General features: G+C 48.7%; 7 protein-coding genes and 2 long non-coding RNA genes across 16 annotated transcripts; 5 read left to right on the top strand and 4 right to left on the bottom strand.

Moving 5' to 3' along the window:
• The first annotated feature begins 18,280 nt into the window (after positions 1-18,280).
• On the top strand, positions 18,281-34,164 carry PARD6B (par-6 family cell polarity regulator beta). The gene is made up of 3 exons (XM_012766146.2): positions 18,281-18,693; positions 23,302-23,524; positions 31,647-34,164. The coding sequence occupies exons 1-3, from the start codon at positions 18,628-18,630 to the stop codon at positions 32,474-32,476; spliced, it is 1,119 nt and encodes a 372-aa protein (XP_012621600.1). The 5' UTR covers positions 18,281-18,627; the 3' UTR covers positions 32,477-34,164.
• Positions 34,165-39,620: 5,456 nt separating this feature from the next.
• On the top strand, positions 39,621-49,153 carry LOC142876850 (uncharacterized). Its single transcript, XR_012923675.1, has 4 exons — positions 39,621-40,590; positions 47,477-47,599; positions 47,919-48,065; positions 48,686-49,153. It is a non-coding gene; the product is annotated as an uncharacterized LOC142876850 (long non-coding RNA).
• An 8,440-nt stretch (positions 49,154-57,593) lies between these two features.
• On the top strand, positions 57,594-110,941 carry BCAS4 (breast carcinoma amplified sequence 4). Its single transcript, XM_012766144.3, has 5 exons — positions 57,594-57,868; positions 70,822-70,893; positions 80,306-80,407; positions 86,894-87,028; positions 109,244-110,941. The coding sequence occupies exons 1-5, from the start codon at positions 57,779-57,781 to the stop codon at positions 109,376-109,378; spliced, it is 534 nt and encodes a 177-aa protein (XP_012621598.2). The 5' UTR covers positions 57,594-57,778; the 3' UTR covers positions 109,379-110,941.
• Positions 110,942-119,930: 8,989 nt separating this feature from the next.
• ADNP (activity dependent neuroprotector homeobox) lies at positions 119,931-152,915 on the bottom strand. 4 transcript variants are annotated; one of them, XM_076010864.1, is made up of 5 exons: positions 150,591-152,284; positions 134,192-134,237; positions 131,058-131,170; positions 129,226-129,318; positions 119,931-123,355 (listed from the first exon to the last, which is right to left on the bottom strand). In XM_076010864.1, exons 1-5 carry the CDS (start codon positions 150,756-150,758, stop codon positions 120,248-120,250), a joined length of 3,528 nt encoding a protein of 1,175 aa, XP_075866979.1. In that variant the 5' UTR covers positions 150,759-152,284; the 3' UTR covers positions 119,931-120,247. The 4 variants fall into 4 exon arrangements, with proteins under 4 accessions (XP_075866979.1, XP_012621592.1, XP_012621586.1 ...); XM_012766138.3 differs by lacking the exons at positions 134,192-134,237; positions 150,591-152,284 and adding an exon at positions 152,811-152,915; XM_012766132.2 differs by lacking the exon at positions 134,192-134,237 and having other exon boundaries at positions 150,591-150,725.
• On the top strand, positions 152,520-163,420 carry LOC142876849 (uncharacterized). 5 transcript variants are annotated; one of them, XM_076010866.1, is made up of 7 exons: positions 152,520-152,656; positions 153,370-153,447; positions 159,134-159,189; positions 159,950-160,050; positions 160,217-160,277; positions 161,990-162,154; positions 163,050-163,420. In XM_076010866.1, the coding sequence occupies exons 1-6, from the start codon at positions 152,553-152,555 to the stop codon at positions 162,142-162,144; spliced, it is 555 nt and encodes a 184-aa protein (XP_075866981.1). In that variant the 5' UTR covers positions 152,520-152,552; the 3' UTR covers positions 162,145-162,154; positions 163,050-163,420. The 5 variants fall into 5 exon arrangements, with proteins under 5 accessions (XP_075866981.1, XP_075866982.1, XP_075866984.1 ...); XM_076010867.1 differs by having other exon boundaries at positions 163,046-163,420; XM_076010869.1 differs by adding an exon at positions 161,430-161,473 and having other exon boundaries at positions 162,003-163,420.
• DPM1 (dolichyl-phosphate mannosyltransferase subunit 1, catalytic) lies at positions 156,643-176,645 on the bottom strand. Its single transcript, XM_012766140.3, has 9 exons — positions 176,472-176,645; positions 174,297-174,396; positions 168,688-168,721; positions 166,310-166,386; positions 166,200-166,225; positions 162,749-162,844; positions 161,008-161,076; positions 157,950-158,064; positions 156,643-156,997 (listed from the first exon to the last, which is right to left on the bottom strand). Exons 1-9 carry the CDS (start codon positions 176,630-176,632, stop codon positions 156,893-156,895), a joined length of 783 nt encoding a protein of 260 aa, XP_012621594.1. The 5' UTR covers positions 176,633-176,645; the 3' UTR covers positions 156,643-156,892.
• On the top strand, positions 176,641-178,967 carry MOCS3 (molybdenum cofactor synthesis 3). The gene has a single exon (XM_012766139.2). The coding sequence runs from the start codon at positions 176,951-176,953 to the stop codon at positions 178,331-178,333; it is 1,383 nt and encodes a 460-aa protein (XP_012621593.1). The 5' UTR covers positions 176,641-176,950; the 3' UTR covers positions 178,334-178,967.
• Positions 178,968-183,231: 4,264 nt separating this feature from the next.
• LOC105872265 (uncharacterized) lies at positions 183,232-195,220 on the bottom strand. Its single transcript, XR_012912525.1, has 4 exons — positions 195,185-195,220; positions 185,873-186,066; positions 184,916-184,999; positions 183,232-183,517 (listed from the first exon to the last, which is right to left on the bottom strand). It is a non-coding gene; the product is annotated as an uncharacterized LOC105872265 (long non-coding RNA).
• Positions 195,221-210,373: 15,153 nt separating this feature from the next.
• Positions 210,374-226,737, bottom strand: KCNG1 (potassium voltage-gated channel modifier subfamily G member 1). The gene is made up of 3 exons (XM_012766126.2): positions 226,502-226,737; positions 216,166-216,962; positions 210,374-211,867 (listed from the first exon to the last, which is right to left on the bottom strand). The coding sequence occupies exons 2-3, from the start codon at positions 216,934-216,936 to the stop codon at positions 211,097-211,099; spliced, it is 1,542 nt and encodes a 513-aa protein (XP_012621580.2). The 5' UTR covers positions 216,937-216,962; positions 226,502-226,737; the 3' UTR covers positions 210,374-211,096.
• Positions 226,738-284,233: the final 57,496 nt, after the last annotated feature.

Here is a 284,233-nt window from a genome sequence, read left to right as displayed (position 1 = left end):
TTCAGAGAGCAGGTAAAGTGACCGATGCAGGAGGCGGGAAGAATGCCCCAGGCCACAGGAAGGGCCCATGTTGGTGGTTCTTACCAGGAGAGGTTAGGTTAACCTAGAACCCGACTCTACCTTACATGTAAGCACAGTGCTTTTTGCGTGGTTTTAGCATACACCAAATTGTCCTGGAAGGCAAGGACCATGTAGATTAAGACAAGACTGAACTGGACTTTGGGAATTCGCCAAGGCTTGTTCACTGTTCTGGGGCAACAGCACTGGCAGCAACTCCCCTCGACGTGCAACGCCGGCCTGTGTCTCCCTGCGTTGGTCACCGTCACCTGCACAGTATTTCTACACGTGAGCTCAGGCACCTGGCTACTTCGTTACAGCTTCCAGCACTTAAATGCATATGATTTTTATTTAAAAATGACTTTCCATTTACTCTCTATTTGATAGCTGGAGAATTACATATACACGTTTTCATTATACAGGTGGCAGGTTATATTATTTTTTAATTTCATCTCAGGGTAGACAAAGAAGCCGTGGGTCTGATAGGGCTCGAAGCACAGGCATCTTCAAGTACCTCCTTTTGCTGCGTTGAGAGGAAGAATCAGGCCATGTGAGAACTAACAGGAGGTGCGAGGTCCGACCCCAGAGAGCCACGCACGGGGTGGCATAAAACGAGGCCGGAAGAGGGTGTGCGGGAACCAGAGCCCTCGTGCACTGCTGGGGGTGCGGAATGGCGCAGCCGCCGTGGGGAAGAGCCTGCAGGTGCTCAAAACGCTAAACACAGAGAACCGTCTGAACCAGCAGTTCCGCTCCTAGGTATATACCCAAGAGAAACGACAATATATGTTCACATAAAAACTGGAACACAAATTTTCATAGCAGCATACTTGTAATAGCCAAAAAAGTGGAAACAGCCACAATATCCATCGACTGGGGAACGGACAAACAAAACGTGGTCCACCCATACAATGGAACGCGGGTCAGCCGCGGAAAGGGAGGAGGTACCCACTCGCGCTACCGCCGGTGAATCTTGAGAATATCACGGCGAGTGACAGAGGCCAGAACAAAGGCCGCAGACGATTCCGTTTATCAGAAACGTCCAGATAGGCAGACCCACGGAGACAAAGCGTGCTGGTGGCTGCCAGGGGCTAGGGCTGGAGAAGCGGGTGGAGAGTGGCGCTCATGGGTCTGGGGTTTCTTTTGTAGGTGATGGGAATGTTCCAAAATTAAATAGCGGTGACAGTTGCACAACGGTGTGAACCTGTTAGAGACCGCCGAATCGTACACTTTGAAAGGGGGACTTTATGGCATGCGAACGATTTCCAGAAATCCAACCAGGCAGGCAGAGGTGAGGCTGGAGAGATGGCCGAGGCCGCACAGGCCTTGTGGCCGGCGCCGAGCCGAGCTGTCATCTTCGACCTCAGGCTCCCCGGGAGCCACTGAAGGCTGTAGGCATCACCGTGGCAACGCGGATTTGCGTCTTAGAGAGGTCGCTGGGGGAAATGGACAGGAGACTACCGGCAGAACCCGACGACGCTGGAGGCGACAGGAGGAGGCGTGCGCAGCTGGCTTGGCTGCGGCTGGAGCGGTGGTGCGGGCGGCGCCCTTGGCGGGAACGTCGGAAGAGTCAGGTTGGAGCAATTCGTGACAGCTGGTGTGCCAGAGGTCAATCCCGCGGCGGTTTGGTCTGATAAGATAAGAACCAGAGTGTGGTGACATGGGAGGACACTGGGGAGAGGCGGCATGCGAGCAGGACTTTGCAGGGTCGTGGGGGGCAGCCGGGGGTTCGAGGGCAGTCTAGGCAGAAGAACGGCCGGCAAGCATTTGGAGGCGGGGAAGAGCCCGGGTTTGCTGGCATTCTGTTTGGCCAGGGAAGACGGGGAACAAAAGTCACAGTAAGCGCTGGCCGGCAAAGCGTGTGCCTCCATTTGTCACAACCTCCCATTCCACAGGTGACTGAGGTTCAGGGAGGTCCAGGTGACTTTTATGTAAGGTCACACAGCTACGAAGGGGCTGGCCGGTTTTTAATCTCAGGTCTGTTTGAAAAAAAAAAATGTACACAGGTGGGTTCGGGCCACCTTGTAGCATGCAGACTTCATTTTTACGGTCAGTAAAGTCATTCTTTCTCTTCTTGAACCGGAAAACTTACTCTTCTCGGCATCTCTGTTTTGGGTTACACATTCCAATGCCCCGAATCATTTGATAACAAGTTTCTTTGAGGGAGAAATTGTGCTCATTGTTCGGAAAACGTAATCTACCGTAACACAGATGAATGAGGACTCCGACACTTCTGCGCAGGGATGTGGGGCACGTGTGTTGTAGGTGGCAGAGAAGTCAAATCCGTGAGCGCTGGATCAGCCGGGCGACGACAGCTGCCTGGCGTTAAACAGGAGACGTGGGTTCTTCCTGCTGCTTCAACTCCCTGACTTGGCTCTGAGCACTGAGTCTCAAACACAAATACATATTTGTTGAATTTTTGTTTCATTCTGTTTGGATTCCAGTCGTTGAGATATAATCATTTCTTTTATGCAATGCATTTTTGAAAATGCACTTGAATCTTTACCTTATGGTTTCAACAGCCATGGAGGAAGTCTTAAAATATTTTAAAAGGGAAAGGAGTGGGGCAGGAGGGAGGTGACATCGATAAAAGGTACAATTATCAAAACTTAAGGACCAGGGCAAACAAACCTAGTGGGAGACACATGGGACTTCTGAAAGGGAGGGAAATGAACCAGGACAAATGCCAGGCACAGGCCACCAGCTTGCTTCCCGCCCGGGAGTTTACTCGGTTTGGGGACACCCAGAGGAAGACTGTCTGAGGGGTAGGAGTGACCCTAGGGCTCTGGGAGGCGGCAGAGGACACAGGGGTGACAGCCCTAAGAACAGCAGAATTACTTTCCAAAGTCAGCCCCACTGTTTATCCAGCCTTTTCCAGAAAGTGCAGCGTTTCCCAACATATATGCGGATAAGAATAGCCACATGTGCTCTTTAAAGAGGCAGATTTAGGGGCCCCACCCCAGACCCATGACTCGTAATGCCCAGGAGAGATTGTTAATTGGGTGGTTGTGGGCAAGTCACTCAACTCACATAAGCCTGTTTCTTCATCGTAAAATAGGGAAAGGACTAGTACCCAGCCGTCCGGTTGTGTGTGGGGTTAATGAAAAAAGTTCCGACGAAGAGCTTAGCAGAGTGTCGGCATCTGATTAATACCTGGTAACTGTTACCTGGTTACCTCCTCTTTTCTGTCCCTGGTCAGGAACAAATCTACAAAATTGTCCTCCCCAACTTCAGTCTCAAGAGGTGGCGGCTGATAGAGGCCCTGCAGGGCCAGTCTGTGTCCCAATCACACCTCAATGTGCAGCCTGTTTTGTGCTGAGGCCGACACTGCCCGGGCCATCAGCGGCTCGGCCTTCACCAGGTGAGGTGGTGCCATGCTGCCTCGGGCCTGGGCTACGTGGCAGGAGCCACACATGCTTAGATTGCATCACCCTGTGCACTAAGTGCGGAGTGCATGCCAGAGCTGTTTCAGATCCTGGAGATTAAGTAGGAAAAAACGAAGGCCATGCCTTCATGGGGCTCACGTTGACTGGGGGGAGGCAAGCAATAAACAAATAAGGCCAGTAAGTAGGTCCAGAAGTGAGGGCGTGGCAGAGGGACTTCAAAGGCCCCGGTGGAGGGAAGGGCTGGTGGGAGATAGGTTGGGGCCGGGAAGAAAGGGCCTGGGCTCTAGAAGGCTATCTTAGGGATTCTGGCATTGATTCCGGTGAGATAAGAAGTGTCAGGGGGCTTTGACTCGAGGAGGGACATCGTCTGACTTTGATTTTACCAGAATCCTTCTGGCTTGTCGTGGAGAATAAGCTGTAGAGGGACAAGGGTAGAGCTGAGAGACCAGCAAAGAGGCTACTGCACCAGTCCAAGCGACAGATGATGGTGGCTTTGTACAGGGTGGAAGATACAGTAGAGGTGAGACATGGCTGGACTCCAGATCTATTTTGGAGGTCAAGCCGCCAGGACTGGATGTGGCGTGTGAGAGACGCAGAGCCAAGGATAATTCTAATGACAGTCATCCGTGAGACACATCTGCAAGGATGGAGCTGCAACTGCCTCTTGATGAGAGGGGCGGGGAGCTCAGTGTGAGCGGGCTAGTGTGAGATCCCTACTAGATATCAATAATGGAGGGGCCAACGGGGCAACTAAGTGCGCACGAACGGAGTTCACGGGAGAGGCTGGGGCCAGAATCACCGATGTGAAGCCACCAGCACGTAGGTGGTATTTAAAGCCGTGACACTGAATGAAGTCACCCTCAGAAGGAGTCAAGGAGGAGCAGAGGTCCTTGGGTCAAAAGGTCCTCGGCATTTAGAAACAGGGCCTGCTCCACACCTGGGGAATCTGCCCTCGCTCAGCTTAGTCACCAAGCTCCGGATGTCCTTTGGCTTCCTGAGCCTGGGGGGCAGAGGGGCGAGAACTGGACCTAGATTCGAAAGGCCTGGCCTCTGTCATTGACTGTGGGACCTTGGGCACAACATGTCACCTCTCTGAGCCCCTGTGTAAAGTGGGAACGCCACTTCCCCGGTCATGGCACAAGGCGGTTACAAGGATCAAATGAAACAATTACGGGCGAGTGCCACACACCGTAAAAAGCAGAAACTCTGGGTCATCACTCAGTTCCTCCCGGGGGCGGGAGAAGGCAGGCCAGGTCACTGGGGGGGGGGGGCTTCTGCGGCCTGCCGGGATGATGTTTTTAGTCCTGGCAGGCGATGCGGGTGACCTGCGGTTGCTACGACAGGGCCACAGGGAAGGACCCGCTCGTTAGAGGTTTCGAATCAGGCAGCTCTGCGGACACAGGGAGTGAGAGAGGGTTCAAAATAGAGACGTGGGCCTGCACGAGCCGGGCAATTGATGCCATTAACAGAGCTGGGTTACACGGGAGACAGAGAAGCGGAAGACAAAAGTTGATATTTGGGAGACGCGGAGTTCAGAAAGAGAGTGGAGTGTAAGGAGTGTCCGTGGAATCTTGGTACGTGGCCAGCTCTTATCCTTAAATGACCTCCGAACGCACGGAAACATCATCTTTGCACATCACTCTGAAGGTCAACTTAACATTGCTCAGACAGTGCCGCGGTAAGTAAAATGACTCTGACCTCAATCTAATCCAAATTCTAGGAATGAATTAGCAGGGTCGGAGCTTCCGCTAGTGCTCCGGCGCCTGCCTCCCGCTTCCAGCTCGCACAGCGCCCTCTGTTGGACGCCTCGGCCACAAATCCCCATCCTCTTCCTCTCCGCTGGAGAAGGACCGAGAAGGAAACGAACAGCTCCCCAGGGCCTTCCACACACATTATTCTCATTTTGTCTTCACAGTCGCTCTGTGACACGGTTGTTAGGGCCAAGATGTGGAAGCTGGGCGCGGAGAGGCTAAGCACCACGCCCCAAGTCACAAAGTCGGAGCAGGGCTACGATTGGAACCCCAGCCGGCCACCTGCAAGCCTGTGCTTCGCTCCCTACACGTAACTGCACCTGTGGAGGACAGGGGTGATTTGACAAGGGACTCGACACAGTCTCGAGGACAGAGGTCCATATCGGACATGCATTCGAAGCCTCACACCTGATTCCCTGCAAGGCACCACACCAGGCAAGGTAAATGGCTGCAGGGCTTTTAAGAGGTTGGTAGAGACCCCGGGACCTCGCTGTGCAGAGTCAGGAGGCTGTGTTCTCGGCTCTGCCTCCTCACTGTGTGACCTCGATCAAGCTCCTCCCACTTTAGCCCCTTCACCTGCAAATATTGGGCCAGGGGAGTTTCAACAACAAACTTTCCAGTTTAAACACCAATGGTGATTGGCACTACCTTTCGGGAGGACAATCGTGGCAGTAGGCACAGAATTTTAAGATGTGCACACCCACTGACTTCTTGGAGTCTGTCCTAAAGAAATGCACAGGTAAGTGCACAGGACATATGCACAGGATGTTCACTGCAGCACTTATGAGTAATAATGAACTAAAGGTCCAGCATCACAAGATTGCCTAAATAAATAATGATACCTTGGAAAACTATGCAGCCAGTAAAAAGAATGAGGAAGGCATGTAAGTGGTAAAGTGGAAGTATCACCATGATATATGGTTGAATGTAACAAGCAAGATTTTTTGTTGTTGTTGTTGAGACAGAGTCTCACTCTGTTGCCCAGGCTAGAGTGCCATGGCATCAGCCTAGCTCACAGCAACCTCAAACTCCTGGGCTCAGGAGATCCTCCTGCCTCAGCCTCCTGCGTAGCTGGGACTACACACACTCACCATCACACCCGGCTAATTTCTTGTTTCTGTTTTTAGTTGCCTGGCTAATTTTTCTATTTTTAGTAGAGACAGAGTCTCAACTTTTGCTCAGGCTGATCTTGAACTCCCGAGCTCAAGGAATCCTCCCACATCAGCCTCTCAGAGTGCTAGGATTACAGACATGAGCCATTGTGCCCAGCTCTAAATATTTTCATCTCTAAAATGCTATGGAAGGTAAGTCTATGTGGGTCTCTTTAAGTGGTCTGAGTTTTTGAATTACCAAAAGAACTCGACAATGAGAGATTTGCTTAGCATTGCCTGGACGCAGGTGTGTCTAGTGCTTTCTGCTTCACCTGCACCCACAACCTTAGGAAGGGGCTATTGGACAGGGGAGGACACTGAGGCCCCCAAACTCTAACTTTCAAGGCTCTTTCCACTCTGCGCATGATGAACCCTATGCATTTCCACAGAACTATTGTGTTCCTGTCTTCTGGGATCTCAGCCCTGGGAGGACACTTAGCACACGGTATGGTAACTGTGTCCTCAAGCACACTGCTACTCCAAAGGGGTCTACTGAATCTGAAACTAACAGATTGGGGTTTGCATTTTGTATGTCTTTGGGGTGTTTAAATTTCACTTGTCTGACAATTCATTTTTATTATATGTTACAAAAGTATCCATCTGCAACAATCGGAGAATTTTTACAAACCAGCCCTTCAGCATTCCTTGTTTGAGACGCACCGGGCGGCTGGAGAGAGGAGAGTTGTCTGAACTGCGGCAGGCGCTCCACGGCTGGCGTATGAGCGACCAAACCACCGCAGGAGTGACCTCATGGACGGACGGGAATAAACCACAGGCAGAAAACTGCCCAGAACCCAGGTTTCTCATTTTGAGCCACTGGAAGGGTTAGAACTTAGGACTTCAAGTTCATGGCCAGACTTGATATGCGCACTGCTAAATCCTCATGCTCCCCAATTCCAAAGGTAGTGCTGGGAGACCTTTTCCTCCCAAGTCATGGAACTGACCAACAACAACACAAAAAGGACCAACAAGGGTCACACAAAAATAAAAAACAGTTGTTACTGCTCATGATTTAAAAAATCAGATGAAGTTAGTAGACAAAGATAAAAATTCTCCTCACCTTCCTGAACTAGTCACAGGAAACAGGAGGCCACACGCACAAATGTCCAGTTATAATCGGACACACTCACTCCAGTGCTGAAATCGAGGCGAGAGCAGGACTCAGCCTAGGGCACGGGCTCCTCGAGGCTGCCTTAAGCTCTTGGCTGGCAGGAAACAGCTTCGGCCTCAAGTTTTTGCCTCTGGAGATGAGCAAACACTCCCTGATCAAGAAGGCTGCCCGTACACCTTGCTCCATCTTGAAAATTCCCCCTGGCACTTTCCAGAAGCAAATGGCTCTTCTTTATACTTAAAGGTACCTGGAATTAGAAAAAATTCCATCTGATTTTATTTTGTAAGTTTTCCCTGCAAAGTTGTACAGTAGAAAACAGCGTCAGCATAGGCCTGGGTCCTCCTCCCGGTCTATGCTCCTTCCTCCTGGTGTAAATCTTTACGGCAAACTATTTTCTCCTCTTAAGCCTCCGTCTGCACATCTGTAAATGGAATGACAATCACACTGCACGGGTTAACGGGTTAACGTGAGGACTGGATAACAGGATGCGCGTAGAACGGGCTGAGCCCAGGCTGACACAGAGCGAGCCTCTGATGGGGACCAGCTTGTGGCTCTTCCTGCTCACGGGCCAAAGTGGAGACCAGCAGGGTCCTGACCATAACAGACACCATTTATCCGGCACTTGCCATGTGCCAGAAAGTGTTTCGCGAGACACTTATAAGCTAGCGGCATCCTCACTACGACCCTCTGAAGCAGCTCCTCTGGGTGTCCCATTTTAGAGGCAGAAGGTGAGGTCCCCTGGCCAAGCCCTTCCCGCCCAGAGGCCACCAGCCAGGACCTGGCCCGGGCCCCGTCCCCGCCCCCGCTGTGCTCCCTATCAGCCCAGTTTCCTGCTCTTGGCTTCCTTCTTCCGTGTTTCCCAGGAGTATAAAGTCGTGGGCATCAACTTTGGCTGGCTTTGCTGTTGTTCTCAAGCCTCTGTCATCATTGGTATAATTTTACATAAACTTGGCATTGCTTTAAATTTTTAAAAATATGTTCTCTTCTTAAATATCTCCTGAGGGAGAAAGGATTTCTATAAATGATCCCGCTCTCCCCTCCCCAGTGTTAAACTTAATAAGCCTCAGTCACTGGATCTCCGTTGACACGTTGGGTTGTTTGTTGGTTTATTTTCATTTTGGAAACTCTTCTCCATGGTTAACCACGCTCCCTCCTCCTTAAAAAATCCCCTGAGGAATTCTGATCAGCTGCTGGGGCTGTGGGGCAGATCCCCTGGAGGGCATCACGTTTCTGGAAGTCTCCTAGAAGGCAACAAGCTTTGCAACCTGACTCTTCCCTGAATTTTCACCTGTAGGATTGTCTCAGGGCAGGAGGAAAAGGGCACAGGCATGCTTTCTGCTCCCCCCTGAAAATGATGCATTTCAGAAAGGAAGAAAAAGGTTTAATCCAACGATTAAAATTCACCAGACCCTGTAAAAGGCAACACAGAAGGACTCTGGAATCCAACGACTTGGGTTTGAGTACCGGCTCTGCCACTTACCTGTGGGACGCCGGGCAAGTTACTTAGCTTCTCTGTGCCTCCACTTCCACGTCTATAAAAGGAGGAGGATAACAGCAGCTAAGACCATGTGTTTTTGTGAAGATGAAATAGAGCTGGTCAGGGACTGAGGGGCTTCTCGGGGCTTTCAGGGATAAAACTGGGAAAGTCATAAGCAAACCAAGATGAGCTGATCGGCTTAAGATGAAACGCGAGTATACGCGTAAAGCTTTGGAAACGCACCCGCACGTTTTAATGCTCCATAATCTTCAGCTACTATTCTTCCCGGCTGCCTCCAGCCACCATCTATTCCTTGCCACTTGTCTCCATGCTCCTCACTTCCTCACCTTCCCCTCTGCAGGGGCCCACCATATGCCTCTTACACCTGCCAGGACGCTGGCATTCCCAAAAGTTCCCGCTAAATGTTTCCGGCCCGTCACAGGATGAGCATTTAGAAAATGTATTAGGTGCCCGGCAAAGAGCTTTCCAATGAACCCTTTTCTTCTTCTTCCTCTTCCTCAACGTTCAGACAACCTGTAAACCAAAGGTTAAAATTAGGATGGAGACGGGTCCCCCCACCCCAGGTGGGTGCCCAGGCTGCCTATCTGACAACTCCTCCTCTGTCACTTAACAGTCGAGAAATATGAATCATAGCGACAACTGGTTGAGAGCTTACTATGTACTAGGCACCCTATCAAAGCCCTTACAAATGTCTCATTGGATTCTCAAAGCAAACCACAAACCCCGCCGGGCGCAGTGGCTCACACCTGTTATCCTATCACTCTGGGAGGCCGAGGCAGGAGGATCGCTCAAGGTCAGGAGTTCAAAACCAGCCTGAGCAAGAGTGAGACCCCCCCCCGTCTCTACTAAAAATAGAAAGAAATTAATTGGCTAACTAAAAATATATATAGGAAAAAGTGAGCTGGGCATAGTGGCGCATGCCTGTAGTCCCAGCAACCCAGGAGACTGAGGCAGGAGGATCGCTTGAGCCCAGGTGTTTGAGGTTGCTGTGAACTAGGCTGATGCCATGGCACTCTGGCCAGGGCAACAGAGTGAGACTCTGTCTCAAAAAAAAAAAGAAAAAAAACAAACCACAAACCCAAGGAGTGGGTACCATATTATCCCCATTTTACAGATGAAGAAACTGAGTCAGGGAAGCCAGCTCGCTTCCTCAAGTGGCAGAACTAGGACTCGAACCCAAGCGTGACTTCGGAGCCCTGCTGCAAGCCCTTCACTGTTCTGCCACCTCTGCCGTCTCCTGCCCCAGCTGTGCTTCCTCCCCAGGTGCCACCCCGATGACAAGCCGTGTGGCCTCGGGCAGGCTGCCTCACCTGCTAAGCCCCAGTTTGCTCTTTGAAGAATAGAAACATTGTGTATTAACACCCAGTTGTTGTGAGGATGGGATGCTTGTGAAATGTCACTGTGATCATTATTATATGATTATTATTATTATCACTATTTCTGTTATGGATTGAATTGTGTCCCCCAAAAAGATATGTTGAAGTCCTAACCTGGGAACGTGACCTTATTTGCAAATAGGGTCTTTGCAGATGTAATGAAATTGAGATGAGGTCATTAGGGTGGGCCCTAAATCCAATCACGGGTGCCCTTATAAAATCAGAAACAGAGACAAAGACACACACACACACACACACACACACACACACACACACCACTGGGAGAGTGCCACGTGGTGCACGTGGGGACGGAGGCAGAGAGTGTAGTGACTCAGCTACCAGCCAAGGGACGCCAGTGACTGCTGGCATCCGCCAGAAGCCAGGAGAAGCACAGAACAGCCTGTCCCTCGGAACCTCCAGAAGGAAGCAACCTTTGCATACCTCAGCTGCAGACTTCGAGCCTCCTGAGCCGTGACAGAGCACCTGTCTGTGGTCTCAAGCCGCCGGTCTGCAGCACTATGTTTGGACAGCCCTCGCAGACGAATGCAGTCCCCTCCCACAACCCAAGACCCACGGATGCAAGGGCCTCGCCCAACACAGGCCTGCTGCAAATCCTCTTTCCTCAAATCCATCTCAAAACACCGATTTCTGACTCCCAGGCCAGAAACCTGCAATGACACCTGAGCACTTACATACGTCAGCATTTCCCAAACTTACTTGAAGGTGAGAGTCGCCAGGATGACGTTAAAATTACAGGTTCCCTGGGCCCTGCTCCAGCCCCCCAGACATGAGATCACAGGGGGGCGCTTGGAATCGGCATTTTTAATAAGCACTTATGATGATTCTTTTCCTTGGGCACCTTGGGGCACTCGGCCTACAAGATAGAATCTGGATGAGACCAAAGACCTTGCCTCAGTGATCTCTGTAGAACGGCACCCACCTGGGCTCGACATCATCTCCCACGGTTTCCCAATGTCTTCTCCTTCACCCCTGGGACCCCCCTGCCTCCTTCCTCACCTCGATCATCCTCTACCAAGCCTTGCTTCCGGCCCTTCTCCTGCCCAGATCACCTCTTGGTTTCCTCCCATATTCTAGATCTGATTCAGACGCCACAGACCTTGAACTTAGTTCTAATTATTCCTTGACAGCTTCTCAACGGCCTCTGCATAAAATCCAAACCCCTCGCCACGGCCTGCAAGGGCTACATCGTCCGGCCACGCTCAGCCTCCCTGCGAGCCACTCTTCTCCCTCGCTGGGAGCTCCGGGCCTGGGCTCCGTTGAATTCCTCACGCACACAGGGGTTTTCCCTGCCTGGGTCCTTGGCACTTGCTCTGCTCTCTGCCTAGAACGAACCCCACCCCCCCAACACCTTCCAGCACTCAAACATCACCGTCTCCGCGCTTTTCCCACACCCATCGCGCTCGCTCACGCCACTCACGTCGGCCACTGCACCCTGTCTGATCAGTTGCCAACATTTGAAAATCAGGAAGTTTCACGTAAAAGCGTCCAGCCTGTCTCAAGGAATCACAAGGCCTTCCCACTGCCTAGTCCTCCTTCCCACACTGCCCCACGCCCCACGGACTGACGGTGGAGTGGGGCGCTGGTGGCACTCTCCTCCCACCCCACGCCCAGCGATGCTCATCGTCTGTCTCCCCTGTGCAAAGAGGCGATTGTATTCACCAGTGCGGCCCGGCATCCAGCCTGTGCCTGGCTGGAGGCAGGGCCTCGATAAATATGTGCTGAATGAACGAATAAATAAATGAATGGATGCCCTCCCCCTCCCTGCCTCCCACGGGCCACACCGCTTATTTGCCATTTAATCATACCCTTGCTTGCAAGGCTCATTAATTTGCTGCCCCAGTGCCTCCCTCCCCAGCAGATCTTATTAAAACACAAATCTGATCCTTTCGTTCCCCAGTTTCAAACGTTTGCGGAGAGTCTCCCAGCATAAACCCCTGCTTCCCACCTACTCTTCCAGCCCATTTCCAGAGAGGGCCCCCGCCCGGCGGCACCCACGCCCTGCTCGCTCGGGCAGGCTGCGGACACACCGCGTTCTTTCCTGCCCGCCCCCCACCGTGCTGTGCAGCTCCCTCTCCTGGAATGCCTCCTCCCGCCCTGCCGCCAGCAAACTCCTACTCATTCCTCAGCCCCGGCTCCAGCCTAAGTCACTTCACCGTGAAACACTCCAGAGCCCCCTGGGGCTGCCTTAGTCATTCTCTCTCCTCTCCCACTCCTCGCCTTTCATCCCCGGCCCCAGCACTGAGTAAGCTTGAAACAGCAGCTGGTGCCTTCCAAGGAGCCTGCTGGGTGCCAGGCACCAGGGAGCTTTATCTCCCTTAATCCTCACACCCTGCCTGCCCCCAAACCCAAGCAAGGAGCAACCCAAGGCGCATTTTCTCACCTCCAGCTGCCCAGAGGAGCCATCCCTGCCTCCCTATCCCACCTCCTCTTTCTCCCTCCACCCCTCTCCCCACCCCGGGCCTTCCCACCCCACTTCTTGGCTTCTCCATGGCTCCAATCACTCAGACCCCATCCATATAGTTTAACTCATTTATTTGTGTTTGTCTCTGCCCCCTGGAACGTCAGCTCCAGGATGGTAGGATTTTGTCTTTTTTTTTGTTCTTTCTATAGTTTCATTAGCGTCTAGAATAGTGCTTGACATATAGCAGGTTCTCAATTGCTATTTATGAAATCAAAGAAGGTAGATATTAATTATGTCCATCTTCATGTCATCCCTAAGGAAAAGGGGATTGAGACATGTGTCCAGAGTTCCACAGCTGGATGGTCAAGTCTAGCATCCCCTCCCTTAACTACTGTGCCCACCACCTCCCGGGGACAGTTGGCGGTGTCTCTCCATGGGTCTGACTTCTCAGCTACACAGTGGGTTCCTTGGGGGCAAGAACTCTGTCATATACATATTTCTATTTCCTTGTCTGATTCTTGCTAGGTGCTCAAGGAACATTTGCTGAACTGGTCTGCATGCACACGGTGCGGTGCTCACTCAATGGCAGGAGTTGCAGCATCATTATTTTGTTGGTGGTGCTATCCTTTGTCTCCATGCCAAGCACCATGCTATAAACACAGTCGGGGCTTAATAAATATTTGATACATTAGCAAATTCCATCATGGCAGTAGGCAATAAAAATAATTGGACAGTAATGATGTTAATCAATAGGTAACATTTTTGGAGTCGTTGCCCGGTGCTGGGCCCTATCCTAAGTGCTTTGTACATGAATTAAGACAATTAATTATCTTATTATCCTCATTTTACGGATGAGGAAACAGAGGCTCAGAGAAGTTAAGAATGTGCCCAAGGTCACACAGCTAGGAAATGCAGGGACAGGACTTGACTATAGGTATCTGGCCTGAGCTATGCTCTTAACAACTACCTTAGGCCACCTCTTAGCCTGTCCAAAAGATATCCACTAAAAGTTTACCCTCTGTGAAAACAAAAAGAGTGGTTTATTTATTACACATTTCCATTTTATTTGAAGGAATTTCCTTCCAAGGCTTTGGTGGGCAATATTATTTGGTAATTACTAACCACTAATATCTGCACCACACACTGATGGTTTGCAGAGCAGCAGCACGTGAAGTTTCTCATCTGAGCCCTGGGACAATCTGATGAGGTAGGAATTGCTGTCTACCTCCTTTTATAGAGGAGCAGAGGAGAAATCCAAGGCTCTGTGTGGTTAAGAGAACTGGGTCAAGGTCACCCAGACAGCAAAGAGCAGAGGAAGGGCTCAAATGAACATCTATCAGTTTATAAAACAAATAAGATCTAAGTGCCTCCAAATATAAAGCTCTTTCATGCAACTTAAAATTAAACAAGCTAATCCACGGAAAAGCAGTTAGCACAGTCCCTGGCACCTAGTACACCTCTTACAAATGTTAACTATCATCAACTTCATCATCTTCATCAACACCTCCTGGGAACTGGAACATTCTGGCTGATGCCTGCAGCCTGTCTGTTGACCCTGATGGGAAGATTACTCTTTTCATTCCAGTTCATCCCTGGTAATGTTGAAATAATGATCAATCTCCACTATCCCTGGGGTACCATAGAATGTTAAGAGCTGGAAGGGGTTGTGGAGATGATCTCATATGGTGACTGCATTTACAGATGGAGAAATTGAGTCCCAGAGAGGGGTCAGAAAGCAAACCTGTGGCAGGGCCAACCCAAGGGCAAGGCTGAGGCTCCGTGCCTGGCACATACTGCCTCCTGCAAAGATAGGTTTTTACCTAGAAGGGCATCGAACTTCTTAAAGGCCACAGAAAATAATGCATTTGTTTCCCTAGCTGTGAGCACCACAAAGTATTATAAACTATTAACCAGAGAACAGATCATGTGACTTAATTCCACCTCTGCTAAAGGGCTTAAAATGCTTCGGTGAGTAGTCTGAGATTCATAAATATACACTTTAACTCTTTCTCAAAGAATTATTAACCAGCTCCATCCAACCTGGAACTTGAGCAATCAAGGAGAAAAAGAGCTGGCAAGAGAAATTTTTTGAAAAAAATGTTGCCAGCATTATAGATGATTTCTTGCTACCTCTTTTTTATTTCTTCTAATACTTGGAGAAAGAAAGAAAAAAGAAAAGAAAAGAAAAGGAAAGAAGGAAAGAAAGAAAGAAAGAAAGAAAGAAAGAAAGAAAGAAAGAAAGAAAGAAAGAAAGAAAGAGGGAGGAAGGGAGGGAGGGAGGGAGGGAAGGAAGGAAGGAAAGAAGAAGGAAGGAAGGAAGGAAGGAAGGAAGGAAGGAAGGAAGGAAGGAAGGAAGGAAGGAAGGAAGGAAGGAAGGAAGGAAGGAAAGAAAGAAAGAAAGAAAGAAAGAAAGAAAGAAAGAAAGAAAGAAAGAAAGAAAGAATCGTTATGCAAGATACGAACTAAAAAAACTAATTGTGGAAAATTACAAACTCCACCTCACAAGGTAGATTTCAAATGAACACAACAGGGTGTTTGTAGAATTTAAAGACAGAAAGTATTGAAAAGCAGCATAAAGCCTAAGTGTAACCCTCACTAACTTCTTTCAGAGGGTGGAGATGGGTCGGAGAGGCCCGACAGTGTGTGGGTGGGACAATCTCTGGGAGCCCATTCCCAACTAATGATTTTGTGAACCTATAATTTACCGAGTCCCTAATGTAATAGGTTCGCCTTACTTATCTCCTAACTCACTGAGCATTAATTCTCCCAGGCATGGGACTAGCTTTTCATGTCACATGTAGGTCTTGATCAGCTTTAGCTTGAGGATTTGGGGGTGGGGGTGGGGGATGATGGTAAGTCTTCAAATCCAAGAAACAGGAACATAAATCCTTCTCTGTGCTGTTTCTCTGGGCTTCCTGCTTCTGAAGAGAGGCTGAAATTCAGGCTCTGTGAACAAACTTACCGCCCTGACAGCTCTTGGAATGAAAGGGTTCTCCTCCTCCACAATACTTTTATCAAACCCAAGCCATTTTCCACATTCCTTCCTTACACAACCCAGGCGCACCAGTGACGCAGGACTCAGAGCAAATTCTGCTTAGGAGATCCAGGAAGCTCTGGCCTGGCCCTCCCTTCTAGAAAGGAAAGTCCAAGTAAAGAGGGATGCCACACCCGGGGGAGGGGAGAGAGGATGTGACGGCACCTCCAGGAATGCAGGGCCCACGCAGGTGCGCTGGCACCCATGAACTTCCTTCTCAAAAGGGCCCGATAAATCAGTATCGATCACAGGAACAAACCTCAACACCCCAACAATCACTCACACAGCCGGGCCCTTGTTCCTGGGCCGCAGCCCTGCCAACTGGGGAGAGGGAGGTGAAAGCTGAGAATAAAGACGCCTAAAGGTTGTGACGTCTTCTGGTCCAGCGATGATCAGAGTGTGGTCCAGGGACCTGCGAGAGTCCTGAGACCTTTTTAGGGGACTAGCAAGGCCAAAACTCTTTTCACAGTACTAAGATGTCATTCGTTCTTCTCATCCTCTTTGTCTCACAAGTCCACAATGGAGTTTTCCAGGAAGGACAAGATGTACGATGACATCATTGCTCTGATGACTACTGGCATGTGTGTCTGTGTATTCTTGTGTTCTAAACTTGTCTCAGCTTTAATTCTAATATGATAAATACAGAAAGATACAACACACATAAACAAAATACTTTGGGGTCCTCCATAATTTTTTGAGACCAAAAAAGTTGAGACCTGCTATACCAGTACCAACAGTTAAGGGAGTTACAGGCCCTGCAGCTGCTCCATCAGGCATCACACTTTATTTCCAGCTGAGTTTGAGTCACATCATAGGTGCTCTTGAACAGGGGGCGGAGAAGGCTGCTTTATTACTTATTACTCAGCGTGGGATGGTATCCATTCCATCAGTACTTCCACCCCAATTGACCATAAAAACCTTAAATCCTCCCAACAAATCATTGATGAACTGAATTCTCTAGGGGGAAAAGATGGGCTGCTCACCTTTGAACCCAGGTGGGGCAAAGCTAGCCTATAAAAAGCACACTCTCCGCGGCAGCACTCAGCAAAGACTTAATGTGAGGAGCTGCCAGGAGTCAGGCTCTGTGCTACTCAATGCAAGCAAAGCACAAGCGGTTGCTGCCTTCCGGAGCTCTGATTCTAGGGTAGAGACAGATTACTCACAAAGCTCACGTGCACAAAATACTGGGAAACCTAGAGCACGCCAGAAGGGCTGGGAAAAAACCGCACAAGCGTTAGGAGGGATGTGAGGTAGGCAGGGAGATGAAGGGAAGAAGGTTCCCTAACCAAGTCTTCTTGCCGGTCTCAGGTTGGAGCCCCCAGTCCCTGGTCCCTTCCTGGCTCGCAGGCGGTTTCCACAGCTCTTTGATGAGCAGGAGCCCTTCTGCGGGTGGGGGTCCTGCGAGTCTTCTCCTCCCCTCCCCTGGCCAATGCCACCCAGCTCTGGTGCGTTTAGAGGTGAGGACTGGGTGTTTTGTTACTCCGGGACACGGCTAGGTCACCAGGGGAAACAAACACAACCCAAAGGCTGTCGTTTGTAGAAACAGCAAACGGCCGAGAAATGGCTGGAGGAGAGAAGAGCAAGACTTAAGAGGCTTACATTTAAAAAAACAACAGCAACAACAAAAAAACAAGTCCTGAAAGGTCAGACCACAAGTCTCAGGGAGGCTGGGCCTGCGAGCCCTTCCCAGCCTCAGCCCACTCTCCTTCCCTCACGGCGCCCTCAACCCCTCGGGGCCTGGCGGATTTAGGGGGCTGTAGAGTCCCTTGAACAAAAGTAAGCCAAGATTTAGGGGGCTGTAGAGTCCCTTTGAACAAAAGTAAGCCAAAAGAGCCCTACGGTTCTTCCCCAGAAACTGCTGCAGAGGCGGGAAAACTTGAATTGGCAACCAAGAGTTGCAGCCGGCCGCCTAAACGACGCAGAAGGGCGCTGGAGGGGCGTCGCGCGAGGCTGCAGCATCTCTCAGTGGAAGCGGGCGGGGCCCGAAGGAACCGAGCCGCCCCTGGGCCCCTGGGCGCCTGGGAAACCGAGCCGCCGCGCGTCCCAGCCCCCGGCCTGCTGTGTGACTGGCGCGCGCCGAGCGGCGCGTGCTCCCGGCGGGGCCGGGCACCCAGGAGCGCGCCCGCGCATGCGCAAGAGGTCTACCCTGCTGAGCCCTTCTCCAGGTGCGCTCGCGCTTCCGGCCGGCCTCCCGCACTGCCTTCCCAGGGCGGAAACCGCTGCGCCCGCGCATGCGCCTTCTAGCTCTCTTGCTGGGTCGGGAGAGGAGGACCAGGGCTTCAGGTGATCCCGCCCCTCCCTCGCAGCGCGGGACCAATCGCGCGGCGGTGGGCGGGATTCTCGGGATGGCGGCCCGCCCATTCGCCGCGCGAGGCGCGTAACGATTGGCTGGCGCCGCGGGCGCAGGTGCGCGCTTCCTATTGGGTGTGGGCGGAGCGCGAGCGGCTGCGGCTGCTTCGGAGGCTGCAGGTGAGCGCGCGCACGCGCCGCGGCGGCTCCGGCCCGCCTCGGGGGCGCGCGCGCGGGCGCGCGGGGGAGGCGGCCGAGAGCGAGGCTGCGGCGCCTGTGGCCTCCGCTCCGCCCCCTCCTCCTCCTTCCCCGCTGTCGCCGCCGCCGCCGAGGCCCGGAGGGAGGGAGCCGCGTCTCCGCCGCCGCGCCGCCAGTCCGACCCTCGGCCCCGCCGCGCGAGCAGCCAGCCGGGGGAGCTCCGCGCAGCCGCCCGAGCCGCGGCCGGCCCTGTGCAGGTGCCCGCGAGGAGGCGCCGGGCCGCAGCCGCGCACTCGCTGCCCGCGCTCCTGAGGGACTGCCGGCCCGAGGAGGCCGCCGCGGGGCCCGGGGCTCAGCATGAACCGCAGCCACCGGCACGGGGCGGGCAGCGGCTGCCTGGGCACCATGGAGGTGAAGAGCAAGGTGCGCGGGCCGGCGGGCGGAGCGGGAGGCGGGGGACCGGCCTGGGAGAGGCCGGGCCGGGCAGGACGGCCGGGGAGGCGGCGGGCTGGGCTGCCGGGTCTGGGACCGAGGCGCGGGGGTGCGGTTGGGAGGCCGGAGGTGTGGACAATACACTCGCCGAGAAGGGGGCGGCGGGGTGATGCGCTTGTGTCTGCTCCTGGCCCAGGTAAGAAGAGCTAGTGGAGCGCTTAAACTCGTTCCTCAGAGCCCATTCCTGCCTTCGAGGGTGGGAGTAAGGGCCAGGGCACACTCAGGCGTGGAAGCATTGCATGCTAGGGGGTGCAGAGGGAACCCTAACTGCTGGGCTGTCGGTAAAAGGCCTTTGGAACACCCGGCGCTCCCCCTTTCTGTGGTTCTGGGGTGCATGGAGCGGCGATGGAGACAGCCCGGGGGACTAAACGGCCCTTTTAAAGTTAGCTTTGCTTCCTGCTAGGGCTTCTAGCACTAACTTTGGTATGCATTTAATCTGTAAAAGTAGCGCTATCGCCTTACGCTGGAGTAGCACTTTACAGTCTGAGTTTGGATGATCTTTTCATTCCATCGTGCTACCTATTCACATCAAGTGCTTGCACCCTTGGCCAGCGGTATGCCAATCTGCTGATAATTACTTCGGTATTCGCTGAATTCCTAAATCGCAAGGCTCGGTGAGCAGAGTAGTCTGTAGGGATTAGTTAGGGAATGCTTCCCAAAGGGGGTTTTGAGCTGGAATTTGAAGGTGATCGGCGGCCATGGGAACATTTTCATCAAGCGTTTCATAAATTGAAGAGCCGAAAGGAGCTTAGATAATCTAGTTCAATTCTCTGAGAAGTCTGAGATGAGAAGACTGAGGCTCAGAAAGGTTATGACTTCTCCAAGGTCTGCTTTTACGACAAAGCCTTTTTAAAGAGTAACTTTTAGGCACTGTATACAAAGCAGGACACTGGCTGGGCCCTGAGAACACATAAAAATAGAATTGAAAAGGCCAAAACACAGAAAAGGAGAAAAGCAAAAGTATATCAGCTTCAAAAATAATGAGGCATCATTGATTGTAAGGCTACTAAGGAGAGTGCTAAATCGGGGAGGGATTTGAGTGAAGTAAGGTAGAATAAGGGAAGCTTCCTGAAGCCGGTGGATAGAATGGCTTTATTGTCTAGGGTTGATAAGCAAAGTGCTGTAAGTTTCTGTAACTGAGAATTACATCAAGAAAATCTACATTATAAAATATATTTTTAATATTTTAAAGTGTTATTTGACACTTAAGAACTGTTACAAGAATGGGCACTAGTTTTAGAAACAATTATTTAATAAGAATAGAAAGGTAATTGCCACAATTTAAGGAATATGTGCTTCCCTATGTGCTCTGCGGGACACAACATAGCAAATTTAAGTGACTTGCTTGAACTAAAGGGTTAAGATGACTCAAAATACATAGAGCTTTTCGTCTAGCAGTATAGTGGTGGTAGTGGTTCCTTGCCCAGTGGTTGAACCTTCTCATGGCATTTCTGTTATAAATCCAGTTTGGGTTTGTGGGTGTTGAGGTTAAGGAGAGAAAAACACTTGTGATATTGCGTAATCTTAAAATTCAGTGTATAGTCCTGATCTTTGTAGCAAGTCTTTAATTTTTTTTTCATAGGAAAAAATGAATAGGGATTGTAGGTGCACTGATAAAGACAATTAAATAGTCATTTATCTCTAGTACTGGGAAACCTTGAGTACTTGGGGACTGGAATTCCAGGCTTTTTGCCTTTCTCTTTTGTTAACTGATTTGTGAATCTTTTGCATACTTATGTCTAAACTCCATGTTATATATTTGACCTGTCATACTGCACTTTTAGTGAACCATGTCTCTTAAATAGAATCAAGGAATTCTGAGAGCATGCACTGAATGCAGTCAGTTCCACTAGTCCGGCTGTTGATGGACAAAGTGTAGGAACTGTTTCCAGTGTGTCTGTGACACATTATGTTTTAAATATTTATTGTTGACATATTTGCTTTTAATGGATTGAATAAAACATTTGTCGTCATAGCCATTTAAAAAATATTGGGACAGATTTTTGAAACAGTATTTCCTTTCACACTTGCTCTAGTGATATCACAGCTTTTTAGAAAGTTGGTAACTAAAAGGTTGTAACCAAAACTTGGTAGTGTGCACCTACTTTTAGTATCTCTTTCTTCTGCATAGGAAAGAGTAGTGTCAACTTTATTACCTTTGCTCATGAAAGGGAAAAATGCTACCGATAATAAAATAATGGATAGTGTAAATACAACCACAGTTAAATTTGTGATACCAGCTACCATGTGACTTTTCTTTGGTAAGTGATTTATCTCCCTGATTGTTTCTCTAGAGTTGGGAAAGTTCTTAATCAATAATCATAGTGATGTCCTTTAATAACCTTGGAGCAGTTTTTGAGCCATAAAACTTCCTAATTATTATTCAAAGGCAAATAGAATATTAAAATTAAGTTTGCATTTCGAGAATGTACCAATAGATGCTGGGGGAAGGAAGTCCATACACCCTCCACCTCTTACCTCTTGAATGGCTAGGGCAAACTAGACCAGGCCAAAAAAAAGTTGTAAATGGTTCATGGTGAATAATTGTTGATTGGGTCTTAATTTTATCTCCATCTTAGTATTTTTCTGTATATAGTAAAAAGTTCTCTTAATCCTATTGTTTTGTTGCAAGTAGCATAATAATTTCACTTTGTTGTCTTTTTTTTTTCCTCTGCCAGCATTGGCAAAAGGGCACATCTACTGTGAAGCCATAAAATTTTTTATTGTTTTTATCATAATAGTTAAGCAAGAGAAAAAAATGTTAAGCAAAGAATTTTCATTCAAAAGCTTTAGCAAGAGCGTTGAAGCCCTAAAATGTTAAATTATTAGATGTTATTCCCATTTGTCTATCAGGGGAAGTAATAAACCCTGTGGATGAATCAGAAAGGACTGGCAACTTTGTTGCCATCCCAGAGTAAATCAAATGGAGGAGAAACTGCGACTTTTGATAACATCATAAGACTAACTCTGATATGCAGGGTGTTCCCTGAGTCTTTATTTACTTTGAAACATGAAGGTGTGACTAAACTTTTTGAGAGCTTTAGGTATGAGTCACCTTATTTTTTTGGCAAATGTTAGTGTTTATATTTCAGGAATGTGTTTTGGAAACTATTTTAATTATTTGTTAGAGGTAACAGGTGGTTTTAGTGAGGTTTTTATTTTAATTTAATTTAAAACCAGCGAGGAGTATGGGTATAAGCAAGGCAGATGATCTTCATAGATAGAGCAAACACAGTGGATCCAGATGACCTGTAGGGCCTTTGGGAAAATGAATTGACATGTTTATAAACTCAAATTATTTTGATAGGAGCTTTTATGGGTGGTGCTTAAGCCTGTACCAGCAGTACGTTAGTATTTCTTTTATTTTTCTTTTTCTCTTTAGATCATACTCTTTTTTTTACATTAGTATTTCTTGCTAATAATATTTAGAGAAAATACGAGTTCAGTGGTTAAACACATTTGGCAAACATTTGTTTAAACACTAAAAATCAACTGTAAGACTTAATTGAGCCTTTAATATGCTGGTGTCCACAGGGATTCCTAAGAGGGTGATTTCTCAAACTTATGTGACTGGGGCACTTTTTGAAAAAGGCTGATTAACCTTTCTTAGGTTTCCACATTTGAGGAAATGCCATGCTCATCCCATAGTAAGTTATAAATCCTGTTTATTATGGACTAGATGAAGCCAGTCCTTAGTGTTGAATATGAGCCACTTTAATGATTTGACATGGGAAGAACAGAACTATAGGGAAGCTGACTTGAGGATCAGAAACGTGCAGGTCAGTATTACGTATGATGAGATTGTCTTCCTCCCTATTTGTGTGATCCCTTAATACCTCCCTCAAGTAATTATTCTTTTTACCCGCTAATTGGTGAGCTTCTGGAACAGGCCTGAGACTTTAAATCTCTAGGGCCTACCACTGTGCCAAGCACATAAACACTTCTTATGCTAATTGGATAGTTGTAGGACATATATCTGATGTATTCCTAAAGCTTCTTTTTTCTGCATTACATGGAGAAGATGCTTGTTATCTCCAGACCAGTTCCTTATGTGATAACTTCCATTTGTGTAATACTTAATGCCAAGAAGCTCAGCGTTCTTTCTGTATATTTTGCTATTGATTCTTGCCGCCTCTTTTGAAATCCTACTTTCTTTTACGGGGGAGGATACTTAGATGCTTTTTGCTGGTGGTCAGAATAAAGACTTGGACACATCTTAGGTACCCTGTGACTTGAGTGAGAAGAGTGTTGTTCTCAAAGTTTGAGCTGAGTCACCGTGCAGAACAGTCCCCAGTAAAGCCTGGTTACTCCATGAGTACCCTTCAGAGACACAGCAGTGAGGAGGCAAATTCTTGTGCCTTTCTTTTGCTTTTTTATCTCTTTATAATGAGGTTTCTGATAATGGACTATCTTCTTTATTAAGAGAAATATTTAACTATGCTTGTTAATTTTTCTATAGCATGCATTTTCAAATTGGGCCCTTCTGTTACTTTTGTTTTTTAAAAGAACTTAATTTAATATATATTGTTATATTTATAGTTTGGAGCTGAATTTCGTCGATTTTCACTGGAGAGATCAAAACCTGGAAAATTTGAGGAGTTTTATGGATTACTGCAGCACGTTCACAAGATACCCAATGTTGACGTTTTAGTGGGCTATGCAGACATCCACGGAGACTTGCTACCCATAAATAACGACGATAATTACCACAAAGCTGTGTCAACGGCCAATCCGCTGCTTAGGATTTTTATACAAAAGAAGGGTAAGTACCACTGTTCGGAACAATTGTTTTAAGAATAGAAATAGTGTGTTTTCCCCATCTATAGGATGTCCGGACTTTGCCACAGACTTAGTGAATACACATTCTATGTGAATCTTCTTGCTGTGTTAACTAGCAAGTAGGTTAAAACATTTGTGATATTGTTCGTTTAATTTATATCTTTATACTTCACTAAGTGTGCTTTAGAGAATTTGTCATTTTAATTACTTAATTTTTAACCTCTTAGGGTTTTTTAGAAATAGAAATTAGGAATTTATTGAATCTTCACTTGAATGGATTATTGTCCATTCAGAAAGATGTGAAAAGAGTATGAATTTAGATTCAGAAAGATTCCCATTTTTTTCATGGCAACCAATTTTCAAGTGCTATATTTACCAATTAATAGATACTAGAAGCAAAGTCACTTAATCTTCCTGAGTCTCAATGTCTTTTCCTATAGAATGGATAAATGTCAGGATTCAATGAGCTAAATGCAGTGCCCTGGCTTGTATGAGCCTTTAGAGAATTTTTTACTGATATAGTATAAAATTAGTTAATTATCTAGAAAATGAGGTAGCAAGTTTTTGTTGTGGAGAGATGTAAACATTGATACTAGTCTTATAAAAAATGATTTGAAATGACTACTCTATTTGGAAAGCATTTTCAAATATATTTTCAGTCTTAAAACTTTTTAAAAAAAACATTGTAGCCTCCTCAGTGTGCTTATTGTGTGTGCGTGTGTGTGTGTGTGTGTGTGTGTGTGTGTGTGTGTGTGTGTGTCTGTCTGTCTGTCTGCCTGCCTGCCTGCCTGCCTGCCTGCCTGCCTGCCGGTGAGCAAGGTAGGCATCATTGTGGTATGTGCCCTTTATTCCTTTCTCTTTGGTAAATGAAGAGGTTTGGTAAGCCAGTATGAGAGCATTGAACCTGGTATTGGGATAATTAAAGCCTTTCAATGTTTGTAAACTAACCCAGAAAGTAGTTTGAGAGAATGGGTAGGGATTACCCTTGAAGGCGAAACTTTTATTTCCAGTCAGTTGATAAGCCTCGGACCACTCCCAGGGCTTTGAAATTCCACCAATTATGTATCTTTGCTTTTGTGGGTTTGAAAAAACTCAAGTCCACCAACAAAATAAACCTCCAAGGATAACTTCTGTCTGTGTCATCTGACTGTTTACAAAATACTTTCACACCCACATATTAATTTCTCCAAAGACCCCTGAGGTGGATGTTGATTTTTAACAGGGGTGTGGTATAATTAGAGTGTGACTTTGGGGAGATTGAGTCGCTGCTGTTCTGGATGATTTGCAGTGAGCAGCAGTCTTACAGTGGAGAGCCAGGAGCAGGCAGTGGAGAAGTAGGGGGACTGGCCTGGCAGCTGCTCCTCAGTAGAGGGGACAGGGAGGAAGGCACAGAGCGCAGTGGGGGCGGGGTGGGAATTGAGAGTGCATGCACAGCGGCTGGTCCACAGTGAAGGAGGGTCCAGCAAAGCATAGCTTTATGGTAATACGTCTGATGGTGGCTGGGACAGTGTCATAAACAAGCAGAGTCTGAAAGAGAGATTGATCTGGAGAAGAAGATTATGGGTTATGTTTCAGAATAAATAATCTTATCAGTCTGGCGAGTTGAACTTATCATACAAGAGATTGGAAATGGTAGACTGGAGATCAGGATGGAAATCTAGACACTAGTTAGACTTCAAAGTCTTCAGAAAGTGATAGTTAAAATTTGGGAGTTGACATAGGGCCAACTGAGATGAAGACCAGGGATAGAACCTTGGAAGGCTATGTATAGAATGTTAGAGAGGAAAGAATTTAAATAATTGTAGTTGATCACAGGCCTTTCTTGTTGGCAATTGTAATTTTCATTAAAAATTTGGTTGCTGTTTGGAATGTGTATTCAAATATAGAATGAGTTTTTAAGCTATAGCCATCTGACAAAATTTTGTTGGATTATCCCCTTTGTTAGAAAGATTATAGGAGTTGGGTTATACTACCTTGAGTTTGTTACTGGAATTGTAACACTTAGCATGATCATGGAATTAACCCTAACATCTCTTCAGAGTGATTATCTTCAGCTATTTCAAGTTTTTATTTATTTATCGGCATAATTTTTATTGAGACCTTTGAAGGTTTTTATTTTTGATACAGGAATTACAGCTTAGAAATACGTTTCTGTTTGAAGAAATGTTTTCTGTGTAGTAGAAGTAAAATGTCCTATACAATTAGTAGCCCTTATAATTTGATTTAGGAGTAGTCCATTCAACAAAAAGATTTTAATTTTTAAAAATATAAATTTAATACAAATAGGACTTCAGCAAAAAATGAAAGTAAGTTGATCAATTCATTTCTGTTTAAAACCCTCTAATAGCTTCCCATTGGAACCAGAATAAAATCCTTTCTGATTTGGACTTCCAAGCCTTCTCTCCCCCCATTCTGCCACTCCCTCATCACAGCCAACCACAAGCTTGTTGTTGTCTATGTGCTTTTGCACTTTTTCGTCTCTTAAGAACACTAATCCCCCAGCTCTTTGGGATCTTGCAGTGTTGCCCAAGCTGGTCTCTAAGTCCTGGGCTCAGTGATCCTCCTGGGCCTCCCCAATCTTCAGCCTGCTGGGATTATAGGTGTGAGCTACCGTACCAAGTCCATTTTCTGTTTTCTTGGCTTTTTAACTCCAATTGGGAATCAACAGGGCAGCAATCACACTTGGTATGGTAACAAGTGATTTTTTAAAAACAAATTTCAAAACTATTTTAAATTTTAGAACCACATGAACTTTTAAAATCTGATAGTCTAGTAAATAAAGTTTCTTTGAAGTGAAAGCTCATGATTGAATGTGTAAACTACTTCATAGCCTGAACTTGAAGATAGTGTTGCATATCTTGAAATGTTTTATAACAATTTATTGTTGGAAGAAAAACTCCGTACTCTATTCCTAGGGTTGCTATCATGGAATCAAAAACAAAACAAAAAACTGCTATCTTAAAAGTTACTTTCACCCAGCACTTTGGGAGGCTGATGTGGGAGGATTGCTTGAGCCCAGGAGTTCAAGACCAGCCCAGGCAACATACTGAGACCTCCTCTCTACAAAAAATAAATCAAAATTTTAAAAAATTAACTGGGCATGGTGGCCTGCACCTATAGTCCCAGCTACTTGGGAGCTTGTAGCAGGTGGATCATTTGAGCCCAGGGGTTTGAGGTTGCAGTGAGCCATGATAACGCCATTGCACTCTAGCCTGGGCAACAGTGAGACCCTATCTCAAAAAAAAAAAAAAAAAAAAAAAGGCTGGGCACAGTGGCTCACACCTGTAATCCTAGCACTCTGGGAGGCTGAGGAAGCAGGATCATTTGAGCTAAGGAGTTCAAAACCAGCCTGAGCAAGAGTGAGACCCCATTTCTAATAGAAAAATTATCTGGGCATGGTGGTATGCACCTGTAGTCCAGCTACTTGGGAGGCTGAGGCAGGAGAATCTCTTGAGCCCAGGAGTTTGAGGTTGCTGTGAGCTATGATGATGCCATGGCACTCTAGATGGGGCAACAGAGCTAGACTCTGTCTCAAAACAAAATGAAACAAAAAAATTTACTTTCACAAAGGATTTCCAACTCCCATCTCCTGTTGGAATATTAGCGTTTATCCTAATTTATTTAGGAGAGGGAGAAGAAAAGGTACAGAATAGAGTTTTCCCTTATTACTGTGCACTAAACAATTTTAGAAAATATTTAAAGGTTACATCTTTGTAAAATACCCAGGTCATTTTCCTGTAGGTTTAGAATACAGCCAGGGAAGTGTGTGTGTGGTTTTTTTTGTTGTTTTTGTTTTGTTTTTTTAGTTCAGTAGCTTTAATTTTATCTGCAAAGGGAAATATGCATTTTTTTAAAAGCCTCCCAGCCAAGTCATGATAATAAACCGAGTCTGGAGTCTGTCACTGTGCTATAGCACAGACTCCTCACAGATCGAATCAGATTATCTATACCCAAACTTCTTGCTGTATCAGTGTTTTTGTACGACACCAGACAAACATGTTTACATCTTGAATTTATTGTAGTGTTTGCTAGAAACACTAGAAGGGCCTTGCTTTAAACTTGGTCTCACTTGGAACATACTCTCACACAAACATGGCCTTGTGGCCCAGATACCTGTAACTGGGCAACTAAATTATCTCTTAGATTTTGTGCATTGGATATTATTTTGTAGGTATGTGTCCACGTTACAGTTTAATGAATCAGAGTTTAATTTAAAAATTTCTAAGGGATATACACTTTAGTAATGAGTTCTAGGTTATAGTTTAACAAAAGGTATGGCTACAGAAATTAAGAGGAAATTGTGGAGTGACATCTCAGAATATGATACCAAGTTGCTCATGACAGAAACCTCGGTGTCACCTTTGACACATACCTATTTTTTTAGTCAGTCACCAAGCCTGTTAAAACTGCGCTCTAATTATTTTTCAGGTTTGTTTCCCCATCTCCACTGCCTCTGCTCCAGGCCAGGGACCATCCGAGTCACTGCAGTAGCCTCGGGTCCTCCCCCTGGAGTCCTTCTCCAACTTGTACCCTGAACGAGCTTTGTAGAAACCAGGTGATCTTTGTAGAAACCAGATGAGATCACCCTCACTCTTTTCCTTAAAGTCCTTGGTCTTCTTCCCACTGCCCTTAGGCTAAAGTCCATAAACCTTCACACTGCCCAGGAGGCCCTGTTTGCCTGGTTGGCCTCTGGCTGCCTCCGACTTGGCTCCCGACTCCTCCCTCCTTCTCCCATTGCACCCTCCACCCTGGCTACACTGGACTGAATCTGCCTGCCCTCACTGTTCTCTATGTTGCATCCTGTGCCTGGAACATTCTTCCTCCCGTCCTACCTGATTAGCCGAGGGCTGCTTTTCCAGTCTTGGTAGAAACCGCACTTCCCCAGAGAGGAAAGCTTTTCCTTCCCCGCAAGCCAGGCTTGACGGTGACACGGCCCGGCACAGCGTGCTGCTCACAGTGGCACCTTTGTCGTAGTTGAGTTACAGTAGTTGGAATTATTTGTTAGTTGCCATCTCCTTTTTTAGACTGTAAGCACCGTGAAAGCAGTCATCGTGTGTGTTTTTTCACTGAATCTGCAGCACAGAGCACAACGCCTGGGATATAGGAGGTGTTTATTAAATATTTGGTGATTACTTTTTTTGTATTGGGAAGTGAAGGGGTCTACAAAATTTGAATATCTAATTTGTTTTAACTGATGTTTAATTCTCCAAGAGTTGCCAGATCTATTTCATTTAACCATTTTGGTTTAGACCAAGGGTTGGCGGGCTAAAGCCTGTTGGCTGTTTTTGTAAATAAAGCATTCTTGGAACACATCCATGCCTGTTCTATCTATTGCCTATGGCTGCTTTTGCAACAGAGACTGTATGGCCTGCAGTATCTAAAACATTTGCTAACTCTCAGCAGGAAAAGGTTGTCAACCCTTGGATTAGGACATTTTAAAAAATCATTCTTTCCCATCATTCTTCAAGCTTCAAATGGGGCATAATCTTGAACTCTCTTGATGACTGCACCATGAACTCTTGCTGTTTTGTTACTGTGTAGGGATGCCTATGGAGTTTATGTAGAGCTTTCGTTTGTCAAATTTGCTTTTTACTCACTGTAGGCTTTTATTTCTCGTATTTGTGCCTGCTGCTCACACGGGGCCCTTACCCCTTGCTCTGAATGTGTGACTTATGACCCTCTGTGAGCTGAGGAATGAGATTACTAGGCTTTTCAGAATTAATGTTTAAAGAGTAAGAGGTTCAGAGGGAGTCCCTGCAGGGCTCCTCTGTAAGTAAAGCACAGGAGCTTTTTGTGCGTAGGGAAGTAAGACATCCAGTTTGACTGTTTTCAGAGGCCTTCTAGGTGGATCCGTGTCTGTTCCAGTTAGCCAAGATCGTTGGCTGAACGTCAGGCTTGGGATAAGTGAGGTAGTGCTATACCGGCCCATATCACACACGGTTGTATAAGTCCAGGTTTATACAAGTGGAAGGTTGCTACGAATCAAGTTTCCAAACTTTCCAGCTCATTGTGAGTTTCATGCTCTGATACATACTCAGGTAGAAAGTCAACTCCAACTCCTTATGGACATTCACCTTTACACTTTAAACTAACACCCTGCACCCTGGCTTTCTGCCAGAATATTTTCTTTCCCAGTGGCTGGAAACTGATTAGCTAGATGGGAGAACAAAGGTGCCTTTGTACTGGGGCATATTGCTTTTGAGAATTTAGCAGAGAGCATTCAAATGGAGTCTGGATGTGATGCCAAATTATGCAGATTTGGGGTTTTTTTGGTCAGGTTTCCCATGAGTAGGTATTTAGGCAAACTTGATTTTGTTCTCAGTTTGTATGGTCTGGAATTTCCCATATAAATACTATGTGGGCTTTCATTTTTGATTACTTTGAAATAAAAGCATATGTAATTTTGAGAAAACAGAGCAGTAGAGGACTATTCGTAATAGATTTTTGGCCAAATTTTGCCAAAAATATTCTTGTGCCAATGGATTTATGTCCAGAGCCATATTATAAACTTCTGTCTCTGTAAGAAGACAGTGTAAATACTTTAAAAATGAAGAACGAAAGTGTCCCCAGGGTGAGGGGAGAAATGCCAAAACAATAAGCTACCCCTAATCTTGTTTATTAATCTGAAACTAGGTTTTAAAGAGTGTTGATGAAACATCAGAAAATAATGGTAAAGCTCTCCATACTCTGACACACGATTGTTATTTAGCACTCATTATGTGAACTTGGAAGATACTGGCCTAGTAGAAAACCTAGGTTCCAGTCCTTTCTTAGTAACTCATGTTGTACCCTTAATTTCCCAGCCTATAAAGTGAAGATGGTAAGAGCTCACTGGGGCGGGGTGAGAGAGAATGTAAACTGAAGCCCTGGAGATGGGCATACTAGCGTTGTCTGTAGCAGTAGCTGAGGCTGGGATTTTGAACTGTTTCTTTTGCGGGGCGGGGGAGGGTCCCTTTTCCCTTTTATTCTTATTGAAATATTATTTTTTTATCCTTGGAAATTTGGCTTTTTAGTTTATCCTCATTTCAGTTATTTTTTAAAAGATTTCAACTTTTGTTCTTGTATCGATTTCATTTCTTTTTTTACCTCTCCTTATCTGATGAGATGTTTTGTCTATAGAATATCTTCCTTCAGCCATATAACTTACAATATCTGGTGTTAGGTGTTCTGTTTTGCTTTAGTTTATGTCAGGTTATAAATTGGTGGCTTTAGGAATAAACTCTTCCATCCTCAGATGTATTTGGCCCCAACAGATTTTTGTTGTTGTTGTTGTTTAGTTAGGTGGCAGAAATTAAAAAGGGGAAGATTTTAACTAAAAACAAGGCTTTCTGGCACGAGAACACCTGCCTGGCACAGAGGAGCAGCTAGGTTTTTTAAATGGGGCAGCAGCTCTCCAGTTTGCCAGTCCTCCCCATTCCCTGTACGTCACCACCACCGGAACAAAACGTCCTTGCACTTTTCAGTTTTTTGTGAAGTGACAAGTTAAAAATCTTATGCCTCTGCCTCTTTGAAAATTGAATTGAAAGATCAAGAATTCCCCCCAGGAAACTGAAGGAGAAAGTGTTTATTTGCAGAAGACCAAAATTCCTGTGTGTTCAATGTGTACCAGCTTCACTTAATTACATTCTCTGCCCACCCAGCCGCTAGTGCAGGTGTATGATTTTGCTCCTTTGGTTTACCTCGAGAATCACGTGTCCCATTTTGTATCTCTGAATTTAATGTGATAAACATACAAATTGCAGGTTTTTTTAAACAAATGAAGGAAAAGTATATTTTAAGTAGCTGGCTTAAAATCTTTCAGGATGCCTTTGTAAGATCTATCATAATCTCATTTGCCATGTTTAATGTGGTTTAATAGTCGAGCTTTATCAAATTTTAACTTCAACATTTGGTAATGTGATGTATATTTGAGATGGCCACCTAGTGGTTTTTTCTGGTATGGCAGTTAACTACTGCACTACTTTATGGTTTGATTAGAAGAAGCTAATATTTAGCTAGATTATGTACCAAATGTATTTGTGTTATCTCTTTTGTACATACTCAGCTGTAGGTAAATGGGTATTTTTACAGCATTTCTATAATTCTTTTATTTTATTTTTAAACAGAAGAAGCAGACTATAGTGCCTTTGGTACAGACACGCTAATAAAAAAGAAGAATGTTTTAACCAACGTCTTGCGTCCTGACAACCATAGGAAAAAGCCACATATAGTCATTAGTATGCCCCAAGACTTTAGACCTGTGTCTTCTATCATAGATGTGGACATTCTCCCAGAAACGCATCGTAGGGTTCGTCTTTACAAATATGGCACTGAGAAACCCCTGGGATTCTACATCCGGGATGGCTCCAGTGTCAGGGTGACACCGCATGGCTTAGAGAAGGTCCCAGGGATCTTTATATCGAGGCTTGTCCCCGGAGGTCTGGCTCAAAGCACAGGACTACTAGCTGTTAATGATGAAGTTTTAGAAGTTAATGGCATAGAAGTTTCAGGGAAGAGTCTTGATCAAGTAACAGACATGATGATTGCCAACAGCCGCAACCTCATCATAACGGTGAGACCAGCAAACCAGAGGAATAACGTTGTTAGGAACAGTCGGACTTCCGGCAGCTCCGGCCAGTCTACCGATAATAGCCTTCTTGGCTATCCACAGCAGATCGAACCAAGCTTCGAGCCAGAGGATGAAGACAGTGATGAAGATGACATTATCATTGAAGGCAGTGGAGTGCCACAGCAGATCCCAAAAGCTGTTGCTAATACCGAGAGCCTGGAATCCTTAACACAGATAGAACTCAGTTTCGAGTCTGGACAGAATGGTTTTATTCCCTCTAATGAAGTGAGCGTAGCGCCCGTAGCAAGTGGCACAAACACAGAATTTGAAACACATGCTCCAGATCAAAAACTCTTAGAAGAAGATGGAACAATCATAACATTATGAAACCACTGTTTGAATGTTTTCTGAGTCCTCACTCAGATGCCATGGGGACTTGTACATTTGGCTAGTTTAAAGCATATATACCTCTGAACCAATGATGTGGAATGGGCATGAGAAAAATAATATTGCAAGCTTAGAATGTTGTTAAAATAGTAGTTTGATAATTGTTAATATAAACTTTGGCGGATCAGAGGTGAATTTAACTCTAAAAACAAAGGGGCCTTTGCTGATGAAATTATGTGCTTTTGTTATTTTGTCTGTGGAGAACTGGATGTTAAAGCACATTCTCAGAACTATGTGAGAGGACTAGATCATTTCTGCTTGAAGTGGTTGCATATTTAACCTGCTATGCAGAGCCCAGTTAATTTTTCATTTAATATATTTTAAAAATTCTAATGTGAAGAAGTCTGATTCTATATCTTTTGGTACATTGGGGGCCTCAGCTGTTATGTTCCCAGTATTTTATTTTAATTTTTTTAGTGTTCCTCTGTTACTAATTGTAACAAATTATTTTATAAATGTATTTTTTTCTATTTCTAAGGAATCAAACCACTTGGCTGTTTTCAGGAGTTCCTTCCCATGTTATATAAAGTGTTGAAGCTATGTTTCTAAATTTTGAAACTCTGTAACGTTTGTTCAAGTTGGTGTTTGTCCATCCTATGGCTTTCATATTTACAAACTAATCATTCCATATGGGTATAATTTATGTTTTAAAGGCCATTCCAGTGACTCTGGAAATACGGGAGACTCTTTTAACCTATTCCCTGTCCTCATTCCCAATCTCATTGGCAACCATTCCTTTCGTTGTTAGTGTGTATGTTTTGTTGGTGTGCTTTTATACTTTTTACGTATTCAAGTATGAATCATTTTGGATTAAAAATGCACCCATATTAAGAGATTTTTACACACAGGACAAACTTGTGCACTTTTTATATTAATACAAAAAAATTGGATTTTCCTTTGATGGGATCTGTAGAAACACTGCCTACACTTTATGAGAAATATGTAGTATTCTATGACAGGTAAATCTTATCATTGTTAATTGTATGAGGCTATTTATTACTTTCCAGTGCATCCACTTAGAACATGTCAAGAGTAAGGCTGCTAACTTTCATTCCTTGCCTGATTTCATTGTACAATGTGCACAAGCACAATGGTATGCTTGTATATAGAAACTAAGAATATTATGAAGTCCATAAGTTCCCTATGGCTTATGAAGAGTTATTTATTAATTTTATGGTAGGACTAGTATGAATACCTTTTTAACAATTGTGTGCTGTTAAAACAATGAAGATTCAAATGACTCCGTTTTGAAGGATGTTTTCTCTATATGGTAAAATATATGAAGAAGTCTTGATTCAATGAAGATCACTTGACTCAGAATACTTAATGTATTCTGCTCACATTACCATTAAGCATATTATCAGTAAACTATTAACTGCACATTATATAATACAATGTTCTTTTTGTTGAATTCACCGTTCTTCCATTTATATACCACTTTTTTTTGTTAATACCATTCCAGCTTTAACATTCTGTGAGTCTTATAAATTTGACTCTTGAATGGCAAAATAATGTTAGTATGTAGAAGGTTAAATTTCATTTATAATATAAGTGGTGCAGGGGTTCAACATTTTAAGTAAAAATATTTTTACACACTACCTCTCTCTCTCTCTCTCTCTTTTTTTTTTTTTAACAAAGTTTTAACATCAGAACTTTTCTCTTGGGGGAAAAATACTTCAGGGCTTGACTTTTTGTACAAATTTTAACTATAAAATACAGATTTATCTTGTATGCATTCATGAAAACGGAAATCAAAGCTGCTAGTGCTTTTTGTTTTAATTATCCTGTTAAGGGTATATGTCAATGGTGTTTTCAACTAGATCTCTGTCATTTAAATTACTGGTGAAATAATTGATTACTGGACATATTGTAAAACCAATATTGGCTATACAATAACATATCAATTCATTGGTAGTCAGAATCAATTATTTCAAGTGTACCATATTAACAAAAATCAGTGGATCCAGTGTAAAATTTTATAGTACTAAATGTCAAGCCTAACTGTGAATTTTGTTCTGTATCTTAAGTAAATTTATGATAATGTTCTTGAGCTATCAACAAAATATATGTACTTTTGTGAACTATGAATTTTCTAATTAAATTTTACATGCTATAACATGATTTTTACATGAATGATACTTTGTTTAAACTATCAAATGTCAGTATTTTACTACAATTTTATTATAAAATGTACATTATCACTAAATGAACTTTGATTTTAAAAATCAAATTAGCTTTAGTTGTATATTATTTTTTACAAATAAAGATAGACTTGTATTAAGGCTACTTTCTTGTTTGAAATTATATGGAAAGTCACCCACAAATATTTATCAAGCACCCACTGTATAAAAAAGGTAGGGAGAAAACTATTAAGTTATAACATGATCCTTTCTTCCTTTTAATTGTTGAAAGATAAACACCAAATCATACGTACATTTACTGCAACTAGGGATGACCATATGACTATGGGCTGGAAGGTAACAGTTAAAATGTAGTTAATTCTGATAGTGTGAAAGATTTTGCATGATATTCACCCAAAGCTATCTTTAACATTGTTAAGATTGTTTGAAACAAAAGTAGTTTGTACTGTGACAATTTATCTTCTGAAATTCAGATTCCCTTAGTTATACTTATTATCACCTATTATATCGCCTGTATGGATTGAATTCAATTTATACTGAATTCAAAACTTAAAAGGCCCAAGATAAAACCAACCCCTCCTGAGCCATTTCTAATCCCAAATTAGCCACCCTGTCACTGGCTTACTTCATGTTTGCATTAACTCCTCGCCCAACCAGTTTAGAGGATAATCCTTCCGACTGATTCCTTTCCTCCAATTTAAAAACATTGAAAAATCCCCTGAGTATAAATTGAACACCATGGATTGGGCTGCATTCAGTACTTGATAGCTCGTCCCTGAACGAAAACATCTCTTTCACCCCCAAAATATGACCCCAGTGTAGTTTGCATCTAAAATCCCTGCCTAGTTTCTAGGTCTGGGCAAGAACTTGATAAATTTGATTTTGAGGAAAAAAGTTTACAAAGAGAAGCAAACCCGTGTGTTCTGGTTGTGTGCCTTTGGGTGCTCCAGTGTTCAACAGCGACTGATGAAACCACTGCGGATTGTTTGATTTTCCCTTTCAGTTTGGGGGAAGGTTTAATTTGCATAGTGAAGCTGTAAGAGTGTGTGTCTATCGGTGACTCAGCAGCCGTGCCCTGCACACAAGTTTGAGAGTGCCTTGCTTTGAAGACTTTGAAAGTCTTCCTTGTTACCTTGTGACAGCCTGTCACTTGGTGGCGGTGGCTGTTACCTGCAGGGCAAAGCAAAATCTAGCTGTGCCTCCTCGTTATATCATTTGTATGCTACTTAAGTGCTGTCAGAAGAGACACTTTAGAAACCAAAATTAAGACTTCATTGCCCACAAGAAGTACAATTTGCAGTCTAATGATTGTCATTGGGTTGACATCTGTCTATCAGAAGGTAAATATAAAGGAAATTAATCCGGCAGATTACACAAAAAGTCCTTAGTGTATAGCAGTCTACCAACTTCTTCCCTAATAACAAGTAAGATGTAGATAGATAATATTTTTTTTTTTTTTTGAGACAGAGTCTCACTTTGTTGCCCAGGCTAGAGTGAGTGCCATGGCGATCAGCCTAGCTCACAGCAACCTCAATCTCCGGGGCTCAAGCGATCCTCCTGCCTCAGCCTCCTGAGTAGCTGGACTACAGGCATGCGCCACCATGCCCGGCTAATTTTTTGTATATATATTTTTAGTTGGTCAATTAATTTATTTCTATTTTTGGTAGAGACGGGGTCTCGCTCAGGCTGGTTTTGAACTCCTGACCTTGAGCAATCCGCCCACCTCGGCCTCCCAGAGTGCTAGGATTACAGGCGTGAGCCACCACGCCCGGCCAGATAGATAATATTTTAAAAGCTAATGTGTTGATCTGGTTGCTTTACAACATTTGATGTGTATTTTATGAATTAATATTAAAATTCAAGGCCTGGTGCTGTGGGTCACACCTGTAATCCTAGCACTCTGGGAGGCCTAGGCGAGCGGATCTTTTTGAGCTCAGGAGTTCGAGACCAGCCTGAGAAAGAGTGAGACCCCCGTCTCTACTAAAAAAATAGAAAAACATTAGCTGGACAACTAAAAGTGTATATATATAAAATTAGCCAGGCATGGTGGCGCATACCTGTAATCCCAGCTTCTCGGAGGGCTGAGGCAGAAGGATTGCTTGAGCCCAGGAGTTGGAGGTTGCTGTGAGCTAGGCTGACGCCACGGCACTCTAGCCCGGGCGACAGAGTGAGACTCTGTCACAGGAAAAAAAAAAAAAAATCAGTGGAGTTTTATTTACAAGCTGCATTTAGGTGTTTTTCCATTTATAAAAGCTGTCTAGGGGATGAAGTTTATTCTAAAAGCAGTATTCTCTGTGTAATAGAATATAGAGAAAATTGCCCTTAATATATAGTTCATTATAATCCCACTTCTTGAGTGCTCTCTGCTTAACTACCTTTCTGAACCCAGTGGTGATTTTCTCTGGCTTGGACCTGAATAAGAGGAAAACACCCAATGACACCTAAATCTGTGAACGGTGGACCTGGTCAATGGTCATATTTTTCAGAGTGTTAATTGGGATGCTCTTGCCTTGAAATTCTTTGGATAGTGAAAAAACCTAACTTCAATTGACTTGCATCAAAAAGAATGTATTGGCTCATGCAACTGAAAAATCAGGGCTAAGAATTTTGGCACTGATATTGTCTAGGCTTTTGCTGTCTCATAGAACTTTCTGCAATGATGGAAATCTGTGTTTGCTCTGCCCAGAGAGTAGACACCAGCCCACATGTGGCTACTACATATCTGAAGTGTAGCTAGTGCAGCTGAGAAACTGAACTTTTAACTTTATGTCAATTTAATTTAAAATTTTCTCCACAAGCAGGGTCTTGCTCTGTTGCCCAAGCTACAGTGAAGTGGTGCAATCATAGCTCACTGCATCCTGGAACTCCTGGGCTCAAGTGATCCTCCTGTTTTGGCCTCCCTCATAGCTGTGACTACAGGCACACACCACCATGCCTGGCTATTTTATTCTTATTTTTTGCAGAGACAGGGGTCTTGCTATGTTGTCCAGGCTGGTCTCAAACTCCTGGTCTCAAGTAATCTCCCTACCTGGGCCTTCCAAAGTGCTGGGATTACAAGCATGAGCCACCATATCTGGCCTTACTTTAAATTTTAATAGGCATATGTGGCTAGTGGCCACTATATTTTACAGCCAGACTAGAATCCCTCTCCATTCCTTGCTTTTGCTTTCCTCTGTTGGCTTTTTTCCCTCAGGCAAATCCTTGTGGTGGCAAAGACGGCCTCCAGCAACTTCATCCCATTCTGACACATGAACAAGCACCAACAAGGAAGCTGGTCTTCCCCAGAGGCACCTCTCATTGGCCCTGTCTGAGTCATGTGACCATCCCTAACCCAATCCCTGTGCCATGCTTGGGTCATGTGCCCAAGTCTGGACCTATTGCAGGAGGAGCATGGTTTCCAAAGGAAAAATCAGGGAATCAGGCCATTACCACTAGAAAAAGGACTGCAGGGTTTGACACAGTGGGTGTTGCTTGTAGCTTTAAGAAGTATTTGCAGCCAGGCATGGTGGCTCACGCCTGTAATCCTAGCACTTTGGGAGGCTGAGGCTGGAGGATCACTCAAGGTCAGGAGTTCGAAACCAGCCTGAGCCAAGAGTGAGACCCCCGTCTCTATTAAAAATAGAAAGAAACTAATTGGCCAACTAAAGATATATAGAAAAAATTAGCCGGGCATGGCGGCGCATGTCTGTAGTCCCAGCTACTTGGGAGGCTGAGGCAGAAGGATCGGTTGAGCCCAGGAGTTTGAGGTTGCTGTGAGCTAGGCTGACGCCAAGGCACTCTAGCCCGGGCAACAAAGCGAGACTCTGACTCTATAAAAAGAGAAGTATTTAGTATAAATGTTTTATTAAAGAGGGGGTTAAAAGCATAAAGTGCCGTGTAAAAGGTACATGGGGATAGAGAGCAGTCTTCTATCAAAGGAAAATGGTAAAAGTGGAAATGAAATTTGGGCCCAGTGGCAGCGTTCTGTATTGAAAGGGAAAGTTTAAAACTCATGAACATGACTATATTAGGACTTGTGTTTTCAGGTATTATTGCTTATTTTGATTCTATTTAAAATAAAGCTGAAGCTGGGTGCAGTGGCTCATGCCTATAGTCCCACCTACCTGGGAGGCTGGGGTGGGAGGGTCATTTGAGCCCAGGAGTTTGAGGTTGCTGTGAGCTATGACAACACCACTATACTCTACCCAGGGCGACACAGAAAGACTCTGTCAATCAATCAATAAATAAATCTGACACAAGTTGAATATGTAAAGAATGTATATAAATACAATACAAACTTCAATCTGAAATGGCAGGAAGTTCAAATGTTATACTTTCAAAATACAGAATAGAGGCCGGGCGCAGTGGCTCATGCCTGTAATCCTACCACTCTGGGAGGCCGAGGTGGGAGGATCGCTCAAGCTCAGGATTTTGAAACCACCCTGGGCAAGAGCAAGATCCCGTCACTACTATAAATAGAAAGAAGTTAATTGGCCAACTAATATATATAGAAAATATTAGCCAGGCATGGTGATGCATGCCTGTAGTTCCGGCTACTCAGGAGGCTGAGGCAGCAGGATTGCTTGAGCCCAGGAGTTTGAGGTTGCTGTGAGCTAGGCTGACGCCACGGCACTCACTTTAGCCTGGGCAACAAAGCGAGACTCTGTCTCAAAAAAAGATACGGAAAAGAGAGAGCCATGGGCTTAGAGAAGGGGTTGCAAATGCCCAAAGGGCCGGAGTGGGGCAGGTGGGTGGGGCTGGTAAGCTGGAGACACTCCCCCCGCCCCCCACGAGGCAGGGTCTACCACATGCCGTGATTGCTTTTGGGGATGTGTGGGCCTACTGCTGTCAGCTCTTTTAACTTTTCAGAAGACGCCAGAAATCCAGAATTTCATATGAAATGTCTTGAGTTTTGAAACAATGCATAGCGCAGACAGAACAGACCCATCAGTGGGCTGGCCTGCGGGCTGCCTGGGTGCCACCTGGGTCCCAGAACGCTAAGGAACCATGCGCACCGATGGCTCCATTCCCTGTGCTGTTCGGTGATGGCCTCAGAGTGTTGCAGAGGATCACATGGGCTCACACGTCTGAAGGGCTTAAGACAGTGCCCGAGGCTTAATAAGCACTCGTGAATGCCAGCTGTTCCGTTTGTGTTTCAGGGAGATGACTAGGACCCAAAGGGATTCTGCAATTGGCTCAAGGCGGTGACGCAGAGACGCCTCTTCCAGCTCACTGCAACCCCACAGTGCGGTTCCCGGACTAGCAGCCTTGGCACCGGCTGGCAGTATAGATGCTCAGGTCCCGCCCGTGTCACCGAATCCGAATCTCTGCCGGTGGGGCCCAGCAGAGTGCATTTTAACCACATGGTGTACGAGCACATTACAGTTTGAGAAGTTCTGAAACCCAGCTCTCTTCTGCATCTCTCCTTAGCTCTCAGCGAAATGCTGTCACGAGCATGGCTTATGGACTTCTTCTAAAATTCACAAAGCTGCATGGAGAGCCATCATCTGCTCCTCTTGTGCATGGTGTCCCCTTCAGTCGCCTGGTGAGGGGGAGCCTCAGTCTGCAGCCTTCTGTGCGGAGCGCCCCTCCTAGCTTAGTAACATCTGACATCGGAACTGCAGTTCTGACTGAACACGGCAACTCTCAGGATTGCAGGTGCGCTGACCATAAGCCTACAAAAGCTGCAGGCGGGCTTCCGTGCTAGGTCCTCTGCCAGAAGAAAGGACAAGGAAGGCTGGGATTTGACTACCAGGACAACCCCGGGGTGGTAGCAGCCCAGCTTTCCTCTTCCTCCAGTCTCTTAGCAAAGCTCGGAAGTGCCGGGAAACACCATTCCTGTCGCTGTGGTGCAGTTAGTTCTTACGGCACCTGCGCCTGGTTCCCAGGCTGCCTGTTCCCTTGGGCAGCGCGGCAGCCTTCAGCGTAAGGCAGGTAGGTAGTAAGTTGCGTGTCAGGTTTTCTCCGGCATCCCAAGAGGCCTTCAGCCACTGTCACAGGTATGTGCCCAAAATGACTCAGGCAAAAACGTGTGTGCCTAGTGACTCAGAAACTGAATCATTAACTTGGTGAGTACCTGCCTGGGAGAGGAAGGCTTGAGGAGAGCTTTGGAATGTGAGCCTGCCAATGATGCCAGCTGGGACAACTGTGTGAGTGCAGCAGCGCTGAGCAGTGTCCCCTCTCCGGTGCACCAGTGACTAACCCTAGAGTCACCTGGAATCAAAGAATCTCAGATCAGTCATGCCCACAACAAGCCACACTGCGTAACTTGTAAAGAATGTTGATTTCGTTTGTTTGAAGCTTATCTGGGAAACCAGGAAAATGTAGAAAAAAACTCCTTGACTTAAAAATACACATCCAGGCCGGGCATGGTGGCTCACGCCTGTAATCCTAGCACTCTGGGAGGCCGAGACGGGAGGATCGCTCAAAGTCAGGAGTTCGAAACCAGCCTGAGCAAGAGCGAGACCCCCGTCTCTACTAAAAATAGAAAGAAATTAATTTGCCAACTAAAAATATAGAAAAAATTAGCCGGGCATGGTGGTGCATGCCTATGTAGTCCCAGCTACTCGGGAGGCTGAGGCAGGAGGATCGCTTGAGCCCAGGAGTTTGAGGTTGCTGTGAGCTAGGCTGAAGCCATGGCACTCACTCTAGCCTGGGCAACAAAGTGAGACTCTGTCTCAAAAAGAAAAAGAAAAATACACATCCACACAACTTTTGGCTAGTGGATTTTAAACTGGGCATGTGGGATGACACACACACAAATGCAGAGACATGCACGCACACATCTGATCGACCTAGATGTGAAATTAAAACTGCTGGTGTGCGCGCACGCACACACACACACACACACACACACACACACCAGACAAGTGATTGCAAACACACATTGGGAAATGGACAACGGCTACATAAGTTTTCAGTCTCCCGTGGAAGGCAACAGCGACCCATTGCAATTCGGTTGCGACACCTGAGGGTTCTTCTGGGCAGCCGGCCTCGAGGTCCTCCCTCCAGCCGCTTGGCTCCTGCCCACAGGGCCCGTGCCCAGTGGGGCTGGCATGCATCTCCGACCAGAGCCAGCGGAGAGGGAGAGAGTAAACGGCGCAGGGAGAGGCGCCAGGAGAGCGGGCAGAGTGGCCGGGAAGCCGGCCAGGCGGCGGAGGCTGGACGGGCGGGCGACACCAGCCCCTGACAGCGCCCACGTACGGTGCCGTCCCTGCGCACTTGCTGCATGGAGACCGGGGGGACGCAGACCCCCTTGGCCACCAGGAAGCCACGCACGCGGTCTTGCAGACGGCGCGTCTGGCACAGCGAACTGGTTGTGAAGGATGACAGACCGGGAAGGTGAAGCCACCTTGACAGGCCTTTGTCAAGGAACGAGTCCAGGTGTCCTCTGCCTCGGGGGTCGCTGGTGCCAGTCGCAGTCAGAGCTCTTCCTCTGCCGCAGGGCGTGCGGAGAATGTTGGCGCGGGACGATGACTGATACCGCTCAGGATGTGGGCATTTTCTTTTGCTTTCCTCTTTTAGCTAGGCGAGGACAAATAATGGTTAAGGGCGGATAAAATATTTAACAGGCGCCATACATAATTTATCCCTGAGTGATGCTCATTTCCAGCCCAGTGGTTTGCTCTCGATTAGGAGTTCTCAGAACTTCGAGCCACGCCGTCTCCTTGGCAAATGGACATCGTGCTTATTTTTACTCTTTTCTTCCTAAGGCTAATTGTTTTTACCTTTTTCTTGTTGATGTACTCATTCCTAGATGCTGTTTTCATCCACGGGCAACAAAAACAAGAGTTGTAGGCTCATGTGTGAGCCTTAGAGTTTACTCAGAGCTTCAGAGACATACCTGGGAAGGAGAAAAATGCATATTTGTATATATCGATACAAATGTTGCATAAGAAAAGTAAACTAGTTAAGGAAGCTGTGTGCCCACAGAAGCAATTTGTGATTTCAGGAGAAATTTTAGGAAAAAATATTTTGGAGAAAAGAAGAGTCACCCCCCCAAAAAAATCACTATTCAGAGCTAACCACTCAAGTTTTTCAGCATATGTGCATATCAAATGTGCATTTTGGCAAAATAGGATCATGTCACTCATATAAATTATTCTGCAGTTTGCTTTCTATAGAGGACTATATATTGTGAATATCCCTTCTCTGTCAATATAGCTATGCATCATTTATAATGGCTTCATCAGGTTTCACTGCATAGATGCACCATCATTTTGCAAAACCAATTCCTTATTATGAACTGTTTCCATTTATTCACTATTATAAACAGTGCTATGGTGAACAACTTTGTAAATAATATCTTTTTGTTCTTTGTCCAATTATTTCCTTAGGATAAATTCCTAGAATATGAACCCTTAGGTCAAAACAGATGCATTTATTGGAAAAAGTGGAGGTGGTTCATGAATATATCCGACTTCCTTCCAGAAAGGTTGATCTAATTTACATGCTTACCATGGGTATGTGTGTCTCTTTTGCCTCAAAACCACCAGATTTATTATTTTTATTTAGTAGGGGGGGGAAAGCACCTCATTTTTATTTTACTTTGCATATCTTTGATTATTAATTCAAAGGTTTTCTTTTTAATTGTTTATTTGAATTTCTTCTTTTATTGGCTTTTCTATTTTGGGTCCTTTTTACAACATTTTCAAAATTGAGGTGTTGGTCCTTTCCTTTTTTCTTTTATTTTTAGAGAGAGCGTCTCGCTCCTGCCCAGGCTAGAGTGTAGTGGCATGATCATAGCTCACTGCAGCCTCGAACTCCTAGGTGTAAGCCATTTGACTGAGACTACAGCCACATACCACGCTCAGCTGATTTTTAAAATTTGTAGAGATGGGGGTCTCATTATGTTGGTCTAGAACTCCTGAGCTTAAGCAATCCTCCTGCCTCAGTCTCCCAAAGTACTGAAATTACAGGCTTTAACCCACAGTGCCGAGTAGATCTTTTCTTGGTAGGTAGAACTGCTTTATATATTCAGGATGCCAAGCTTTTGGCTATAATTGTTTTTCTAATTAGTCATTTGCCTCTTACTATGCTCACCATTGGCTTTTATATTTATTGTTTAGAAATTTTTTTATTTTATATATATTTACCCAGGATTTTAAATGTTATGTATTAAAATCTTTTAAATTATTTTCTTTTAATAGTTTTCCCCTCTCAAAATTATATAAATATTTACCCAGATTTTATCCTAATACTATATTTTTATGATTATTTTTACATTTCAATATTTAATCCATCTGAAAATTATTTGGCCATGAAGTGGAAATAAGAGGTCTTTTCATTATTTAAAACACTCCATTAATTGTTCTAACACAATGTATTGAAGAAGGCGCTGCTTTCTTAATGAATTGAAATTTCACCTTTATCATTTACTAAATTCTTCAATGTTCTTGGCTTTGTTTTGGCCAAATCATTATGATTTGTTGATCTCTTTGTCTACTTTGGACCCATTTCATCCTGTTTGGATTATTGTTAGCTTTGTAATATATTTTAGTAGCTATAGAGCAAATCCTCCCTGCTTTCCCAAATGCTATTTTTTTTTTTTTTACAAAAGTTGTTATTTGAATGGTTAATAAATCCACATGGCTCAAACAACAAAAGAAGTTTTCAAAAGTACACAGTGAAACCACTTTGTCCTGCTTTTGTCCCCAATGTACTCGAGTCTCATTCCCTTCCAGCAGGTGACAGTTATGATTGGTTTCTTGTTTATCTCTCCACATATTTCCCTCTGATGTAAATGAGACAGTATTAACATATATTATTCCTTCCCTTCTTATTATATAAAAATAGCCATATTTGACCATTTACTTTCCTCATTTAATAGATCTTGGTCATCTTTCCATATCAGTATATAAAATTCTTCCCCATTAATTATTTTCCACTCCTTTTTTAAATGTAAACTTTTAATTTTGGAATTATTTTAAATTTACAAGAAAGTTGCACCGATAGTACAGCTTCCCCCAGCTTCCTCTAATGTTAGCATCTTACATAAGCACAGCATGCTTGTCCAAACTAAGAAAGGAACACTGGTGCATGAATTCATCTGCTCTGGCTACCCCTAGAAAATCCCACAGACTGGGTGGCTTACACAACAGAGACTTATTTTATCACAGTCCTGGAGGCTGGAAGTCCGAGATCGAGGTGCCAGCATGGTTAGTTTCTGGGGGGGCCTTTCTCATTGGCGTGCAGACAGCGGCCTTCTCTGTCCTAACATGGCCATTTCGTGCCCCGCACAGAGTAAGAGACACTAATCCTATACGATCAGCGCCCCGCCCTTATCCCCTCACTTAATCTTACCAATACAGCCCTAATGATGGTTAGGGCTTCAACACATGAATGTTGGAGGGACATAAACATTTATTAGCTTGGTGCAAAAGTAATTGCGGCTTTAGCATTGTTGAAATGTGCCGTTTGCTATTGGAAGCCATTCTTACATAAATGTGGTTATGTTATACATCATTTTAATGCGCATTTCTCGCTTTATGTTTTTTTGTTAATGACTTATTGCTTGCTGCTTATTTTATTTTTATTCTAGACTATGGAAATGATGTCAGACGAAAAGCAAATTTGAGCGATTTTCTTATTCGTGTTCAAAATGGGTCATAAGGCATCGGAGACAACTCACAACATCAACAACTGGCAACATTGGGCCCAGGAACTGCTAAGGAACGTACAGTGCAGTGGTGGTTCAAGAAGTTTCGCAAAGGAGAGGGGAGCCTTGAAGATGAGGAGGGCAGTGGCCGGCCATCAGCTGACGGCCACCGACTGAGAGCCGTCCTCGAAGCTGGTCCTCTTACAACCACACAAAAAGCTGCCGAAGAACTCAACGCCGACCGTACTGTGGTCATTTGGCATTTGAAGCAAATTGGAAAGGTGACAGAGCTCGATAAAGTGGGTGCCTCAGGAGCTGACCGAAAATCAAAAAAAATCATCAAATGTCGTCTTCTCTTCTTGTACGCGACAACAACGAACCATTTCTCAATTGGATTGTGATGTGTGACGGAAAAGTGCTCCAATGCATCACAGCCGGTGACCGCCAGCTCAGTGGTTGGACTGAGGAGCAGCTTCAAAGCACTTCCCAAAGCCAAACTTGCACCGAACGATGGTCGTGGTCACTGTTGGGTGGCCTGCTGCCGTCTGCTCCCCTGCAGCGGCGAAACCGTCACATCCGAGAAGCGTGCTCAGAGGGATGAGATGCGCTGAACTGCGACGCCTGCAGCCCGCATTGGTCAACAGGAAGGGCGCGATTCCTCTCCACGACAACGCCCCACCGAAAGTTGCACAAGCCACGCTTCGAAAGCTGAACAAATCGGGCTGCGAGGTTTTGCCTCATCCGCCACGTTCCCCTGGCCTCTCGCCACCCGACTCCCGCTTCTGCAAGCATCTCGACGACTTTTTGCAGAGAAAACGCTTCCACAACCAGCAGGTGCAGAAAATGCTTTCCGAGAGTACTTCGGATCTCAAAGCACAGATTTTTACTCTACAGAAATAAACAAACTTATTTCTTGTTGGCGATAATGTGTCGATTGTAATGGCTCCGGTTTTGATTAATAAAGATGTGTTTGAGCCTCATTATAATGATTTAAAAGTCACGGTCTGAAACCACAATTACTTTTGCACCAACCTAATAGTCCATAATAGTATATTACTGTTGACTAAATTTTAGACTTCATTTGAATTTCACCAGTTTTCTCTACTCATGTCCTTTTTCTGTTCCAAGACCTAATCCAGGGTACCACATTGCGTTTAATCCCCATTCATTGTTATAGCTCCATCATACGGAACCAATTTATTTAACAATTCCATATTGCTGGGCTGTTTGTTTATACCAGTTCTTTTGCCATTACAGCTATGTGGCAATCGATAATTGTATTGATAAATCATTTTGCACTTGTGGAAATATATTTGTAAATTGTGGAGAGAAATTACGGAGTCAGAAAGCACATGCATTTGTCATTTGATATGTACTGCCAACTGCCCTCCTTGAGCATGTGCCAGTTTCTACTCCCACCCACAAAAGATGAGAGTGCCTATCCCCTACAGCTTTGCCAACCCTTGGGGTTTCACCAATCTGATGGCTGAAGAATGTATCTTATCATGAGTGAGACTGAACATCTTTTCATCTGACTATGAGCTACTTGAACTACCTTTTCTTCCAGCTATCTTTCCATATGCTTTGCTCATTTGATGTTTTTCTTATCAATTTCCAGAAGCCCTTTATACGTGAGAGAGATTATTACCCTTTGACTATAATATATGTTGGCAAATACTTTCCCCAGCTTATATTACTTTTCCAACAATCAACTTTATTGAGGTATAATTTATGTCAATAAAATGTCCTCCAAATATGCAGTTCAACAAATTTAGACAACTATAATACACTCAATGTAACCACCAACACAAACAAGACACAGAACATTTTTATGACCCTGTGTTATTTATGCTTATAGTGGTTTTTTCCATGTAGAAACTTTGAACTTTTTTTATAGTTGAAAATTTCTTTTATGACTTCTAAATTTCGTATCATAATAAGAGATGCTTTCACACGCTGAGGTTTTAAAATGATTCTTTCTTTACTTCTAGTGTATTTAGGCCTTCGATTTTTACATGTTGTCATGTTGCTCTTTAATCCATTTGCAATGCAGTATGATGCCAGTGTGAAGCACGAGTCTGATGGCTTTTTTCAAAGTGTCTATCCAGTTGTCTCAACCCTGCTCAAAGTGAAATAATAGTTTACTAAATCTACTGATTTATTATATCACATACTAAAGGCTTGTATATTTATTTTTTGTTATTGTTTTGTTTTTTTTTTAAGGGATGGGGTCTCACTCCATGGACCTGGCTGGAGTGCAGTGACACAATCATAGCTCACTGAAGTCTCAACTCCTGAGCTCAAGCAATCCTCCTGCCTCGGCCTCCCAGAGTGCTAGGATCACAGGTAGAAGGGGCAGCACCCTGCCTGGCGTGTATCTTTCAGTCTATTTCTGGACTTTGTATTCTGCCCTATTGTCTTCAACCGTTCCCATACTATTTTAATCATTGAGGATTTTTTTTTTTTTTTTTTTTTTTTTGAGACAGAGTCTTGCTTTGTTGCCAAGGCTAGAGTGAATGCCGTGGCGTCAGCTGCTCCTGGGCTCAAGCAATCCTCCTGCCTCAGCCTCCCGAGTAGCTGGGACTACAGGCATGCACCACCATGCCCAGCTAATTTTTTTCTATATATATTAGTTGGCCAATTAATTTCTTTCTATTTATAGTAGAGACGGGATCTCACTCTTGCTCAGGCTGGTTTCGAACTCCTGACCTTGAGCAATCCACCCACCTCGGCCTCCCAGACTGCTAGGATTACAGGTGTGAGCCACCGCGCCCGGCCATCATTGAGGATTTACAGCAAGTTTTACTATTTGGTAAGTCTAGCCCCCTGTATAGGTTTACTATTGCTTCTGTAACAGATGACCATAAACTTAGTGGCTTAAAACAAGATTTGGCCGGGCACGGACAGACTCCTGTCCTCGGCAGTATTTACTATTTCCTCACCTAAATCTTGCCAATCTCTTATGAGGCTTATTCCTAGTATTTTATCTTACAGTTTGAGTCTTTTTTTCTCATTCTATCTTTCCTTGGGGTGTTGTTCTCCTGGAGAAATCAGTCTATTTAAATTTTCTGCATTTACAAATTTCCCCAGAAAATTGTCCGTTGTGTCCAGGTTTTCAAATTTCAAATTTAAGCAGAACATTCTCCTGTGATTCTTTACATTTCTCCTCTATCAATTTCCCCCAATCATTTCTTATTTTGTATATTTGAGTCTGTTTCCTTCTTTTCTTGATTAGGTTAGCTTGTTTTTTATTTTTTTCCCCTCCAAATATCTAACTTTTGGATTTATTCTACTCTTCCTATTTTCTATTTTAATAATGTCTGTTTTTACCTTCATTAATTTCTTGCTCCATTTTCCTTTGATTTATTTTATCATTTACTTTCCAACTTCTTAAGTTTCATACTTTATGTTCTTTCTTATTTATTCATGTAGGTATTTAAGGATATGCATTTTCATCGGAGGACAATTTTATTTGAATCCCACAGGTTCTGATATGTTGTATTTTCATTTCTTTTTTAAAAAATGTTTTAGAGACAGAATCTCACTCTGTCACCCAGGTGGGAGTACTTGATTCTTTCATTTACTGTATTGTGAACAGTTCATCAGTTCAATAAATATTTATCTACAACTCCTCTTTTATGGCTACCCAAGGTCTATATATGAAAGTAGTTCCATTATTTATTTCATCAGTTCTCCCAGCATTCGATGTTTAAGCTATTTCTAATTTTTCACTATTTTACCTCTACAAATATTTCCACACAACCCTGATTATTTTCTTAGGAAAGTTCTTAGAATTGGGACTTCTGGATGTAGGGTTGTGCAAAATTCTTAAGTTTTCAATACATATCATCAGGTTTCCCTCATGAAAGGTTGTTGTGAGTTTCTCTTCTGCTTGGTGGTCAGAGCACTTCTTCATACTGTGGTTGACACCAGACACCATCCTTTTTAAACCTTTCCTAAGTTGGTGTGTGAAAAGCTGTTTTTAAAACTCATTTTGATACGTTGACTTTTTTTTTTTTTTTTGAGACAGAGTCTCACTTTGTTGTCCAGGCTAGAGTGAGTGCCATGGCGTCAGCCTAGCTCACAGCAACCTCAAACTCCTGGGCTCAAGTGATCCTTCTGCCTCAGCCTCCCAAGTAGCTGGGACTACAGGCATGCGCCACTATGCCCGGCTAATTTTTTTTTTTTTATATATATATCAGTTGGCCAATTAATTTCTTTCTGTTTTATAGTAGAGACGGGGTCTCGCTCTTGCTCAGGCTAGTTTTGAACTCCTGACCTTGAGCAATCCGCCCGCCTCGGCCTCCCAAGAGCTAGGATTACAGGCGTGAGCCACAGCACCCGGCCGATACGTTGACTTTTTGATGAGTAGCAAAAAGCATCAGGTAAGTGAATAGTGAGAATAAAAACAAATGTCAGCTGGGCGCGGTGGCTCACGCCTATAATTGTAGCACTCTGGGAGGCCGAGGCGGGTGGATGGTTTGAGCTCAGGAGTTCAAGACCAGCCTGAGCAAGAGCGAGACCCCATCTCTACTAAAAATAGAAACAAATTAATTGGACAGCTAAAAATATATAGAAAAAATTAGCCGGGCATGGTGGCACATGCCTGTAATCCCAGCTACCTGGGAGGCTGAGGCAGAAGGATCCCTTGAGCCCAGGAGTTTGAGGTTGCTGTGAGCTAGGCTGATGCCACGGCACTCTAGCCTGGCAACAGAGTGAGACTCTGTCTCAAAAAAAAAAAAAAAAAAGTCAACACAAAAACAGTCTTCTAATTGCTAGTCATCGTGGGCCACTAAGGACCAACCCAAGTGCCATCAGCTGCGGAATGGATGAGCGAAGTGTGGTCCACCCATACAATGGAATATTATTCAGCCATAAAAGAGAATGAAGTGTTGACATGCACTACACCATGCATGAACCTCGAAAACATGATGCTAAGTGAAAGAAGCTGGACACGAAAGCCCGTGCAGTATATGATTCCATTTATATGAAATGTCCAGAATAGGCAAATCCATGGAGATGGGAAGTGGTTGCCTTGGGGATGCGAGGGAATGGGAGGATGGGGGAGTGACAGCTAAGGAGTGTGGGTTTTTTTTTTCCCCTGGGCGATGAAAATGTTCTAAAATTGATTGTGGCGATGGCTGCACAGCTCTGCGAATATACTAAAGAGACCATTGAACTGTCCACGTTACAGAGGTGAATTGCATAGTATGTGAATGCATCACACAAATATCTTTAACAGCTATCTCAACACCTGTTAAAAATGATTCACAAACTTCACTCATTCCAAGCATGTCAACTGCCTACTCTTTGGGAGATGGTGGGAACACAGCAGTGACCAAGACAAGCGCAGTTCCTGTCTTCATGGAACTAATAGTCTAGTGGACTTGACATCCCACTCTATCCTATGTCCTCGGAAAGAAAATACATGTTAAAAAAAAAATCTTTCTGAGACCATCAGAAATTGTACTGGCTTCTCTAATTTACACTTTTTGAAGAATAGCACTCTTCAGAGAATTGAACAAACCTGCCTGATCAGAATCTGCATTTTGACAACGCCGCCAGGTGACTGGTCATTCACCTGCTATTCAGGTCTGGGAGCACAGACACAGAGGATGGCCTTTTATCCAACACACACATCCTGTCTACACTACCCCAAGGCTAACATTCTACGCCAAGCACAAACCCATCCATGCCACGCCCTGTGTCAGGGACAGTCTGGGAGGTGCCATCTCACTCTGCTTGAGACGTCCTATCCATGGGGACTCGCTCCGTGAGAGCCTACCTGCCCACTCATGTGCGTCTCACCTGTAGACAACGTTCCCCCTTGTTTCCAGGTGAAGTCTGCTTCCCTCTGGCAGCACCTCTGTTTTCTATTGCTGCCCGACTAATTACCACGGATTCAGAGGATTAAAACAACACACATCTGTAATCTCAGCGTCCTTGATGGGGAGTCTGGGAAGGGGTTACCTGGGCCCTTGGCTCAGGGTGGCACAAGCTGCAATCAAGGAGCCGCGTGCGGCTGTCTGAGCCCTGGGGCCTCTGGTGAGCGCATTCGGGTAGTTGGGGACGTTCACTCCAGCGGTTGCTGGGCTCCGGCCGTGTGGCCCCCACAGGCCGGTCACAGCTTGGCCGCTTGCTTTCCTCCAGGCCTGCCTGAGCCAGTCTCTGACTTCTTCCATTTCTGACTTTCTCATCTCTGACCGATTAGGTCAGACCTACCCAGGATCATCTCCTTTTTGATTAACTCAAAGTCAATTAATCAGCAACCTAACCTCGGGAGTGACACTCCAGCACTTGCACCCGTCCAGCCCCCATGGGGGGAGGGTGTTGCACAGGGAATGTCCACTAGGGGGCAGGAGTCTCAGGGGCATTTTGGAATTGACTCCCCGGGTCCCTGTGTCGCCCAACACCAGGCGGCGCCATTCACAGGGCTTTCTGCCCGAGTGGCGTCCTGGAGCCATGCAGGTGCCGCTGCTGTGGCCTTTGTCTCGCTGGCTTAGTTGGCATTTTTGCCTTAGAAACCCCCCTAGAATTCGCTGAAGCTCCCTTCCTCCTGATCTTCCTTCAGATAATCCAGGCTTTTCCCAGGCAAAACAGACCCAGCTCCTTCCAACTGGCATGGCGCGACGTGACTTCATATTAAGTCTGTCTCAGCAGACACGTGCCGAGTGCATGCGTGGTGACAAACATCTTGCCTGGCAGTGTCACCTGTTCTATGACTTATCTGGCCAGCTTCTTTGCCCTTTCTTGAAAACACCCCAGTTTGTCAATAGTCGACTTACAATGTAGTATTTACTGAGTGCCTACCCTCTGCCAGACACTGTTTGGAGGGGCATACATGGGTGATCTCAGTGAACCTTTCTAGCAACATCGTGAGTTGTATCATGCTGTTTTACTGATGAGGAAACTCAGGCACAGAGAAGTTAAGTAACTCCTCCAAGATCGCACAGCTTGCAGGGAGGGAGCCAGAAATTGAGCCCACACAGTTTGGGCCTACAGCCTGCGCCGTCAGCCACCATGCAAACAAAGCTCCCTCCTAAAGCCACCCTCTGTACCCCGCAGGGCTGTCCCAGAGCCAGGGGACATTCCCTTTTAGCTCTTTGAGTTGCATTCTGTGTTTTTAAAGTCAACATCCTCATTCCCCTTTGCTTTTTAGCAGGTGTGTTATTTCATTGCCTTAAACTGAACTCCGAGTCCATTTTAAAAATCTCCGTGTTTGTCATGTGAACTGCGGAAAGTAAGGTTTCCCACTTCCTCGTTGAGGTTAAGGCATTTAAAGAAATTTTTTTTTTTTTTTTGCCACATTCTGCTGTGTTTGCTGTTGGCCATTGTTACAGCCAGAGGCCCCTGTCAGCTTACTGTTTGTGACTGGTATGATTGCGGTGTCTCATGTATTAAGCACCTACTGTATATGCAATGCCATGCTTTGCATTCCAAAGACAGAAAAGGTCCTTTGAATCTTAATGAACAGAAATACAAGTTCCTGAAACAAGAAAACAAAGATATGCAAATAGCCGCTAATAGTTTAAAGAATACTGGTTTTACTAGGGCATGTAACAATTTTCCAGCATGTTCTCATCCATTTCAATGTGCTATAATCCAAAGAGCCCCTTCCCCACAGAACAGCTGCCTGTGTGGGCCGGGGCCCCACCCTCAGTCTTCCCGAGCCTCGGTTTCTCCTACTGTGGGGTTGGACAAGTCTACAATCCCTTGTTTGTAATTTTGAAATCAGGAAATGCCAAAACCATTAGCTTTCTTCCCCATCGGTTCCGCAGAAATTCACCGAGCTGAGCTGACAGGAGGTTACTTGAGGGCTCTGTGTGGCTCATTTCGCGAGAATATTCACGCGCTTCGCTGAGACGTAGGGTGGCGCGGCACGAGCGCGCTGCCCCGGCCACCGAGCGCCGGCCTCACATGCGGTGCGTGCCCGCACTCGAGATCTCACACCCGGATTCCCACTCGAGCACGCCGGCCCCGGCGGCTGTGGATGGGGGGTGGCCGAGGGCAGTGGGTGAGAATTCACAGAGAGCAAGGAAGCTCACCTCAGGAACCAAAGGCCTGTCACCTCTGACCTCCCGCACTGGGCAGTATTGTCCACCCACTTACCATCTAGACAGAGGCAAAGACGAAATACAGGGGCACAATCTCCGTAGCTGGAAGGAGAAAAAACCCCTCTTTCCTCCAACCCCGAGAGTGACCCTCCTCTCGCTTCTCACGACCAGGGAAGCTCTGCAGTAAAGCCACACGTTGCCCCTTAGGAGCCCTTTGGACCTTGACCCTTGGCCTCTGGCCTCCAAAGCAGCAAGAGCCTTCATGAGGCTCTACTGTGGGAAGGAAAGGAATGGCGAAAACCCCCCAAATTACCTCCGGGAATTAGCAGCTTTCCCTACTGCTGGGAGAGGACGGGCAGCTGCCGTCACTGTCTCTTGTTTCTGGGTAGTGAGAATCTCAAAGTGGCACGTGAAATGTGTTTAGAACCTGGTTTTTCGCTGTGCTTCTATGAAGATGGGTTGTATTTGAAAGTATCTCACCGGGGGCCAGGGAGCAGGAAACAGTCACTAAGTGGGACGGACGGCAACTTCCCATTTTGATATACATGTTTATTGAGGACTTATAATGTGCCAAGGCCAGCTGCTGGGCTCCTGGAACTTTCTGTCTGGTGGTGAACTTAACAAGGGAGCAGAAGGAAGACAGCCTCAGAGGGCCACCTAAAAGGGCATGTCTGTTTGGGGGACAGGAAAAGGGCTTCTGGCGAGGGGCCTCAAGGCCAGGGAGAGGGCGGGGCGGGGTGGCCAGCTAAGTGGGCAGCCTAGGGCATTCCAGATAGGACAGGCTGGCCATATACGTGGCCAGCAGACATGGCACATTCAGGGGACCCAGAGTCACAAACCCAGACACCTTTAGGGGCCAAGATGCCAGTGAGAGACTGGGGCCAGGTGGGGAAGTCTGTGGCTAACTTGGGCAGCTCTTTAACTGGCCATCCACGTTGCCTTGCCACAATGCAAGCCCACGGCTTCCAGATCCTTCCTTTCTTTTCAAGGGAAGCCACACACCTGGATGTGCATGTGAACTATAAAAGGCTACCATATGAAAAGGTACGTGGATCTGAGCACTGCAGCATCCAAACCAAACCTGCCTACAGGTTACGGGGGGAAGGGGGAGGAGACCCACTCTCGGGTGTGGACGTGGGCAGCAAGCACCCCTGACGCTGTGCGACACTGTGCTCTGAAGGGAGATGACTGGCGGGCATTTTAGGACGGTAGTGGAACAGGTGGGGCGGCAGGGCAGGCCCAACCCCAGGGCTTTCCCAGTAGGCTTGGACCAGGGAAGCCGGCGACAGGATCCCAGGGCAGGGTCACCTTGCAGGAGGCAGTGTGGGATGCGGGGCGGGTAAGAACTTGGGTTCTGGAATCAGAGTCTCTGAGCTCAAATCCTGCCTCTCCCATTCACCAGTTAGGGTCCTGGGTGAGTGACTTAACCTCTCCTGGCCTCAGTTTCTTCTTCTGTAAAATGGGAATCATAGCAGGACCTACCTACCTCGCAGGGTGTGGTGGAGAGTCAATGAGGCCATCTATGAAAAGAGCTTGGAACAGTGCCTGGCACATAGCAAGCGCTCAGGACACGTTAGCAACGAGTACTGTCGCAGAGACCAGGAGACCTAGAAACAGCGGCTGTACGATCACCCAGGCCCAGAAGGTTAAGCCAGCGCTGGGACAGTGCAGATTGGAATCACCTGGAGGATCCTTTAAAACTCTCAAAGCTGAAGCCACACTCCAGACCAATTAAGTCACAATCTCTGGGGTGGGGTCTGGGCATCGGTATTTTCTGGAAGTTTCCCAGGAGTTTGCAATGAGCAGCTAAGTTTGGGGACCTCCGCTGGTCTAGAACCTTGTGTGCCTGAGGCCTGAGCTGGGAGAACTGACTCTGAAAAGACAAGGCCAGGCAACCGCGCTGCGGCCAGAGGTGGAGCAGATAAGGTGCGGGGAGAAGGGCGTGTGACCTGGGGCCCAGGTGGGGCAGGGCTCCTGGGGCCTCCCTGGCCTGCAACCTCGGACACCCCCACGCCTGGATGGGGCCGCCTCCTGTACCCGGGAGGCCTCCAGAGCGGGAGGAGGCGGCGGCTGCTCCGAGCCCGGCTTGGGCGCCAGAGGGAGCTCGTGGGAACGCGCCACGGCTCCATCCGAGAGCTGGTTCAAACTGGTTTGGGCAGGGTGCGGCCTGGGCAGGCTGCATTCCAGGCCTCAGGCTGGCCGCCTGGCCTGGGGCCTCCCCGAGGGCTGCGGGACCCCCGAGGGCAGGGCCCTGGGGCAGGAGACAAGCACCCCTGAGAGGCTGGGGACAGACTTTTAAAAATCCAGTCCTCTTTGCTTAAAACCACTTATTTGGCCTCCCACGGGGGTCCCTGGCCAATGCCAGTGGCGCGGTGGGCCGGGACAGGGGTTATCCTCAGACCTGGGTGTGCCTGTCCGAGCCAACCGCAGGCCTGGTCCAAGTGCGGATGCCCAGCTCTGCTCTCCTGGAGAGCCCGGTTCCCAACGTCTGGGCTAGCGCTCGGGGCATCTGTATTTTCAGCAAAATGTTTTTAAGGCACAACCACACATTCAGGAAAAAAAGGCTAGGCACAAAATGACTGTTGGCTAGCTCACTTGGCCTGGGGTACGAACGCATGGCTGGGATGCGTATGGGGAACGCGGAGACCCCTTCTTTAGCCCCCCTCCCCTGGAAGGGGATGCGGGCAGTGAATGCTTTTAGTTAATATCCCAGACGTTTTGTTTTTTAAGGAGTCATTTCAGGCATTCAAAAATTAAAATATTATAACAAGCATCAGCTGAAGAAATAAAGCATTGCAAATGTCCCAACCCTTCTCCTGCCCCTGTTCCATGTCATCCCCCTCCCAGGAGCCGCGCTCCGGCACGTGGGGGCATCGCTCCCGTGCACAGCTTTGCACTCCCACTCCATCTGTCTGTATCCATAAACAATATATAGTGCGGTTCTGCATGTTTTAAAAACTGTAATGGCAGCGTGCCCTACAGAGCCTTCTGCAGCGCATCTTTCCCCCTCAGCGCGATGCTTTTGAAATGCATCCACCAGGGGAGTCTGTTGTGGGCAAGTCTTTTTGGGCGATCTGAGGCTGGGTCCGCGCTTCCCTGGGGGAGGTGCCCAGCCCGCGGCAGGGGCGAGGGTCTGAGGTTGGTTCCCCCGCGGGCAAGTGATGCGTGGAAGGCTCGCAGCATGGGGAAATCAGCACAATGACGAATGACCAAGTGCAGCCGCAGGAAATTCCTATAAAACCCTTTTCCCAAGCACCTGAGGCCCAAGGCTTTGCCAAGAACTTCCCAGAAGAGGACTTTGAAGGCCTGAATATCTGGATACGGAAAAATTAGCGGCGGGCAGATTTGTAAGCGGGAATTGTACATTGATGGATTACCCCAAAGGCAGATCAAGTATGTGTTTAGACCCCCCTACCTGGGGTTTCGAATTTAACAGGAGGAGGAGGTGGGTCATCTCGTGTATTTATAATATTTGCAACCCCCAAACCAGCCCATTAAAAAAAAACAAATTTAATGTTTAAAGAAAAGTCATAAAAACGAAAAATCAAAACTCTAGACTTCCCTATACCTATTTACCTTTCAGCACTTTCCTCATTAGCGCTGCTGGGGGGGTGCCCCCCCGCCACGCCCGCTTCAGCCCGGGCCCTCTAAGGGGTCTAGGCAAGGTTCGGAAGACGGCGGGGTGCGGGGGCCGCGGTGGGGCGGGGAGGGGCAGTTGTCAAATTTAGTGCACTTGAGAATTTCCGGAGAGAGCTTTATAAAAGCTGTCCCGAGGAGGAAGGAAGAGGAGAACGAACCACTGCGCCCCGGCTTCCCTAACTTTCAAGACCTGTCTGGCATAAAATAGATGCTTGAGTAGGATGGGCCTGGGGGGCCGGCAGGGGGGCTTTGGGCTCTAAGTGCCAGGCGCCCCAGGACAGCAGCTCTCTATCCTGGATGCCCTTTGAAATCACCCGGGGAGCTTTAAACAACGACGGATGCTCAAGTCCCACCCCCAGGGGCTCTGACTTAAGCGGCCAGGTGTGAGGCGGCTTTCTGGGCTTTCGAAAACTCCCGGGAACCAGCGCTCCATCGGGATTCCCGTGGAAAGGGTCTCAAATTTGGTTCCAGGAACCACCTGGAAAGCTTCAGAAGATCCCGAGGCCCCGGTCCCGCCCCACGCAGAGACTGCGCGAGTCCCGGGCTCGGGAAGTTTGAAAGGTGCCCAGGTGACCGCAGTCTGCAGGGCAGCGTGCCCGCCGCGGGGCGGCCGGGTGGCGCGGGCGGCTGCAGCGCGCGCCGCTCGCCACCGGGTGGCGCTGCCCGCTCGGCCCGCGCTCCGGAGCCCCGCGCGGCGGCCGCCGGGCGCGCACCTGCCCCGCCTCCGCCAGGCGGGCCTCGGGGCGTGCGGCGGGCCGGGGGCGGGGCTCCCGGGCCGGGCGCGGCGACCGCTTCCCGGGCCGCCTCCGCCAGCCGGCCCGCCGCCCTCCCGATGCTGCTGGTGGACGCCGACCGGCCGGAGCCGGTGCGCAGCGGGGCGCGCGAGCTCGCCGCCTCCCTGACCCCCGAGCCCCGGGCCGAGGTAGGGACGGGCAGGAGGGGCCGTGCTGGAGGTCGCGGCCCCGCACCCGCGCCGGGACGCCGGGCTGCCCGCAGCATCCTCGGGCGCTGGCAGCGGGGCCCCGGGGCCCCCACTCCCAGGTCGCGCCTGGTCCTCCTCGGGGCGACACCGGTCCTCGGGCCCAGACCCGCCTCCCGTCCCCGCCCGGCCCCAGCCTCCGCCGGCCGAGCGCGCTCGGAGCTGCCGCCGTCTGCCAGGCTGGCCCTGGGGAAGCCCGGCCCGGTCCCCCTGCCCGGCCTCGCCGGCCCGGCCCGGTCCCCCCCTCCCCGAGCTGGGCCCGAGGCCCGGTCCCCCTGCGGCCAGGAGGGCAAGCACCGTGTCTCTGTCTGCAGTTTCTGCTTTAAGAGGATAAAATGAAAGTAGGTCTGAGACTCGACCTTCCAGCTGAAGGCAGTCTGCGGGCGGTGCTGCGAAAAAGTTATTTACCCAAGTTCACCGGGACTTATTCAGAAACCCAACCATTCTCTTTTTAAATCACAGAAGCAGCACAGAAGTATTTAACGTAGTAGGTGAGCATCCCTCTTTTCTCTCCCACCCCAATTCCAGCTCTCAAAGAAAACCAGCATTAGCAGTTTGGTTAAATCAGTGTAGACATTTAAAGATTGCATTTGCAAATGCAAATACCTGTGTGTCTATATGAGTTTTTACAAGGCCCCACTCGATGCCATAATACCTGTCCTGCAACTTGCTTTTCTTTACTCAAAATAGCGTGAACAGATGGGTAGCGACTGCTGACGGGCCGCTGTGGGGCTGCTTTTCAGGGTGATGGACATGGCCAGGAACTGGTGGGGATGGCTGCACAACTTTGTGAATGTCCTGAAAACTGCTGACTCATACGCTTTAGACGGGTGGATCGTAGGGTTTGTGAATTATATCTCAGTCGTAAAAACCACATGGACTTATTTCCATGTCAGAACGGACCCATAAGAACTGTCCAATAGAAATGTAACTGGAGCCACAAATGTGAGCCACCTGTGTAATTTTTTAGTGTTCTAGGAGCCACGTGAAAAAGAAACAGGTGAAACTATCAAGATATTTAAAATAACAGTCTATATCCAAAATATCATTTCAACATGTAATTATTATTTGAAAGATTAATGAAATTTTCATTCTGTTCTTTGTGCTGCTTTCAAAATCAGGGTTTTGTTTTTTTTTTTTTCCCCTTTCATTGTCCTTTGCCTTGGTTGCTGCATGGGCATACAAAGGGATAGCAGATTTTAAAATAAAGCTTTTAATACTGAATTTTCAGCACCTCTCAGTTGGGTCCAGCCACATCTCAGGTGCTCAATAGTCACACGAGGCTAGCAGCTTCCTCACTGGAGCTCGTAGGTCTGCATCATTCTTGGGCTTCCTGGTATCCCAATAATCGCTCCTATTTTCTGAGCACATACTATGTGCTGGCAGAGTGTCGAGCCATGTTCATTGGTTATGTCGCTGCATCATGGCAGTGACCCAGTGACTAGGATGGTGTTATATGGATTTTATAGCTCAGCAAACTGAGGCACTCGCAGAAGAAATGACTTTGTGTGGATGTACTGTAATCGATGGACCATTTGTGAGTGACCCAGAGCTGCTGTCTTTTGCCAGGCTGGGTCCTGGGGGAGGCTCAACCCCCAAGTGCACCTTGGTCTGGCATCCCAGGGACATGGGGCCAGGCATTCACGCTGTCTACTATTTTTCACGGGTTTTTAGCATCCTGAGTGTGTTTCTTTTTCCTTCTCTCCCTTACACATAGCAGTGAGATGTCATTGTGCCCAGTGGCCAGAGCCCGGCTTCATTTTGTCTCTATTAGGGACAGTCTTCAAGAGAAACTGCGTGTGTCAATTTCATTTTCTCCCTCGGGGCTCTGTTTAACTCAGACTCGGGCTGGCTCGTATTTATTGGTAAGGGACGTCCGCGAGAGCCCAGACTCCCAGTAGCTCCACGTGGCAGGAAACCCACTTAACGCACTTGCTGAAGTTTATTTACCAAAAGCAACAGAAACTGCACCAGCGCCGAGTCACACGCAGCTTCTACTTAAAGCTTAATTCATCAGCAGATCCCTGAGCTGAAGCTGCTTCCAGGTTGGCGAATGAATGAGCTGGAAAGGGGCAGCCTGGCTCGGGAACAGGCCTGGCAGCAGGTCCTTCTCTACCAGCCCGGCTTCCACGTCTCTCTTGGATTTTAAGTGAAGGAGCGGGAGTCTCAGCCCAGCCAGCCCCGGGCCTGGGGCGTCCTGGGTTTCCCAGTGAAGTGGGGCTGGCGTCATTCAACAGCTGGAGCCCCTGTGTGTGCCAGGCACTGCCCAGGGCTGGGGACACCGCAGGCAGTGAGACACTCGAGGCCCTTGATGCCATGGCACTGCCAGACAATGAACACGTAGCAAATCAGACCTCTAGATGGGGTGGCCCGTGCTCATGGGCACTGGGGCTGTCTGTGGGAACCTGTGATAAATGCTCAGAGCACACCACAAGGGGCAGGGAAGGATTCTCTGAGAAAGCTGGAGTCCACTGAGAAAGCACAAGGAGGAGGGAGTACAGAGATCCAGGAGGGTGAACGGAAGGTTATCGCCTACGTGCAGTCAGGGAGGGCTTCCCCGAGGCAGTGCCATTTCATGGTGAGCCCTGATGGGCGTGAATAGTTGGTTGCTGGAGGAGAAAAACATCCCAGGCAGAGGGAACAGTCCTTGCGGAAACCCTAGAGAGACGAAGCAGGTGGTTCTCGGGATGGAGAGAGGAGCAGCTGGTAGAGGGGAAGCGAGGGGAGGGGCACCTGCTCTGCCGGGCCTTCCGCAGCATGGCGGAGCCGCTGGAGGACACGCCTTGTGATTGGGGGTGGGGGGGGGCAGGTGAGTTACTATTTCCAGTGCCTTTGGGGTTTTCTGTCCAACCAGCATTTTTTTTTTTGTTCCTGTCTCTGTTTCTGGATTGAGCTTCCTCTTTTCAGGGGGGTCTCCCAAAGCAGCTTCGTGATGGCAGGGAGAAAGATGTGTCCCCTTGGGGTCCTGTGATTTATGAAGAGGGGAGCTCAGGGGCCCCACTGATGCTCACCCAGGGAGAATTCTGGCCAGGCTCTTCCAGAGTCCCATTTGGTTCTTGAGCTGGGACATGGGACACGGGGCGGGTTTGGCCCACAGACGGGGTTAGTGGCCTCAATGGGAGGAGACGAAGGCAGCCAGCACTCCCCACACCCGCAGCTTTGCTTGAGTGAGCAGAGGCTGACTCAAGCAGGTTCCCAAAGATTGGAGACACCCCGGTGCCCACCCGCGCGGGCGCCCCGTAGCCATGCCACTCGTGAGGGGAACGCACGTGCTGAGACTCACGCTGCCGTCTTCGGTACGTAAAGACGGGGCAGAGAATATGTATTTTCGTGCATCTATAAACAGACTGAATCCGTCTCTAGGCGTGGGGTGTAGCCATGGCTGAGAGCACTGATACGGGTGTAGCTCCCAAACCTTGCACACTTGGGCGTCACTTGGGGATCTTTAAAAAAAAATGCTGATGTCTGGCTCCCACCCCTGGGCAGTCTGATTTAACTGGTGTGGGTGCAGCCCGGGCAGTGGGATCTTACAAGCTCTCCAGGCGGGTTTTAGGCTCGGGAGTGACCAGTCTGTTGGAAAATCCCTTTGGCAGTTGGAGGAGAGTTAATTATTGGGGGGATCCACTCTGGCCTGGCGCCGGCAGGGCGTGCAGGCTCACGTCCATGCACGTGGGATCTGCCCCATTGTCCAGAGAGCCCTCGTCCAGCGTCGGCCCCGCGCGGCAGAGACCCCAGCTGCCCCGCCTGCTGCGGTGTCCTCACTGCCTGGTGCCTGTCGGCCGAAGAAACATCCCTTACGGGCGTGTGAACCCCGGCGCCCTGCCTGGGCCAGACGGTCTGCCAGGCTCCGGGAGGACGTGGGCTCTGGAGCCTCGGGCCTGGGTGCAGGTGAGGCCCCGTGCCCCCCACCCCGTCTCTTCATTCCACATGGGGGATTCCATAAGGGGTCTGGGAACGTTAGCTACGAGCATTCGCTTATTCACTGCACAGGCATTTACTGGGCAGGCCCCAGGTGCAGACACCGTGCTGGAGGTGAGAGTGCATGAGAGCAGCCCCGGCCTCGGGGCTCGCAGTTGGGGCGACCCACACTCTCGCCAGTAACAGTTCTAAGCCGTGTTTGGAATGGGGCATTTTCAGCCCTCCATTTGGGCTAAAGATCAGGAATTTTCACTCACCAGGCCCAGAGGTCCAGTGTAGACCTAGAAGTGCAGTGTAGACCTAGAAGTGCAGTGTTCCTTCTTTGCACCTACATGTAGGGCCAACCACAGACTCCACTTAGGGTTTACAAAACCCAGTTGCCCAATGCACGATTTGAACGAGCCGCCGGTTCTCTTAGGCTGTCTTGGGATCTGGATCAATCCCTTTGCTGCAGCTCTGGTGGGAAAGACAGCTTGTGGTTCTTTTTCACTTTTTCTTTTTTAGAGACAGAGTCTCACTCTGTTGCCCAGGCTGGAGTGCAGTGACATCGTCATAGCTCACTGCAGCCTCAAATTCCTGGGCTCAAGTGATCCTCCTGCCTCAGCCTCCTGAGTAGCTGGGACTACAGATGAATGTCATGGTTAATTTTTAAAATTTTTTGCAGAGAAGGGGGTCTCGCTGTGTTGCCCAGGCTAGTCTCGAACTCCTGGACTCAAGTGATCCTCTTGCCTCAGCCTCCCAAGGTGCTGGGATGACAGGAGTGAGCCACTGCACCTGGCCTTGTGGTTCTTTTAAAGTAAATTAGAGTTGGTTGTGTTATTTATTTATTTATTTTTAAGTTAGAAACGAAATCTTATTCTTGCTCAGACTGGTCTCGAACTCCTAACCTCAAGTAATCCTCCCACCTTGGCCTCCCAGAGTGGTAGGATTACAGGTGTGAGCCACCACACCCAGCCTGGTTGTGTCTTTTAAAGTTTTTTTTCAAAAATTAAAAACATATGCACATATTACAAATCTGAAAGGCCTCATGGCCAGGGGGTGGAGGGTGAGCCTCCTCCCACCCTGTTCCTCAGGCCTCTGCTCCTCTCTGCAGAGGCCGCTGCAGCTCGTTGCCTGTGTCTCCCTTCCAGGCAGGTGGGACAGGTACTTCCTCACCTCCCACTGACTCCTCTCTTCTGCGTTATGCTTTTTGCACTCAACATATCTTGGAGATCTTTCCTGTGAGTGCACGGGGAGCTGCCTACTTTTAGCAGTTAGCATTTCATTGTCTGTGTGAATTATAATTGAGGTAACCCTTCCTCTACTGATGGACATTTGAGTTATGTGGAGTCTTTTGCTGTCACACAGGGTGCTGCAGTGAATGCCTCATCATTTTGCATTTATGCAAATATGTAGGGTAAATACTAGGAAGGGAATTACTGACTCTAAGGACACATGCGGTTTAAATTTTGGCCACTGTTGCCACATTAACCTTCCTGGAAGTCAGGGTCAGGGTGCGTGTTGAGCAGAGTGGTCAGCCCTTTGTGGACACTCAAATCTCAAGGTCAAGGGTCCCTTTGGGACCAGCATGGGATCTCTGTCCTGCGTTGGTGGCCTGGGAGGAGTGAGTCCCCCAGGTTCCTCGCTGGGCAGTGGATTATCTAACCTGCCGGCTCCTACCTGGTTTGCAATGCAAACCGAAGCCGTCCAGAGGATCACTCGATCTGCTCCCCAACTCCCAGGAGTTTTCAGCCTTCGTTTCATCCCTCCCATCGTGTGCAGGGATGAGGCTCAGGCTGAGTGAACCTTGTGGTTTCTGGGAAGATTCTTCCGTATTTTGGGGTATGTGTGTTTAAACAGCATTATTGAGATATAATTCACGTATATAACAGTTCATGCATTTAAAGTGTACAATTTAACAGCTTTTAGTACGTTCACAGATTTGTGCAACCATCAGCTACAATCAGTTTTAGAGCATTTTCTTTATCCTAAAAGGAAGCCCTGTACCCCATAGCTCCCTCTTCCCAAACCCGCCACTAATCTACTGTTTGACTTAATACATTTGTGTTTTTTATTGTTGTTGTTTTTTTGAGACAGAGTTTCACTTTGTTGCCCAGGCTAGAGTGAGTGCGGTGGCATCAGCCTAGCTCACAGCAATGTCAATCTCCTGGGCTCAAGCGATCCTCCTGCCTCAGCCTCCCCAAGTAGCTGGGACTACAGGCATGCGCCACCATGCCCAGCTAATTTATATATATATATATATTTTTTTTTTTAGTTGGCCAATTAATATCTTTCTACTTTTAGTAGAGACGGGGTCTTGCTGTTGCTCAGGCTGGTTTCAAACTCCTGACCTTGAGCAATCCGCTCGCCTCGGCCTCCCAGAGTGGTAGGATTACAGGCGTGAGCCACCGTGCCGGCCCATATGTTTGTGTTTTAAAGACACAGATTGGCCAGAGGCTTAAAGGCCACATTCAGCCACAGACAGGCTTATTTGGCCATCAAATATTAAATCAAAATTATATTTTAATTTAATTTAATTTTTTATTTATTTATTTTTGAGACAGAGTCTTGCTCTGCCACTGGGGCTAGAGTGCAGTGGTGTGATCATAGTTCACTCCAACCCCAAACTCCTGGGCTCAAGCAATCCTCCTGAGTAGCTGGGACTACAGTCGTGTGCTACCACGCCCAGCTATTTTTATTTTTTTTGGTAGATACAGGGTCTCCCTATGTTGCTCAAGCTGGTCTTGACGCCTGGGCTCAAGGAACTCTACTGCCTCAGCCTCCCAAAGTGCTGGGTTTACAGGTGCACCAGCCTGTCATAGTATTTCTAAATTTATTAGGCTAGTTTTGAACATTTTCAGATTGGGAGAATTTGCATAAATATCTGGATCACGGTTTGTCTCCATCAAAGCAGGGTTGGCACATTCCTGCCTGGCACAAGCTGGGGCCAAGCAGCAGCCACCCTCTTTAGCTGGGGTGTGGGCTCTCCTATTTGCTGCAGTCCCCGCCCCTCTCTGTCGTCTCCCTGACCCGGGGACTGAACGTCAGCTGCCATTTGCTATCCTGCTCCTGCTGCTGTTTTCCTTAGAGTTGGAGAAAGTAAAATCTCTCTATCAAAAGTGGGAAACTGGCCGGGCGCGGTGGCTCACGCCTGTAATCCTAGCTCTCTGGGAGGCCGAGGCGGCAGATTGCTTGAGGTCAGGAGTTCCGAAAGTGGGAAACTGAGAATAAGCAGAGAACAGAGAACAGCCTTAAGCACGGCCCACTCCACGACCTGCTTGGCGTCTGTGTCCCTGTGAGTTTGGAGACCCTAGAAAGATCCTAGTGACAGTCATCTCTTGTATGGAGGCTTCCTCTCGCTGGGAGTAACCCAGAGAAGTTGCTCAGTCGACCTGCTTAGCTTTCATCCTGGGACAGAGAGAGTCTGAGGATTGTTTTCCCCCAACTTTCAGATGGGGAAACGGAGGCACAGAGATGGGTGGAGGTGTTGAGACCACACTGCACAAGGTGCATGGTCGAGACTAAAGAGCAGCCCGGGCCGCAGTTCTCGGCTGTAGCTGGTCCACGTCCTCCTCCTTCCCTGAGGCTCTTCCTTCCCTCCCTCCTCCGTCCCTCCCTCCTTTCTTTCCTGCAGTGAATAGTCAAGCAGCCACCCCGTCACAACTACCCCAAACCTTAGCAGCAGCTTGAAACAGCTGCCATGTGGCTTGCTCACCCGGCGCTGCCTTCAGCCAGCGGGTGGGCTGCACTGGCAGGCGGCGGGGCCTTGCTCGTCCGTCCGTCTGGCAGGTGGCGCCGGGGCATCTCGGGTGTCCCCGACGTGGCCTCTCATCCCCGGGGCCTCTCTCGCCATGTGGCCTCCGCAGCAAGGCTGCCCGGGCTTCTTCACACGGCCGCTGGCTTCTGAGAGGCGAACCGAAGCCGCAGGTGTCAGGTCCCGAGCATCGCTGCTACCGCACCCGCCGGTCACGGCCAGTCGCCGGCCAGCCCAGGTCGGGCTGGCGAGGAACGGCGCCGCCTCTTCATGGGCGGAGGGCGAAGTCGTTGCCGAAGGCCGTGTGGGACGGGAGGGCGTGGGAGAGTCTTCAGAGACACAGCGCCTGCTGTGTGCCGGGCGCCGCTCCAGGATCGGGGAGTGGACAGGGGAACGGAAGGGACTAAAGCGGTGCCCTCCCGAGCTTCCACTCTGGTAGGGGTGACAGGAAAGGAGATTAGAGAAATGCGTGGTGTGTGAGATGGTAAGTGCTAAAGGGAAAAGTGAACCGGGCAGGAGGCCTGGGAGCGGGGCAGCCTCGGGGTCGGGGAGAGCCTCGCCGAGAAGAGACGGTGGGGCCAGGGCTGGAAGGAAGTGAGGGACGGCTCCCGGTCCGGCACGGCGGGTTCCAAGGCCCTGGGGTCGTTGGCGGAGCGTGCGCGGTGGCCGCGAGGTTGGAGAGGGCTGGAGGCCGGGAGGCCGTCAGGGGTTTATTGAGTGAGGCGGAAGGGGGAGAGGATTTTTTTAAGAAATGGATATGCAGGCCGGGCGCGGTGGCTCACGCCTGTAATCCTAGCACTCTGGGAGGCCGAGGCGGGAGGATTGCTCGAGGTCAGGAGTTTGAAACCAGCCTGAGCAAGAGCGAGATCCCGTCTCTACTATAAATAGAAAGAAATTAATTGGCCAACTAATATATATAGAAAAAATTAGCCGGGCATGGTGGTGCATGCCTGTAGTCCCAGCTACTCGGGAGGCTGAGGCAGGAGGATCGCTTGAGGCCAGGAGTTTGAGGTTGCTGTGAGCTAGGCTGACACCATGGCACTCACTCTAGCCTGGGCAACAAAGTGAGACTCTGTCTCAAAAAAAGAAAGAAAGAGAGAGAGAGAGAGGGAGAGGGAGAAAGAGAAAGAAAGAAAGAAGGAAAGAAAAGAAAAGAAAGAAAGAAAGAAAGAAAGAAAGAAAGAAAGAAAGAAAGAAAGAAAGAAGAAATGGATATGTAATTCACAAAACATGAACTTCACCATTTTAAAGGAGGCAATTCAGCAGTTTCTACTATATTTGCTGTGCTGTGTAGACGCCACTATGATCTAATTCCAGAACGTTCTCATCACCCAAATAAGAAACCCCACAGTCATTAGCGGTCACTCCTCACTCTGTCCCCATGCCGCGTGCACAGGCAGCGCGGCTCCGCTCTGTCTCTGTGGGTCTGGCTCTCTGGGCACTCCGTGTAAGTGCAGCTGCGTACCGCGTGCCCTTTGTGTCCCGCTGCTTCCGTCTGACGTGCTTTCAAGGGTCACCCGTGCTGTAGCGTGTACCGGTGCTTCATTCCTTTTCCCTGACGATCGTATCCCGTCCTGTGGACAGTCCCGTTGCGTTTGCTCATTCATCAGCTGACGGACGTCGGGTTATTTCTCTCTCCTTTTGGCTGTTGCGAATGAGGTACAGGTTTTTGTAGTGGCATGTATTTTCTTTTGGGTATCTTGCCGGGTCATAGGGTTCCTTTTGAGAGCTACCAGGCTGGTTCCCAAAGTGGCTGCACAATTTCACCTTCCCACCAGCGGCGTGTGGGGGTTCCAGCTGCTCTGCGTCCCTGCCAGCCCCAGTCGCTTTCCATTTCTGCGACGGTCGCCGTCCTCGTGGGTGTGCAGCGGTACAGCAGAGCGTTCGGGGCAGGGAGGGCTTTGGTTTTAACCGAATCCGTCAGAGGAGTAGATGGAAGGGGCGCGGAACAGGAAGCAAGGGACCAGCGGTCAGGCTACTGCAGCAGTCCTAGCGAGAGCTGGCGGTGCCCCGTACCAGAGCGGAGGCGCAGGAGGTGGGGAGAAGCGGTCAGATGGGGGTAGGGACATTTCGAATACAGGACCGAGAGGCTTTGCTGGCAGACTGGATGGGAGGGGAGCGGAGAGAAGGAACAGTCAAGTGTGCTCTGAAGTACTTGGCTTGAGCAACTGGACAATGGAGTTCCCATGTGTTGAGTTGGAAAAGATCATGGCTAGAGGATCTCTGTGTGTTTCCTTGTGCCAGTCACTTGGCAGGCAGGGTCAGCCCCACGTCGCTTTCTTGGCACGCCCTGCTGGGAAGCTGGGGCTGGCACTTTGGGAGAAGGGGGAGCGCAGGGGAAGAAAGCAAAACCATATGATTCACACGCGTTCAAGACAAGCCCACGTGCCGTCCCCGCCGGTCGTTCCCTGAATGTCGCTACAAACAAGCCTTTTCCCTTTCTCCCCTCCGCGTGGAGCGCTTTATGCCCGGGGAGCTGCAAAGAACAGCCAGGGCATTCATTCTGCTCCCGGGCTGGGGCACGTGGGCTGCAGCCTGCGGGACTCTCATTTCTGAGGCCACTTAGGGGATTATCTTGAGGGAAGATCGTCCCACGAACGATCTGTGGGCACGGTGGGCTGGCTAATCCTGGGTGCCTTCCTGTTGGCTGGGAACGGCTTGGTCTCCTTTCTCCCTTAGCTGCCCAGTCAGCTAATGCACCCTTTGTTCCGCCCTGCTTTTGGGCACTGCCCTGGGTACCAGGGGGTGAGGTGGGGGAGAGAGACCGTAGCTGACAGGCAGCAGTAAAGGGGACACATCCCTGCATTCCCTCAAAGAGGATCCTGGTAGTCACAAGCTTCAGTTCTAGAGTCAGATTGCTCAAATTCTGGCTTCAATTATTCATTAGCTGTGTGACCTTGAGCAAGCGACTTAACGTCTCTGATCTTCTGTTTCTCAATCCATGAAAGCGGGGGGATAGTGGCACCTACTGTGTAGGGTTCTTGTGAGAATCAAATGAGCTAATCCACGTGTAGTGATTAGCCGTGGTTTTTATTATCCAGTGAGAGGCACACACAAAGCAGCCCCTCCTCACGAGCCTGGTGTGCGTCCGCACTCAGGTGAATGATTCAGCCAGGTTCATCACGGCGCGTTTACCTTCCAACCGCCCTGCCCAATGGGTGTGACGGCTCCTGTCCCAGGCGAGCCGGCTGCAGCGAAAGGCAGACGTTAAGCTTGGGTTAAGGTCGAGCAGCTGGCAGAGGGGAAGGTGGGGTTTGAACCCAGGACTGACGTGGACATGCCACGTCCTTTCTGAACATGCCAGTGTCGGGCGAGACGTGCTCCCGACAAGCAAAGAGAGCACCTTGGGAAGCAGGCGTCCCGCCCAGCCAGGGCCGTGGGTTTGGTGGTGCCCACGCACGCTTTGCTTTCCTGAGCGGGCCTGTGTCTAGACTGGGATCTGGGTTGTCTACACCATGCTCCCAGGGACTCCCTGTCGCCCCTCGTGCCCCCCTTTTCTTGTGCTTTCCTCTGGATCAGAAGCAACAACCGACCTTCCCCTTCTCCCCCTCAGTGACCTCTGGCTCATCTTTCTCCCTCAGCGCGGAAAGGACGTTTTCTAACCACAATTCCACTTTTGGGAGGTGGGGGTCTCTTTCACGTCTCCCGGCCTTGCTCCACCACCCCCCGTTGAGGGGCAGAAATAGTCCCAGCTGTGAGGCGAAGGTTCCAGAGTTAAAATTGCAACTTGGTGCTATTTATACTCCAGCCCGAAAGATGTGGGTTTTTTTTTCTTTTTGTGCAGTCGTTTATTTTGTTGTGGCATCGACGCTCATGCCGCAGGCGGCAGGCGCTGGCGCTGTGTGAACGTTTCTCTGGGCGGAGGAGGGTGGTGAGGGCGTCTTCAGGTGCGGGGGTGGGGGCGAGGCCACCCCTCCTTGGAGCAGAGCCACGTGGCCTGGTAAGCCAGAGACAGTGGTTCGTGTTCTGGGTGAACTTCATCTCTGGATGCCTGGCCATTACGACAGCAACGACAAAAACCGGTATTTTATAAGTCATGAACGTAGTACGCACGCGAGGGGGGGAAAGCTCAAACTGAGTTTTGCGCGAGGGAATAAAGCGGGGCTTGCACCCCGACAGGCCCTCTCAGTGTTCACAATCGGCTTGGCCCGTGGAGTGTTAAAGATTTTCCTTTCTGGATGTGTGCCAATATTTAAAAATTGGGACATTTCCCATCAAATTAGAATTTCTGACTTCTCCTGGAAGATGGAAAGACCTAGCTGCCCTGGGCCGGTGTTTATTGATGGCGGCTAGTGGCTCTAGAACTAGACACCCCTCTCAGGTGACCACAAGCTCCGATGACCTGTTTCACTCATTCATGTCACTGCCTGGCCCTTCAAATATCATAAAACATTTAAGTCGCCGTTGTCGGAGCCCATTCCCCATCCCTACCCCCCAGGCTGACGGAAGCACTATTAATAGGGTTTCCAAAGAAACTATGGCATGCCCAGTTAAATTTGAATTTCAGATAAACAACCAATAATTTTTAGTATAAGCATGTCTCACCAGGTATGGCGGCTCACAATCCAGCTACTCATGAGGCTGAGATGGGAGGATTGCTTGAGCCCAGCCTGGGCAACATAGTGAGACCCCATCTCTTAAAAAAAAAAAAAAAAAAAAAAAAAAAGCATGTCCTTTAACTATTAAAGATTAGGCACATATCGTTCCAGGCCTTTCTCTGTTGAACCACGTACATTTCTGTGTGTGGTTAAAAAGATAGATTTGTAACCAACACCTCCAGCACCTTTCTTTTCTTCCCCGGCTGCTACTCAGGGGGGCATGTTGCGGAGTTTATCAGAGCAGGCTCTGAGGCTGTGGACCCCAGCCTACATTAGAATCCCGGCCCCATTGCTTGTTCACTGTGTGACCTTGAGCAGCTTACTTCACCTCTCTGAGCCTCAGTTTGCTCATCTGTACAGTGGGGAGGATAAGGGTAGCTTTGTTACTTCCAGTTAGCATTTATTGATCTCGTCTCTTCTGAGGGCCGCATAGCGTGGGTTGTCTGCGTGGGCTTTAACCAGTCCTCCATGGAGGGGAGTTGACTGCTGCCAGCGTATTGCTATTTCAGACCAGGCTACGGAAAGGGGTCTAGAAGGAACTGGGCACATAATCCTAAGATTTAGTTTGCTTTAAAAAAAAAAAAATGAAGGGTGTTTGTCTCCCTGGAAACCACTTGCTAATCTCCAGGATATTGTCTCTCTTTCAGGCGAAGGAGGTGGAGGAGACCATCGAGGGGATGCTCCTGAGGCTGGAAGAATTTTGCAGCCTGGCTGACATGGTGAGCGCCTGCCCGGGAGGCCAGGCCCAGGCCCAGGCCCGACTCCGGGCCTGATGGAGTTTTCAGGGGACGCCATTTTGGTGGTGATTTAGCAACCAGAAGGAATGGGGCAGCGGCCAGCGGTGAGAGGAAAGCCTCTCTCTCTCTTTCTCTCACATACACACTCTCTCTCTCACTTTCTCTCTCACACTTTCTCTCTCACACACATCCTCGCTCTCTCAACCCCAAGTGCTTCCTGAGGCAGCCATCTTGTTCGCGTCCGTCCCCCGAGATGGTTTTATTCCGCAGAGGAGCCCGGAGCGGGCCACAAGGTGGCACTCTCGGGCACCGATGCGGGGAGCCGTTCAGTGGGGATGCTAGGACTATATTTAACTTTCCTCCGCTCTGCACAGTTCGCTGTGCAAACATGGAGACAGCCAGGAAATGGCTTCAGGCCTGCGAGGCCTAGGAGGAGCCTCTTGCCCGGGCCACAGCTCGCGGTGGCGGGGTTGGGCATCAAGTTCCTTCCTGAATCCTTTTGTTCTCCCAGCTTTTGCCTCCTGCCCTGTTTTGTTGGCTCAAATCCCCCAGGCCGGGTGGGGAAGAAGACAGAAGACAATGCTTTAGGCCCGGAAGACCAAGTCTCTACTCCAGATTCCCTGAGAAGTCGCCTCTAGGTCCTCGTGTCCCCAGGGCTGTTGCCAGCCCAGTGTGTAGCCCCTAGGAGCAGGGATGGAATTTTCTAGGCGTTCCCAAGCTTACTAGAGGCAAACCAGCGACCCAGGTTTGAGGCTTCTACCAGGAGGCCCAAAGGATAGAGCTTCGTGGGGCGACCAGGCCTGCCTTTCCCCGTGCAGGGCAAGCCTGGCCGCCAGGGCCCCGTGGCGTAGACTCAGACCCCCGCGGAGAGCAGCGTCCGGCACCTGAGAGGCATCTGTGAGAGTCCTAGTGTGGAACAGTGACAACGGCCCCGGACACTTATGAGCCCCTGCCCTGCGCTGGGCTCTGTGTGCAATAGCACAACCGCGGGCGCTGTGTGCTGTCCCCGAGAACTCCACAGACATCTGGTACCTGCCCGGCTCGCCCTGGGCCACCGCAGTGAGTGGGACAGACACGATCCCAAGAGGACCTATGTGCTTGTCCCTCTTTTTAAAGTTCTGCCATGGGTCCAGGTGGGAGCTAGGTAATGAGACGGGCTTTTAACGCCTGGGTAGTCCTTTCCTCGTCACTAAACATCGGACACTTCTCGTGAAGGGGCCCCATGATGAGCTGGAGGCCACAGAGAGACTTCGATCTGTCTCTGTCCCCACCAAGCCCCAGGTTCCCGGGAAGGCTTCGCAGAGCAGGTGGCGATTAATTTGGGGCTGGAAGGAGGAATGGAAAGAATTCAACAGACGGGAATAGAGGGCGTCCAGGCAGAGGGATCCGCCTGTGCAAAGGCAGGAAGGCCAGGGACGTGGCGTGGCTGTCACTGTGTGGAGAGTGCTGCCCGCAGGCAGGGAAGGCAAGTCTGGAAGACGGTGTGGACGGGTGCTCTGGGGACACTCTTGTTCCCAAGTCCCACCTCAGCATCCCTGTGGGCGTCCTGTGCAAGGAGCCCCTTTATCCAGCCTGCGAGGAGAGCTGGGGCAGGCGTCCGCTTGGACAGGCGGAGAGAGGCCCGTTCCACCCGGCCCTGGAAACCATCACGGCTTTCCCGGTGGGATGTACGTGTCTGTGTCTCCGGGAGACCCAGGATTGCAGGCAGTGCCGGGAAGGTCTTCCTCACTTGGAGCCTGGAGACGCTCTCTGCAAAGATTTTAGTTCTGAGGCCATGCACGAATGACCCATGGGCCCAGTCCTGCCTGCAGATATGTTTCTGGAAAAAAACAACAGAACATAAGCATTAGCTGCTGACATTTTGAGAGTTTCATGCAAAAAAATCTGGATTCCTGGCTTTTCTGAGAAATGTGAAGATGTAGCCCCCAGGGTGCTTATTTCTACCTGGCATGCATCGCCAAGGCACCTGGCACGCGAGCAGGCGAGCGGCTGCCCGCTGTGCGTCGCACGTGCGGCTCTCCCGCTTGTCAGAGCTGCGGCTGCTCCCCGGGGAGCCTCCCCACTCCACAGCCACCCCGTGCTCGTGTGTTTTTGATAGATTACATTCCCCTGTACTCTTGACCCTACTGAAAGTGTGAAAAATAAAGGCAGACCAAGAGAGTCCCACGTTCCAAGAAGCGGAAGAGAGTGTGCTTCCTTGTAGAAGTGGAGAACTTTCCATGTGTCTGTGTTGCTATGATGTACCCAGCCTGCACTGCAAATGTGATTCTGCTGGGCCCCTGCAGGCATCTGAGCTTGCAGCCCCTTGCAGGCGTGCTCTGTGCCAATGACATTTATATTATAGAAACCCTCTGCCCCTCTTAGTGGTTGGAGCTTGGCTCGCCTGCATGCTAGTGCCCTGGCGTCAGGGGCTCACGGCTGCAGAGACAGGTGGCTGGTCATCAGTCCTAGCGTGGCACCTCCTTTGCACTTTAGAGCTGCTTTAAAATCTAAGGTAGGGGCCAGTGATATCACACCATGGACCACTGCCCCTCGGGCCCCGGCCTCAGCCTTCAGAGACACTGTCTGATCAATTTAGAGGCCTGAGAGAAGCCAGACTCTGTGCTGCGTGATTCAGAGAGAAGCCACTTCCTTTCTGATACAATCAGGCTGTTAGAAATCAAAGTCCAGCTTCCTGTCTGATGTATTAATTCTTCCTCCAGCTTGACCTCGATCACTCTTTGTGACTGAAATTCGCTACTGCGTGCTGGGACCTGTTTTGACTCCCTATATGATGCCAATTGTTGGCACGTGGAGCTCTGCTGCTTCCCGCTGTGGGGCCTTGGGCTTGTCACTTTACCTCTCTGAATCTTTATCTTCTCCGTAAAATGGAGACCACGGTTCTGACCAAACTACCCAAAACTTAGTGGTGGAAACCAGCCAGTTTATGCTATGGGCTAAAGCAGGGTACGGGGCGGGGGGCAGCTCTTCCGAGCCACGTGTCACCTGTGGGGATGGGAATTTCAGGTTGGCTCCTTCATCACCCGTCTGGCACCGGGGTGGGATGGCCGGTCTGGCTGGGGACTGGTTGGTGCGACTTTCCTCCATGCCACCTCTCCGTGTGGCTGGCTTGGGCTTCCTCGCAGCATGGCCGTCTGGCCTCCCTGGAGCAGTTATTCCAATATGGAAGGAAGCAGGAAGTGGAAGCTGCCAGGTGCCCTGAGGCCTGGCTTTGGAATTTGACACAGTGGCACTTCTGTCGTGGTGTATTGGTCAGAGCAGTCACAGAGCCTGCTCTTAACCAGGGGAGAGGACGTGGACCCCCACCTCTTCATGGGAGGAACATAACCCACTACAGATGGTATCCATCTTGCCAGCCACAGGGGCTCGCACCTGTAATCCCAGCACTCTGGGAGGCCGAGGCGGGAAGACTGCTTGAGATCAGGAGCTTGAGACCAGCCTGGGCAAAACAGCGAGACCCCTGTCCCTACAAAAAATTAAAAAGAAAAAACAGATGGTATCCATTTCCAGAGAGTTATTGTGAGGAATAGCTGAGGCAGGGTATGTACTTTACCCCCACTAGAATGGCTAGAATTAAAAACCACCAACATACCAAGTGTCGGCAAGGATGTAGCGCAACTGAAACACTCATATGTTGCCGGTAGAAATGCAAAAAGACACGGCCAGTTTGGGAAACCATTTGGCGGTTTCTCATCAGCATACGCTCTACCTGTATCCCAGCAGTTCTAATCCTAGGTCGTTACCAGAGAGAACCGAAACAAGCGTCTACGCAAAGACTCATCCCCAAGTGCTCCTAGCAGCCTGGTTCGTTGTGCCCCAGGCTGGAAACGACCGGCATGTCCGCCCGCAGTGGAATGGGTAAATCAGTTGTCCGTTCCCGCACTGGAACACGACACGGTGATGAGAGAGAGCGGGCTGCCGCCCCGGCAACAGGGATGCGTCGTACAAACGTGGTGTTGGGTGAGAAGCCAGGCGCGAGAATACGTCAGTCTGCAGTTGGGGACCAGGCGACACTGAGGCACGGCGGTAGAAATCAGGTAGGGCCGGGTGCGGGAGGGGCCTGTGGCGGGGAGGAGGCCTGAGGGAGCCTGCAGGGGCGATGGATGTTCTGTGCGCGGCCTGGCGGTGGTGGCACAGGTGCAGACATCTGCACAGACTCGTCAAGCTGTCCACTCAGGACCTCACTGCCTGTCACTCACACTCAGTTAAAGACAGTCGCCGAGCACAGCGCCTGCCACGTATCACGGGACCAAGAAACAGCAGCTACTAATGCCGCCATCGTCATCGTCCAGGCCGGAGGGCCGGGGCGCTGGCGATGTTGCCACAGTAACGGGATTTGTCGGGCCTTCCCGCTCAGCCCTCTGGGCTCTGGCAGCTTGTCCAGGTCCTCTGAGACCCCAGTGGCCTCGGGCCCCCCTTCCGCCGGGGAGCAGGCTCTTCCTTCGCTTGCGTAGACGGGAATGTGCCCGCTGGCCCGGGCCCAGCAGTTGCATTTGGCACGGGCGTGTGCTCCCGGGTCAAGTGCATTTGGTCTCCTTCCTGGGGGCCCTGAGTCATCCTGGACAGCCGCCCTCGCTCTGTGACGACCTCAGCACCTGCCGCCCAGCTTCTGGGCTCCCGAGACCAGCTCTGGGGAGGCGGGAGGCTGGGCTGGGGGTCCCGGGGCTCAGGCTCGTACACCTGGTGGGATTGGTCCTGGCAGAGGCTCAAGGGCATCGGTCCTTCGCCGACACCTCTTCGCTCTTCTCAGAGTGTAGCCCAAGGCGTGCAGGGTCACGTGCCCGTGATGTGACTGTGGGAAGCGAGTTGGATGTGAGAAATGTGTCACTCTCCTCTTGACCCCCCTGTAAGAAGAAAAGTGCTCAGAGTAGCCATGGACTCCGTGTTGGGGGGACTGTAGGGAGCGGTGGGGACTGGGGCTGTCAAAGGGGGCAGCTGTCACCCGGCTCCCGCTGCTTGTTGTCATGTGAAATGTGGGCTCGGTGTGGCTGGGTCCTGGCTCAGTATGGTCAGTTCTCCTGATTTTTCACAAGAAGCCAGAAACCTGGGTTTCTAAGGGAAATATCCTGAATTTGACATTTTGGCAGTTTCTTGTGCTTTTGTTTGTCTTTTAGACATGGCCAGACTGACACTGCCTGGGCCCGATGGAACAATGTCTGTGGACCTCTGGGGTTGGGGGTGGCCTCAGACCAACCTGGGTTGGAATCCTCCCTCCCTCGCCTTCCAGCTTTGTGACCTTGGCCAGCTCATTTAGTCTCTGAGCCTCGGTGTTCTCACTGCTGAGATAAGGCTGAAGAGGAAATGGTTCTTGCCTCGCAGGGTCTGGCCCGGCGTGCAGGGAAGGCTCAGAGCGTGGTCTGCTGGTGTCGTGTCTTTGCAACTGGGCCTTCGTCACTGGGCCTTCATCAATTAACCCTGAAGTTTCCTCTCGGGGTTGCCAGCCCGCAGCGGAACCAAGGGTGAGGGCTGGGGTCTCTCCACCCCTAGGCTTGCCCTCCCCTCCCCCGCCCTAAGTACCGCCTGCCCCAGCAGGTGCACACAGCCCCTTGCGGCCCGCCAAAAGGCCCTCTCGCTCAGCCCACGCTCTCTGTGTCCTCCAGTCCCTTGGGATGTAGAGGGAGGCGGGGAGAGCTCCTTCTCCTTCACCCCTGTAGGTTGCTAAGACCAATCCTGCGTTCTCACTCCCTCCTCCCCTTGGTTTCTTTAGAAATCAACAGAAAGGGAAGATTTGCATTTGCTCTGCAAGGTTTGGGCCTTGCGTGGGTCAGTTATCCGCTTTGTGCCATGGGTCAGTTATCCGCTTTGGGTCGTGGGTCAGTTATCCGCTTTGGGTCGTTCATCAGTTATCTGCTTTGTGTCGTATCGGGGTCTTTCTCCTGGGTGGAGGGACGGCTTCTCTCTAGACATTCGACCTGGGGGACACAGGGAGGGTACGGAGAACTTTCTCCACCGCTGGTGACAAATGCTGCAGACAGGCCGGGTGTGGACATGAGGGAAGGGGCCAGCGATGGGACACTAGGGAGGGGTGGGGACGGTGGTAGCAGGCGAGCTCAGGCCCACCCGGAGGAGCAGCCCAGCCTTTGGTGCCCGGGGGAACGCAGGCCCAGTGCCGCCAGAGCTGCTGGTAAGAGTAGCTGCCAATCCAGAGTCAATTACTTCTATTTTTAAAGCCACATTTATGTATTTCATTGTGGAATAGTATTTTATTTTATTTTATTTTATTTTATTTTATTTTATTTTATTTATTTTTTTTTTTTTTGAGACAGAGTCTCGCTTTGTTGCCCAGGCTAGAGTGAGTGCCGTGGCGTCAGCCTAGCTCACAGCAACCTCAAACTCCTGTGCTCAAGCAATCCTCCTGCCTCAGCCTCCCAAGTAGCTGGGACTACAGGCATGCGCCACCATGCCCGGCTAATTTTTTCTATATATATATTAGTTGGCCAATTAATTTATTTCTATTTATAGTAGAGACGGGGTCTCGCTCTTGCTCAGGCTGGTTTGGAACTCCTGACCTCGAGCAATCCGCCCGCCTCGGCCTCCCAGAGTGCTAGGATTACAGGCGTGAGCCACCGCGCCCGGCCTGGAATAGTTTTAGATTTATGGAAAAGTTGTAAAGCTAGTTCCGATACTCCCGTGTACCTCCCTCACGAGCATCTCGCGCCCCGCGGCCCGTTTGCGGAAGTGGGAAGCCGGCGTTGGGCGGGTGCTGTTCACCGAGCTCCGCGCTTTACTGTGATTTCACCAGTTTCCCGTTGGTGTCCTCCTTTGTTCCAGGCTCGGGTCCCAGTGCCGCGTCGCGCAGGGTTGCCGTCCCTCTAGGCTCCTCTGACCAGGGCAGCGCCAGTCTCTCCTCACTTCTGTGGCCTCGACAGCTGCAAGAGGCCCTGCTCGGGGCTTGGCAGAGGGGCCTCGAGGGGTCCGGGTTTTCTGCTCTTTTTCCTGTGGTTAGACGGGAGTTAGGGTTTGTGGAGAGAACGGCGCAGGGGAGGGGCCTTCGCATCACGCGTGCGGGAGGGTTCCCAGCGCCCCTGGCGTCGCGGCGCGTGCAAACCTCTGTCGCTGGCGGAGGGGGGGTCTCTGCCAGGTCTCCCCGCCGGAACGTTGCCATTTCCCGTGTCCATGTCCCGATCCATTATGTGTGCTCATCAGACCTGCACGTTTCTTTCATACTTTGGGCTAAACTTTGGGCTTATACTTTGGGTCCGACGTTACTTGTTTGGTTGCGCAAATTGTTCCAGCCGTGGCGGTTTCGCTCTCCCGGGTGGGCTCCTGCCCCCTCTGACATGCCCCATCCTTAATTTTTTTGAATCCTGCCTTTCTGGTCCCACAGGATGCTCCAGGCTGTCTCATGTTTCCCCCATCCTAGCCCTGGAAGCGGCCATTTCTCCTAGGAGCCCCACTGGAATTTTAAAGTTGGAAATTAAGTCAAATCAAAATACCAAAACACTTTGCGGGCCACGTTAGGGCATCCGTGGGCCGCGTTCAGACACAGGTGGTTTTGTTTAATCCTCATGGAGTTCTTGTGCGATAAACAGCACTGCTATGCACCCCCATTGTACAGATGAGGAAACTGAGGCACAGGGAGGCTGGGGGACTTGCCTCGGGTCGTGGTGAAGAAGGTTGGGCAGAGACTGAGGCTGGGCAACCTGACACCAGGTGCCACCTCTCAGGGCCAACCTGTCATCCGAATCGCAGGGGACCAGATGCCCATGAGAACCACAAGAACTCTTACATACGTAGGCAGTAAGAGGAAGGAAAACAGGTACAGTTTTAAAAGTAAACATTTTGTACTGAGTTGTCATCCTATATTATCCATCACTACATAAAGAATTATGTCAGTTAGTGGCTTAAAACAATGTTCATTCCGGTGCAGCTGAGCTAGGTCCTCTGGCCCCGGCTCTCGCAGGCTGCCGTCCTCACGGGGCGAGACCGGGGCGCGACCGGGGCCTGAGCCGCCTCCGGGGAAGATCCGTGGCCGTGGGCGGGATTCAGTTCCCCGTGGGCTGTTGGCTGGAGGCCGCCCTCAGTTCCTGCCGCATGGGCCCCTCCAGCGTGGCGGCCGGCTTCATCAAGGCAGGCAGCGGAGGGGGAAGTGGGGCAGAGAGAGTGTGCATGAGTGAGCCGGCGGAGAGAGGACGCTAGCAAGATGCTGGTGACAGCCTGTGTCACCCACTCTGGGAAGTGACATCTCATGCCTGTGGCTGGCTCCTTCATTAGAAGCGAGTCATTAGGTCCAGCCCACAGTCTCGGGGAGGGGAGAGCACCCAAAGGCGTCGGCGCCAGGAGGGTGGGAGTCATTGGGACCCGGCAGGAGCTGCCAGCGCTTTGCTAGACACTTCACCCTCACGGCATTCCAAGGAAGGAACGACCCCATCATTGCACCACTGTCCAGACAAGCAGAGGAGGGCTCAGAGAGGTGTGGTGACTTGCCCAAGGTCGCACAGCTCATGGTGGGCAGAGCTAAATTTACACTCTGGTCTGACTCTCGAGTCCAGCTCCTGCTGTGCCCACTGGTGTTCCTCTAACTGTGGTTCCCAGCCCCCACTCTAGTGCTGCTCGGAGCCTTGGCCGAAAACACAGATTCCCAGACAATAGGACCAGAGTCAGAGGGGCCCGGGAGTCGCCGTGTGACAGGCTTCTCCCAGGGGATCCGGGTGCTGCCCAGAATTTGAGAGCAGCGTGTATACTGCCTTTCTGCACAGTGAGGATACCATAACATGCAAATGGCGTCTCTTTTACACATGTACACACGTGCATGTGCACACACACACACACACACACACACACACACGGAAGAGTTAGCCTTCGTCCTTAGGCTCTGAAGGAAAACAGAGGTGTCAATGTCTAATCTCAGTGATCCAGAGAAAGATGTTCACAGTCACTTTTGGGGTCCTTGTTAGCAGAACAAAATGAAAATTAGATGATGCAAGGAAGTACTTAGCACAGTGCTTGCGTGTGAGAGTCGTGGTTTTCGTTAACATTAATGAATATTAATGATAATTACCGACTTGTTAACATTATTAATTCCAGTGCAACAAAAACTGGACCTAGCAGCTTGGTTCAGAGAAGAGATTTTGCTTCTTCCATTTGCTCCAGTTTAGTGGTTTAGTGGTTGAAGATGTTCTGTTTGGGACTCACTGCTGGTTGTTTGGGTGGGGATGGATTAATTTGTGGGTCAATAAATACTGGTAATACCCGGGTAGGTCTGGGTGCCAAGAGGCGATGGGTTTGGTTTCCACCTGGGGCTCTGGGTTGTTCCTGGGCCGGTCCTTGAGCAGGACACGCCCTGGGGCCTTGGCCATCAGCGGGGCCGGCGCAGATGCCGGCCAGCCCCCAAGACAGGCAGGAGGACGCGGAGACAGGGCAGGCGCCTGATGAGCTGTTTTGTTCCTTGCAGATCAGGAGCGACACTTCGCAGATCTTGGAGGAGAACATCCCACTCCTCAAGGCCAAAGTGACAGAAATGCGTGGCGTCTATGCCAGAGTGGACCGGCTAGAGGTGCGTCCAGGATAAGAACGAGGTTTCTTTGTGAGACCCGCAGACTCGATCTGGTTGTCACCCTCTCTTTGAAGGCGCAGGTCTGGCCTTGGGAGCGTCAGGTGTTGGGCCCAACAGAGGGGGTTTGTGATGAGAGAGGGGGGCTGCACGCACGTGGTATTTTTTTTTAAATGACAAAGAAGAATTTGTTTCTAACGTTTAGAAATCAGGGCGCTTTATATAAAAATCTGAATTTTAAGCTTCTTTTGAAAATTCAAAAGCTTCCATACCCCGGGCCCACATTTCTTTAAACACGTTAATGTGTTTGTTTTTCAAGGTATAAATGCACAAGTGCACACATCTTAAGTGCACATTTCAGTGACTGTTTCCAGGTGTCAATACCTGTGTAAAGATGACCCAAATTGAGAGAGCGTTTCCAGCCCCTGGGCCGCATTCCTGCAGGAATGGGGAGAGCCCGTGGCAGCTGCCCCGCAGAAGGGCACGGTGCTCTGGTTCTCCGCAGACCCCACCCGGCCCTGTTGCCTCTCTGCCGGCCTGGCTCCCCTGCCCCTTCCTTGTCTGGCCGGGGAGGCCCAGCGTCTCATTTCCTCTTTGCTGCCCTGCACAGTGGGTCCCCAGAGAAGGAGCACGAGCTCCGCAAGGTAAGCCACTTCTTCAGGGTCACACCGCTAGTTACGTGACGCTGGACTCCAGCTCACGTCTGCCGGAGCTCAGCCACGGCCTGGGCGTGGGCTCGGGCCCCAGGTCCCCCGCACAGGGAAGGGCCGGGAGGAGCTCGTGGCTGTGGAGGGTCCCCTGGGCAGAGGGGCTGTGGGCCCTCCGAGCTGCAGAGGGGAGTGACAGGCGTGGCGGTCGGCGCCGAGCTAGCGGAGAATTAACATTCTTGTCAGCAGAGAATGAAGCAGGAATATAATTAAAACTTTGCCCTTGGAACAGCTGATTCATTTGAATTTGATTCCACACACATGAAAGAGGAAAGAGAGCGTGCAAATGTGTAGCCTGGTTCTCGCCTCGCCTGGGCCGGCTGTCACGCCCAGCTCCTTTCTGGACATTCTGTGCCCTGTCGCCGACCCAGCGCCGAGCAGACACTCGGGGAAGGATGACCACGTCGGCTTCCAGTGTCTCAGATCCCCACAGACGCGGCGGCTTGAACAACACGTGCTCGTTAGCTTCTAGCTCAGGAGGTCGGACACCCGGGATATGCCTTACGGGGCCAAACCAGGGTGTTGGCAGGTCGGTTCTTTCACCTCGGGGAGAATCCATTTCCTCGCCTTCGCCAGCGCCCAGGCCTGCGTCCCCCTCCTCAAAGCCTTCGCAGCAGCACCTTCTGCGCTGTCTGCGGGTCTGGTCCCCTGGCCTCCCCGTGTAAGGGCCTGCATGGTGGCATTGGCCGCCGGGCTAATCCAGGTAGTCTCCCTTTACGATCCTGAACTTAAGGGTCTCTGGGAAGGTCACAGGTGCACACGGTCCAGGGACTAGGACCTGAACATCTTTGGGAGCCGTGGTTCTGCTGCCCATGGTGGCCAAGGGTTTGGTTCTCTAGGCAAGTGCTGTGAGGGAAGTGGTGGGGAGGTGGGGGGAGGGGGGAGGGGGTCTGCGGCTCCTGCAGGGTGCAGGGAAGAGATGGGCTGGGGGAGGGGCTGGGGAGGGGGAGGGGTGCGGCCCAGGGAGAGGCCCTGGAGAGAAGGACCTTGGCTCTGCTGTCTGGGGGGACCCTGGAGGAATCCTAGGAGGCCGGATTGCCGGACTGAAGGGACTCGGACCCACATGTGGCTGGAGGAACTGGCAGCAGAGCTGGGCTGTCCTGGCCTTGCCGTCCAAGGTCAGGATTTTGGCGTTTGTCCCGAGGAGCCCGAAGCCGCTGGGGAGACAGTGCAGCCGGGTGGTTAGGAGTGCCAGCTCCAGAAGGGGCCTCTCTGCCTGCAGCGCAGCGCTGTTGACACTTGGGGCTGGAAAGTTCTCCGCGGAGGGGTGTCCTGGGCCTGGTGAGCCGCTTAGCAGCAGCTGTGGCCGCCACCCACAGGGTCCCGTTAGCACCCCTCCCTCCACTCTCCCCGGCATGACAGCCAAACATGTCTCCAGGTGTAGCCAGGTGTCCCCTGGGGACTCAGCGTCCTGTTTGGGAAGTGCTGCCCTGGAGTCATGGCCCAGGTCCCGGCCCTGGCGCTGCCTCTTCCCAGCGTGTGACGCAGCAGCCAGTTCTGAGCCTCGACAGCCTACACCAGAGAGGTTCTCCCACCCAAGCTTTGTCGTATTCAGCAGATGTTTGCTGAACTTGGGCGGCCCTGGGATGGGTGCGGGAAACAGCTGCAGGAAGATGCCTGGTCCCGCGAGTGGCCCGTGAGGGGCAAGGGACAGGGACGCAGGTTGGGGGAGACAGGCCCGCTGCTCGGACACACGCAGAAGGGGCCTGGCCAGAGCTCGGCCAGGGCAGGTTCCCGGGTGCGGCCAGGAGACCGGGGGCGGGAACAGCGTGTGCAAAGGCCCAGAGGCAGGAAAGGGTGAGCTTCTCGGGCACTTGGGGGGCAGGTGGAACTCAAGGTCAGGGATGAGCCTGGAGCTGTGGCTGACAGAGCAGGGCCCAGGCGTGGGGTTTGGGCCCTGTTCTGAGAATGACAGGGTCCATCGGAGGGGTTACAGCTGTTCTAATCTCCCCCACCAACGTCCAAATTGATTATCCTTAAAATGCACCATTTGGAGGCTTTGTGTATATTTACAAGGTTGTACAACCATCACCGCTACCTCATGCCAGAACATTTTCCCAAAAGAAACTCCATGCTCATTAGGAATCATTCCCCACCCCTGGCCCCCGGCAACCAGTCATCTATTTACTTTCTGTCTGTGGGAATTTGCCTGTTCTAGATGTTTCATGATCATACCGTATGTGGCCTTTTGTGTCTGGCTTTCACTCCGCATAATGTTTTCAACGTTTATCCGTGCTGTAGCATGTGTCAGTATTTAATTCTTTCTTATGGCTGAATGATACTCTGTTACAGGGATGTACCATATTTTATTTGTCCGTCCATCAGCTGGTAGATATTTGGTTTGTTTCTACTTTTTGGCCATCCTGGATAATGCTGCTGTGGACATCCGTGTGCTAGTTTTTATGTGGACATATGTTTTCATTTCTTTCAGGTCAATGCCTAGGAGTGGCTTCGGTTGGTCATATGGTAACTCTTTTTAGGCAGTTCTGAACTGTTTTCCAAGGCGTCTACACTATTTTCCACTCCCACCAGTAATTACTGCGAGTTTTAGATGGAGCTTGCAAACTCGGATGCCAGCAGGAACCGGGACTGCTGGAGGGCCAGGTGTTAGAAGGCCACGGTGTTCCTTCCATCCCTTTCTGGGGACAGCTGGAGCTCAGTGTCAGCTGTCCCCTTCCATGGGGTTTGACTCTCCAGTCTGCGACAGTCCCCACTCTGCCCTAGAGTCTCACTAGCGTTAAGGCTGAGTGGCACTCACTTGTGTCAACGGCCCTGCGCTGTTGCTTTACTTAGAGTAGAGAGAGATTTCTTTGTAACTGGGTTTCTATTAAAAGGAGGAAAAACCTAGGTTAGTCCAAGAAGATCGTGGATTTTGAGGCAAGTGGGAGATTACGTACTTCCCTCTAGTTCAGGTGTGTGTCATACAATCTGCAGGTACAATCTGGGCAGGTGGATTCCAGAGCAGGGAGCGAGACTCACACCTGCCCGTGGTAACTCACGCGGCCTCGCAGGGTCAGTCTCCTCCTCCGACCGCCAGGAGTGTGCCGCTCCTCCGTCGCGGTGAGGGTTAAATGAGCTAGGCCACCGCCAGGCTCCCGGGGTGCTCGGGGAGCACGGGCTGTTCCTGGGGCTGCAGTTGTTGTCCGCAGGCTGAGAGAGGCGGAACCTGTCTGGGCCGGGTGGTCACACTCTGCCCTGCTGGCCGAGGGTCCCGGGGTGGCTACAGTGTCGGTGGCTTCCACAGAGCGCGAGACCACCTGCCCTGAGAACCAGTGTGACCTGCCAGGTGGGGGCTTGGAAACCTCGAGGCGACCTCGCAGGCCAGAGCTCAACCCTTTATCCATCTTATTAATAAGAACTGACATTTCCTGAGTATTTGCTAGAGGTGGGGACCGCGGGTGCTTGACGCCGCGGTGGCCCAGGAGGGAGGTCCTTTCCTAATCTCGTCTTACGGAAAGAGGCCGGAGAGAAGCCGTCTGCCCAAGTCGCACAGGTAGGAGGTGCCAGGGCTGGGCGTGCAGCCTGCGTCCCGGGTGCTGGACGCTGGCTCCCTCTCTGGGCGGGGCCCTGCCGTTCCCTGGCGGAAGTGTTCCGATCCCTCAGTACTGACAGGTAGATTTTTAAACAAAGGGGCTTCCCCGCCCTCCCTGCAGGTTAGAAAAGGAGCGGTTTCCGTCAAAGGGAGAGACATAGGCACACCCCGTCCTGCCAGCACGCGCCGTGGGGTGGCCGAGGTCAGCGGTGGGCCTTCTTCCCGCCCCCTCGCCCTGCAGTGGCCACCTGTCCGTCTGAGCGGCGCACGTGTGTCTGCCCCCTGCCCGGGTCCCCGCCTCTCCCGCCTGCGCCAGGCCGGGCGCCCCTGCTGGCGGTGTCCTGGGGCCGGTGCAGACCCCCGAGCGCGCATTCCTCCGCCGTGCACGCTCCCGCCGCACTGGTATGAGCGCAGGGAGCGTAAAATTGGAATCGGCTGGCAGAGGGAGCGCAGGCCTTTCGTCTGTGCTTTACAGCCAGATGTGCTGGCGGGGCCGGGCCGCCCGGCTGAAGCTTCCTGGCCGGTGGCCCTGCGGCCCAGCCACCCCGCCACCCTGTCTCCGTGTGCACGCACACGCACACACATGCATGTGCACGCACACACAACGTGGCTCATTCAGCCTTTCGGCTCTGCTGCACCAGAACCCCAGGGCAGCAGAGGCACCACAGAAGCTGCCATCTTGGGTTCATCCAGTGTCTTTTTGCTAAGGATGCATGCATGCATTCATTCATTCATTCATTCATTCATCCACCGGTGTGCATTCACGCCCCGCCATTCGCGGGGGCCCTTCCACTGGGCCAGGCTCGGGTCCTGACCTGCGAGCACAGCTGACTCAGCACCTTCTCTTTCAGAACTCACGTTGTAAAGGGGGTGGACCGTGAACGGACAAGAATGGCGGAGGCCGATGAGGGCAGGGGTAACTGGGGGACGCCACAGTGCCCTGGGGGCTGTGTTAGGGTCAGGGGAGGCCTCTCCGAGGAAGGGACGGTTGGCTCAAGGCCTAAAAGACAAGGGGGGGCCACCCCATCAAGAAAGGAGCAAAGGGCGCCGTCGGGGTGGCGGAGCACGCAAAGGGCCTGTGGAGAGCCAGGAACTGCGGGGACACACGTGGGAGGCAGAAGGGCGGGCAGGGCGGGGCAGGATGGGGAGGCCTCACAGGCCACAGGAGGACCACGTTTCTTTCTAGTGAAGGAGTGCCCAGCGTGAGATGTCCTCGTTCTGTCCCCCGTACAAGGAAATCCTTCCCCTTTTACTAATGGAGCAAGGGAGACCCACAGCGACCCACAGAGGTGGTGCTTCCTGTGAGATGGCACCGTCGTTGCCACCTTCGGTGCTTTTAGCCGTGCACACACGTGCACATTAACACGTGTGCTGAGCACGGAGGAAGGTGTGAAAAGACACACAGCAGAGGTCACAAATGGGAGAGTTGAATTTTACTGGGCCTGTGTGGTATTTTTTAAGTGTGGATTTATTGCTAATGTTGATTAAAAACTGGAGAATTTTTCATAAAATCAAATGTTCTTTCTTTTTAAAATGATAGCATCTGACATTTAATGAGATCTTAATATGTGCCAGGCTACTTAACTTGTCGATAAGGTTGGTGTTATTATCCCCATTTTACAGATTAGAAAACTGAGGCTAATGGAAGTTAAGTAACTTGCCATAGGCATATAATTATTAAGAGGTAGAACTTGAATTCTAATCCAGAGAGTCTGACTCCAGAGTTCTTTTTTATTTGTTGAAACTGGAAGCTCTGCACTTGGGGCCTGAACCCGAGGGGCCCCTCTGGGCCTGAACTCAGCCTTCCAGGTGACCCCAGCCCCTACTCAACCCTCCTCACCTGCCTACTGCATGCCTGGCCCCTGGTGGCTTCTAGGTTCCAATACACAGTACATCAACCATTCAAGTGAGCATTTGGCAATTTCTTAAGAATCCATTTTCAACAAAAAAGGCTTTGAAATTTGATGAATGTGCCCTGAGGCCCCTCTCTGCTACTTCCTGGCTGTGTGACTGCAGGGAGGTGACCTAACCTCTCTGAGCCTCAGTTTCCTTCCTCTGTGAAATGGAGACTAACTGTAGGGTCACTAAGGAGAAATGTGGGGGGACACAGGAGGGGGCGTGGCCTTTCCTGCCGGGCCCTCCCACCACACAGGCCCTGCCAGGCCTCGCGGGGAGCCGGGGAGGAAGGCCGGTCACGCGGCAGCACCAGGGGCCAGCCGTGCAGACCACATCAGCCCCGTCTCTCCCCAGGCCTTCGTCAGGATGGTCGGGCGCCACGTGGCCTTCCTGGAGGCGGACGTGCTCCAGGCAGAGCGGGACCACAGGGCCTTCCCGCGTGCCCTGCAGAGGTGGCTGGGGGCCGCCGGGTGCCGCTCCTTCGGGAACGTGAGTATCCTGCCCCGTCCCCGCTTCCTCCCAGACCCCAGAGGGGGAGATCGCTCAGGAAACAGAGTTCAAAGGGCGCAGTTCACTCCTGCAGACGGGAAGCGGCTGGGGTGCTCGGCCCTTCCCTGCCCCCGAGGCCCCTCCTCTGGCCCTCCGTGGCTGCTCACGTGCTCACCGTCGTTTATTGAGTGCCTACTGTTTGCCGAGTACCGCGGTGCATCTGGGGTCACCGCAGGGAGCAGACGCAGCCTCGCCCTCCTGCCCCGCTCACTTGGGGACGGAGCCCCACGACTCCCAGAATTCCGGCCAGGTCCGCTGTCCTGGGATCCTTCCATGACCCTGCAAGCAAGGAAGGATCGTGTGCCCCTTGTTAGAAAATTATTTTAAAAATTAGTTTTATTTAAAACTTTTGGCCGGGCGCGGTGGCTCACGCCTGTAATCCTAGCTCTCTGGGAGGCCGAGGCGGGCGGATTGCTCAAGGTCAGGAGTTCAAAACCAGCCTGAGCAAGAGCGAGACCCCGTCTCTACTATAAATAGAAAGAAATTAATTGGCCAACTGATATATACATAAAAAATTAGCCGGGCATGGTGGCGCATGCCTGTAGTCCCAGCTACTCGGGAGGCTGAGGCAGAAGGATCGCTCGAGCCCAGGAGTTTGAGGTTGCTGTGAGCTAGGCTGACGCCACAGCACTCACTCTAGCCTGGACAACAAAGCGAGACTCTGTCTCAAAAAAAGAAAACAAAAAACTTTTGTTTAGAGATGGGGTCTCACTGTGTTGCCCAGCTTGATCTCAGACTTCTGGGCCCAAGCGGTCCTCCCGCCTCAGCCTCTCAAGTAGCTGGGACTACAGGCACGTGCCACTGCACCTGGCCCGTGTGTCTCTTTTACGGATGAGAAAACTGAGGCCAGATCCTGCGACAGAGACCTTCGGTGTTTCAGACGTTCATCTTTCCGACTTGTCACCGGCTGATGCCTATGTCCCGGGGACATCTGCCAATGCCTGGAGACAGTTTAGTTGTCACAGCTGGGGTGGTGGGGTACTGGCACTAGTGGGCAGAGGCCACCCCGCAATTACAGGACAGCCCCTCACAACAGAGAGTGATCCAGTCCCCGTGTCAGTAGTGCCGAGTCTGGGAGACCCTGCCCTGAGCGCTACTTGGTGATTGCGATAATGGTTCCGCCAGGCCTGTTGTAAGCGCTTTGTGTGCTGTTTTGTGTGGCACTGAATCCTCACAGCGGCCTTTCGAGGAAGTCACCCCCATTTTATAGAAGAGGAGACTGAGGCTGGGGGTAAAGGGGCTTGTCCGAGGCCAGACAGCCTGGAGCGCTTGGTCTGTGGGGCCTGGCCCCCAACGGGAAAGGTGCTGGTCCTTCCTTGCCCCGCCCCGTCCTGCCCCACCCCTGCTGCCTCCCACTGCTCCCAGGCTCTGTCTGGGGGCCCCGTCTGCTCCCCTGTCCCTCCCGCCTGTCCCCCACCTGCCCATCTCCACTTTATTTATCACAACGTTCCAGGTCTGTGTTGGGCACCTTGTGTGTACTGAGTTGGTTGCCTTTCCCAGCCATCCGTGTGCGGGCTGTGAGCAGTGTCCCGTGTGACAGGTGAGGAAATGGGAGTTCAGAAAGTCTCAGGAGCTCTGCCTGTGGGCAGAATCTGGCCCATGGGAACTCACTCTGTTTGGCCAGGAAGCCTGTTTAAACGGTGTGGCTTGGGACACGTGATTGGGCATCTGCTCTCTGGTCACAGGCCCCTGGCCCCATGGCTCCATCCTGTCTTACACCTGGCTGAGGCATGTGCCACTCACCTGCCCACCTCTGGGTGAGTGACTTGCCCAAGCCCAGTAACAGCTGGACAGGAGTCTCACAGCTCTCGTGCTCTAGGAACTCCTACTGATCCTTCAGAGCCCAAGTTAATGTCACCTCCTGTGAGAAGCCCTCTGGGATTGCCCTTCTCCAGACAAACTCAGTCTCCTGACCTGTCAATGACTGAAGTCACAAGCTGCATCCTTTGTCCTCCTCTCCCTCAAGTGACAGTGACCATTCCTGGTGATAGGGACTTTAGAAGCACTTCATGGGGAGAAGGGACAGAGGACCTTGGCTACCTGTGGCCTGCAGCAAGCATCCCAGCGGTGGGTCCTGCTGGGCCCTTGGTCTGGCTCGCCACTGTTCCTGTGATCTGCGCAGCCGTCCCCGTGAGCTTGGCACTAGGGTCCTTGTTCACAGAGGCAGAGACTGAGGCTGGAGAAGGAGAGTCACCTGTCCGGGGTCATTGCTGGGTTTGGAACCCAGGCCTGAGGGACTCCCAAGCTGGGGTCCCCTGCCACTCGTGCTGCAGGGATGTGGCATCCGGGTGTGGCTGGGCACGCCGGGACCCGCACGGTCCCATCCCCACCAGGCTCTGGGCCGCGCTGAGCCATCGCGAGGCCCGGCTACCTGTGCTGACTTGTTCCAGGAAGTGCGGCGCGGCCAGGCTGGTGAGTCAGTCGGCAAGCCCGGGTGTCGGTCTTGGCCCCGCGAGGGCTTTGTCTGCGAGCGGCGCAGCCGGGCACATGCACACGCGGGCGCGGGCCCGAAGGCTGCCAGGGTTGTGACTTCACCCAGGGTAGAAGCTGGCGGCCTCTTCTAGAGTATTGCCAAGGCTGGTGTCAGGGCTGGCTCTGCGGGTTCCTCACAGCCTACCCTGTGAAGCAGGTCTGATCTTTGTTCCCGGTTTACAGCTGAGGAAACTGAGTCACGGCGGGGTTGAACTGCTTGCCCACCCAGTGAGTGGTGGAGCCAGGATTCGAACTTGTGATGCCTGGGCTCAGAGCTCGTCCTCTGCTCTGCACCCTGCTGGGCAGTGCTATGCACAGTCTGACCTCTGGACCAGCTTTCTCGGGGGGTGGGGGTCCTCTCAGGGTACCCAGACGGCCCTCCCCTGTGGCCCCTAGGCAGCCGGGGGCGGAGAGTGTGGTTCTCGTCCCTGCTCCTCCCCCAGACCCCCCTGCTCTGCTGAGGGGTTTCGAGGCGTCCCAGCCCAGGCCCGAGCGGCCAGTCAGGTGGAACGGGTCACGTGGCGCCCGGGGCTGCCTGCTCTCGTGACCCGATTCCGTCTTCCTGCCCCCGCCCCTGTGCCCAGGGATGGAGAGGGCAGGGGGAGGGACCACTTCGGGGGGTGCCCGGCCCGGGACGCTGGCATGGGCTGCGCCCTGCCTCCCCGGACCCCGGCCCCCTGAGGGAGTGGGCTGCCCTGCCGAGAGCCAAGGAGGGGTGGGGACCCCTTGTGGGGCCCAGGAGGGCGAGGCCTCAGCCTTCGCCCATGGAGCTGTTGGCAGGGCCTATTGGGGGTGCTCCCACCCCCTCCAGTCCTTCATCAGCTAGAACAGGAGTTGGGGGGTCCTTGTTTTTCCTAACCGTTGCCAGCCCTGCCTTCCCCAGTTTGCCTCCTCTTCCTCTCTCTGCAGATGTGGGGGGAGGCCCGGGGGTGGGGGGACCAGCTGGGCCGGGTCTCCCTGCACACCAGGTGCAGGGCCAGGAAGCCGGGCCCCCACCCCTCCCGGCCCCCACCCCTCTGCCCCAGCATGGGGACCCAGACCTTCTGCCTGTGTGACTTGGCGCTGCTGTGGATAGTGGCTGTGGCCTGGGCTGGCCCCAGGGTGCCATGGCAGAGGGGGCCTGGGGCCGCCAGTCTGACACCTAGTAATGCGCCTGCCCCAAGGCCTCTTAGACCTGCCTCTGAGCTGCTGAGAGAGATGGTTTGAGCCAGACAGGACAGACTCAGCTCTCGGGGTGAGCAGTTGTCACGGGGTGGCCTGGCCGGCACAGAGCCAGCCCTGCTGCGAGAGGCACTGCTCTCAACTCGTCAGTCCTTGCGACATCCCACGGGGGTGGTGCTATTTTAATCTCCCTGTTACAGGTGAGGAAACTGAGACACAGAGAGGTTAAGTAACCTACCCACGGCCACACAGCTGGGCACCAGGGCATGAACCTCATCCTCACCTCTGTGGCACACTGCCTTGGGAGAGGGCTGTGATCTCCCCCCTCGGGGCCTTGTGTCTGGCGAGAGAACACAGGCAATGACCAAATTCTAAGAAAATTTGGTGCACAGCCATTTCTAAAGGAGGGCTGGCCTGACCTTGTCTCAGGGGCCAGGATGGCCTCTGAGGGCGGCCGTGGAGGCCGAGGGCGGGCTGGGGAGGAGGTGTGGGTCTGCAGTCAGAGAGGGGAGGGCCATGCGGCACTGAGCATGGCACAAGCGTGGCTGGCCCGGTGGGCAGTGGGGGAGCAGGAAGAGGCAGGGCCCAGGCTGCAGGGCCTCAGGGCCATGCACGGGTGTCTCACCCTGTCCCAGGACGGGGCCCTTGGGAGGGTTTGCAGCAGGGCTCGCCCTCAGCCCTGGGCTCAGGCCCCGTCTAGTGCCATGACGTCTTGCTGCGACTGGAGCAAGGGCTGAGCGGGCACGTGGTGCCCTCCGCGCTGCAGGGGTCACTGCTCAGAGCGTTTCCTGTCCTGGAATCGTCTCCCGCTGCGCCCTGAGCTCTCTGGAATTCTCTCCCTGCGGGTCTCGGCCCGTGGCCAACGAGAGGAGAGACAGGCGGCCGCAGCAATGGGACTCGCGTCTTCCAGAAGGGCGGCCAAGTCCCAGGGGCCCTGGGGAGGGCGGTGGGGCCGCGCCTGCACGCGGGCCCCTCACGTCGGGGGCGGTTCAGGCGTGTGCAGAAGCGAGAGTGTGAACGGCCCGGAGCCGTGTGCGCCTCACTCGTGCGCAGGAGGCTGCGGCAGGTGTCCCCTTAGCCCGGGCGGTGTCCCGCCGCCTGTGCCAGGCCGGCCCTCCCCTTGGCGCACGTGCCCGGAGGCGCGGAGTGGCCTCGCCGATTCGCCGTAAGCCACTGTTTGTTTTCTGCCGAGCCAAAACATCTTGTTCACGAGGTGTCATTTTGATTTCCGACGGGGAGGAATGCGATGCTTTCCAAGGAAGGCTCTTGGGCTAACAGGAAAACCGGCGGGGGCAGGTCCCGACGCGCGCTCAGAGCCAGCTGCCCGGGTGCCTGGCCTGGGCCTGCCCGGCCACCTGCTCGCCCCGACCCCACGGGCCGGCGGAGGCCTGGGAGGCCGCGGCTGCTCAGATCTGCCCCGAAGGAAGGGTGGTTGGAGGAGCCGACGGCCAGAGGGTGGCTTCGGGTCAGGCAGAGCAGGGACAGAGCCGGGACGGTGGGTGTGGGGTTTGACCCGCTCCTGCCCAGCAGCTGTCATAGGGTAAGGGAACGCGGGCGGGCGGGAGGCAGTGGGGACTGCGACAGGGCCCGCCAGGCCTGGCAGAGCAGGAGCCTCCTCTAAAGGGGTGGGGCCTGCCCAGCACCAGCCCTGCGGACAGGCGCCAAGCGTGTGGCCGTATTTTCCTATTTGGGGGAGAAAGCTGGACATCTGGAGTTTTATATGAATCTTCCAGTGTCTGAAAGTCAGCAGTTAATTTCTCTAAATGTTGAACACCGTGTGGAAAGATCCGTTGCACCTGTGGGTTGCGCCCAGCTCTAGATTTTAGGCTGGCCACCTGAAGCCCGCAGACCCCTTGGGAGGCATCTGGGATGGGGGTGGGGGCAGTGAGAGGGTGTCTTCTCCACTTTTTTGGCACCAGCCTAGTGGAAGCCCTTCAGCTCTAAACAGCAGCATGACTAATGGCCAACAGTTGCATTAAGCACCTACTGTATATGAAGGGCTTTCAGTGCCTTATCTCAACTTCCCGTAACAGTCTCTGAGATAGATGTTGTTATTCCAGGAAGGGACCTGAGGCTCAGAGAGGGCTATTCACTTGCTCAGGGTCACACAGCATAAGTGGCAGAGCTGGGATTTGATCGAGCTCTGATCTGTTCAGTGTGTCTCGCCCTCCCTCTGAGATCCTCCCAAGGGCAGGGGCCACAGCCTCGGTGGCCAAGGCTACAAACTGGAGATCCTTGGGCCAAACCCCCAACTACAGGTGCTCGCTGGCCAGCGTGGTATACGGAGATGATTAAGTTAGTCGCCAGCATTTTAGAAAGCAGAATTCACCTAAGAGTCTGTACTTGTGGCTTCCCTTGAAGAAGCAGAGGTCCGAGCGGGCCCCTGAGCAGCGTCCCCACCGAGGCGTCATCGGGCCCACGTCACCCGTTTGCAGCACCTGCCTGTGCGTTTGTGTTTCCTGCCCAGCTTGAGCACGCAGTAGGTGTTCAGTGAATAGGCACCGAGGGATGTTCTGTGCCCCTTGCCGGCCTCCTGGGTTTCCCGGGCGGCAGTGGAGAGCTGGGAGAGGGCGTTAAGGGCCGCGGTGGGGCCGGGTTGGGGCTGCCTGCCCAGGCCTGCAGGAGTGGCAGTGCCGGCTCCTCCCCTCCCCCAGCTCCCGCCCTCCCCTCGCCGCCCCCCCTCCCCACGGAGGGGCTGTGCCTCTCGGGACTGCAGAACCCCCTGGAGAGGTGACTGGAGGAGCTGGCAGGGCTGGGCTTCATCTCGGGGTAGACGTAGACGCAGAAGGGAGAGGAGCTCCTCAGGCGCGTCTCCGGGCCTGAACCGCCATTCCTTCTCCTTCTGCCCCGGCAGCCCTTGCCGCAAAAATGCAACACGAGCAGATGGCAAATATTAACGTGACGAGGGAGGGCCGAGTGGCGCTCAGTCCCAGCACTGCCACCGCCTTACCAGCCCCCCACCAGACTGGCCCCCGGGGCGTCACATGGCCCCAGTGGGCTTGTTGCATCTGAGATCTTTGGTGGCACGTGTGCTGGGGAGGGACAGGGGCCCCGATGGGCTTGTTGCATCTGAGATCTTTGGTGGCACACGTGCTGGGAGGGACAGGGGCCCCAGTGGGCTTGTTGCATCTGAGATCTTTGGTGGCACATGTGCTGGGGAAGGACAGGGGCCCTGATGGGCTTGTTGCATCTGAGATCTTTGGTGGCACGCGTGCTGGGGAGAGACAGGGGCCCCAGTGGGCTTGTTGCATCTGAGATCTTTGGTGGCACGCATGCTGGGAGGGACAGGGGCCCCAGTGGGCTTGTTGCATCTGAGATCTTTGTGGCACGCGTGCTGGGGAGAGACAGGGGCCCCAGTGGGCTTGTTGCATCTGAGATCTTTGGTGGCACGCATGCTGGGAGGGACAGGGGCCCCAGTGGGCTTGTTGCATCTGAGATCTTTGGTGGCACGCGTGCTGGGAGGGACAGGGGCTCCTGGCAGGCTGGCTTGGGAACCAGATGGTTTCTTAGGCATTGCATTCTTGTGATTTCGAGGGTGGAAGGGAGGAGGTTCCTTCTGACATGGGGTTTCTATGTGTGGGGGGCTGTTTGTTGAGGCCTACGTGGAAATGCGCCAGCTTCTCTCTGGTTGGTGGGACACACTCAGCATGCCCTTTTTCCAGTGCAGTGCCACCGTCGGGTGTCCCTGTGACAACAGTGCCCTCAGGCCCAGCCCTGCCACCCTCACAGGCAGTGGGCATTGTGTGTGGCCTTTGCACATGCTGGTCCCCCTGCCTGATACCCTTCCTGCCCCCTGCCTGGCAATGTTTATCACCGCTCAAGGCCCCAGTCAGACGTCACAACCTCTGGGAAGCCACCTGGGCTGCCCGAACCCTAAGTGCATCATTCCCTGGTTGGCCCATCATCTTGGGGGGCTGTCTATGTTTTCACCTGTCGTTCCCCTAGACTGTGAGTCTCTCATGGGCAGGGCCTGTGTCGTGTCTTTGCCTGAGTGGTAACAGTAGTTATGAGGACGCCGGTGCCAGGGGCCGGAGCGTTCTGGGCTCTCCTTTGGGCCGGCACAGCCAGCACTTACCTGCCCTCACTTGGCTCACCTTCAGGCCCACCTGTTCCATAGGGACTGTGCCCATCCCACTATTCAGGCGAGGAAACTGAGGCTCAGAGAGGGGGATCGTTTCAATCCAGGGGCTGGTCCACTCAACTTGAGAGCCCACACTCTTCGTGCCCCAGGGATCAAAATTCAAACGCTCAGGGATTAGGTAGGGCCCTGAGTGAGGCAAAGGGGCCAGGTGGGGGCTGTGGCCAAGAGAAGAGGCAGGTGGCAGGTGCCCTCAGCTGCTGAGGCCCAGAGTGGCCTGACCTTGTACTTTTTAAAGAGATGATGCAGATTTCCATGTGAAATCAACTGATTTTGAGAACATATCTGAGAGGCTCAAATCTTGGGGGGCCGACTGGTCCGAGGGCCTCCATCTGTGCCTGGGCAACAGTTTTGAGCTGGTGCCCGTGCGGAGCCTGGCCTGGCGGGCGCAGTGCCTGTGTGTGGGGCGGGGCAGGGACGGAGGGAGCCACGTCGTAGCAAGGGCATCGGCCTCGAGCATGCAGCTGTGCTGAGCTGGAGGACCAGGCTTTCCGGGTTGTGGGCCTGACCCGCTCCTGTCCTGCTGCTGCTGCCATGGCGGGCCACCCCACCCGGCCTTCCCCCAGGCCACACCCCCGGGGCCTTGGCAGCTGCTCTGTGCCCACTTCGGTGGGACCTGTGAGCCCGGGGCTGCTCGGGCAGCTGCTCGGGCCAGGAGGGTCCCAGTGCCTGTGTGGTGGTGACTGGGCAGCGCCCCAAACGTGAACTCTGTGGCGGGCACCTGCCTCTCCCTGGCAGCCTGGCATTGAGTCTCCTTGGCGGGGGATGTCACCTAGGATGTGCAGGGTGCAAAGGTCCAGGGCTGACCGTGGCTCACTTCTCAAAAGGGGTCTCCTGGTGCAGTGCCAAGGGGGGCGGTGGGTGGGAGCCGTGTACATCCCCTAGTACTCTCTGCCAGCACCCCTGCTTTCTGAGCCAGACAGATGATGCTCTCAGTCTCATGTGAAGTGCTGACAAACCCAGCTCTCAGCACCCCCTGCAGCCAGAACGTCACCCTCCAGGTCACCCTTCCCGCAGAAATGTCCCCCTCCCAGTTCCCCACTTCATATGCAGCACCCGTCGAAGTGTCGGGAAATCCCCGCAGCATTTGGAGGCGTCGTCAGGAGCCCTCGCGGACCAGGGTGGCTCAGTCTTGGCGCTGTGGCTATTTGTGGTCAGGTCATTCTGTTGTGGGGCCGTCCTATGCACTGTAGGATGTGTAGACACATCCCTGGTTTCTACCCAGAAGCATCCTGTACCCAGCTGGGACAACGAAAAGGTGTCCAGAAATTGCTAGATGCCCCTGGAGGCAAAATTGCCCCAGGCGAGGAGCCAGCGGGCAAGATACATGGCAGCTGTCAAACTGGGTGCTTATTACAGGCCCCTCTTTGATTTTGTTTCCTATAAATATGGAAAAGTTTCTTATAAATAAGGGAAAGAATAAAAATATAGGAAAGCAGGAGTTTGGAGCCCAATAGTCTTGGATTTATATCGTGCTAGCTCCATGGCTTTGGGACAGGGGCTCAATGTCCCGCTCTGTGACACGGGGTAGCAGTCCCCCCGCCTCCTGGGGTCAGGCTGAGGATCCGAAAGTGCACAATCCACTCTTCACATGTCAAGCACCTACTCTGACGTGGGCACTGTTCTGGGTGCCGAGACGCGTTTAAAGTGGCCCTATTGGTTCAGCGCTTACACGCCCAGCCGCCCCGCGCTCTGGGCTGACCCGGTCGCTCGTTGGCTTCGTTCCTGCTATAGCAGGTGGGTTGCTGTCATTGGCCCCATTTCACAGAAGAGTAACTGAGGCAGCCAGAGGTGGAGCCGCATGCCCGCAGTCAGCTGGAGGATGTAAGAGACTGCCCGGCCCCAGAGCCTGTGTCCTGAGCTCCGTGTTGCCCCCAGGGACACGCTCACAGCCCTTGGCACGGCGCTAGCACATGGTAGGTGCGCAGTAAGGCTGGGCGGCCGGGACTGATTCGTAGACAGCTCCCTTGTGAGGGGTGGATTGTTCCACGCCCACCTCTTTGTCTCTGACATCTTCTAGACCTCCTAAGCTGGTTCCTGAAGCTGGTGTTTACAGAACCCCACCGCCACCACCACCTGTTTCCCCACGGCGGCGGCAGCGGGGCCACCGCGAGTCCCGCCGTGGGAGTTGAACATGGCAGCTCGTTCTCCCTGAGCCGCCATCCACCTGGACCAGCCTCCTCCGTGGCTGACACCAGGATCATGGCTGGCCTGGCCAAGACGGTGGCTCAGGGCTGTGGCTCCTCAGCAGAGGCCCGGGCCAAGGATGCGTCCCTGGAGATGCTGGTCATGCGGGGACAGGCTGGTCCACCTGGGCACATCCACTGGGGCGTCTGCGTCCCAGTCTGGGCTCCACCTCTTCCACCTCCTCCTGTCCTCGGCCCTCCCTGCCATGGCCACTAGGGGAGTGAGCCAGGCAAGGTCTCCCACCCCACCCCACCCCACCCCACCCCTGCCACGTGGACATTTCAGCCTCTGTGTCCCCATCCGTCTGTGTCTCATGCTGTCTCTGTTCCTGTGTCTCTGCGTCCCTGCATCCACGTCTCTCTCCTTCCTCTGCTGTCTCTATCTGTTCCTATGTGTCTCTCTCGGCCTGTGTCTCTGTCCTGTGTCTCTCCTTGTGCCACCCACACAATCTCAAACCTGTACTGTGACCCCCACTCTGCAGGCCACAGTCCTTTCATTCTCCCCCCCCCCGTACCCCACCCCCAGCTGCATCTGCCTGGCTGCCCTCAGGGACCACATGGGGACCCCGCCCAGGAGAGGACCACGGAGAGGACAGTGCGGCCCGATGTGGGGCACCGGCATGGTGTGTGCAGCCGTCTGAGCCGTCTGAGACAGGCTGTGGGGTTGCCGGTGTCCACAGCGAGGTGGGGCTGGGTGGGCGGCAGGTTCCGGAGTCAAGTGACAGCAGAGGCAGCCCCTTCGTCAGCGCAGACCCGCCCGACGCCAGCAGCTCTGGTTACCGTGTCTGGAGAAAGAGCGATCCCTTTGATGCTCAGGGAGTCTGGGAAGCACTTGAACTTGGCTCTATTCGTGGTCGGCTTTCTGCTGGGAAAATAAACCATGTCTCATTAGGCAGTAAATCCGTCCAGGTGCCTGTGCTGGCCAATACCATCGCACCTTGACATGCTGCCAGCCCCAGAGTCAAGGCCAAAGTTCCCGTTACTTGGAGAGTCCTAATAATTAACCTGGGAAGCTCAGCTGGAGACAGGCCGGGCATCGCAAAGAGCTGTGCCCAGAGTTGGGGATCTCAGCCCTCTGGCCTCCTCGGCCCCTCCTGTGTCTGGCAGCTCTTTGCTGGCAGGGACCTGGCTCTAGAGGCCTTGGGCAGTGCCCCCGCAGCTTTGGGGGGGTGGAGGAGGGGCTTGGGTAATGGCAATGGGTCAGTCGCTGCTTTGAGAGAAGTGGGAAATCCTAGGTCGGGGGCTGTCGCGTCTCCACGCCTGGGGCGTGCCTCTTGTGACCTCTCGCCTCTGGCCAGCCAGCATTTATTAAGTACCTGCTGCGAACCAGGCCCCCTGGTTGACAGATGAGCCGTGTCTCTCAGTGGCGGGGAGCTGTGCTGGCACTTACAATTTTTGAGGCTCCTTGTAAATTAAAAATTGAAGCAGCACCAGAACTGGCTCTCACAGTTGTGATTTAGCTTAAATGTTCATGTTTTGAAATTAAAAATGTAACATCATAAAATTGTACACTTGGGCTGTTCACAAGCTAATGATGGCATTAAAGAAGAATATGAATTTGGGGGCCGTAATAATAATGAAATTAGCCAGTAATGCACTGAGCGCCGTTTTCTAAGCGCTCTGTGGCTGTGGGCATGGCACGCTAGCGGTGGAGTATCACTAGCCCTGACTTCCAGAAAGCGGAGGCACAGAGAGGCTGGCAACTCGGCCAAGGTGACAGAGCTAGGAAGGGGGGTCCCTGCCATCAGAGAGAGATGGAATGGGACCCAGTTTGCTGTGCTGGGTGAAGGGACCCTGTTCTCAATGCCGGCGCTCTGTTGGGGTGTTGGAGGGGATGTCAAAGTGCAAGTCTGAGGTCCTCTGAGACCCCTGTCTCTACTCCACCCTCATTCCCAGGAGCAGCCCGAGCCACCTGGAAGGAGTGTGCAGGTGGCAGGAGGCTCACAAGGCTTGACCTCTGTGCCCCCAGAAGGGAGTCACCCCACCCCTGGTCCCCCACTTCTGGTTCTTTTGAGAGTGTCAGTGGTAGGGGTGAGGGTGGGCCACTCAGCTCGGCCTGCAGGGTGTTGTCATCTTTTCCTCTGTCCCTAGGGCTCCTGAGATGGGAGCCCACGCCCTGCATTGCCACCTGGGGGCTGCCCCTCCCCTCCCCTAAGCTCCCCTCTTCCAGGTCCTTGGCCTCTCCAGCAGCTGCCACATGTAAGATCCCAGCCTGGGGCCAGGCTTAACTCCTTCACTGCCACACCCTCACTTCCCCACCTTCATTCATTCATTCATTCATTCGAGTTAACACATTTGTCCCTGGTATCCTTGGGGATTGGTTCTAGGACCCTTGTAGACACCAAAATCCATGGATGCTTAAGTCCCTGACACTAGTGGTGTAGTGTTTGCGTGTAACCCATGCACATCCTCCTGCATGCTTTTTTTTTTTTTTTTTTTTTTGAGGCAGGAGTGCAGTGGCACAATCATAGCTCACTGCAGCCTCAAACTCCTGGGCTCCAGCAGTCCTCCCACCTCAGCCTCCCAAAGTGCTGGGGTTACAGGTGTGAGCTACCGCTCCTGGCCAAGATTGTACCCGTCCCACACAACTGTATTCAGGCTCGTGTGGCCACCACCATAGCCAGGAGACTGCGAGGTCCCAGTGCCACGAGGACCCTGGTGTCACCTTTGTAACCACCTCAGCTTTCCCGCCCCCACCGTCTGCACAGCCCTGGCTGCTCAATCCTCCGTTTCAGTGCAGTTCTGTGGATGGGATCACATGGTCTGCAACCTTAGAGGACTGGCTGGTTCCGCTCGGCACAGTTCCCTGGAGATCAGGCAGGACGCTGTGCGAATTGAGAGTCTGTCTGGGTGCATCTGCAGGGAGAGCCGACAGGACTTGCTGGGGAGGTGGGCGGCAGTTGGAGACCTGGGCGTGGAGGTCAGGAGCCACCAGGGTCCCATGGTGAGGCTGGGTGAAGTCACTCAGGAACAGGGAGGTGCAGAGGTTGGAGGAGGGGTGGCACTGTGGAGGCCCAGGCCTTAGCCCAGGGTGGAGGGTCTCGACCAGGGGGTTCCAGGAGAACTCAATGACAAACAGAAGAGTGCGGTGCTGCCCCTGAGGCCCAGCGGCAGACCGTGCTGTCTTCTGAGGCATTCTTTGTGCTTGTAGAAGATTATTGCTTTGACCGAGGGAAGGGGTTGGCAGTGAGGGGGGCGTAGAGGCCCAGGAGTGGAGAGGATGACTCCGGCATCAACCGTTAACTGAAGGAGGGCTCGGGACTTCAGGAGCCTGGGAGGGGGATGGGCAGGGGAGGAAGGGACCTGGCACAGACAGCAGCGTCTGCTGGCCAAGGTTGCAGAGATCAGACTCTGGGTCAGGAGCTGGTGCCCCCAGGGAGACCTGGTTCTAGAGGGTGCCATGACACCAACTCCCCTATCTAGCTGTCCCTGTGTGTGAGCTTGGATTTAGTAGCCAGCATCTTGGCAGAACTTCCAGGGGCTCCTCTGCTGGTTTCCATGTTAACACTTTTCCTCCAGCTAAAAGCAGAATCTATGGGAATCCAGGAACCTTCCAGAGCTGCCACCTAGGGTCAGCATCACCTTAATGAGCTTGCACCAGCTTATCCCTGCTGCTAGGGTCACTCTGGGCACTGGCAGCCCCTCTGGGAGCCCTCAGCCCTGTGCTGCCGTCCCTAGGGCCCCAGTGGCCTCCCACTCCCACGAGCTGCTGTGGTCACTGGGCCGGCAGAGGCTCCTGACGGGAAGGGGCCACAGCGGGCTCTGCGGGCTGAGTCCTGTCAGCCCAACCCCGCGGGCAGGACTGGACACGCAGGGGCTGCTCACAGCTGTCAGGACACTCTGGAAGACTCCAGGCCCCGGAGCAGACATTGCAGGCAGGACAGCCAAGCATGACCTGAGGTACAGAAAGCCCCAAGCCAGGACAGAGGGGAGGCCCCGTGGGCTGGCCATGGCAGGGGCTGGTGCCAGGAACTCAGAAGGGCCGGGTTGAATCCCCGCTCAGCCTCTTACCAGCTGTGACTCTGGGCACGCGACCCGGCCCTGTCCTCTATGGGCCTGCTTTCTCGTCTATGAAGTGGACATTGTCACAGTTCCTGTCTCAGGGCTCTTGTGAGCAGAGCCCTGAGGACACAGCAGAGGAAGGGCAACGGGTGCTGGCCTCACTGGTGGCCCCAGCTCAGCAGTCCCCACGCCCTGGCCTTCTCCATCCCGCCCCTTGACGACCCTGCAGAGACCTGCCTGGGTGTTGCCAGGCAGGATGGTGGCAAGCTGGGCAGCACACGCCCTGTCTGACGGGGCCAGCTCACGGCGTTTGCAGGAACACAGACCTGCTGTGGCCAGACAGCTCAGCGTTGCAAGGGAGATAGGCACTCAGTATTTATTTTCTCATCCCAGTTCTTCAGTGTGGGCAGCCAACTCATTTGTCACTTTGTCCCCACGCCAGATGCTGAGCAAAGATCACCAGCTTGCGATCTCCAAATAGGCTGGAAGGCACAACTCCGGAGGGTCCCAGGTTGGAAAGCAGATGCTGAAGGGACCTCCTGGGTCCTGACTGGAAGCTCTGGGGGACCTGTGTCCTGGCTCCAGGCGGGCCGGGGGTTCAACCCCAGCGCCGTCCATTCTGAGCTGGGTTATTGTGGCCAAGTGACTCTCTGAGCCTCACTTTCCTCTCCTGCAGAATGGGATCAGAATACTCACCTCACTCAGCAGTCGTAAGGACGAACGTGCCGTGAACCCGTGGGACCCAGCGTGGGCCGGCGCTGGCCCGACACGCGGTCGCCGTGGTTGAGTTGAGAGAGGCCGCAGCTTGGTGTGTGGAGTTAGACTGGCCTGTTTCCTTTTTTTCTTTTAAATAATTTTTAAAATTTTGGAATCAGAGCAAAGTTGCTATGATATAGCTCAGAGAATCCCCGTATGCCCGTTGCCCGATTTCTCCTGTCGTCACCGTGCCACCGGGGTGCACAGTCACAGCTCGGGAGCTAACACTGGCACGTTACTATGGACTAAATGCCACGGTTTACTCGGATTGCACCAATGTCCTCCTCTGTTCCAGGACTGCATCCAGGATACCGTACTGTATTTAGTCATTGTGTCTCCTCTGCCACCTCTGGTTTATGTCAGTTTCTCAGACTTTCCTTGTTTATGATGATCTTGGCAGTTCTGAGGAATATGGGTTAGGTATTTTGAACAATATCCGTTTTAATTTTTTTTTAAGAGACAGGGTTTCACTTGGTCATCCATGCTGGAGGGCAGTGGTCTGATCATAGCTCACTGTAGCCTTGAACTCCTGGGCTCCAGTGATCCTCCTGCCTCAGTCTCCTCAGTAGCTGGGACTACAGGCATGCGCCACTATCCAGCTAATTTAAAAATGTTTTGTAGCGACAGGTTCTCGCTGTGTTCCCCAGGCTGGTCTCAAACTCCTGGCCTCAAGTGATCCTCCTGCCTCAGCCCCACCAAGTGCTGGGATTACAGGTGTGAGCCACTGGGTCTGGCCTGTATCCTTTAATTAGGGCTTGTCTGATGTTTTTTTTCGTGGTTAGATTGGACCCATGGGTTTTTGGTTGGAAGAGCACGAGGTGCCCTTCTCATCACATCATAGTGAGGCATGTACTTCAACATGACCCCACCCCCACCCCCACCCCCCGGGCGTGCGGAACGTCACCGCCTGGCTGTGGCAGGTTTGCCAGGTTTCTACAATTATTTCCCCCTTCCATTCTCTGCTCTTGGAAGCAAGTCACCAAGTGCAGCCCCCATGCAAGGGAGGAGGGGGCAGTTAAGCGCCAGCTCCTGGAGGAAGGAATACTATAAACTTATTTGGAATTCTTTTGTATTTTTTGGAATGATTTTGAGATTTTGATCTCCTCCCCTGTCTGCCTGCTTTTGCGTTGAGCAGTTCTCACTTTTGGAGGCCCTTTCACGCATCTAAACAACCAAGGCTTGAGTCCTGGCTCTGCCCATTTACTCTGGGTGGCCTGGGGTGACTCACTAATAAACGGAGGGGTAATGAGAGTGACGGTGTATATATCAGTCAGAGTGTGTCTGGCCATATAACAGAAACCTGACTAATGTGGTTCCACCAAGTACGGTTTGTGTGTTTTCCTTACATGACAAGAAGTCCCAAGGTGGCCAATTGAGTCAGTGGGGTTTCTCAGGGAAGTAATCAGGGACCCAAGCTGCTCCTGGCTGCTGCTCTGCCATCCTTAGCATGTGGCTTTTGTCCTCATGGTCCCAAGGTGGCTGCAGCATCTCCAGCATTACTGATGTGCTCCAGGAAAGACTCATTGAGGTTGGTGGTATTCTCCCATTTTGCAGAGGAAAGTAAAGCTTGGGAGGATGAGAAACCCCTACCTTAAAGGAATGTTGTGAAGGTTAGAGATAATGTAACCTGGCACATAATAGGTGTAATCATCATTTTCATAGCAGGATTGGCTTCTCCCAAGGTCCCTGGCACTGGGGGTGCCTGGTGACCTGGGGGATGAGGGCAGGCAGTTGGCATCTGAGCTACTATACATGGTCAGCCTGGGGCCTCACCTCCCAGGGTTTGGCCCAGGCCCTGGTGGGGGTGTGGGGTCTGGGGCTGACCCTGTGGAACCTTAGATCTTGGCTATGAGGAGGGCTGCAGTGTGACCTGCTTCCCCCTTTGGGGTGGAGGACGCTGTGCCTCTTGCCTGTTCTGGGTGAGCCAGGACGGACCAGGGCTGCAGTGATTACCCAAGCCAGCTGACTGCATACAACTCGGGCCCACGGACAAACCGCAAGGCAGGCCCAGCCCTGCATCTGGCACCCCATGTCTGGTGACCTGCCACTCGTATGGGAGATATAGGGAAGGGTTTGTCATCTCTGTTGTATTTGGGAGGACAGATTTAGTTCAGAGGCAAACCATGTTCTGGGGGCCAAATCTGGCCTGCCACTGTTTTTGTAAATAAAGTTTTATTGGAACACAGCCATGCTTTTTGTTTGCATATTGTCTGTGGCTGCTTTTGTGCTACAAGGGCAGAGTTGAGTGGTTGCGACAGAGACTGTCTGGCTTGGAAAACCTAAAATATTTACTATTTGGCTCTTTACAGAAAAGGTTTGCTGAGCCTGGCCTGACCAGAAGGCAGTCAGGGATGTGCAGTTAGGGCATCCCAAGAGGGGGACACAGGATGGACTAGCACTTAAAAGGAGCTATGGAGCATTCTAGAAACAGGTGTGGGAGGGTGGTCCAGGGCAAGCAAAGACCCTGAGGAGGTGGCTGGCTTTAGAGCAGACAGTGCCCTGAGTGGGGGGTTCAGAACAGAGACTGAGCCCAGCCGGGGCCTGAGGATCCACATTGTCATGTGCGGTGACAGCCATTTGGGTTCTTTGTCAGAAACAGAGCTGCTTAGTGGTGCAGAACGCAGGGGGGCCAACTGTGGGGCATCTGCCAGAAGCAGCAGGTCACAGGAATGGTAAAGGGTCTCAGGGGCCACTGCTCCTCCACTCAGCCAGCTTGGCCACAAGGGACTGCAGGCCCAGAGCTGCCAGATGATCCCATTTTCCAAGAGAAACCGGCAGTCTGGTTTTCACGGGAAATCTTATTTCTGCATGTGTGCAGTTAATTCCACTTTTACAAAATCATGGGGCAGACCAAGCACACGTGTGTCTGGCCTGTGGGCTGAGGGTTTGGGAACTTGGGTGTCCAGGGTAGAAGTGGGGAGAAGAGGGGGTGTGGGTAGAGCCGAGAGCAGCCAGGCCTGGTGCCCCAGAGGTCCCCGAGGCAGAGGATGGCAGGCGGGGCTTGGGGCTGGAGAAGGAGCACGTGGCAGAGCCCTGGACCAGCGGTGTCGGGTTTCTGAGTCTTGACCTATCCTGTCCCAGAGCAGCGAACATTCCTGCTTGCAAGCCCGGGTGGGGGTGGGGAGCCCAGCCCGCAGAGTTGGATACTCCTGCTCACCTGGCAGAGCTCAGAAGAGAGGCTCCCTACCAGCTGGAGGTTGAGGGCTGGGAGGTGGAGAGCTCTGCAGTCCCCTCTGAGGTCCTCCAGAGTGAAAGCTGTAGGTGCAGCCCTTAGCGTTTGGGCTTGCTGCTCTGTCCCCAGGGCGTTCCATGGAGCCATGGGTCGGGGCTGGGCATGGAGGCCTGAGTGGGCCCCAGCTCCACCCTTCCCTTGTCCCTGTGACCTCTGAGACTCGGGGCGACCCCTTGCCGGGCAGTTTGCCCTGAGAATCAGAGAGAAAGTGGGTGTGAAAGTGGCATCCCTGCGTGCCAGCCTTTGGAGCCCGGCCTGCTGGGTGGGGTCCTGCCCAGCCCTGGGCGAGGTGTCCGCACCCCGACAGCATCCGGGCCTCACACAGCAGTCCTCACCTTCTGACTCACCTGCGCGCCACCACCACCGTGGTTTGTTACTCGTTTGAGGCAGGACTCCCGTTGCAAGTGACAGCAGCCCAGGCTGACGTGGCTTAAGCAAAGAGGAGAACCCCGAGGCTCGTGAACAGGAAAAGTCTCGGGTAGCTCCAGCCTCGGTGGAATGACGTTGCAGGGACTCTGTCTCGCCCCATCCCCCAACCCCGCTTCCCTCTGCTTGGGCTTCGTTCTCCGCGGCCCCCAGTGTGGTGGCGCGAGTGGCCCTCGCGGGACTCCGGCACCGCGGGGCGGAGCACAAAGCGCGGGTCGCGCGGCTGCTTCTCATTGGCCGTCTCGGATCACGTGCTCGCCCTGGACCAATCCCTGCGGGCGGGGAGCTGCTGGGACGGGGAGCGGGCTACGAGCGGCCCCCTCAGAAACGACAGGACGCCGGAGCCCCGAGAGGAAGTGACGGGCTGGAACAGCGGCCGCCCGCTCTCCAAGGCCGCGTTTGGGACGACTTCCGCCCAGCTCCAGACAGCGCGCGTCCCCCGCGACCGCAGGGCTTGGTCCCCCGTCGGCCCCCGCAGCCTGTCACCCCTCCTCCAGGCCGGACCCTCTTGAGAAAGGCCAGCGGGCGTGTTCGGGCGGCTTGGTCGTGGTGTGCCCCCGCGCGTTCCTAGTGATCGACTTCCTTCCCGAGTGCGCGGGAAGCAGCTGTTTAATAATCCGTCGTGACGTCTGGCCGGCCCTCCCTGCACCCCTCGTCCCTGCGCTTCGGGCGCAGGAAACCATTCCTCCACCACCAGGAAGGCTGCCGCGATGGGGAGCTTCTTGCGTTAGATCTCGTGGGGCCTAAAGATAAGGTCACAACCCAAACTGCTGGGGCCTCTTATTGCTCCCTCTCTTTGGCAATTGTGTTGATTTTCCGCTGTTTATAGAATCTGTCTCCTTGAGGGAGGAGGCAGAAGCTCCATCCCTGTTGATAGATCCATTTCCAGAAGTAAAGGGTCAGGATGAGGCCCAGCTGGCCCAGGAGAGGCCACCTGGCTGGGCCAGGACACTCGCTCTGACCTGGCCTGGCCTGGCCTCTGACCCTTGCCTGGGTCCTGAGGGTCAGGAGAAGAAGGAACGTGTCCTTTCAGGATCACAAAATGCCATTTGCCCCCCAAGTCATGTGTCAGGATAAGAGGTCTAGTTTTTTTTTTTTTAGAGACGGGGTCTCGCTATGTTGCCCAGGCTGGAGTGCAGTGGCTATTCACAGGCGCGATCCCACTACTGATCAGCACGGGAGTTTTGACCTGCTCCGTTTCCGACCTGGGCCGGTTCACCCCTCCTTAGGCAACCTGGTGGTCCCCTGCTCCCGGGAGGTCACCATATTGATGCCGAACTTAGTGCGGACACCCGATTGGCATAGCGCACTACAGCCCGGAACTCCTGGGCTCAAGCGATCCTCCCATCTCAGCCTCCCGAGTAGCTGGGACTACAGGCGCGCGCCACCGCGTCCGGCAGAGGTCTAGTTTTTGAACTGTCATTGTTCACCTGAATGTTGCCTTTTCTGGATACTGCGATGGCCAGTCCTCAGGAGACAGAGGGTGAGATTCTAAGTTGTGGATCACCTACAAGCCACACCCGCCTGGCTGTAGGTGTGTCTGTGGCTCCACTCCCAGCTGTGTCCTGACTGTGGTGCCGTCAGGGGGACTCAGGGGGGCAGGAGGCCACTGGGGGAGGTGCTGAAGAGGGGGCAGGTAGGGGTAGGTCTCGTCTCCTGAGTCACCCCCTCCCTCCCCCCAGGCAGGCTGAGCCAGGAGTGGCGACTGAGTGTCGACTGGGCAGAATGTTCTGTTTGCCCTGTGTCGAGGCTGACCCCTGGCCGAGGTGAAGGTGCTCATCCTGGTTTTGCAGACGTGGAGGTGGTAACGCAGGTTGATGCGAAGTCCCTGGACACCCGAGTGTGTTCTGCCTTATTTGAAATCCTTTGGTGGCCCCCATCTGTGACAGAGAGAGGGCTCAGCATGGTGGCAGGCCGGGGGCTTTGGGGTGCTGATGTTAGAATCCATCCTCTCCCTCCCCTAAGCCTGGCCACTCTCACCGTTAGGGGACACTACCTGCAATAGCCGCCCCCCTGGTGTGTCTTTCCTCTGTGGTCTCTTCTCTGTTCTGCTCTTCTGAAACACACGTCTCATCTCTCACCCTCCTGCTTAATAGCTCCAGAGGCCCCTGGTGCTCTCAGGGTAAAGCTGTAGCACGGCCTCCAACAGTGCAAAAGGTTCGGGCCTGGCTCCCAGCTTCATCCCCACCTCCCCCTGACCTGGCGACTGTAGCCAGAGCTGCCTCCCTTCCCCCAGCCCCCCACCACACCCCACTTGGCACACACTGTTCCCTGAGCCTAGGACGCCACACCTCCATCACCCCTGTGCCCCCCTTCCCAGAATTCCTGGTCAATTCCTGCTGAGGCTGTTGAGGTCGCAGATGGCTCAGCTTCTAGAAAATCCCCGACCCCTCCAGGATGAGGCGGGGCCTCTTCTGGGTCCCCCAGGCCTCTCCCGCCATCAGCTGTCATCCCATGGCAGTGTTGTTTCTGTTGGTTCGTTTGTGCCCCCCTCTAAATGGTGTGCCCCATGATGGCTGGGGCCATTGTCTTGCTCAAGGCTGTGTCTTCAGCACCAGGTCAGAGCCTGGCCCAGCACAGATGCTCAGCGAGACAGTGGTTGAGTGGACGGGTGCTTGGAGAGTGCATGACTCAGGGCTGGGCACCTCCCGAGCCTCGGCTCCCTGTCTGCACTGGGGTTGATGGCCACGCTGTGGAGTGCAGGGTCAGGGCAGGGGAGGGAAGGTGCTTGGCGGTGGGAGCTGCGGTCGACCACAGCTGGAGCTCCGCATCCTGCCCCGGTAGCTCCCGCTGCAGGTGAAGGCTGGGCCAGAGCTGGGTCTCAGCTGGAGTGGGCAGAGGTGGCCAGGAGATGAGACAGTGGGGGAGGTGTGGGACAGGGAAGGGGAGGGTGGTGAGAGGGTCCCCTCCCCAGCACCTGTTGACCCCACATGTCTGCTTGTCTCCGAGGGCCCAGCCAGGGCAGGAGCGCAGTGGCCTTGCAGACCCCTCCCCCAGAGCAGCTCAGCCACTGAGTCAGCCTTGAGTCTACAGAGAATCACCTGGGCGCTCTGAGACTCTCTGCTGCCCAGGCCACGCCCAGGCCAGTGACGTCACACTCTGGCGTGGGGCCCGGGCATAAATATTTCATAAAGCTCCCAGGAGATTCCAGTGTTTGGCCAAGTTTGAGAACCGCTGTTTGAGGTGGTCTCGGTGCGCTGGATTTTCATTGACATGCACAGTAACCTGCAGGTCCTGCCAGCCAGCCTGAGAGGGACGCTGTCTCCCCCAGCCTTCTCTCAACAAAAATCTCTACCAGAAATGAGGAAGCACTTCTTAAAATGACTTTATTTTTTGAAAGAGTAGCACATGCACATGGCATGAACTTCAGGCCTCACAGGTGGGTACACAGTGAAAGAAAAAACCAGTTTCCACCGCCAGTGACGGCCACCGCGCCCAGGCTCTTGGGTGGCCCTGCAGAGCTGTCTGTCACACACGCATGTGGGTGGGACATGGTTCCCTCTGCCACGAGTCCACGCCCTCCTCACCTCTCGGTGTCCGCCCTTCTCTGTTGGAACAGGTAGCTCCGCCCAGCCCTTGTTCATGCCTGCAGTTTTCTGTTGTGGAGAGGGCCCGACATGGATGCTTTGGTTCCTCTGGGTGGCCGGCTTAGGCTGTCACAGGCAGTGATATGTCACATGTGTGACTCTCCCACAGGATGAACAACTAGAACTGGAATTCTTGGGTCACGGAACAAGTGGATCCAAATTGCTGAGAGAGCACCTGTGTTTTTGTCATTCCAGAAACCGTCTGCGCCGGCGCCCCTGACGTACGAGCTGCCCGCGCTGTACAGGACCGAGGACCATTTTCCCGTGGGCGACGGGGACGGGGACAGGGAGGCCGGGCATCCAGCCCCGAGCCGCCCTGGGCAGCTGTGAGCTGGAAAGTGACACTGTGCTACGGAGCAGCCCCGGTTTTCTTTCTTTTTCCTGTTGTTGTTTTTGAATCTCCTCCCTTGCCACACGTCAGGCCACAGTGTTTGGAGCAGAGTCCACCGCGTGGGGCCCAGCCCCAGTGTCGCCTTCCTGGTGTTTAAAGGGGAAGAGGTGGCCCGGTGTGACCGTGGTTGATGGCGGTGGGGACATCCCTCCTACACGAGGGCTCTGCCTCCGTGCTGGGTGGGCTGCGTGCTGAGACCCCAGTGCCCCAGCCCGCAGGGCCGTCCCCATAAAGGTGTGGAGAGCCGGCCTCTGGTCTGGGTGTGGGGACTGGGAGTGACGGTGTCCTCGCCTGTGCGGAACCTGCTTGTTTTAAGTCCCTGTCTGAGGGCAGGGCACAGTCCTGGCCTTTGTATTCCCAGCAAGAAAGTGGGTGGGGGTCCCCAGGACTCCTCCAAAGGTGTTGTGGCTTCATTTCTTCTCATGTGGATGAGCTTCCTGCGGTTGTCCTAACACCCCACATGCCTCACTTGGGCTTCAACCCGTAGTGGCTATTTCTGGAATTCCTCTGAGAGCCTGGGAGCCAGGAGCAAACACACACACACACACACACACACACACACACACACACACACACACACACACACACACACACACACACACACACACACACGCACGCACACACGCACACACTGAACTGCAGACCCACGTTAGAGTTCCAAGGAAATCTAAAATAGTGAACCTGGCAAGGTAGCAGTAGAAAAGCAAAAAAGAGTTGGGTTGTGCCCCTTTTAGGACAGGGTTTGCAATCCAAAGATAGAGGTAGACCCTTGTTTATGGGAAGAGCCAGCACGTTGCTGTCAAGGTGATAGTGGTAACCGTCTATTGAAGTATAACTTACGTTACAGAAAGGAGCACCTAAGTGTATATTTCACTGAATTTTCACAAACTGAACGCATCTGTTTCACCCTCACCCAGACTGAGACCAACTGACCGGCACTGTCAGCACCTGGGTCCCCCTCGGGCCCCTTCTGCTCAGTGCCCGGCTCCGGCCTCCTGGCACCCAGCAGTGCAGACGGTGTTGCGGGTTTCTGCACCTTGTATAAATAAAGGGTGTAGCTGAGGAGTGTTAGTTCTCATGGCCTCGCTGTATTGATTGAGGCTGGTTTTAATGAAGGAAGCGTAGACACCCGCCGTGCCCCAGTCTGTTCGGGGAGGGCATGGATTCGATGCAAAGTTAATTTTTTAGACAAGGAGTTGAGGACACTAATTTCTGGAAGGCTGAGTACTTATAGATTGCTGGAGACACCCAGGCTTCTTTCTCCTTCCAGGGCCTGAACCAGGGCCCAGGGAGGGGTGGAAGGGAATGTCATGAGATTAAACCACAGCAACGTAAATGTCCTAAAATAGAGACACACAGGACCATGGCTAAGAACACAGGCTCTGACATCAGCCTGCCTGCGTGGCACCATCCTCTCCCACACATCTCAGCTGCTTTGTGACCCTGGGCTTGTTGCTTACCCTCTCTGAGCTCAGCCTCCTCAATAAATTGCGATGACAGCATCTGCCTCCTGGGTTGCTGGGAGGATGAAGCGAGAAGAGCTGTGTGCGTGCTGGGCTCGGGGCTGGTGAGGGGCACTTGGTAATGGGGGCTGTGGCTGGCCACTGGGCTCGGCGACGAGAGGGCTGACCAGTGGCATCCAAGAGCCTCAACAGCGAGTGACTTAGGGGCTGCCCTTAAATGTCACAGTAAGAACAAGTCACGGAGAGTGGGGGCTGCTGAAAGTCCGCCCAGCTCCCTAGGGTTTCCCTGTCCTTGGATCTTTCTCCCCCGGCAGCGAGGACAGGGGAGGCTGCGTGAGAACGTCTATGGGGAAGAGATGACGAATAAACTGGAAGTGACCATTCGATATTTCCTGGGAGTAGGAGTGCCACATAATGAGCTTCCAAGGACACTTGGAGACACCAGGGGAGAAGGAAGACCAGGACACTCAGCCCTGCCAGGAGCCCCTGACCTCAGTCCTCTAAGCGGCTCCGTTCTGGAGGTGCCGTCTTTGTGCCAGGTGACTGAGCGTGCTCCCTCTTGGAAGCACGTGCCCAGCTTGTCTCTTGTCAAGTAAATGAAACCCTTAACTGCGACTTTAGCAGCCCTTAACCCCATGAGGGGGGCTGCAGCCTAGGAAAGGGCCATCTTTCTGTGGCTGTTGTAGGGCAGGGACCCAGGTGACTGCACATCTTCGTAAGACAAGGCCCTTCAGCCAGCCCCCTTTCCCACCTTCCCAGTGGGAGTGAATTTCATGCCTTTCAGAGCAGATTTCAAGACAGCAGCCCGCGGGCTATCTCTGGTCGGCAGGAATGTTTTCATGTTGAGACAACTGGATGGCCGTCTGGGAGAAAGTAAAGGGAGCTCCATACCTCACCCCGCACACCCAAAGCAGTTCCCAAAATTCCAGATGGATTAAGGAGCTAAATGTGTAAAACAAATCTATCGGCTGGCTGGGGTGGCTCACACCTGTAATCCTAGTACTCTGGGGGGCTGAGGCAGGAGGATCGCTTCAGGTCGGGAGTTTGAGACCAGCCTGAGCAAGAGTGAGACGCTGTCTCTACTAAAATAGAAAAAATTAGCTGGGTGTGGTGGTGCTTGCCTGTAGTCCCAGCTACTTGGGAGGCTGAGGCAGGAGGATCGCTTGAGCCCAGGAGTTGAGGTTGCTGTGAGCTAGGCTGATGCCACTGCACTCTAGCCCAGGTGACAAAGCAAGACTCTCTCTCTCTCTCTCTATATATATATATATACATATATATATACATATATATATATATTGAAAAAGTAGGTAAAAAACATTGAAGAATCATACAAAGTTCAGAAGCCATAACAGATAAATTTGATAAATTTGTCCATACGATGGAATACTATGAAGTTGTAAAAACGGATTAGGAGTTCTTTCTGAATTAGTGTGGAAATATTGCCAGGATATCAAAGCCAAATGCAGAAAACTGTACATGGTATGCTACCACCTGTGTGAAAAAGAAAGGGATTAAAATTCTCTAGAAGGATAAACAAATATTTGAGAATAGTGGATATCTTTTGGGGATAAAAGGGGGCATTTTCACTCCATGTTTTCTTTTTCATATTTTGTTTATGTATTTAAAAATTCAATTAAAATCAGTTGTCAGCAACTGTCAATGCACATGAAGAACTGGATTTCCTGTTGTTTTTTTTAAAAAACTGGAAAATATGTCACAGGAAACACTGGGCTCATATTCTCACAAGGCAACAATGAGCTAAATCTAAGTCACGTTGGGGGCCTGCTCGCCAGGCTTTTCTTATATCCAACTCACTTCACTAATTTATTCCACCTGCCTAGGCCCTGTGGGCATTTGCATTTGAAATTCTTAGAATCAGAGCCCCAAGTCCATGGAGAATTTACTCCAAGGATATGGGGTGTATGAAGAAATGCATCTGGGCCTTAGCTTCATGTGGTGGAGGATGGCAGCTGGATGTCACTGCAACTCAAGCAGCTGGCAGTCTAGCTAGGGGGGCAGGGCGTGGGCTTCCACTATAGACGTGTGTGCTGTCCAAGGCGCTCCTTTTGGGGGTGACTGATACCAAGTCGGACATCCTAAGAAAGCTACAGACCAATATCCCTCATGAATACTGATGCAATGTCAATAAAATAGTAGCAAACTGAATCCAGCATCACATAAAAATATTATATATCATGACCAAGCAAGATTTCTCTCAGGAATGCAAGGTTGGTTTAATATCTAAAAAACCAATCAATGTCCCACACCATATTAATAATAAAGGACAAAAGCCACATGATCATCACAATAGATACAGAAAAAAAGTATTTGACAAAATCCAACTTCCACTCATGCTAAAAATTCTCCTTCCTAGAGAAGTCCAGACAAGAGAAGGCAAGTTCTCAGAGAGGAGGGTTAGTTAGAGGCTAGGTCTTACTAACTCCCTGCAGATGTGTTTTTCTGACCCAGGCTGTCGCAGGCACTCAGGAATCTTCCTCCGCATCTTAAAGCAAAACCCCATTTTGCCTAGTGGCCAGCAGCACAGGCATCTGTGGGTGTGGAAGAGTTCAGAGCAGTTCTGAGCTCCTCCGTGAGTCCTGCGTACTTGCTTCAGATTCTAAACCACCAAGGTCCTCGCAGGTAATCGTCAGCGTGACGCCTTTCGGGTCTGCACGCAGCTGGGCGGGGAGGCCGGAGGGCGGCGGGCGGGGCCTGCCTCGGCAGCCTCGCCGGGACTTGTGGCCGAGTGTGCTACCCACGGGGTGGGCGGTTGGCTACCCACCGTTCTGGGTTTAAGGAGTTAAGTGAAGGAGTACAGGGGACACGTGTGTTTGGTCAGGGCGAACATACCGTTCCCCTGAAGACCCAAGCCAGCCTTGCGTGCCCAAGGTGGCCTCTTCACCCCAGGACGTCCTCACTGGGCCTTCCGGGCCGCTCTGACCTGGACGGAGCGTGCAGACGTTCGTCAGTGCTGCCCTTCTCGGGAGCCAGCCCGGGGCGGATGAGCAGGAGCCCCGGAGGAGCAAGGTTTGTGCTTTTCTTTGGTTGGTGTCCCCAAGGGTCTACTGCTGCTGCCATGGTGACTCCACCCGGAGAGTGAGGATCCAAGGGTTGTGGGTTTAGGGCCGCGGTCTCCTTGTTGCCCCTTGTGAATCAAGGGGACATCAGGACATTCGTTTACACACGTAGAGTTGTTTTTGGCAAACAGGTTGCATCTCTGAGTGTAGAGACAGGTGGTTCTCAGGCTGCGGGCGGGTGTTTGCTGAATGGGGGATTAGAGTAAGTGGTGTCAGGCGGGGCACCGCCGGCAGCGGGCACGCTGCGATGGACTGTTCGGGGAAGGCTCACGCTGGCGCCCCTATGAAACAGTGCTTTCCAGTCCTGGGCTCCGCTGGGCCACAGCCCAGACCGAGTGCACCAGAACCTCCGGAGCGCACACCTGGGCCTCACTCGCGGTCACAGCCGCCCAGGTGATTTCAGCACACCGCCGGGGCCGGGACGCGCTGCTTTCAAGAACTCCGGCCAGAGGCGCAAGGGCTTGCTGCCTCTTCCCGGCTGGAGCAGCCGCGCATTCCGTCTGGTGCGCACAGGGCAGTTTGGTGTGGAGAGCGTAGTGTCCTCAACAGCCTCCTTGTGCCTGAGTGGAGCACGCAGTTGGGTTTGAGCTGGGTTCTGGGTGTTGGGCTGAACCGATCCCACCTCCGCCCAGAGGTGGGTCCCGACTGGTCCAAGCCCGCCGGGGTAACGCCAGCTCCCAGCCACTCGCCCGGTAGCTTTGGACTGAGCCCATCGGCTCTCCGATGGTTCCGGGATGGTCCCTGTGGCTCAGAGTTCAAGATTCCTGCGCAACCCTGGAGGGGGGACACCTTCTCTCAGGCTAGGTAAATGGGGGGCATCCTACAAATATCAGGGTGCCTGACTAGGACAAAGGTGCCCCTGTGGGTGGCAGGGCGGAGAGAAGCCGAGTCCTTGCCGACGTCACTGAGCAGCCTGCCTTCCCCAGGCGCAGCCAGCTGCCCCATCCCCTTTATTAAGCCCAGTCTGAGCGGGTGTCCCGTTGCCTGCCAGTTGGAGTCCTAACATAAAAGGGCCGAGGTCGGGTAAAGCAAGTCGGGTTATCACTGCTACAGGAGGCAGAGACTTCCCGAGAGGCACCCAGCGCCAGGGCCAGGCCCGCGCCAGGTTTGGAGCCCAGCCCTTGACTCCTAGTTCAGGGCCACCTGGCATGCAACAGGTAACAGGAGTCACACCAAGATAAGGCTCATCTGATTCTTTCAGCCTTCCTGGGCCAAGGATGAGTCTAACTTTGGTGCTAGTGTTCCTTGATCTCACTTTGGTTTTCCCTTTTAACAGAGAAAAGTCTTAGCCTTATAGCTGAGCACATAATAGGTAGCAAAAACTTAACTTGTTTTGTCTTGTATTTTCTTTCATAGTCATCTTCATTAATGGCAAATTATGTTGGCATTCCTTTTTTTATAGTGATATAGTTTCCCTTTATTTAAAAGGGGGAGTTGGCCAGGTGCGGTGGCTCATGCCATCCTAGCACTCTGGGAGGCAGAGGCGGGAGAATCACTCAAGGGCAGGAGTTCGAAACCAGCCTGAGCAAGAGCGAGACCCTGTCTCTACTAAAAATAGAAAGAAATTAATCGGCCAACTAAAAATATATAGAAAAAATTAGCCAGGCATGGTGGTGCATGCCTATAGTCCCAGCTACTTGGAGGCTGAAGCAAAAAGATTGCTTGAGCCCAGGAGTTTGAGGTTGCTGTGAGCTAGGCTGATGCCATGGCACTCTAGCCCGGGCAACAGAGTGAGACTCTGTCTCAAAAACAAAAATAAAAAAATAAAAGGGGGAGTTGAAACATATGAGAACATAAAGCAGTTGTTAGGCAGACGCAGCAGGAATGATGATGGCAGTGTGAATGGGGGTAGTTTGGGAAACGCGGAGCCAGGGAAAGTGCAATGTGTTGGTTTAGAGACGGGGGCTCACACCTTTTCATTCAGAGCAGAAGCCTTTCTGATGAGGCTGCTCTTTACTCAAGGCCATGGCTGCATGCTGTGGTTGGAAATACCAGTGGCTGTGGACTCGGGTCCTCGTCAGTGTCTTCCCTTTCGCCAGCTAAATCTTGGGACAAGTTGGATTCTCTGGGCCTGAGTTCACATCAGCACCTGAAACCTGGAGCTAATGCTCCCTTTACAGGATCCTGGGAGGAGGGGCAGGGAAAGGAAGGACTGGGCGGGACTGTTGTGAGGACTGAAACATTTTAAGATTCTAATGCCCTACAACTAGCCCCAGGAACTTCCCATCGGTGATGTTCTGAAAATGCTTGTTGAGTGGTTGTGTGTTCATGATGTGCCCTGAGCTTGGGGCATTTTTAGGAACAAGGTTGCCCTCCTAGAAAGGTGTCATCCAGCCCCTTGCCCGGAGGCCCTTCTTGGAGAGGGTCATTTGAGCTTCTCCAGGGGATGCTGATCCAGCTTTGCTGGCCCATGAGCTAGTGACAACAAGCAAGTCACGCCACTGTCTCCTCCTCCGCTGTCTCCAAGACAGATCTTTACTTTTGGTTCCTAGACTCGCAGATGGCTACTGCACACACACAGCTGTCACATTCTGCGGCAGTCTCGATGGCAGCCAGCACAGCGCCCATGTCAAGTACATTGGAAGAGGCTTTTTACTTTCAGCTGTTGCTTCGGCTCCCAAAAGATACCTAGTGTGCTTATTAGGGTATCCATTGTGCTTCTTTCATAATAATGACATTAAGAAAGGTACATAATAGCAAAAGTTAGGATTTTTATTGCAGAAACCAGTTTAGGTTTAAATGGTCTTACACCGTAAGGCGAGATGGTGTCCCGGTTGGGGCGGGGGTCGTGGCTGCAGTACAGACCCACACTCCTTAAACAGTGTGGAAGGTTCTGCCCTGTTCCAGAGTGCCTGTCCCGGAAACAACTAGGGCTCTTTCTTCCCACAGCCCCACCCCTTGATTGGAGCACTGTGAAATCACGACTTACGGATTTTCAGGATTTTGACTATATACAACTTTCACCTCTCAAAGACAATCCCACCTAAGTTGCAGCTTGAATGTTCCAAGTCATTATTTAAAGTGGGGCAAGTGGGTAGGAAGTAGCAGGACACAAAGAATTACCTCTGGTGACCTTCCTTTGGTGCAAGTTTGGATCTAATTTCACACCCACCTTCCAGCACTTGTGGGGAGAAATGCCTTGTGTTCAAACTTGACTGTCAGGGGTTTGTCTCAGCTGCGATGGCTTTCGCTTAGGCTATCTCCTGATAACTGGTTGTGTCGGAATGCCGTCTCTGAATGGGGGAAGCAGCCTCTTTCGAAAAGTTTCTAGCTTTCTGGAAGTTTCTAAGTTTGAGATGTTCTTGCAATGATACCTTGGTGGAAACATGCCTGCAACTGGTGGCAAGTCTGCGGGCAGCAGGGAGATAGATAGGGTCACAAGGGGCAGAAAAACCCACTGCCTGACACAAGACTCTGCAAAATCTGTACATTCATTATGCCCTACTTAATTTTGTTGAGAGATTTTCCGTCAGGTTTAACCACCTCGGGAGTGTTTCAGAAGGGGAGCCCAGCCTTGAATAGATCTAGTCTTCAAACCTGCTCACTTCTGAAATGGGCATCTTTACACACAGGCGGGCATCTGGAACGAACACACACACAACTACAGGGCAGTAAGAGGGGCAGATCCTTTCTTGCGTGGATCTTAACGAGGGACAAAGCTATCTGACAGATTTCCCCCCTGTACTGCTCAATGACAAGGAACCAAAGATGGCCTGTGAAAGTGCTCCTATGTGCTGATATGAGAGAAACCATGGCCCTAGCCAGCCTGACTCTGGAACTCATTGCCACAAGAAAATCTGAAGGGCAAAAAAGAAAATTTCTCTACATTAAGTCATGAGGTTTCCCTTATTAAAATGAAAATCTACAGAATGTTCATCTTACAGTTACAGGCATTCTCTAATTAGGAGGTGGCAGATTGCCACAGACTAAATTTAAATGATCTCCGAATTATTCCAAAAACAAACAGTAGCAACAACATTCTTTTAAAATGGCTTTTATTGAGACACTTTTAGGGATTCTGCAACATTTCCAGCTGGGAATCTTTTATTATTTATTTCCAATTCTTTTAGGAACTATACCCTTTTTTCTGAATGCCGAAAAGGCACTCTCCCACTTTGAGGAAGCATACTTATCTGTCTCCACTCCAATGTCCAACCAGGACTCCAAACCCCTTGCTATTTCGTACAAGTCTCAGTCCTAACATGTGAACTCAGAAACTCGGGCTCTGTTATTCCCGTTAATTAGGCAGAGTAATTTCCAAACAAATGTGTGATGGCTTAAATTCAGCTGGTGTGTCTGATTTGGTAATCCATAGCATCTTAATCTAGGGATCTCCTGTCCTAAATTTTGGCTGGTGCATGTAGAATTTATCATCTACCTATACAACAGATTTAAAATAGCTCCATGCCATCCCCAAATACCCTAAAGATTTTTAAAAAGCATAGCATTTTAGGGAGAGGTAGATCAAATCTCTTCTCTGGTAACAAAAGCATTAACAAGAGTCTTTTTTGGAGTTATGGAAATCAGCCACTTCAGAGTTCTTCAGTTAGGCCTATGTCCCTGAGAGGTGACTAACCTCTGCACAGACGGGAGCAGCCCATCATTGCTGTAACTCCTGAAAATGTTGGCCTAATTCTGCCTCTTGTAACTTTCCACTTTTTAGTACCATTTGCTCTTGGGAATCAATGCACAGTAAAAATACCAATTCCTTCTATCTTGACAGCCTTCCAAATGTGTTTCCCTTAATAGCAAGATGGTCAAAGGAGTTATAACAGAGGCAAAGTAGTTGCCTCTTTACTACAATTGTTCCTATTATAGTGAAAACTACACTTACTTCATTTAGAAGAAAAAACACCAGGGCATTAAGATTCTGCTTCCAAATTAATGCCAATTTATGTTTATATCCTTTTATCATTGAGACATTTACATATATATGCAGGCTGTGCTCCTTAACAAAAGGGGAACTGAAAAATCCCAAGGATGTTTTATTTTTGTCATTAAAAGGAAAAAAACCACAAAACTAAATGATTTTGTAACAGGTGCCATGAGAGAAAGCATTCCTTATATGCAAATGGCAGATCTTAGTTTTCCACAAGTTTCTTCCATGACCGTGGCTTCCGTCTCTGGTAACAGAGAGTTATGGCATTAAATGGCACAAGATATAATGGACACAGGACTGCCATGTGTAATAAAGCAAATATTTACATTAAGCACAATACAGCAATTTATTTAGATGCTTAAAATGAATACAAAGGGAAATAAAGATCACAAAATTATACATACTACAACAGTGTGTCATATATTAGATGGTATAAATGAATACACCAGAGTGGTGTTTAACTAAAGATAAAACTAAATATCCAAAAGGCAGCACTCATTGGTTTGCTGCTTCAACACAACACACTTTTTATACAGATCTAAAAGGTGTCAAAATTAGTAGTTGCAAAGTCAGTTCTTGCATGTGATTTTAGCTTAAAAGATTTCAGAAAACAGATCTGAAATACCAGTTTTTGACAGTTGAAATGTCAAGGATTTTCAGAACAAGAAAAATTCTATAATACAAGAGAGTCCAGATATATATCTTATGTGGCTGGCCTCTGTTGCAAGATTGTACAAGGTTATGTGCAAAAACTAAGTCTGTCCAAAAGTCCTTACTAGCGCAGTTTCAAGCTTTTGCTAGGTAAACTAGATATAGCGTTTATTACACAGCAAGGGCAACACTAAAAAAAGAAACAAATCTATGATGGGCACACAATAACAATATCATAAGCATCACTTGAATAGGTCTAAAAGACTGTACAAATATACATTTCAACTATTCAGAATGAATACATGGAAAAAAAAATCGATATTCCCAAAGTCTACCATACACATTGGACTGGTAGCTCGTATGTTGGCCCTATACTACCATCTGAATCAGTGTAACGCTTCTCAAGGACAGCCAACCAAACATTTTACAGAGGGAAAGAAATGTTGAAAAGGCAGATAAAATAGACCTCTGCTTTTCCTCATGTGCATTCATAAGCCACCAGCTTATTGGTTTTTCATATTTAGTTACTATGTCTGTCAGAGAAGGTTCTGAAGCAAGATCAGCCAATCATGTGTCATAGACTTAGAAATAACCACTGGAACCGCAGCAGCCACATGTCCCACAGTCTGCTGACGAGTACTCACAAGGCAGTACCAGTTAGAAGATAGCTTTGCAGTCATACTGAATGGAGAACAGTTCCAGGCTGTAGCATGTCTCTAATGCCAGGGACCCTGGCACTTATGCCTGTTGGCTGCTCAGTTTGACCCCGGCTAAGCTGCCATGCATCGGCTCAGCTACACCATCAGTCATGTTGTCAAACTGCTCTCCGTCCTCACTGTCAATTGTGCTATTCTGCCACTCAATTTGGGGGTTAGATAAGCGCTCATCACTCTCAGATGCATTCTTCCACTGTGACTGGTCCTTGGACCAAAACCCTTCAACTTTTCCATAGGAACTATTCTTCCATTTCAACTGCTCTCTGTCACTTTGCATGGTAGCCTTTTTTTTGGCAGCTGGCTTACTGCTCCTTGCATCTTCACTCTGAGAAGACTCATCAGACCAGGTTCCTGGTTTCATTTCACATGTATTGTCCTCAAAGTCTGATGCTTGTTGGGAACCAGGCCCACTCTCAGATGGAGAAGCACCATCTTTCCACTCAACAACATCATCTTGCTCAACCTCACTGTCAGAAGCATCATGCATTAGTTTGGTTGGCTCCTCAGTCAAATGAACAGTTTCATACTTTGAACCATCCTCTTCTTTTTGGTCTAGCTTTTCCTCAGATTCTAAAGGATCCTCAGGAGTTACCTTTGGGACATGTTCCTCTGGGTCATCAGGGATTTTAGGCTCAACTTCAAAAACAGGGTCAAAAGGGCTACCACTTCCATTGGATTCTTCTTCCAAATTTTCAAAACTGTCTGAAGAACTATCATCTTCCTTCCCAAGGTTGAGCTTTTTGTCAGCAGTCTTACTAGCATTAACTCGGGAATTCTTCTCATCATGATTTTCAAATAGCCACTCAGCATCAAAATCCATCTCATGCTTGACTTTATTTAATTCTTTCATGTTAAAGCCCAGCAACACACCAGGTTTGTACTTCTCACAATCACGGACACACTTCTTCCTTTTGTTACTAAAATGGGAAGCAATGTCACTCTTCCACAACCACAAACTGGCAGCTAACTTCTCGATTTCTCTCCTGGTGGGATAGGGCTGTTTGTTGAAATACTTTGTTAGAAAGCTTTTCCTGGCCTCGTAGGAATCATCTTCATGACCCTTGGGGTCTAAAGCTAAAACAACAGGTTCTTCAGGCTTCTCTTCAAAGAAGCTGGGTGAATCACTATCATCATCTAATTTTCGCTTTTTCAGTAAGGGAAATTCCATTTGCTCGTAAGTGCGCTTCACAGGTGCCAGGCCTGGAGACTGATTAAGCCGAGAGGGTGCATTTGTCTTATCCTGGCCGTTTTGGGTCTTTCCAACACCCCTGCAGTGAACTAGATGCAGAGTGATAGTCGAGGCGGTCATGTTGCTAGTGTACACACCAAGGCAATGGATGCATTTGTAGGTGAGCTTTTTCTCAACTGGATGAACCGTCTGAATAACTTGGTGTCTCTCTCGTAAGTGATGTGCAAGTGCATCAGATATGGGTCCTTTTAGGATTGAAAAGCAAAGAGGGCAAAGGGTTTTCCCAACATCTTTTTTATAGGGCACTGCAGCTTGAGGTGAACTTTTAACAGGGATATCTGCCTTTTCCTGAACTTTTGGCTGTGGCTTTGGAGGAACAGGAGGATTATTCTGGGCATGGTAAGCAACAGATTCAGCCGGGGCATCCCTCAAGTTGTATGTGGTCACCAAGAGATGGATGTTAGTGTGACTACCCTGCTGCAATGTCAAATCAAAACTCAAAGTGGAATCTGTTTTAGGTCCCATCTCTTCATCAATGTGAACCATCCGCATGTGTGCAGCCATCTTTTCCACATCGTTGAAAGTTGAACGGCAATATGGACAAGACAGACCATGAATTAACATATGGTTGAGCAGCGTATCTGTGGGCAAATAGCGATTGCAGTAAAGGCATTTGCTAGTGAAATTGTGTATCTTCATAATGTAGTTGGCTACTGCTGGGACTTTCTCAGCTTTATGTTCTTTTTCGAAGTGCACACTGTAGACATTTTCAGGAAAAAGCTCATTACAGATTGTACATATTTTCCACTTCTGAGTTGAGGAAGTGTTGGCTGGGGGTGGGCCTGTGGCAGCTGCAGGAGGCTTAGAACTGGACTGACCTAGCACTCTGGATGCCTGGGACTGGGAGAGGGAAGGAGATTTTAGCTGGCCTGATGAGAGAGAGGAAGCATTAGCAGACTGCAGGGAGTATCGTGCTGGTGCCTGGGACCTCTGCTCTGACCCAAGCCCATAAGATCTTCCATTTCCACTTGGAAGTAACTGCTTCACAGACTGAGATTGTTGAGGGATGGACACTGGAGCGTTGCCGCCTAGACTCAGTCTCATCGACTGACCAACACCATAACCCTGGCCTACAGATTTGACCCCATAGTTGTTCTGCTGTAGGTGGACATTAGACATCATGTTGACTCCTGTAGAATTTAAGTTAGGCTTTGGTATTGAGAGTCGATTAACCATCTGCTGTGATGGTAAAGACCGGACGTTTCCAGAAGCAAGGGAACTAATTCTTGGTGGGAGTCCCATACCCTTCTTCTCTTGAGGTTTGGGAGCAATTAGCATCAAAGGTTTGGATCGGGGAACCACCACATTTGTGTGCCCAATCATGGCAGTGACCTGATAGCCTATGCGTTCATGGTCTTCGATGACATGCTGTACCAAAGCTTCATAGGACTTTGGCATGAAAAGGCATCGCTTGCAGTGAATACTACTCTCTTCCCGGGCATTGGAGCCTAAGGGGACTGCCCCATTGAGTGATTTTTCTCCTGCCTTTGCTATGTAAGGTGCTGCCACATGCTGAAAATGTTCCCTGTAAATGTGCTTCCTAACTATTTCATAAAGAGGATCTCGATAAGTGCACTTCTTACAGTAATAAACAGCTTGCTCTACACTGTCAGCCTGCTTAGGTTTAAGGCCATCATTTTTGTTTTTATCTTTGAAAGTGCTGAGGCTGCTACTTGGTGCGCTGGCGTTTGGAGCATGAAATATTTTAATGTGTGTTTCCAAAGTCTTTTTGTCTGCATTGAAGGTACAGTAGGGGCAATTAAGGAGAATCCTATTTTCAAAGTCTTCACTATGGACATTCCGGAAATGACTTTTGTAGGCAGAGAAAAATTTTGAGGAAAATGGACAAGCACTGCAGCAAAAAGGTTTTGTCCGATAGTCCTAAAGAAAACACAAAAACTAGAATCAGAATGCCACTTCAGATAGGCAGTAACAGGTTCTAGGTTTTTCCCCCCCTCAGAATGTTATTTTTAGAACAGAAACTCTATAATGCACTGATTTCAGTTATCTCTAAATTCTTCCTCAATGTTTAGAAAAGACCAGTCACATTTGTTGATTGGTTTTAGCCAAACAAAAGGGCTTAAAGATAAACATTTTATAAGTTACAAATAAAAATATTCTACACAAATCATTTGATAGCTTCATGAATCAGGAAGCTACCAAAGGCTTCAGATTTACTATGTGTAATCATGTGTCCCTTAACAATGAGGATATGTTCTGAGAAAAGCATTTTTAAGTGAGTCTGTCATTGTGTGCACATTATACAGTGTGCTACACAAACCTAGATGGTACAGCCTCCTGGATACCTCGGCTATATGGTATATCACTCCTAGGCCACAAATCTGAAGCATGTTACTGTACTGTAGACAATGGTAACACAGTGGTATTTGTCTCTAAACACAGAGAAGTTACAGTAAAAATATGGTATGAAAGATTTTTAAAAAATGGTACACCTGTTTAGGGCACTTACCATGAATGGAGCTTGCAGGACTGGAAGTTGCTCTGGGTGGGTCTGAGTGTATAGTGAATAAATGTGAAAGCCTAGGACATTACTGTATACTATAGCTTCTAAACACTGTACGTTTAGGCTATCCTAGATTTATAAAATATTTTTCTTCAATAATTAGCTTACTATAACTTTATAAATATTTCAGTTTTTAACTCACAAAAACACTTAGCTTAAAACACACACATTGTACAACCATACAAAAATATTTTTTATCTTTATATACGATATGTTCTATAAGCTTTTTCCTATTTTAAAATTTTTCTTTTTAAACTTTTTTGTGAAAAATTAAGGCACAAACACACCCAACAGCCTAGGCCTACACAGGGGCAGGATCATCAATACCACTGTCTTCCACCTACACACCTTATTCCATCAGAAGGTCTTTAGGGGAAACAACATGCATGAAGCCATCACCTCCTATGGCAAGGATGCCTTCTTCTGTAATGCCTCCTGAAGGACCTGACACTCTCCTTGAGAAGGTGTCACTTTTCCCAGAAATACATCTATGGTAGTTTAACTGGATTTTTTGTTTGTTTTTTTTTTTAATCATAGATTTGCTTATAAGGAGATAATGCACTATGAACATTATTCTCTACTCTTCTGGTGTTGTGGTCCATGTTTTCAAACTTTTTAAAGAGTTTGTTGAGGTCTGCAAAAGCTTCTGCTAAAAACCCTTTACTGTGAATCTTCTTGAGGGTTCTTCTTTTCCTGAAGTTTCCTCTTCTTTAGCTATGCATCCTGTTCCACTTCCAACAACTCCTCATTAGTCAATTCCTTAGGACACCTCCACCTCTAGGAGATCCTCAATACCATCCTCATCCACAACCCAGGCTTAGTTGTATGTCATCTCAACTACAGCCTTGTATATTTTTGCAACCTCCTTATCCTTGGTAAATCCTCTGAACTCATGGCTAAACCTCCTGAGTGTCTTCTTCCAGATGTCAGCCATCACCCCAAGCCCAAGTAGAGTTCTTGATGCAGTCATGGATGTTGTAATCCTTCCAGGCTTGTATCAGTGCCTTCTCAGTGTCTTCCTCACTTGTAGCAACAGCCTGGAGATAAGTAATAGGCCTTAAAAGATGCTGTAACTCCTTGATCCATTGGCTGGATCAAAGATGTGGTGCTACTTTGATACGCTACTTTGATACTGGGATGAAGATCACTAATAAAAGGAGGATGTGCAGGAACATTTTGAATAAGCAAAATCTTGAAAGGTATGTTATTCTCCAAACAGTACTTCTGTTTAATTAAAGTACTTCTGTACATTTTGCAGGCACTGCAATTCAGGAGGGCATCTTGGAAGAGTAGCTAGGCCATCCATGACTTCTTATTGCTCCTGTGGCATACAGTGTGTGCTCACTGATACACTTGAAGGCCCTGGGGTTCTCACTGTGCCAGATCACAAAGGATTTCAATCTGTAGCCTATAACACTGCCCCCAAGCAAGAATGTTATCTTGTCCTCAAAAATCCTTGAAACCTGGCACCGATTTGGCCTTCTTATGGGTTAAAGTCTTTTTAGCCATCTGTTTCCAGAATAGGAAGGTTTCTTCCATATTGAAAATTTGCTCTGGCAAGTAATTCTCCTCCACAATCAGCCTATCCAGAGGCTCCAAAAATTTTGCAGCTATCTTTACATTAGCAGTCACAAACTCACCATTTCACTTTCACATTATGTAATGAATAATGATTCTTGAATTGTTTAAACCACCCAGAGCTAGCAGTAAACTCAACATCATAGTAGGGTCCAACCTTCTCTTTCAACTTCGCAAACAAACTTTTTGCTTTGGCTACAATCATAAAGGTGTTGAGAGGGATATGCTTCTGTGTTTGGTCTTTAATCCAGGTCATTAGAAGTTTCTCCATGTCTGATATAAGCCCTTCTCAAATTTTTGTTAGTCTTGTTGCCTTCAATGAAACAGATCCTTTAAAGGGTTCTTATTCTTGTTCTTCAAGATTGTAGTTATACTGGAATGGGACATGTCTGCCTGATGAATGACAACCATCACTGATTTTCCACCTTCATAGTCCTTAATCATTTTAAATTTTGTTTCCAGGTCAATCACCTGATGTGGCCTCTTTCTGGCAACATTAGCTGTATGGATTATGTACGAGTAGGGGCCATGATGAATAAAGCAATATGAGATGTATGAGGCTGCTGCCAACATGACACAGCAAGCTATTTTACAGTAAACTCTTTTTTAGAAAAGAGTATACTCTAATGATAAAAGGTATAGTATAGTAAATACATAAACTGATAATATAGTCTTTTATTATCAAGTAGTCACACAGCAGATCACGTTTTGGTCAAGTATGAACTGCATATGAACAGTTCCATAAGATAATGGAGCGGAAAAATTCTTATTAACTAGTATTTACTATACAGTTAACCCTGGAAGAACCCTGGTTTGAACTGTGTGGGTCCACTTATACATGAATTTTTTTTCCAAAATGAGGATCATTTTCCAAATGAGGATCAAAATTACACTATTCTTGGGATGCCAAAGAAACCCTTCTCTATGGAAGGCCAACTTTTTGTATATGCAGGCTCTGCAGGGCTGACTGTGGGACTTGAGCATGCAAAGATTTTGGTATATGCGCAGGTTCTAGAACCAATCCCCCAAGTATATTACAATTTTTATCATTAGAGTTCAGCGTATACTTCTCCTACTTATTAAAAAAAAAAAGCTAACTGTAATTATCATAGGAGATCATGGCTTCCTGCATGTTACTGCCCCTGAAGACCTTCTAGTGGGATAAGATGTGAAGGTGGAAGATAGTGGTATTGATGATCATGACCTTGTGTAGGCCTAGACTAGTGTGTGTGTGTGTCTTGATTTTGAATGAAAAAGTTTACAAACAAAATTGAAAATAGAAAAACTATAAAGCAAGTATATAAAGATAGAAAATATTTTTATACAGCTGTACAATGTGTTTTAAGCTAAGTGTTATTATAAAAGAGTCAAAGTTAAAAATTAAAGTTTATAAAGCTACAGTAAGTTAAGATTTATTACTGAAAAAAGAAAAACATAAATTTAGTGTAGCCTAAGTAAGTGTACAGTGTTTAGAGGCTGTAGCAGTGCACAGGAATGTCCTAGGCTTTCACATTCACTCACTCAGAGCAACTTCCAGTCCTGCCAAGGTCCATTTATGGTAAGTGCCCTATAAACGTATATCATTTTTTATACTGTACTTTTACTGTTAACTTTTCTATGTTTAGAGACACAAATACCACTGTGTTGCCGCTGCCTACAGTATTTAGGATTGCTTAAGCACGCTCTGTGATGTTCACACAATGACAAAGTTGCTTAACGACTGTATCTCCATCGTTAAGTGACTCATGATTCTAGTATGTACTGTACACAACTGTATGTACAATACTTTTGTATGACTGGTAGCACAGGCTTTTACAAGCATCACTACAAACATGTGGGTAATATGTTGTGCTACAATGTCACCAAGCAATAGCAATTTTTCAGCTCCATAATAATCTTATGGGACCACTGTCACATATGTGGTCTGTTACTGACCAAAATGTCACCGTGTGATCCATGACCATAGGAAAATTTAGGGCCCAGAGCGTTTTAGTGTAATTTGACAATTTTAAAGAGCTAAAGATATACCTTTTTTATACTTTCCCCATCATAAAAAAATTTCATAGAAAAAGTCAAATATTGATTTTTTCTCTGATCAAAGTAGTGTAGATTCAGATTTTATTACTGATCAAAAAACTACTGATGTGAAAAGTTGGCTTTCTTCTATAAGCCTTGCTGTTCCTTCTCATCCAAGAACAGCTTCAAAAGAGCGAATGAAGTGACAGCTGCTTTAATTCAAATTAACAAGTTAAATAAAAATGTCCTACAGACTGTGAGGAGCGCACAGTATTTAAAAGCCAATAATACATTGTAGGATATACTGATATCAAAGAGTAATTTTCACAACTATGATTGTTAACACATGTGCAGTTGGTCCTTTGATGAAGACAAGTGAACATATGCTTGGCAAGAGATTATCTTTTTTCCCTAGAAACCTACTTTGGTTTGAACCAAAATGAAATACTCTGCTTTTCCTCAAAATTCAACTCTTTCTTAGTATTAGACTGTGAGGCTTTCAGATTCATAAAACTGAATTACATAAATTATGTGTCCCACTGGAAAGCTTTCACATTCTAAGACTACTGGTTAGTATCTTTTCCCCCAGTATTGACAAGAAAGAAGCACCTCAAATTTCTGAAGTGGAGTTTAGAAGTACTAAGACTAATTTCCTGACAAATATGTGCCAATAGATGAACAGATCACTAATGCAGAATTACCATAACTACTGAAATAGGCAATGGTCAAAAACCAAATTAACATTCACTTCTCCCTGTGGAAAGAAACACCTACAGCTCCCTCTATCTATAAGATATTTTGATCTATTGATACTTGTTGGCACCAATGACTCTATGTATTTAGACAGGGTCTTGCTCTGCTGCGAGGCTGGAGTGTTCTGGCACCATCACAGCTCCATATTCCTGGGCTCAAGCAATTCTCCTACCTCAGCTTCCCAAGGAGCTGGGACTACAGGTACATGCGACCACACCTGGCTAATTATAATTTAATTTTTTTGTAGAGACGGGGTCTCACTATGTTACCCAGGCTGCTCTCAAACTCCTGGCCTCAGGTGATCCTCCTGCCTTGGCCTTTGAAAGGACAGGTATTACAGGTGTGAGCCACCACACCTGGCCCTGTTTTTAATGCCAATTTGTAAAAAGTAAGTTTTATCTCTCTGTCACTGCCATCCTACAGGGTCACCTCCCACAGCCTCCTAGAAAGGTTGGGTGCCATCAGCATAGAGAAAGGAGGAAGCTTAAATGGAAAAGTCTGGCCTTTTTCTCTCTAGGTAAAACAAGGACAGCAACACCAACACAGAAAAATGGTAGATAACTGGATAAACAGAATGTTATAGAATATTTTAGAAATGAGTCAAAGTTCTTTCGGGGGGAATGCTGGTATACAAAGGGCTTCAGAACTTTTAAGTAACAAAATTTCCTTTGCCTCCCTCTTACACTTGGAGTTTCAGTTCAATGACAAAAAAAAGACAGTAAATTCTTCTAAGTTTCCCTATCACTTAGGAAAATATGAAGTATGCAATTTTGACATTCCTCACATTAAGCTGTTGCCCACAATCACTATGAAAAGCCTAGAGCGGAAAAGGGAATGTGCCAAGGATATGCCATTTGGAGAAGTCTCCTGTGCCACTTACCTGGTTTTTTGTAAGTGAAGGGTCCCATAGTCCTACATCCTCCCATGTAGTGTTTTTCAAATAAAAGTCGTTAGGTTCAAACTGTTTAAAATCCTAGAAGACAGTGAAAGAAGTTTACAAAAACATAGTGGTTTCAACTGTAGCCCAAACTTACATATAAATCCTACCTCTTAACTAGGGTTGGGGAGAGGCACAGGAAAACCAACCCCATCAAGAGGAGTGATACAAAGGCACACAGAAGCTGCACTGAACATTTTATATCAACCAAACATTCTCTTAATGGTCAGCTAGGCAAGGAAACCGCTGGATGTTCTAATTAAGTAAAAAATCTAGCCACACACTAATACCAATAGAGTACTGTAACTCATCAGTTATATTTAATAGTATTGGAATGGAGTCTAAAATAGCAATGTTTGCTTGTAGCACTGCAGATGTGGTATTTTGGTTCTGTGCAAGAAAAAAAGATTTTGGGAGGGAGGGGCAGGAGATTGGATGGGGAAGAAAACTCAGGATTTTTGAACCCAAAAGGAAGAAAGCTACTCAAAGAAATTTAATAGTATGATGCTAAATTTATACTTTTATGTAAAAATGTAATGGCCTGCTCCCCCCTCCCACTCCCTACCCAGATTAGGAAGATATGAAGTCTTAGGGTAATTTCCCCTTATTCCTAAGAGGTTTACAGTTTAGGGAGAAAAACCAAGTGCATATAAATAATGGGAAGAGCAAATCAAATTCAAGACAGAAAAGATACTTTAATATTTGCATTATTTCTGTGAAGATGACCCCACTGAGTGCTAAGTGAATGGACTGTTTCATTTGGGCATATCTACCTGAACTTGTGGGGTTGGAGAAGGGCTAATCCCAAACTGGGGACAACATAACTAAAGAAGCCCAATTTTGAGAAGCTTCAGTCCCCATGACATCCCCTGTATTATTAGTGGGATTCAGGAAAAGAAAACCTGTTGCATGAATGAATTTGCTTCTTTACTTTTAATCCCATTTCAAACATTTACTGAGCACCTATTATGTGCCAAGCACTATGCTAGGTGCTGGGGATAAATGGATGAACAAGGTAGCTATGGTCCCCAGCCAGCTGGAACAAAAAGTTTAGTGAGGAAAACAGCTTTAAACATTTCTTTCAGACAGAGGCTCTGACCGACTAACCGTAAGACCTGGAGCAGTGAGATCTGGAAAAGGAGGAGACCACGGCACTGGCTGTCCCACAGGACTGTTGTAAAACTCAGAGTAAAATGGCTTGGAAAATAGTTTATAAAGTCCAAACTGTTATACAAGGGGAAGATAATAGTCTATGATGTGTCAAAAAGGCCAAGAAATGCTCAAATCCTAAGGAAAAAGACAACAAGCACCCAAACAACATGCCTCAATGATTAGAAGGCCAACCAGAACATTCAGGCACATCAGAAGAGAACAGGCTCTGGAGTACTAGAGACGTTGCCACTTCCTTGAAGGCTCTGAGGTCAGATCTATTTCTTTACTTGTTCTTCATGTGTATATTGGAAATAAGAACTCCCATATCCCTCCTCTAAGGTTGTTTTAAGGATTAAATCTGCAGACAATTTTAAAGCACCCAGTACAATGTCTGACATGTGTAAGTCCTCAATAGTAGCCACTTTTGCTTCAGGATGCAAAGATGAAAAAGCCCAGTTTAAGGAGAAGGGAATAAGTTATGCTAATTGAGAACGTTTTGGCGAAGCTACTGTTGTGGTTAAAATTCAGAATCACATTTAAGAATTAACCATCCTGGCTACTGACATAAAGTAATGGATCAGAAGCTGGGTCATGGTAAAATTAAAAAACGACATGCTACTTACTTCTATATGTTCTTTACAGTATTCCAACCCAATGTCACTAAGTATTTTTTTCACAGTTTTCCGGGCTTTTCTTAAACTGCCAAGATTGTTGACAGGAAGTTGGAACATAGTTTCTATTGGAAAAAAAAATTTAAGTCAAAGTCAAAACATGTACAACTTGTAATATTTACTAATTCCACTGATGACAGGATCACAAACCCTGGGGCCCCATCTTCCAAAAAAGGTGCATAGGTATCTTTTAATCTAGTATATTTTGATTTCTTTTTTTGGTATGTTTTATTTTATTCTTTTCATTGTCAAAGTCCTTCTCATCTAGTGTATTTTAAATACTTAAAAGCAAGCGGTCAAAATAAGTGCTCTCTGATCTTTTGTATTTTTTAACAGGATATTTTATGTTGTAAGCTGGACTATGAGTCCAATCAGGCACAATTTTTATTAGACTTTAAAAAAACCAGTTCAGCAATGAACTTAAAGCTGAGAATTAGGGATATAATATCAACCAGTTATTTTCAAAGCAAGTGTGAGCACTTTTCTCCTTGTGATATACCTCTGAAAATAAAAAAATGCTTACCACCTCACCATCATTATGACATACAATTTTGAGTGCCAGGGAAGAGAGATTTTTGTTGAATTGGAACTGTCCTGCCCACTGTTACGGTATTCTTAATGAAACGTCCTTTAAAAGTTTCTGTACAGTTCTCCAGACTAAAGACACTAATGGTTGTATGACTTGACAACCCCACCCCCACCTTTAAGCCAGCAACACACCTGGATAAAAGCACTCACTTATAGACATGGAATGAATGCTGAGATGGGGGAAAGTGGGCACTCAGCATTGTTAACTATTACAAACTTCAGAGGGAACCTTTTCTCTTCTTTTTTTTAATTATAGAGACAGGTCTTACTTACACTGTCACCCAGGCTAAAGTGCAGTGGCACAATCACAGCTCACTGCAACCTTCAATTCCCGAGCTCAACTGATCCTCCTGCCTCACCCTCCTGAGTGGCTGGGACTACAGGCATGTGCTACCACGCCTGGCTAATTTTTCTTAATTTTTTGCAGAAAAGGGGTCTCGCTATGTTGTTCAGGCTGGTCTTGACTCCTGGCCTTTAGTAGTCCTTTTAAAAAACAAAAAGTCTATATGTGTGTAATGGAAATAAAAAATTATTTAAATGATCTAATACGTTAACTCAGAAATTTACTTCAACTTTTCCAAGTTCATTAAAAACAGAGCTCTGTGTTTAATAAGAAAATAAAATTAGTAAGTTGTGGGCAGCTGAGAGTTTGTACAACTTTCAATGTGATCAAAAAGGCTTTCTACAAAAGCATTTACCTATATGGTAAAAATTTATCAATTTAATAATCCAAATCCAAAACAATTTTGCAAGATATAAAGTAGTTCTAAGACCAAAACCAGCAAAAACAAAATCCAAAGCACCAGGAATTAAAATTTAATATATGCAAATCTGGTTTTCTAATTAATAAAGGCTGTTACTCTATAATACCAGTACCATGTGTAAGCTGCAAGTCAACTAATCCAAACATAATAAAAATCACACTGCCTCACTTAATATTCTAATCCAAAATCAATGTCAACTATGAAAAATGAAAAAGTGAAACCTACCAAATCAAACAATAACTCCTAGAAATTCTGAATCTGGATATTACCAGAACTTAGAAGTCTCAAAAGATCCTACATGAAGTATCAAAGTTTACCTGGGGCCAAAAGAGAAAAAGCATGTCATTGAAAAACACTCCTCAGCCATATGATAATCAAGATGGAACTGCTGTAAGCTATAAAGTGGTGACTATATTGTTGCCTGCCTTCTCTGGGCCATGCGAATAATATGCATTTTGTGAAGCCAAATGCAGACTTAGAAGTCACTTCTGAGACAAATCAATATGCATTTAAGGCCATGTCAATTATTTTTTGTGAACATTTTATGGCAAGATTGTTTTAAAACCATCTTTTAAACTGGTGGCTTAAGATCAAAAAATTCTTTATCAGTTGCTTAAGTAAAACAGTTTTCACAAACCAGGTCTTTTAGAGAACCACCTGCTAGTAAAACACTTCACAAAGAAGAATGGCACAAGCTAATTCTAAAGAGACCAGGTATCAAAATGGATGCTCGCAGATACCCAAGTCTGGCAAGAGACATCTTATTTCTTCTTTCATTTCATAAACTCTCTGTGGGCCAAAATTCAGTTCTTTGGGAACTTCCTGAGATAATTTTGCTTCACTTCAGAAGCAGAGACATGCCCAGAAGCCGGCCATTATCGGTCTTTCTGACTCCTGAAGCAGCAGCTCAACAATCTCAGCAAAACACAGACACAAAGACTGGGAAATGTAGCCACCACTGAGGCCAGTCTATAGAAAACATACAAAGGTTTCAAACTGCAACTGGGTGAAAGGAAAACCCATTCTCCTAAGTGACTACTCACAGCCAACACAGTCCTTTTAAGGCATCCAGACGAAGTACCTCACTGCCTGGTAGGTACCCAATTGATCCACCCATAGTTCTGAAAAAGTGAGTATGCTCATTAGGGAGTTCAGTTTTAAGAAACTTAAAATTCATAAAAGTCAGTCCAGGTTTACTTATTTTGACTGAATTTAAGAGACAAACACAATAGTGACACTGCTTAATGGGAAATGCTATACCTAAAAATGTTTTTTTGTTCCATGCTTAGCAACTAGGAGTAATCTATTTTAATGTTTACATTGAAAGATGTAGAATGTTGTGAGTTAAGAGTATAAATGTCTTCATAAGCAGATTTCTCATTTCTAATAACACTGGGAGTTCTATAATCTGTCCCTTTCACCAGATGGAGGTACCCTCCATGTATTTGTTTATAGAGGCCATTTCTAAGATTTTGTCTATCTCGAGCTTGAATAACACGTGGTGGCAGGTTCTGACTCTCCTTTTCAGCATCACTGTCATATGTGTTAGCAAACTTGAAAGCATTTACAAAGATTATTCTGGTTTTTTTGCTTTAAACACTTTTTAAAAGTTGATAAGCCAAACACACAGTATAGGAATATAAGCAAAGAAGGCCTCCCTCCAACTCCTCTCCTCCAGCCACGCAGCTCCCCTGCCTAGAAGCAGCCACTGTTACCATTTCTTGTATATACTACTTGAGCTTTTCTCAAGAAGAAAAGTATTTTTCAAGCTAAACAATTCCTTGAGAGAAAGTCTCTATCAAACTCTACCAACCAGTCAATGCTAGAATTATCACAGGTAAGAACTCAAGGGCCCTGTTTTTCTTTTAGCCTACTGCTTGCTGTTAAGAAATGTAAATTCAAATCAACAAGCTGGTTAGGAGGAGTTTGTTAATGTTATCTATTTGGTTCTCATTTAAAAACCTTTACAAGAAGTACTCCAGGCCTCCTTTCCCACCTTTAAAACCCCTCTAAATTAGAAATTTGGACAAGGAGCCCATACTTAAGTGACTGAGGGATGGGAACAGAATAGGTAAGAAATTGCCTCTGCCCAAGTTAATTAAGGGCTCTTTCCTCACTTTTGAAAGCAAAGAGAGCTAAAATAAAATATTTACAACCTTTACTCTTAGGGAGGACGATGCCAAAAATTATTCTAGAACTGGGCTTACTTTCTCCCTAGATTTGCCCCTTGGTAGTTGATTCTTTCTCTTTGGCCTCCTTGATTATCAGGATGGCTCTTTTTACCAGATCAGCATCATTATTCCTATACCAAGGAGAGCTCCTTTCAGTCAATTCTCTTAGCTCATGGCATACAAAAAAGAGAAAATATCCAATTTAATAGAACCATACCATTGTTCATCTGTTCATCAATCATTTTGGGAAAGCCTACACTTTATCAGCCGCTGTGCTGGGAACAGAGAGACGAATAAGACACAGTTCTTCCCCCTTGGTTCTATTGGTCTGGGCCTAGAGCACACACATCAGACCCTCAGTCAGTAGGGTTTAATTTAACCTCCTCTTGGAAACTCCGCACACCCCACACCACAAATGATGTGCTGTCAAGTTAGGAGGTCCCTCTCCTCCATTACAGCTGAGTGTACATGACTCAGGCTGACCAATACTATTTCATCTCTGTAGATACTGATCAGCAGAGTTGGACATGTGCCCCAAACAGGGCTAACAGTGAGGCTGAAAAGGAGCGTCAGAACCTGCCACCACTTGAAGAAAGCAGAGGGACATAAAGACTCCTACTGGTATCATTTAATATGGTTTAAGGCCTTTAATTCAGAGGTGCTTGAAGGGCAGCACTGACACCTCTGCCTTTTCAGATGCAAGAGCAAACACATTATCATTCCTGCTCTGTTTCATGTGACTAGCAACCAAAAGTCTTGGCAGACCCCTTGGGCAGTGGGACATAGAAGAGGAAGCGAAACATTAAGAGGGAAGATGGAGTATTTTATGCAAAATAATTATTATACTTGTGAATTGGATCTAGTAGTAAGAATAGCAGTTTCTAAGAAAATGTTATTCCAAAAGGAATTCTTTGGCCCTTGGTTTCATTATGTAAAAAAAAAAAAACAAAATTACATGGAAAGAGTCAAAAACTTTCTGAATTCTAAAACAGCTTGAGGGAAAGCTCAATGACCTATTAATGATAGAGTTAACATTTATTTATTACTGAAAGTAGCTTTTTGGTAAGCACACGCAATCTGATGAACTACACACAAATGTTCAATATCTGAGAATTATTTAAATTCATTGTTGAATTAGCCACACTCCTTCCTATCAATCTTTGCAAATTATACCCATATCTACTGATTAGGGCCCAAAGTTTTTACTAATTCAAGTCAAACTCATACTCATGTGCTTTCTTAGAAAGCAAGAGTCAGATGGCTGGAATGAAAAGCTGAAACTCATCTAGGCCCTAGGCTACAGAGGAATTAAAACCATATAAATAATATATAATTCTGATACTCTCTCCCTCCCAACCTCAAAAGCAAAAACACTTCTTTAATCCAACTGCCAAGAGGGTAAACAAAGGCAGAGAGAACCTGGCTCATGAGGAAATGTAGGCTGAACCTATACCCAGGAAGGATGATATAACACAGGTAACTGTAAACTCTACTTAAGCAGAGAGGTCACTAACTGACAAACATAATTATAATCATTTATGAAACAATCACTGTGCCAAAAGTCCTGGATCTAGGACTTTTAGCTGTACTCAGGTTCTTCTGGGTCAAGCAGATGGAGAACCTTAACAGATGAGAGTACTAGGTTAGCAGGCTGAAGGTAAGATCTGCAGAACTCGGCACACCAAGAATCAGTGGGGCCAGGCGGGCAGATCGCTCAAGGTCTGGAGTTCGAAATCAGCCTGAGCAAGAGCAAGACTCCGTCTCTACTAAAAAAAAAAAAACAGAATTGGCCAACTAAAAATATATAGAAAAAATTAGCCAGGCGTGATGTACATGCCTGTAGTCCCAGCTACTTGGGAGGCTGAGAAAGGAGGATCACTTGAGCCCACTGCACTTTAGCCCGGGCAACAGAGTGAGATTCTGTCTCTCTTTTTTTTAACCAGTGGGGCTTGTCTATAATAGTCCATCTACAAAGCTAGCAGATCAAGGATGGCACCATTTAGTCCCTATTTTTAGAGGTAGAAGAAAAGCAGAAAAGCATTTACTATTCTATGAAAGTAAACCAAAACAAACAGACTTTTCTTTAAAGGATAACCCAACCTTTGAGAAGGCACAGATAATCAAGCCAGTAGAAAAAAAAGCCTCTACGTCCAACTTTTCCAGGTTACATTTTAAGGTATTCCAAATAAGGATATATCATTTTCTAGTATATAAATCTTCATACTTTTATATGCATTCTAATTTGATGTTTCCCAAATTCCTAATAAGAGAATACGGAGTTAATTTAACATGCCAGAAAATACTACAGCAAATATGACAGTGTGTTCTATTTTTCCATCGACTGCAGGTATACAACTCTGCTACTTTCTAGTATTTGGGAACCAAAACCTGAACACATACTAGAATGACAACTAATGTATCAGTTACACTAGTGAATGCAAATCTACAATTTCTGTAAGAAAACATCTCTAATAATGCACTGAGAATCACACAAGGATGGTTACTTTTTCCTGGTAACACTTAAACATAAGCTGCTTAATTTAAACCAAAGGTGTTTTAAACCTTTTATCTTTTAAAGCAGTGAAATCCTTGTTTACAAAGTAATCTTAACTGCAATACAAAAAAAAAAAAGGACAAAAATTGGAGGTGCTCAAGTTGAGAGCTAGAAGAAAAAATTCTCTGCTCCTAGGCATCTCCCTGAAATAGTCACTAGTGTAAACTAAACCTGGGATGCAAATTTATGCAAAGTGGCAGTCTACTGAAATGTAGAATCTGGGCCTAGTGGGCAATTAACCAAAGCAGGAAGTTTGATTGCTGCAGCAGAATTCAGTTTACTGAAAATCTCTCAAATAAAATTAGTCTGATCAGAATACGAAGTTATAGGGAGTAAACCTAAAGGATAAGAACATAACGTTTATTTCGTGGTGAAGTCTTTTTAACATTTCTACATTAAAATTATAAAGAGGCTGGGCAGTGGCTCACAGCAATAATCCTAGCACTCTGGGAAGCCAACGTGAGAGGATCCCTTGAGATCAATCAGGAGTTCCAGATCAGCCTGAGCAAGAGAGATTCAGTCCCTACTAAAAATAGAAAAAATTAACTGGGCATGGTGGCACATGTCTGTAGTCCCAGCTACTTGGGAGGCTGAAGCAGGAGGATCGCTTGAGCCCAGGAAGGAGTTCAAGGCTGCTGTGAGCTATGATGACACCACTGCACTCTACCTGGGGTGACACAGCAAGGCTCCATCTCAAAAAAAAAAAGGTGTAAAGAAAAATACAGACTCTCTGAGATTATCTTTTATAGGGAATGGAATCAAAGGCTGGAAATGATACTATTACTACTGAAGAAAAATGGCAGCTGTATTTTCTAAGTTAATAAAAATTAGGAAGACATTCAAGCTACTATAACACATTTCATTTTTGGCAAGCTCAATCCAAATTAATATGTAAGAAATTCAGACCCTTAATACTTAAAACAAAGTACTCCAATTAATGTTGATGTAAGAATTTTTATGTAATGATCTTACAGCCCCCACTGGAGTTTAAGAGACGGATTTTTAAAATTTCTTTAAATCAATGATCTAACTAAAAAATGTTAAGTTATACTGGCAATTTTCTAAGAGGGACAGGCATTTTTAAGAAGATTCTCATGAACATCAGTTAACTTCACTGCTACCTGTGACAACACTTTTTTTTTTTTTGGTAAGAACAGATCTTGTGATGTTTCTGTGGAAACATTTAGGACCTGTTAAGCTAAAAACTAGGCAAAAAGAAAAAAACATTCCAGGTATTTATGCATTTTCTTTCCTTCTTATCTTTCTCTCAGCAACAAATTTAACACTCATCTATATTACTCATTGAGTCAAACTGTGGTCACAGTAAAAGCCTGTTTCTCTTTGTAACCAACAAGCCCTTATTTTTCCTGACTATTCTAGGATCTGCCTCTGAGTAGGCAAACAGATACTTTGTTTTCAGTGTATCACTAAGTCCTACATTTAAATTAAACCAATTATAGAAACATTCATATGTTAAAAAATGAACCTTATAAACCCTTGCTAGAATGACCCTCCAATCTGGAAGCAATCACCCCAACTCAATTTTTTTCTAAAACACATAGCCCTGAACACAATCAACTTCTCTTCCATTTTCCTATAAGCTTGGGCAAAAGACCTACCAGATGCTGCAAGTCTTCATAGAAAGAAAGCTCTAATGTTTTCTCCTTTTCCTCTCCTCCCCAATGCCCAATTCCACAGAACAGGCAATTCTGACTAGCCAAGGGGCAGAAACCTCTTCTGGATTAGTAGATAAAACTGTGCAGCAAGACAGAGGTAAGAAAATAAAGTTCAGTCCCCTCTTTCCTTCAGCTTACTGGAAAATGTGCAGTAGTGTTGAGACTAAAAAAGGTTTTGTTTTTGTTTTTTTTACAGAAAACCAGAAGGATTAGAAAGAGAAAACTGCTTTGCAAATTGATGACACACTTGTACTGAATGCTAACTTTGAATAATGAACATTAGGATAATCATATTAGAACACTCTTAATAAAGATAAGCAGCAGGCAGGAAATGTAACCAATTTCTGTTCTATTCTTAATTACTAACTGCATTGGACTTTTACTGTTCTCTAAGTTTTGGTAATAAACGGTACCCAATTAATTCAATACAACATCAAATACAAAACTGCCCACACACACACACACACACACACACACACACACACACACTGATTTTCAAGTTTTAACCACAATTATTAAATTCCTTATAATTAATTTTTCATAACTATTTCTTTCATAGGGGACTAAATTCATGCAAAGCAAATGATACATTTATCTAAATACAGCATCCTGTATGAAAAAGTTTAGTCAAAGAAATATTTCTTACCACTTTCTACAATGTGTGAATCCCTTCCACAAACAACCCTCCTCTAAGAGACCATCTCTCTGCTTGATCACCTCAATTAAGGGACTGCACACAATCCCACCAGGCCCAGGGCAGCTCATTCCACATTGAACAGTTCTGTTTACAAGTTACTCTTATCTATAGAAGTCTAATTCACTTAGTCACATAAGAGCCTTTCAAATTTTTAAAACATTCCCTCCCTCTCCTAGTTAACCATGCTCAGTTCTTCTCACCATTCCTTCTGTAATCTCACAGGTCATTCTCCAATGGATGGGCTCTAGCTGTCAATTTCCCTGGTGCCCTGAATAAACTATTATTCTGGATGTGACATACACAGGTGATGGTCAATTGAGACAACAATACTCTAATTCTGGATATTATTTTTTAAAATTAATTCTCCTGAAAAGTGCACCTGTGTTAGTGGCAGCCATTTCACACATATTACATAAAATATTTCTTTAAAAAATATGTGGCGCCTTTTCAGCATTAGCTGGTTGGTGAGAAAAAAAGGATACTTTGGATTGAATCTAAGTAATAGTCACCAGCCTTTTGGTATCTTTTCAATGGTAGAGATGCAAGCATTCTGTTTCTAAAAGATAAAAGCAAATGTCCAGTACATGCAAAAGATTGAGATTCCTCTTCCAAAAAACAAGATTAACTGCGATCTGTTATGAGAAAGCAGCACTTTAAATCATGGAAAAGAACCTGGGGGTTGCCCAACCCAAGCTCTTCACATTTACACATTAGCAGCTGAGGTGAAGCAACTGCTTGTACATAAAGGAGCTGGGTCTCAAGGCCACACTCCAGAACTAGGATGCAGCACTCCTCCCATTACCCATGCAGATGGAGCTCTGATCTCTGCCATTAAAAACAAACATGTACGTACATGTGTATATACACACATGTGTGCACGCAATAGTACCAGAACTTCAAAACTCCAGGTTTAAATGGCCTTAAAAAGTTAAAATGCTCAGTCAAACCAGTTCAAGTGGTGATACAGAGATTAAGAATCTGTACACATCTCAGGTCAGTCAGATGATCCCATTACATCCAGAGAAGAACTGCAATAAAAACGCTCAGCTGAGGACACTTGCTTTAAAGTACTCTTACCATTGTCATGGATGCTAACAGTCACAAGATAGTCACATCTGAAGGATCTCTTTCTATCCAAGTTATAATGGTATTGTCTCACAAAATGAAAACCACAACCTTGGCATCCTTAAATAACATGACAGCTTTTCAAAAAACAGATACATCCTGTATTTCTCCTTTATTATCTTCCCACTGTTAATACTTTAAGCATGTTCTTCTGAATGTGCCTAGGGAAAACAGACGCTCTGATGATCTTTTTTTTTTTTTGAGGGAAGGGTTGGTAGACTAGTCTGTTCTCAACTACCTCTAGGTTCCTTTTCCCAAATAAAGTTCCTTTTGTTACATAAGCAGTTGTGAAATGAGAACATATGCCCCCATAAAAACTTGTACATAAATGTTCTCAGCAGTATCATCTACAATACACCAAAAGCAGACACAATTCAAATCTCCATCAACTGATGAATGGATAAATAAAATGTGGTATATCCATATAATGGGATATGATTCAGCTATGAAAAGGAATGAAACACTGATATATACTCCAACATGGATGAACCTTGAAAACATGTTAAGTGAATGAAGCCAATCACAAAAGGACAAATACTGTATGATAGAGTAGTCAAATTCATATAAACAGAAAAAGTAAAATGGCATTTGCTTTGGGCTGGGGGAGTTATTGTTTAATGGGTACAAAGTTTTGGTTATGCAAGACAAAAATACTTCTCAAGGTGAGTCTGAGCAAGAGTGAGACCCTGGTATCTACTAAAAAATAGGAAAATGAGCCAGGTGTTATAGCGTAGTCCCAGCTACTCGGGAGGCTGAGGCACGAGGATCGTTTGAGCCCAGGAGTTTGAGGTCACAGTGAGCTATGATGATGCCATTGTACTTTACCCAAGGCGACAGAGCAAGACCTTGTCTCAAAAAAAAAACAAAAAAAAAACTCCCAACCTAGAGATGGATGGTGGTGATGGTTGCAAAACAATGTGAATGTACTTAATGCCACAAAATTGTATCTTACAATGGTAAAGTTTATGTATACTTCACAACTAAAAATAAATTTTCTAAAAAATGTGGCTACTAGAAAATTTAAGGGAACAGCAGTGTCTATGGAACCGGATAAGGTCTGCTTCTAATTTTAATAGCAGGGTAGTCTGGGTTCAAAATCAGGGGCATTTAACATTGATCAGTCTCTCTTCCGAAACTATGAATATCAAGCAGTTGTTAAGATTCCTTGAAACAAGACAGCTCTTCTAGAGCTGAGGTTCCCAACCCTCTCCCCAGGACTTGGCTAGTATCAGTCTGTGGCCTGTTAGGAACTGGGCCACACAGCAGGAGGTGAGTAGGGAGGCTTCATCTGTATTTACAGCCACTCCCACTGCTTACATCACCACATAAAGCTTTGCCTCTAGTCAGATCAGCAGTAGCATTAGATTCTCACAGGGGCAGAAACCCTACTGTAAACAGTGCATGATGAGGGATCCAGGTTGCTTGCTCCTTATGAGAATGTAAGGCCTGGTGATCTGAGGTGGAGCCGAGGCAGTGATGCTAGCGCTGGGGAGCGGCTACAAATACAGAATATTGTTAGCAGAGAGGTTTGACTGCACAATAAATGTAATGCAATTTTGAGTTATCCCGAGGCCATGCCCCCACCCCACTCCACTATCTGTGGAAAAATTGTATTCCCTGAAATCAGTCCCTTGTGCCAAAAAGGTTGGGGACTGCTGCTCTAGGGCAAGTCCCAGCTGTAATACAGAACTTCAAAGATCATTTTTGGACACTATTAAATGAGTGACTCTATGGTAATACATTAATAGAGCCTAAGTAGCCCCCAAACCTTCAAGTACATAAGAAAAATCTTGGTAGAGAGTTGAGTTTTTTGGCAAATCTGCTCTACTCCAAGAGGCTGGGAATAGTATACTGTGTATCACTTTTGGCAATGAAGGCCCTAATTCATCCTGCCTTAACGAATAGCTTTAATACAACTGGAGTTAATGTCAATGAGATATTCAGCTACTTTTTAATTGTGCAAAATGTGGCAGTACAGAAAAAATCTTCAGAGAATTCCCATATGCTAAATTTTCAAATCACCTTAACCACTTCAGTACAGTGCTCAACGGCCGAGAAACCTTGCCCACAGCTAGCACTCGTAGTCTGTACAATAGTTTGTGCTGTGCATTGATGACAAATCTGTTCTGCTCGTGTGACGAGGAAAGCTTTAAAGCACTGAAAGCCTGTTTAACTTTACAGGCAGCTTTACTTGTAATGTAAATCAGAAAAGGAAACATATACATACGTGTTTTTATTATGCTATTTTTAAACATTTACAATTTTATTTTGATAAATGAAAAATTAGAAAAGTCATATCACGCCTGTTGGCTAAAGTCGCTGTGCACGTTCATCTGTGGCTATCGACTATAGTCAACACTCATACCGAAGTGGTTAAGTTTCTTTCAGTTAGTTAAAAGAGTAAAACTGCAAGGGCTGAGAAGTCCTAGGAAAATTAGAACAGGAAACTTGTGAAAAGTAACAGAATGATTAAAAATTTTATTTTAGCACTTTAAGCAAGTTTGTTTTCTTTCATGTTGGTATAGTAATAACCAACAATCTAATAATAAATAAATAGCCTGGTCCATCACATTTATCAATCACCAAAATGATAATCACATTGTGCTTAAAAGTTTTAATTTGTTTTAAATGCTCATCACAGGTCAACTCAGAACTTTAGTAAAACAGGACTTGAGATAATTGAATACAACTGGTAAAGAGGTATTTATGCCTGTATATTACCATCATTGCATATTATCTTTCAGCAGATCAAATTTCCTGATCTCAATTGATGGACTAAACAGACCCCTTAAAATAAGTAGCAGGACAAGGGTGCCACTTCACTATTAAGACAAAGAAGCTGCATTAAAAGGGCCTTGCTTAGTTTTTCCCCCCTACTCTAACACCTACATCAGTGGCTGGCACAAAGTAAGCATTCAATAAATGCAGACTGAATGAATGAGTCCCTGCCTAGAAAAAGCTTACAGATATGATATCCCATAAAAAGCTAGAGTAAAAAAGGTGATGTGTCACAAACTAAATGCTAGGAGGCTTCACAAGAGGGAGAGGTCACTCTCAGCAGAGAGGGCGGAAATATCTGCTAAGCTGGGGCCACTAAGTTAGGTGCAGAAACTGCTAAAAACAAACAAAAACAAAAAACTTCTGGCACCATTCCAGAGGCCCGAAAGCAAATTCTAGGAACTACTGCAAAGAATCGTAACGGCTGTTATGTCAAGCTTCTGAGTAATAATGAAGGACGGGATTGGAAAGGATAGGAAGCGAGGATCTGCCGCCATGTCTGGCAGGCACTGAAGAGGTGCTGCAGGTATTGAAGCAGAGAAGCGGTATGGTTCTAATGGCACTTTAAGAGGATTAATCTGGTTGTGTTCAGCAGGTCCCACAAGAAAGGTCTAGAGGAAGTCAATTAAGTAGAAGAGTGGATGCCAGACCTAGCCAACCATAAGAATCACCTGAGAGAGCTTACACCCATTCCAAACCTACTCAATCTGAAAGGTCTACAAAACCACCACTGCCTTAGATATGTAGTAGTAAGATATTGGAGTAATAGCGAAAAGAAAAGGTTCAAAGGTGAAGCTTACAGTTTAAATCAAAATTTGTTTTCAATAAGACTATATTGTTTCCCTGGATAAAAATTTACCTGACCTATCAGCCACATGTAAACATTTTTTACCTCATACCTTCAAACTTCCACAACAATGGTAGGTTGACATAGCACATAAAGCTTTTCTTTACTAGAAAAGATGGTAAGATGCGGCGATCCATCCCAGAGCTGGACATATCTGTGTTTAAATTCTTGCTCTGGCATTTACTAGCTTTGTGAACTTAAACATGTTACTTAACCTCTAACCAGAAGGACACTATCCTATTGTTCAAATGTCAGAAGGATTAAATGCAATGGTGCAAGTTAATGCTTAAAGCCATTATCACTACTACTTTAAAAGAGATGAGATACTGAAATGATCACTTTGAAAATTCTAAGTTCACACCAGGGTATAACCTTTTAAAAAGAATCACATGGGGTTGCCCTAACAACATAGTGTTCCTGTACACATTATAATGTGCATTCATACTTACATACAGTGTTTTTATGCAACATTTTAAATACATCTGCATGAGTCATATAAGCTACAGTTAGCATACTCTTAACTTTACAAGCTCAGTGGCACTTAAAATGCTTATGCAACAGAACACTTGCAACTACCTTAAATAAACCTAGGTGACTTATATCAATAGTTACATAGAAACGTAAAACTGTAATCTAGATTTTGCATATTTTATGTTTAAAAAAATATGTGGGTCACTTGTCTTTTAAGATTTTCAGACTAAAACACCAGTGCCCACAACTGGAAAACTGCTACTGTGTTGCTGCTTATCCTACTATTTAAAGTGTTTACTATTAACAGATTTCAGATAAAAAGTCTAGCTGTGACCACCAGACCCAGCGTGCCAATGAAGCCAACTGTCTTCAGGCTGTACCCCTAAGAGTGTACGGTGTATGTATCAGTGGAAAGGAGATGATGCCTAGGGGACAAAGTGAAAGCTGAGCAATCAGATGTCTGGCCCCCATGCCTTCATCAATTTAAGAGCTCACATAACATTTGAAAGTGGGGAAGATGCCTCACTGCTTGTAAAAGAAAATAAGATGGCAGACACCTTATAACATACCAATCTAGACTTAGGGGGAGTGTGAGGTGGGGAGCACCTTGCAATCTTCTTCATTTTAAATATTGCAGCAAGGCAGGGATACAGCATAAAGAATAATTCCAGCACTCCGTTGCACCTATACAAGGACCCCACAGGTTTAGAACCACTTGCTGTCAGTATAAGTGGACAAACTGGCTTAAGAGAAAAGTGAAAAAGGGGACAGACAGTGGCTCATGCCTGTAACCCTAGCACTATGGGAGGCCCAGGCGGGCGGATCGTTTGGGCTCAGGAGTTTGAGACCAGCCTGAGCAAGAGTGAGACCTTGTCTCTACTAAAAATAGAAAGAAATTACTTGGACAGCTAAAAAATATATAGAGAAAATTAGCTGGGCATGGTGGCGAATGTCTGTAGTCCCAGCTACTTGGGAGGCTGAGGCAGGAAGATTGCTTGAGCCCAGGTGTTTGAGGTTGCTGTGAGCTAGGCTGACACCATGGCACTGCAGCCCCGGCAACAGAGTTGAGACTGTCTCAAAAAAAAAAAAAAAAAAAAAATGTAAAAGGAAAATAATCCACAAGTGGGCCTAGGAAGATAAGCAAATATGCCCATTTATAATTATTACAGAAGCATGCCACATCTTTGCATAAGACAAAAAGTTATTTTGATCCCTTAAAAATAAAATTTTCATGCTCTATCAAAACTACTCAGAAATAATTTTTCCACAGTAATAGAAAATGTATTTTTCTCACCATTCTTGAATAACAGAATAATTTATTTAAACCATGTTCTCAAGTTTTTCTAAGCCATTTCCCAGGATCAAGGCTTAGCCAAAGGCAAGTTTCTCAAAAGCATTCTTGTAGCAGGTTTTGCCACTTGGTGGTTCAATTTTTACACTTCCCCCAGAGAAGTTTTAATTTTATTTTTCTTGTTGCTGTTTTTAACTATAACTGATCTTGAACCAGGATTCCGAGCACTCTCTGCATCAGGACACTCCCAGTCTCAGCTCTTTCACAAAAGAAAGGATTCTAACTGTGGACTTAAATTTACAATTCCAATTTAAAATTTTAGTAAATTCTACCATATTTCTACTAAACAGAACTATCTTCAGATATGCCAAGTTTCAAGACACCACTCACAAAGTTCTCAATTAAGTCACCAGCTCCCACCAGTAAAGGAGAGCCTTACAGATTTTCAGGAGAAACACATGTTTTCACAAACTCTTAAATGGAGCATGAAGTGTTCAGAAAGAGACAGAAAAAGGGCAAAAGCCAGCAATTATCTGTCTAAGCAAAAATAACTGCTCAGAGGAGAGACAGAACAACACTGCCCTAAACCAAAACGCTGGGAAAAGCAACAGGACCACAGGCAGTTTCTTTTTAGACCTTCATGCCCTGATATAGGTAACTTCAAACCAGACATATGCTACTTCAACCAACTGCCACCTACACAATTTATACCCATAGTCTCCTGCTAGGGGTGTGGCCAGCTTCTGTGAAGCCCATTGGGATTCTTGAGTGTAAAGCTGACATACAAGCACAGAATATCACTATGAAATTATGAAACATTCATTTGAACCCCCATTAGCCAACAGCTCACAGGAACACTATATATAAAGACCCATGTTCCAAGCACAGTACAGGTAACCAGCCCAGATATATTCTGTGGTTCCCTTCATCATTGTGGTAGTGCCTTGATTCCCCTACTTGTGAACAAGGACAGTCCTGAGAGAATTGAGAAGAGTTTATAAAGTGCTTGAAAAATAACAAGTCAAGCCATCACCATTGTAATACCATAAAGGCCAGCAAGGGGACCTTTACACTTAAACAGCTCAACTTTATTCCAGGCATCACAGTCACATGAAAAGTGATCCATAAACACGAACAATTCACAGCTGAGTGACTCAACTGCAAATCTATATCCTAACTAGAGAGGGTATTAGGATGTGTACATTTATTTTTAACTGTTTTCAAGTTAAATCTTTAACTTAAATCTTAAACCATGGTCTATGTTCACAGCAGTCTTTCTTCTATGTTCTCCTCTTATTTCCCAAGCCTTTATTTCAGGAATACTGCAAAATTCTTGAAAGGTTCCAGGATTTCACTAGCTGCTGTCCTGGAACTAAGTTAGGGATTAATAATAACAAGGAGCCCCGTGAGTACATCTCAAAGAACTCCTAAAGGTAGAGGACAGTGAATTCACACATGGGGATGAGAGAACCCAGAACTCAAATAGTATTAAGAATTTTGAATTTTTCATTTATTAGAATAAAAATGTGCACCCCCCCAGTCAAAAACATCACTTTACAGTTGGCTCACATTTTACCTGTGACTTCAGGTATACATACATCCCCCACATAATCAAGTTGATATATGTATCTCCCAATTGACAAGCATGACAATATGTGAGAAGAGCCTTCTCCTTCCAGTGAAGCAGAAGAATGGATACTCACTTAAGTGAAGCCCTAAACTGGCAAATAGCAAGCAAAGACAGGTCACGACAAAACCCAGGTGTAAGGAGTACTAAGACACTGAGAGACTGAAGGAACATAATCATCCGCCCCTCATTTTCTAATTAACAAGATCAGGCAAACAACAACAAAAAAATCAGTAGGTCAACAAAGGCCACGCATGCTGGGCAAAACATGGACACTTTATTTTTTAAAGTGTCTCAATGATCAAGGGGAAAGAGACAATACATAAACAAGAAAATTAGTGTGGGGCTTTGGTTTATACCAGTTTCAAACATCAAGTTTCCAAACTAACAACATAAAAAAAGTATTACTGACAGTGATGCACATAAGCAAAATAGGGCATTTGCTCCACAGTTAATACCACAAGCTCTTACAAAAACCGAGGGAAAACTCTAAGTTTAGGTGATACCAATAACAAGCTCTCTGAATCTAACTATAATTAAATTATTTACATAGGGAAGCAATGCTTCTCTTAATGTACATGCCTCTTAGGCAGGTAAATTAAACTCTCCCTGAAAGTATTTTACCTCACATAACACACAGCAGACATTATGACATTCTTTTAAAGCAAAAGTCCGTTGGAAGTCCAAGTAGCTGTTGAACAAGTAGCTTACTGAACAGTCATGGCATTTTGGTGGAAACCACAAATTAGCTCAATAGCTTACAAAATAAATTCAATTTTTTTGTTCTTTCATATCATTTCAAAAATGTTTATCTAAGATTTAAACAGGCTATTAAAAAAATCTATAAAGTGTAATTTTGGCATGTTTTCTCCTACACTTAAATGTACTGTCCCCAAACTACATCTAATACTGGACATTTTATTTGTATTCAACAGTATGACAATCATTTTCAACTCTTAAAAAACCCAATTGTATTTTATGTGTACATATATATACACCCAAATTAATGGAATCAATCGGCCAAAGTTTATTGCAACTCATATTATTTTGTTACTTACATGATTCTCAAAAGAAAAAACACACTTAAATGCTCAAGTTTTTTCCTGTACCCAACCATCAATCCCTACTTTCTCCTTTGTAACAAAACAGCTGTATCTTCCTTAATAGACTGCAATTTTCCCAATTAAATTTGTAGCCAGAATCATCTTAAATAATCAGCTAACATACTAAGTATTTTAATTTTCAAAATATTAACAATTATTTTTGATACTTTCAACATTTGTAAGTAGTTAACTAGGAAAGCAACAATTTCACACATAGTGAACCATATACACCTATGCATTATAACATACACATACATAATAATGTATGTGTATAATAATGTATGTGTATATGTTATAATGAAAATCAAAAGCCATTTTCACTTGACAAAAGCCCACTGGTTGGTTACTTACAAGTGGTGCTAAAACAATCTGTTTAACGAGGTTAAGTTTTATTTTAATATAAACAGTATTAGAACTTTTCCTACGCTCTGGTTTAAGGAGAAAGAAAAACTTAAGCAGATTCACAGTGGGTCTGTTTAAAATCAATGACTTTCAAGACTGGCAGGGCCAGAATCTTTAAGAGATTCATAGCCAAATCTCCTATATTTTCTATATAGGGACTAAGAACCAAAATCAAAGGTTTGGTTAGTTTCAATATATAGCAGCTCCTAGTAAGGCCATCTTAGGAAACTTCAACAAGGGTCAATTTAAAGAAGGAATTTCTACTTAAAGTTCAATTAAATGGAACAACCAATTCCCACACTTTAGTTAACTGAGGCTTTTTACTATACTTTTTAACAAATTCTTATAGTTTACCTAATGTAAATTCCAATCTTCAAGCCCAATCATTTCACCTTTTTTTCCTCCTGAGTGTCCAAACCAGGAAACCTTTGAAACTGCAGAATACATGCTTTCTAAGAGCTCACAGCAAGTCTTCCTTTAAGGGGAAAATGGCTATTACCACTAAGGATACATCATTCAACAATGTATCTGGTTACAGTCTGCTAAACTGAGGGGTAGGAGTCGGAGGTTGGGGGGGAAGCACCCTCATAAGCTATACCTCAAACATACCCTCAAATAAGTTGTATTCAAATTATTTATTTGTAGAATTTATGTAACTCTATCAAACACCAAATACAGGTCAAAATTATGTTTAACAAGTATTACACAGTATTTTAAAATTATAAACAATACCATTTAAACATCTGACTCTTGTAATCACTAAAATATTGTAAAACCAATGTAGATAGTCTCTACTGAAATACCTGTACCAGGTTCCTTTTCACTCACCAAAATGTTACTTGGTAGCAATTGGATAATCCAATGAAAAATTCTCCTTTAAGCACCAACTGGTTAACTATGTATCAAAGAACATACTCATTCAGTTCCCCATAAATTTATCTTGGTGTATCTATATAAGATACTTATAACAGTGTCTTAAAATTACCCTTAAGTATTAAGAACCACTCCATCTTTGGTAGCAAGAAAAAGTTAATGGAAAAGCATGTTCTCACCAGGTCTTTAAGGTTTTTAGAAGTTTACTAACTCCTGAGATAGAGGTCATCAAAATAACAGTAATTGAGTACTTAACATTATATATATATATATATGGATGCAGAATGGAAATTATGACAATATTAGCAACTTAAAAAGTTTCTCTTAAACAAGTAATAAGTGATTACTTATGTTCGTAAGTGTTCAAAGTCACTACTGCAACCAGTTCTAACCAGTTCTTTGATGAATGTGGCTAGGGTGAAATTTTGGAAGTATAGGCTTTGGTAGAGACCAAGGAGGAAGAAGTCTCTGGGTTCCCTGTTGCTGCAGTTCCCACCCTCCAAAATGAATATACCCACCGGTGTGAATTGACAATGTGGTCCAAAGAGCAAGGCAGGAAACGGAGTCCAGATCCTCAAAATGGTAGTACAGGGCATAACCACTAGGCCACCTATCAGTTCAGTACAAAAAGTACAACCCTGTGCATCATGGTGCAAAAGCTGGGGCCTAGGTTTCGCATTGTGCATCTCACACCTATGGAAATAACAAGAGGAGTAAAATCTATAGAAATCAACACACCCTAAGAAGGTGGGTGCTAACAGAAGACTGGTGTCAACACTTTTGCAAAGGTGGTTGGCTACTGAGATAATGAATAGCAATTACAAGTCCAAATTTGGAAGGAAACAAAACTTTACAACCAACACTGTTGAGTTTGACAATGAAGAACTCAACATGAGCTTGATGTTTACCAACAAGGCTTTGCAAATCATGACACCCATCTACATGCTTATGAAAATTACTACCCCCGCAAAAATCTAACATCCTCAAGGATGATTTTTAACTATCAAAGAGTTGGAAAGATGTGGGCTATGAAGAAGGGAGTTAATCAGCAATGCCCCAAACCCATTACTCTCAGATTTTAAACGTTCCCTTTTACCACCACTTAGGAAAGATAATGGTGACACATTCAAAGCTTAAGGTGGAAGAATTCCAGAGAAAGGTAATTTGTGAACCAAGGATGTGCCAAGGTGATTCATCAAGAACATACGTGGATTGTCTGAGGGTCAACAGTTTGGAAAAAGTAAAAGGAGAAAACTTCTAAATGCAGGGTGGATTCTTTAAAAGAAATAAAATCACTGCCCTTGACTCACTTAATCCTTCGCCATGTTGCTGTCAGCTCACCAACTAAGAGTGCGAGTGTGTCTTGCTGGGCCCATTTTCCCATGGTCTGTAGAAGGCGCTGTGAAGCACATCCTGTTCTAGCTGTGGGGCCCTTCCCCCCTCTGCAGCCTTACCCAGTGCAGAGAATGCGCCCCCTACTGACTCCAACACTCATTGCCTTTAGCCGACTTGGCTGCGGTGCATTTTGGGTGGGGGCTGGTATTTTCTTCATGGCCATAAACCAGAAGCAACAATGCAGATTTATAAAGAAACTGTATCAAGCTATCCAAGAGATATTTTTTTTCCATTTTGAAGGTTCAAGATACAGGCACAAGAAGCATCAGGGATGGGAACTGGGTGTGTGGGGATGGACAGCATTAAAATGGAAAACACAGGAAACAGTTTGCTTCTTTTCCCTCCTATGCCTTTGTCTGTGAAATGGGGTTATGTCAAGAACTGTCCAGAGGAAATTGGTGAATGCAAGAACATTAAGATGATTTAGTTGGGGGTGTGTGTGTGGCTAAAAAGGATATTAGACCTACAGCCTGGTCTTGGACAGAAGAGGAAGAGAAGCAATCGCGCCTTTTCCAGCAGACAGGCATCCAGGTTGGGGGGGAGGGGAAGGCAGGCAGGCAGCCCAGAGGAAAGAAGAGGTGAATAAGAGGGTGCTTAAAGAACTGCTCCCCCATTCATTGCATTAAAAAAAATCTTTATGCAGTTTTCTGGATTTCCATCTCCTAGCATCTTACTGCAAAGTTGGGGCTCAGAATGCTCTTAAAAGGTCGCGCTGACCAGGCAGCTGAGATTGAGAAAAAGGGGTGGTGGTGGACTGGGGTCAGGATAGGAGTGAAGCTGGCATGTTGGGGAGGAAGGATTGCACACAGGGGAGGCAAAGACTTTCACTCCGTGCCATGCACGCTCCCCGCCCCCCAATTCAGTACCCCCTCCCCCAGCTAAGGGTGGGCAGACCTGGCAGAAGGCTCGTTCCAAGCATGGGGGTATGCGTGGGGGGCTTGTGGGTTCTTCTTGGGGAAGGGGGGAGGATGGGATTAGTTCCAGGGATGGGAGAAGCTCAGTTCTGGCTGGGGGCGGGGTAGGGAAGATGCGATTAGCTGCAAAAGCTCGGGGTGGCCAGGCTGGCTGCTGGCCTCGATGGGTACATGGGGCGGAGAAGGGGGTCGGGCTGCAGGAGGAGGCGCCTGGACCCCCAGAGCAGAGCCCGGGTAGCGGTCCGTGCCGGGACAGGCGGCCCGTCAGCACCGGAGTATGCAAAGGAGCGTGTGTGTGGTTGGAGGGTGGCGATGCGAACAACAATGCGCCCCGCGCTCGCGGCGCCGGGCTGGGCGGGCAGCCGCGCGGACCGGGGGTCGGAGGCAGGGTCGGGCCGCGGGTCCGCGCGCGGCGGCGCCGGGGCTTACCTTGAGTCGGCCTCGAGGCGCGCGCGGGGCCGGCGTGCTCGGGGGCCGGACGGCGGCGGCGGGAGGATGGCGGCGGCACGGCGGTGGCGGAGGCGAGGGCGGGGAGGGCGCGCCCGGGGCCTCGTCGCGCTCCGGCTCGGCGGGCTCCGGCTCGCGCCGCGGCCGCGGCTGCTGCCGGGGGGCGCGGCGGGCGCAGCAGAGCGGCGGGCGGCGGCGGCGGCGGTAGCGTCGTCGAGCGGTGCAGACAAAGGAGGGGCGGAGGGAGGAGACGGAGGGTGTGGGAGAGGCGGCTTCACCGGCGCGGGCAGGCGGGCGGCGGCGGCCGCGCTCCTCTCGCTCCTCAGCAGCAGGGACCGAGAGAGGGAGCTGTGCCTGAGGAGACGCCAAAATCCCCCTTAGCGCTGCCTGCGGGAGGGGGAGGGGGCACAAGATGGCGGCGGCCGGGGGGGGGCGGGAGTTCAGCTCATGGATCCCGGCGGGCGGCGGAGGGGAGACCGGGCCGGCTGAGGCGGCGGCGGCAACGGGCGGGGGAGGGGGCTGATCCCGCGTCTCCCCTCAGCAGACAATACAAGCGCCTCGGACCGAGTCCCCGAACCTGCCCTAGCCAAAATGGCGGCCGAGAAAGAGCGGAAGTGACGTAAGTACCTCATTAGCATAAGAGGACTCATTGTCCAGCTAAGTAGGGGGGGCAATGAGGGACAGCACCCCTTTCCCCCATGCCCCCCAGGGACAACTCTCTTACTCTCACCTGTGCTTACACCCAACTTTTCCTGAGGGAGGGTGCCCTGGACACCCCCACCCCCACCTAAAGCAAATTATATAATCCCCACTGAGGGGGAGCTCTCGCGAGAACCAGGAGTTGCCATTGACCCACTAGGAGGCGCCGCGGATAATGGCCGCAGTGCGCTCCCAGGGCCCGTCTACTCGGCAGGCGCCTTCCTCTGGCCGCCGCGCCCGCGGCGGAGGCAGAAGCATCGGGCCGCAGCACGCCCAGCACTCAGTCAGGTGGCCGTGCTGGGGATCCCTGCGCGGGCCCAGCTGGGCCCGGACTACATCTGGCGGGAGGGGAGTGCGGGGCAGCTCGGGCGGCTCCACGTGCTGGGAGGCCAGCGCTCTCACGGGCTGAGCAGCAGCAGGAAGGGGCAGGGACACCTGGCCAGTCGCCCCTGATGCCTCCTTCCTTAAATGAGGTGTGAGGGCCTCGTGCTTCACACACCGACTTGAGAGGAGACACAACCCCATGGAACTCTGAGCCCTTACGGGTAGACTGGGTTATTTGGTAGACAGGGGCTGAGTTTTGCAGAAGGTCCACCGTTGCCCAGTGACTTGACATTCTCCCAAGTCACAGTGATGGACTCTTCTCTTTGGCCTGAGGAAAGCAAATTTCTAGTGTTTTGAGGCCACCCAACTGGTGACGCCTAAGGATGAGAAGTGATACTGCCAATGGACCTCCACAAGATCCTTAAAAAACACACATTGTAGTCCTAGGGACAGTAACTTTCAGTGCTCCCACAATCTGGATAGCATAAGACAACACATGGACAGTCTGCACTGTGAATTTAGATCAATCCCAACGAATGCGTTACCCCCTCAACATTTTTGAACCCACCTTTTATACTCGAGTGCACCTGAGAATATATCATTGGTTAAAAGTATTGAAAAGTAATAAAAGCCAATCGTTAAGGATTAACCAAGCTAGTTTTCTTAATATGCGATCTGTAAATACACCTGTCCTTTGCTGTTTCTTTAAATTTGAAGTTAAAATAGTTTCATCCACTTAACATCCCAAAAGAATCGGACTGAACTACAAGTGGTATAAATTGCAGTTACATATAGCTCAATGTTGTAAGACAAGTTTAACACTCTCGTTCAACAGTATTCCATTAATTTCTGCAATTGTGATAAAATATATCTTTAAAGCCAAGTCAGTATTTGAAGGGAAAACAATAGATTAAAAAAACTAGGAAAGGGGGTGGGAGCAAAGCTTTCGCTTCAGAGAGCTAAAGGTGAAGAATCTAATTACACATTGCAGAAGACAGGTAAAAATATGAAGTAAGAAAAATAAGTTTATCCTTAGTTTTATATATATATATATATATATATATATATATATATATATATATACACACACACTTAGATTTCATACAGTGATAATACAAATACAAAGGGAAACTAAGATTTCATCCTTGGCATCATTTAAAAGCAAAAAGGGATGCTGGATTCAGACTTAAATGTTAATTTTACAGTGTTTAAGTCACCAGCTTTACTATAAAAATGCATCTCAATAATCCAAGATTCTTTTCTAAATGACTTCCAAATGGCGAAAGAATCTTCACTGCTCAAACACTCCTTATTGTAAATTCCAACAGTGACAGTTTTGTAATAATGATGGTGGGAATATGAACTGAAAGATTAAATACACAAAAGGTATCTATCTACTCTAGTGAGATAGAAGGCAATACTACCTCTATTTTATATTGGGTTCTTTGAAGTGTTTACTTAATTTCTGCTGCACATATTTGACAATAAATAAAACTTAACTTTGGGTTTAGGTTAAAAAGTATAAACTCTAAACAATTCCCTATATTGAGAATATTACATTTCTATTATCTTAGCCTAAAAGCAATTTTACATCAAGCACTGATGAATTTTCTAGTTATCAATGATGAAAGAAGTCACTTCCTCAAGGAAGGTAGGTCCCTGGTGGGCCAACTGAACAGCTCTCCACATAAATAATAGCCCTAATTGGAATGTGTATTAGGGTTCACCTACAGGAGTGAAGGAGAGGTTTTTATGTTCAAAATGACACCAAAGGTTTTATAGTCTGGTATTCATTTTTGGTAACATCCACTAGAGAGAAATGCAAATAAAATCAGACTTCAATTTCTTCAGCAGCCAAATTAAGCCAAGAAAATGTAATTAGGAATACTCTTCACTAAATATAATTATTAAATAACTTAAAGACACCTCTTCCTTTATTTGCAAAGGAAAGTCAGGTTTATCTTAAGTTTATTTGCTCAAATTATGTCCTTACTCAAATTTTAAAAAGAATACTGCATGATCCAAAAGCTATGCTATGGTTAGAAATTAACTGATCTTTTTTGAAATACCTACTGTAGAGAGGTAAACCCTGGCTTTCTTGTACAACTTAACCTGCATTTTAAATGGCAGAACACTTTTCTGAATGGAGAAGAGCTATAGAGAAGAGATTTTTGTCATATTAGTAGAGATGTGAGCTTTGCTGAGTGTCTTGAAATACTATGAAAACATATTTTGAGGGAAAAAAAATCTTATATAATAAGATGTTTAAAAATTAAATAACAGCTAAGCTTGTACCACAATGTCATCAATATTTTTCCTTACCTATAGAAGTTATTGCTCAAAAGTGAAAAAAGTTATAACTCAAAAGAGAAAAAAAAAATAGCTAGGTAATCAATTACAGCCAAATTGTTTTCCAGTTCCCAATATATACTTTAAATAGATTTCCTTCATCTATACAATAGCTGAAAGGAACTCTAGAAGTCTGCTCTAGATGTATTATTTTTTCTGCTTTAAGAATATCTGAGTTGCACTTTTAAGGAAAGGGTACAGGTATATATATTTTTCAATTCAGAATTATATTTATATATATATATAAATTGAAATATATATATTTCAATACAGAAACGGCTATATATATTTCATGAATATAACTGACATTCCTCTTCTGACGTTAGGTATAAAGAACTATGAATCCAGTTGCTATAAGGAATATTTCAAGTTATTCCCCATGTCAAAAATACTGCATTCACATACTCTAATGAAAACAGCAATATTTTATGCAAAAAACCCATATATATAAACCACATTTATTTATAGGTCTTAATACAGCAAAACATTAAATGAAAATCGAGAACGTTACTCATTAAACCAGTAACTTTAAAATTATTTAATTTGAAATAGTTTCTTCTGAAAAAAAAAAAAAAAAGATTTGCATGAAATTTACCTTACCTTATGATTTATGCTCTAAGTACATTTTATAAAAATCAGTAACCAGGCTTTATGTTTAAATGGAAATGAACATAAATATAAATAATTTTCTTTTATGTAGTAGCAAAAAGAGTCAATAATCCTTTCAAGAAAGAGACTATTTCATTTCCTCCCAACTTGGATTCACCATAAACTCGATCCACAAATGATATTGGAACCTAGTTAAAAAAATATATGTTAAAGTCAGTCTTCAAAAAAATTAGAAAGGAGGCATAGCAGGCATACAACCATTACTAATACAACTGAAACATGATTAGTCCCACAACAGAAGTCCTTCAAGTTAGTTCAAAATTAGGGGAGTCTAAGAACTATGTGTACCTCCAAGTCTTTAAAATTAAACATGCATTTTATTATCTAAGACTAGGTCATTTGAACCAAATCTACAACTGTTTAAAAAGCACTGATCCTGAGTATTATGTTGGCTTACTCAAATTTCAGGTTGCATTTCAAAGAAAAATTATACTCCAAAAGTAAAATGGCCTTTCACTTAGTTTTTTCAGTTGTTTGTCAAATTTAGCTACCACTGTGTTTTAGCATTAAGTTAAAAAAAATCTTGTTACTTCTATAAGAGAAGTGGCATTCTTTGGGTAGCTATTTCTTTCCTTTGAATAAGAGTTTTAGTGTTAAATGAGAGTCTTCCCTAAGAGCTCACTAGCCACCCCTAAATAGTACAGACTCTCCATCCCATTGCTCTGTAATTCCTGGCCATTTTCATTTAATCACAGGAAATGGGCATCAGAGATTCTTCATTCATTGTGAGGTATGATGTATGATGGCTGCTGCTGTGTCAAGAGGAAAAGCAGCAAAGAGACCCAGCCCACAGTGCTGACTGGTCAGAAGAAAGGGCTGGGATGAAGAAGGTGCCAGTAACTTAGTTACTTAAAAGAGAATGCTGCCTTCTGTTAATGTTTTAAATCATGCTAAGTCAAATGTATTAATTGAAAGGGATTTGAATTTTCACCTTGTAGTGCTTGGACATTGTAAATAAACAACTAGAAGACCTCACATTAATTTAGTAGTTACGAACATTAAACTTTTTATTACAGAAAGTCTAAACTTTACTGTTTCTTTACGAGGAATACAACATACTATTTTGCATCAGTTACATACCTCACCAATAGTATAATTCAACTGTCTCGCCCGAACAATCATCTCCATCTGGAAGACGTAGCCTTTAGAAACACATTTTTCTATTAATTTCTGTAGAACTTCTTTTCGGTATAACCTGTAAGAATTCAGAATATATATGACCACCTGGATAAATATACTTCTCTACCTGTATCCTGACCTTTCAAAAAATTCACTGGTATTTATAAAGCCAAACACTTTCACTAGCAATTGGTATTCAGAAAAGTTCTTACAGCTCATGATTATGATACATTGTCCTGAACAAGAAAGGCCATGAAATATTTGCTAAGTAATTTACAATCATTTTGAACATGAACTCTCAGTATCTGTTAGAGAATTATTTTCCCATCATACTATCAGAAATTATGAAAATGTGGTAAAATGAATCATTTGATGTAGAACCACCCATTATTTTTAGTTTTTAAATTTCCTTAAAATTTTCTTTTCAAGTTGAAAGAGGAGAAAACTGTTCCAAATATTGGAGCAACTGAGTTGACAGATGACAATGAAGCAATAATATACATTAGATGACAAAGAATCCCATAATTAACAGGCATTTCCCATAAGTGACTATAACAAGTTTCTAATTCCCAAGATTTCCTAAGATAAACTAAGGCCCTGTAGGATGAACTAGGATAAGACAGGAACCAGGCATCACAGCACAGAGGCAATCTTGGTGGGATTCAGCTGTCACCAACTGAGGTCACAGCTAGACATGTGCAGCGGCGAATGTGCAGCCTAACCTTAGGTGGATCGCCAAGCCAAACAGAACTCATCAGATTTACAAAGACAGAGGAGGTGGAAGTCCTACGGGTGAGCCACATTACTTTCTTTATAACTCTGAATAGCAGGGAGCTCCCTATTTCAAGAGTCACAGAAGTTTTTTGTTTTTTTTTAAAGAGTCTCAGTGGGTACAGAGGCAGTAATTTTTATCCTATACTTCGGAGAAAGTTAGAAGAGGCAATTTGGTGTAACTTTGTTCGCTTCAAAGTTAAGGCCACCTGGATCTACACTGCCTTAGGGTTTCACATGGAACCTACATTTTTACTCAGATTTCTTGTAAGGCTACCCTACCTATTGACTTTTAAGTGGATATAAGAAAAACAGACAGCACAGCCTTTAGAAGAACCTGAGGGAGCTTACTGTGTGTACTCCTTTACCCACAGTTTCCATGAGAATCCCAAGAAGTCTGGAATAAATATGAAGAGAGAAGAATCTGATGGTAACAGTATTTATTCAATAACAAGTATTTATTGAGCAACATACTGGACTTCAGGCACTTTGTTTTGGGGTTTTAGCAGTGAATTAAAAATTAAAGATATATAATATGCTGAATGCTGTTAAGTAGGGGAGGAAGGATTGGGATTGTGGGGTGGGAAGAACTATGATAGTGACGAGACAATGTTTCAGCATTACCTTTAAAATTGGGATTGGGCTATGAATACTTTCTCATTTTATAAGGTACCTTTTTTCACTGCTACTTCCCTCCTCCCCACAATATCTTTAAAATTATGGCTAATAAAGTAAAATTATATATATGAAGCCATATGATCCCATAAATAGGATTAGGATCCAGGTGGTCTTTGCTATCAAATGGCTTTGTGTCAGACTACAGTCTTTTGGGGGATTCCTTTTCTTATTTTGTGAAAGGTACCTACTTCTTAAATCAAGGGATCTAATGGCAATGAGCTTTGTGTAATGACAAGCTGAACTTTAATGCATGTGTTTTAGAAACCACTATTCTTATGAAAAGACAATGAGCTTTAACTATTTAAAACAAGTATGAAATTAACAGACTCACTTTTGTCTGTGTTTGGCTGCTCTGTCATTTGTACAGAATATACCCAATCACTGCTCTCACAGCCCGAAATCCACAACTCCCAGGCCATCTTTCATCCCACCCCCTTCTCATTCCCGAGTGGCTCTAATGGCAGCCAGGCATCCTCACCCTGTTATTCTCCCTGCTGTGTTTTTCTTCATAGGCTCCACAACCCACAGAGCTACACGGGGTCTTCATTTGAAGCCACCAAAATTGTGGCCTGTGAAATCCACACTGGCTCCTCCATGTGGTACAAGAGATTCTGTGAGTGCCACTATTCCTTGTATTGTTGCTACATGGCAACCAGAAACCTTAATCAGATCTCTGATGGTTCTTTTGCCTTCAAGTGTGGAAATGAAGGGATGTTATAGGGACCTCTGTTTTATACCCCAAGTTCTGCTTTCTAACCTATTTACTTTTTAACCTACAGAGGCTTCATTTTTCTTTTTATTTGACCTTCAACAGCCAGCTCCTAATTTGGGTGTATGTGTGTAAGTATATGAATTCTGACATTTTAAGGATCTAGATTTTCTTGCATTAAGCAAAAGAACTGAGAATATTATTTAATGGAAAAGAGCAAATATCTAGTAAGAATTATTAAGTTATGTGTAGGGTTTGGGACTTTAAATTAGATGCACAGGCAGTTTACAGTTTGAGATTTAAAAAAATCTGGCAATCTTTAGTCATTTGGGATGGTCATACAAGAGCAGTTCACATCTACAGAAGCAAATCTAAAATTAAACACCCCAAAAACCCTGACATATACCCCAAAACAAACATTAAAAACCCAAAGGATCAAAGCTTTGATCAAATTAAATGAGGAAATATGTATTTTTTAACATATGGAGAACAAGGTAACCAAAAAAGCTCTACCCAAATATTAAATGTTTAAAATTTTTCTGCAGACAATGCTATAAAGTATTCATTACTGAAATATGTGATATTCTTTGGAGCACATTATCAGAAACAGCAATTTTCAAATGAATTAAGCCTTAATACTGTTAACAAGCACACAACCTAAGCCCTGCCTTCAACTTTCTAAAGGAAAAAGTACAATATTTCACCTTAAGATGTTTAGGTTCCATTAAGGAATTTCACCCTGCCTTTTTAGCGTTCCAAAACAAAAACAGGGTGAAAATGAAAAGCATTTCTTTAAAATAGCTATTATAAAGCAAGAAATTTAGGAAAGAAGTTATAAATAGTAAGAGTTTTTCACCGTACCTGAAACTTCCTGTTAAATCAGATGCTCCTGGTCTCAGCAAAATCTGAGTTATAAAATTGGCCCCACGGCTGCCAAATAAAACAATCAGATTTTCTTTATAAAACATAATTTATAAACAAGACAAGCATATACAAGAACAGAGTGCTTTCAAAAATGCAGAACTAATTTCACAAAAATGTTAATTCTCTAGAACAAACAGAAATTTTTAGTGAAAGGAAAGCTGACACTCATTTTTCAGAAAAGAGATTCTTATTCTTTGAAAGTGAAATTTACAGGGGACCTACAAGCATCCTTCCAAACTTTAGGTAAGAACAAAAACAGATAATAAAACTGGAATTTACCAATAGTCATTATTGAGAATTATGAAGGCCTGTCCGTCAGCAAGAGAGATCAGGGATTTGACAAGGCGTTTCCTTTTCAGATTCTTGTAAGCACCAAAAGATTGAATTTTCACCTAGGTAACAGGTCAGTGTGCATAAAAATGATCTGCCATGTATTAATATGGTGGGGAAGGGAGGACTAATAGGGGCAGTTGTGGTTAATTTTCTCCCTACATGGTTCCAATGTTTAGTAGGATTGAAAACCAATCTAACTTCTTCATTTCATGCAAGATTGAGGCTCTTAAATGTTTTAAATGATGTGAAATTCCATAGTTGAGAGGCAGAACTGATATGAACTTAATGGAATCTTCAAGAGGAATGAAGTGGGTGACAAAAAATATTAATATTAGTAAAAATTTATAAAATTATATTATATACCCTTTACAGAAATATACCTCTACCTTCCAACAACCCTGAAAAGTTGGGTAGACTGAGGTGGATTAAATATGACCAAAAATTCCCATGGGTCTTCTGATCAAGAGATAGACTCCTTCCCCATCCCTTAAGATTATGGGATACTTTGTCCAAAAAATTGATACTGTGTGAGCCCCACAGTCTAGGATTTAAGAGGCCTTGTGGCTTCTGCCTTTGCATTCTTAAGATACTCCCCTTAGGACACCATGTAAAGAAGCTCGTCTAGCCCTTCTGAAGATGAGAGGCCATGCACAAAAGAACAGAGATGCCCCAGCCAACGACCAGCAGCAACTCTCAGACCTGCCAGCACAGCTGAACTTCAAGGTGATAGAAGCTACATGAATTGCCCCAGGTGAAGCCAGCAATACCAGCCAATCCACAGAATTTTGAGAAATAATATTTATTTTAAGCCACTAAGCTTCAGGGAGGTTTGTTATGCCGAAATTAAAAAAAAAAAAAAAAAAATCAAACAGTAGATTTTCTTTCCATTTTAGGATAAGGAAAACGTGGGTTAGAAAAAGGTAAAATATGTAAGGCAACATTGTTAATTAAATGACAACTACAAAGTCCCACTACTTTATTTTGCTTAATAAAAGTTGAAATCATGAAGTGTCTTATTTGCTTAAAATGATAAAACTATAAACATGGTGAAAAACCCCATTTAGTCCAAAAACATAGACAATAGTTAGAATAACTCTTGCTGAACCAGACCATTTCTACCAAAGTTTCAAAAGTTTATGCTGATTTTTTCTTAATGAAAAACACCCAGACTCTAATCATAAAAAAAACACCCTGTAGGTAAGGAGATAAATGGGAATATTTATTGGAAGCTAAAATTATTCTGATCCCACAAATCCCAAGGAGCATGATAATTTAATCCAAATACTTATTATAAGCATATTTCTAGTAGTTATACTAACAGAGAAATTATAGCACATATATATACCTGATTACTTTTCTTTTCAAATCCCAGCCATATACACCTCCATTTCCTTTGTAGCGAGTTCCAGAGACAATATCAAAATTACCCTCCTTTTGCTTCCTGTAGAAAAAATAAATTGGTTGTCAATTAGAAAAAGCCATTGAGCTTTCAATAGTTATTTTCAAGAGCTACACAAACAGAACTTTTAAGAGAAGCAGGAAAAAAAAATTCCAAGAGAATAGATGGATTGTCTACTAAAAGACATTTCAAAGTGGGGTTTTCAAACCTGAGTCTGTTTTTCCTTTTTTTTTTTTTTTTGAGACAGGGTCTTGTTCTGCTGCCTGGGCTAGAGTGCGGTGGCATCATCATCATTGCTCACTGCAGCCTTAGCCTCCAAACTCCTGGACTGAAGAAATCCTCCTGCCTCAACCTCCCAAGTAGTTGGGACTACAGACATACATAACCAGGCCTGCCTAATTTTTCTATTTTTTGTAGAGATGGGGTCTTGCTCAGGCTGGTCTCCTGGCCACAAGCAATCCTCCTACCTTGACCTCTCAAAGTGGTAGGATTTCAGGTGTAAGCCACTGTACCCAGCCTGTCTTTCCTCTATTTTAAAACTACAAAATAGTACTATTTGTTGAATGCACCAACTGAAACCACTCTAAAATGTATTAATAAAATTATAAATTTTCCCAATCCCTCCTACATCCTGTTTTTGCCTGCCTTAAAGTAAACAATACTAAAACAGCCTGGTGTCCCTCCAAATCTTTCTCTTTCCTTAAAGAAGGATAACTCAAAAGATACACACCCCTAGGGTTTTGGGTTGTAATCACAAAACTGGAATCCAATGTGATTTGCTTTTCGTGAGTTTATAATTCATATCATGGACATCCCTACAGCTGAAAGAGATCTTTCCCATTCTAGTAGCTGCAAAAATATTCCATAGAATATTTAACTCACAACTCTATGGTTGTTTCCATGGTGGGCTGTCCCTACTCCCCCCCAATAGCACAACCACAATGAATAATGCTGTAAACACTCTTAAAAATTTATGTTCTGGTGCTTAGACTCCCTAAAATGGGATATACTGAAATTGCCAAAACAAAGCTTATGTGTATTTTTAATTCTAATAGTTATTTTTCCAAAAAGGTTATAGCAACTTATCCTTCCTTCAGCAATATCTGAATGTGTCCATTTGTTTTTACCATTGTACTGATACTGGGTATTAGTGCTCTAACAGTTTTTAATTTTGACAAACTAGTGGGTAATAAAATAGGAACACATAGCTATTTTTAATTTGCATTTCTTTGACTACATCCCAGGGTGAACATTTTTTTACGTTTATTAGCCATTTGGTTTTCTTCTACATATGGCCTGTTTGTATCTTTTCATCCATTTTCTACTCCAGTGGTTCCATTTCCTTATCAGACAGAGGCTTTTGTGTATTTGAGATATAAGCTGAACAGGTCTCAGATGACTTTATGCAGAGATAGAAGGAGGAGCAGCAGTTGGCTGTCAAAGAGGAGGAAAGAGCATTTCAGGCAAAGGAACACAGAGCTCTGGGTGAACACAGAAGTGAAAAGAGCATGCCCGTGGCATGGAGAGAGAGGGAAGGGGGACAAGATGAGGTCAGAAAGGGAGGCAGGGGCCAGACCACCTAGGGTTTGAGGGACAAGGTAAGAAGTTTAGATTTTCTCCCAGGTCTTGGTGGAAACTCCCTGAAGTATTCTATAATAAATGGAAAGGGGGGTGGTGACATAATTTGATTCTGTTTTTGTAAATTTAGCTTTTATATTCAGAATGGCTTCCAAATTCTTATTTGCACAGGTTTTGTTAGCTCTAGGGTTTTCTAAGATTATAATTGTATCACATGCAAATAATGCAGTTTTGTACCCTTTACCAGTATTCAACTATATTCTTGTCTTACTACAATACTTAAATCCATTGGAATTACATCCACAAATATACCTTATGCCAAATAATGCTTTCTTGTAGCAGAGTAAGAATTGTGTAAATTCTAAAAGATTTCAGCAGGTTTTCTTTCCTATTCATTGTTTCTTATCAGTTTTAAAAGACTCCTTAAAGCGCGTCAGATGAAAAGCAATTAAGATTAAAAGTTTCCATTTAATTTCCTTTAAGCCGCTGAGGCTTCACTGAACTCTTTTCACTTACTAAACTTTTCATCCTCTTTGTTTTGACACATTCCCCTTTGCTTTTATCTCTTCTAGCTGCCAGAAAGATCTCAAATCATTTCGTTCAAATACTGAAATACTTAATAGACAATTACTTGATTTTTAATGACTTCAGAGGAATCATCAACACCAGGTGTTCTGTCCTTTATATAGTCAAATTGCACCCATCTCTTGGATTGGATATAATGTTTTTTGGCCATTGAGAGCTCTTGAACCCTGTCATTACCCCTGAGAACTAAAAGAAATGGTTCTTAATTCAACTTATTGAAATTTTCCACAAAAATATAATTCTCATTTGATTTTATTTTTGCCCTTCAGTTGTCTAATATTAAGGTTGGATAAATAAAGCATGGATCTCCTACAGGCTTTCTACTTAACTCCCAGGTTTACTACCAAAAATGCCGTTCGCCCTCATACCCTTCGCCTGAGTCCTTTATATTTCTTTGCTTCTACTCTTCTATACTGCAGTTTTCTCACTTACTGTACGAAAATTGTGATGCATATTTTCACGTAATTTGATTTTGGAATTCTGTCCCCTTATGTAGTTTTTCCAAAATATATTTTTTTTAATTAAAAAATAAATCTATTGGAAATGATTCAGTATTTCACTATTTGGGGTGATGTCTATATTAGAAACGGGTCATCTTTATTATGCTTAAGTAGTTTACTTCTATTCCCATTTTGGAGTCTTACTAGAAAAGGGCAGGGCATCTATAGACTGAATCACACTACTTTATTAACACAATAAATGAATTATATTGAGGGTTACTGATAATGAAACATTTGTCACTCCTGGAATAAACCCTATTTGGTGTTTTACTTTAATGATTCAAGACTTAATTCCATTTTATATGAAAGCTGCCTTCCATCTTTTTCTGTGGTACGAAGGACTTTAGATAACAAAGGAATTATTTGTTGGTGCGTCCCTCAGGGCCCATAAGAGATATCATTTAGTCACGTATCTACTTTCACGACTCTCAAATCTAAATGCTGGTTATATTTTTGATAGAAAACATGGAAGTTGCATTATTTTTTTTCTTTTTTAAAAAGAGACAGGGCCTTGCTCTGTTGCCCAGGCTGGAATGCAGTGAACTCCTGGGCTCCAGTGATCCTCATGCTCCAGCCTCCCAGGTAGCTGAGACTACAGGTGCGCATCACCACTCCTGGCTAATTTGCATGCGCATTTTAACTAATGGAGAATGAAATATGAAAATAAGTCCAAAACCAATATAAGAGAAATGATTTCAATCATATTTCTTTTAAGTATTAGAAATTATACCTACCTAATGAATTCAGGAATAAATTTTGGCTGCAATTTAGAAAGAATAAACAGTAAGTCAGTAAAATAGGCCATGACTGTGATAAATAGCTAATAAAGAAACATACCACTTACATGGTGTGAGAGATCAGCATCCATAATAATTATGTAGTTTCCTGTGGCATGTTTCATTCCATGAATATATGCAGTTCCTAAAAATAAGAGTGTTTATATCCATTAAAGAAAATCACCAGAAATACTTAAGTATATACTTGAATAGGGAAGAAACTTTTTAGCACTTGAAAAGTAAAACATCAGTTCTCTGATACTATTAAATTTGAAACTTTTTATATTAAGCATATAATTCCCATACATTATATATAATCAAAAAGGTAGCTGACTGCCCCCCTCCCAATTCTGATGTCAATTTAATAGAAAAGATTATCCCTGTATTTCAATTTAGCCAAGAAATAATATAAAAGTCTTAGACTATACATAAAAATCATCACATTCTCATAGTTTAAAAAACCATCTTTATGTTGGTGCTTCCTTAGTGTCTACCCAAGACACTGAAGAGGCCAGACCTCTCCTTAGAGCTCCAGATTTACTTACCCACTTCCTACTTGATATCTCCACTTGGATATTTCAGAAATCTCAAACATAACATTCCAAAATCATCTCCTGATTTCCTAACCTCCTAACAGGCTACCTCTTGGGAAATGACACCAACTATCCAACTGCTCTATCCAGTAGGGGATGATCCTTGATTTCCTGCCTTTACCAGTGATTTCTAACTATAATTAAGCCCTACTGATTATATCCAAAACATCTCTCAATCCCTTTCTTTTGTCTCCACCATCACCTTAGTCTTAGGCTCTGCCTTCTGATGCTTGGATCACTACCTAACAAGTCTCCCTGCTTCTACTTTACCCAACACTCTAAGTCCCTTTCCACAAGAGTTACCCACGAGTGTCTTCTACACTGTAAGCCTGGCACAACAGACCCCTGCTCTGGTATTTGGTGCAGCTAGCAATTATGAATACTTAGCCACCTTCATGCCTAAAAGAAAGAAACCCTGAGGAGCAGGATTTGGGGGTTCCCACATTCTCAAGTCCAAACCCACCACAAGCATCTTATTAGCAAAGTTGAGCTCTTTTAACTTCTTTTGTTAAGAAGTGACTATCTATAGTTTTGGGGTATATCACTAATTGGTCAGTAATTTTTGGCTTCTTTCATGAAGTTTCCAGATTATTTCAATCCCAAAGGGCCTTCTGGATTCAGACACTAAAAACATCTGATGATACCAATCAATTGATGGTTTTTAGGATAGCAGACTTCAATTTTTAAGAATTGTGCTTTCTGGCCAGCTTCATGCCCATGCCTATAATCCAGCACTTTGGGAAGCTGAGAAGGGAAGATTGGATGAGGCCAGAAGTTTAAGACCAGCCTCAGCAACACAGGGAGACCCCATCTCTACTGTGGGGTTATTTAAAATTTAAAATAAATTTTAAAAATTAGCCAGGCATAGTGGTGTACACCTGCAGTTCTAGCTACTCAGGAGGCTGGGGCAAGAGAATTCCTTGAGCCCAGGAGTTTTGAGGCTGCAGTGAGGTATGATCTCACCATTGCACTGCAGCCTCAAACAAACAAAAAAACCCCAACTGTGCTTTCTCTATGCTTTCCAAATTTTTCAATAAAAATATACCAATTCTTAACGTGAGCAACTGTGACCAACAGCAGAAATAAAAGCAGAATTTCATCTCAGATTTACTGAACTCATCTGAGATTTTCTATAATGCCCTATGTTTAAAAGCTAGCACATCTTTCTTTTTTAAACATAAAGAATATCCTTTAAGGTTATTCTTGAACTGAAACCTTCAATAACATTCAAAGGTTCACAGCTGAGGTAGTGAGGTAGTCCAAAATGTTTGCCCTCAGATCCATCATCTGGCCCTTCCCTACTCTGTGCTATATTGCAGGCAACTACATTTCCCAGGTTCTCTTGCCAACTGGCTTCCATACAGCTTTAGGAGGTATAGGTGGAAGACCGTGGAGAGGAAAAAAGGGAAAAGTCCAAGTGTCCTCCCTCTGTTAATCTTCCCAGCACCGACTGGGTATGTTCCATGGCTCAGCTCCTGCCACAGGCAGCCCCCACCCCGTCACTCTAGCTCCTTCTAGGCAGGCCCAAGTTCTTGAGTTCTAAAAACCTCATCTCCTCCCACTGTTGCTCCATCCCTAGGAGTGATAGTGATCTCCAGCAATTCCCTCACCTGTTGTAACCAGATTCTCTGTATTAAATTCCCTATACTGAAAGACTTATAGTGGTTTCTATTTTCCTGAATGGGCCCTGACTCATACAGGTGACCCAACTTAAACCATTTAAATGTCATTAAGATCAATAAAAACCACCAGAGAAGGTTACTGTATTTTGGCCTTGTTCCAAAGTGGGAAAATACATGCTGGATAACTTATCAAGGCATATAGCAGATATGGGGGTTAGAGGTTCTACTTACCTAGCCCCAGCTTTTTCTCTCGTGGTCTTAGAAGCTGTAGGAATAAGAAACTACATTTCACACAGATAAACAAGAATCTGACTACTTTAAAAGCACTTGGTAACAAACCAAATGGTTTAGCATAGCTTTTGAGTAAAAGCATCAATCTTTAACCCCAACTGTACAGACAAAATTTTAAACATTTTTTTCTTCTGGTGTCATCTACCATATTTTAAATAACACGTTTTTACATCTACTGTTTGATTTATCAGTTAAAACAGTACCTATTAATTCCTTCCTAGAAAAACTAAGGATTTAACCCATTATTTTACATTCTCTTGGGATATCTGATTTGTTTTCTCAATTCTGTGACTTTAAATGCTGACACTATTCTTCCTCCATCAACTTATCCTGACTCTACACTTGGATGGCCTTATCTCATTCTCCACTAGTCCAGTGATGTTACATTCCTGACAAAAAGGTTAAATTCTTTCCCTTTTCTTACTTTTTGTCAATTGCATAGTCTTTATAACTGTTTTGCTTCATATTTCGACACTGACTTGATTGTGTAGCTTTTTCCTCTTGGCTGGACACTTAAAAGGTAGAATGCCAGATTCTGACTCTGTTCTAAGATTCTGAGGAATGGGTCTTCGGCAGACTCCCTGGATGAGCATCTTTTGTGCCTTTCTGCATTCGCCAGTGTATAAGTAGGTTGCCTCAGATGGCAAATACCTCAACAAAACATTTTCAGCTCAATTCAAGCAGGATGGATTATTATATGTAATTTAAAAAAGAAATTTTACTACATGCAAGCTGCTGTCTGTTTCTATTTGCATGGAATATCTTTTTCCATCCTTTCACTTTTAGTCTATATGTGTCCTTACAGGTAAAGTAAGTCTCCTGTAGGCAGCATATAATTGGGCCTTGTTTTTAATCTACTCCAAGTCTTTTGATTGGAGAATTTAATCCATTTATATTCAAGGTAATTACTGATAGGTAAGAACTTACTACAGACGTTTTGTTAATTGTTATTAGTTGTTTTGTAGATCTTTTGCTCCTTTTTTGGTGATTTTTCTCTAGTAGATGCTTTGATTTCTTAATTTTGATCTCTTATTATCTACTAGCTTTTTCCTTTATGATCACCATGAGACTTAAAAAAAAAAAACAACTCATAGTGGTAACAGGCTATTTTATGCTAACAACTTAACATTAATTGCTTAAAGTTATTTTACTCCACCTACCCTCCCCTACATTTGAAATTTTTAAGTCACAATTTACATCTATAGCAAAGATACATCTTGAACAAAGATGGTTAAAATACAATGCTATCTGATGAGAGCTTATAGGAAGGAGAAATAAACATTCAATCATCTACAATTACAAGTCACTGAACAAAATGAAACAAAATGTCAGATCACAGCTATATTTTATTTTATTTTGTGATTGATAGTTACTGACAAAATGCTGACCTTATCTGTATCTGTCCTGAAAAAGCAAATCTTTTAAAGCTCATCTGAGATATTATATAATCCTGTTACAGCTGGAAAATCTTTCTTCTTTAAAAAGATAACTTTGTTACAGCATTCTCCCTCTTACCTAAGGGTGATGTGTTCCAATATCCTCAATGGATGCCTGAAACCTCAGATAGTACTGAACCTCATATATATTATGTTTTTTTCCCTATAAATACATACCTATACTTATGATAAAGTTTAACTCATAAATTAAGCACAGTAAGAGATTAACAGCAACTAATAATACAATAATTATAACAAAATACTGTAATAAAAATTATGTGAATGTGGTCTCTATGTATTTTATCATATTTTACTCACCTATTTTTGGACCCCAGTTAACTATAGGTAACAAAAATCAGAAAGCAAAACCATGGATAAGAGGGACTACCATACTTAAAATTTTCAGCAACGTTCAAAGGTTTATATAAAATGTTAAACAATGTTGCATATGACAGAGTACTATGGAGCAGTTAAAAGAAATAAGGCACTCTGGTAACAAAAGATCTCCAAGGTATATTTAGAATTAATGATATATGAAAATGGTATTTATGTTTAATAACAACACCAGCACAGTACCTAGTCCTACAGATATACGCATATATGCACAAAAGGTATGCATATATGCACACACGTACATATACACACAAAACACACACCAAACTGTTGACCTGGGTCTCCCCTGGGGAAGGGACTGGGATATACATCAGGAAATAGCCATGAAAGGCAAACTCAGTTTCACTGGTAATATTTATACTTCACAAGAATGCACTTATTTCTTATGTAGTAAATTCAAATTGTTTCTATTTACTGTGCTTTACTTTCAGACCCTAAATTCCACCACCCCACCCTCCCCTGACCCTTCTTTGCCTCCTAATATCAGTTTGATGGTACCTTTCTATGTGAGGCAGGAGAGCACTGCAGACAGGGACATGGGCTCTGGAGCCACAATGCCTTAGTGTGAATCTTGGCCTCACTGCTCATTTGCTGGGCACAACAGAGGCCCCCACACAAGGCTGTTATGAGGAACAAGCAGTGACTCATGGAAAGTTCTTGCAAGAGTGCCAGGCACATACGATTTAAACTATGTTTACCATAACTGCCTATAAAATACTTCATTTGATACTATAATTTGTTTGAAAAAAATTTTTTGTAAAAATTATCAGGGATAATCTTGGAAAAAGATAATTATTAACAGAAAATATTCCAACCACTTCTTGGCCTTTTGGCTAAGATCAGGTGAAAGTAGTATGTGACTGTACTTAAAAACAGAATCAAGACTGCTACACTGCAGCTCTAGAACCTGCTTTATACTTATTACATCAAAGGTGTAAATATTGAGTCATGAGATTGCTACATGATACTCCAGAACAACAGTATCAATTTGTACTAGGATCAACAGTATTGGAGTGGATCTGTTCTACCACATTCTCAAAAACACCAGATTGTAATAAATGTGAAAGAAATAAGAAAATAAAAATAAATCTTCAGCCAAGAAAGGTTAATTGTACTCTTCTATTTTGCAATTCATTTATCAATATTTATTCATATTTAATAGCCATTTGTAGTTCTTGTTTATGAATCATCTGTTATGTGGTTAGAGTACTGATCTTTTAGTTATTATAAACTATATTTTGATATTTGGGAATAGAAGTTTAATATTTTTAAGTAGTCAGACCTCTAAGTCTTACAGTTATGTCTGATGTTTTAAAATTTTTTTAAATGTATTACATTTTACTATCAGAACAATTTTTTAAAATGCTAAACTATAAAATAATGACAAAATGAGAAAAAGTTCTGATCTAATGTAACATGGTGAGTAGCTAGCTAATACTACTAAACTGCATACCTGAAATTTGCAAGGAGAGTAAATTGAGTGTCCTCGCCAGACACAAAAGGTAACTATGTGAGGTGATGGATGTGTTCATTACCCGATTGTGGTAATCATTTCACAATGTATACATATATCAAATCATCACATTGTATACTTTAAATATATTCAATTTATTTGTCACTTATATTTCAACAAAACTGGGGGAAAAATGATAAAATACAGATGACTTTATCTGATCTCAAGTTGGGGGATCAAACAAACTACAAACCAAACAGTGGAAGCATTCTCCCTGCCCTGTAAGCATTGTTAACAGTTCAGAGTAAGTGCCCCCAATTTTTCCATGGTCCCAAGTAGCTGCATAACCTTGGAAAATGACTTAACCTCTTGCCTCAGTTTCCTAACCTACTGAGTTTCAAGAAAATATACCTTCCTTGGTTTTTTTCCTGAAACATTCATTTCAGCCAGCTGACAAAGTATCTGTGCTGAACACTTTATCTGACATATTCTAAGGTGGTTTCAATAATCATTCTTCTCATCTTCTCCCCAATTAAACAAATATACATCACTTACAAGCAGGTAAGTGCCACTTTTGACATGGTCTGATATTGTTTTTTGGTTTTTTAAAAAAGTCATTTTCTAGTTTAAATTATTTAAAGGTCATAAAGTGATGAATGAATAAGGAATTTTATCCAGTACTACATGGAAATCATGACAGAGAATGCTAATTTTTTCCATTATTTTGAATTTTATTAGGTTGGTAGGAAAAATGTCTTTGAAGACAATGTTGTTTTAGAATCTGAAAGGCCACTTTAGTAGGCATTTCCTAAAATCAATCAATCACATGCCAAGTATTCCAAATGTTGTCAGGTTGATGTTCCCAAATTAAATAGCAGCATGTGGCTGAGTATTCTATCCATAATAAATATGAATCAGAGCCCCTAGCTCAGGGCTTCTACAGAAAAATTGGGGAATTGTTGGTCAAAAATTTGAACCTAGCATCACTGAAAACCTGTTAGAAGGCTGAAAATTTGTCAATTTCTTAGGACTTTAGGTTACTCATCCGTGAGATAGACTAAATCTACAGTATAGGACAGATTTACCATGTATATGAATAATACAATTCCCTTAAACTTTTCCCACCAACCAAGATCTACAACTGATATTCACCTCTAAGTAAACATTACTTGTGGAAATTATATCACTGAGATTAATCAAGAATATTTGGACCCAGTGACTATTATTTATGATGATTAATTACCATTTTTGAAATTCAAATATCAATAAAGGTTCTACAAGAAACGTTTCTCTCTATACGGTTCTCTGTTAAGGGAAAGGGACAATCTTGTCCCCAAGGGTACATCTGACAATATCCAGACATTTTTGACTGCCAATTGAGGGGTTGCTACTAGGATCTAGTGAGTAAAGTTCAAGGAACATCCTACAATGCACAGGACAGCCTCCTACAGCAAAGAAAAGAATTAGCCTGTCCCAAATGTCAATAGTACTGAGACTAAGAAACTCTAATCTACAATAATTTATAAATATAAATTACAAAAAATAAAATTTATGTACACATCAACCTGGTATTGCAGTACTTCCAGGAATGGTGCACCCCCTTGGGGGATCTAATAAATAAATAAAATAAAATTTATGAAGCCATAATAAAATAAACTCTACATTTGCCTAAGTTATTCCTATAGAAGAGTAACAAGTTTCAAAGTACAGAAGGAAAATCTGAAGTTTAGGACGTGAAAAGTTAAACTACTCCCATGAGACTATTCTACAGATTAAAAATAAGAATGCCAAGTACTCTGAAAAGTCATTCCTGTTTCACATGAAAACAGTCACCTTTCCAACCTACAAGCTCTTAGTTGCAGGCAATATTCTCTACTGAGAGTATGAGACTACCTAAAGAAAGGAAGGAAGGAAGATTAAGACAAACACTACTAATTACAACCTGATTCTATGATATATCTTGTCAATTCAGTATCATGCTTTAATTTTGCCCTTAAAGAAAATTTACCTGAAGAATCAGTAATCAGTCATATAGAGTTCATCCAAAGGCTCATTCTTTTGCTGTAAAATTACCAGTGACCCAACACACCAAAGATACGTAAAATTTTAAGCACAATAAAAATGCATTTAAATCCCAAGAGTATAAGACACTCTTTATCTTTCCAGGTTCTACAGAACAAATAGATTGTATTTAGACATTATTCATTTTTCATCTTTCCCCTATATAAACACAACTCATATAACAGAAAAATGTTCAGATAACTTACAATTTTGTCTGACCCATAGATCTTCTCTAACTGTTCAGCAACCTCTCTTGTTCCATCCGGGCTTCCATCATCTATGATTATAATTTCATAGTTGATTCCACTAAAATAAAAAATTTAAATTTTTATTAATGTTTGAAGGCAGTAGAATTACAAAAGATTTCACTGTTTCAGAATTAACATCTCTGTCACTTTCCATTAATTTCAAGTGGTAGTTTCCATTTTAAAAACAAGCCAATACAATAGTTGGTAGATAAATATTACACATGTAATTGATCACCATTATGTGTCCCTCTACTCACCCAAGACATTCTTTTTAACTTTAACTGGAAAAGGGGAAAGAAAAGGAAGCACAGCCAAACCTCTATGATGTAACATTCTTTCCTCTTAGTATTAACTTAAACATATGCAAAGAAACCCACCAGAAAGCACATTCCATGCTTAAAGGCTTTAAAAGAGTCAGTCCCAGCAAACTTTGAAGAAAGCAACTCAGTTCATCCATTCTCCAAGAGTAGATACAATAATTTCAGCTTCCCACAGTGCCTGAAATTTGGGCACAGTGCTTTACATACCAAGCATGTAAGGTGACTCTAATAGACATGCTGAAAGAGATATTTCATAAATGGAGTCATTTATAAGCTAAATTGCTCTGCTCTCCTGTTTCAAAGCAGCTACACCAATTGAGGGTAAGGCAGCATAAAGGAATCAAGCTGAGCTGACTTCAAGCAATTTGCATCTGAGCAGAAAACAGTTGTTTCCTTTACTAAAATTCATTTTGATTTTTAAAAGATCCACTCACAAATCATTAAAAGAAAAAATAACCTGTACTACATTAAAAAATTAGAATACAGCACAAATATGTAAAATTAGAACACAAACCTTGAACAAGATCAGCTACATGATGGTTAATTTCTCTAATTTGGAAAAGGATTGCAGAAATCAAAATAAAAAGATTAACTACATGGAAGAAAATATATAAATTTTAAAACTTTGAGAGGCTATGTATGTGAAGACAGTTATTGAAAGAAAAACAATAAAAACAGCAATGGTTTCCACAAATTATTTCCAACAATGTCAAGCTTAACAATGCTTAAGCTGGCTGGTTGGTGGGGAAACAGGCATGCTGAAGATTAGAGTCCTAAATTGGTACAATCTTTCTTTGGGGAGCAATTTGGAAATAACTGCCAACTTAAAGCATATCTTTTGTCGACCCAGCAATTCCACCTTTAAGACTTTATCCCTGGTACACTCGAAAGAGTGTGTTTACTGCAACATTCACGTAATATAGGACCACTGTTTCAAGCATTTTTCTAAATCATGGAAAATATGGTGTAAACAAAATCCCTGCTCTCATTTGTAAAACAAAAGCCAAAAAATAAAAACAAAACAAAAAACAACTCTGGAAATCATCTGTTCATTGACATGACCTGATTAAATAAATAACACAGCCGTATGGAATATTACCTAAGTGAAAATAATTTGCTATGTTTGTATGTGTTAATATGGAAAGATAAAAAATTTTGCTGCATATGTAACCAGAAAACAAGTTACTTTGTACTGATTCCAGGATTTTCTGAAGTTCTTAAAAGATTGCGTAACACTTCCAAATTCAAACTCCAAGCCCCCCTCCCCCAGTTTCTAACAACCACACCAAACACTCACTAGTGACCAGTGAAGACGCCCTTCGGCTCTCTCCTTTCCAGAAAGATTATCGTGCCCATCAACAGCCCCCTAACCCACACAGACCAAACCTCATGCTTATATAAGCACTCGGTACCGAGGCGGCCAGGGAGCGCGCACGCTTAGACTCCCGGCTCTTGCCGCAGATCCTGACCGCCTAGAGGGAGGCGAGAGGTCAGGCTTTCAGCCTCGCCCCCAAGTAAAAGGTTGGCCGGGTTAACCCATCTAAGAAAAGGCGGGGAGGGGGGAAACGAGAGGAGTTTATGAAAAAAATAAATGAGCGTCACAAAACCCAAGGGCAGGAAGGAGAACCCAGGACACGGAAAGAACCCCAGAAGTAGCCGCCTCTGCCTTCCTCGCAGGGCGGCCTCCACCCGGAGGATTCCTGCGTGAGCCGAAGAAAGGCTGAGCAGGGCCGCCTCGCGCAGCCAACTGCCGACACCCAAGCGGGGGAAGCCAGCTCCTCTCACTCCCGGGGAGGGCGGCCTCGTGCGCTACCTCTCGGAGAAGCTCTTCACCAGCAGCCACACGATGAGTGGTAGGTTCTCGCGCTCGTTGTAGGTGGGTAAAAGCACCGAGTACTTGTCCTGTCGCAGATTGCGCACCTCGGGCTCCCGGCGAGACCCAGGGGGACTGCGACTGGCTTCCAAGGAGGCCATGGCGGAACTGCGCAGGACGCCGGAAGCGGAATTACGTAACCGCGGCGCAGCGGGGACGGCGCGGACTGTACCAAATTCGGGAAGACGGTGATGGGCTTGTGATTGGGTTCTAGTTCCTCCAGGGTTCCGTAGGGTTCACTTGGAGATATTCAGGATTGTTCACGTTTAAAGTTTAATCTGAACTTTTCTTCAAGAAGTACTTATTTATCCATCACCTTTTCCCAAGCTCCACGAAGCCTTTTAGTTTATCCCAGTCGCTAGGAGACAGTAAGTCGGAAACGGAGATACCTTTCGCGACAACTTCCGGAAGAAGTCGCCATGGCTGCCAGCGAGGAGGTGCTCGCCTTACGGGCTGAGGTTGCGCAGCGTGAGGAGGAGCTGAGGTTCCTGAAGCAGAGGCTGGCGGCGGCTCTTTTGACGGAGCAGGAGCCGCAGCCAGAGCAGCTGGATGCGGTGTCGCCGCTGCCGCTGAAGGCCGCGCTCTCCCGAGATGAGATTCTGCGCTATAGTCGGCAGCTAATACTGCCGGAGCTGGGCGTGCACGGACAGCTTCGCCTGGCGACCGCGTCCGTGCTAGTCGTGGGCTGCGGTGGGCTCGGTTGTCCACTGGCGCAGTACCTAGCAGCCGCCGGCGTGGGCCGCCTCGGCCTCGTGGACTACGACGTGGTAGAAATGAGCAACCTGCCCCGCCAAGTTCTTCATGGCGAGGCACTGGCCGGCCAGGCCAAGGCTTTTTCGGCCGCGGCCTCGCTGCGCCGGCTCAACTCGGCGGTGGAGTGCGTGCCGTACGCTCTGGCCCTTACGCCAGCCACGGCTCTAGACCTGGTCCGCCGCTATGACTTGGTGGCCGACTGCTCCGACAACATGCCGACTCGCTACCTGGTTAACGACGCATGTGTGCTGGCCGGCCGGCCTCTTGTGTCTGGCAGTGCCTTGCGCTTCGAGGGCCAAATCACAGTCTACCATTATGACGGTGGGCCTTGCTATCGCTGCATATTCCCTCAACCACCCCCAGCCGAGACAGTGACCAATTGCGCCGATGGCGGGGTGCTCGGTGTCGTGACTGGGGTCCTTGGCTGTCTGCAGGCACTGGAAGTGATGAAAATCGCTGCGGGTCTGGGCCCCGCTTACAGTGGCAAGATGTTGCTCTTCGATGCCCTCAGAGGGCATTTCCGCTGTATTCAGCTGCGGAGCCGCAGGCCCGACTGCGCAGTTTGCGGGGAGCGTCCCACTGTGACTGACCTACAGGACTATGAAGCCTTCTGTGGCTCCTCAGCCGATGATAAGTGTCACTCCCTGCAGTTATTGAGCTCAGAGGACCGAGTTTCTGTCACCGACTATAAGCAACTTCTGGATTCTGGGGCACCCCATCTGTTGCTGGACGTCAGGCCCCAAGTGGAAGTGGACATCTGTCGTTTGCCTCATTCCCTACACATCCCTTTGAAACATTTGGAACGGAGGGATGCGGAGAGCTTGAAACTCTTAGAAGAAGCAATCCTGGAAGGGAAGCGGGACACCCAGGAAGGGACTCCTCTCTCCATTTATGTCATTTGCAAACTGGGAAATGACTCCCAGAAAGCTGTGAAGATTCTCCAGTCCCTAGCCGCAGCCCAAGAGTTAGGCTCTTTAACAGTTCGTGATGTTGTGGGGGGCCTCATGGCCTGGGCTGCCAAAATCGATGGAACATTTCCACAGTACTGAGATGACTGACTGGTATAGTCTGATGAGAAAGATATGAATTGCCATAATATGTCAAAGATATATTTATTTGCATTTTTCAGTAGTATGGTGAAGAGCCTGGGATTCTGCATTATGTGTGAATTCATGGACTCCATTTTTTATAAGGAACTTTTTGATTGTAATGTATTAGATGACTGACTTATTAGTGGATTATAATACTTTCTGAGAATTGTCATGTGTTTTTAGTAGTTAGAGGATGTCTTGAACATGTGAGGTGCAATGTGACAGGATTTTGTATTTTAAACTGCAGATCATTTACGTGTCCTGCTTTTTTCCCACCTCTCCCAAACAAACAAACAAAAACCTCTCTAAATCATTCGTTTTATGCTTGGAATTAAGATGTAGTAAACTTAGTCCTACCAAGTTGATCACAGATGATATACTTAAGGGCAGTTGATTATTTATTAATACATTCATTGGGTCTTGTTTCTAGTTGAAATGATAGAATACACTCTACAGAAATAAGTGTTTAATATGTAAATTGTGTTAATTATCTGTGAAGTGGTCATTCTGTGTAACATTTAGAATTAATATCAAACTGAGATCTGTACAATTTAGCAAAAATAAAGGAAACTACCTTTGTAGTCTGTTGTTTTCTCTTATAAATTTATAGCTTTTCAGGAAACATACACAATCTTAATTTAAGCACCATTAGAGTACCAAGAGCACTATCGATCTTAGGTCTTAACGAGATAAGAGAAGAGGTTCCTGTGTAACAGGGACTACCACCTAAAGAGCTTTTTGATAACTATAAATGTCCCTTTGATATTCTTGAGGAGAACTGTGCAGGAAAATAGGACTTTTAGAATACAAGTTGCTCTTGATGACACAAAGAACAATAGTTAAATATCTGTTTTGTACAGAGCTTTAAACAAAGGGCTTTGCAAACGGGATAACTGCAGAGCCAGGCAAGTAAAGAAATGAGAAAGGATGGCCAGGTAGGAACCTGGATGACCTAGGGTGCACATGTCCCATCTAAAGCCACTATACACCTTAAACCAGCTTTGCCTTGCAGGAGGATGACTATGTTGTTGCCAAACCTTTAAACATTTAAAGTCCATTGACCATTTGGATTTTTCCGTTACATCTCCTAATTTTTAAATGTTGAAAATGAATTTAAAAATTTTGAAACTTTTTACCCAATGAAATACGCACCTGTAGGCCAGATGAAACCTTTAGGTTTAAACAGGAAAAAACGAAAAAACAAACCCCAAACCGTGATTTGGTTTTTAATTTGGTTGACATGGAGGTAGCTGAGTGTTGGGGAAAGTCTAAAGCTGCTTTGACAATTTGTTAATCACTGTATTTTGTGCTTTTCATTTGTAATTTATAGGCTAATTATCTTAGGCAGGTAAGATTATAAAGAAAAGGGTACTTTTGCTCAATAATTTAATGTTATTTAATATTATGTAAATTTAAACTTATGTAAAATGACTTCAGATTGATATTTTTCAAGAGACTGAAAGATTGAAATTGGTGCACTATATGCACTATCAACCTATTGTTTGCTTTTCCTAGTATTTTGATGAATTGGTGATTGAACGTGATTTCTTAGAAGAATATACCTTCGTAATAGTGAATCAGAACGAAGATGGAAAGTGTGTGATAGAAATGAGAGTTTACAGATGATACTTTTGAAAATTTGCACCTGTAGTGTTTTGGGCTGAATTAGACACATAATAAATTAACCCCTAATAACAGCAGGAAAAAAAAAAGAGTGGTAAATGGATTAAGTTAAAACAATCATGAGATAGATGATCCGTAATGATTATCTAGGAAAAATTTATTATCTTTTTAAACATGTACTTCTAGCTTAAAAACACAAAAATAAGTTTTCAAAGCATCAGTATTATATGAGCTTATGATCATACACTTAGCTTAAAAAAGTAATTCATACTCGTGATAAAATTTGAACAGTTCAGGGTCAGGCACGGTGGCTCACGCCTGTAATCCTAGCACTCTGGGAGGCCAAGGTGGGCAGATTGCTCGAGGTCAGGAGTTCAAAACCAGCCTGAGCAAGAGCGAGGCCCTGTCTCTACTAAAAATAGAAATTAATTGGCCAACTAATATATATATATAGAGAGAGAGAAAATTAGCCGGGCATGGTGGCGCATGCCTGTAGTCCCAGCTACTCGGGAGGCTGAGGCAGGAGGATCACTTGAGCCCAGGAGACTGAGGTTGCTGTGAGCTAGGCTGATGCCACCGCACTTACTCTAGCCGGGGCAACAAAGTGAGACTCTGTCTCAAAAAAATAAAAAAAAATTTGAACAGTTCAAAGGTATGTACATGAAATGCAATGTGGTCTCCTGGATTGAACCCTGGGACAGAGGATATTGTGGAAAAACTGGGGAAAAGTCTGAGTAAAGTCTGTAGTTCAGTTAATAGTATCACACCCATGGTAATTTCTTAGTTTTGACAAATGCACCATGAATTTGTAAGATGTCAACATTATGAGAAGCCAAGTGGAGGGTGTATGGGAAATTCATATTTGCAACTCTAAAACTATTTCAAAATAGAAAGTTTAAAAACAAACAATAATATCTACAGAAAATGTAAGTCTTCCCACCAACTCCTAACCCTCAGTCTTTCAAGTTCCTTCCTCAGATAATCCCTGTAACCCATCTTACTATGTTTTTACACATGCATATTTGCACATATACCTTTTTAAATCCAAATGATAGCATTCGATTTACATTGTGCCTATACTTTGCTTTTTAAAATGTAGTATATATTGGCCACTGTCTCATTTGATCTCAGTTCATGTAGATCAACTTCATGCTTTGTAATTACAATTTAAAATGCCAATATATACATGCTCTATAATTTAAGCAGTTTCTCCTTAATGGACACTCAAGATTTTTAGTCTTTTTGCTATAAGTAACAATGCTTCAAAGAATAGCTTAATATTTATATCTTTGCACAAATGCACGAAACAAATAATAAAGTACTTATCATGTCACAGGGTATTCCAGTTCTAATTGTGAAAAGGCAGTCCCACATTTCCTTTTAAAGAGAACGTATCAGTGAACACCAACATGCTTAAGGAGGCTATTGCCCAACACTCTTGCCAGCATAGTCTTTCCAAACTTACAGATCTTCGCCAATTTGATAATTAAAAAAAAACCTCTTGAAACTCAGAATACCTGGGGCTTACAACAACAACAAAACTCATTGCGTTAATTTGCCTTTTTATTTCTGATTAAACTAAAGCAGTTTTTCATGTGTTTAAAAGCCTTTTCAGTAAAAAAAAAAAATACTGTTTATTCTTAGCCCATTTTTCTACCAAGTTGTATATCCTTGATTTTGTTGATACATACAATTAAGACACATCACTTAGGAAAGGAAAAAGACCTCATTATTCTTCCAACATTTATTGAAAGTCTGTGATGTGTATCAGGCACTGGTAGAGTTCTGGAGATACAATAACATGTGGGGCCTACCTTCCAGGTGTTCACGGTTCATTTTATAACTTTATACATATAATTTAGAGTCCTTTCCTACCTACATTATTTCACTTAATTCTTCAACAATTCTGTGAGATACAGGAAACTATCTCCTGTTCATAGGCTCCTCTTATATGCCCTTACCAATGATAGAGTTCCCTGAAATAACTTAGTTGGCAGAGAGTCTTGTTCTCAAAGTGGAATCCTTCTGACACTAATGACATCAGGCTCTCTTGTCCCTGTATAGCATTTCAGAAAAGATTCTATTGTATTCTGGGTGGATTTTTCAACTGTTCCCAAGCCAAGTATTTTATGTGCCCTGATGATCATCAAAATCATCAAAACCCTTTTTTTTGAACCATGGCGGGACATTGTGAACACAATGGATTATCACCATAATACTTGTACCCAAGTCCATTGTTGATGGTCTCCCATTGGGGTAGGAATTAGTTCAGTGAGGTCTTTGGTCTTTTTAAAAAAGTATATGGGTAGAGTCAGGCACTTGAGATGCCTTGGCCATTGCCTTACTGCAGATGTTTCTGATACACATCCTTTATTCCCAATTAATGTTTAACTTATGGTTCTGGATACTTATGATACATAGCCACACTATAATATATTACATATATTCTTGAGCTCACTTGAATCTCCTGATTTAAAAACAAGCATATCATGGGTACTGACTTTCCTTGGTTGAATTTCTAAAAGCCAGATTCACAGGGGTAATAGTCTCACCACCTAACACTTTTCCAGGTCCAAGGCACTTTTGAAGTTTTGGTATTAGAAACTCCTACATGTAAAAAAACAAAAAAACCCAAACCCTATGTATTAATAAAAAGGAAAAGAAGGAAAGATTGAACACAGGACTATGGATGTGGATACCTTAAATAAAAGGAGGGAGGGGAACCATGTGGTCAGATGCACATTATTATCAAAGTCCAAATGTTTGTTTTGTGGTGGGTTTGTGGCTAATATTAAATGTTATTAAAAATAACTCAATACATAGAAGTTGGTCAGGTGTAATAATGAGAAAATGTCATAAACCAATGATTGTTGATTAGTCCAATATGTGCATCTGAAATCGGAAGAAAAGGAGAAAAAAGAAAAAAAAGTCCGTTGAATTTGATCACCTTCAAAAATTAATCTATTAATTTTGGGGCCAAGATTGCAAATTTGATATACTAGTTTGCTAATGGACAGGAATTTCTTAACAGATGATAGCCTAGTCTCATTCACTCCACACACACACATTCACATTTCCTTTGTTCTTTTCAAATAAAGAGAAGGCAAGCAACCTTCCCACCCCCAAAGTGTGCCTTTATTTTTGCTCTCCTGAACATCTCTCTGCAAAGACTCTTTGGTATAGGAACGTATGTTGTGCTGCCTGCCAGCCAAGAACCAAACACAAGAGGTGAGTGTTGGTGAAGAAGGGTGCTTTATTCAAGTGCCCACAGCCCAAAGAGATGGTGGACCATAGTATTAAAGACCATCTCATCTTTCTCTGCTTCCCGAGAAACAAAGGGAAGGGGTACAGGGGGTGGTGGCAGAAAGCAAGCTTTGTGCAAGTCACCACTTGTTCGATGGTTATCAGCAAATGCTAGGTCGTCTGGTGGATCTTGTCATCAGCTCTCTGCAGTTGGCCTGTTCTAGACTCTCGATCTGTTTTTCCTCAAGGTCATTTTCTAATTCTTGTGGCTGGCAGCTGTGTAAGTGAGCAGCAGGTTAATTTTAAGCTTCTAAGACAGAACAAGCTGAAAGCGCAATGGCTTCCCTTTAGCCAGCCTAGAGATACAGTCTGAATGGCCCCAGGAGTTTGCTTCTATTTGGAGGCTTTAATTAAAAGTTCTATAGAAAGAATCTTAGGACTATTTACTTAATCAAGAGCTTCTACATATTTTATCCTCATGCCCATTGCTCTGTAGAGAAACAGCTGCCCAGTCTGCAGGCCTGGTAGCCCTGACCTCCCACAAAAGCCCCAGTTTCCAGTTTGTTTGCTTCTACTCTATTAGAACTAGAACATGAATAACTATAAACAGAACATGCAATGGGGAAGCCATTTAGGTCATGCCAAGGAAACACAACTGATTCATTCAGGAAATATTTAGTGGGCATTAGGAATGGGCAGGTACTAGTGCCCAACATGACAAGGGACAGCCATGAAGAAGACAGTTGTGGCTTCTGGTGGCACAAGCTTATGTTCTATTGGAGAAGAGAGGACAGATAGTTACACAATCACAAAACGTGATTCTGTGAAAAAGAATGGCTGGGGTGGTGGTAGCCAGACAAGACGTCTGAGAAGGGGCCGTGTAAGCTGAGAAGCCTGAAAGGGATCACAGCAGCCATGAGACAAGTGCATTCCAGGCAGTAGGAACAGCAAGTGCAAAGGCCCTGAGGCTGGAAAGAGCATCCTGAGTTGGAAGACACAGAGGAACCTGGGAAAGCTGGGCCAGGCCATGCAAAGCATCCTGGGCCATGGCGAGGAGTCTGGATTTTATTCTAAGGATAATGGAAAACTATGGCAGGGTTTTAATAAGGAGGATGCTGTGACCTGTTTACATATTTCAAAGATTCCTCTGGCTGCTTTGTGAAAAAGGGATACTATGATACAAGAATGAAAGCAGGGGACCCGTTAGGCTATTGTAGGTACACAGGTGAGAGGTGATGCCAACTAGGTATATAGGTTTCCTATTGCTGCTACAACAAGTTACCATGAACTTAGTGGCGTAAAACAACACAGCTTTTGTATCTTGCAGTTCTGGAAGTCACAAGTCCTAAAATCAAGGTGTCAGCCAGCTGCGTTCCTTGTGAAGGTTCCAGGGCAGAATTTATTCCTTGCTTTTTCCAGCTCCTAGATGCTACCTGCATTCCTTGGCTCGTGGTCCCCTTCCTCCATCACCAAAGCCAGCCGTGCAGCAATTTCAACTCCTAACTCCCTTGTGACGCCCTCATGCCAATCTCCCCTCTCAAACTCTGACTCTGACCCTCCTGTCTCCCCCTTCTAAGGCCCCCTGTGATTACATTGGGCCCACCTGGATAATCCAAGATACCACCTCCCCGCCCAAGATTCTTAACTTAGTCACGCTCACAAAGTCTCCTTTACCGTGTAAAGCGACATAGTCACAGGCTCCAAGGATTCGGACTTGACATCTTTGGGGGCTGTCCCTCGGCGGCGACCACACTAGCGCTAGGGCGGGCGGGGGAGAGGAGAGAAGGGAAGGGATGGGAGGCGTGTCTTGGAGGTGGGAGAGGGAAGCATCAGGGATGACACAGCATTTGCATTGAGCAACTGGACGGATGTTTGTGTTGCTTACAGGGAGGGATGTGGACACTAATGAGGGCTCTGTGAGGAGGACGGAGGTGAGCAAGTGAGAAACATACTTTCCCCCTTCAGTACACTTAATTCTTTTATATCATCCATAAAACCCCAAGCCACACAATGTGAGAAGCGCCAACCAAGCCATGGGCGTCTGCTCTTTCCAGAGCATCATGAAACCTTCCTGGTGCCATGAGAAACCTTCTCATCAGGGACAAACCAGCCAACCCAAGAAGTATTTGCCTTCTATTCCTACAGACAGGGGACAGCAACTCTATGCACTTAAGCCCAAAGTTACACTCAGGCCTGCTGGGTAGTACGTACGAAGGGAGCAATTAGTGGTTCCTAAAATTTGGGACCATTATAAAAAATCTTTAATTGAAGAATTATATACAGAAAAGTACACAAATCCTATGTGTACCACCTGATGAATTTTCACAAACGGGACACTCTTGTCACCAACTCCCTCCCAGACCAAGAAATAGGATGTTAGGGGAACCAGGAGCCATCCTCATGCTACTTCCCACCCCCACCCCTCTCCCCCAAAGGTGCTACAAGCCATGAACACCTAGGAGAAAGCCACTATGGACAGAAATAAGCTTGTTCTTATAAATTTTACTTTCGTTTTTCAAGATGAAGCCCCAATCAAATAGTTTTCCCCTTCACTGTTTGCTTTGAAACCTGGGTTCCCGCTTTAAATGGATTTACTAAAAATGGCCTTTTTCTGGTGCTAGAGATACTCACCTAGCTGACCTCAGCTCGTCGAGGCTTTGAGAATGGCAGCCAGGTAGACGGATGTGCAGACGGGAGGACGAGCTCATCAGGGATTAATGCACCGTGAAGGCCTGCCTCCAACGAGCCAGCAGAGCCCAGACGTTCAGCGCGCAGCCTCTCACCCGCCTGCTCTTCTTACGTCTGGGGGTCACTGCCCAGCCCAGCTGGCGTGGCATATGGAGAGCCGCGTGAGGGACCACAGACCACACAGGGCACACTTGCCACTCGACACGCATGAGGGGTTCGGGAGAATGTTCCTGCAGCCTCGGGAAGGCTGGCTTAGCTGCTGAATAGAGCGGCTCACACGGTGGCCAGAGGTTATTCTTCCCTTCTGTTCCTCAGCCCGGGTAGCCGCAGGGCCTGGATGGAGCCTCCCTGTCACTCCTTGCCTTCAAGGGCTCTTTTGAGCACCTTCCCTTTGCCAGCACCAGGGATGCAGCAGAGAAAAAGGCAGATGTGCCCTTTGCTCCCCCAGCACCCCCCCCCCCCCGGGTTTTGCAGCAGAGAAGCATTAAACAACCAGGTCTGGCAACATAACTGGCAGGGCCCCTGTTCAAAAATAAGGAAGAATTTCATTACCAGCCAATAAATTGTCACACAATGGGAAATGATATGCCACAATGTTCACTGTGAGTTTTAATAAAATTAAATTTGCACCAAATATATATATATATATATATATATATATATATATATATATATATATATATATAATGACAAGGATTGCAGAGCATGAAATCAAGTACAAGGCCCTCAGCACGGAGCGCTGCACAGGTTGCATGCTCACGAAGCCAGCTCTGAACACAGCTGTGGAGTGTTTGGCAATGTTACGTGGAGTGGGGAGGGGAGGCTCTGCTGGTATCTCCTGGGCAGAGGCCAGGGACGCTGCAAAATCCTACAGTGCACAGGACAGACCTACAACAAAGAATCGTCCAGCCTTCTAATTGGGCAGTTGTGTCGAGGTTGAGAAACTCTGCTTTTGTTCATGACAGCTTTCTTACAGGCCAGAAAAAAAAACAAAACAAAAAACCACAAAACACTGAGGGTTTTATGACAGCATACAGCCCTGGGACTTCCTACGTCCAGGGCAGGCTTCTTGGAGAAAAGGCCCTTTGAGCTGAGACGTGAAGCATGTGTGTGAATCAGCCAAGGAGGAGGGGAGGGGGTGCAACTCTAACACCATTTTCCTCCTTACCGAGGTTCAAAACCGAGGGAGAAAGAGACGCTTGAGTTAGGTAGAGAAAGAAGAAAATCCCACCTTTATAACTAAGAAAGCTGTTTGGGGACTATGCTTAGCCGTGGCCAGTCTTGCCAACATGCTGCCCTGCTTCCCTATGCACTTACCGGCCCGGCCTGCAGGCCCTCCCAAACATAGACTTTTAGTACAAGTATGTCCCAAGGATTGCATGGGACATTAAAAATCTATGCGTTGTTTCTCTGAAAGGCACATATAACTGGGCTTCTTGGATTGGTATTTGCTAAACCTGGTGACCCCACGATTCCAGGTGAGCCCAATGTGCTGTCAACATGGAGAACCACTGTTATTGTTTTCCTTAAGTGCTGACTGAAATATTATCTTTTAAGAAATGACAGGAACATGTTAAGATTTAGGCGTGACTTGACATGTTTGGGTGGAAAACAATTTTCTTTCGTTTTTTATTTCAATAGATTTAGGGGGTTCAAGTGTTTTTTGTTACATGGGTGAATTGGCTAATGCTGCAGTCAGATCTTTGCATCCGTCACCAGAATAGTGCACACTGTGCCTGACAGGTAACTTTTTACCCCTCACCCCATCTCAGCCTCTCCTTTCTTAGTTTCCAATGTCCACTGTGCCACTTTGTGACCATGTATGCCCATTGTTTACAGCCGCTGTTTTAATGGAAGTGCCTTTTCGGAGAAACAGGAAGGGCGGGTATAGGTGTCGTCCTCCCACACTCTCCCCTCCCCTCTTGGTTCTCTTGAGCCCTTAGGCGTAACTGTTAAGCCTATGGACACCCAGCGGGGCTGTCCCCACGAGGGCGGGCGTGGCGGGCTCCCCTGCCAGGCCTGGCCCTGCCTTCCTTCTCAAACCCCAGCAGCAGCCAGTGCTACCCTGTGGGTCCTCCTGGACCGGGTGGCTCAGTCGTGGGCTGGGAAAAGCACATTCATGAACCCAACATAAAGGCTACTCAGTCAGTACCTCTTAATTCCCTACGTCTTATCCCATCTCAAATTATGTGCAGCTTTGTTGTCCGATGTGGCCCATCAGAGGTTTGGTAATGAGATTAAATATGCTCCCATCATAAAAGCCAACAGTATGTATATTCAAATTTGAATATAGAGTCTTCAATGTATTCCCCAGGACAAATTAATGCCCAAAGATCCCTTATAACTGAGAGTATGAGTCAATTGAAGTCCAGAGGAATTAAAGGCTGAACTCAAATCCCCTTGCCCTTATGAGTTGTAAGGCCAGAGCAATTAGAGTCCAATTCTTTTCCCCTAATTTCCTATTGTGTTTAGTCTCAGCCATGTGGCATCTCATTATGATGCCAGAGTAGGGGATCCTTCAGCAGCTGCAACCTGGGCAGTTTCCCTTGGACAGATGCTGTTGTTCCTTTAGGATCTCAGAGGTTGAATGAGTCTCTGGGGCCCTCCTCCGCAAAGGGCTGGCCGAGAGAGAATGCAAGAAGGCAACAGCAGCACTGGTACTGAGCCCATGCCTTTTTCTGAGCCCTGAGCAGTGCCCCCAAGCACAATGATGCTCCCACAACTCACTTCCGGGTATAATGGGGGGGGGGGAGCCCATGTTATCGCTAAAGAACACTAGCAGAAAATAACATTGGTACCTGCTGCCCCAGGATGCAAAGCAACGTATGTCGAGCATTCACATATCCACAACCCGTGAACATAAATCCAGCTGGAACCGGGGCCAGCAAAAAACTTGTTCTGTAAAACAGCAGTCCCCAACCTTTTCTGCAGCAGGGACCAGACAGACAGGGGGCAGGGGTGGGGTGGGGGGGTGGAACCGGAGCTAAGGTGGTGATGCAAGCGACGGGGCGTGGCCACACACACAGATGAGGCTTTGCTGGCTCACCTGCTGCTGCTCATTCTCTGCTGTGCTCCCACTTTCCTAAGTTTCATGGAAGACAATTTTTCCATGAAGAGTGGAGCTCTGCAGCCTGGTCCCTAACAGGCCACAGATCAGTCAGCAGACCGGGTGTGTGTGTGTGTGGATTACAGCTGTAAAGGGCAGAAAATAAACACTTTCAACTTTTCCAGCCATGTGGTCTCCATTGCAACTCAACTCAGCTGTTGTAGTGTGAAAACAGCCGTAGACAATACTGACAAATGGGCATGGCTGTGTTCCAATAAAACTTTATTTTTAAAAATGGGTGGTGGTCATGATGCCTGATCCTTGAATTAGGAGAAATCTCCCACAAAATGCTACTTTTGACACTTGCCATTTACTGTATCTCAAGTGAAAACCCATTTATGTGTATGTCTCCTTCCTCAAAGAGTAGCATTTGAGATGTTTCTATCTTCTTGATAAACTTTAAAATGTGAAGGTCTTATTTAAGGTCCTTTCCTTCCTACTCAGAATAATTTATAGCAAACAATGATCCAGTTCAATTTATTGTGTGCTGAAGACTTTGTATTTACCCACTTACTTGATTTTGTGAGAACTTGTTATGTAGATACTATTATTATTTCTGTTTTAGGTAAGGGAACCAAGGCATACAGAAATCAAACAACTTGTCCAAGTCTACACAGCTAGAAAGCAGTAGAGGCAGGATTGGAATCCAGGCAGTCCAGGCTGGTGCAAGCCTCTGTATGTCTGTTTCCCTTTGATTGAGCCCCGTGTCCTGTGAGGGGTCCCTCCTGCCTCTCATTGGGGAATTTCCTGGCCTGCAGAGCCTGCCTGCTGGGGACGTTTCCTTTTCCTCCTGCAGCTTCTGTTTCTGCTGCAGATTCCAGAACCGAAGTTACTGCTGATGCTTCTGAGATTCTGCCTCCCAAGTTCAGTGAGGCCTCACGCTTCTCCGGGGGCTCCCCCGGCCAGTCCCTTTTACATGGGGACTTCCAGCCTTCCTTTTTTTCTGCAGGAGTGGTCTACACTCTGCTATGCGGAGTTCTTACATTTTTCTGGGTCACGGCCTCTTTGACAGTCTAGCGGGGTCCATGAACCCCTTCTCAGGATATCTATTAATAATTGGCTTCCACACAGAAGCTTACAGAGAAAGCCAATGATGGCAAAACATCATTAACATCTTATAAAAACAAATTTGTGATATAGTAATATTTGTGCTCCTTGTGTTATTGTGTTATCCATGCCTTGAATAACACAATCAGATAGCAAGTTGACCACCATAACTTTGAGTGTAAACAGTATTTTGAGATGAATTATAAAAATATCTGATATCTGTTGGTGACCAAGTCATAGGGACTGCTAATCCACTGATACCGAAATACAACGTGTAAGTTAGAAGTTAGTGAAAATAAAGACGTATTTTTTCTTCCTGACCCAAGTTCATAGACACCCTTGAATCCTATCCATAGACACTTCGGGAAGTCCCTGGAGCTAGGTTAAGAACCCCTGAACTCATTTTGCATTTCTCTTTGTTAGTCTCCCCCTAGGGAAGGCTCAGTTGGAGTTTTAATGGTTTAATTCAGGGGGTTGGCAAGCTTTTTGTGTAAAGTATCAGGCAGCAAATACTTTAGGCCTTGGAGGGCGTACAGTTTTTGTCATAACCATTCAACTCCACAGCTGTTACGTGAAAACAGCCATAAACAATACATAAATGAATGTGTGTGGTTGGGTTCCAATAAAACTTTATTAATGAATTTGAACTCTGTGTAATTTTTACATGACATGAAATAGTCTCCTTTGGAATTTTTTCAACCATTTAAAAATATGAAAACCATTCTTAGTTTGTGGGTCATGCAAAAAGTGGCTGAGGACTGGACTTGGCTCATGGGCTGTAGTTTGCTGGCCCCTGGTGGAACTGGTGTGTCAAGCCTGGTCTGTGTCCCTTTCTGCCACACGGGAGGCAAAGCACTGTCTGCTGGTCCTGCAGGGCTGCTCCCTCTGCTTTCTGACCCTGCCGTCCATTCTCCTTCCATAATATTTTAGATTTTGTCTTTGTGAAGTCTCATAGTGAGATACATGAAATCAACGCATTCAGGGTCTGCCACTAGCATTCACTGTTATTATAAAATGAGTCCCGTCCAACTTTCCAACTGCAATTGGACTTTCTTCCCATGGAAACATTCACCCATTACACCAACTCCTGAACCAGGCTTGGACTCAGTCTATGGTTCCTCTTCAACGTGTCTAATCTTTACTGAACCTATCTTTGCTGAACCTATCTTTGGAGCTGAGATTGCATAAAGTTGTCAAGCCTATCCTCTTTGGACACAGGCAAGTCCTGCGTCCTCACTGGAGAAACTATCACCTGGAAAGTCACCCAAATAATAAATGTGATTATTCTACTGTGATAGTCTCCTCTCCAATATGAACCACTCGGTCCCCTTAGCCCTCTTCATCTGGGCTTGCTCTCTGCAGCGTTATGGGTTTTCTACGTCTTGGCTTCATCTCCAGGGCCTGCTCCAGGCTGTCAAGATCTGGCCATTTCTCCTTGGGTAGATGCTCTGGGTCCGACTAGCAATCAGAGATTCTCCCCTGTTGTTTATTAGTAAAATCTACCACGCATCAGTGAGTGAAGTCACCATGTCTACGGTCGTGGTCACAGCTCATGCAATCAGCAAATCCAGGAGACACACGGAGGGTGGTGCCCTCAAGAGCCTATGAAACAGCCACGTGAGTTCCAGAAGATTGCTTCCTTCAGTCCCCAAAGACATTAAAAACAACCCCCTTAAAAATAGTAATAAAAATTGGGACAGCCGGTGAGGCAAGAGCCAGGCCCTCTGGAATGCACTTGAAACTCCCAGCCTGCAGGCTCCACTGGAAGCCAGTACAAGCAGCAACCGTTGTTATGGAAACTCTGCCTCCTTGAGGCGAAGCTCAAGTGGGACCAAAAGATGGTCACTTATAACCTAATCACAGCCTAAACCTAATCCCGTCCTCACCCACTCTGTTCTCTTGCCCCGTTTGCTGTGTTACGGACTGGCTGGGCCAAGACCTCATGAAATCCAACATTCCAGTTTACTCCTGCACCTGCGCAGCACGACACAGCAGGAGAGACACCACCAACCTGACCCGGGCTGCACCTCAGTCAACCAGGTCGTTGGGCTGCCCACTGCGGAGAGCCTGTGTGTGAGAACCGGGCCCAGAGAGCAGGCAGAGCTGAGAGGCCCCAGTGGTTCTAACTACAGTCTCAGGACCAGCTCTCATTGGACGGTTAAGTGTGGCAAGCAGGGTTGGGGTGCTCTGATTGGCCAGGCCTGGGTCACATGCCCACCCCTGGAACTGGGCTGGGGTTGGGGCGAGTGGACAAAATAAGTCCCATCCAATCCCATGGCTTGCAAGTGGGGGAGGAAAAGGTGGTTCTTGTTTTAAAGTGTAGGTTTTATTATTCATGATGGGGTGCCAACAGATCAGGAGACACCTGATCTGAGTATGTTACAAGCACAGAGCCCAAGAGGAGGGGGCACGGCACGCCATGGAGGGGCCACACCGGGCAGCAGCAGGGTCTAGCAAGAGGCAGAGGGTGCGAGGGGAAATAGGGCAAGAGCCTTTGTTGTGCTTCCTGCAAGGACCAGGCGAGGCGGGGTAAGCAGGCCTAGGATTGATGAGTTGGAATAGTTTCAGTGGGCTCTGGGGTGTAGTGGCTGTCCTAGCTGTTGGGTGGCCCGGGGTAATAGTGGCCTGAAGGTGGGTGGATAGTGGCCGGAAGTGTGAAAGCCCAGTGGGTGAAGGAGGTGGTTCGGGTGTGGGCTCTAGATTGCTTGGTCAGTATTTGAAGAGCTTGCCCCTGGTCGGGTTGTTTACCTGTCTAGGAACCAGGGAACCCTGGGCAGGGCAGTCCTTCCAGGACCAGCAAAGTCCCAGGGTGTCAAAGCACTAAAATGCGTAATAAAAAGACATGATTAATTAACACAGTTCTCCAAAGTAAAATCCAGGTTCTATGTCCAGAAGAAGCGGAGGCAGATGCGTGGCAGGCCCAAACAAAAGATATCCACTTCGAGATATCCAATTCCAGCAGCTCTGACCCCAGGAGGACTCTGCCTATCTGCAGTTTTTATCCCCACGCTGCTGGGAGGACCATCTTTGTCCCTGGGATTTATGGCACCCACAAGCCTCCCGGTTAGTCCCACCCTGGGACCCCTACAAAATGCCCAGGTCCCCTCCCTCCAGGCTGCTCTCCCCCGGGTCACTGGGCCCGAGGGCCACATCTGCTGCCAACATTCATTCCACATGACTGTCCGGAAAGACTGACAGTTGACAGCGACTGCAGTTCTCACTCACCCTGGCACCAGGCCCTCTTATTTTCTTTAAAACTGTCCAGAAACTGTGCTTGCTGTCCCCAGGAGCAGGGGCTAATCGGAACTATGTAAAACGTGTGTCTTCAGGCGTTAACGTGCCCGTTAGCCACCTTAGAGGCGCAAGCGTTGGGCAATGTGAGAGACGTGTGTTCAAGGCAGCTGCTGTTGGGACAGTTTCTGCCAAGAGAAGACTGTCAGGCTTTGAGCCACTGTGGGCTGCTTAAGGGACTTTGCCCTTTTTGTTCCCCCGTCCTTGTTTATTGGGATCCTTCCCAAAGGAGCTGGGTAAGCATCAGAGGCTGCAGATCAGGAGGTGCCTCCTTTGTGGTTTTGTGGTTTGATTTAAAGCCGCCAGAAGTGGGGGCTGGTTAATCAAGGAGGTTTTGCTCCTGGGTCCCGGATTCTGTGTGGGGAGGGAGGGCTCCTGGCACCACCTTCCTTGAACAATGCGTTTGTCCTCAGGGCTCATCCTTTTGCTGCAGCTCGTTTTTATCTCCCGTCTTATCCCGGCAAACTCATTTAATATTTTCCTCTGCTGCTTGCAGATTGCTTGACTTTGAGCAGTTTCCCCTGGTGCCTGACTGATGTTTGGGTTTTTGTGAATGTACACTTTGGGACCATCTTGATCTTTAGGAATCCAAGGAAGTTTTGTTTGGTACACTGATCTTTCCATCTTCCCAAGCTTGTCCCTACAGATGTCCCCTGCTCCCATAGTGGCAGCGCCATTCTTCTGGGTGCTGAGGCCACACCACTTAGAATTATTCTTGATCCCTCCCTTTTTCCTTTTCCTACATTCCATCTGTCATCAGACCCTGTGGGTTTTTCCCCTCAAAATACACTCAGACTCCATCTGCTTCTCACCACCCCCTGATCCATGCACCATGACCTCCTCCCTGGTCTCCTGCTCCCAGAGGGAATGTGTTAACAGCTCAGAGGTGTCTTGTCACACCTGTGCTCAGAACCCTCCCCTGGCTCCCATCGCACTCAGAGCAAAAGCCAAATTGCCCGAATAACTCTGATCCGTCCTCTTCCCTTCTCCGGCCCCTCTGCCCCGCCACTCACCTCGCTGTACATCAGACCTGGTCCTCAGGGCCTTTGCACAGGCGACTGCCTCTGCTTTGCCCAAATGTCACTTTCTCAGGGAGGCCTTCCCTCATTACTTAAATAACTTAAAATTAAAACATGCCACTTAACATTGCGCCTCCCCCTGGGCTTCTCTGCCTTGTTTTTCTCCACGGCTTTGTCACCATCTGACATACTGTGGTGTGCTTTCCTTGTTTATTTGTGGAGTGATTGATCAAGTCACTCTGGCAACCGTCTTATGTCTGACTAAGGGTTTGGAATAGTTGATGACCCTTTCTAAAATGCCTGTGTGATGGGTCTGAGTTGTCGGGTACGCCTATAAGCGCATGTAGAATAGGCCCCCCCTTTGTCTACAGCTCTCCGAGGCAGTAAAAAGTCAGTTGCCACTTGGTGGCTGAAGGAATGAGTAACCCGCTACTCTTGCCTATGAGTGAAAAGTTCCACTGATATTGTGTCTACGCATTCTTTGCAAATGTCAGTGGGAATGAGTCACAGGCTGAGGGATTGCACCATGGAGCTGGCCCAATGACTAAATCTCCCCCTTGTGATGTCACCAGAGTCAGTGATGTGGAAGAATTTGTGGACTAGAGGTGACCTCCTGCAAAAGGGGAAAGTGACTTCATTGGGAGATGCCTGACTCAACTCAGGTGCAGCCATGCTGGACCTGGGCCTTGGGGCATAGGTCAAAGGCATGACCTTCAGGGACACTTCTGACTCCACTTCCCTGAGTTTCCTTGTGCCCAAAGTGAGGATAATGTTTGTTCCATCAACAAATACCTGTGGAGCACGGAGCAGGGGCTGGAGGTGTAGCGTGGGCCAGACAGGCAAGCGCCCATTGCCCTGGAGCTCACAGTTGGCCAAAGAGAGACAACGATTGCAGCGTTGAGCACGCCATGAAGGAGATACCACAGAGGGGTGGCACCCAGAGTTGGGGCGCTGGCCGGAGCGGGACCCTGGGGGGCAGATGGCATCCGGTGCAGACCTGGCCCAGTTCCGGGAGGGGCAGGTGTCCCCTCAGGCAGGGCTCTGAGGTGGGAAAGTGCTGGTGTGTTTGAGGCAAGGTGTGGCTGGGGCGGCAGGGGTGGGACGGCAGGACAGGGCCAGGGTTAGAGGGCGCAGGGGTGGGACGGCAGGACAGGGCCAGGGTTAGAGGGTGCAGGGGTGGGGATGGCAGGACAGGGCCAGGGTTAGAGGGCGCAGGGGTGGGACGGCAGGACAGGGCCAGGGTTAGAGGGCGCAGGGCCGGCAGGCCGGGGAGAAGCCTGGGCTGCGCCCTGTGGGCGTCCCCAGGACTGAGCCACACGCTGGGTGACGACCACGGGCCCCACCGGCGAACCCTTCCTTCCCTGGCGTGACTTGGCTGGCAGGCCTGCAGGACACGACCGCTGGCGGAGCCCCTGCCGCTTCCCCAAGCCTGCAGACACCCGGGAGCAGTCCGGGCCGCCCCGGGCAGTGCATGCTGGGAAAACAGGGGGACCCCGGAGTGGGCACAGGGGGGTGGTGGTGGGGGGGGTTGGGGGGCTGGCTGAGCCCGGCCGCCTTTCACCCGGGAGCCCTCACAGACTGTTGAACGGCGGCGACGAGGGGGTGGACTCGCCGGTGACCGCCGACACTGCGGGCCGCGTTTCTCAGGACCGGCCGCGTGGAGCGTCGCCATGGGAACAGCTCTCGGCCTAAGCGCCGGATTCCCCCGCTCGCGGGCAGGCCCGCCGCCGCGCGGAGCCAGCAGGGGGCGCTAGGTCGCTTTAAAACGTTCGTCATCCTGAACGCGTACTTAAATCTCACATTCTTAATTACTTTTTTATAGGCACAGAACCAGTGCATTAACATTTATTATAGGTATCACATTCCTTAAATTAACTTTTTTTGGGGTCAAAACATACTTTAGTCTTCTTTTTTTAGCAATAATACCTACGAAATCTTAGATCTTCTGTACTTTAATATTTCTCCTAGCATAGATTAAGATAAACACATCGCAATCACTGCAACCATGGCAACATTTTATACAGCATCTTTCTGTGAGCCGGACATGATTCTAACAGCTTCATGAATGTCAAGTCACTGAATTCACGCACGCTCAGGAGGTGAGTGCCATCGTTAGCGCTGTTTCCGGGAGAAGAAGCTGAGACGGAGGTTACCGGGCGTGGCCTGTGCCCACCATGGCAGGTGTTAGAGGTGGGAGTCAAACCCAGGCTCTAGAATCAGGGTTGGGTTCTGCTGTTTCTGCAAGGATTGAGAAAGAGTGGGCTTTTGAGTCCCAGGAGTTTGCAGCCAGCCTTTGCTACATTTAGTTGTATGCAATTGCTGTCAGATGCAGAGCTTCCAGGCAGGGCCGGGTTTGGGGTGAGGGGCCAGGGTGTCTTTGACCACCCTCTGCAGAGGGCCATCAGGTCTGGGGAGGGAGGTGGGCTCTCCCCGGCAGTGCACAGATGGCGGGGAGGTGGGATCAGGAACAAATCCTCGTTCAGGGATCTGACTATACCACCAGGTTTCAGGCGGAGAGACTCTTTCCCCTAGTGTTGTCCCAGCCAGGGACCAGGGTGAGCAAGAGCCCCACCCTGCCGGTTACCATCAAGCTCCACCCAGCCCTGAAGGAGTCAGCCACACCATTGCTGCTGCCCTGACAACTGCAAATACTGTCCCTAGTCACATGGGCACTCCGCCTCCGGGCAGAAAGAACAACCATCTTGTCAAGTATTGAGGCGGATTTATCTTGGGCTGGAGCCATGGTGTGGTGAGATGCAATGAAAGCTGTCACTCTGTCCCCAGCCCAAATTGTGCTCGGAGCTAAACACCTCTCCTCTCTGGCCTCAGTTTCCCCATCTATAAATAAAATGAAGGGTTTGAACCCGAAGGCCTCAAGTTTTCTCCCAGCTTTGGTATTATTGTTTTAATCATCCTCACAAGGGATTTAAATTTCTTCTTCTGAGAGGGGAATCTGAATTATTGACACTTTCTCCAAATTCGGCTTTATTGGCTGCCCCAGCCTTTGAGATTTCGGATGTCTTGATCTGTCAAAAGTAGACAGGATTATATATCCATTAGGATAGCTACTATCAGAACAACAGGAAATAACAAGTGTTGGTGAGGATGTGCAAGAACTGGAACCCTTGTGCATTATCGGTGGGAAAATAAAATGGTGCGGCCATTACAGAAAACAATATGGCAGTTCCCCAACCAGAATCACCATTATTATGATCCAGCAATTCCACTGCTGGGTGCTTATCAAAAGAATTGGAAACATGATCTTGAAGAGATATTTGCATGCCCACATTCATAGAAGTATCCAAAAGGTGGAAACAACCCAAGTGTCCATTGACAGATGAATGGATAAACAAAATGTGAAATATACATGCAATGGAATATTAGTCTTAAAAGGAAGGAAGTTCTAACACAAGCTACAACATGGATAAACCTGGAGGGTATGCTAAGTGAAAAAAGCCAGTTATGGAAGGACAAACACTGTATGATTCCACTATATGAGAGGCACTTAGAGTAGTCAAATACACAGAGACAAAAAGTAGAATGATGGTTGCCCGGGTCTGAGGGAATGAGGAACACTAACTCTCAGTTAGTGTTTAACGGATACAGCATTTCAGTTATGCAAGATAAAGAGTTTTGGAGATTGGTTGCACGATAATGTGAGGATATTAATACTACTGAACTGCACACTTAGAAATGGTTGAGATGGCAAATTTTGTTGTCTTTTTTTAAACCACAGTTAAATATTTTTTTAAAAAGTAGACAGGATCAATTTTATTCTTATTTGAAGTCCAGCTATTTAGGTATTCTCCAGTGCAACATTAAGGTTCAGGATGACGGGAAGATGATGGGTGCGGTGGCCATGGGAGAGTGCGGAGACCCAGGACTGCTCAGTCTACCTTGGGACAGCCATGCTGCCCTGGGAGGAATTCTGAGCACGGTGGACTTTGAGCTTGACCTAGTATCACTTTTTTTTTTTAAAAGTAATTACATAGTCACTTTAATGATCACTTATTTATTTGTTTATCTTTTCTCCAACAAAAGTAATGAGAGCCTACTCAATCTTGTGGCTTCAAAGACTAAGCTTCAGATTTATTTAAACTTTCCAAGTTGAACTTTTGGAAAAATATTTGCACGTTTTAAAAAAAAAATCCAAACATTACAAAAAGATAGGAAGTAAAAAGTAAGTATCCTTCCCACCCTAACTCTCAGACCCCCAGCTCCTGTCTTCAGAGCAGCCACAGTGACCAGCTGCCCGCGTGTTCTTTCTGAGATGGCGTGTGCGCCCACAGGCAGGGATGCAAAAATATCCTTCTCCTAAATGCAAATGTGAGCCTACTCTACACACGGTTCCATGCTTTGCTTTTTTTCACTTAACAATGTACTTTTGGGATTGTTCCAGATCAATGCATATAGATAAACTTAATTCTTTTTTTTTTTTTTAAGGCAAGTGTGAAATGAAGTTTATTGAGGAAGGACAACATAGATTTACAGAGCAAGAACAAGATATAGGTTTACAGAGTAAGAGCGAGATACGGTCGCCACAGAACAGCAGCCCCCCCCCTTTTTTTAATAGCTCAGTTAATATTCCACCATATACTGGATCGTGATCAAAGTAACCGGTCCTTGTTCCTGCAGGGGTTCTTCCTCTTTTTTTGTGCCATTGTTTCCCTCTGGTGATCTGGTGAAACCTATTGACCTTTTCTCAGAAAAATGTTTTTAAATCCATAAAGTGTAATACATAGCAGTGCAAGGGAGATGAACTACTATACAGAAATACAATTCTATCCATGCATGCTCTGGGAGTCTGTGCCCTAAATAAGGACCCTCAACTGGTTTCCAGTTTTTTTCTACTACCAACTGCTGCAAGGAACATTTTTGTTTATATATCTACTTGTTTCTGTGGGATAACTTTCTTGAAGTGGAATTACTAGGGTGAGGATCATATGCATTTTATATTTGAATCAGTTTTGCCAAATTGTTCCCCAAAGAATTTGTGCCAATTGTGCACAAGAGGACCTGTTTCTCTACTCCCTCGTGACAATGGAGTATAAAGCTTTTTGAACTCTGCCAATACGATAGGTGAAAAATGGTCTTTCACTACAGGTTTGAATTGTGTTCTTGTTTTATGAGTGGTGCTTTATAAGTTTAAAAAGCATCCCCACCAATAAATATTATTTCTTGGTGGTGGGATTACAAGTTATTTTGACTTTCCTTTAAAAATAGTTTTCATGTATGCTCTCAATTTTCTATGATGAGAAGACATTGCCTTTAAATTTAAAAAGGGAGGGTATTTGTAAAAATAATACTAGTCCTAAAGAGTGGTAGTGAGGATAAAATTAGACTAAAATAGAAGGATGCTTACTTTTTTTTTGGAGATGATAGGTAATGACAGGTAGAAAATACATAAACAATAAATAATTTTAGCTGTGAACAAGCCAACCCTGGTGACATGATAAGGCAGGATTGGGTGGGCAGGTGGTTGGTTACTTCTTGAAAATGGTGGCCGGGGTAAACCTACAGAGGTGATACCTGAGTTGAGGACTGAAGAATGAGAAATAGCCAGGCACGTGAAGATCTGGAAAAAGATTGTATTCTTCTCATGCTTATATGACCCAACTTTGGGGATTGACTTCTGATTTGAGATTGGACCCTTAAAACTATTGTGAAGAGATCCCACCAAGTGCCTGCATGTGACACAGAATAGCTATTAAGGGTGGCCCGAATGATTTCCTGCTGCTAATATGAAAGGGTTAAAAAGAATGTGCAGAATAAAGGGAAGCCTTGGGGGGAACTTCTTCCAGTGGCAGGAGCACAGCAACCACCAACTCCTGGGATCAAGCGATCCTCCTGCCTCAGCCTCCCAAGTAGCTGAGATTACAGAAGTGTGCCACCACGCCCGGCTAAGTTTTAAATTTTTTGTAGAGATGGGGTCTTGCTATGTTGCTCAGGCTGGTCTCAAACATCTGGGCTCAAGTGATCTTCCTGCCTTGACCTCCCAAAGTGCTGGGATTACAGGGGTGAGCCACCATGTCCCGTGTGAGAACCGCCTAAACCTAGGTTGTAATTTTTTACAGGACCAGCAGGTGGAGGTGAAGGACAAGGAACAGACACCACCTCTCCGGAACCATGGAGAACATTGCAATTCAGACTGAGCCAGTAGTCGCTCCCTGAGCCTGGCTCAGGAGTCCATGCGTGTCAGTTTCTGGAACATTAACATGTCTGGGTACATCTGAACTCCAACGGAGGGAAGTGAAGGAACACATATGTAGCATCTGTCACGGGGCCAAGCGACCCCAAGGCTTATTTGCATGCAAACCTCTTCCTCCTTCCCACTGCTATACAAACCAGATGTCACACCGGGGATGCAAGTGAGTTAAAAAGGTGTGGGGCATAAGAAACACATGCTCTCTTGAAGTGACTTTCATTTTCTCACTTTGGGTAAGAATCATGAGTACAGAGGGGTACTTTTCTACTCTAGGAAAGATCACAGCCCTGCAGCTCACAGCAGCTGCCGCAGACGCTCTGGCTGGAGGGCCTGCGGTGACAGGGACTGCCTGCGGCTGGTGGGGACAGTGAGCCAAGGGACGGCCCACGCCCATCGACAGGAGTTGGCTGTTAGCTGCGCCAGCAGGAACACAGGCCCGGGGCTGCCAGAGGTTCAAATTCTGCAGAGAAGCCATAAATCTAGATTTTTATGTAAAAGCTCCAGGTTTTAAAATGTTAGTGTCTCATAACACAATGTGTGGTCCAAATCAACCATTTCCATGGGTTGGACGCCATCTCCACGCTACCAGTTTTCCAACTCTGGGAAGAGTTGTGCTGGCCTCTTGACTGGGGGAGGAAGAAAGCCCCGGTCCCCTAGTGGGTGGCAGGCACCTGGGAGGAGAGTTTACGCCTCTGCCTCATCCCCTGTCACCACTCACCCACTCATCCTCCCCATGAACCTGCCATGCTGCGGAAGCAGAAGCTCTCAGGTTCAAGCCACTTCCCTGGGGCCGCTCAGCTGAGAAGAGGCAAAGCGGGAGTCCAGGCCAGACCGCACGGCCTCCTTCAGAAGTGAGTGGCCAGGCAGCCTGGCAGTTGCAGCCCTATTCCTGACAGCCCCGAGGAGGAAGCAAGCCAAGTGTCCATCAGCTGATGAACGGATAAAGAGAATGTGGTCTATCGACGGACTGCTCCGCCATAAAGAGGAACAGACACCGGCTACAACCTGACGAGCCTTGAAAACATTGTGTCCGTTGAGAGAAGCCAGACGCAGAAGGCAACATGTCGTGTAGTTGTGCTCACATGTAATGTCCAGAACAGGAAATCCATAGAGACAGAAAGCAGATTAGTAGTTGCTGGGGACCAGGGGGCTGGCAGAGGGGTGGGGGAAATGGAGGGTGACTGCTAACGGGTTCAGGGTTTCTGTTTGGGGTGATGGAAACGTTCTGGGACTAAGTAGTCGTGCTGATGGTCGTACAGCATAGCGAATGTATGAAATGTCACCAATGGTAAATTTTACGTTATGTGTATTTTACCATGACTTAGAAAAAAGAAGCCATTGGGAGTGGGAGGAATCAGACTTTGGGCCTCTCTCTTTCCTTTTGGGTCGAGACTGACCTTGTGCCAGGCTCTGTTCTAGGCTCTCTACAGGTATGAACCTGTTTCATGCTGATGACACACCATGGAGCTCAGGTAGCGGGTCTCAAAGTTCGCCATGTACACAGGTCACCTGAGGATCTTACCAAAATGCCCCTTCTGGTGCGGCAGGTCAGCGTGGGGCCTGGGAGTCTGCGTTTCTACAAGCTCCCTGGCGGTGCCGGGGCCGCACTTTGGGTGCCGAGGGTGGATCCGGGATGAGTACAGTAAGGCTCAGGGGTCTTGAGTAACTTGGCCAAAGTCCTACACCCTGTAAGTGGCCAAGCCGACACGTTTTCCTCAAAGCCAACGAATCATCTGGAGGAGGTGGGGAGAGAAAGAAGGAGGGAAGTCGATATTCGAAAGGGGCGGCCAGGTCTCTGCCCGCCACTCAAGGTAAGAGCCCACAGGGAGCAAGGGGACACAGGGACTCGAGTTTGCTGCTTTGGCAGTTCCCACCTGCCTCCCCTGGCGGCGTTAGCGCCTCACGCTGCTGGCTGTGACTCTGCCTTTAAAGAGGCATCCTTTTCGTACAGCACAGCCTCTAATTGCATTCGAGCCACTCTGGGGCTCAACAGAAGGAACAGAAACCTGCTCCGACCCTGGAAGAAAAGCGGTGCTTTTCCTAACAATAAGGTAGTCAATTAGGTGCTGGAATCGGGAAGGAGCAGTCACCTGAACGGACGGTGCTGTGTGATGCACCCAGTTTGGCCCTGGGCTCCCTGGTAGCCAGGACGTGGCCAGTGTAACGGAGAGCACCTCCTCAGTGGCTTAAGAAGATTCGCTGTTGACTTAGTAGCAAGTTGGGAGGTAGGCGGTCCAGGCTGCGCCTCTCTGCAAGTGTCATTGAACAGGAAGGTCCTGGCAAACCGGAACGGCTGCTTATCCTTGGGGAAACTAAGCGCCCAGCCTGCGCCTGGTCCCTCCAGCGCCGGCTCAGAGCAGCTTCTCGGATGTCGCCGTGCACGCCGATCGCCTGGGCTCTCACCCTGCTGGTCCACAGGCCACGCTTAGAGTAGCAAGGGTTGAAATCGCCCTCAGGCTCACCGAAAACCAGCTGCTTCTGACCATGGCCGCTGGAAAAGCATGTCTGCATCTCCTAAGGCAAACACCAGCCACGCCCGCCCGCCGGCCTGCTCGGCCCGAGCTTGCAGTGAAGACCAGTGGCGAGTGTGTTTTGGTTTCGAATCCGTGCGCACCTCTTGCAGACAGCACGTGGTGGGCGCTGGTTATTTGGTTTGCCTCTCGGCTGCTTGGCCCCTCCTGCTCGGGTGCAGTGTGGTTGCATTTCGCATTCTTCCCTCCGCCTCGTATCTAGCTCACTTTTCACCTCACAGCAGCCCGGGTCACCGTGCAAATGAAAGATATTCCCGGGAAGATGAGAACTCTTGCTGGGCGGCCAGCTGGAGGGAGAGTGAAATAAAAAAAATCTCCCCCCCCCTCTCTCTCTCCCTCTCCTGAGCAAGTAGAGGCAGGTTTGTTGAAATTGCCAAAAGGGACAACATTGGCATTTGGGCTTCCAGGAATGCATTTTTGGAGAGCAGGGGGCTCCTCCATCCCTGTCCCCTCTTGCTGCTGCGCAAGTAGGTTGGCTCCAGCACTGGGTGGTTCAGCGCGGTGGAACTGGCGAGTTTCTAACCCTATCTGGGCCTCTTCCGTAAAATAGGGACAGACAGTGACTGCACCTACAGAGCTGGGCGTTCCCCGTTTGTTCCCAGGCCCATTCTCTGCCCAGAGAGGTTGACCATGAGGAGTTGCGTCACTCGAGTGCCCTGACTCTGGCTTCTCACAGGGTTGGGGGTACCTGTCCCCTCCCTGCTCCGAGCTGGAGCTGTGACTTTCCCTCTGACCACAGCTCTTGCCAAGCAGATGCCAATGCAGTGCCGGGACTGAGGGTATGCACCAGGCAGCAATGTGTTGACCCTCGGCTCCCAAGTCATCCCTCAGCACCTGCTCTGCCATCATGGACAGAGTTCCCGGAAGCGTCTTTCCTTTACGGCGAGTGCAGTGTTGAGCTTTCTCTGTAGAGGGCGCAAGAAGGACACCGCTGGCTCTCTGGTTTGCTTTTCACCCCTCACTCCCTTTCAGACTATTATCCCCAGGCCCGGCCAATCAGATCATTGCCTCCTTATGGCCTCACTGATTGATTGGCTCAGGGATGGGATGGTCTAAGCGGCTCCAATCAGAGTGAGGCTCAGGACTCAGGGAGGAGCTACCCCAAGGACACCTTGCTCTTTCCTGTTGGACTTGGGAAGATGAGAGGCTGGGTTGCTGCAGCCATGTTGTCACCATGAGGGGAGGGTCTTGAGCTGCCAGGAGTTGCCACAGGGAACACAACAGTATCAAACACAACCCAGCCCCTGTCCAACAGGGGGAGGGTGTGAGACGGGGAGAAACTGGCTCCTTATGACACAGGGTAGCTGCACCTGAAGCTGGCACGGCCTTTGGACTTTGCAGTTGTATAAACGTGTAAATATCCTCTCTCCAACCACCCACTTCACCATAATATTTTTTGTCCATAAGCCAGTTTGAGTTGGGTTTTCTGCTCTTCGCAAACACAATAGTTCTACCTCACATCGTGGCTTTAGGATAATAAAAACCAAAACACTGCTGAATAGTCTTTGCTGGGCACTTTGCTGCATCATGTCATTGACTCCTCTCCCCAGCCCACACAGCCCTTGGAGGAAAGTGCTGCCATTGAGTCCATTTTCCAGATGAGAAAAACTCTGCTCAGAGAAGTTAAGTAACTAGCTCAAGGCCACCCAGCTCGGTGCGGAAGCAGCAGGAGGCAGGCACGGCTCCTCCTCTCTGGAAGCCAGTGGTCTGCTGTCAAGGGGTCTCAGCGGAGGGCATACGCCCTGGCCTCGGGGGTTCTGGCTGCCACCCTGGGGGAAGGCAGGGTGCAATCTGTATGCTGAGTATTTGTACAGCAGTGCGGTTCCCCCACATTCATTATCTAACTGCTAATGAAAAGATCTCCGAATTGTGATTCTGCCAAGTCTGTTGTAACGAAGTGCGAAAATGCACTTGTTAATTAGCAGCCGTGCAGGCAAACGAGGAGTGTGTGAAAGTCCCCTGAAATGTTATAACAAATAAAGCTGAAGCATACCCCCGTTATATTGTGAGTGCTATTCATTGGTCAGACGTTTTTAATTGTTGCCGTTGAGTTCTTGTGAAATTATTAACAATAGTAACAACAGCTACTATCTATTGAGCACTCACTATAGACCTGAGTCTGTTCTTGGTGCTTTATATACTACTTTATTTCATTTAAAAATCTCATGTCAAAAAAACCAAACCAAAACAAAAAACTCATGTCATCCCAGTAGGGTGGATACTATTGCTCCAGAAGTTCAGAGAGGTTCAGTAACTTGCCTAGGGTCACACAGCAAGGCAATGGCTTGTCCAAGAATCAAGCTTGAGATTCTCTGGCCTCAAAGCCAAAGTTCCTTCTGTTTGTCCTGGGACTTATAATACTTTCTGCTACTCTGAGTTGCCCTACTCACGAGAAGACTGACTCTGTTAAAGACCAATGTGCCTGGTTGGAGAGAGTGCTAAGGGCCAGTTTTAGGACATTCTTATGGTTAAGGGTGTCTTCATAGGCCAAAAGGCTAGATGCTAAATTTCACAGGACCTTCCCTGGACTTCTCATTCAGGCTCAGGTAAGCATTAGTTAGCAAAAATGACAGAAACTCAACCCCTACTGATTTAAGTAAAAAGGGAATTTATTGGATTACATGAATGAAAAGTCCAGAAAAAGGGATGGCTTCAGGAACTGCTGGATCTAGGTGCTCATTGTTGTCATTAGAACCCAGCTTTTCTCTCTGTGTTCCTTGGTTCTGTTTCCTCTGTGTTAGCTCCATTCTCAGGCTCCCATCTCAACACTACGCAGGGTTCCATCCAGAGAGGAGGAGGGAGGGTATTTGCTTAGGGCCTATGAAAACCCCAACATCCATTCTGAGGAAGGAGTCCAGGACTGCGGCAACTCTAAAGTGTCCTTCCTCAAGGGCGCAGGCTCCCACCTTTCTCTTCTCTCACCCTCAGCCCTTGTCTTTTATCCCCGTGGTCACCCAATGGTCCAAGAGGGCTCTTGGAGACCAGACCCAGCACTCACATCTGGGTTCCAGGAACAGAGAGAGCAGAGGGGCCCTATCCTGCCTTTTGGGGAGCCCTCTCAAAGCCCCCTACAGACTTTGCTTACATCTTGCTGGCCAGAGCTAGGGTGCTGATGTGACGGTCCTTGCCTTGGTGGAGCTGCCCATCCACCGCGGACAGAAAAGCCACGAGCAAATAAGAGTGTAATGTGTTGGCTGATAAAAGGGTTGTGGAGAAGGGTGGAGCGGGGCAAGCGGGCTGGGCATTTTGAAATACAGGCTTTATTTTATTCAGAGCTGGTGAGGCTGGCAAACCAGGAGATGACTGCCATCGAAAAGACAGCGTGTTCCCCACAGTTCCCGAGGGGAGGGCGGCATGCTGCCCATGGGAGGGGACACACGGGGAGACACTGGGATCAGTGAGGAGGGGGGGACCATGGCCGTGGGCAAGAGCCTTTCTGTGGTCTCTGTGGGAAGGCAGGCACCTGGCAGGCAAGCAGGCGGAGGCTCGGCTAGCTGGACTAATTGCCGCGGGCTTGGGCATGGGACTGGCTGCCCCTGCGTGTCTGGTGTCCGGCCCTGCGGTGATTAGAGCGGGAGGACAGCGGCCCGGAGTGCGAGAACACGATAAGGGAGGTGGCCGGGGCCTGGGCGCTGGGTAGCTTGGCTGCCCCACGAAAGGTGTGCTCCAGGCGGCTTGCTTACTCCCTAGGCACCGGCCAGCCCTGGGGGGGGGGGGGGGCGGTCCCTCCGGGGCAGCAAGGTCTCAGACGTCAGAGCATCCGCGCACAGGAAATACAGGCCATGCTAGTACACCGGGCACGCTGGGAGTGTGGTCCTTCATGCAGAACTGGGGGAGACCAGGAAAGCCTCTCTGTGTAGTGACATCTGAACAGAGACCCCAACGAGGAGAGTGAGTGACGGACGCGGGTCTGTCTCCGGGAAGAGTCTTCTCGGCTGAGGAATGGCAAGTGCAAAGGCCCTGGGGTGGGCCCGACCTTGGTCTGTTCCATGAATAGTCAGGAGGCGGGTGCAGCTGGGAAGGAGACGGGGTGGGGGGGCTGAGAGCGGCTCTGGCTGGGACTGTGAGCGGATGGGGCGTCCCGGGTGGGAGTGGGCTGGGGCTCCGAGCAGAGGAGGGGCACCATCCGACTTGGGTTCCACCAGGAACCTCCTGCTCTGCTGCAGGCCAGGGCAGAGCTGCCAGGGCAGTCCAGGTGGGAGAGGACAGAGGGGAGGACAGGGGTCAGACTCCGGACAGTAGCCGACAGGGCCGGACGAGGAGGCGAGGGAAGAGAGCGAGGGCTGGGAGCACTGGGTTCGGCAGGAGGAAAACAGGTGAGGCCATGCCAGCCAAGGGCAACCTGAGCGAAGATCACCTTGCTTTTGCGACGTCCTCTTCCAGGCTCCTCCGGCCCTCGCCCCTGTCTTTCTACATGCGCAGAAATATTTTATCCACTCGTTTTTCCCCCTCCACCAAATTACTTGCAACTGTAGGGCAAGGCCTGAGTCCAGTCCTGTTTGTGGCGGGACCTGGCGCGGAGTGGGGGCTCCGGAAACGCGCGTCTGGGATTCCTCCCTGGTCGCTTCTCAGCCCGGGGTCACCCCCCGCCTCTGGGCTCTGCACCGGCCGACCCCTCTGCTGGGACTGCGGCCTCTCCCCCTCCTCCAGGTCTCCGTTTAAATGCCACCTGCTCAGCGCGTCCCTCCCTGACCTTGCTGTTCCAGGCGGCTGTTCTCCACCTCCTGCCGGCCCTGGTCGCCCGGTCACCCCTGCGCTCACCAACAGCAGAAATTCTTCCCTTCAACGCGCGTGTTCACCATGTCTCTCCCATCAGCGCCGTGGGGACCCCGAGGGCAGGGGCCGGAGCCCGACGCCCCGCGGTGGGAGGGTGGCTGGTGCCCACTCTCGCCCCCTTCAGCGGGCCGGGGCGCCAGAGCCCCAACAGCCGCGGGCGCGGTGCCGAGATCCCACCATGTCTTTGGAGACTTGTCCTCGGCCGCGAGGGGCCGTCTGGCTGGGACATACCAGGGGCGGCAGGACAGGGCCAGAACAGCGGAAAGGCACAGAAGGCCGCCTCGTGCAAGTGCAAAGACTCGACAGAGTCCTGTCTTTATTTAAAACTCTGATATTTTATCCATCGTGGATTTTTTTAGCATTAACTTTGATTTTAAAAAATTGCATTAAAATATGATTTATCTCGATTACTGAGCTTTCTGGCTCCTTTTTGGATTTGTGCCGGAGGCAAGTGCCTCACTTGCCTCTCCCCAGCCCCAGCCCTGTTCAGGGGTGGGGCCTGAGAATCTGTATTGTTGAGTCAGCCTCCCCCAAACCTCCCTCTGCCCCAGGAGCCCTGGAGAAGTGCTGAGCTAAGTCAGAGATGGGGGTAACCATGTGACCACATGGTGGTTGGTGCTCGCCTGTAGTCCCAGCTACTCAGGAGGCTCAAGCGGGAGGACTGCTTCCAGGCCAGCCTGGGCAATATAGTGAGACCCCACTTCTAAAAAAATAAAAGTTGGTCACAGTCCTAGAAACAGCTTGTTAGGTGTCTAGAAGCCTCCCAGCTTCTTAATTAGGGCCAAGGGCCCTTAAGCCCCACTCCAGGTGAAGGGGTCAAGACCTCAAGCGAGGTCTCAAAAGGTACCTAAGCCCAAGCCTCTGCCTCGGCCACCAGGATGGATCAGAATCTGCAAGACAACGCCAGAAATCCCAACCACTCAGTGGCCCCAGCCCCTGTCCTCTCCCTCCCAGAGCTGCCCTGTTCAGGGTTCCCTCCGCCACCCCAGATGCTGTTTGCTTTCCTGCTCCCCTCAGTTTACAGGGCTCCGTCCTATAATTCTTTCTGCGCCCTGTTTTTGTCTGTTGAGCATTTCCAATTCACTCCTGTCTTTCCTAGGCACTTCTGAGCGGGGGGTGGGGGGCGGGGGAGGTCACCTCATAAATCTCAGCCATTATTATGATGACGGCAGTGCCCGATTGCTACGACACCCGCCGGGCTGGGGAAGGTAGCTCTAATTAGTCAGAAAACTTACTTTTCAGGCGTGAGTCACTGGAAGCAGGTGTCAGGGGATCCTTTAACGAGGCCCTGGTGAGTTGGATGGTATTTCCACTCTGCATCACCGTGGCTATAGCATGCTGACGCAGCTGTGGCCTCCCCACCCAAGGGAGAGAAAACGGGGTGCCCGGAGGACCCGGCACCCAGTGTTAAATGCCTTTTGTGCTCTGGCCCTCTTTCCTGCTTCCCTTCATTCTTTCAGTGGGTGTTTCCTGAGCACCTACTAGGTGCAGGCCTTATGCTGGGTGCCGGGAGCTAGTGCTGAGTCATATTGCTGAGTTCCTGCCAGTGTAGACTGTCCCCGTCGTGCAGGAGACAGACCATAACTAAGTCGCAGAGAAGTAAATGAGGCAACTTCAGGGTTTGGTGGGTGAAAGCAGAGTGGGGGGGGGATGGTGGGGCGCTGCTGTGCACTCTTCACAGAGGAGGCCAGGGAAGGCCAGTCTGGGAAGGGGACAGGACACAGCCGGCCATGCGGTGTTCTGCAGGGAGGGCATTCCCAGCAGAGGGGTCTGCAGGTGTGAAGGCACTGAGTCGGGAATGGGCTGGGCTTGCTGGAAGAGCAGAGGGGTGGCCCACGGGGCCGGGGGCAGTGAAACAGAGGGGGGTGGAGGAGCAGCTGCAGTGGGAAGTTTGGGCTCACTCCCACCAACGGACGGCCTCCGAGGACTCAGGCAGGGTGGCGGTGCAGTGGGATTTGCTTTAAAGTTCGGGCTTTCTGCTGCCGGGCCAAGGGCAGGGCCATGGCCACGGGGGCCGGGGGTCTGGGGCGAAGAAGAGGGTCGAGTTGCCGTGTCTGTGGGGGCGAGGACAAGCTGTGACTGTGACCTGGGTGTGAAGCCCTGCCCCGTGCTGTCACCAAGAGTCCCCAATCCCTGCCAGCTGAGGCAGAATCGCTCCACCGCGGGCCCCGTACACTCCATGAAATCAGGGGTCTGTTGGCCGGGGGTGCTCTGTAGGTCTTTGTGGGCACAGGGAGCCCTCGGGGGCTTCCAACTGTGCTTCTCAGACTGCCTGGGGGACCACGGACCGCTTTCCCGAGGCATCAACCATTCTAGGTTTACATTGAGATAAATGATGTAAAGCACTTTCCCCCCAAATATTAAAATAAATGTGGGGCAGAACAAAAACCCACACTAATTTTTAAAAATAGAATGAAGCCATTTTGCCCCGTGATCAGCATTGCTGCAGGCTCCTTGGCGGCCTTTCAACTGTTGGGGGTGCCCTGGGGGAGACGTTTGAGAAACGGGTCTTATGGTGTAAAAGGGGAGAACGGAGGCTGGGAGAGCAGGAGCGAGGATAAAAGGGAAATGGGCGAAGAAAGGCCCGGAGGTGCGGAAATGAAAGAGAAACGAGAGCGAGGGAACGCGGCCTTTACTGGGCATTTGCGGTTGGGTCTCTGCTCTCCCTTTCCCTCCGGCCCCACTCGAGCCCGCCGGGCCGGACCAGCCCAGGGCACCGGCCCTTTCATGTCCAGTGCCCACGCCGGCCGCTGTGCCGGGAGACACAGCTGTCTTGTGCGAGAGCCCCGGGAGGGCACTCTCTGTCCCTGTCCTCAGTTTCCTTTCCTTAGCCACCATCCACACGAAAGACAGCAGAAAGACAGCGTGGCTGCTGCTGTTCGTACTTTCCCTCCAGGCAGACCCACAAAGCGAGTTTTTGCTGGGCTCACTATTTACACGGTGGGAAGAACAAGCCGCCTCCTTGTTGAGGGAAACAGACATTGGCTGGACGGGCCGGGCCGGGCCGGGGCTCCTGACCCAGCTGTTTCCCTTCTGGTCCTGGTGGGGCAGGGCCCGCGGTGCTGAGGTTTCGGGTGTCCCTCCTGGGCCGTGGTTCGAGTCGGTCCCACGCCAGGGCTGGCCTCAGACGCGGCATGTCCCTGCGGGGGCTTCTGCAGTGGATGGCACACAGGGCGGGGGTGTCCTCTGGCGTCAGTTGTTGTCTCTGGTGTCCGAGGAGGCACTTCCGAACAAGATGTCACTGTCCTGGGACATGCCGCTGAGCTGCGACTTGGCCTTGATGAGGAACTGGGCCCTGCGGAACATGGCCCTCTCCTGCTCCTGCTTCAGCTCCAGGTAGGAGCGGGAGAAGGTGTGGAAGATGGAGGTCACGGGGAAGGCCATCAGCAGGATGCCGCTCAGGATGCTGCTCAGGGCCACCACCTGGCCCGGGGTGCTCCTGGGGACCATGTCCCCGTAGCCCACGGTCGTCATGGTGATGACGGCCCACCAGTAGCAGGCGGGGATGCTGGTGAACTCGGGGCTGTCGGCCATCTCGTTCTCGATGACATAGAGGAGGGGCGCGAAGAGGGCGATGGCCACGCAGAGGAAGAGCAGCAGGAGCCCGAACTCGCGGGTGCAGCGGCGGGCCGTGAGCCCCAGCGTCTGCAGCCCCAGCGAGTGGCGGGCCAGGCGCATCACGTACAGGATGCGCAGCGCCCGCAGCACGCGCAGCACCAGCCCCACCTTGTCCAGGTAGCTGTTGCCCGCGCCCGGCTTCCGGCGGCCCGCGGCGGCGCCGTCCACCAGCAGGGTGATGTAGTAGGGCAGGATGGCCACCAGGTCGATGAGCGTGAGCGGGCTGCGCAGGAAGGCGAACTTGCTGGGCGCCTGGATGAGCCGCAGGAGGAACTCCAGGGAGAACCAGCCCACGCACACCGACTCCACGATGAAGACGTTGTGGCACATCTGGGAGCACTGGCCCTGGGAGGGGGGAGCACACGGGAGGGTCAGCCGTCCGCCCACCAGGGAAGGAGCAGGGGAGCTCTGCCCTGGGCCAGCGCCGGGCTGCCCGGGCAGAAGGTGCCCTGGGCCCGGCTCACCTGCCGCTCCGTGCCGGGTCGCCCTGCGGCCTTTCTCTAGCTGTGCGCACGCTTGGGCCTGGTGCGTTAACCACCACCTCTCCGTCGGCCACTCCTCCTCTCTCTCCAGCCCAGACTTTGGCCCTGAACTCCAGGCCCCCACCGGCCGCCTCCCTGACGGCACTGCCTGGTGTCAGACAGGCCCAGACCGGGCTCCTGGTCTCTCCTGCCCCCAGGTGGTCCTCCCTCCCCTGCTTTGGGCAACCCCGACCTTCCAGTTGCTCAGACTAGAGACCTGCCCCCATCCTTTCCACCTCTCTCTAGAACCTTCCGTGTCATCCTCAGGAACCCTCGTTAGCTCTTCATTTAAAACGGGGCGAGAATCAACCCTCTTCTCTGTCCACTGCCCCCACCTGCCTGGCCTCCACCCTCTCTCACCTGGGCAGTTGCAGTCGCCTCGTCCCTGGGCTCCGAATCCCTGCAGCGCAGTTTCTGCACGTGGCCGGAGGGACCCGAGAGCATAACCCAGACCCTGACGCCCTGCTCAGTGCCCTCCACGGCTCCCTAGACTCCCAGGGACAGCCAGGGTCCTCCCCGGGTGCATGTGGGCTGTCCGTCTGTCTGTCCATCCATCCTCTCTCTGACCTCCTCCTCCACCCCAGCGTCTCGGGCCCCTCCTCACTGCTCTAACACCCCGGCTCATCCCCAACCTGGCTTCTGCTGGGGGGGTCCCTCCTCGTCCATACCCTGCCCTCCCCTCCTCCAGCTCTGCTTCAGTCATCGCTTCTCAGAAAGACCTATTGTGACCCCTCTATTTAAAATCCCCCCTTTTCCCTGCACCCAAATTCCCCTTGCCCAGCTTTACGTGGTCAGAGCAATCATCATGTTCTGATATGCATTGTAAGTTACTTGCCTGCCATGTCTATTGTCTGTACCCACACCCCACCCTGGCGGCCCAGCAGGTTGGAGCCCCACAGGGCGGGGCAGTCGGTGTGTGTCATTCACTCCCCGGACCCCCAGTGCCTGGAAAGGCCCGGCCTGCAGCAGGTGCTCAATGCGCAGTGGTTAGGGGAGGGAATGGAAGAGCACTGGGCTGGGGGTAGCAGGTGTGCAAACTCAGAAGTCAGCAGGGGCCAGGCGGCAGAGGAGACACGCAATGGGCTAGGTAGGGCCGGGGCCCCAGGCGAGCTTGGCAGTCTTGCTCAGTGCCCCTGTCACTGCCCCGGGAGAATTCGGGCTCAGGCTGCCTCACTAAAGCTTTAAAGAGAAGCTTGAAATGTGCAGTTTTATGTGAAATCTCCTGGTGATAAATGTTGGCGATAATTGTTGGTTAAACAGATAAAATGTTGATTTAAGTGCCAGTGGTAATTCAATGCAGAGAAAACACTCTATGGCCCACTAAAACACATCTTCATGCTGAATTTGGCGTGCAGGCTGCCAGCTTGTCTCTCGGTCAGGAGTGTAAGTGCCCTCCCCCTCGAAGGGGCCCTTGGCAGAGAGAAAAGGCAAAAATGGTCCTAGCCTGGGGCATCTTGTAGGTTCTAGGGCACAGCTGGGTTCTACAAGCCCCACTCTAATAGCTTTCTCTCTAGGAATATGTTTGAGCTTGGAGATGCGAGCTCATACTCAGTGGGGCTCTAAGGTCTCAAACATCTGGGATAGGAAGCCCCTTCCTTTGGGAAGCCTTCCTAGATGTGCCCCCTCCAAGTAGCCCCAGCAATGTGGGTGGCCTCTCACACAGAACCCCCTGGGCTTGTGGCTCATACTTATAGTCATGGGGGGGTGTCACTCCCACCCCACTAGACTTGAAGCTCCTTGAGGTTGGAAGACCTGTCCTGGTCACTCTGCCTCCCATGTAGTGCCTGCATACAGCTGGTGCTCAAACGTATGCACAAGGAGCAAGTGAAACACTGAATACCACAGTGAATCCCCAAAATGAAAGTTTAAGAATAGCATTTTCATTGAATCATAAAAAAAGCCAGGTATTACTTTTTTTAAAGCAAGTATCAGAATTTGAATAAAACAGTGATTTTATTAGTATTTTCCTGATAAGATTAGGATCCAAGATGTTGGAGCTGAGAAGAAATCTATACTAAGTACAGGGACTTCCAGACAGGTCTCAAATAGTGAGCATATTCTCTCCTTCCTTTTTCTTTCTTTCTTTTTTTAATCAGACCATGTCTCCATCTCCTTCCTTTTTCTTTTTGACAGGTGCATATAAATCCTTAGAGTTAGCACTTCTGCAAACTCATTATGGATCTCTTCCAGTCACTTCCCATCACTTCTGAGGGCTCACTGAATGCTCACGACACTGTGAGGTGGGCCTGTTTTTAGCCCCTTTGGGCAGGCAAGGAAACTGAGGCACAGAGAGGTGACATAAACTGTGCACAGGTACACAGCTGGAGCTCACCCAGTAGAATCCAAATTCAGGCTGTCTGGCTTCAGCCCTGACCTCTTCATCACTACCCTTATGCTTATCAAAAGTTAATTTTACTAGTTGAGTGCTGTTTTCTTAACACCTGTTTTTAAAATTCAACATTTAATCAAAGTGCCAGCAACCCTCTATGGATCACAGATGTAACAGCTATTGCTACTTCCTCCATAATACACGTACGTGGAAGAATTCTCACATGGCGAGTACGTCCAATGTTAAATCAGAGAGCGCATGTAAAGCATTTGCCACATGCAGGGCACACAGCCAGTGCTCAATAAATGCTGGGTGGCATGACATTTATGTTCAATTCATACCGCTATACCTATTTCTCCAATGCCTATGCAATTTGTACCTGTCTGAGACTCTTTGGTCTCTCTGAAACTTGCTTTCAGAATCCCCAAGGGTAGGAAAGGGGTCACAGGCTCTAAGAGCCATGGTCTGATTCATAAGGAGGCTGAATCGGGGAGGAAGACACCCCGTGGACTCAGCTTCCACCAAGAGCTGCCGTGTGGGAATGCGGGCTGGGGGTGGGACAGATGGCAACCTCGCAGTTTTTTTTTTTTGTTGTTTTTTTTTTGAGACAGAGTCTTACTCTGTCACTCTGGGTAGAGTGTAATGGCATGATCATAGCTCACAGCAACCTCAAATTCCAGGGCTCAAGCAATCTTCCTCCCTCAGCCTCTCAAGTAGCTGGGACTACAGGCGCAAGCCACAACATGCGGCTAATTTTTGTATGTTTAGTAGAGACGGGGTCTCACTCTTGCTCAGACTAGTATCAAACTCCTGAGTCCAAACGATCTGTCCATCTCAGCCTCCCAGAGTGCTAGGATGACAGGCATGAGCCACCGCTCCTGGCCAATCTCAGAGTTTTTCTCAAGAGGAGCTCGGAGTTTGAATTTTTATATGAAAAACGCCTTACTTTTAAATGTTATTAAGTCGAATTTTGGGGAGACGCTGTGTGAGCCAATCACATACTTCTGGGGGCTGTGCTGGGTGGCCAGGCTGCCACGTGGAACCCACGGTTCCATGTTAAGAGCACAGACTTTGGACTCGGTTGGACCTGGGTTTGGTCAAAGCTGCTCTGCCTCAACGTCCTCAGGCAGCAGGCGGGTGTAAGAGCCCACCGCACGGGGCTGGGGGGTCTGCAGAGAAGACGAGACAGGCGGGCGTGCAGCCCCGCTCCGGCTCCTGCCAACTGCTGGGGAAGTGGGGGCCCTCGCAGTGACCCACGCAGGCCCTGGAGTAGACGCGTGTTCTCTTATTTAGCACAAAGACACGCTCACCATTTGAGGGCACACACACACACACACACACACACACACACACACACACGCCTATCAATAAAAATCATGTTCAGGACCCAGAACATGTGTCTGGGCTATTATTCTACAAGGGATTGCGAAGTCTGAGAAGGGACTCAAGTGTTGGAGATGAATTTTGGTGATGTATGTAATACGCTTAGTCTAGGGCCAGACACATCATGAATCACAGCACTCATTCATTCCCTCATTTGTTCATTCGACAAACAGCGGTTGGGTGCCCTGTCTGTGCTGGAGGTTGTTCTAGACTAGGGGTGGGGGCACAGTGGGGACAGGGGCAGGCATGGCCATCAACCCCATGATGCTCACGCATTAACAGGGAGTCAGACACGCATGCAAACACGCTGTCACACGGCACGATGTCAGGAGGGACTGGGGACGCTTTTCAGCCAGCGTGCAGTCAGGGAAGGCTTCTTGGAGGAGGTGACAATGGGGGGGGGCCCTTACCTGCTCCTCCTCCTCCCTCAGGCTGGGCAGCGTGCTGACGGACAGGTTCACGGCCGTGACGGTGACGAAGAGCACCGACAGGCAGGCGAACACCTTGCCGGGCAGCCCCGAGTGCGGCCTCTCCACCATGTCGCGCAGCCTCCGCATGCAGCGGCCCAGGCGGCCCTCGCCCTCGGCCGGGCCGGCGCTGTCGCGGCCGTCGCTGCCCAGCGCGTCCTCCTCGTCCTCGCGCGCCACCATCTCGGCGAACTCCTCGATCTTCTGCAGGTAGCGGCGCCGGCAGCAGCCGTCCAGCTGGTCCTCGGCGACGCCCCAGTAGAGCAGCTCCTCCTGGAAGGACAGCGCGCACGTCTCGCGCAGCAGCCGCAGCTTGCCGGCGCGCAGGAACGTCAGGATGGTGCCGAAGGCGCCGGGGCTGCGGTCGAAGAAGAACTCGTTGCAGGTCACGTCGTAGTCATCGCACACGTTGAGGATGTCGTCGAAGTTGGTGCAGGCCCTGAGCTGGCCCAGCCGCGTCAGCGGGAACTCGTCCAGCGTGGTCCAGGGCAGCGAGTACTTGCTGCCGCCCACGTTGATGATGATCTGGCGCCGCCGGTCCTCGGGCGCGCCCGGGCGCGGGCCGTCCTGGGGCCGCAGCCGCCGCGCGCGCCGGTAGTAGGCGCCCTTGAGCGGCCCGCGCGCCGGCAGGAAGGCGGGGTGCAGCGACGCGTCCGACGCGCAGCTCAGCGCGCTGTAGTCGTAGTCCGAGTTGTCTCCCGGGAGCAGGGTCATTTTGGGCCTTCACATAGCTCGCGGGCCTGCGGGGAGAAGGGAGCAGAGACCCGCAGTGACCCCGGCCCCGGCTCACCGACAGCGCGGGCCCGCAGGTCTCCACTGTCGCGGGGTCCCCACGAGTCGGGGCTGAAGCCCTGACCCCCGTGCGACGGGGTTGGGAGGTGGGCGCTGGGGGAGGTGGCGGGGTTCGGGCATGGGAGCCCCCACGATGGGACTGGTGGTCGTATAAGGCGAGGGGGAGCCACCAGGGCACTCTGTCCCCCACGTGGGGACACGGGAGGCCTTGCAGTCTGACACCTGGAGGCGGGGCCTCCCCAGGGCCTGCGGGCACCCCCTGCCCTCCAGCCTCCAGCACCGTGAGAAACAAACATCTGCCACGTGAGCCACGGCTGGAGCCACCCGGTCCGTGGTGTTTTGTTACAGCAGCCTGAACCAGGACGTTCACTTAACGGTGAAATAGCAACAGTGCTGTCTGGCATCTTCCACCTGTCACTGTCCCCCTCACTATGCCATAGTGACGTCCTGGCACCGCTGTGTGCAGGCCCTGCTTGAAGCGCTGGGAAGGAGCAGCACGCAGAATGGGAAGGGCCCCTGACCCCAGACAGCTGACACTCCAGTGGACTCTCACCCAACACCTGTACCATCATTTTACTTAACATTATATTTTAGAACCCCCCCCTTTTGGTATTTATTTAGCTTCGAAAGGCAGTTTAGTGCAGACCTATGGTTCTCAACCAGGGCTGATTCTGTCCCCCAGGGGACATGTGGCAGTGCCTGGGGGCATCTTTGATGGTTATGGCTGGGGCATGCTACTGGCACATTGTAGGCCAGATTCTGCTATATGTCCCACGTTGCACAGGTCAAGTCCCCGCAACAGAGAATTATCTGGCCCCAAACCTCCGTGATGCTGGTGCAGTGGTCATAAACACAGACTTTTGAGCCACACGCCCTGGGCGAGTTACTCAACCCTGATGTGCTTCAATTTCCTCGTCTGTAAATGCGCACAGCCACGTGACCTACTTCGCAGGATTACTGAGAGGATAAAACGAAGTACCTGCATAAGGGCACTTAATGCAGTGCCTGGCACCGAGTAGGTACTCAATAATTCTTTTTAAAAAATATTTATTTTTTCATCTCCTAAATGTTTTCCAGGAGTACTTAATAATTCTTGTCTATTATTGCTATTAGTATTTATCTTAAAGGGATACCTCGCATCGTTTCCATAAATGGAAAACAGGTACCTCTTGCCGTAAGAGGCAGTGGATAAAGAGACGCGCAATTATCAGGTGATGTGCCGGCAAACACCACCTTGAGCAGCAGTCCCCAACCTTTTTGGCACTGGGGACTGGTTTCACGGAAGACAGTTTCTCCACGGACTGGGGGTGGCATGCGATGGGGAGCAGCTGTAAACACAGAGGAAGCTTCGCTAACCCTCGGCGCTCACCTCCTGCCGTGCAGCCCGGCTCCTACTCGGCCACGGACTGGTACTGGTCTGCAGCCCGGGGTCCGCAGACCTTGAGGATACAGAGGTGAACTGGACGGCTGGGTTCCCCCAGGTATGACAGGACTCCTCCAGGAAGCCTTCCTGAGCTCTTCCAGCTAAACCGAGAACCCCCTCGTCTTACAACTGGCGCATCCGTCTTCATGACACTTACCACCCAGTTTTAGATTTCTGTGTGAAACCTGGTTCATTCATTCGACTGCTTGCTCCCTGGGGGAAGAACTGTGTTTTATTCATCTCTCAGCCCCTGTGCCAGGAGTGGAAGAGCTCAAAAAGTGCTTGCTGAATGAGTGCATTTCCTGTCGCTGAGACCCCCACGATGAGGGCACTTCTGGGGAACTGAGGCCAACACATCAGCTTGCATGGACGCCTTCCCTCTCAACCCTCAGAGCTAAGGGTTTGCACCGCTAGAATAAGATGGCTTATTCATTACCAGCTCATGGGATGAATTTGGTTCACAAATATTTTACTTGCTTGGACAAATTTTTGAAAATTGAGAAATTTCATGTAAAAAAAATCCATATTCTTGGCTTCTCTTAAACCACCAGAATATCTGGCAACACTTGGCCCAAATTCCAACTGAGAAATGGCTGTCCTCTTTAGGCGGCACATGCACGTTCCACCGCACCACCGCCCTCACCCCTCTCTGTTGTCTTCCGGACACCCACTCTCCTCCTCTCATGTATGTTTCCTCCCTGGGCCCCTAGGCATTTCCGTTTAAGAACCCTGGATTATGGCAAGGGAGCTCTCCAGAACTAAGCTGATGCACAGAAAAGAAGTAAGAGGATAATACTTCATTTTTTAAAATCGCCACCCCTCCCCCAGCCCAATCCCGGATGGAAGTGCATGGTACCCGCAAGGTTTATCAATCCCAAAAGGAAACCTATTTCCAATACCTGAGTGTTGATCGCCGCTCTGGGCGCGTTCCGGGGGAACACACCCCAGTGTGGATGAGAACGTGTGTTAACAGGAGCTGGGGGCGGGCTGGAAGGGGGTTTTTCGTCATGGAATTGCTATTTCATAATGGAATTGAAATTCCGTCACGGAAAAGCCTAATTACCTCTCCACGCGCCTATCTTTGGGCAGAGCTAAGGTCTCACAGATCGGGTTTAGGGAAATGAGGGTACACCTATGTTTGAAATACAAATGATTTGATTTCAGGCTGTGAGAGTGTTTTTAACTTCACCTAAAATTGGAACCCATCTCCTCGGGCAAAGCCTGCCAGGATCCCTTCGAGGCGTGGGAATAAGCCCTTTCAGGCACTTTGCTGAGCAATATTGCTTTTCAGCTCGGCTTAATCTCTGCCACGGAAGACAAGAGAAAAATGGCATTCTGTTTGGCAGAATGGCGGGGGGACAAAGGAACGATCCCCTGCTCACGCCAGCCCCGAGGGCCCCTGCGAGCCCCACAGCTGTAACCACCTCTTCTCTTTAGGAATTTCTTCTTTAACTCCCAATTAGCGATTCCTCCTTTCTCCCCCTCCCCCCTGCCCCCATGTGAGTTTCCTGAGTGGCAAGTTACCCTGTCTCAGCAGGATATTGAGCACGGAGAGGCTGCTCGTACTCGGAGAGCGATGATGAACCCGGCGAGCACCCTCCTCGAGAAGCCAGAGTGCCCTGGGGCGAGCGCGAGGCCGGGATGGACAACGGGCACCTCTCTCCGCGGCCTCTGGTCCTGCCCATGCTCACTTGGATGAGCGTGGGGGAGGTGGCTCCGCATCTCGAGATCCTGGAGCTCACAGACCACAGGCCCCAAGTCTGTGCTTCTGAAAAACGACGCTGCTTCTCACCCAGCCCGATACCTTCACAAGAAATCTGGGATTTTTTATTTCTCTGCAGTGTTAGTTCTGTCAGTTCTAGAGCATGGTGAGCTGTAGTGGTTTTGCCCCTGAGTCTACAGATGCTCGGGAAGAGGAAGCCACTTGAGGACGGGGCTGCGATGGTGGGGACTAGACATCCTGAGGCTGCATTCATTCATTCATTCATTCATTTGTTCATTAGTTACTGAACACTCAGACTCCAAATGAGTACACAAATCACTTCAGGCTGCAGTGATGTAGAGAGAGCAAGGTGACAGATGGGGAATGATTATTGTGGGGCAGGGCACAATGTTAGCTGGAGGGGTCAGGGAGGACTTCTCGGAGGAGGGGACACGGGGCTGAGCTTCATGGTGGGCTTGGACGGTCAAAGTCCTGAGAGAAGGCTGAGTGGCTGGGCAGGGTGTGTGAGCGGGGAAGGTGGGAGAAGAGTGTGTTTAGGAGGGCGGCAGGGCCGGGGGAGCAGGGCCTGGTGGGTCACGATAAGGTGAGCCCCGCTGGGAGCTACTGCAGCCGTTCTGGACAGGCGACCAGGGCCTGCACCAGCACAGGCACTCGAGGATGGGAGGGCTTTGGAGGTAGAGCCCATAGAACCTGCCCAGGGACGGGGCGTGGCGGGAGGGAACAAGGCAAGAGGAGAATCAGGACTCCCAGGGTGCCATTTGCTGAGGTTACAGAGAGGTGGCGCTGTGGTGAGCTTCAGGTCCCAGGAAGAGCTCCAGGCTGTGGGATGACGGACAGGAGAGGACACCTGCCAAGTCAAGGGAGGAGGAGGGATGGGTGTCTCCCAGGGATGGTGTCAGGGAACCCAAACTCACCTGATGAGTGTGTGTGTGTGGGGGGGGATGCCACCTGGCAGCGTGGACCCTGCTGGGCCAGCGAAGGCAGGGGGGCCGGGCTAGCGGCGTTGTGGCCAGGCCCAGAGGCAGGGCCCTACTGTGCCTGCCCCCTTCCCTTCTGAAGCTGCGTCCACACTAGCCCCAGGTGGCCAGTGCAGGCAGACACCATTGGGGGGGATGTGGTAGACAGAATGATGCCCGACGTTCCCCCAGATGGCCATGTCCTAATCCCGATCCCTGGGACCCATGAACATGCTAGAGTATAAGGCAAGAGGGCAGCAAGGAGGTCACAGAAGGAGTTGCGGTTGGGGAGACGATCTGAGTTACCTGACGCAGCCCAGTGGAACCTCCTCATACGTGCAAAGGGAGGCGAACTAGGTGGCAGTTCCCCTGTGTCTGCCATGAGGTCGGCAATGGCCGCGGAGAGAGTGTGAGAGCGGTGTGGTGCCTCGTTTTTCTTTTTGAACCTGGGCCTGAACCACACTCTGCTCCGTAGCGCCCTCCCCGCGGGCCTGAGCCGGGCTGCCTTCCCGCACTCGTTTTTCTCCTGCGTTCCAAGCCCTGTGCTTCTTGCCCTCCCAGCACCTTCCATGTGGTTGATACAGATCCTGAAATGTGCTTGAATCTTAGTAAAATATATAATGTGTGTGTGTTCATTTACATAAATAGCATAGTGCTATAAACTTCTGCTTCTGCTTCTACGCGGCACCATGTTTTTAAGACCTACATGTGTTGCTAAACCTACTTCCAGTTCATTGCTTCTGATTCCTGAGCAATCTGCAGGATTCTGAAATCTGCATCTACCACGACTCACTTGTCCATCACCCAGGGGTGGGTTGTAGGGAGCCTCTTGGTCCCACAAGTTGGGCAGTTGGCAGGGAGTCCTCAACTGCCCAACCCCTCAATACCCCTTGGGGTTCGGGAAGGCTCTGTGCACCCCACTTCATCAGAGAAGCGGAAACCCCCCTGGTTTGCAAGAAAAATCTTCTGCATTGGGGCTGACTGATCAAATTCCCCCTCATGAGCCCGTAGATCCACTGATGCCCCCATTCAGTTTCTTGTCCCTCCTTTAGGGAGAAAGACGATGCTCACAAACTATGACCGAGGGTTGCACGCACCTTTCCAAAGACAAACGATCAACTCCAACTGTTCCGAGTGGCAGTTCCCATGTGACTGCCATGACGTCGGCAGTGACTGAGGACGCAGGTGCAGGGTCTGGGGGGAGTAAGGTTCTGGAGGGGCAGCGGGAGGTCACAGAGGTCCCAGTGAGGTTTGGCTGGCTGTCCCTGGAGCTCTTGCCAACCACCCTGTGGCCTGACCAGCCATCACACCCACGGGGCTACTGGCCTCTCTGAGCCTGCTTCCTCCCTGTGAGATGAGGATACGAGGGTCTGGTGAATGCAGGTTTGCTTCAGGGACCGGCAGTGTCACCCATCTCCTGCCCCCAGGGCCACATTCCATCAAGAACACGAAAGGGTTCCATAAACTGTCGTGTGCTGATCCCAACTGCTATAATCTCTCTTGGGTCTCTCCCCAGGGTTGCAGTCCTTTCTTGACTCTGTTCTTTCTGTCTTAAGCTCGCTTGAAGTCCCTCTTCTGAGTGGGAGGGGGAAATGCAGAGAGAGCACTAAATGCACAAAGTGCTATAAATAGCACCGGTTCCAGCCTCCCTCGACTGTACTGCACACTCACGAGTGCCAGGCGCTGTGCTAGGAGCTTAACTGCATGAGCCTACGTCCTTCCTTAACGAGGCTTCTCATCTGTACCCCCATTTTACAGATGAGAAAATGGAGACTTCGAGAAGTGAAAACTCACCATAAGCGATGAGGCCAGAATTAAACTCTGGTCTGTGGGACCCCAAGCCAAACCTCTTTGCTTCCTGGGATTGCCGGCTCCTCATGGAGAGTAGGGCTGCTGTCTCCCACGCCTGCAGAGAGCCAGGGACTGGGTCTCTAGTCTCTATTTTCTATGGACAAGCTTTTGGAAAGTCTTTGGGGATGGAAAGAAGTAGGCAATTGCCCATGGTTAGGGAAACATCTTTATTCCTATTTTGTATTTGCACAAGAACAGAGTAAGAAATCAAGACCCCTGGTTTTGTCAAACCCTGGCTTGCCATTTGGCTTCCGGGAAGGAACAGACATTGGAGAGCTGCAGGGCCAGGAGCCAACGAATGCAGGCAGCTCCTAGAAACTGGAGGCAGGAAATGGATTGTCTCTCTCAGAGGCCCTGCTGACACCTTGATTTTAGCCCAGGGAGACCTATTTTGGACTTCTGACCTCTCCAAACCATAAGAGAGTACATTTGTGTTGCTTTCAGCCACGATTATCTGTGCTAATATGAGAAACACAGCCTCCAAGGCAACTTCCCAAAAGAAAAGCATTTCTTTCCAGAGCTCCCCAGGCTTTGGTTTCTTTCCCTTGTACCAGACTTCTCAGCCCGTGTCACTCCCTAACTCCGAGCAGGTGTCTCGGGGACCCCACCCTCTCTCTCCAGGCAGCTCTGTCCCAGGCCCCACTGCGTTTCTCTGCCAGTGTGGCTTCATCTGTCAGGATTAGGGCTCCTGGCTGGGTTGACTCAGAGGCGGCTTCTGCTGCATTAATCCCCAATTAAAACGTTAATCAAAATGGATCCAGCCATTAGCCTGGCCCCGGCCCTGGCATGCTGGGTCTCTGAGAGATGCTGTGCCCACATGGGGAATCTGTCTTTCTTAGCCACCTGCCATCCATCCTCGCCACAATCTAACCATCTTGGACTTCAGCCCTGCTTCCCGTGAGCTGGGGCCCAAGTCCCTGGGGAGGTGATGTGCCGGGAGCTGGGCTCTCCCCGCCATCCCTCACCTGCCCCCAAGTGAGAAAAGGTGCCAGTGCCCCCAGCCCCCATAAAAGAAGACAGGCTGCCTCTGGAGCCTCCCTGCTCTGCTGCTGGCAGAACAACGCCACATGCACATTTGCCTTCTGCCGGGAGGTGTTGGGGGCTGGAGACAGAAGATCCTTTTCTATTGGCCTCCTTGTGGTCCAAAATTTGGGTACACAGGCTAAAGCAGCAGATCAGGTTTAGGGGAGCGGCGGGGAGCATCAGGACAGCAGGAAGGGGGATACAGGCTTACATGACGCCCCAGGAGAGCGAGCATGGTCTATCTGCCACCTGCCTGGGGAGGTGTGGGTGTGAGGCAGACCCACCACAGAGCAGGGGACAATCTTAGGCACAATTCAGATCCTATTTGTAGCAAATTCACTTTATGTTCTGATTTTGTTAATCAAATACAGTCTGCTAGACAATAAAAACGGCCAACAGTGATTGAGTGCTTACAGCCAGACTCTTTCTTGCCTCCTGTTTTTTATTAATTCTATTTGGAGAGGCTTCACTGGCCACCATTTTCACCCAGGGACTCATTTCTGGGCTGCATGAATCGAGCGAGAGTGGATTCCTAGACCCCTATACCTCTGGCAACGTCAATGTTAACTCTTCATCACGTATGTGGAAAGCGGATGTGGAGAAAGGACAGCACAGTCCAGACACCCTACTGGGGGCAAATTCCTTTGTTCCTGTTCCCAGGACACATCTCTTTGCTCTTCTGTTCCCTGGGGCATCTCCCTCACCTCTTGCCAGGGCCCGGCTGTGTGTGTGGCACAGAGAATTCAAAGTGGCTCCCAGATCTGCCCCCATCAGGCCCTGGGCTGGGTTCTCAAGCCCTGGGAGGAGGAGAACCCAGGCTGTCTCCTTTCAAGCCCACCCACAGTTCCCTGGGAGTCTGGCGTGTGTCCACAACAGCATCTTTCCCATCTTCCCACCGAACGGGCCGGCTTAGAAAATGACTGAGGACAGCAATGCCCAGGAGTCATCGCTCCCTGTCTTTCAAACACACCTTTCCTCCTCCCAACCCAGCAGGTGCCTCTGCAGAGCTGCAAAACCCAGAGGATTTGCAGGTAGAGCTCTAGTCTGGCAGTGCCTGAGAAACCCACCCAGGAAAGATGGCCTGCCCTGGCCGGTGCCCAGCCCTGGGCCCCCATCTCCAGCAGCGCCAAACTTTCCCTGGAGACGTGCTGCCGGTGCGCCTCCCCATAGTGACTCTGCAGTCACGTGCGTGGGGTGTCAGATACACCCTAGTGAATAAACCTCTGCTCAGATGCACAAGGCAGGAGCTCCCCCACCCCACGGTGAATCAGACCAGTTCCTGCTCCCTCCTCTCACCTCCCCCTGCACTTGTCTCAGGGCGTCAGCGAAGGGGGGTGTCTATGCGTCTGTCTCCCTCCTCTCATCCACCTGGGTAACTCTGGCGCCTGGCACCCTTTAAGTGCTTAAGAATAGCAAATGCTTAAGAAAATGCCTGCAGAATGGACAACTCAACTAATAAAGCCCATCGGTGGGAGCCTGCTTTCATCAGTAATTTTAGATCAGTGTTTCTCAACCTCCTCCCCCACCCTGCCACCCTCCCCCAAGAGCTTTTACAAGGCCTTTTCTTCCTAGCCAAGAACCAATTCCAGCCCCCCTCCTTGAGAACCAATGTATTAGATGAACACAGGACTTCTGCCTGTTGGCCACTACAGTTGGCCACCCCAGCACTCCGTGACCTCCCAAGGGAGGGCCTGGGGCTTAATTCCTGCTCCTCTCCAAACTGCATGGAGGCTGCCCCCATCCCGTTCCTCTTGTCCGCTTTCTCCCCAGCACGGTGCCTCCATAACTGTTTGCTGTATGAATGAGTAAATGTTGAACACTTGGTATGGTGAGCTGCCCATAGTAGGCGCTCAACCAATCTTTATCCAATCCATGAATGAATGAAAGAACCCTCCTTTCCTTCCCCACCCAAAGACTCCAACACACCCAGGCCGAGCCCCTCTCCAGTGGGGAGCCCTGAGGCTGGGGAGACCCCTGCCGTGCTACCGGATACTGGAGCACCCAGTGAACTGTCTCGGTATCCCCGGCGCCTAGCACACAGTAGGCGCTCAATAAACGCTTGCTATGTTCACAGTTAATGAATGACTCAGTAAGGCCCACTGGTGGAGATGCTCCATTCCGTGCCCAAGGATAGAGTGAATGAGCGAGTGACAGATGCCCCCTCCCCCATCCCCAACTCTCCTTCCTCCCAGGACGCCGCCGCCCAGTCGGGATGCGCTCCTCGCCAGGGTCACTGGGAGACCGTCCAGCCCTTCGCATCCCAAGGACCCCTTGGGAAGAACCACAGCTGGACTCGCTCCGTGGCCGTGGCGAGCGCGCTCCAAGTCGCCACCAGCAGCTGCTCCCAGGTCCTCGGTCGCCCTAGCCTCTCCGCGGGCGGGTTTCGAGGCCACTGCAGGGGAGTTCGGGGCCACGGCCACGTGCGGCTGTCCCCGAGCCCGAGTATGCAGCCGCAGGGGCCGGTCCACACCGCGCAGTGGCCGGCGAGGCTGCAGCGCGCAAAGTTCCCACCTCAAGTTCCCGTCGCGGCGTCCCCGCCTCGGAGTTGGCCGGGCCGCGGCTTCGGTCTCCTCCCCGGCTGCCAGCGGGTCCGGGGCGAGGACCCGAAAGGGGGCTAGAAGCCCCCCGGGGCGCCCGCTCTGCCTCCTGGAGCCGCCGCCGAACTTCGGCCCCCGGGCCTGACTCAGCTCCCGCACTCGGACCCAGGGCCGCCCCGTCTGCCTCCGGGTCCCCGCCGGGCTCCGAGTACGCCGGGAGCGCGGCGCGCCGGCCGCCGAGGGAGGGAGCCGGGGCAGGAGGCGGGACGGAGGGAGGGGACTAAGCGCGGGGCGGGGACAACGGGCGGGCAGCCGGGAGCGCGGCGCCGGGACGGTGGCAACCGACGCCGGGCGTCTGGGCGCCCAGTCGGGGTCCTGTACCTCGAATCCGGGGGCCCCCGCACGCTTGCCCGGGTAGCGCTCCGCGCAGCGCATTCCAGAGCCCCGGTCACCGAGGCACGCGCTAAGCCCTCCCCTGCCATCGCCGTCTCCTTCCCGATCTGCTCTCCCCTCCCACCCTGCGCGCCGCTGCCACTCCGCCCGCACGCGCCAGCCTTAAGGTCCCGCGCCGGCTGCGCCGCAACCTCCAGGGGTCGCGCTCCATGTCACGTGCTTTCCTGGGCGGTCCAAGTGCACGGGTGGTCCTGGGCCCCTCGCACCGTTGCCCCAGGGGCTACGTGAGCCAAGTTCTTAAAGTCCCTACCCTCCGTTGCCGCGAGGCTGCACGCTCCCCGCGCTTGCACATCCTGGGGACCACGTGCGCCATGTCTCGTGCCTTTCCCTGGAGGCCGAAGTGCACCGCTGCCCGTGGGCACCTCGCTCCATTGCCCCAGGACCGCACGTGCCGCATCCTTCATGCCGTCCAGGCACCGCTTGCCCTGGAGCCGCGCGCTCCACACTAGCTCCACCTCCCGGGGGCCACGCACACTCGCCTTTCCCGAGCTCCAGGGCACCGTTGCCTGGGCCGCTCCTGCCACTGTGGGCCCCGGGGCTGCGGCGCTTTGCTGCACCAACTTCTTAGGGACAGCCTGTGCCGTGGCAGGTGCCATTCCATCCAGGTCCACGTGCGCGCCAAGACCCGGAGTCGCACAGGCCGGCGTAGCCTTGAGCCAGGTCCTGGGCCTGCACCCGGCGCGAAGCCAGCAGGCCTGGAGCGCCGCCTCGCAGCTGAGCCGGTAGGAGCCCACAGAGGTGGGTTGGCGGGCCCTCCCCAGCGGGGTGCCGCCTGCAGAGCGGGGTTCCCAGGGTCGCTCGCCTTGTGCTCTCCTTTCCTTTTCTCCTTTCCTGTCTCTACTGCCTTTGCCCGCAATCAGAGAACCGAGAAAGGACGGGAAGAAGCTTGGCTGTGGACCCGCCTGAGGCCTTCTCCTTGAGAACGGGCAGGTTTGGCAGGTGTGGGCGCTTCCTGGGGCTTCATAGGGAGAGAGGCTCAACGCTAACCCTGGGGAATAAGCACCGAGTCCGTTCATCCAGCGAAGGCTGGCTCGCTGGTGAGGTGAAGGCCACAAGGGGCGAGGACCTGCCCCCAGGAACTCACCGTGTGCTGGGCCAGGGAGAGCCAGGAGCCTGCAGACATGCATCATGCTGGCAGTCTGGGGAAGGGCGGGGAAGAGGCCAGAGCAGAGGAGGGGTGCAGAGTGAGGAGAGAGCGCAGTGAGGGGGAGCTCTCAGGGGGAGCTCTTGGAAGAGGGGGCAGTCACACTGAGTCCTGAGCAAGGGGAAGTCCATCTTTGGAGGACGCGGCAAGAGCGCTTTCGGAGGAGACAGAGCGGCGGAGCCAGTGTCCCCCAGGCAGAGGAGAGGCATGTTCGAGGGACAGCAAGGACACCGGCCAGCAGTGCTGCGGAGGGGAGGGGCTCGCGTGGGCTTTGGTGGTCAGATGGTTCCTGGATTTGGTGTTGAGAAACACCGCTCTTCCTCCCGCACCTGGACCTCGGCGTTCCTGGGCTTTGCAGCTGCCTGTTGTCCCGTCCCCACAGATACCCAGCTCCACCAGGGGAGGGCTGTGTGCTGGCCTGGGATCTCACTTTGAGAAACACCGGTGTTGAAGGCTTGACCCCCAACCAGCTGGGTCTGGCTTTAGGGCCCTCTCGAACGGATGGCTCCACTGAGGCTCAAGCTGACTTCCGTTGTTAGGATCAGTGGGACCTTCCGGCCACCTCTCGAGAGGGGCTGGGCCTGTCAGAACACTGTGCCCCTGAGTCAGGCGTTGAGGTGACCTTCAACAGAAGTCCCTGCACACTGAGTGGAGACCATCAGGAAGAATGATGACTCCCTCCGGCCCCTGCCCGCCCCCACGGACAGACCTGCGGTGGCACCCCGCAGTGAAATCACTGCCTGATCTTATCCCCGACTGTGCTAAACAGTGTCCAATAGCATTCTTTTAAATCCTTTTAAGGAATTCCCTCTTTGCAGTTCCTCCCTCCCTTAGAGCCTTCCAGATTTTCAGCTCTTCTCTTCATATCTTCCTTCCCTCCCGAGAAGCGTCCCTTCCCTTCCCAAGCTGTCGTGCGGAAGGGGATGGCAGTGATGCCCGTGAAAGCTTCTGGGAAGACGGGTGCCATCCACGCTCGCTGACACCTGCTAGGTGCAAGGTGCCCCCTGGGTGGCTTGAAGACATCAGAGGCACACATGGGGACAGGTGGCGGGCTCTGGCGTGTAGACCTGTTTTGTTTCTACTGAGTTAAATTAAAAAAATTTTTAAATTAGCTGCTGACCTTTAAAAATCGAGAGATTTCACATGAAATTTTTTCTTTTGAAGCACTGGGAGATCTGGCCAGCATCTTTTAGCAGCACAGTGTGCTGGTGCCAGGTCGTGGTCCCCTCTTGTCTACCCCTGTGGTTTGCCCTTCAGCCCACATCATGCCATCTAAGTCACCACCGGGCCTCTGGAAGTGAGAGGTGGTGACCTTTCGTCTTGGCGCATCGTCTGGGGTTGAGCAGTAAGTGGCAAAGCCGGATCTGAACCCAGGCCTGTCTGACCTCAAGGAGAGCCCCAGCTGTCAGAGAAAAACAAACTGCTGTTCATTTCAGGGGCAGGAGGAGAATGTGGAGTGGCTGGCCCCGAGGAAATACCTTAAAAGGGAGACACTGTCAGCGGTTTTAAGAATATGCTTTCCTTCCCATTTATAACCTGCTGTCAGGAAGCGTAAAGGCCTGGGCTGTTTTTCCATGGCAGGAAAGGTTACCCAGAGCTGTCCAGTTTCTTCTGTCCATCCCTCCTCGAGATGCAAAGGCTTGGCTCTGGTTAGAGTTGGGGGATTGGGTCGAGGAGTGGTGGGGTGGGGCTTTCTTTGTCCAGAGTTAGCTTTTCTGGCGGGGGTCCCACTGGCTGCCCGTGGGGAGTGGCTGATTGTAGGAAAAGTGCTGGTCTCTCTGTTGAGTCAGGGTGGGGATGGGTGGGGGCGTCACTCTGCCCCAGGCCCTCTGTCCCCTCTTCTGTTCCTCTGACACCCTGAGCCCTGCCCTCTGCCTGTAGTCGTCTTCCTGTAGATTTCCACACAACCAGTTCCTTTGGGTCCCAGCCCAGTGTTCCCTCTGGACTCCTGGTCCCAGCTAGTGTCAGGATGCAGTGGGTGAGGCTGAGGCATGGCTTTATTGAAGTCTTTTTAAAATTTGATATTTTCCTCGTCATGACTTTTTTGGTACTAATTTTGATTTTGAAAAATATTTTATCAAAATGTTTATCTTGATTACAGAGCTTTGGGACACTCTGTTAAATTTTGCACCCACCTGCCTCACCCCAGCTCTAGCCCTGCTCCTGGTCCAGGCTTCTTTGGAAAGAGCTCTGGGCTGGGAGTCAGGGGACCTGGGCTGTGGTCCACCTAGTGCCACCAGACTGGACACACACCCCCTTGACACCCTGAGCCTCTCAGCCGTCCTGGCTCTCCAAGAAAAGGGTCCTTATGCCTGACTCTGGTTCCAGAATGATCCAACATGCCTGCTAGAACTCTGACAGGTGGACATTGTGTCCATCTCCTGGGGCTTTGAGGCCATTTTAGGCCTTGCTGATTCTGGCCATTATCCGATGTCACTCGCTGTCCCTTTCCTGGCTCTCCCAAGAGATGTTCTCTGTGCAAAATCTTCATAGCTGCAGCCAGCGTGCAATGAGCATTGAGGCCGTCACTCACTTTCTCTGTCCTGGGGGGAAAATTCGGTTTGGGAAACGTGGTCAGGCACCATATTCTTTGACATCACACGTCCTGTTCTTTCATTTCATTCACTGGATCGTTCAAGACACGTTCTGTATGGACCTTCTGTATGCCAAGCACTGAGCAAGCGCTGGGGATACAAAAGACACGCTTCCAGCCCTGGAGGAGCTCGCGTTCTGTCACTGGAGATCGCAGGTGCGCAGCTCCGGGGCGTCTGCACGGGTCCCAGACTTCCAGATAAGCTAGGCCACAGGGACAGCCAGTGCGCTGTCTTGTCTCCCGGGAGGAGCCCTGCATCCTCAGTGCTGTCTCCGCATGCCATCAGCCCCAAGCCGGGGAAGAGCACCTTCCTAATAGAATCTTCCTCAAGAGAGTGCTGCAGCGTTACATTTGCATCCATGCTTGAAGGGGCGAAGCTCTGAGTTTAAGCTTTCAGTTCTCTCGAACACCCTGTCTTCCTCACCCTCCTCTGCTCTGTGGTTTGCTCCCTGGTTTTGCTGAGTCCTGACAACCCTCAAGGCCCGTTTCAAAGCCCACCTCCTCTGTCCTGTTCAGCTTCCCTCCACTGCTCAGCCCCCGGGGGCTCTCTCCCCCACCCTCCCCTAAGCCTTTGTCAACTAAAGGCGCGCTGGTGGTGCTTAATTGAGATCTGTCTAGTGTTCCTTGGTGCTTCAGCTCAGCCTGGACGTTCTGGTGTTTTCGGGGAGAGGGCACTTGCCTAGTGGCCAGTAATGGCTGGGAGGGCTCCGTCCCCTCAACTCAGAGGATGCAAACAGTCGTATCTTGCTGGGACATCCATGTTTTACAAATCATGAATTACGTGCCAATATTTGAAAATCAGGAGATTTCACATACGGATCTGGATTTCTGGCTTCCCTTGAAGACTGAGAAGATGGGCCAACTCTGAACCTGCATTCTTCCTGCCTGGCAAAAATTGGCTGGAGCTGTCAGCAACTTTTTCCTTTAGACGGGATGTGGCTTCTCCACTTTGTCACAATCCTCACCATGCCTTAATATGTGATACTGGGCTCTTTTCTTATCTATTTTATTAATGCCTTCCTGGCTCCTATAGGCATTTGAAATTTTAGCCCCTGCTTTCAACTTTTTCTTATGAGGAACACGGCTCATCAGGTGCTGAGCACGGGCAGATATGTCGCGTGGCGGGAGGGAGGGTGGGCGTGGGGGAGGGTCTGAGCGCACAAGCTTGTTGGGTAGATGGGGGAGGGGCGAGTCAGACAGAAGGGCTTGCTGTGAGCCCAGTCATAGATACTTGCAATGAGCTCAGATGGGTGTTTGGACTTGAGTAGTGTCACGTGTTCTTAGCTATACACGTAGAGGTATACTTAATGTGAATATAACATAATAGATTTATAGACATAAAAGTAATCTAACTTATTGAGAGCACTTACTCTGTGCCAGATACTGTTCTACGGTTTTTATATTTCATTCTCACAGTTTCCCGACATGGGTATTATTATTCCCCCTGTTTTTGGGATGGGGGAAGTGAGACACAGGTAGAAAGCTCGCTCAGGCTTGCACAGTTAGAAAACGAGAAGCCGTGACTGCAACACGCACAGAATGCCCCTGAACCTGGATCTTCCAGCAGGACCCAGGTGCCTGCAGATGCCGGGTTTGTTGTTGCTGTCCTCCTCCATCCCCCAGATTAGGGAGGTCTTGCTTCTCAGAGTTGTCTTGTTTCCTGCGATTGTAATCTGCCTCCCCTGCTAGGGGGCGGTCAGGTTCCGGGCTTTCTTTCCTTAGCACAGGGCTGTCGCTGGGATCTGGAGACTTGCAGGAGTGCAGAGCTTTAGCAAGAGGAGGGCAGGGTGGGGGTGGGGAGGACAAGAATGCACTGGCCCTGCCAGCCAGGACCAAGGTCCCTTCAGACAGCCCCTGGATCCCAGAAGGGCACACCCCCCACCCCCCATCCCCCACCCCGGGGCATGAGCTCATTCCCCGTGTCCCTGTATCTGAGGTCAGCGCCCATTGCAGCACTTGCTGCAGTGGAAGATTTTTTGTCCCCTTGCGTTACTTTGCATTGCTTCTGGGCTGTGTTCCCTCTTATTTCATTTTCATCTGAAATCCTGAGCTCACCCTCCCCAGCAGCTGACGGGACCATTTATTTCCGAGGCTGCAGCCAGTCGGAGGACTGCCGACAGCTAAGTGGAGTACTCTGGGTTTTTGCCACCTTGTTTTGTTCCTGCAGATGGGAAGCGAGACAGGAGAATGTCTTCATTCTGCAGCAGCAAAGCTGTCAGAGCCTCAGCTCTCAGCCCTTTGGCCTGAGATGCATTTTATTTTGCCTTGGAGAACACTGCCTTGGTGAACTCTGTCCCTCGGTCATTTGTCCTTTAAGTCTCAAAACCTTGAGAGAACGTGGCCTGTGCTTTGTACTTGTCCTGTCAAATGCCCCTGGATCGTCATCGTTGAAACAGCTCCCAGAGATTGTGTTGTCAGACCTCCTTTAAGCATTCGGATGATGAAAGGGAGCCCAGAGAGGGTGAGGGACTCATGGGGGTTGCACAGCTCAAATCTTCCCTTCTCAGAGAACCTGAGGCCAAGGACACTCATTTTTTTCTTGAGTAATTTCTAAGAAGAGAACTTGCTGGATTAAAAAAAATCATGCATCTTCAATCACAATGTTATACTACCTCCTTGTATAGAATCTTCTGTCTCTATTTGTAGCACTGTGTTTCATAGCTGGTCTGTACCCAGCGCTGGTAAATCTGTATTGAATGAACGGGTAGGTGGAGGAATGACTCTCTTGTGGATTGATGGTTGTTGGGAGACAATTCTCCATGGGTGTCTTGTGTGTTTGCGTGTCTTGTGAGCAAAGGTGCTAGCTGCCTGTGTTCCTGACTCTATTTTAGAAGATGTTCATGTAGTGAACAGCCTTGGAAGGCAGAGAGAGTGTCTCTCTCCAAATCAAAGAGCAGGCATGTTTACTGTCCATTATATAAGATTAGAGTTTCTGAATATTATTCAGCCTTAAAAAGGAAGAAAATTCTGGCACATGTTACATCATAGATAAAACTTCAGATCATTACGCTAAGTGAAATAAGCCAGACACAAAAAGACAAATACTGTATGATTCCACTTATATGAGGACCTAGAGTATTTAAATTCACAGACACAGAAAGTATAATCATGTTTGCTAGAGGCCGGGGGAGGGAGAAATGGGGAGTCATTGTTCAGTGAGTGCAGAATTTCTGTTATGCAAGATGAAAAAGTTTTGGAGATCTGTTGCTGCACAACAATGTGGATGTACTTAAGGCTGCCGAACTGTATGTTTAGAAATGGTTAAAATGGTAAATTTTATGTTACACTTTTTGAAACACACAGATTTGGGTTTTCTAAGCCCGGGTTCCTCTCCTGTAATGCAGCTCACTGCATGTCTTTGCACTGCCCTGTAGGAATTGGGGCTGAAGGAACTAGTGCAAGGGACTGTTGATACTCTGGCTGCTGCTGTGGCTGTGAGTAGGAAACTGTCCTTTGTCTCGGATCTGCTGCCAGCATCCATGAAACTGGCTCACTTGCAAGTAGGGTAAGTCTCAGACGCTTCAGGGTTCTTGACAGTAGTGATCTCTGTGTATTTTCGTTGCAGCACTTTTGACAACTGTAGTTGAATACTTCCCTTTAATTATCTTGAAGTACTTGTCTGCTTCACTGGACTCTAAGCCCTCTTAGTCTCAGTTTTACTCCCGGGGCCTAGCCCAGTGCTTGGCACATAGAAAGTACTCAATAAACATTTGTAGAATGAATGACCGGATGGATCGATGCCTTGATTCCGCCATCTCTTCTTCAAGAAGGGAGCTGCTGGGACAGATGGTCTGGCTAACTGTCACAGCTATTTGGAGGCAAGTCCTGGAGAGCCGTCTCTGCTTTGTGGCAGGCTGGCTCCAGTCTTCCTCGCCACCCCCTCCCCCACGCTTCTCCTACACGAATGCTACTGAGAGCATGTAAGGGGTAGGAAAGTCCCGCTTCTTTTGATCTGTCTGCTGTTTGCTTGTGGTGGTCAAGCACCACCCTGTCCATTTTACAGAAGAGGAAACAGAGGCTCGCAGAGGTAGAGGCTTCACGCAACAGGCCTGGGTGGGGCCACCCACGGTCCAGCCCCAGACGGGTCCAGGTGCTGGGTCTTCTGCCCCGTAGGCTTCCAGCAGGAGGGTGGAACGTAGAAGTATCTCGGGCTGTTGCCAAGAGAGTTGGGCCGCAGTCGTTCAGTTAGTGCTCGGCCCAGCCCTGGTTTTAGGTGGGCATCATCCTGCCAGTCCTTGGGGACCCCTGAGCAGCTGCCAATGGAAGGCCCTTCCTTCTCTGGCTCTGAAGAGCTCAGGGGGACCCTTAATTGGTGGCAGGTGGTCCACAGGGGCGGGCTTGGCTTCTGGGGCTCTCTGGATGCTGACTCAGATCCTATCACTTCATCTCTTCGGGTCTGGTCCCCTCAGTCTCCCAGAGGAGCTGAGTCTCCCCCAGTGTCCCCAGGATGGGGGGCTCTGGCAACATCCGTGTCCTCTTTTCATACCATTTTTATGGCATAACCTTGACGCCTTGCCCTCCTCAGGCCTCCCTGCTTATTTTCAAGAGCTTCCTTTTGAAGTAAGAAAAAAGATAAAAAAGGAACCTAATCAATTTCTCCTTTCATTTCTGCAGAAACAGTTTTAATTCTCTTGCACACAGTGTTTATCCCTCTGACTTGCCAGGGCAGAGTCTCACGCGGGAAGGACTGGAGGAATGAGACAAACACTGTCGTATTTCAAGGCAGTATGTTGTGGCTTTTAGAAATCGAGGGCTAGATGAGAGGCAGGATTTGGGCTCCCAGGCTAATGCTTTTCTCAGTGCATCAAGTTACATCCCTGCTCAAGTCAGTGATTATTTATTAAGTACCTACTGTGTGCCAAATGCTTTCTTGACTCCTAGACTGTGACTGCTTAAAAGATACACTTTCTTCTCAGTGGTAAAGCTGGCAGCACTTGCATTTCCTTTCGTGTGGACTGGAATAAATAATCTTTTGGGGAAAAGAGAAAAAAAATCAGCTACCAGGAATAGGAGTAGTTTGTACCTTCATCGATCCACTCATTTATTCATCTTTAAACAGACATTAAAGGAGCACCAACTGTGTGCCAAGCCTTCTGCTGGATCTTGGGGATGTGGCTTTGACCATGACAGGTAAAGGCTCTGCTTTCCCGCGCCTTGAGCCTTGGTGTGCGAGAGAGCAACACATGGGTGAACACATATGTATGTCTGTGATGACAGGGGACAGTGAGCCAAGGGAGCGAAGGGCTTGAGAGTGGAGGGCAGCTGTCCAGGAATGTGTGGGAAGATGATGTCCCCGGCTAAGTGTGCTCAACTCGCTCAATAGTTACTTCTTCAAGGGCTTTGAGTCGTGGCTGCTTCTCTATGCAGCGTGTCCCTTGTGTTCTTTTTCTGCTCATAAGGGATTTGTTCTACTGAGCCACCCACGTCCTCACCCAGTTCTTTGTGGCTCCTGCCCTGGCTCAACTCCCCTAATCTAGTCCATCCCTGGGTCCCTCCATCCTCCCGTGCCCCCGACCCACCCCCGTCCCCGGCTGTTGCTGAGGCACACCTGGTGCCCTCTCATAGCAGGGCTTTGCCTTTGCTGTTTTATGCATCTGGAAAGTTCTTTCCCCAAGATATCTGCAGGGCTTGGCCATTCACTTGTTTGTAGGTTCTTGCTCAAATGTTACCTTCATGGCGAAGTCTTTCCTGGTTACCTGTTTAAAATTGCGACAACCTCGTCCCTGCTCCTAGACCTCTAACCCTCCATCCCTGCTTTCTTTGTCTCTGGGCTTTTTATCGTCACTTGACATGCTGTACATTTTGATTAGTGGTTACTGCTCTTAGGTCAGAAGGGACGAGGGGCAGGAACGATCACTGGAATGCGGGAGAGAGCACTGTGGAGACAGAGCTGCCTGGAAAGGACTGATGACCTTCAAGTGAGGGCCCCAGGCAGCCTGACAGGACCCCACTCTCCTCCCTCCCTCCGATCTTGCTGAGGCTCCCCATTGACCAAGCCCCATGAAGAGACGGGGCAGGTGCAAGTCACAGGACACAGAGAAGGATGGAGAAAGTGACCCGGAGGGGAGGAGGGGCCTCTGAACAGTGTTCTTTGGAGTCCCAGGGTTTTATTAAAGAGTTCGGGGCCATCACAGTCTTGGGGCCAGGGTGACCCAGTGGGCTGGGCTTTGGTCACCACCCCCCAACATTCTACGAGTATGTATGAGGTGCAGGAAGTTGCAAGGCCTGAATTTGAATCTCAGCTCTGCCGCGTACCAGCTGTGTGACTTTGGACGAGTCACGGTGCCCTGCAGGCCCAGATACTCATCTGTTCCGTGGAGCTAAAAATCCCTGCTCTGCCTTCCTTTCCAGATGGCCGTGGAGATTCGGTGAGGATGTAGAAGCGCTTTGTAAACGGCAGAGTCTTGGACAAACCTGGTTATTTTAATCAGGCGCCAGCTCGTGTTTCCATTGTTGATTCAGAAATTCCAAATCTAGATGCAAAATGGGTTACTGGTCACCACGAGGACCTGGGAGTGACAGATGTTTTCAGCCCAACCCACCCACTTCGATTGGCCCCCGATGGAAAAATCCGAAAAATCCGTAAAATTCTTAAGGTCCCAGGTGCGGGTAGCTGTTCTGTTGCCCACCAGTGTGCAAGACTTCCAGCATTCAGCACCAAATGGTGAATGTTTCTCCTCCCTCCTCCCTCCCTGATGCTAGCCAAAGGGAGCACCTCTCCTGGGGTGAGGGAGCACGGAGAGCAGGTGGTGGGAAGGGCCAGGTGCTTCCTGAGAAGCTGTAGGAGGAGTGTGGGGAAAACTGCAGCCCCCCCTTTCTTTCTTTGGGGGCTCCTGTGCCATTCTGTAGCAGGTACCAGATACCCCCAGCTGCAGCCCTGGGGCCCTGGCTCCAAGGGGAGCAGAGAACATTGCCTGTGGTTGCCAAGGCATTTAGCCGCAGAGGGCACGTCTCTGTAGCAGTCCGGGCCACTGGCCCAGTGTGAAGTCGCTGGTGGGCACGCGGAGGCTGATTGCTGTGATTTGGCATTCATGCGCCGAGCACAGCGCACCGTAGCAAGTGCAGGGGTTGGGGCGGGTCTCGGCCTTTGCCTTCGGTCAGTCTCTCTGGCTTTGAGTCCAAGTCCAGCACTCTGCTTGCTACTGGGGGTGGGGAGAGAGCCCTCTTTTTCCCCACCGGGCAGCTTTGAAGCCGTTCTCTTTTCCAGCAGTGGGGTCTGGCAGCTCTAGCGGCCGGAACTCCAGCCTGCGCAGAGGAGACCGAGTCTCATCTCTTCCCTGACACTCCCTGTTCCACATCTTTGGACGAGTCCCTTCCTTTTCTGTGCTGTAGCTTATCCGTTAGGGGAATGAGGGACCCGTACTGCGACGCGTGATGTTTCTTCCAATTCGAGCACCTTGGGTTTTGAGAGCAGGGTTTCTCCACCTCGGCCTATCGGCATTCGGGGCAGGCCAGTTCTGTGTTGCGGGACTGTCCTGTGCATGATGGGGTGTTTAGCGGCATCCCTGGCCTCTACTCACTGGACGCCAGTAGCACCCACCTCACAAGTAGTGACAAACAAAAGTGACTCCAATAAAAAATAACGACGAAAACCCCCTGGGGAGCAAAATTGTGCCTGGCTGAGAACGACCGTGCTAGGGCGTAGGGCAGCTGTGGGAAGCATTCCTTTGGATGGTACTGGGGGGGGGTAAATTATTGCCATCATTGTCGTGGTTATTAGTTATTCGATGTATGCATTGACCCTGGGAATGTAAAATTGAGTAAGACAGACATGCCCCTGCCCACACGAAGCTCACATCTAGAGGTGGCCTGAGGAGAGGGGGACGATGTCCATGTAACCACAAGAAGGAATAAGGTAATTTCCAACGTCACCTTTAAAAGGGCGGTAGGATGGAGTACTTCACAGTGGCTAAATAATTTTCTTATTTAACAATTTCGAATGTTAATGCACTAAGTGTTAACTAATGTGTTCAGAGCATATTACACAGTAAGTAACATCTCCAGAGACAAGACTAGAAAGATTTTTTTTTTGTCTTCAGAATAGAAGCCACTCAGGAAAAGTCCTGTGAATTCCTAAGCGTTGTTAAATTTATTGAGTAATAGGTAGTCTTGCAAGAAGGCTGTGTTAGTTTCTAAGGTGAAAAAGCACCACAAACTGGGTAGCGTTAAACAGCAGACCTGTATTCTCTCGCGGTTCTGGGGGCCAGAAGTTCAAAATCGAGGTGTCGGCGGGGCCGTGCCCCTCCAAAGCCTCCAAGAGAGAACCCTTCCTTGCTGTTTTCTGCGGCTGGTGGTCCCTGGCGTTCCTTGGCTTGTGGCAGCATCACTCCGGTCTCTGCCTCCATCTTCACGCGGCCTTTGCCTCCGAGTCCGTGTCCCTGTGTCCAGGTGTCCCTCTCCTTTCTCGCACAGCCGCCCTAGAGTTAGGGCCCGCCCTAATCCAGCGTGACTGCGTCCCAACTTGGTTAAATGTGTAAAGACCTGTCATGTGGATTGCGGGCCTTTTTTTTTTTTTTTGAGACAGAATCTCGCTGTGTTGCCCAGGCTAGAGTGAGTGCCGTGGCGTCAGCCTAGCTCACAGCAACCTCAAACTCCTGGGCTCAAGCCATCCTGCTGCCTCAGCCTCCCGAGTAGCTGGGACTGCAGGCATGCGCCACCACGCCTGGCTAATTTTTTCTATATATTTGTAGTTGGCCAATTAATTTATTTCTGTTTTTGGTAGAGACGGGGTCTCGCTCTTGCTCAGGCTGGTTTCGAACTCCTGACCTCGAGCAACCCGCCCGCCTCGGCCTCCCAGACTGCTAGGATTACAGGTGTGAGCCACCGTGCCCGGCCAATTGAGGGCCTTTTAAGCCTCCACATAACGTGAGTCGATACTGAAGATGGGCACCGGAGACCAGAGAAAAGAAACGTGAGCTTATTCAGGCACGTCCGTGCGAGGCGCCGCCGCAGCAGGATGGGCCGTTCCCCACGCCGCTCCCGGAAACAGCAAGTGAATACACAGGCAAGCACAGAGGGACAGTAACTTGGGGATGTGGGTGCCCCAGGTATGGTAGGGCAGTCGTGCTCTGTGACAGGGTGGCCCGTCCCCTCTGGGTGTCTTTGTTTTAACTCTTTCAGCCTCCTCGAGCAGGACTGGGGCCAGGGTCTCCAATTACCCCCCAAGACCCTATTTCCAAACAAGGTCACCTTCACAGGTGCAGGAACATATCTTTTTAAGGGACACAATTCAGCCCAGCACCAAGGCCAAGTCTGGTCCATCGTCACAGCCAGGGGAGATGAAGTCCTGCTGCGTTGGAAGTGAGTGAGCCCCGCTTCTGGTGTAACAGCCCCGGGGAAGGGATGCCGCGCTGGGCAGGCCCGTCCCACACCCTAGTTCCAGGCTTCCAGTGGCTCCCCTGCATGTGTTTACACCAGCTCTCCTTCCGCTGAGTTCTCCCAGCAAGACCTAGACCTTGATGGAACCCAGCTGTGGACAGCTGGGCTGGACGGTGTCTGGAGGGCACACAGCCAAGCCGACAGGGCTCCTTTCAAGCCGTGTCCTGCCAGCACTGTGGACAGTCCCGCTGCCCTTCCTCCATCCATTCGTTTTCCTTCTCCCCAGAGATTGCTGTCGTGCCTTTTCTCCTCCTGGCTCAGTCCTCAGGCTGCTCCCTCCCTCCTCACTCTGGGTGCTGCACCGCTGACTCCACCTCCCCTGCTCCACCTCAGCCCGGTCCCTGTGCTCCGGACCCACCCATTCCTTGAGGACTTTATTCCTGCATTTATCTCTCCTCCAGCTCCTGTACTTTTCCCTTCCGACATTAAAAGGGAAACCTCTGCCCCCACCCCGTGCCCCCTCTAACCACCGTGCTGAGTTTATGCCTGTCTTGACTGCAGCATTCCTGGGGTTGCACATACCTATCGCTCTGGTGTGGATATTTGTCTCCCCAAACCTCGTGTTTGATCCCCAGTGTCGGTGGTGGGGCCGAATGGGTCATGCCGGTGGACCCCTCATGAGCGGCTGGCTGTCATCTCATGGGAATGAGTGAGTTCTTGCTCTGTTAGTTCCCACAAGGGCTGGTTGTTAAAAATAGCCTGGCACCCCCCCCACCCCCCACCCCCGCTTCCTCCCTAGCCGTGTGGTCTCTGCACCTGCCAGGGCACCTGCCAGGGCACCGGGAGTGGAAGCAGTCTGAGGCCGTCTCCAGGAGTGGATGCTGGCCCCGCACTTGCTGTGCAGCCTGCAGAGCTGTGAGCCACACAGACCTCTTTTCATTATGAATTGCCCGGCCCCAGGCATCCCTTCATAGCAATGCACGCGGACTAAGACACCGTCTTCCGGCTCTCTCACCCACCGTCTTTTGAGCCATCCATTTCCCCAAATCTGCTGGGAAGAATCGCAGTCTCCATCTTGCTAAATCCCGTGGTCCCTTCTCACTCATCCACCTATCCAGACTCTCAGCAGCATCCGACATGACTGACCCTGTCCTTGAAATGCACCCTTCTTGACTCTGGGAACCACAGTTGCCCCTGGCTTGCCTCCTACCCCTGACCACTCTTCATCCATCTTTGCCGGCCCCTCCGCTTCCTCCCGACATCTGAATATTGGAGTAAAGCAGGGCTCAGTCCTTGGCCCTCTCCTGTCCCCTGCTCACACGGAGCCCCTAAGGGATCCTGGTCAGTCCCGAGTCTTAGGAATGCCATCTGTATTGGCAGGAATCCTCAAGTCACATCTCCAGCATTGATTCTCACTTGATCTGCACACTCCGTAGCTAACGGGCTGTTCAACACCCCCTAGAGATTCCAGAGTGCCACTGAGCCCCGCCGCCACCCCAGACCACACCTGCTCCTCCGTCCGCACCTCTTCCTCACCCTAATGTTGTCAGCCCCCAGTCCTAGGAATAATCCCTTGTTTCTCCCCACACCCCCTGCAGTCCATCAGCCAGTCATTGGTTCTCCCTTTGAAATAAATCTCAAGTCCAGTTTCTCGCCCCTCCACCGCCCTCCCCTGATCCAGATACCTCTGTGTCCTGTCCTGCCCCGAGGAATGCAGCAGCCTTTGCCCGGGGCTCCCTGCTGTCCTCTGGTCTCTTACAAGCCATTCTCCTCCCTGCAGCTGGGAGGGATGTTTTGAAAACCTGAGTTAGATCACATCATCTGCCTGATCACTTAGGATCCCCCTTCCCGGTGTCCCCAGGCCCCTGTCTGCCTCTCCAGGCTCAGGCCTCTGTCCTCGCTGTCCCCTCTGGATCCTCCATGGCTGCCTCTTTTCAGCTCAAAAGTTTATGGCACAGACCGGGCGCGGTGGCTCACATCTGTAATGCTAGCACTCTGGGAGGCTGAGGTGGGCGGATCGTTTGAGCTCAGGAGTTCGAGATCAGCCTGAGCAAGAGCAAGACACCGTCTCTACTAAAAATAGAAAGAAATTAGCTGGACAACTAAAATATATATATATATATAAATTAGCTGGGCATGGTGGTGCATGCCTGTAGTCCCAGCTACTCTGGGCCTTGAGCTCAGAAGTCTGAGGTTGCTGTGAGCTAGGCTGACGCCACGGCACTCTAGTCTGGGCAACAGAGCGAGACTCTGTCTCAAAAAAAAAATAAAAGTTTATGCCATTAATCGTTGTCAGTGATCACAAACCTAATTATCACACACGGAAAGGCCTGTTGCTATGTGTTTTTATACAGTACCTTATGTATTCTTCATAGTAACCCAATGAGGTAATGCCATTGTCATTCTTATTCAAATGTGGAAACTGAGGTACAGAGGCTAGGCAATGCCCTAAAGTCATGAAATTGCTGAGCGACAGAGGCAGAAAATGAACCTGGGCAAACGGCCTCCCCAGCCGGGGCGCTGGCCCACCTTGCCGGCTGCACGTGACTGTGCCGGCCACACCCTGACTTCCCCTGGAGGCCGGTGCACCTGACCTTGCCTCTCCAAGGTCTTTACCCCTTGTGGGGGGTGGTCATCAAGACCGGCTGTGTGGTTTGTAGGGCCCAGTGCACAATGAAAATGCAGGGACCCTTGCTCAAAAAATGTTAAAAATTTGAAGATGGTGACAGCAGAGCGTTGAACCAAGCACAGGGCCCTTCCGAATGAATGGAGGGCCCTGTGCGACTGCCCAGGTTGCGCACCCGTGAAGCTGCCCTCGTGGTCTGCACTGGGCCCCGCCTCCCAGCATACTCAGCCTGGCTGGGTGCAGCCTGCTTCCTCTGAACGCTCTGCTAGCCCCTAACTCCTCTGAAGACCCAGGAGAGACCCTGAGATCTGCGAAGAGGCCCCCAACATGAGCCCTGAAAATCTTCCTAGATGTACTTGCTCCACAAAGAGCACGACGGGCTCTACCTGCAGTGGTGACATAGGGGTCAGCGTGGCCAGTAACCCCCAGGAGCCCAGGGAGACCCGGAACCGCTCCCTGGGTAGGAGCCTCACGCCCCTTCTCCAGCATTATAGCGTAATATATTGTGACAACACATACATTAATCATTAGCAGTAATCATGCCTTTCAACAGTAATTTGCTCTGCTTTCAGCGTTTGTATTTAAGTCATGTGCTGCATAATGATGCTTCTGTCGTTGATGCACTGCACATGCACAGCGCTCCCGTGAGACTGCAATTCCCGTCGTCTGGCAACATCATAGCTGTTCTAACGTCATAGTGCAAACACTTTATTTACTTATAAATTTAGTGTGGCCTAAGTGTCCAGTGTTTATAGACTCTACAGTAGTGTACAGTAATGTCCCCGGCCTGCACACTCACCACTCACTCACTGACTCACCCAGAGCAACTCCCAGTCCTGCAGGCTCCAGTCACGGTAAGCGCCCTGCACAGGCGTGCCATTTTAAAAAATCTTTTATATGGTATTTTTACTCTTCCTTTCCTGTGTTTAGATGCGTATGGACACACAAATACTTAACCTTGTGTTGCAGTTGCTACAGTGTTCAGTATAGTCACATGCCGTACGAGTTTGTAGCCTGGGAGAATGGGCTAGACCACACGGCCTAAGTGTGTAGCAGGCCATACCGTGTAGGTTTGTGCGGGTGCACTCTGACACTCACACAGCAGGGAAACTGCCCCCCAACGCGTTTCTCAGAATGTAACCTCGTTAAGCAATGCAATACTTAACTTTTGCAGGTTGTTGACTTCCAGAAAAATAAATGTTACTAAACCAACCTGTTTATATCCAAACTTACAAATTGTTTCTCTTTTTCTGGAAAATTCTTAATGCTGCAGCTTCCTGCAAAATTCAGCACAAGATTCCAATACTTTTCAAATCATTAATAAAAAGGAAGAACACCCTCCCCACTCCTGTCCATCACACACACCCACCCACCCACACACACACACACATACACACTCACTATTAATTATATTATTATAAGTGTAATGCTGCAATGTTAATGTTCCCAGCCTAGACGTGTTGTCACAGCAGCCTGTGTTCAGCCACATTGCTGGAACCCAGATTCATAATTCGGGTCCCAGACACTGGTCTTTGTCATCTGAGTGAGCAGAGCTGCTTTGGTCAACCTGACGGTCGGGCGGAGAAACCCTGCACCGACGTGACCGGCCTTACAAACAGATGTGTCGTTGTCAGAGGGCTGTAAACAGCCTGGCGGGGGGGCCATCGGGCCATCGGGCCATCGCATGGTATATTGTGGTGCCCTCAACTGGCCCAGTGAACGTTCATCTCACATCGACTGCTCGGGGGCTCCTTGTAGCAGGCACAAATCTTAGTCCATGAAAGTTGAGCATGCCAGGAAGAAGCGGTGGCACATTTCTTCACTTTCTTTCACTTGCACATGGTGGTAAATTCAGTCCCAGGCATTAACGGGGCCCTCTGTCTTCCCCCACAGCTGCCAGGCCTGTGCCAAGGCCCTGGCATCCCATTGCATGACCTGGGGTGGTGATCCTCGACTGGAGGTGGTTTTATTTGCCTGGAGACGTTTCTGGTTGTCACAACGGGTGGAGGTGCTCCTGGCACCTAGCGGGGGAGGCCGGGGGTGCTGCTGCACATCTCGCAGTGCACAGGGCAGCCCCCAACAGGCCACAGAATCATCCTGCTCCACATATCAAGGGTGCGCGGTGGAGAAGCCCTGGCAGATTCCCAAGCTTCCGTTTCCCAGCCTTCTGATCTCCGAGTGTTTATAGTCTGGGGGCCTCTTCTCTTTCTCTTCACGTGTCCTGAATGCGGCTTCCTCTCAACATTCTTGTTGTCTGGGAAGGTACCTCACCCTTCACAGAGCTCCGTCTTTCCCCGGACACAGAGAGGAACTGCGACCCGTCTAGGCCAATCATGCCCACGCCCTGTGCTAGATACCGTCTCCCCAGCTTCCCTTGCAGCTAGGACTTGCCTCATGGCCCCTGAGATGTAAGGGGACGTGTGTCGGGGCCTTCTGAGACTGGGTGAGGTGTTCTGGAGAGGAGAGCTGGCTGGTGTCAGCCCCAGCGCTTCCCTGCCTGAGGCACCCATGTGAGGGCGTGGTGTGTGGGACTGTGGCATCCATCTTGCGACCAAGAGGTCAGCCAGGAGAATCACAGAGGTGCCTGACCTTGGCGAGCCACTGAATGAACCCTGGAACCATACACCTTCGGCCTCTTGCTAAATAAGCCGCAAACGTCTTTGGAGTTGAGATTATACTCGATACACTTGGGCAGGTGACCGAACCTCTCTCTGTCTTACTCTTGTGTAAGGAGGAGAAAATAAATACTGACTGCACAAAGTTGTTGTGGAAATGTAATGAGGTGGTATCTGTGAAACATTTGACTAAGTGCTTGGCACATAATAAATATTCGATGATGTAGATGTTTTTGTTGCTATCCCTGTGAACTGAATTCATCAGGGGTGATGTTGTGGGTCTTACTGTAAGTTTTTCTCTACTCATTGATTATTCACTCACTAGAAGTGTGTGACATGTCCCTGGGACAAGTTGTTGATTATTCAACAAATCTATATTAGAGCCTGCCACACTGAGATACTGGAAATGGCAGGGAATTATTTTAAAAGAACACAATTAGAGGTAAACAATACCCAGAAGCTATCCAGTAGGTCTCATCAAAATTTCCTTGTATTTAAGAGAAATATTTTGCAAACTTTAGTTTTCTCCATCTGTCTTTACATGACATATGACATATATATGTCTTTATATATATATATATATATAAACCATATATATTTGAACCAACTTATTCTTTTTGGTTAAATAGATTTACTTTAAAAAGAAACTTTACATTATGTCATTATGGTAAATGAAAAGCCAGTGTCACTCAGCATAAACAAAAAGTAGCCAAAACATAAATGCAACCAAAAACTCTAATGTCATTAAATTAAAACAAGATATCCATTGTGTACTGTCTGAAATCATCTTGCACACTGCAAATTGTACTTATCCTGCACTTAGAGAAATTCTGAAGAGAATAATAACACTTAGTGAAAAAATTTTTCATTTTAAAAACCTCCTAAGATTCATAAATGCTGCAGTGAGTTGCAAGAGAGAAGTTAGACATAAATAATACCATTATTATGCCTGATTATTACTCAACAGTTCATCATATTTAGAGGAAAATGACTAAGAAATATAGTGTGGGTTTCTGGTTACCAATATTTCGCCCTCTTATTCAGTTTATGAAACATTTCTCTATCATAATCTCCAAGATATTTCACTGAGAGCGTAGATATCTGGTACTGCCTTTCAACGATAATTTACTCTGTAATTAGCATTCATATTTACTTAACTCTTGTAGCTTGTGAACTTTCTCAAAAATGAGTATTCCTGAACCAACCTGTTTATGTCCAAAGTAATAAGCTGTTTTCTTTTTCTTCATCTGGAAAACTCTTAATGCTGCAGTTTCCTGAAAAATTTAGCACAAAATTTCAGTACTTTTCAAATCATTAACAACAAGGTCACCTCCCTGCCCCATGCCCAACACAAAATTACAATTTCAAGAATATATGTATAATAAGTTGCCCTTGAATAAACCTGAGTCTGAATTACTCAGACTTTGGGAAGTATACCAATTCTGAATTATTTTGTGATTGTCATTTGAAGCCGTGGTGGGTAGGAGTAAGATCTGATAGGAATGGACGCTGTCGCTGTCAGAGGGCTTGGGAAGAGCGTGACATGAGTTAGGGAGCTGACTCTAGGATGGAGCTGTTTAGAAAAGGGCGGCTTTGGAGACAGGTGAGATTTAAGGATCAACATAAACAACTTTGGGGTGGTGGTCCTTAAGAATATAGAGGGGTCAGGCAACCTACAAAATGGAAGAAAGCATTTGCAAATTACTTATCTGATAAGGGGTTAATAGCCAAGGCATATAGAGAACTCCTACAACTCAACAACGAAAAAACCAAACAACCTGATTAAAAATGGGCAAAAGACTTAAGTAGGCATTTCTCCAGAGAAGATATACAAATGGTCAACAAGCACATGAAAAGAAGCTCAACGTCACTAATCTTCAGAGAAATGAAAATCGAAACCACAATGAGATACCACTACTACCCAGGAGGATGACTACTATTGCAAAAAATAAGTGTTGGTGAGGAAGTGGAGGAATTGGAACCCTTGTGCAATGTTGGTGGAATGGTGCAGCTGCTATGGTGGTTCCTCAAAAAGTTAAACAAAGAATTACCATATGATCCAACAAACCCATTTCTGGGTTTATACCTAAAAGAAATGAAATCAGGAAGTTGGACAGATAACTTGTGCACCAATATCCATTGCAGCATTATTCATTATAGTCAAAATGTGGCAGCAACCCAAGAGTCCATCAATGGATGAATGGATAAACAAAATATAGTACATACATAAAATGGAATATTATTCAGCCTTAAAAAGGAAGGGAATTCTGACACATGCTACACTGTGGATGGACCTTGAGGACATTATGCCAAGTGAAATAAGCCAGTCACAAAAAGGCAGGTACTGTGCGATTTCACTTGTATGAGCACTTGAGTAGTCAATTTACAGAAAGAGAAAGTAAGATGCTGGTTGTCAGGGTTGGAGATGGAGGGGTGGGGAGTGTCGCTTCGTGGGTATGGAGTGCCTGCATTAAGATGAAACAGTTCTAGAGATAGATGTGGTGACAGCAATGTGAATAACCTTAACACTACTGACCTGCACACTTGAAAATGGGTAAGATGTAAATTTTATGTTCTAAGAACTTATCACAATGAAAAAAAAAAAGAGTGTGGAGGGGTCCCTTGGGAAATGACTGTCCTCCCTGCTAATAGGGGCAGCTGGTGGCTTTGGGTCACTGCACTTTGAATGCTGAAGAAAATATGACTTTGCTTTGTGGTTACAGACTAGAAACATGTTGGTCACCATGAAGGAAAGAGTCTTCCATTCGCCTAACCGGATTTGGGAAGGTCTGATGAAGAGCTCACTCGCATTGGAGCCGGGGGTGCCTGCTCTGTCTCTCTGACGGTGCAAGTGTGTTCACTCAGCGGTGGACCAGCCGGGTCTTTAATGTCTGGAGTTGCTAGAAAATTGGATTTCAGGTTGCTTTGAAGTTAGAAAGCTCATTCCCCCATGAACTCAGCGCTGGGAGGCAATGTCTCCATGAGAGAGGGAGGAAGACCTCTGTACTCACTGTCTGGGTTTAGAAGATTTCCCTGGATTTGGGGATTGTATCTCTGTGTTACTGTAGCTTCCCCTGAATGTGTTTGCCTGGATTATTGCAATCGTGTCCCAGACTGTGCCTCCCACCCTGAACTGAATGCGTTCTGCACCATGCCGTCAGAGCCTTCTCCTTAAACTGCAAGTGCCTATTTCCTTTTGAAAAAGTCTGAACTCAGTTTTGCATTCAAGGTTCTCTGTAATACTATTCTGATCTCCCTCACTCGTATCTTGTGCATCCGGCTGCTGATTGAACGTGAGCACCGTTCTCTAGACATAGCCCCACTTTCTTTTATATCTTTTCCTTTGTCCTTGTCATTTCTTTGCCCTGGATACTCCTCTGCTAACCTTAACCATTCTTCAAGGTTGAGCTGAATGGTCGTGTCCTGCAGGAAGACTCCTGCACTCCTCTCCTCTGTGCCGCGTTTGCTGAATCTGGTCACCTGCTGCACCGTGCTCTTACCATTTGTATAGGTCTGAGAGTTTCTCCAGCACGTTTCCAAGCTTCTTGGGTACAGGCAGCACTTGTGATTCACTTCTGCATTTCTTGTTGGGATTACAGGGGTGCCAGTTGGAACGGCGGTAGGGAAAAGAGCAGCTGAGATGCAATAGGGAGCTATGGATAGCTAGAGAGAGCATGCTCCTCCTGGGAGAGGGGCGGGGAGGGAGCTGCTACTCAGCTCAGCCAATCGTTGCCAGGAGAGAAGACGCCAAGTACCACCAGAGACTGTTTCTCCAAGAGAAGCCTGAAATAGGGAGTTTCATGTGAAAGCTCACTGAATGGGCTCCTGGCCTCTGGTTTGACGTTAGGTCTGGCCTAATACCTATCCCCCAAATACATCGTTGCATGTCAGCGCTGGTTAGGAACCGAGACCGGATGTGAAGCCACATTGGTCCATCCCGGTAATCAGTAATCGTGTGGTCTCGGTAATTGTGTTGATTTAGCCCGGCTTCGGACACTTTTCCTGGGTCTGCCACTTTGGAGAACGACTTAGTCAATCTGGAGTCATCAGGTTTGTTTACACATTCAGGGAAGCAAGGGGCCTTGCAGATAAGAGGCTGGGGAAAGGCAAGGCAAACGTGATTAAGCCCCATTAGAGGGCCTTGAAGGGTGAATGAAGTGACAGTGGCATGAGCGTGATTACTTAGTTTGGAGACAGGGCCACAGGGCCCAGACAGCTGCTCGAGCTCTTAGCTCCCGGCAGTCCTGAGCCCCCTCTTGGCTCCCTGGGCCCCTTGCCCTACCCCCACCCAGCCGTTGTGTCCCTTCCCTCCAGTAATGGCTATTGTCAGAGAAGGCTGTTTGTTCCTAGGCCCTTCAGCTGTGTTTGTAATTGTGTGTGTGTGTGTTATACTGTACAACCCCAGAGGGTATCACACTGTACCTATTCTTCTCTGACTTCCTCTTCTTAAAAAATTGACATGTTAACACATGCAGACCCGTCTCATTTTGTTGTGGTGGTAAAATACACGTAACATAAAATTTAACATTTTGACCACGCAGTGGCCTTAAGTTCATTCCATGGTGGTGCAGCCGTCACCACCATCCATCTCGGAATCTGTTTTATCCCCCCAAACTGAAACTCTGTATCCATCAATCCACAACTCTCTGTCGTCCCTGCCCAGAGCCCCCGACAACCGCGGGTCTATTTTCTGTCTCTATGAATTTGACTGCTCTAGGTACCTCATCTAAGTGGAATCCCACAGAATTTGTCCTTCAGGGACTGGCTTATGTCACTTAGCATAATGTCTTCAAGTTTCATACACGTTGCAGCATGTGTCAGAATCCCCTTCCTTTTGAAGGCTGCATAGTATTCCAGTGTGTGTGTGCTCCACGATTTGTCTATCCATTCATCCATCCATTGATAGACCCTTGGGCTGCTTCCACCCTTTGGTGTTGTGAATACATAATGCTGCTGTGAACATGGGTGTACAAACGCCTGTTTGAAACTCTGCTTTCCGCTATTTGGGGTATATGCCCAGGCGTGGAGTTGCTGGAACATGCGGGTTAATCTGCCGGGGAGCTGCCCTGCTGTTTTCCCCGTTTCATTCTGTGTAAGCTGCCGCACCACACTGGACCGTGTTCCGTTCTATTTGGCTTCACCTGCAGTCCCTGCTGCAGTGACTGCCTCTGGACCTGTCTCCGTGTGCACAGGTGAGCGCTTACCTGGGGGAAGCGCTGACCAACCAGTGCTGTCGGGTTGAGCATAGCCCTGGTCACCGTGAGGAGGAGAGGGTCGGTTATAAAAAACTGTTTAAAAGGCTTCTTAGGGTACGGGTGATAATGAAAAAAGGAAGGCCGAGAAACACTAGCCTAGAGAAGTCAGAGAACCACTGATTGAGTATCGATAACGTATCGGATGCTGTTTCAGTGTTGTGTGTGCCCTCTGCCGTTCGTTTCCGTGCCAACTCTCGCGTCGTCTGCGTTTGCTGGAGAAGGAGGCTGGGGTGGCAGCTTCGGGCGTGGCCCCCAGGCCCACCCCTGGCATTTGTGCTTTGCGTAAGCCCCTCCGCTGTGTGTAGGCTGGGCCTGGTGCCTTGCTTCCAACAAGGGGGACACGGCAGAGGTTACGAGGCGCTGCTTCTGCGATGAGGTTATAAAGGCTGATTTCTTCTGAAACCTAATCACGCAGGTGACGTTCTCCCCTGGCGTGTTCTCTCCTAGCGTGTTCTCTCTGGCGTTTCTCCTGGATGAGGCAAGCGGGAGAGATCTACATGGCAGGGAACCCAAGGCATCTCCTGCCAACTGTCAGCAACGAAGTGAGGCCCCAAGGAACTGGATCCTGCCAGCCACAGCGGCGAGCCTGGAAGTGGCTCCCCCCCCAGCCGAGCCTTCAGATGAGAGCCCCTCCCAGGCCACACCTTGGTTGCAGTCTTGCGAGAGACCCTGAGCCGAGGACCCGGGGAAGCCACAGCTGAGTTCCTGACCCACAGAGACCGTGAGATAATAATTGTGTGTGGTTTTAAGCCTCTAACTTTCTGGGGTAATTTTTAAATGTAGTACTAGATTACTAACACAGAAACAGAGAGGCTCAGAGGAATGAAGAGTCTTGTCTGAGGTCACACAGCTAAGATTCCACGGCAGGGACCTGATCCTTAGCGCGAGTCCCCTTAGCACCACCTGTGTCCTCCAGAGTCTCCGCCACAGCGTCCGAAAGGGCTTCATGCCGGTGTGTGGCCGCTTTCGAGAAGGCAGCGGGAAGCCCCTGGAGGTTGATGGCAGTGATGTGGAATAAGAGAAAGCCCGTGTCTTCCCGCGCCGAGTGTCCGGGTTCCAGCCAGGGACGCCCAGCCTGGAGGCCAGGGACCCGTGTGTCACGCTGCCAGGACCTTGGACTGTTCTGAGGAGTTGAGCTGAAGGTCAGAGGCAGAAAGAAATTCGCCCTTGGTGTCCTTTCCACCTTGCTGTTACGAAGAGGCCCGTGTCTTCGGAGGCCGCAAGGAGAGGCGCCGGGCAGGCTCAAGGTGACAGTACCGGAGCCCCGGGGGGGTTGTCTGAGCTCGGACGGTTCCTGCAGCAGCCGGATCACGGCACACAGCCCAATCTCCCCCCACAGGCAGCGTCTCTGCCACCCCCCGGGGCCCCCAAACGAGAGCCGCTTGGGAGGCTCGCGCCTTTCATTTCCTTTTGACAATAGCAGAGGGAAATAGCTTTCTGGACTCAGCCCGACACTGGTAATTAAAGGAACATTTTATCACCAGCAAGGGCGGAAACATGCACCAATGACCTTCCAGAAAAAGGAAAAAAACTGTAAAAATAGGCCTGCTCCCTGGTCTCCTTCTATTCATATGGAAATGCTGACAGGTGCGCAAACAGCCCTGCGCTGGCGCTGTCGGTTTCGCCTGTATTTATTTCTGTGGCGCGGGTGCAAGGACACTCGTCTCTGGCGGGGACTTTTAGCTCAGTTCCCCGTTTCTGCCGGACCCGCATCTGCGTCCTGCGTGTTCTCTCCGCCTCTTTGGCGTCTGAGGCCATTTTGTTAGGAAAGGCCCGGAGGCCGGTCGCTAAGGGCTCTGCAGACCTGGGCCAGGCCGGGCACGGGCACTGGGATGCCAGGGTCGGGGCTCTGGGCCCGGAACCTGCAGGGCCCCCTACAGCTTTTCCTAAAAGAAGGCGCCCTAAAAGGCGGAGGCCCGGTGGCCCTTGCCGTTTCTGTGCAAAGTTTTGCAGGATCCTGGCCCGTGATGGGGGCAGGGACTGGCATATGGACTGACTCATCCCTCAAGTGCTGCCATTGACCTGGAGCTGATCTCCTTCGTTTCCACAGCCCCGGCAGTGTCAGACAGCGGAAATGACAAGGTGTCTCGGCCCTTCCCGTGCTGCGCCGGAAATGAAAGCCGCCGGCAACACGGCCCACGCGGGGCCAGAGAGAGGCAATGCCAGAGGCCCTGTGACGCTGGAGAAATCGCTGTGAAAAGCACATTACGACAGAGACAGGGCAAAGGGTGTCACCAGACCTCCCCGGGGAAGGGCGGCGCCCTGGCGACCCATCAGAAGACCTCCGGGGGGTGAAGGAAGGCTGCTCTGTGCTAGAGGGCAAGCGACTTCGATTCAGGAGATTTGTGGCAGTTCGGTCCTGTCCTTGCAGATAAGGTGGATGAGTGTTAGAGTTTGACAGATGAAGTCCCTTTGGCTAAGAATGCCACGGCAACGGGCTAGAAGAAGGTGTCTGGGGGCTGAGGCAGGAGGAGGAGGGCCCTGGAATCGGACGAGATGCAGAGCTGAGCAGGACGTAAACGGGGTATAGAGCAGCAGTCCTCCAATCGGGGAGAGCAGCTGGGGAGCAGCTGACCCTGTGACTGGGGTGTGGAGGAGGCGGGGCATCGTGCAGCAAATGTCTGGAATGGGAGTTGTCTGCAAATTCACTCTTCTATCCACTCAAACATTTGCTCATCCACTCATCCACCCACCTGCCTAACCATCCATCCATCCCCCACTTACCCATCCATCCATCCCCCACTTACCCATCCATCCATCCATCCATCCATCCCCCACTTATCCATCCATCCATCCATCCCCCACTTACCCATCTATCCATCCATCCATCCATCCCCCACTTACCCATCCATCCATCCCCACTTACCCATCCATCCATCCATCCATCCATCCATCCCCCACTTACCTATCCATCCATCCATCCATCCATCCCCCACTTACCCATCCATCCATCCATCCCCCACTTACCCATCCATCCATCCATCCATCCCCCACTTACCCATCCATCCATCCATCTATCCATCTCCCACTTACCCATCCATCCATCCATCCATCCATCCCCCACTTACCCATCCATCCCCACTTACCCATCCATCCCCCACTTACCCATCCATCCATCCATCCATCCATCCCCCACTTACCCATCCATCCATCCATCCATCCATCCCCCACTTACCCATCCATCCCCCACTTACCCATCCATCTATCCATCCATCCATCCACCCCCCACTTACCCATCTATCCACCTACACACCCACTCATTTATCCATCCATCCATCCATCCATCCATCCATCCATCCATCATCCATCTACCCACCTACCCACCCACTCATTTATTCATCCATCCATTCACCCATCTATTTCTCACCATTAATTAAAAACATTTAAAAATAACTAATACATTCATCCTGAACAAATTTAAATAGAACAAAAGGATAAAAGCTTAGTCCAAGCCTTTGGCAACTGGATTTTCATCCCTAGGAAAAAAAAAGTTACTAGTTTCTTTTAGTTCCTTCTAGAAATATTTTGTGCACGCAAACATCCCTGCACACACAAGTGGCAGCTAACTATTCCGTGCCTTGGCCTCTTAGCGTGTCTCAGAGACACACACGGCGCTCCCGCACCAGCTTTGGCAAGCTTCGGGAGGGCGCTGCATGCTTCAGGAACGGGGTGGGCACCGACAATCGCAGACACAGGCTTTGCGACGTTCTGCCAAGCGGCTTCACAGAGATCAAACATCAGTAAGATCTAATTTTTCACTTTCTGTCTGCGTAGGGGCAGCTGGAGTTTCATTCATCTGCATTGCTCGGTTATAAATTGTTTTCTTTCCTGCTCCTGCAATCCCCAAAATAAATGAACAGGGATGTTGCCGAGTAACCGGTTTTTCACAACAGGGCTGTTGATGACTTACCTATTGTTATTCTGACAACGCTTACACCTGTTGATGAAAGAGGGCTCCCTTTATCCGCGTACATAATTGGGTTTTCATGCCCAATTCATCATTTTCCCCAGCTTTTATTTTGAAACATTTCAAGTCTGCAGAAAAGGAAGAACAATAGTACAATAACCATCCTTATAGCGTTCATTTAGACTCCTCATTTGTTGGCATTTGACATTTTTGCCACATTTAAATTTTTCTCCAAACTACCTGAAAGAAGATTGTGGACATTATGACGCTTCACCTCTAAATATATCAGCCCACATTTCCTAAGAGCAAGGATGTTCTCCTACCTAATCACAATACCATCATCACACTCGACAATTTAATACTGATGCAATAATTTTATTTGACATAAAGACCATATTCGGATTTCCCCAATTTTCTCATTATGGTTCTTTGAAGCTACATTTCCCCCCTTGATCCAGTATCCAATCAAGGATCAATGCTGCATTTAGTCATCCTGCCTTTTAGAGCCCTTTAGTCTAGAATGTTCCCTGCACCTTCCTCCCCTTGCTTTTCTTCTTTCCATACTTCATGACACTGGCATTTTTGAAAAACTGGCCGGTCATCTTCTGGAATGTCCAACAATTTCGATTTGCCTGATTGCTTCCTTATGATTTGATTTAGGATGAACATTTTTGGCAAGTGTCACCCATAAGGAACGTTGTTCACCTCCCACTGCATTATGCCAGGACGTCCGTTATTGGTGATGCTGCATTCGACACATGTTTAAGGTGGCATCTGGTAGGTTTCTCCACTGTAAAGGCACTTTTCTCCTTTTTCAATCAGCAAGTGAGGCAATGTCACTCTTCCGTTCCCAACAGCCTGTCCCCGATGGTTTTGGCATCCACTGATGCCCCTTGCCCGAATCGATCGTTATGTTGGTAGTAGCCATTTTCTAGTTCCGTCATTCATTCTGGACTTATGAACCAGGGTTCCTCTGTAAAGAAGCACTTTGGATCTCCTGTCTCTGTCCTTCCTTCACTTTGGAGTTTCTTATTTTCAGTATCACTGTGGTCTTAGGGACTCTCCCCACCCCCTGAAGGTTTGGCCAGTGACAGCCCCTTCAAGCTGGCTTCTCCGACTTCATGACATGCCTGCGTCAGTTTTTGAGCACTTCCTTCCTTTCTGGCACAAGGTTTTGCCCCAGAAATGGAATCAGTTATGTCTCCTGTTAGTGGAGGTGTCGTATTTAGAAACCAAGATCCGAGTGCTGGGTGCACTTTCTTCATATGGGTGCCATGACTTCTAGATATTTTGGGTGCAGAACTGGGATATGTGTGTGTTTAAATCATGAGTTCACAGGGATAGATAGCACTGTTTATTTCTGAGTATGTCTTGGTTTCCGAGTTTCTGATCATTTGTTTAGAAATCTTCTTCCCTCTGGGTTCAGGTTGGCTGATTCTTGCCCATCTCCCCCATTCCACATTTATGGTTTCCATTCTCCCACGGTGGAATCCTCCTTTGCTACAAAATTAGTGCATTTGCTTATTTGCTCTATCACACCCAGAATGCTTCCAGAATCACTGTACTGTTACCACTGTCAACAACAAATCTACTAAACCGAGTGTAGCAGCTGTATATACAACACATATACATACCCTCGTTCTCCACCCAAAAGATCTAAAGTGATCCAGTAGCCAAGTAACTAAAGGTGACTTGAATCAACTATCTTCTCTGTGGAGTATATTATTTATATTTGTGTGTGATTAGAATGCTTTGTGCTTGCTTATATTCAGTTTTAGGGGTAGCTTCTTCCCACCTCTTTTGATTCAATTTACGTGGTTCGAAAGCTAAAACTATATAAAAAGGTGAACGCAGGGGAGTCTCCCCCTCGTCTCTCTCCCTCTCACCCTGTTCTCATCTACACACTATGGCAATAATTTTCATTAGTTTCTTGTTTATTCTTTCTGTGCTTCATTTTGCAAAAAAAAAAAAAAAACCCAAAAAACAAAAAAACCCATCAAACACAGACACACACACACACACACACACACACACACACACACACACACACTCCTGTGTTATACCTTGCTTCTTGTTTCCCCTGGACAATAGATCCTGGAAATCACTCCATTTCAGCTCACACAGATCTCCCTTACTCTTTCTCAGTACTCCATGGTGTGGCAGTACCGTATTTTATTCAATCACTCTCTCGTGGATGGGCATTTAGATTGCTTACTCCTGTCTTTTGCAATTATTAATAATAGCAAGGCTGCTATGAATAATGCTGTGCATATTCTTTTTCATATTTGTGGAACTATATCTGCAGGATAAATCGCTACAAGTGGGATCGGTGGGTCGGAGAGTGATTTTCTTAGATATTGCCTAATTTCCCTCCTTCGGGGTTCTACCATTATGTCCTCCTACCAGCAATGTATGGGGTGTCTATTCCTCACCGCCTTGCCAACACAGTTGGGTGTTAAGCTTTTGAATTTTGCCAGTCTGATAGGGGAGAAATGATATTTCAGTGTGGTTTTAATTTGCATTTCCCTTATTATGAATAAAGTTGAGCATCTTTCCTCTGTTTAAGTACCATTTGTGTCCTTTATCAATTTTTCTAACAGGTTTTTGGTCTTTTTCTTCCCTTTACTTTTAAGCATTGTTTTTATAGTAGGGAGATTAGCCTATACCTACATATAAGTATAGATATGGCTATCTCTCTCCACCTTTTTCTATCTACCTGTGATATTATTAGCTAGAAAACTAGTTGCAAATATATTCTCCTGGTTTCTTACCTGTCTTTGGAGTTTGCTTATTTTTGTTGATGTAGTCTTAATCCCCCATTTTAGTTCATGATATTGTAGTTCATAACTCTGGAGTCGATTTTGAGATTTCTTTTTCTTCTGCATGCTTCAACTAATTACCAAGATTTGATGTTTCCTTCTTCCTAATAGTTCTTGAATCCAAGGTTTCTTCCCACAGACTCCTGGCTGCCACCTCGTCATTGTGAGTACGTGGCTGTGAGCCGTTCTCCTGGTTCTAGGTTTTTGACCCTCTCTGCTGCCTAAATGATCTTCTTAGACTTGTTAATATTGTCCCACAAACGTCTGAGGTTCTGTTCATTTTTTCAAGAAACCTTTCCTCCCCCTGTTACTCAGATTGGATCATTTCTGTTGACCCATCTTCCAGGTAAGCAAGTTTTTCCTATGTCATTTACATTGTGCTGTTAAAGTTGTCCACTGCATTTTAAAAAACTTCATAGAGGATATTTTTCAGTTCTAGAATTTCCATTTGGTTTGTAGTCATACTTTGCTTTTTCTCCTTAAGTTTCTTAACTTTTTATTCATTTTGAGCATATTTTTCTTTTGTATCTTCGAGCAGTTATAACAGCTCTTGAGAAGGGGCTACATTTTATTTCTCTGTCCGATAAGTAATTTGGGTTTATATCCTGGACACTGTGAATACTATGTTGTGGAAAATTTATATTTTTATAATACTCCAAAGAGTGTTGATTTTTAATTTATTTATTAATGATTATTTTTCTACCTCCATTCCCTCGATTTTTTTAAGTAGTCAATTAACCTGGTTGAACTAAAGCTGCACAGGCCGTCTCTTGGGTGGCAGCTTATATCTCATTGCAGTTTATGTTTGTGTTTTCTACCCTTACCTAGGCTGCTTGGGATCTGCCCCACGCAGTTTGGGGGTTAGACAGAGATTTGGGCAAAGTTTACATACAGAATCTGCCCCCACCCCTGGGTTTCCCCCTCCCAGGATCCCCCTCACTCTTCTGTGGCTGTGGGAGCCCTGATGGTGCCCACCAGGTACTCAGGCCAGAAGGACTGTGGAGTCTCTATCAGAGTTTTAGCTGCTCCTGCAGCACTGAGTATGGCCCAACCTCAGGCTAAAAGCCATAAAAAAAAATCAGGACACTGGCCGGGCATGGTGGCTCACGCCTGTAATCCTAGCACTCTGGGAGGCCCAGGTGGGCGGATTGCTCAAGGTTGGGAGTTCGAAACTAGCCTGAGTGAGACCCTGTCTCTACTAAAAATAGAAAGAAATTAATTGACCAACTAAAAATATATATACAAAAGAAAAAAATTAGCCGGGCATGGTGGCACATGCCTGTAGTCCCTTCTACTCGGGAGGCTGAGGCAGCAGGATCGCTTGAGCCCAGGAGTTTGAGGTTGCTGTGAGCTAGGCTGACGCCACAGCACTCACTCTAGCCTGAGCAAAAAAGTGAGACTCTGTCTCAAAAAAAAAATAAAATAAAAAATCAGGAAACTAACATCTTGCCATCCCTTTCCTCTAAGTGTCCATCCTGCATTACAATTTGCCTGCTTTTGCTGACTTTCCGGTGCCTGCACGTGGCTGTGCCCTAACTTCCCCTGTATATAGTTGTTACTTGGAGAGGGTTAGTCCAGTTGGAGCTGACTTGGCAATAAGCAGAACTCTATTCATCTTTTAAAAAACGTGTTTGGACTTTCCTCTTTTTGTCAAGAACCACCTCCTCTTTTACTTGTCATAGTTTATGGGCCAGGACGTGCAAGGCTGGACCCTCAGGATACTTGCACTTCAGGTTGCTGTTTCCTCACCCCTGGTGCCTTAACTGTGGGGTGAGACACAAAAATATGGTCTTTGTTTAACCGCGGAGAATGAAAATATCAATGAGCTGTCTGAAAATATCGTATTTAGAAGACTAACAAGCACCGTGTCTAATTATTTCTAATGATTAGTATTTGCATACTTAGTGGAGGCTGAAATTAAAAGCATGCTCCAAAGAAATGCAGACTCCTAAATACAATGACGTATCATCTTGCTGTCACACATTCTTTGTTACTGATGGTTGCTAAAATTAATTCTGGTTTTCCATATTTTGCTTGAAGACTTTTAACTACCTATATCCTTTTAACCAACTATACTCTACCCTTTTAGCTACCTATATCCTAGCTTTAGGATTGTTCACAGGTTTCCTAGCAACTGGGCTAATGCTTGCAGTAATTTTTTTTTTTTTTTTTTGGTATTCAGTATACTATGCTATTTTTAAGTACCAAAATACTGTATTTTAAAAAAAATGTAATACTGTTATTTTGGTATTTTAAGAAGTCTGAAAGCTGAATCATTTATAGATTGAGATGTTCCAAGAGAGTTTTAAGCTGCCTTAAAAATTCTGATCGAACAAAAGACCACCTAACTTAGAAAATATCTTCCTCATTTCCATTATCCTAAATAGAAGAAAAAATGTATTTGATAAAGCAAAGCTTCTGTTACAAAAATAATCCTAATAAAAAATCTCTATAAGCGGGATTATGAACATGACAGCTTTGAAGTTTACTCTGCATCAGCTCACAGGTGACTCTATAATTATATACGGTGAAACGCAAAACCTTGAAACCGAACCCCTAACAATTTCCTTAAAACAAAAACGGCAGGTTCCTCTCAATAATGATATTACAGTCTCTGTGAAGAAATAAGTTGTTCTACAAGGTCTCAGAGCTATTTGAATATGAGAGTGTCAGAAGAAAATGTTTAGGTTAGCTGATAACTCTCTCTTCTCCATTACTCTGACTAATATGGGGGCAAAAAAATTTTTTTAATAGCTGGAAAAACATGCACAATAACATGGAACTCATCTATGACATTGGTGCACACTTTTATTTGTAATGATTGCGCTTAAAGAATAAAATAATAATTTAGTTTTAAAATTTCCTATTTAAAATTCCCTTTATTTTTATTCCATGTTGAATTTGTTATTTTTGTAATACTTTATTAATTTATCTGCTACTAGTTTGTATTAAACATATAATATGTGCCACATATTTTATGTATTCATTGTAGTGCTTAATATTTTGTGATGTTTATACGTTTATGTATCCTAAATATATTGAATGATTAGTCTCAGGGATTTAAAACAATCTTATTAATTCTGTATACTTTTTTGATAACAGCATTAAATACTAAAATGCTGATAGTGTCATGTTTTTTCCTGGCATTGTACCCATTTATCCAGCCACTAGCAGGGGTCTGTCTCTAGTCAGTGCTACGTTCCTAATAGAAGATTCTTATCTGTGCTCTGTGAAGCTCCGAAGGCTTTTGGAGGGCGGAGTGCTCAGATCACGGTACCGTAGGAGGTGGCCTGGTGCACGAGAAAGAGAACGCCGCCTGGCGTGAGAATGCAAACCCGAGTCTGTGTCCCAGTTAAAGGATTCGCTTCTCTGAGCCTCAGTTTCCCCGTCTGTAAAGGTGGAACGCTACTGTCTACCTGGTGGGGTGGTTGTGACCCTTAAATCCGAGAATGTCTATGGGCGTGGCTGCCTCCGCGTCCCCCCTCCTCAGAAGAGGGCTTCTCTCTGCTGGAGCAGAACCGTCCGCAGACGGGGTGGCAGGCCGTCCCTGGGGAGGGGTGTAGGGTGTCCGACGCAGCGCGGCTGCTCTGGGAGGAAGCGGGGTGCTCGGCAGGCCGCAAGGGGCCCCGAGGCAGCGGGGCCGGGAGAGGTGAAGCCCAGGCGAGGCGCCGGCGTCGGAAAGCAGGCTGCTGCGACTCGCGTCTGATCACGACGGCTTTCTCCTTTGCTGCCTCTCACCTGGAAGAGTAAACTGACACAGTGGGAACTGCGAGCTGGAAGCGTCTTCATTTGTTGGCGAGGCCGCGCCAGGTTACCCAGAGGGAACGGACGGGCCTGGGGTAGGTGTTTGTTTGCAGGAGCGTCAGACAGGGCGGGCAGGCGGGCGAGGGGCTGTGCTGCCGCTCTTCCTTTGGGACCGGGTTAGACCGTGCAAGGGGCCCCGGGAAGCCTCCTCTGGAAACTGTTTCCCGGTGACGCCATGGCACACTGTGCCGCCTCCTTCCCTGCCGAACTAGTGAAGAAGGCTGGCCCGCCGGGGCACCCTCTGCAGGGACGCCACGTGCAGCAGGCTCTCCCTCGCAGGCCTGGGGCTGTCTGTCCGAGGAGTCTGCCCTGCAGAGTGCCGCCTCCCTTCAAGTCGGTTGTTAAGATACGTGTGACGCTGTTTGTTCAAGGCCGGTTTGTGCCCTGGCTGGTCGCACAGACTCAGCCACCGCTCACGGAGCATTCACCTCCCTGGGGGGCCCGCCTGCCCGCTGCACCCCGTCTTCCTCCCCAGCTGTGAGCGCAGCGCTGGGCACGGGGCGCGTCTCCGAATCCACTTGTGTCCCGGGCCCCCGAGACGTCAGTTTGCCCAGACGTTTATGGCTGATTGCTGGGACCCTCTGTCCAGGCGCTCAAATCCGGACTCGATTCAACAGACCTATAGCGAGTCCCCCAGGGAGTAGCCCGAGGCCAGATAGTAGCCGTTCCCGCCCGCGGGTGGTGGTCCCGTCGGTCAGAGGATACCGATCTGGAACGGGCCAGTGCGCCTCCCGGGACTCAGGTGACTGTCCCTCACTGTGCAGCAAAGCACACTGTCCCTGCTGCTGGCATCCCAGAAGCTGGAGTCGGGAGGGATCGAGAGGCTGGTCGGCCGGGTCAGTGGCTCGTGGTCTGTTTCAGGGCACAGGTTCCTTTGAGAACTTGATGAAACCTCTTCCCAGAAAGGCGCACTGGTGCGGACAGTCACCGCTCCCCCGGCACACGCGAGCTGAGCTCCCGGGAAGCCCCACAGCCTGTTCTAGGTGCGGGGTGCAGCAGGGAGCAAGACTGATGAAAACCCCCGGGCTTTTACCCCAGACTCTGGGTTGGGCAGTGGGAAGGGTGGACGCAAACCGGAATTAAGAAGCAGGCCTGTTGTGTCTCAGAGTGTGGCCAGTGCTGTGCAGAAGCACACAGTCGGGAGAACGGCGCGTGGGGCGGGGGAGGGGAGGGCAGAGGTGTCCCCTCTCCCTGCCGCCTCCGTGGACTTATCCAGAGCCTGGTGCGGGGAGAGGAAGCTGGGCTGCTGTCCCCAGGCCAGGATGGCGGATTGAAACCTGGCCAGAGTGGGGACGGAGGGGAGTGGGACAAACGTGTCACAGTAAGCACAGGACACTCTGCCACTGCAGACTTCCTGGGTGAAAGGGCAGGGGGCAAGCCTGGGTAGGAGGAGGCAGTGGCTGGGGAGGGTGGGGCTCCCCGTGGACTCTGTGCTGCTCTGTCTGTTTCTCCCAGACCCTGTCACAGCCTCCTTCTAGTTCTAGTCCTCGCCTCTTCCCCTTAATGCCCAGTCATCTTGCAATGAATGATAGGGGCCACCTCCTCTTTCCAGTGGCTGTAATCTTTCTGAGCAAGTCTCGCGCCTTTTTCACCTCTGGACCCTGCCACGTTCTGCCTCCCCTGACTCTGGCTCAGCTGCCCCAAGTGGCCCATGGGGGATGGGGGCTTTCACGCAGGCCAGATAGCATGGCAACCGAGCGCCCAAGATTTGGAGTGGACAGCCTGCGTTTGAATCCCAGCTCCTCCAGCTGGTTGCCTTTGGGCACCTGTTCTCTCTGAGTCTCAGTTTCCCTACCTACGAAGGGAAAGATAACAATGGTACCCACCTCCTGGCTTTGTTTGGAGGATGAAATGGATTGCACATAGGAAGGGTCTGGCCTGGTGCATGCTAAGCACTCAGGAAATGGCAGGTGCTGTGCTCCTTGTGTGAGTGGATGTGCTCATGGGTTGGTTGTCTGAATAATGTGGTATTTTGGTGATTAGGCAGGTGCAGAGATTCGGTCATTTCTTGCACACTTACTGAGTGCCCCCTGTATGCCAGACATTGTTTCTGGCACTAGGGACACAGGTAGGGACATAAAAGATAAAAATTCCTTCTCATGAACCTGGTATGCTAGCTTGTGAGATGCTGGATAAATGGATATGGATATAGAGACGCGATGGAGATGTATGGACGTGAGTGAACCAACGGAGGCTTGGATGTATGGGTTTCAGTTTTGAGTAAGAGAAACCCCAACCAATAGTAGCTTAAACTGGAAAGTCAGTTATTATTTTCCTAACAAGAATAAATGGCCCTAGGGTTTGCAACTCAGTGAGGCACCAAGGATCCAGAATCCTTCTATTCTTCAGTTCTACCTCCCACATTGGGTTGAATTTTCATCTTTAGGGGTTTTGCCTCATGAGCACAGGATGACTGCTGCAGCTCCAGGCATCACATCTGCCCATGATTCTGACCTATGAAGGAAAGGTGAGAAAGGAAACAAAAAGCCTTCCTTCTCCTGTGACTCTCCCTTTTATCAGGGAGCCCAGAAACCCCTCACAGATTCCCCTTTACAGCTCATTGGCTAAAAGCAGGACACAAGCCCAGCCTGGACTGTCCATTGGCAAAGTGGAAAAGGATCACCGAGCCTGGCTTAGATGGATGTTCCTTCACCCCTGGCTCTGGGCACATTGCCACCTGAACAAAATCAAGGTTCAGTTACCAAGGAGGAAGGAGACATGGCTGTCGGTAGGTAACCAGCAGTGTCTGCTTCCCAGCTGGCTGCGGGTCTCCCTGGGAGACAGAAGTTAGAGGTAGAAGCTGAAGGGACCCTTTGGGAGAGTTGGGCCTCGGGTGGCACAGTTCAGCAGCGAGTCGAGGGCCGGGCGCGGTGGCTCACGCCTGTAATCCTGGCACTCCGGGAGGCTGAGGCAGGAGGATTGCTTGAGCCCAGGAGTTTGAGGTTGCTGTGAGCTAGGCTGACGCCACGGCACTCACTCTAGCCTGGGCAACAGAGTGAGACTCTGTCTCAAAAACAAATAAACAGCGAGTCGAGGAGGGGCTTTCTCCCTCTTTGCTGTGTGGGCACAGAGGTGGCATCTGGCATGCGTGGAGGGCAGGGACAAGGACAGCAGGTGTCCTTGGGAAAGACGCAGGGAGCCGCAAGCGGCAAACGCACACAAAGACCCTGTGTCCAGGCGCCTCTGGGAGTCGCCTTGGGTGTCCGCGCGCAGCAAGCGCAGAGCCTGCCGTCCCAGTGGCGAGGACCGCACCATCCACCCAGCGGCCTGCACTAAACCTGGCAGGCGCCCAGCTCCGATCCTGCCTCTCCCCCTCCCCATGAGTCCCCAACTAAGTCCTGCAGAGCCTCCCCTCCCCCACCTCCAGATCAGCCCCAGCCATTTTCTCCGCCTCCAGGGCCAGCACCCTCCCCCAAGCCCCAGGAGCCCCACGGTCCGGTCTGTTCGGTCTGTTCGCTGTGCGCCCACCTCGCTCCCTCCTCGGCCTGCTTCCCCACTGCAGCCGGAGTGACCTTCGCAAAGGGCACAATGAGCGTCTCCCTTCCCTGCGTTTGCAGACCCTCCCCGCAAGACGACGCCTCCCACCGCTGGCCCTGCGGCCTTAGCCTCCCCGTCTGGCCCCTCTTACCCTGGGGTGGGGCGGGGGAGGCTCTCTGGCCTCAGGGCCCCACTGTGATTTTCTTTTGGCTTGGAGCTCTTTCCTCCCTGCTTTCTTCCTCCTTCCTTCCTCTTCTTTCTCTGGCCCTTACTAGTTCTGTGTGTTCTAGTGACAACAGTACACGCGGCCCTGTCTTCCTCCACCTCCACCAAGTCACCCGTTCGTCTTTTCCGCGGGAGCCCAGCGGCTGGACGGTGGGCTGGCCTCCCCGGCCGGTCTCGGGCTCAGTGCAGGGGCGCGTGCTCTTATATCACCCTTACACAGAGAAAGGGTGAATGACAATTTACAGAGCACCATGGAAATTCAGAGGGAGTAGCTGGCTGGGGAGACGTGGGGTGGATTCACGCAGGAGCCGAGGCCAGGTAGGCACTGAAGGATGAGTAGGACTTTTCCAGACGGAGAAGGAGGGCGGGTACTTCAGGGAGCGGGAGCAGCAGGTGGAAATGCATGGAGGTGTGGAGGAGAGCAGTATGCTTGCAGAGCAAGTTGTGTAGCACGTGTGGGGAAGAGAAGTCCGGGGCAGGGACAGGGAGTGGTGTCGGATGAATCCAAAAGGGCCAGCAGAGTCTGGAGTGAAAGGACCTTGTGGACTGTGCTCGGCCGTGGCCTTCACCCCGAGGGGCACAGGAAGCCCCTGGGTGTTTGTGAGCAGGTGGCTGAGACGGTGGCATTTGTGTAGTGGAAAGATGACTGGGGGGGGGGCGGAGTGGAGGGGGTTGGAGTCCAGAGAGGAGGCTGGGCTGGGAGGATATTCATGCTCCTTGTGACATGACTGGAAGCTCATTCCCGTCCTTCCTCCTAAGCCCTGCGGCAGGAAGCTGGACGGTGGCACCCGCCAGGGCACCAGCCCTTTCTCCATCACGGGGCGAACTGAGGATGGCGAGTGGGGGCCAGCCTGGGCTGGTGAGAGGGCTTCCCCGTCAGCCACGCGTCATCCAGCTGACCCGGCAGGGCTCATCCGGGGGAATCTTAACCTACTCCCACCAGAGGCAGGGGCTCCTCCTGACAGAGGCTCTGCTTGTCTGTCCAGCTTCTAAGGATGGAGCCGGGTTGGGAGAAGTTTGGGGTTGAGCCGGGAAGGACAATCGATGGAGCTTATTAAGCATTCGAGGTGGAACGCCGCTCCCCGGGGAATCACCGCTGGTGTTAGTACTTGTGCAGCCCACAGTGAACAGCTGCCTGCCCACTGGTGTCTGGAGAACGGGCTTCCGGATCCACCGTGTCTCGAGGATCTGTTATGTGCCAGGCACTGTCTCATTTGATCCTCAAGCAGCCCTCCCAGGAAGGTAGCATTATTCCTCTTTTCAAAAGAAGGGACTAAGGCCCAGAGAGGTTAAGGACTTTGCCCGGGGTCACACAGCAAACTCCCAGTGCAGCAGGCAAAGCCTTTGCTGGTTCTCCCGGGCTAGCTGCAGACTTTCCTGATTTTGTCCCGGATGCGTTATCACTGCTCAGCCCCTGTCCCTCTGCAAGTGCAATGGCCAGCGTTTACTGAGCAGCTCACAGTGCCCCACACCGTGCATCACGTTGTTCTAAATCCTTGCGACAACCCATTTGAGGTGAGGGCATTTGTCTCCTTTTTGCAGACGGGAGAGTTGAGGCTCAAGAGCTGAAGGGACTTGTTCGAGGCCGCACGGCCGGGGAGGGGCGAGAGCAGGTTTGCAGCAGGCCGTCTGAAGCTGGGGCCGGCTCTGCCGCTTCTTTCTGCCTCTGCTGCTGCTGCCCCTGAGGCCGGCACTTCCCCTGCCCTCCTTCCTCAGCCTCTTCCCCCACTCCTCATGCTGACGCTCCTGCTGGAACCGTCTGTCAATGAGCAAAGACAGTGAGCATACATGTGTGCGTGTGTGTGTGTGCATGTGTGCGTGTGCATGTGTGTGCGTGTGTGTGCACGCATGTGTGCGTGTGCGTGTGTGTGCGTGTGTGTGAGAGGCAGTGAGCGTATGTGTGTGTGTTTGCATGTGTGTGCGTGCGTGTGTGTGTGTGAGAGAGAGGCAGTGAGCATATGTGTGTGTGTTTGCGTGTGTGTGTGTGCGCGCATGTGTGCGTGTGTGCGCGCGCATGTGTGCGTGTGTGTGCGTGTGTGTGAGAGGCAGTGAGCGTATGTGTGTGTGTTTGCGTGTGTGTGCGTGCGTGTGTGTGTGTGAGAGGCAGTGAGCATATGTGTGTGTGTGTTTGCGTGTGTGTGTGCGTGTGTGTGAGAGAGAGGCAGTGAGCGTATGTGTGTGTGTGTGTGCGTGCGTGTGTGCGTGTGTGTGTGAGAGAGGCAGTGAGCGTATGTGTGTGTGTGTGTGTGCGTGCGTGCGTGTGTGTGTGCGTGCGTGTGTGCGTGCCTGTGTGTGTGCGTGCGTGTGTGTGCGTGTGTGTGCGTGCGTGTGTGTGTGTGTGTCACACTGCGCTGCCATCCACGGAACCAGTCACTGCAGCCCAGGGAAGGGCTGTTTAGCATCTCGAAAGAATGAACCAGCCGGTGCATAATTATTGCAAATGAACCGCCTCTGAATTATATCCGAGGTTCCATTTCGCACCCCAGTGGGCTCCAGCCCCTGCGATGCTCGGCCCGGTAGATGGCACAGCCTTCGCCACGGCCAACGTCTGGACGCGACGGGTCAGCTCAGTTCAGTGCAGCAGCTGCCTTCGTGGTGGTGCCGCTCTTGCGCCCCAGGCCCCTCTTGTCATTCTCTCCTGCACCGTAGCAGTCGCTATTCCCCTTTTGCAGACGGGCACCTGAGGCTTGCAGGTGATGGGGACTTGTACCCGGTCGTCTGGGGGACAAACCGCAGCACCAGTAGTTGACCCAGGGTCTGGCTGGGATCCGAGCCCGCTCGTGCACTGGTAGGCCATGCTGTCCCTTCCCCGCACACTGCCCCAGCGCGTGGCTGCAGTGACCCGTCCCCGCCGGCACCGTTCCCGATTCCGGCACGCAGTGTAGCTCTGCTCTCGGCTGCGGCATCTCTGTCCCTGGGCTGCAAGGCTTGCCTCTCACGGGCTCCTTAGAGCCTGTCCCAAGTCCCACTCTGCGGCAGTGGGAGTCCCTGCCTTGCCCCGGCTTCTGCGAAGGCCCGAGAGGTCTTCCTCTGTCGCATCGGGGCGGGTTTGTGGCCCTCCTGGCTGATTCTCTCCGTGCCACTCGGTGTCCCCTCAGCCCTTCCCCGCTGCTCCCGCAGAATGACCGCTCCCCGAGCCGGGTGATTCTTGCGTGCAAGGGGCTTTACAGGAAGCTTGGGGGAAGAGAAGGAGGTAGTCTGTGCGGCTGAGAGTCCAGCCATGTTCGACTGGATGCTGGGCGCTCTGCGGCTGTCGTAAGTGAACTTTCTTTGAGGACGCGCAGAAAGTGAACAGGTCGTGAATGTGCAGCTTGGTGAATTTTCGCAAAGTGAACACACTCGTGGAATCAGTGCCCAGACTAAGAAATAGAACATTCCAGAACCCACAAGCCCCCGTAACTAAGAAGCCCTACCCAATTCTTCCCCTCTGATTGCACTTTGCATACACCATGCAGCAAATATTGAGGGAACATTTGCTGTGTGCTGAATGCTTTAGGTGCATTATCTCATTCAATCTTCCTTCCGAGTCTACAAGAAAGGCACTCCTATCATCCCCATTTTACAGATGAGGAAACTGAGACGGGTTAATGAGCTTGCCCAGACTGTTTCTATGGTAAGTGGTGGAGGCAGGATTTGAACCTGGAGCTACCTGACCCTGGTATCTCTATTCTTCTTCTTTCGTTAACCACATGCCTATGAAGAAGAGCATCCGTATTCTTAATCTCTAGTCTGGGAAAGTGTCATGCACTCGATTCCTCTGTGCATGTCCTCAGCCTTCATCTGGGAGCTAGACCCCAGGCGGGTGTCATAAGTGGTTCTTTGGTGTCTCCTACGGTACTGTGCATTCAGAAGGCACCTAATAAATGCCGATGGATGAATGACTAAACAAAAAGCATTGTTAGGGGCTTAAGTTGTTTACCTAGATCCTGACTTGGAAAGACAAAAGCTACGTAGACAGTATGGAGGTTCCTCAAAGAAATAAATGTCGGCCTACCGTTTGGATCCAGCAATCCCAGTGCTGGGTATCCACCCAATGAAAATGAAGCCGTTTTATCCAAAAGATATCTGCACTCGAAAATGTTTATTGCAGCCCAGTTCACAACTGCAAAGATGTGGAATCAACCTAAGTGCCCATCAGTTCACGAGCAGATAGAGAAAATGTGGTGTACGTATGCCATGGAGTACTACTCAGCCACAAAAAGGAATAAAATAATGTTTGCAGCAACTTGGATGGGACTGGAGACCATTATCCTGAGTGAAGTATCTCAGGAATGGAAAACCAAGCGCCGTATGGTAAGTGGGAGCTAATAGATGGCTACACATGGGCACAAAGTGACAAAAAGGACACGAGAAGCCCAGAAGGGGGAGAGAAGGATGAAAACTCACCCATGGGGCACAGTGAACACTGTTCTGGCGACGGGCACACCGAAGCCCCGACTTAAGCATTATACAAGGTATCTATGTAACGCAAACACTTGTACCCCCTTAATTAATATTTTGAGATTAAAAAAACAATAATAGGAAAGAATGCAATAGTTTGCAATTCTTTCCAAGAAACCAACCCTTTGCGCATGTCTGCCTGTGTGGCGTGGTGTCTGCAGAGCGTGAGCAGGGCTTTGGCCTTTGTTTCATCAACATTCCCTCAACTTTTAATTTGTGGTAAGAAGACATGGAAGGAAGTCAACACAGGGGTGCTTTGGGGAGAGACTTCTTCTTGGCTCCCGCCGGGGAAGACGAGATGAATTGAGTGCTCTGCTGTCCTCGGAGTTCACGCTGGTTTTGCTCCAGAGTTGCTTCCCCAAGTGATTTATTGTGCTATCTGGAAAATCAATTTTTTCCTTCTCAAGACCACAGAAGAGTCTCCATGTTTCAAAACACAGTTGTGCCCTTAAAACTAACATATTCTGTCTTATTGCTGCTGGCATCTGTAAGCAGATCCATTCGGTGCTATTTTTAGGATCATTTCTAGAAAAATAATTTACTTTTCATTGTGGAATCTGTCAAGCTAAATGGAGTTATTTTCTTTGTGCAGTTGGATGAGTAAATCCAGTCTTGCAAGATGGGGATTTAAAACATTTCCTGCAGAGAGCTCATAGCTGGGTTTATCTTGAGGATTAAAATAAAAAGGAGCTACCAGAAGGCCTAGGTGTCCAGTGTGCTCCCTTTACTGTCTATCGGGTCTATTTTCTTAAGTTGTCAGAGCTGTTTGCAATAATAATAATAATAATGATAGCAGCTCTATCAAGAATCATCTTTGGGTGTTAAAAACTGCTCCTTTCCTAACATCAAAAGTTAAGAACTTGGACTTTGCAATTGAGTGGACCAGGATTACTTAACTTCTCTGCCTCAGTTTCCTTATCTGACAAATGGGGAGAATAATAGCACCTACCCCATGAGGTTATATGAGGGGTAAATTAAGGTAAGACACATATATCATGAATATCGTGATTAGGCACAGAAAGCACAGGGTTTAGGGCCCAAGAGACATTTAGGGGCCCACAAAAAAAGTCTCCATTTTAATTTCTTTTAAAATCAGAAAAAAGAAAAACGAATATAGTAACAATGAACATGTAATAATCATTATATAATAATGACTCCAGCCTGGATTATATTTTCCTTTATGCCAACATAGACATAAAATACAATTTTAATATTTTTTATATGGAGGAAGGTATCCATGGAGACAAAAGGTCCAAGGCCCATAAAAGTCATAATACAGCTCTGGCGTGTATCAAATGTAAGCTGCTGTGTATCCATTGCAGAGTCCAACATGCAGTATTTTCTCTCATGCAAGAGAAGTCCAGAAGTAGGCAGTTCGAGACAGGTCTGGCAACTCCTTGGTCTTCAAGGCCCCGGACTTGTGTTTTTCGGCCCTATCTACTTCAAGTTTGCCTCAGGGGCCCCAAATGGCTGCTAGAGCTTCAGCCATTGTGTCTGCATTCCAGGCATCAAAATGAAAGAAGGGGCCAAGAGTAAAAGGAGCCCACTTCCCAGCTGGGCCACCTAACTCTCTTTAAGGAGCATCCTGAAATTCCCACACAACACTGAACTTGGTCACAAAGCCACAGCTTAGCTATAAATGGGGGCAGGAAGTGGCAGGTTTTGGCTGGGTGCGTTGCCTTTCCAGGTAAGAGGAGGGTGTGTACAAAGGAGGGAGAATGGGGCCAGACCGCACGACCCAGCAGGAGGGAGATAGGAGCTCTCTCTAGGGGAGCAACTCGAGGAATGGAAAGAGGGAGTGAGTTGGCAGGCAGTTCCTCTGCAGGGTCCCTCACCTGGGGGGCGTCCACGGGCCTAAAGGGGAAGGCGGCCGGGCGCAGGTGGGGTCCAGCCGCTGCCCGGCCACCCCTGAGCACGCACTGTCAACACGGACCTCCGTGCCCTCCTCCACGCCTGGCCTGCTCATCCCGGGTCCCGGCTCCGGGGTCCAGCGCTCACACGGACGGCAATCCCCGCCTTCTCGCGCCGCCTCCTCGCGGGAAAGGGCGGATAATCGGCCAGCTGGGCGGCGCGGCACGGAGAAGCCTACAGCGGGAAGGGGCCAAGCGCTGTCATGCTACGTGGAATGGCCACAGGGAGGCTTCCTTAAGAATCGGTCACGGCGGGACAAAAACCTGGAGGAGCGGAGGAGCCACCGCGTGTACGTCTAGAGGAAAAACGTCCCAGGCAGAGGGAACAGTAGGTGCAAAGGCCCTGAGGCAGAGGGACAGCGAGGGGGCTGGAGTGGCTGGCAGAGGGAGCGGGAGGGGAGGCAGAGGGGAGCTGTTGGGGCCCTGCAGGTCACTGTCAGAACGTCAGCTTCCAATCCAAAGGATGCGGGAAGTCGCTGGAGGGTTGGGGGCAGAGGAGGGGCACAGTTGGACTTCAGCTGTGACAAGATGCCTCCCGCTGTGTGTTGAGGGTCGGCCCTGGGGGTGGAGCAGAGCAGGGAGGCCGGCGAGGAGGCTTCGGCCTCTCTCTGGCAACAGATGACCACAGCTCGGATCCGCGTGGGGACCGAGGAGGGCCGAGAAGCCGCAGTGTGGCTTCGACTCCGTTCCATCAGAGACCCGCTCCGCCAGAGCACCGTAGCTCTGCTGGTCCCCACGTCACACGGCGGGTGCAGACGGGGGTGCAGCCGCAGGCTCCCAGGTGGGTCTAGCTTGCAAACCAGGCGTTAACGCAATTCCGAAGGTCGCGAGAGCAGACTGCTTTCCCTCTTTGTCGCCGGCCCGCTGCTCTCTGTTCCCTCCCGCGCATGCCAGCTTCTCTTGCCTGCCTCACCTGCCTGGCTCCTGCAGACACGTGAGGCGGGGTTGGCAGTCCACTCCGCACCAGCCGGGGTCCCCGTTACACAGATCTTGTCGCCCCATTTCACAGATGGGGATAAACGACTGGGCTCAGGGCAATGCAGTGACTACTCCAAGGTCGTGCGTTTCTAAGTGGGTGGCCATGGCTTTCTGGTTTCCCGTCTCTCTCCACTTCATCCCACTGGCTTTGTGGCCGATGAGAGTTGAGAAGGAATTCTCTTCCGTTATTAGACGGCTGTCCTGCCCCGCGAGTTCGCAGGTGGTTCCGAAACGCAGTGACAGGGAAGGGATCGTGTTTACCTTGGGCTCACACCCCCTTCCGCTCTTCAGCGAAGAAAGGAAAACGCTCACCAGTGTGTCCCTGGTTTGCACAGGGGCGCCGGGCACCTGCGGTTTTACCCTGCACGATGAAGTGTCCACAAGACGTGTGTGCTTATGTCTCTCCGAGTGAAGGGTTTTTCTCCAAAAGACAGTGTGTGCAGCACGTGTGTGGTCGTTAGCGCTTGCTCTCGTGCGTTTGTCTTCATTGCCCTGAATCTTCTTTTTTTTTTTTTTTTGAGACAGAGTCTCGCTTTCTTGCCTAGGCTAGAGTGAGTGCCGTGGCGTCAGCCTAGCTCACAGCAACCTCAAACTCCTGGGCTCAGGCAATCCTCCTGCCTCAGCCTCCCTAGTAGCTGGGACTACAGGCATGCGCCACCATGCCCGGCTAATTTTTTCTATATATATTAGTTGGCCAATTAATTTCTTTCTATTTATATAGTAGAGACGGGGTCTCACTCTTGCTCAGGCTGGTTTCGAACTCCTGACCTCGAGCAATCCGCTCGCCTCGGCCTCCCAGAGTGCTAGGGTTACAGGCGTGAGCCACCACGCCCGGCCGCCCTGAATCTTCTTATTCCGCATTCCCGGCCAGCCCTGGTCCCTGGAAACAAACTTCAGAGGGTGGTTCTTAGCAGGACTTGCCATGTTTTGAATTAAATTTTAATGACTTGATGAAACCTTGCCGGGGAATGAGAACACGACAGAGTTAGAATCATATTCTCAAGTGTCCCTGGAGTCGGCCCCGGGTCCGAAGGTGTTCAGGAGTGAAAAGGCATTTGCCCTCTGCGGGTTTCCAGGAAAAAAGAAAGAAAACGAGCAGTCAGTGTCATTTACCTTTTTCTACATTTTCCCCATTTTCTCAATCTGTTCTCATAGCAACCCTAATAGAGATTGGGTTGCTAGAAAAGCATTCGTTTCTATAGAAACAATTTGTTCTATAAGAGAAAAAGTTTACTTGGTAGCACATGAAATCTAATATTAGGATTTTGGTTTTGTTGGTGGATTTTTTTTTTTTTTTTTTGTCAGCCAGAAGAATATTTCCCAAGCCACCTACAGACGTATGTTGCATCTCTAAGCTCAAAATTTCATCTCATAGTGTTTTCTCATCTCATCGGTTCTGGGTGGAGGTTGCAGAGTCTCAGTCCCTTGGGATCTTTACTAAGAAGACAAAATTTTTAAAAAGTTTAGATCATTCACATACTCAGATACAAAGGGCTAGACTGGAAGATCTCTTGAGGGTTTTTTTTTTTTTTTTTTTTTTTTTTTTTGCATAGGAATATGCTTTTTCTTGACTTTGCTGTGAAAACCCTGAGGGGTTTTGAGTAGAACAAGGTAGGCAGTTTGGTTTGGTTGCAAGCAGCAGAAACTGAACTCAAAATCGGTTAAACAAAATATAAAAATGAAAAAGAGGAATTTATTAGCTCCTTAATTTTAGAAGTCTGGAGGTTTCAGGTATGGCTGGATCCAGGACTTATGCAGGCTTAGTCGCTTTCCCTCCCTCAGCTCCACGTCCCACTGTGTTGGCTTCTCTCTCAGGCTCTTCACAGGAGGTGCCAGCAGCCCCAGCCTTACCCTCTGTGGCTTCCGGATTAGCCTCTCAGTGGAGAGAGAAAACCTCTTTCCCAGTAGTTCCAGGAAAAGTTCTGGGGGTGACTCTACCTGGATTGACTTAGGTCACATGCCCACCCCTGAGCCAATCGCTGGGGCCTGGGGAAAGATGAAGTGAGCTGATTGGCCAGGCTTGGGTCAGGAGCTTCCCTTTGGGGTCAGAGGTGAGGCCAGCACCCCCCAGTCCCCACAGGCTGAGAGAGGCAGGAAAGTTTCTACAGAGGGAATCAGGCAGCAGAGCCAAATAAAAAAGGGGGGATGGATGTGATCCAGCCAGTCACTCAAGTGACGGACTCCTGTGGCCGGAGTGGACCCAGGTGACCACACTCTGAAGTTAGAGAGCTGGTCTAACACAGAGAGCCAGGGAGGATTCCTCTGTCTGCATCATTTCGTTTTTCTAATTAACCTGCTACCAGTGCCACCTCGAACACCTTCCAAAGAAGATTATTTCCTTTTCCTTCTGAAGGGAGTTGAGAAGAAATCAGAATATGTTTGCACGACCACCTAAAACATTCTAAACCCGCGCCTTCTCCCTGTCGCTGCACAATCTTGTCTTTTCAGTGCCGGTGGCGATCTAACTCTAGTCACCTTCAGCCCCACCAGCTCCCTCTTAAAAAGGTTATCACGAAGAGAGGACAAGAGATCATTTGGAAACGTAGCCTAGGTCTGTTTTCCCATTGTCTTTTCATCCCAAAGTTCAGAGAGTTGGAGAAAATCTAGCACCAGCAGAAGCAGCACACAAGTAACATCATAAATATATATGTATATGAAAAAATGTTTCCTGAGATGATTGAAGGTGTGAATTATTTCAGGGAAGGTGTTGGTATCTAGCCAGTAATTTAAATTAACAGGATTTCCAGGGCTTATTAAGAGCTTAAAATGGGAGTGTTAAAATTCAGAGAACGTTTTACTTAGAATTTAACTTCTGCTATGGGGGGGGGTCTTTTGCCTTAAAAATGCTCTGTGTTTGTTGCCATTAGCTTACAAAGATATTTTTAAAATTTAACATATCGGTAGGATTTTTTTTTTCCTGGCTAATAGACGGGGTTAATGATTTCCATGGAGATTACTTCCAACAAGGCTCTTGTATTTTAGGCAAGGAGCTATCCTACCCTGTTGGGATCATAAGGGGGTCATTTAAACCTTTAATCTCTTGGCAAGACTAAGCGCTTCTCGTGAATGAGCCCCGGGTCTCGGTGGGGTGTTGGAGAGGGCCTTCAAGGCACTCGGCGCTGTGTTCCGGAAGACAGAGCCTGTCAAGCAGGGCTGACAAGCGAGGGACTCTGACAAGCCTGGCTGAGGGACATGGCGTGTGTGCACTGGTGCATGCGTGTTCACGCGTCGCACGCGTTGAGGGCCAGGGGATTTGACTGTGTGCGGTGGGTGTCCTTTACAACACCAAAGATGAAGGTGCTTGGCTTTGCAGCCCCTGTGGGGCCAGGGTGGGTCAGAGGGACCGTAGAGCAGCACTGGCACTCGGAGAGGACAGCCGTGTCACCTGGCGTCCCGCGTGGGCGCAGGCATGGGGCGTGGGATTGGGCGTTTGTAACACGCTCGTGATAGTCCCGTGCTGCTGGGCCCCGTGCCGCACTCGGAGCAGAAGGAATGTAGACCATGCCTTCATTTTGCCTTGACGACTGGGAAAGAGTCTGGAAATCCTGTTTCGGATTCTGCTGGTGCAGAGCAGTTCGAGCCTGGTGTATCTCGGGAGTGGATGGCACACCTGGAAAAGGAATCCCGTAAGAAGGGCAAGGCCCAACACATGCTCAGTCGCCAGCTCCTGACCAGCTGAGGTCCTGCTCCTGCCAGAAGACCAGGCTGCAGGTCGGGTAGAAGACGGATCAGCAACGATCCAGGCAACACGTATCTTTTAAAGCAGGAACGGAAAGGAAGCCTGTCGTCTCTGCAGAACTGGAGTTTTCCCAGCTGTGGGGACCGAATTTCCCAAGGGGACGGCCGTGTTCTGTAATGTCTGTGTTCACTTATCGCAAGGCAGATTTCTCTGTCCCCCTCCCTGGAAGGAGATCTTGTACCCGAGTCTTCAGAGAAGCAGCAGCCGCAGGGAAGGATGTCAGCAGAAACCTGCATGAGGTCGCAGATCCAGAGGGGAGAAAGGAGCAGGCACCTCCGAGCTCTTTGGAGAACTGCGAAGCAGCAGCCTGTACCGGGTAACTGCCGCTGCGTAACAACACACCCCGAAACTTAGTGGCATCAAACAATAACCTTTTAAGCCATTTTACTTTCCACATGTATCTGTCCTATAATATCATGTTGTGAACCTCAAATATATGCAACACAATTTATTTGAAAAAATGAAAAAAAACCCGATAACATTTTATTATCTCTCATGAGTTTACTGGTCAGCTGGGCAGTCGTGCTGGCCTCTGCTGGTCCCATTCATGTGTCTGTGGTCAGCTGGCCAGGGGCACGGCCTTGGCTGCGCCCACCCTCCTCTCCCCTACGCACCACTGCACTTCCCACAGCGAGGCATGTCCCATGGCGGTGGCCGGGGTCCCCGAGAGAGCTGGCATGCCAGTGGTGCACGAGGGCAGGTGGGGACGCTCACAGGCTTCCCCAGCTCTGGCATCAGATGAGCCGACGTATCCCACCGGCAAGCAAGTCCCAAACCCAGTGTCAGGGAGGCAGGGACAAGAAAGGAAAAGCAAAGGGCACAAAGGCAGGAAAGCCCTTAACTGGGGCCATTTGTGGGATTAATTGACCACACAGCCCCTGATTTAAAGCTTGAGGTTGAGCTTGTAAATCTCTGCATATAGGCAAGACTCTTCTATTCATTCATTCACTCATTCATTCATTCATAAAACATTTATTATTTTTTTTTCCTATGCAAAGCACTGGCGCTGTCAGACTTTACTTTGAAGTTTCACTTGCTTTGAGATCTACACCCACTTAATTTCCGCCTCCAGATCGTCTCCATGTGGAAACTGCGAAAAGCTTTCGCCAGCTCCTCAGGGGGCTGTGGAGCCTGTGGAGTCATAGTCTGGGGAGTGAGGCAGAGAGTCCCGTCCCCAAAGTCCACGGGGCAGCAGTGACTGCCTGTTGCCATGGAGACGCGGGGTCACTTTAGGCAGACCCTACATGCTACCCACTCTTGGGACTGCTGCCTTTCAAGATATAAAGGGCCTGGCTAGAGCTCAGAAGGTCTGTGGTCCGCTCAGGCCCTGGGGCTCGTCACCGCTCCTTGGAGGCTGTTTGGGTCATCAGTGGTGCAGATGACAAGTATTACTGCCCAGCTGTGTTTGTTTGATTTTGATGGATTGAGAAGCACAGTATAAACCCTGGAGTGCCACGAAAATGTACGAGTTGCTTAACAGCATGTGTGGGAAGGACGCAGAGGTGCCCTCCTGGTGTGGTAGTTCATGAAGTGTCGGCAAACTGGCGGGGGCTGCAGCGCGGTGAAGAGCCCTGAACTGTGACAACTGCTGACTTCCGTGGTGCAAAGACATCATGGCTGATCTCAACCAGGGTTGCTACCGTTGATTTAATAGCCTCCTTGTAACATTCTCACGTATTGAATAGCCACAGTTCCTGCACATTTAACAACTTGCTTTCTCAAGCTGGCAGAAGCCAGCCCCAGTTCACCCTGGCTCACCTCAGGTGCCAGCCTGCCTGGATTTGAACCGGCTCTGCCCCTTACTGTCCCTGTGATTTTGTGCAAGTGACTAAACGTCTATGTCGGTGCTAAGACGGGGATGTAACAGTAGCTGCCTCCTAGGGCTGAATTAAAGATGTAATGAGACAATGCGCTTCATAGACGGCCAGTGCTGGATGCATGGCAGCTGTTGTTATTCGTGCTGCATCTCTGGGTAAACTGATCGTGCGGGGTCTGGACAGGCTTGCCGAGTCCTGGCGTCTGAGTTGCTGGCTCCCCCCGTTTTCAACCAGGTCTACCCAAGCGCCCGGGAGTGGGGCCCTTCCAGCCTTCTACAAACCACCCATTCATCTTCTCCTGCAGAGCTCAGACACGTCCCTCGGGTCCAGCTCCTTACAAATAGGATCTTAGTCTCCCAGCAGCCCTGTGAGGGAAGAACACTCCTAACACCCGACTTTACAGATGGAGCCGAGATGCAGGGAGATTGAACACGTTCCCGGAGTCCCACAGCTAGGAGTGAGGCGGGGCAGGATTTAAATCCAGAGTCCTTGTGTCTAAACACCCTCCCCCTCTTTTGTAAAGGGAAAAAAGTAGAGTGATTTACTGATTTTGTCTATTTCCTTTTTTTAAATAGCAGCCCTATTGAAATTTAATTTACATACGTAAAATTCACCTTGTAGAGTGCAAACATCCTGCAGTTTTTAGTATATTTACCGAGTTGTGCAACCATCATCACTATCTAATTTTAGAACATTTCCATCACCCCCAAAAGAAAACCGAGATGCCCCCTCTGCTCCCCAAAGAAACTCTGAGGCCCTGGATGCACCATCCTTTGGCTTCCACAGAAATCGCCTCCAGCTCAGCCAGCTGCCCCGCGGGTAGGTGGGAGACGTGCACGGAAGCGTTCAGCTCACACTCCTTGAACATCCCGCCCAGGTCCCTAGAAAGCTTCGCCTGACTACATGGAGCTATTTATTCTGCCCTTCCTCCCCATGTGAAGGGGGAATATTTAATTCCTCCCAGAGCCACAGGCTGTCCTCGTTTTATCTCCTTGATCCAGCCCCCCGCCCTTCTCTTGATGGTGGGGAAAAGCAACTGAGAAGAAGGTGCTGGCACCCTCCTTGCCTCTGCCTGGGGGCCTCCTTTATTGAAACCGGTTCTCGCTCCTTTTCTTGCCTGTACCTCCTTCCATGCTGCCCCTCCTAGCATCTGATTTTAGGCACTGGGAATAAAGGAGCTGTGATTGGGATCCCCTGGCGTGCCAATCAAAAATAGAAATTAAAGAGTGGTTTTTCAAGACCAACCTAGAGGCAGCTGTTTGGTACTTAAAAATCAGGCTGTGTTTAATCACTGGGGGGGGGGGGGGGACAGGTATCAATTGCAGCCTGATCATAGTATTGTCTAAACAGCCCTTTGAATTTGTAAGTGACATGGCAGAGGTATTTTTAGCTCATGTTTTTATTATAGAAGCTGAACAGTCCCCCCCCCACGCCTCTCACGTGATCATCTCTGGGTCTGTTAGTTTCACCTTCCAAGGGGCTGTTAAATATGCAAATCACATTCATCTCCCTAACCTTCCAGACTTTTTCTTTGTTCATTGGTGGTAGACATAAAGGAGAAAAAGACAGTTGAGCAAAATAATTTATCTTCGGTTGTTTTTGGGGGCCTGAGACTCTTAGATTTGTAAGCAGTGCCTTGTATCTGTGGTTCCTGGATGCCTTTTTTCCCCCCAGATAATGAATGCCTGTTGGCATTTGGCAAGGAAGGATTTAGCAACATTCCAATTGATCCCAAGTTTAAGGAAAGAGCCAGTGGTAACAGGCCTTGTGGGCCCCCCGTCCCCAGTGCTCTTGGGAATTATGTCCTGGGTTGTACATTTAGGCTTAAAGGCCACTGGGTGACCTTGGCCACCAAACAAGACCTGTCACTCCTCTGTGGACCGCAGGGTCCTTGCCATGAAAGGAAATCAAGGAATTCTTATTAAAGGAGAATAAACTTCAGAACCCAAGCCGGCGAGTGCTCAATGCGCTTTTTCTTCTGTCCTTATTGTGACAGATTTCTCGACGGCAATAGTGCCGTGATCAACATCATCAGCAGTAATGACGGCTTATTCCCTGGCGGGTCCTGTTCCGAGTGCTTTCCGTGTGCAAGCTCTTTTCATTCTCCTGTGATGGCAGGGTTTCTCAGACTTGGCACTGTTGGTATTTGGAACCGAGTAATTCTTTGTTGTGCAGGGCTGTCCGAGCATTGCTGTATGCTGAACAGTGTCCTTGGTCTCCACACTACCTATTGGCACCCCCCTCCCGGTATCACAACCCACAGTTTCTGCAGACATTGCCAGATGTGCCCTGGGGCAGGGGAGGGTCACTCCAGTTGAGAACCCACTGGAATGCTTGAGGAGGCAGAAAAAGAAAATGGAATGAAAGCAATAGGGAAAGGAGAAACAGGCAAATAGGAGAGGAACAGGCACAGGGAAGAGGGGAGGGCAGCACAGAGCGAGGAAGATGTGGGTGGAGTGGCTGAGAGAGACCTGGCCTTGGCCTTGGCCTTGGCCTCGGCCCTGCGGTGAATGAATGGGCCGGGGACCCTGGCTGAGGCTTCACCTTTCCTGTGCCTGCCTTGGTCTTCTCATCTGTAAAATGGGCGTTGATCACACAGGATTTGTTGAAAAGAGCGAATAAATGGCCTTCTGTGAAAGTACAGTACCAATGCACGTTTTTATCGCTACTGTCGCATGTGCTAGTACACGTATGTAGTGTCAGATCGGTTTGTGCTTTTGTCAGCGTCGGCTGGGCCCATGAGAAGAGACACCCCTGGATTCGCCGTTGCCTTCTCATTTATAATCAGAGGTTCATTTGCACGGAAGCACCTTTGGGCAAGGTGCGAGGTGAAGACGCTGGCAGGGCCAGCCAGGGGTGACAGAGTTTTGTGGAAGAGAAAATAGGTTTGGAACTTTCAGTTCTAAAAGCCTCTGGGTCACTCCGCCTCCCTCCCTTCTTTTCTCAGCGGAATTCAGCCGCGGGAACCTCTCAGGCAGTTTGGAACATGCAGCACTGAAAATGACACCCGGCAAGTGTGGTTCTCTGTCCACACACGGAAGACAAAAAATGGAACATTTCTCTATTTTCTTTAAATCGACTTCAAGGCTACCTCACTTGTTCTCAGGTGGAGAGAGATGTGGGGCCTTAGGTAGCCCCAAAGGCCTGGCCAGGCTCCTATGGTCGTCTGTCTACGTCGGTCACTCTGGGGACACATATTGTCCCAGCCAATCCCAGGTCTGCTGCCACTCTTGGGCAGAAGGACCCTGTGGCCGTTCCCTTCCAAGGACAGGACACTCTCCCACCCACCTGCAGCAGGGCCGAGGACCAGGATCCAGGACCCCTGCTGGAGGAATCTCTTTATGCCCGGGGGTCATTCCTCCCTCTTTTGTGTTCCGCGGAGACACCTCTGCCTGCTCTCAAGTTCCCAAGACACATGGCCAAATCCCACCCATGAGCTATTTGGCCTTTGCAAACAAAGTTTCAGCTTTCTCCCTCTTGCAAACCCTCTCTCCCCTTCTCCCCACCCCAGGCCAGAAAGCACGGGGCTGGCCTTGCGAGAGCGGGGCACAGGGAAGTGAACATCCGGGGAGAACCCTAGACATTAAACTTTTGGAAAATAGTTCTGCATTTTATTTGTCATTTCCAGGCTTCCTGGCCCATCTGGCCAAGGTTCTAAATTGTAGAGAACCATCCAAGACCAGAGCTAGAGGACGTGGATGTGCCGGCATACAGTAGGTGCTCAATGCACACTGCTCCACGTTCGCCAGTAGAAATCTGCCTGGCGGGTGAGGAACTAAGGCAGACTTGGGTTTTGAGGTTCCTCCGGCTGCCTTCCTCATGCACAGAGCCGTCGCTGTTCTCTGCTGTGCTGCTCGGTACAAGTCGGGGAGCCGCTCAGTCATGCCAAAGGGGCTTTTTCTTCTGTAATATAGCATTGTTACTCTGACATTTCCCCAACTCTTTCGTCCCCTTCCATCTTCGCGGTTGTCAAGGCAACAGTTTCCTGGGCAACGTGTTGACTTATTTGGCTGCCAAGTTTGTATTATCCAGAGTGGGGAGCTGTAGTGGGGAATTTTTTTTTTAATGTCACCAAGGTAACCGCCAGCAGCCGCTTAATTATAGTTTTAGGTAAAGATGAATTCTTTTTTGCAAATGTTAGTGTATTTTTGGTTTGGAATCGGGGGAGAGGGAAGAACCACCCAGAGATTAACATTCCCTAATTATATGCTTTCAGTTGTGGACAATTCAGTTTCATTTGCAACAAAACTTGGTTTCATTCAGGATTAATTTTTTTTTTTTGTCTAAAAAATAAGAAAAATAAAATAATGAAAACAAAGAGGAAAAGAATCAGTTAGGTAGGATGTGGGCAATGAGTGTGGTGGATACAGCTGCGTAGGCATTGCTGAAACTGTTTCTGAAATATAAATTCATCTGTGGGCCTGGGAGGTAGTGTGGTGTAGTGGTTACACGTCCGGACCCTGGAGTCAGACTGCCTGGGTGCAAATCCTGCCTGCAGCTTGTGAGCTGTTTGGGTTGGGCAAGTGACACAAACCGGCCGCGCTTCAGCACCCACATCAGAGAAATGGGGCGATAGGGGGAGAGCTAAGCTTCCCGATAGGTGAGCTGTGGGGTTAGGGTTAGGGTTAGGGTTAGGGTTAGGGTTAGGGTTAGGGTGAGCTGTGAGGGTTCTGACCCATGTGTCAGGCCCTTAGAAGAATACCCAGCGTGGCAGGGCACTCTGCACTGTCAGCCCTCAGTTTAAAGCCAGTGCCTCCCTCAAAGCACACTTTGCAAGGCCTGGTTGCATGTTAACCGGTCCAGCCATTTCTACGCCACCCAGCTCGCTGCTATACACACGGTTATTTTGTTACTGTGTGATCGGTCATTACAAGGTTTAGTGGAGAGCTACCTCATTCTGAGCACTTTGCTAGTCTAGTCTTCATTTCACATTTTCAGCAATCTCAAGAGGTGGGTACTATTATTATCTCTATTTGACCGTTGATTAAAAGAGTAAGTTTTTTTGTTTGTTTGTTTTTTTTAAGATCAAACTTTTAAGGATTGTTGAGTAGCTTCCTTTGAGCTGTGTGTAACTTTATTCTGTTTCCTTCCTTGGCTTCTCCGCAGTTTTGATCAAACCAAGAAGCAGAGTGCGGGGAAGAGCCCACCTGGGAAGGGAGCAAGGCTCGCTCCTGCGAGGGTTTGGGGGCACCGGGTGATGGCCGGTTCCGTGCATCCTCAGTGGCTGCCGCCGTGCTCTAGAAGTCCCCGCTGGGGCTCCTGCGCCGTTGACTCCCCTTTGCAGGTCTGGGGCAGTCAGGCTCCGAGCCCCACGCTGAGGCGCAGGTTGCGCAGGGGTGGGGAGTGGGGAGTGGTCCCCACTGGCCATGCCCTCCACAGGTGAGCTCGACATGCTGACGCCCGTCCAGAGCAGAGGGCAGTGGTCTCGCTGCAGGAGCCCAGGCTGCGCCTTCCCTCAGGCGGCCCAGTCTCTGCACTGCCTGTGGCACCCAGGAGTTTAGATAGACCATCCTTAGTGGTTCTTTGAGGTTTAAACTTCTGTAGGAGAAATAAGCGTCACAGACCTGCCATTCGAACCCGGGTCAGTCTGACTCCAAAGCCTGTGCATTTAGCCGCCGTGCAAAACTCCTGCTGCTCTGATTATGACGGAAACCACAGACTCTGGGGCCAGGGCCTTTGGGTTGGGACCTGACGTTTTCTAGTGAATGACCTGGGCAAGTAGTGTATTTCCCTCTGCCTCGGTTTCCTCAGAGGCTAAATGGAGCTATTAATGGCACCCACCGCTTGTGGTTATTGTGAACAAGAAGTGTAGACTGGAGAAGTGCTCAGAGCGGTGTGACTGTCCCATAAATGCTAGGTTCGGTTGTAATGACTTGCTTACACGGTGACGCAGTAACCGTTCATGTTAGCCAGCCGGGCGGCGTAGTGCCGGCTTGTAGTCAACAGGTAGCCCAGTGCATGCGACGTGTGATGCGCACGTTTTCCCACCACCCACGCCATCCTTGTGATGCTTCTAGGACAGTTCCGCAGCGGTCCCCAACCTTTGTGGCACCAGGGACCAGCTTCATGGAAGACAGTGAGGAGAGCGATGGGGAGCAGCTGTGTGGATGAGGCTGTGCTCTCTAGCCCCCTCTGTGTGCCCCCACTCCTAGGTTCCTAAGTTTCATGGGGGGTGTGGAGCTCTGCACCCAGGTCCCTAACAGGCCACGGACTGGTACTGGTCCATGGCCTGGGGGTCGGGGACCACAGGGTTTATGTGTCATTACTTTGCAACGTACACTGCGTGGGCAGCTTTCTCCCTCCTCTTCTTTATAAATCTCCCCTTGAGGCCCTTGTTTCCTCAAACCTCCTTCAATTAAGATTCCGCTGCGCAGCCTGGCCCCCGGCAGATCCGCTGTGCTAACACCACGGGGAATATTTGTTTTGTGTGCTTTTTGCTCTTCCCACGGATTATGCACACTGTCATCATTTCCCAGTGCAGACCTGAATGGCAATGCACGGCTGGTCGGGAGCAGGCGGGGCGTGGCGTGGAGCGCCCTGTGCCCCGGCGGTCGGACGCAGGCCCGAGGCTGCTCCTCAGGAAGGC

The sequence above is a fragment of the Microcebus murinus genome, chromosome 16 (genome assembly GCF_040939455.1).
Source record: "Microcebus murinus isolate Inina chromosome 16, M.murinus_Inina_mat1.0, whole genome shotgun sequence".
Lineage (NCBI taxonomy): Eukaryota > Metazoa > Chordata > Mammalia > Primates > Cheirogaleidae > Microcebus > Microcebus murinus.
Note: the sequence above shows the minus strand (reverse complement) of the source record. Positions and strands in the feature narration are given on the sequence as shown.

Excerpts from the sequence above, each read along its gene's own strand:
- MOCS3 (XM_012766139.2), top strand. The coding sequence starts at position 176,951 with ATGGCTGCCAGCGAGGAGGTGCTCGCCTTACGGGCTGAGGTTGCGCAG.
- DPM1 (XM_012766140.3), bottom strand. The coding sequence starts at position 176,632 with ATGGCCTCCTTGGAAGCCAGTCGCAGTCCCCCTGGGTCTCGCCGGGAG. Across the intron at positions 168,722-174,296 it reads TCTATGGGTCAGACAAAATT|CTTCTAAGACCACGAGAGAA; the intron begins GTAAGTTATCTG and ends TTATTCCTACAG. Across the intron at positions 158,065-161,007 it reads GATTTAACAGGAAGTTTCAG|GTTATACCGAAAAGAAGTTC; the intron begins GTACGGTGAAAA and ends GAATTCTTACAG.
- PARD6B (XM_012766146.2), top strand. The coding sequence starts at position 18,628 with ATGAACCGCAGCCACCGGCACGGGGCGGGCAGCGGCTGCCTGGGCACC. Across the intron at positions 18,694-23,301 it reads CCATGGAGGTGAAGAGCAAG|TTTGGAGCTGAATTTCGTCG; the intron begins GTGCGCGGGCCG and ends TTATATTTATAG. Across the intron at positions 23,525-31,646 it reads GATTTTTATACAAAAGAAGG|AAGAAGCAGACTATAGTGCC; the intron begins GTAAGTACCACT and ends ATTTTTAAACAG.
- KCNG1 (XM_012766126.2), bottom strand. The coding sequence starts at position 216,936 with ATGACCCTGCTCCCGGGAGACAACTCGGACTACGACTACAGCGCGCTG. Across the intron at positions 211,868-216,165 it reads TGAGGGAGGAGGAGGAGCAG|GGCCAGTGCTCCCAGATGTG; the intron begins GTAAGGGCCCCC and ends CCCCCCTCCCAG.
- LOC142876849 (XM_076010866.1), top strand. The coding sequence starts at position 152,553 with ATGGGGCGGAGAAGGGGGTCGGGCTGCAGGAGGAGGCGCCTGGACCCC. Across the intron at positions 159,190-159,949 it reads GAAGAGAGAAGAATCTGATG|GCTCCACAACCCACAGAGCT; the intron begins GTAACAGTATTT and ends TTTTCTTCATAG. Across the intron at positions 160,051-160,216 it reads CATGTGGTACAAGAGATTCT|AGGCTTCATTTTTCTTTTTA; the intron begins GTGAGTGCCACT and ends TTTAACCTACAG.
- ADNP (XM_076010864.1), bottom strand. The coding sequence starts at position 150,758 with ATGCACAATGCGAAACCTAGGCCCCAGCTTTTGCACCATGATGCACAG. Across the intron at positions 134,238-150,590 it reads CACATTGTCAATTCACACCG|GAATTGTTTAGCTTGAAAAA; the intron begins GTGGGTATATTC and ends CTTTCTCTCAAG. Across the intron at positions 131,171-134,191 it reads TCTTCTTGAGAAAAGCTCAA|AAACTATGTTCCAACTTCCT; the intron begins GTAGTATATACA and ends TTTTTCCAATAG.
- BCAS4 (XM_012766144.3), top strand. The coding sequence starts at position 57,779 with ATGCTGCTGGTGGACGCCGACCGGCCGGAGCCGGTGCGCAGCGGGGCG. Across the intron at positions 57,869-70,821 it reads CCCCCGAGCCCCGGGCCGAG|GCGAAGGAGGTGGAGGAGAC; the intron begins GTAGGGACGGGC and ends TCTCTCTTTCAG. Across the intron at positions 70,894-80,305 it reads TTTGCAGCCTGGCTGACATG|ATCAGGAGCGACACTTCGCA; the intron begins GTGAGCGCCTGC and ends TGTTCCTTGCAG.